This window comes from Galleria mellonella, unplaced genomic scaffold (genome assembly GCF_026898425.1).
Source record: "Galleria mellonella isolate WM207_F2 unplaced genomic scaffold, CSIRO_AGI_GalMel_v1 utg146, whole genome shotgun sequence".
NCBI classification, from domain to species: domain Eukaryota; kingdom Metazoa; phylum Arthropoda; class Insecta; order Lepidoptera; family Pyralidae; genus Galleria; species Galleria mellonella.
Genome location: NW_026441999.1, coordinates 4,889,605 through 5,120,033, shown reverse-complemented (window position 1 = coordinate 5,120,033; position 230,429 = coordinate 4,889,605). Strand labels below are relative to the sequence as shown.

At 33.7% G+C, this 230,429-nt stretch overlaps 2 protein-coding genes across 2 annotated transcripts; one reads left to right on the top strand and one right to left on the bottom strand.

Annotated features, from left to right (window-relative positions):
- The first annotated feature begins 3,259 nt into the window (after positions 1-3,259).
- Positions 3,260-223,434, top strand: LOC113515297 (uncharacterized). The gene is made up of 5 exons (XM_031908406.2): positions 3,260-3,441; positions 49,001-49,245; positions 142,975-143,118; positions 221,167-221,264; positions 222,441-223,434. Exons 2-5 carry the CDS (start codon positions 49,128-49,130, stop codon positions 222,546-222,548), a joined length of 468 nt encoding a protein of 155 aa, XP_031764266.2. The 5' UTR covers positions 3,260-3,441; positions 49,001-49,127; the 3' UTR covers positions 222,549-223,434.
- Positions 223,435-224,338: 904 nt separating this feature from the next.
- On the bottom strand, positions 224,339-227,544 carry LOC113515298 (probable serine/threonine-protein kinase clkA). The gene is made up of 3 exons (XM_052891937.1): positions 227,295-227,544; positions 225,353-226,289; positions 224,339-225,263 (listed from the first exon to the last, which is right to left on the bottom strand). The coding sequence occupies exons 1-3, from the start codon at positions 227,364-227,366 to the stop codon at positions 224,710-224,712; spliced, it is 1,563 nt and encodes a 520-aa protein (XP_052747897.1). The 5' UTR covers positions 227,367-227,544; the 3' UTR covers positions 224,339-224,709.
- Between the last annotated feature and the right edge of the window lie 2,885 nt (positions 227,545-230,429).

Sequence of the window (230,429 nt, the reverse complement as noted above, 5' to 3'; positions counted from 1 at the left end):
CGAGGGCATAAGTGTGGTAGCCCACACTGTTTGTCCTGAGGAAGGAAGTTAACTGGCGATGATCCGCCGATGTGGGAACCACTACTCTGATTCCTAGTGAGGTTACCCTTGCATGGGTAAAGGATATGCGCTTTTCCTTCAGCGCAGCTGACACCCTGTTCCAGGCTGTCTTGTCCTGGATGATTATAGGCGGAGGAGGCCTAACTTTCCCCGCGTGATCGCGGTCGGTTTTATCGGCGTTAGCCGGAACGGGTGCGCCATCGTTGGCACGTTGGGTTTTAGGCGGGGGAGATCGCGCGCCCGCTTCGCGCGTTTGGTGCGCTTGGCACCCACAATTTGAAATTCCTCTTCCGAGGAGGAGGCAGTGTCGGAGGAGTCGCCTGTTTCGGCGACGGCGTTGGGAGCGTCTAGCTCCATTTCCGTTTCAGAGGAGGGGCGGTTGGGAGCAACCTCCTGAGGGGACATCGGCTCCGGGGTACTCACTAGGTGGTCCCCGGGAGAAGGTGGGTTAGAGGACAGCTCGTCGATGGCCTCTTGAAGGGAGGCCGCCGGCGAGGCAGGGGCGTCGTCATGTATCACATGTGCGCCCCTGCGCTCATCGAAAAATGCCTTTAAGAGGCCAGTTAAGAAATAATAAATATATTTACTTAAATACAAACTTATATACTTACATTCAAAATACATACATATCTGTATATAATAATACATATTATATAAAATACGGACAAGGGATGGGCAGCAGCGTCCCTCTTAAAATATCTTTAAAAGCCTAACTGCGGTTGCCAACCCACCAATCCAAGCGTGGCAAATACTGGCAAATCTCCTTTTACAGGGAAGGCTTATGTCCAGCAGTGGGTAGTTAATGGCTGAAATAATAATAATATAAAATATTATCTCTTCATATACAAAATGTGTATGTGTATGTAAACAGACATAATAATATTGACTATACTGCCATAAAGTGTCGAAAACTTATTTTACAGTCGACGTTTATATGCCAATGTCATGTCCGCTTGTTTAACTAGTTCCTAACTAGACTAACCATAAAACGGCGTAGTGAGTCATTTGCTACGAACTCGCTTGCAGTCGCTCACGGGGCGAGGTCATAATCGATTCAGCGCTTGTTTCCCATAATTTTCTCGAGTGCATAAGCTTTTTTATAGAAGAACTAGCGATCCAGCCCGGTTTTGCATCGGTTGATAGAGTTTTTGAAAATAATATATAACCTATATACATCATCGTCATCATTTCAGCCATTATCCGTCCACTGCTGGACATAAGCCTCCCCATAGACTGCCACAAAGAACGGTCCTGAGTCACCTGCATCCACTGACTACGTTACTTGATTATAATGTAGCTTCTTATATTTGAACGGCGTTTTAAAATAGTCCTCTACTAGAGGGAGAGTTTGTACAAATGTCGTTTGCTTGGGCACCTCTGTCCCATTCGTGTTTCTACCGTGAAGCAGTTGTGTTTGCATGGCTGTGTTTCAGTTTGAATGATGGGAAAGGACAGTGAATTTACAGGGTATAGAGGAATAACACCTGAGTCGTCAGGAATGGCAACGCATGGGAAGTATCATGGGCGAAATATAATACTCTGTTATGTCCATGGTACTGCTCATGTCTATATGGTTACCATTGCATTATCATCCACTAAAAATGTGGTAATTAGCTTCTACTGTAAACTTTCCCACAGGATTTAAATCGTATTTTGTTTATTTATTTATACTTTATTGTACACATTAGTAATATATACGAAATATGACAATGTAAATATACAAAGAGCTTAACTCTGCAAGAGTTCTCTTCCAGTAAATCGAAAGTGGAAAGGAGCGTCATTTAATTTCTTTGTGTCAGTCGACTAGACCCATATCATGACTTAACATACAAAAATCCCGTGTCACGACATTCGTTCACACCAATCTCCTAAACTGCTCAACCGATTTTAATGAAATTTTGTAAATTGAATGACGATATAGTTTTTATTTCGATAAGAAAAAAATAGATCCTGTAGATGGCAGTAGAAGCAAAACAACGTTTGATGGATGAGTCATAAAATTAAAGCAATCTCTAAAAGAAAAAGAAATAATAATTTTCAGGTTGTGTTCCATAGAAAAACATGATTTCAATCGTGAAAAAACCCAGTTATTTTGATTTAGAAACTCAAATCAAGAAATAAATCAAAGAAAAACTCAAAAAAAAAATTATTGATTTTAAAACCAAAATCAAATGGGACCAGACCGAAAGTATGTCCTTTCAGATAAAACATAAAATTTTCTAAATCAGTTTACAACTATATATATATATATATATATATATATATATATATATATATATATATATATATATATATATATATATATATATATATATAATAACACCGAATCGAGACACTCCTTTCTTTAAATTAGTTGAAAAGAGGTGGTTGTCATTCTACCTGTATGGAAAGTGGTAACCGTCGCCTATAGACATGAGCAGTACCATGGACATAACAGAGTATACTGTTTCGCCCATGATACCCCCCATGCGTTGCCATTCTTGAGGACTCAGAGGTGTTATTCCTCTATACCCAGTAAATTCACGCTATATCCCATCCTTCAAACCTAAACACAGCCATGCAAACACAACTGCTTCACGGTTGAAACACGAATGGGACAGAGGTACTCAAGCATTCGACTTTTGTACAGTCTCCTTCTCCATCCCATACAATACGTGTATACTAAATTGTATAAAAATTTGGCTAAGCCGTTAAGGTGTTATAAGGTAACAAACAAACAAACAAATTCACTTATTTATTATTAAGGAATGAAGCCATTTTTAGTTGTGGAGTAAAATTCTCTTTATTTATTTGTTGATACAAGGTTATTAAGTTTAAAATGAAGTTATAAATTAACATTTTAATTCGAATATGTCTGTGAAACATCTATGTGTCTTTTGTTTGACTTTGAAACAGAAATAGCGAGATTATTAATATTCATTTTGTCATCTTTGATCTCGTTTGTTCCTTTTCGAAGTAAAATAAATGTTCCACTCCGTAACTAGCTATTATGTGTCATGTACACTTATCAACTACATGATGGCATGTATGCTCATTTATTTATCTATTATTGTCATCTAACAATACTAGGATACCTTTAGGACTTCGCAAATACTTATAGATAAGAAGGCCGCGTATAGAAAATGTCATTATATTAAAGGACTAACGTGGGGTTGCCATCCTTACCCCACCTTCCATGGAGCCGGCTGTAAGTTCAGTTTAGTACTGTCAGTGATACCGCATCCGATGGTCGCGTATTTTTCGCGCCATTTCAAATCGCGCGGGTTCTAAATTCAAAATTTTCCTGTGTGCCAGTGTGAATAATATATATTTTTTTAAATTGAATAGCTTTTTGATTTATGAGTGCAGTGTTATAGTTTTTTGGATTGTAAAGATTCTAAAGTAAGTATTTGTGTTTTATTTTTGTAAATATAGTTCATTATTGTACTAAAATTTCTAAGAATGAAGGGATAAAAGTTAAAGATTCTTAAGATCAATATTCGAGTACTTGAAACAGTTTATTTTATAATTTTACCTTTTCCATATTAAATCTATCAAAATCGTTTCAGTTGTTTAGTTCTTAGATCAAAATGCCTAGTTTGTGACAAAATTGAAGTAGGTTTTTTTGTGGAAAAGTTTTATTTTATTTATTTATTTTACACTTTATTGCACTAAGTAAAAAAATGATAAATACAGTAAATATTAATGAGATGTGATACAAAAGCCGGCCTTACATGATGTATTATTGTTTAATGATAAGGTTAACAGCTTTTTTTGAGTATCTTGAGTGTCATTGTTGCATATATTGAATTTATCGCTTAATAAATTCAATTTGTTTCTAACCTATTTAATATAAATAAGTTGTCTTATTAAATTTTTAAACTAAAAAGGGGATATGTAATTTTTGCACATGCAATTTTTCGGAGTTGCGGATGCTCATGGGCGGCGGTAGTCACTTACCATCAGGCGAGCCGTATGATCGTTTGTCACTGTTTCTTTTTTAAAGTGACATGGTATTACTACTGTTGAGCAAAATATATTTTTTTTTAAACAGACAGACAGTCAGTTTAATGCTACTTACTAATGGTTTAATGTAACTAATATAGACGATATACAGATGTAGGCACTTTTTTTAGTTCTTCTCAAATGTTTTCTTTCCAAAGTAACAAGGAGATATATTCTTAAATTTTGTGAAAATTAGTTTCGACTTTAGTAAGCTTGGATTCTATTTCTATCTTTTCGGTCTAACCCAGTAACTATATGAACTTACAGATAAAATTACAAACGAATGGGCAGTGGAATGTGGGTGCTTGCATTATTGAACGTGACGGCCAAAGTTCACATAGCACAAGGTCTTGTCTTCGCCACACACGACACGACAAATCGCTGCGATTTTTTGTCTAATTTAAACTAACGATAAAACAAACCGCGGCCGTACATGCTACAATCTTTACACTTTATTCTTCGATTTAGTAGAAGAAATTGTTATATTACTTATTTAGTACAAAACTTTGTTATATACATTGATCAAACTGTTTTCACAACCTATCTGATAGACGATACGATAAATTGCTATGATGTATCTGTAAAATTTGATCTAGAATCATAACTCCACTTATAATGGGATTTTTTATACATTTCGCGTCATAATGATAAATCATAATAGATTTTCATGTATACTAGAATAAATATTATCATTATAATCAGTATAATGCAGAACAATATCGGGCCTAGGCTTCCATATATATATATATATATATATATATTATATAAAATAATATATATGTACAATGCAAAGAATGCTACTTGACCTTATTACTCCATCCCCCGGTATGTTTTATAAATGGGTGAAGATTGAATGAAACTGTTTCTGTAGTATCGGAATATGCTGGCAAAGTACAAATGAGAGATAATAAGTGAAGAACGGATAGCTCTTCGTTATAAATTCAACAAGAATTCACCATGATAGTTTCCAGGGAGAACCATCTACTCATAACCGTGATCTAATCCTGGTGAAAATGTCAAGATAACCCAGGTAAATTATCACAGTTTATCTAAGTGATCGTGTTAATTCTCCTCTGCCATAAACTATATGTATACCATGTATCGTGAAAATCTAAAATTTATTACACCATACTTTCGTTGTTTACGTGTATGCTTGTCGCACATTATGTATGTATAACTGAGATTTCTTCTCTCTCAATTCTAAAAGTTATCGATTCAATGACAGCTGATAAGGCGAGCCCACTGTCACTTTACGCTTAAATTCATTCGATAATTTATCTTTATAATGCGATTTTTCGTAACGATTAGTCGGAGCGTGTGTAGCCCGTATTAGGCATATTTAATTGTATATATGTATGTGGTAGTGGTTTGAAGAAATAGCAAATGATTGATTTATTACAAACACCAGATGTTGTGTGTATTTTTATACAAGCTGTCGGCGCGACTTCGTTCATTTTTACTTTGGCATCAGTCAATAATAACATAAAATTATCTATCCACTTACAACCTCTCTTTGGAATTAACTTTCAGTAGCAGTATTTCTGAACAGATATGACATCATAACCTTCTAGAAAAGAGCATATTCCTTTTTAAAGGACCTGTACTACACCTGCCATGCCTTGAGTGTTTTGGGTGACCATAGGCGGCGGTAGTCACTTACCATCAGGTGAGCCGCATGCTCGTTTGCCCCCTGTGTTGTAAAAAAATCACCCATTAAAAACCCAGACTCGAGCAAATTTCAAAACCCTTCCTTTACTAAGTTGAAACTGAGACCTCATTTACGTAAAGCGACTTGTGCCCACCACGGCACTAGAAAGATAGTCAAATGATCAGTGTACTAAATTCTAAAAAAAATGTTATCATAATCATATCAGGTAACTATCCACTGCTGAACATAGTCCCCTTTCTTGGGGGGGGGTTTTAAAAAAGTATAGTAAGCTGTGTATATTATCCACTACCTATGGGGAGGGACTAATGTTTCAGTTGAGGGACTCATGTTTGTGTTAATGTAGTAGAGTGTGTAGTTTGATTTTAATATATTTCTATATAAATATTAACAAGTGTTCAAGAGAAGCCTTCAAGGAACATCAATAGCGAGCCCGCTTTTGATCGTTCAAGTTTTCCAATCACGTAACTTTGGGGTCAGGTCGCTTCAACTTAATTATGTCTGAATTTACGGTGCCTGTACTTTAATAATAGAATAGAATATTAATTATTGGGGGGAAAGGGATTGTTAGTAATGGAGACTGAGAATCCCATTGCTGGCAATATACCCAACCAGGTCGACCTCCTCGCGGTTCCCCCTGGAAACTATCATGGTTAATTCCTGATGAATTCATCATGATGGGCTAACTGGCCTGTTTTCATTCTCATCGATCACCCTTCACTGGTGCTCCGCCAGCGTATCCCGTTAGCGCAGGCGGGGTTACCATACCATTTTCACCCATCAATAAAAAAAACAGTATCTATATATTGCCTCAATAAAAGATATATTATATATAATAATGAAATGAAGCACCGAATTGAAACGAATGGAGATATTTAACTGGCATAGGTGATATCGAAATGGGTGATGACATTTTCTTCGTGTGATCATCGATTTACAGAGAAACCAAATTACTTTTAGCTAATGTAATGATATGCGTAAGCTTCTGTAATTCTGAGATGATCTCGATTACTCTTTTTCAGCCAATTTAAAAGGTTTTTAATTCGACTATATTTTTTTCTTATTTTTTTATTTTTGTCATCTCATAGCTCCGTCACCTTTGGAAAATTCTATTTTTTTTATATCTAAAAGGATATATTTACAGATTGGTGCCTTAAATTTTTTATCAAAATTGGCCCAGTAGTTCAGTTTTTCAATCAAAACAACTGGTTTTGCTACCATTAACATCATATATAGAAAAGAGTATATTCCTTTTTAAAAGGCCGGCAGCACACCTGCAATGCCGCTGGTGTTGTGGGTGATCATGGGCGGCGGTAGTCACTTACCATCAGGTGAGCCGCATGCTCGTTTGCCCCCTGTGTTGTAAAAAAAAAGCATAGACAAAAGAATTACTTTATCCATTGTTCTATATGGTTTTATTTTACCTACATCTAATCATTTGCATAGTCTCCTGGCACTGAGCTCTGAGGAAAATACTTAGCGTAACGTAATCACTTATCTACCCCCGGTAACAGGGCGGAGGGTGCTAAATGAGTCAATCAAGATAATTCACCTCAACAACGCAGACGTTGCGTCTATACGGGATCTCAACTCGATGACAGCAATTACAATATCCTGTAATGTAGATAACTAGTAAATCGGCCCGGCTTCGTACAGGTATAAAAAAAAACAGATATTAAAAATAATATTATATAGCCTATGTTATTCGTTGAAAATGTACCGTAATAAATAAAATAAATGTGGTGAAATAATTTATAAAATGCATTGAGTAGTATTTGTGTTTATTCATAACAAAAAAAAAAACAGTCAAATATTTTCTCTTTATAATATGTACTAGTACAGATTAAGGTAAGGTTAAGGAAATAAGTCTACAGAAATGTTGCAATACATACAGTCTGTATTAATGTGGTTAAATTTATTTCTTCACTTTCCAAATTTTAACACAAACAATTAAATGATCTTTTCTCAAACATGCTTGGAAATATAAGCATTATTTTGATAATCTTCTTAGAGATATATCAAAATTGCCGTACTGGCCAGATACATGCGGGCAGCGGCCGGCAAAAGTTGTATGAAAATCCATATCTGTCGTGTTTTGCGGCCAGATAAATTACTATGTAAACTCATATCTGTCCTGTAATTTAAAAATGGAATGACCTTTTACTTCGAAACATGGCTACCAAGGAGGTAACTAATAAAAGGTATTATTTAAATTTCGAACTGGTTTGCAAATAGAAAGCTGTTTATTGAAAAAAAAAAACAAAGGAACATTATGGCGCGTGAAAAAATATTATTGTTCGTTATTCGTCATTGAACTTAAAAAGTAAAATTGTGTTTTTGATTTCCGCACATTGTTTGAGAAAAGTACTATACAAGCCTTGGTCACAACTAGGTATTGATGGACTTACTTATGTGTGCCTCGGCTACGCCTCGGCCCACATTTGCACGTTCGTCCATCAATGCCTCAGTTGCTGGTCGCTGCAGTAATGTACTATAAATATCCCTGATTAATTCATCACTAACATCTCAGTCATTATCTGCCCACTGCTGAGCATAGGCCTTCACCATAGACTGCCACAAGGAACGGTCCTGAGCCACCTGCATTCACCGACTGCTTGCAATGCATTTGAGGTCGTCACTCCATCTAGTGGAGGGTCGTCCTACAGTGCATTTACCTGTATGGCGTCGCTACTTAATAAATTTTCTTCCCCATCAGTTGTCGGATCTTTTGCATATGGGCAACCGATGTTCTTAAATATTTCGTTGTAAAAATGTATTATGTATCTAATAAATAAATAAATAGTTGTTCAAAATAGAGCCTTAATACCTTTGTAATAAAACACAGATTGCTATGTTCAAAATAAAGCGTTAATCCCTTTGTAATAAAACATAGATTGTTTACAATATTGGAGTCCGTCATTATTATTTTTCTCCCACCTTAGTTTAACGAATAAAAAAAAAGTACTGACTGAATGGAGGCGTGTGCGCGGACGCTTGCTCCTGTAAAATAAATGTAATTTGTGTGTTTTAAACTGTATGTGCCCTGAAGAACCTGTAAGAATTTGTGTGTGCGTGCATATAGGAGTTGAGGAAGAACTGCCGGTCACCTACAGCAGAAAAATTCACGAAGCCGATGCCAGGTTAGTCCTCCTCGACAGACAGACGCATGGGGGGTATCATGGGCGAAACAGTATACTCTGTTATGTTCATGGTACTGCTCATGTCGATAGGCGACGGTTACACTTTTCATCAGGTGGGGCGTCAGCTTGTTTGCCATTCTAAGTCGTATAAAAAAAAACAATGGTATATAATAATGTTTAAAAATAATATTATTTAATAATAATAATAATTATATTGGCCTTAAATCATAATTATAATTATCAGATTCAGAAACATGTTGGGTAACGTTTATATTTTATAAATTCCTTGATGCTATAGAAATTTCACTCGATAAGTCGGTTTCTAATTTACTTTTTGAAGACATTTTAACTGTTTGCAGTAGAACGCGGAATCGTGTGTGAACAATAGATATTCAAGATCATTATATTAGCTGTCATTTGTCCATCGCTGAACATAGATTTTCCCTATAAAAGAGTTTTTTACTAGTAGTTACCACGCTTGGTAGATGGGTTGGCAATCGTAGTTTGGCTTTTGGTGATATTTTAAGAGCCCATCCTTCGACTTTCAAGTTTCATTATTCGCCTAATAAGTTGACATATATATGACAACATAAGTAAATATGTGACATTCGATTTTGTTTTGTGTTCATAGCGTGGCACAATTAAATGAATTCTATATGCCAGATTCTGGTGAAAAGTGTAAACAATATTAAAATATTTATTAAGTTTTTCTTTTTATACAACTCAGAATGGCAAACAAGCTGACGGCCCACCTGATGGAAAGTGGTAACCGTCGCCTATAGACATGAACAGTACCATGGACATAATAGAGTATACTGTTTCGCCCATGATACCCCCCATGCGTTGCCATTCCTGAGAACTCAGGTGTTATTCCTCTGTACCCAGTAAATTCACGCCATATCCCATCCTTCAAATCGAAACACAGCCATGCAAACACAACTGCTTCACGGTTGAAACACGAATGGAACAGAGGTACCCAAGCAATCGACTTTTGTACAAAGTCTCCCTTTATTAAGTACCATCTTTTTACCACTTTTCAGACAAAATAAATTTATTTGTATTTGTCTCATACGACACTCACAGGTAAGGAAGGAATTTTATTTTACATTTATTACATGTCGGTGTGACGTCGTGACGTAATTTCGTCGAGTTTTCTTGTAGATACAAGTTGCAAGATTTGCAATTTAAAGAGTTTGAAGACGTTCTTAAACGACAAGAATACGACAAGAGCATGTCGAACACGTTTCTATAGAGTCCCATAGGGTACATTTTACGGTTTTATTAAGCTGATGTCTGTAGAAGAAGAAAGTTCTTTATTTGTCGGTATTCAAACAAGGAGATGCTCAATTTGTCTGTATTTGTGTGGTTATGCTTCTAAATGATTGTTATTAAATACACATATTATTTATTTTACACTTTATTGCACCAAGTAAAAAGAAATACAGTAAATATTAATGAAAAGTGATACAAAAGGCGGCCTTATCGCTAAGCAATCTCTTCTACCTTTGGGTAGAGGACATTAAGAAAAAGACAAAGGGTAGGTGGCGCACTATTATATAGATATTATCACATATATACACATATATATACACTACATATACACAACAAATATACACATAAACATACATATACTTAATAGCACACATACAACAGATTTGACATACACATTTGACAGTTCTAATCTAAAATTGTCCATTTTTTGTAATTGTTAATTTTTTGTTTGTTTGTCATCTTATTAGCCTTTAAATATTCTCTGCTAAACACAAGCCGCCCCCTTAGATTTTGCCAGTAGTTGCCACTTTTGGTAGGCGGCTTGGCAACCGCAGTTAAGCAGAGATGTTTTAATAGGGATGCTGCTGTCCATCCCTTGCCCTCTCTTAGTCGTCTCTTACGACATCCACGGGAAAGGAAGGGGTGGCCTATTCTATGACGGGACCACACGGTGAATTAGTGTTAGTTTCATATATTTTTTTTTGCAACAAAGTCCGTTTTTACTTATATTATAAATGTGAAAGTGAGTATGTTTGTTACTTCTTAGTGCTCTAACGGATTGAGCAATCACTATGAAACTTGGTATGCAGGTACTATATGGGATGGAAAAAGACAACCTTTTATTCAGATGACGCGAACAAAGTCGTGTGTGAAAGCTAGTAATAAAATATTCAGAGGGTTTGGTTGGATTATGATTGTAGTGGAAGTATTAGGTAGTTTTTTTTTTATGGGTGATAATGGTAAGGTAACCCCGCCTGCGCTAATGGGATACGCTGGCGGGGCACCAGTGAAGGGTGATCGATGACAATGAAAATAGGCCAGTTAGCCCATCATGATGAATCCATCAAGAATTAACCACGATAGTTTCCAGGGGGAACCGCGAGGAGGTCGACCTGGTTGGGTATATTGCTAGCAATGGGATTTTTAATCTCCATTACTAACAATCCCTTTCCCCCCAGTATCAGGCAGTTAGCCACTGTTCAATGATTTATGTGTCATAAAATGTCACATATGTCAATATGTGACAACAACACGTAAATGTGAAGAGTTTTGCCTGTGAGCAAGGGTTGTCACCTATTGAAGTTGAAACATTTATTATTATAATTTATTGCTTTTATTCTTAGTGGTAGTAATGGAAGTTTATGTATACATTTATTATATTAAAATACATTTTTTTTATTTCTCTTAAAATTTTTAAAACATTTTCTTAAAAAATAATTAAATAATTACAAGTGTAGCTGTTCTAAAACGACGCGCTTCCTGATGCCATTAAGAGACTACCGACTAAACCGTCTTTCAAAAAAAGCGTTCACGCTCACTTTTTATTTTTATCCGAGCAGTAAGTACTTTATATTATTCTCAATTTCGTGTATAATATAGTATATGTCATATATGTGTAAGTATATTTGTTATTTATATATATTTATTCGTTTATATATGTAACCTTAGTATGTATGTATATCAATAATTAGTATTACCGCATTCGAGTATTCTGACACTTCCCTATGGTTGACTGGGAGAGAATGCTTTTAGCATTAAATCCGCCATGTACACATATTTGTACTAATGAATATATAAAAAAAATACTTGCATACATTCGGAAATGGATTTTTATTTATGTAGATTAGCCAGTCCCAAATAACCATTATCGATGGCATAATTATAAGTTATTTTTATTTGGAAAACATAATTAAAATATTACGTTCTCCTTTTATATTAAATGCCAATCTAATCATATTAATTAAAAATCATGAAAATAATAAAAAATAATGTAAAAAAAAAATTGCTGTAAAACTAATAAAAATGCTCTTATTTTTTTTTTGACAATGGATCTGTTATTGTTAATAGAAAAACAGTATTTTTAATGTAAAGAAAAGCATTTTTTTATTTTTGCCTACTTGAGACAAGTGTCTCACATAAATACCTATTAGTTATAAAGGTTATTGAAATATCATGTCGACTCGACGGTTTGTATTAGGATTTAAAGGGGAATAAAAAATATAATTATAATAATCAGACATGTGACAGCCCTATCGACGGTGTATCGTGTTGCATGCATATTGACGTATTTATTGTGTTTCTTGTACGAATTACGGTTTGGATTTTATGTATTTGATTTAGTGACACATATATCGCAAATAGGAATTCGTAATATCCCATTGCTTCGCCCGTACATAAAGTAACCTATGTGATAATTTAGTATATAATCTACCCAAATTTAAATTACTACAAATGTAATTCAAATCTGTTTAGTACAGGTTTTCGTGAAAGAGAGAGAGCTCTCTCTCTCTTCATCATTCATCTATCCTTACAGAATTTTCACATTTATAATATAAATCGTCGTGTAGTCCTGGCATAGAATAACCAGAATTACCAGAGGGAGACTGTACAAAAGATTACTTGGGTACTTCTGTCCCATTCGTGTTTCTACCGTGAAGCAGTTGTGTTTGCATTGCTGTGTTTCAGTCTGAAGGGTGGGATATGGCGTGAATTTACAGGGTACAGAGGAATAACACCTGAGTCCTCAGGAATGGCAACGCATGGGGGAAACAGTATACTCTGTTATGTTCATGGTACTGCTCATGTCTATAGGCGACGGTTACCACTTTCCATCAGGTGGCGTCAGCTTGTTTGCCATTCTAAGTTGTATAAAAAAAAACCTACTCCTTCCTTACCCGTGGGTACCGTAAGAGTCGACTAAGGGAGGGCGATGGATGGGCAGCAGCGTCCCTCTTAAAACATCTCTAAAAGCCTAACTGCGTTTGTCAATGCGTCTGCCAAGCGTGTCAACTATTGGCAAAACTTCCTTTGTGGGAAAGGCTTATGCCCAGCAGTGGACAGTTAATGGCTGAAATAATAATAATAAAAAAAAAATAGGATGGATATTATACCATAGATATGTCAACTAAACAATGTTTTTCCACGCACACAGTGATACCGGACGCGTGGCCCGTACACGTCACTGGCACAATACAGACACGTGTTTCACGTCCTTTATAACGCCAGCTTTGTTTTCACCTGTGTCGAGTTGTGAATGCAAGAGATATAGCGGAATGTATTAAGCGTTTAGTTTCCGCGTACGTCATAAATGCTTGTATGTACCATGACGTGTGAATAAAGTTTTAAACGAAGAGACGCGCAATCAGCTGACGCGTATTTTCAATTTTATTTATTTATTTATTTTCAATGGACTTTAGAAAAGTAAAGGGCAAATCAAATCGGTTGTATTTTTTGAATGTATATTATCTCTTGATACTATAATTTATAAACAGATTTGGAAAATTCTTTTTTTTATTTGAAAGGATATATTCTTAAATTGAGTCCATAGAAATTTTATCAAAATCGGTTCAGGGGTTTAGTTTTTAAATCAAAATAATTTGTCATAATTGAAGTCAATGTTTTTTTTATGGGACAAAATTTCAAGTTATGAATCTAAAAGTAATACAACATTGTAGTGTCTGTGTGTATATTTGTGAGTGCGTGGTTGCGTGCGTGCGTGCGTGTTTACGTGTGCGTGTGCGTACTAGTAACATCACAACTTGTCTGTATACATAAACACACATGTTACGCGGCCGATGCCAATCCTGAACCGTTTTTACACAATTCTTTTTTACAATCGATTAGTTTTGCTACTTACTGGTAAGTCCAAGGATCTTTGTGTCTACTTAAGGTCAAAAAGACACGCGAAGTATTATATAAATAGTCGCGATATCTATGTAATTGCATGTCTATGTCCTTCTACTATCATAAAAGCGAAAGTTTGTGAGGTTCTATATATGGATGCGTATCTGTTACTCTTTCACGCAAAAACTACTAAACGAATTTTGATGAAATTTGGTACATCATCACCAACATATCAGCCTTTAATTCTTCACTGCTGGATATGTCTCCCCCTTGGGATTTTGCTAGCAACTGCCACGTTTGACAGGTGGATTGGCAACCGCAGTTAGGCTTTGGAGATGTTTTAAGAGGGACGCTGCCGACCATCTTTCGCCCTTCATTAGTCGCCTCTTACGACACCCACGGAAAAGGAAGGGGTAGTCCATTCTATGTTGGGATCACACGGCAATTTGGTACACGGGTACCTACACGTCTTAAATTAGAATGTAGCATTTTTTATGTATTGATTCACGTAGGTGAAGTCGAGTAAAACAACTAATTGCCAGAGGTATTTAAACTATACAAAATGCAAATAATTTATTAATAACACCACGGAATTCCAAACGTGTACATATGTCACAAATGTGACAAAATGTGTCAAGCTACAAACGTGACAATGATCTCATATACAAGGGCGGGTAGCCCATTAATATTCCTATGTAAGTAACTAATGGGTTCGAGTTAATGTAAAATGAACAAAGCTGTATGATGATGTCATTTGTCGACGTTGATTGGTCGACATAATAAAAGGACTAGAGAGCTAATTTGTTTTAGTGCTATCGCATATTAATTAATACCCATGATAACACACATGGGACATTTAATAAATGAAATTAAGCCAATTATAAGGCGATAATGGCAATCGAAATTATAATAGAGGGATTTTAATTATATTTGAGTGTAAAATAAAGAATAAACAATACTTAAATTAATTAAGGAATTATATAAAAAAAATATAAAAAACACTACTAGGAATAAAAAGAAATAAATAAATTATATAATATATCTATACATTTTTCAATCTATTATAGCAACTTGAAATTTCAATCAATCAAAAATAGCAATTTAAACTTCTCCCATTCCCAATAAGAGAAGAAAAAGAAGACAGAAAATAATTTCAGTTTTTCAAGAAATTCTATTACATAACTTCTATTATTAAAACTGCGTTAGTCATAGTATATGAATGCTTTTACATATTTCCTATAAGGGCACATGTAATGAAACTATACGCGAAGATCTCGAATCCAAAATGTTTAAACCGCTTCCTTGGCACCTATTTCTTATTGTATTATCTGTGCTTGGCGCACACTGTCTAATAAAAGTTTTTTACATTTGAAATAGATATATATTTTTGCCAGTCTGTGTTTTTTTCTGGTATTACGTAATAAAACTGTATGAAACTGTACAAAAACAAAACTGTACCAAACTGTATGCTGTTTCCACAATTGTGATGTTGAAAGATCTAATTGGTCTATGTTTTATTTTGATACGCTATCTAGAAATTGTCTAATTAGTTTTCCTACTAAAATCTACGCCTATATAATTGTATGAAAAATGTAGGAAAACCTCGGCAGGGAGCTCTTTCCACAGCCTGAGTTGAATGTTTGTATATAAAAAAAAAAATTAATATAATAATATAACAAAATGTCGTTTCTGCTTTCCACTGTAACCTATCACCCCATTTTTTTATCGGGATAAAATTTTATCCTATCGCTCGAGTTGGAACAATCATACACGTTTATAAAATTTCATTAAAATCGGTTGAGCGGTTTCGGAGATTAGTGAACTAACATCGTTACACAGGAACTGCATTATTTTAGATTATGCTATACTGGCTGTATCCCGCAGCTTTATCCGCGTGAATCAGTATACAAAGTATCCTATATACTAATTTGAGATATAACCTACCTATGTTTCAAATTTTATCAAAATCCGTTCAGTAGTTTTTGCGTGAAAGAGTAACAAACATCCATCGATCCTTCTGTCTATACATACATTATTACAAACTTTCGCATTTATAATATTAAATAAGATATACATATACATACGTACGTACAGTAGCAAAACAACTCTGTATCGATTTCTTAATCCACATGGGTAAATATACATTACTTACTCTCGGAATATTCCCTCTGGGCCGCCAACAGCATTAACAGTTAGGATTAGAAGTAACTCTTAACACAGCTAAAATATCGAAGTTGCTCTTTTTATAACATTTCATATACGATTTCACTTTATAAATTAATGTAATCTTAATAAATTAATAGATAGATAGATAGATACTCTTTATTGTTTCCTCCAAAAGATTACAATAGTAAACTTATTATAAATATAAATAATTACAAGAAATAATCACAATGAGAAAACAATGGGCGACCTTATCGCTAAGAGCGATCACTTCCAGGCAACCTTTGGATGGAGAGGAGTAATTATAAACAATTAGGTGGGAGGCACGATGAAAAATTTTGTTAGTTCTAAATATGGGAGATGTGATACATATAATAATATAAATATTATCCCTACTCATTATTATATTAATATATCTAACCTATCTAGAAAGAAATGACAAATTTGTTGATCATTAATTTGAGATCGAAATAAATTTTAGTTAAAATATTTACTTAGATAAATACCAGAGGGAGACTTTGTACAAAAGTCGATTGCTTGGATACCTCTGTCCCATTCGTGTTTCTACCGTGAAGCAGTTGTGTTTGCATAGCTATGTTTCGGTTTAAAGGATGGGATATGGCGTGAATTTACAGGGTACAGAGGAATAACACCTGAGTCCTCAGGAATGGCAACGCATGGGGGGTATTCATGGGCGAAACAGTATACTCTGTTATGTCCATGGTACTGCTCATGTCTATAGGCGACGGTTACCACTTTCCATTAAGTGGGCCGTCAGCATGTTTGCCATTCTAAGTCGTATAAAAAAATTAAATATCTTTTTTTTTATCCTTACAACACAGGGGATAAGCATGCGGCTCACCTGATGGTAAGTGACTACCGCTGCCCATGATCACCCACAACACCAGCGGTATTGCAGGTGTGCTGCCGGCCTTTTAAAAAGGAATATGCTCCTTTTTTAAAGGTTTTGATGTCATATCGGTTCGGAAATACTGCTGCTGGAAGTTGATTCCAAACCAAAGAGTCATTTAATATCATTTCTCATAGTAAAATTTACTTGTCTTTTGAACAAAAGATAAGCCTATATCTTTGCTAACAAGTATCTATAACCAATTCTTTTTTGTAAGTGCAATAATAAATATTATAATATTTTGTTGTAAAATTTACAACAATTTACATCAGAAATTAAGTACAAAATGGCGGCTTAAATATAACGATATCTGAGTAAAGCGTAAAAGAGCCAGCCAGTAGTAAAAACGCTATGTTTTTACGACAGGGTCTGTGCGTAATACAATATTGATATGTTTAATTTTTAAGTACACCTTCTTGCTTGAACTTCAGAGTTATTTCTGGGTAATGAATGTTATATCGGGATTTTTTTTATTTCGTATAATAAAAATTGCGTTTATTGCTATGCGTGGATTCTGGTCTAGTGGCGTACTACATTGACTTACAAATTTCAAAGATCGGGTTCAAAAAAAATTATTCTATTTAAAACAGCAAACAAGCTGGTGAACATTCCACACTGATGGAAATTAATGAGAACACCATATATGAACAGCACTATGGGCATATCATAGTGTACTGTGACGCCAGCGATAGATCTATCGTAAAAGATATGACATAGAACAAATCAAATAAATAATTAAAGTTGTTACGTTGCAAAAAAGTAGCGATAAAAAGAATCACTAAAATATGTTCCGAATTGTCGAAGATGATGATGCACACAGAAATATACGTAAATTAAATAAAAATATATTAAGTTAAGATTATATATATAATAATAATAATATATTTATTTATTTATGTCTCCTCACAAACAACTTAAATTTACACATAGGTATTTAGAATAAAATAAAATTAAAATAATATGGAACTCTGCTGTGAGGAGCTGGTGTCTGTAATAAGTTAAGACCTGTAGTACAGATCACCAGGCCCCCTACCGATATATGTTTAAATAATAATTAAACAAAATGCATTCCACTGAAATTACACAATCCAAAGATAAAAAAAAAACAATAAAGTTAATATTGAAAAAAAAATATGTTTTTGTGTGCGTGTGCGTGTGCATGTGTGTGTGTATAATCTATATATTTATATATATATATACATATATATATATATATATATATATATATATATATATATATATATATATGTATATAAATTAATTAAGAAACTCCTCCTCGAATATAAATATCACATTTAATATCTTTCATTATGAGAAAATGATGAGATATTTGTCTGACTGGTAAATAATGGTTTCTATAGAATAAAAGTATAAAGGAATGGACTGGGGCGGTAGTAGTCGAGAATCACTACACTAACAGCATATGGGTCACTGAATTACTGGAACAAATTATATATTGGCTGGCTATAGTAAAAATACTTAATACGTTTTTTTTTATTTATGGTCTAGGGCGATCTGTATTGATTTATTTACTCTTTATTGCACCACTTAAAGAATAATACAAAGATAAATATATAATGTGTTATTATAAATATATATATATATATATATATATATATATATATATATATATAATAATAATAATAATATAAGCCTTTATTCAGACATTTTTTTTTTTAAAAACAACGTATTAACAACTTATTATTTAATTGCTGTTGTCTGTTTGCTTATTAGCAAAGGCCTCCTCCAACTGTCTCCAATGGTCTCTATTACTAGCAATTCTTGTCCAAATACACCCTGCTTCAGCCCTAATGTCATCTACCCATCTTCTATGTGGTCTTCCTCTTCTCCTTTTTTTGTCTTTCGTGTACCAAAACATTATCTTTTTACTCCATTTATCTCTCCCTCTAATTGTATGCCCTGCCCATTTCCATTTAAGTTTTTTAACTGTGACTGTAACATCTTTAGTTTTTATGTGTTTTTTAATTGTGCTAGTTCTAATTCTGTCTGATAATCTTATCCCCATCATACTTCTTTCCATGGCATTCTGGCAATTTTGTAGTTTTTTAAAGTGGGATTTGGTAAGAGCCCAGGTTTGGCAACCATATGTAAGAACTGGTAAAATACAGGTTTCAAATAGTTTACCTTTTAAGGCTGTGTTTGTCATTTTGCTTTTAAGTATTTCCTTTAGACTCCAAAATCGTTTCCAGGCATTTCCTATACGTTTTTCAATCTCCTTTGTAGTTAAGTCTGTTGGTGAAATTATTTGACCCAAATATACATACTCATCTACATATTCAATTTTTTTGTTGTTGATGCAGATAGTTTCCCCTTTTTTCCCATTTGTCATAATTTTTGTTTTTTCTTTGTTCATAACCAAACCTACTTTTCGGCTTTCTTTATCTAATTCATTAAGCATTACTTGTAGATTGTCTCTTGTTGGGGAAAATAAAATTAAATCGTCGGCGAATCTCAGATGTGACAGGTATTCCCCGTTCATTAATAGTCCATACTCATCCCAATTTAGTTGACGAAAGATCTCTTCTAATACTGCAGTGAAAAGTTTAGGTGATATGGGGTCACCCTGCCTTACTCCCCTTTCTATTTTGAATTCCTTTCCTTCTTTTTCTAGCTTTACTTTTGCTTTACTGTTTCCATATATGTTCTTCAATATTCTGATGTATTTAATATCATATATATATATATATATATATATATATATATATATATATATATATATATATATATATATATTGTTTATTTTTTTATAACTGTCAATTCATAACTTCGTCAGTTATATAATTAATTATGTAAAAGGATGTCCTTTTAAGAGACTGACTAAAACAATTTTTATTAAAATCGGTCGAGTTGTTTAGTTTTTAAATGAAAATAATTTGTTTTGATATAACTGAAGTCTATTTTCTTATGGAGCACTTATTTCGATAAAATTTCTATGCAATCAGTCTAAATGTATATCCTTTCAGATACAAAAATATTTATAAATGACGGAGTTATGAGGAAAAAAACTATAAAAATATTACAACTAACCGATTTGAGAACCTTGTCCTTTTTGAAGGCGGATAACAAAATAGAAGTAAACCTTTTTGCTAAAAAAACACATTAGAATCAGTATAACATATGCTTAGGAATCGTGAAAAATGTGCAGAGCACCTATTTTTTAAGTCGGTTTAAAATGTGAAATACGGTTATAATGAACGTATCCAAAAGAAGTAAGAACCTAAGCAGATTAATTTTAATAACAGTGAAAGCTTTGTATTTTTTTAGAAAATAGGGAAAAGGTCCGTTGTGACTTTATTGTTCAAGCCGGTATCAAGTGTTTCGGATTATTTCATTGCCTGTTGTTAATTTACATTTATAAAACCCTTCTGTTTTATTGTTTCTTTTTTAATGAAATGATAACTTTTTTTCTTTCCTTTTTTTTTCTTTTCACATTTAAAAATAGTTCATGTTTGGGCATGTGTGCGTAGGTTTGCCCTTACCGATTAGGTAGTTCCAAGTTTATTTTACTGAATTTGCAGTAATAACGAATTTGTTGTTGTTTTAAATATAATTTTTAATATTGCAACTAAACTATATAAATTTACAATATTTTGAATATATATATGAAAGAGGTGACGGTATATAATGCAATTCAATTGTAACGAATGACGTGACTGTGGCTGCTGATTAGTGGGTCGTCGCAATTTGCTTCACACTTCACGTTCCTTTCAGCAACCATAGGTTGTGCGGTAACAAACATCATACCAGCCGTTAAATGTCCACTGCTGGACATAGGCCTCCTCCATAGACTGCCATAAGGAACGGACATTTAAGAATAGTTATCTGGGATTTTTTTTCTAAACGTACTTACATTTATTAAGTGCTTTTGACATTTTTTCAATCGACTTCAAAAAAAGAAGGTTCTCGATTCGGTTGAATATTTTTGGTTTTATGATTTTTACCTAGTAACTTCGTCAGTTCTAAACCGAATTGGAAAATTATTGGATCGGTTTTATAGAATTTTTTTTAACATCGGTCTAGTAGTTTAATTTTTAGATTAAAAAAATCAAATTTATCACAATTAAAATGTCGGTTTTATATGGGAGACAATCTTTAATTATTAATGGGTGAATTTATATATATATATATATATATATATATATATATATATATATATATATATATATATATATATATATATATATATATATATATATATATATATAAACATATGCATGCTATTATAAATATGGCGAAACATACTGTACATTAAAAAACAAACTGTAACGTCATATTATCTGTTTCTGGCTAATAAATTATTATTATTATTTCTCACTGTCTACCCTACAAAGAATTTAGCGTGATGATAGATAAAAATAAAGGCAGTAAAAATAGATTCAAAGTCTGTTAAACTCGGTACATGTTTTAACCTTTTTAGTTAACACGTCAATGACACAAATACGAGTCTCCACGCCCAGTTCGCGTGATAGCGGCTTGACATGATATGTTACCTGTCTACCTAGGTATAAGCTAGGTAAGACACTTTATTATAATATTAGCCTCTAGGGTGTCTAGGGAGGAAAGGGATTGCTAAAAATAGGGACAAGTGACCCCATTGCTTCTTCCACGCGTTTCCCCCTGGAAACCATATTGGTTATTTTTTTACGAATTAGTCACTACGGGAAAAATACATCGATAGTGCAAGCTTGGTTATCATTCCAATGATCTGTTTGAATTTATTGTATTGAAATATGAATTTTAAATTTCCAACTAGAGGGAATTCACACGAATGAACTCTCAGGTAAAAACTATTGAATTTTTATACGTTGAATTTTTTGTGTAATATATGTTCGCTACCACTGCCTTCGAACGCTTTCTATTTTTACCTAATGGTTAGCTGGTAGAGAATGCTATACGGTGTTAAGCTCGCCATTTGTAAATATTTATTGTGCAATAAAGTATAAATAAATGAATACATACGAGTATAATACTTAGAAGGGCAAACAAGCTGACAGCCACCTGATGGAAAGTGGCAGTCGCTATGTACGTGAATATATATATATATATATATATATATATATATATATATATATATATATATATATATATATATATATATATATATATACATATACATACATATGTTATTGCAACTATGGTATTCTTCATGTATTGCCATTTCTGAGGACTACAGTATAATAGGAAGGAGTTGGTGTCGTGTCGTATTAAGAGGTGAAGAAACTCGCTGAAAATCGTATGGAGTTGAAAGAGCTCCACGAACAAGAGCGCAGCACTATTCTGTGTCCTATAATTTAAAGTACCATATTTCATTCTTCAAACTGAAATAAAGCCACAGCTATTCAGCGATGAACGATGATCCCACAAGTAACACCCAAAATAAACAGGACTTTATTAATTTCACGTGCTTCAAGTTATGGGGGTAGCTATTTGCCTGTGGGGTATTTGATCAAATCACCACACACAGTGGGAGCTCAAACAATTATCGCTTTTCAGAATTCACTCCGGGTCGTATATTGTTTTATAAAGGGGTCCAAATCATATTATAATGGAATTTTACCATTTATCTTATTTTGAGCGTATTGAAGTGTTTGTTATAGCATGTTATTTATTTATTTTATTTACCAAAGAAGGGTGTTTGAAAGCGATTTTTTTGTATATTTTATTTTTATACCACTGAGGTGGCAATCAAGCATACGGCCCACCTGATGTCTATGAACGCCTGCAATACCAGAGGTATTACGTGCTCGTTGCCGACCCTGAAGAAACCTCTTTATCCCCCTTTTGAAGAACCCCATGCTGTAGTCTCTTGGGAAAACCTCGGCAGGGAGCTCATTGCATAACCTGAGTGTTCGTGGGAGAAAACATCTGTGTATGTAATGAAGTATAAATAAATAAAATAAAATTTAATAATGGGACACTTTCTGTATAATTTATGTCCAAGTCCGGATATTCATGACACTTACCTACTGACTCAATGACAGTGGAAGGGAAGTCTATTTTGCTAGCTCCATTCTTATTCAAAGAACATGGAAAAAGTCCTCTCCACGTGTTCGAGCATAATAAATGGACGCTCGAATGAATATCGATGCCAGCAAGCCCTTATTATACTCGTATTTATGTCCCTTAAACAGTTTTAAAATATACTCAATTAAATCTAACTACCATATCATTTCAAATTAGTAGTATCCTACCATGATGATTATTATACGATTGGTTTTATTCTTATATATTTCAAAAAGTTCTCAATTCGTCTGAATTTTTACAATTATATTAATATGAATAGATAAGAAACCAATAGTTTTTAGAAATATTCTCTGTCTGTCTATTTTGGCATAATGCAAGAATTACTGTACCATACCAGAGAGAGACTTTGTATAAAAGTCGATTGCTTGGTCCATCCATGCGAAGCTGGGGCAAGTCGCTAGTAATAAATTCAATTCACAGTGAAACGAAAATCAACAAGCATATAGCTTCGCCATATTTGGAATTGCATGTGAACCTATCGTAAGGAAGTATTTATAACATTCGCTGCTGTAGTGTTGTTTTATTCAGTGTGTTATAATCTGTATGTATGTAAGGGTTTTATTGTTTTATATCCTAATTCTAGGCCACAGATCTACTTGCTTGAATCCTTACTAATAGCTAGTATTATGTTATCTGTGATTTTTTTTATGCAACTTAGAATGGCAAATAATCTGACGGCCCACCTGATGAAAAGTGGTAACCATCGTCTATAGACATGAGCAGTATCATGCACATAACAGAATATACTGTTTCACCCATGATACCCCCCATGTGTTGTCATTCCTGAAGACTTAGGTGTAATTCCTCTGTACGCTGTAAATTCACTGCTATATCCTACTCTTCAAACCCAAATACAGCCATGCAAACACAATTGTTTCACGGTAGGAACACGACGGATTAATTAGCATAAAAATTATCGGTAAATGATAATGAATTAAAAGTAGCAATTATTTTATTTCATTGGATTCGCTTGTAAAAAATCAGCGCTGTGATTTTTAATTGCCGTAATTTAATATCACATTAGCTATTTAAAATGGATTATACATTATGATTTATATGGCCAGAGTGTAAAAGTCTATTCGGTCGCTCTACAAGTCGATGCTGCGATATCATTTCACCTTTAAAGAAGCACAATCGATAACTTAAAAATAACTCTAAATATCTGTGATTTTTTATTTAACGTTATTTTATAACAGTCAGTTACGTTGTTATATGATATTTTACGAAGGAACGAAGCAGGAATAACGAATGATTTTGCATTACATATGCAACGTGTTACACATTCCAAGACTATTCAATAATCCTAATACTACTTGGACGAGGGTGGCGCCCTCTATGTTGTTAGTGCGAGTTGTACAAATATTTACGTTTTGATCGCGTTCACGTTCATGTCGATAAGTTTATATGGAAATTTGAATTTCAATATAAAATGTTAACGTTAACGTTAACGCAGCAGTAACGTAAATCTGTTACTTTTGTTATTATAGTACATACTGTGGTGCTTTTGATACCTCTCATGCATTGTTATTCCTGAGGACTATGGTGTTATGCCTCCATACCCTGTAATTTCACTGCCTTATCACACTACAAATCGAAACAGTCAATGTAAGCACAACTGCTTGATGGTAGAAACAGTGAGACTAAGTACTCGTGTAAACGACTTTATTACAGTCTCCCTTTGCTTAAATTCAAGATTTTGTGTGAAAGAATATATATATATATATATATATATATATATATATATATATATATATATATATATATATATATATATATATATATTGTTTAACCAAGTTCATTGACATTATAAGTAAGTACATCCTCATCTTTGTATTGATGTTAATTAAATCTTCAGATATTAATAAATACTCAGAACGGAAAATGAGTTTAACGGAATATTAATAGAAGACAGTTTTTAAAGGACTTTAACAAAGGTATTAATTTCGATTATGTTTTGAGAGAGAGAGAGAAAAAAGATTTGACTTTTTGTTTGTAAAACATAAACTCAAAAAATTCTGAACTAATTTTAAAAAATATACATTATCACCGAATAACATGGACTGTATTTTATTATCAAATAAATTAGAGACCCCTACATTGCGTGCGAAGTCGGAATCCTAAATAAATATGAAAGTGGGTTTGTTTGTTATCTCTGAAAATTGGCGTACGTGTTATTTTTATTTATTATTGCGTTTGGGATCAAAAGATTATATCTTTACACCATACATCTGTAATTGGCTAATGTTAGCCAATTACAGATTTTCAACCTGTATATCAATGTTATACTTAATTTGGAAAATAAGTATTCGCAAAATAAATTTAATGGAGATATTATATTTTAAAGGTCCCATTATTGGAAGTTCTTGTAATAATTAATGTAAAACTATGTGTTATTTGTGTGTGTTTGTGCTATATGAATGTGGTGTGTAAAGAAACAGTACGTATTTTTTTTAACCCATTTAAATAAAGTACATTCTCAATTCGATTATATTTTTTTATGTTTGTTACCTCAAAACTCCGTCAATTCTGAATCGATTTGGAATTTTTTTTTTATCTGAAAGGGTATACTTATAAATTGGTCCCATACAAATTTTATAAAAAACGGATCAGTAGTTTTTTTATGAGTGATAATGGAATGGTAACCCCACCCGCGCTATCGGTATACACCGGCGGGGCACCAGTGAAGTATGATAGGTAAGGATGAAGCAGGTCATGTTAGCCCATCGTGACGAATTCAACAAGAATTGTTCACGATGGTTTCCAGGGGGAACCACGTGGAGGTCGACCTGAAAGGGCTTGCTAGCAATTATTATATTGCTAGCAATGGGTCTGTCAAACTCCATTGGAAACTCCATCCGGATGAGTAGTTTAGTTTTTTGATTAAAACAAATGGTTTTATCACAATTGAGGTCAGTTTTTTTGCTGGACACAATCTTTAATTATTGTTACATTTGGGATATGGGATGGAGAAGACCATAAGCTGCTTTTATCCCGGACATTTAATATAATTATTTAATATGTTGATCAAAGTCCGCGATAAACACTATTTCAATAAATATTATAAATGCGAAAGAAGGATGGGCAGATGTTTGTTACTCTCTCAAGCAAAAACTACTTATCGAATTCGAATGAAATTTGCTACGCTGGTTATTTTATATACTTATTCTCGTGGGTGAAGCCGCGGTATCAAATAATGATTGATATATCATGATGGAGGTTCGGGCAATGTCGATCTGTTGTGTACATACATACCCAATATTGCGAGGGCAATAACGGTTAATCCCTTAGGGCACTTGGTTCGAAAATGTTCGAAATTTATCGAAATATTAGAGGAGGTACTTTAAAATAGCCGAGACTTATTAATAATATCGCAGTGTATTTTTAGACTGTGCTAATCATAAACGTAGTATAAAGTACTACGAACTGACAGACTGACAACGTCTGGTAATCATAAGAACGAGACAAGAAAATATTTACATTTGAGTTTAGTAAAAATAACAAAAAAATCACGTATTCGTTATAATTTTTACTTTAATTCGTGAATGTTCAAAACTTGATTTGGATTAAATTAAATATTTTTTTTCTACCAATTCTTTTTCAAAGTTGTTTTTCCCCTTTAAATTATATATTTATTTTATATACAACTTAGAATGGCAAACAAGCTGACGGCCCACCTGATGGAAAGTGGTAACCGTCGCCTAGAGACATGAGCAGTACCATGGACATACCATAACAGAGTATACTGTTTCGCCCATGATACTTTCATGCGTTGCCATTCCTGAGGACTCAGATGTTATTCCTCTGTACCCTGTAAAATCCCATCCTTCAAACCGAAACACAGCTATGCAAACACAACTGCTTCACGGTAGAAACACAAATGGGACAGAGGTACCCAAGCAATCGACTTTTGTACAGTCTCCCTCTTCTCTATATATAAATATATATATATATAAATATACCATATCAAAATTTTCGTACAAACGCAACCAAACTGTGTGTTGCTAGCATTTATAATGAGATTCAATGTATGATCGAAATTCCAATCTCGGACAGTCAATAGTACCGTGGTATCGGTCTCTAGTTATTTTTTCATAGGGGTAGATTCTCAATTTGTTTGTGTAATTGTTTTTTTTAATTTATTTATTTAAACTTTAAAATACAGTGAACTTATGTACATATGGCGGACTTAAGTCAGTTGACCATTAGAGTTTACCATTTTTTTTTTGATGGGTGAAAATGGTATGGTAACCCCGCCTGCGCTAACGGGATACGCTGGCGGAGCACCAGTGAAGGGTGATAGATGAGAATGAAAACAGGCCAGTTAGCCCATCACGATGAATTCATCAGGAATTAACCATGATAGTTTCCGAGGAGAACCGCGAGCATGTCGATCTGGTTGGGTATATTGCTAGCAATAGGATTCTCAGTCTCCATTACTAACAATCCCTTTCCCCCTATAGTTTACCATTGGACAAACCGAGAAATAAGTAGGCGGTGCATTGTTGAATAGAGGAAATATAAAAAGTAATATTTGATGTATTCATATATTATAAACATATAATTAGACTAATATAAATATATATATATAATATATTAAATAAATAAATATATAAATACATAAATATTACTGTAATAAACAATTAACTGCATTATACACATATAATTATTATTATTTGTATTATTATTATTTTTTTATACAACTTAGAATGGCAAACAAGCTGACGGCCCATCTGATGGAAAGTGGTAACCGTCGCCTATAGACATGAGCAGTGCCATGGACATAACAGAGTATACTGTTTCGCCCATGATACCCCCCATGCGTTGCCATTCCTGATGTCAGCCGTTAACTGTCTACTGTTTAACATAGGCCTCTCCTATGAAGAGGGGTTTGCCAATAGTTGCCACGCTTGGCAGGCGATTTGGTAACCGCAGTTATGCTTAGGCGATGTTTAAACATTACATTTATAATATTAGTAAGGAAAGATCCATTATAATACAAATCTCATTTTTATCAGTGAAGATTTTGTACGGCGTCTAAAAAGTTTTTGATGAAAGTTTAATGAAGGGAAGCACTTTAAATATATTATACACGGTACGGCTAATTAAAATTTGGCAAAACTAGAAAATCTATACTAATATTCTTCTTTTCATTTAAGAGTTTCCTCTTGTCGGTGCAACTAATTCATGCATCTTCCTCCAGCCAGCTCTATCCCAGGTCATATCCTTTACCTCCTATCCTATTATCTATACTAATATACAATATTATTTTTTTTTTATATTTTTATACTAATAAGATAGAATACTAATAGAACAAAAAAATCGAAAAAATAATTTTTCGATGTTTTTTTTTCTGTATTTTTGTTCCGGCATCACGCAAAAACTATTACACCAAATTGGATTCGATTTTAAATGTTGTGTTCCTTAAGGTGCAACTTAAAATTTGGTAAATAATTAAATGGAAACTCTTTGTTCCCTTCAATGTACTACAGATTTTAAAGATTAACAATATGTATACAAACAAAATGATTAATTAATTACATAAACTTCATTATATAAAAGCAAGATGAAGAGGCAATAATGGGCGGTCTTATTGCTTAATAGCGATCTCTTCCAGACAACCTTGGTGGTAAATTTTATTTTGATACTCCATCGAGGAGTTATCTATTTCATTGGTTTTCCTACTTCTGAATTTCATGCGAACGAAGTAACGGTCGGAAAGCTAGTGATCAATAAAAGCGTCTAGCTTTATTCCAAGTTGGCGTCAGACGAACATAAAAGTTTGTCTGTTTATCTGTTACCTCTTGATGTCTTAACAGCTTAACCAATCGTCATGAAATTTAGTATATAGATCGATAGATAGATACTCTTTATTGTTTCCTTCAAAAGATTACAATGGTAAACTTATAAATACAAACAATTACAAGAAAATCTTACACTGAGAAAGCGATGGGCGGCCTTATTGCTAAGAGCGATCTCTGCCAGGCAACCTTTGGATGAAGAAGATCAACAAATTGGTTTATAAACGACGGTGTTATAAAGTAGCAAACATAGAAAAAATACAAGCGTATTAAAAAATTCTTTTTTTAAGCTGGTTGGAAATAATTACATTATTTTAAAATAACCGTAATAAGATGGTGGATTCAATTAATTTTTTTTTTTAAACAGACATATTTAGTAACGAGATGCACTTTCAATATTATATGAATACGGGCATTTGAAATTTGGTGAAACGAGAAACTGATCAATAACAGCGTCTAGCTTTACCCCAAGTCGGCGTCAGACAAACACGTCCGATGTACATTGACCGGAGGGGGCGACAAATGCGACAATCGAACCTGAATTGAACGGCGCGACTGGACTATTCTAATTACGTTCCGTTTCATACAATGTTGACTGGACTATCGAACGTTCCGTTTCACCTAATAATTTAAGGTTTATCGTACATTACACAATGTCGCCTATTGCCACTTTTCATACTTTACCATCACATCTGAGAATGAATTTATACTATAGCATGTTACACAATTATTAAAATTAAAATTATACGTATTTTATTAACTCAAAATGAATTGGGTACTATTACAACGCTGTTAAATGATCTATGATGATGATGATGATGATTAGAAAACTGTCAGTGAACAATACACCGCAACCTATTTTTTATCTCGATCAGACAGAAAAACTTGCCGATAATAACTGTTATTTTTATAATTTGGTGATGTGAAACAATTTAAATAATATTTGAAATTTAGCGAAACAAAAAACTGATTAATAACAGCATCTAACTTTACCCCCAAATCACCATCAAACAAATACATCCAATGTACAATGATTGAAGGGGGCGATTGAACCTCAAGTGAATGTCGCGACCGGACTATTCCAATTATATTCCATTGTATTTACTATTGATTAGACTATTCTAATTTATTTATTTAAATAACTTTATTAACCAAAAGAAAATATGGTACAAAAAGCTGACTTAATGCTAGTAGCATTCTCTACCAGTCAACCCTAATTATATTCCGTTTCACCTTAATTTTTTCTTAGATCGACAATTAAAAATTATACGACTGGACTTTACCTAATTAGGTACATTCCGTTTCATGTAATATTCTCTCTTAAACATACAAATAAACCGTGTTATTCTAATTAAGTTAAATTTTATCCAATATTATTAATTAAATTATTAATATTGTCAATTAAATATGAAGTGATTACAGTAAACGGTGCGACTAGGTTACTTTAAGTTTGGTTTTTTATTTATTCTTAATTCTGGATTATTGGACAATGACGTTCCGTTTCATCTAATATTTTTCTAGAGAGAAAGCTATGTTATGGAGCTCCGTATTTTGGTTGTCTATGACAAACAAGGACGAATTGACGTACCGTTTAAGCAGATCAGACAGACGCGTCCGTTCGCTTCTATGTATAGATGTAGAGTGGCTTATTTTTGAGTAATAAAATTCAATATTGAAAAACTCGCGTCGGCAAGACTTCATTGTTTTCGTTCATAAAATGTAATATTTCTATGTTTGCTGGTATTTTTCTGTAGTAAAAGGAAAGGCAACGTACCAATAACGCTTGCAAAGTTATAAATGCTTTTTTTTTTTTTCTTTGTTACTTTAAGGGCGACTTAGTAACACATATCATTACACACTATCAAATTTATAATATGATTATTAGTAGAAGATTTATGTTAGTTATTTTTAATCTTTACACATATTTTAAATACACAATTGGGACATAACACGATAGTATTGGCGATATCGAAATGGGTAATGACACCATGGTTTCTCCACCATCCATTTCCAGAGGAACAAAATTTTTTTTTATACAACTTAGAATGGCAAACAAGCTGACGGCCCACCTGATGGAAAGTGGTAACCGTCGCCTATAGACATGAGCAGTACCATGCACATTACAGAGTATACTGTTTCGCCCATGATACCCACCACGCGTTGCCATTCCTAAGGACTCAGGTGTTATTCCTCTATACCCAGTAAATTCACGCCATATCTCCACCTTTTAAACCGAAACACAGCCATGCAAACACAACTATTTGACGGTTGAAACACGAATGGGATAGAGGTACCCAAGCAATCGACTTTTGTACAAACCTTATTTTAATAACACAATCAGGACTTAGCGTGATGAAAAAATATTCGCAGATAAATAGTACCTACATACCTACATCTTTATTGACGACGTTTCGATTCAGTTTGCACCACGTCGTGATTACGACAATCCATTTGCATTTACATGCAAAATTTTTCATCGCGCTAAATCCCGATAGTGTATTCGAATAAGTGTAAAACTATAACAGTTTGACTTATCTGTGTATCTGTTTATGGCATTATAACTCCTATACGAATGGACCGATTATGACGCGTTTTTCGTTTAAAAGCTGACGTGATCAAGATGGTTCTTAGCTAAAATTTATGAAGATCTGCTAAGACGTTTCAATGTCATTAGCTCTTTTTATAGATATGTTTGTGTCAGAGATTTTTTTAAATTTTCATAAATTTATAGTTAAGTATGTTACTTTCATTCGAATTAAAAAATAGCATAAAAGAAAAAGAGGCAAATACTTCAATAGCTAAAATATATTTTTATTGCACTTGTAAATTCCATAGGAAATCATCACCATACTAGCCTTTAACTGTCCACTGCTGAACATAAGTGTTCCCCTTGGGGGTTAAGCCAGTAGTTGTCACGCTTGGCAGCCGGATTGGCGACCGCAGTTAGGCTTTAGGGATGCTTTAAGAGGGACGCTACTGTCCATCCCTCGCCTTCCCTTAGTCCGTTTTTATGACACCCACAGGAATGGAGTCAGGATAAATACGATTAATATAATTTTATTCTATTAAAATATGTAAGCACTAGGCTCATAACATTGATTTGTTTTTTATTATTTCTCTCTACTAATCTATCTAAAATCTATACTAATGTTCTTCTTTTCATTTAAGAGTTTCCTCTTGTCGGGACAACTAATTCATGCATTCTCTTCTAGCCAGTTCTATCCTAGGCCATATCTTTGACCTCCCTATACGACATGACACCCAGTTTTTATCTGTGCCATGTAGTTATTTCTCGGCTTTACTGTTTTGAAGGCTATTATTTTAATGAATAAATAAATAAATAAATGTTGTCTGTGACAGCAGTAATTAGGCACGTCTCTCGTTCCAGGACATTATTAAAGTTATTTGGGTTAATGCTAACTTTAAATTGAGCGAGATTACAGCTATGATTACAAGATGGGCAAGGATCTGTTCGCACGCCGTGCAGAAATTGTGATGGTTATTTGCTGTAAGCATTCATCATTCTAAATATACAAGCTTCATACAAATTTAATAACTCCATTAGTGATCTCATAGAGTATATAAAAGCTACCTAGGTAAATGAATTACGATGAGGGATTTTTTTTATTAAGCAAAAGAGCGCGTTAAGAAGAGATTGTCACTTTTTAATACAAGTAACTTATTAAAATATTGTTATTGAATCGATTTTGGTAATTCTTTTATAAATTGGCCGACTGCAATGATTATTTTCAAAATCAGTTCAATACTGACAAAGTTATTGCTTTATACACACACATACATACAAACGCACGCACACATAAACACACTAAGAGAGAGATAGAGATACGTGCACACACACACACACGCACACACACACACACATACATACAAAGTGTTGCATTTACAAAATTTGCTACAAAATTTTTTATGCAGTATAAAACTAAGTAAAAAAATTAAAATACACTTCGTTTTCATATAGACAAAAATAAAAGCGCTGTCTATAAATATATCAATGATTTCACCTCATTAATATAATTTACACTAACATTATTCCTCAATCTCATAATTTAAGCCGCTGCGATTCAGCGGTGGGTGTGGAAGGCACTTTATTCCAATTTAAGGCGGGATCCGTAGCATTGACGTACCCAAACTGTGTTCCCTCACGCGAGGTTTACCTAATTGATAATTTTGTTATTTATCTTTTTTAAAAGGCAGTAGATCAAAAAGATTATTAATTTGACTGGAAATGTCTATCACATCGGTGATAGGACTAATGAGTATTTACGGTTTTAATATAATAAGATGAGGTATACATTTAGTCAAAAAAGTAACACAAACATGTACACACACACACACAAACACACACGCACACAAATACACACACACACGCGTACACGCACGCACGCACTCATCCACATACACCCACACACACACACACACGTATACATTAAAAATACATATTTGAATTTAGTTTCAACAAGGTGGATTTTGTATCACTAATATGTAAGTTTTAATCGTAACAAAATGAAACTTTGGAGCCTCTCTAAAAAGAATAATTAAATACGGTACAGAATTGGCGGCAAAAAATCTCTGCCACGATTAATTAGTAGTAAAGTCAGACGAATATAAGCTACTTTATTAATCGACTTCAAAATGAAGGAGTTTCTTAGTTTACTTGTAGATATTTTTTTTTTATATTTGTTACCTCATAACTCAGTTGTAAATTGATATGCAAAATTCTTTTTTATTTGTAATGAATACTTACAGATTAGCCCCATAGCAAAATTGGTTGTCATATTTGAAGTAATGTCTTTCATGGAACACAGTTTTATTTCCAAGTCACGTAATAGTACATTACTGCAGCGGCCAGCAACTGAGGCATTGATGGACGAACGTGCAAATGTGGGCCGAGGCGTAGCCGAGGCACATATACGTTAGTCCATCAATGCCTAGTTGTGACCAAGGCTTGTATAGTAATTTTCTCAAACAAAGCGCAGAAATCATAAACACAATTTTACTTTTTAAGTTCAGTGACGAATAACGAACAATAATAATTTTTCACGCGCCATAATGTTCCTTTGTTTTTTTTTTCAATAAACAGCTTTCTATTTGCAAGCCAGTTCGAAATTTAAATAAAACCTTTTATTAGTTACCTCCTTGGTAGCCATGTTTCGGAGTAAAAGGTCATTCCATTTTTAAAGTACAGGACAGATATGAGTTTACATAGTAATTTATCTGGCCGCAAAACACGACAGATATGGATTTTCATACAACTTTTGCCGGCCGCTGCCCGCATGTATCTGGCCAGTACGGCAATTTTGATTTATCTCGAAGAAAATTGTCAAAATAATATTCACATTTCCAAGCATGTTTGAGAAAAAATATGTTCTAATTATAGATTGTAACGTCATAATCTCAAGGGAATCCGACGGTGACTTTATTAATTAAAATTTAATTAGTAGATGGACCGTGATGAGAGTAATTATTACTGAAATGTTCACAAGCGAAAATTAGCGTAATTTGCTGTTGGTGACTTTTTGAATTGAATTTTAATTATATCGATTAGATATAGGTATATATATTCGACCATATTATATACTTCTCAAAAAGGTAATTGGAATGAAAAACTTTGCAATTAGCTTGTTGAGAAATATTTTGATTCACTTGAAGACTTATAATGTCAAATTTTAAGAACAAGTTCCAAATAAAATATTTGCACGCCACACGTTTGAATGCAGTCTTTTCTTTAATATTAAATAATGTAGTAACCTGTATTTAAGCAAATAAAGTTTTCATTCAATAATTCAAACAAAACCAGTTATTTGGATTTCAAAACTAAACTGCTGAACCGATTTTGAAAAAACATCTATGAAACGGGGGAAAAGGGATTGCTAGTAATGAAGACTGAGAATCCCATTGCTAGCAATATACCCAACCAACTCGACCTCCTCGCGGTTCTCCCTGGTTCATTTCAGATGAATTCATCATGATGAGCTAACTGACCTGTTTTCATTCTCATCTATCACCCTTCACTGATGCTCCGCCAGCGTATCCCGTTAGCGCAGATGGAGTTACCATACCATTTTCACCCATTAAAAAAAGTTACACTGAATGTAAATAATTCAGCTTACAAATTTAATTACTTTGTTTACTTACTCAATAAAAAGTAAAAGATTTATTATAGAAGTGCAATATGTCAATTGATCGTCCTTGACTTTGATTTTGTTCTTCTGTAATTGTCGTTACGTGTTGTATTTAATTGACACGAATTGACTTCTCGACCTCTGGTCGCTCCTCTAGTAATTATGGAGTGAAGATAACAGTATTATCAAACAAATATCTTTGGTACAATCTATCTTATTTTTAGTTCTAAATTAGTTTGTTGATGTTTTTTTTTTAATGGATGACAACGCTCGCTTTAACAGTATACGCTGACGGGGCATCAGTGAGGGATAATAGATGAGAATGAAAAGGCAGGTCAGTTAGATCATCGTCATTAATACACTTAGTATTCAGCACTATGTTTACCAGGGGGGACCTCGTGGAGGTCGACCTGACAGGGTATATTGCTAGCAATGGGACTGGTAGTTCGCATTACTAAAAATCCTTCCCCCCCTCGTTTGTTGTTGTATGGGACTGGCGTCCCCATTTTATAATTATTCGTTTTTATTCACAACTTCGTTTACGTGCCCAGGATATGTGTACTAATCGGGACAAAAGTAGCCTATGTACTTCTCCGTCACATATATGTAAAGGACATAAGACATAGTATGTGTATACCAATTTTCATATTGATTGATTTATCAGTTAAGCCGCTAAGAAATAGCAAACAAACTCACATTCACATTTATAATAATAGTAAGTATTCCTATAGTAAGCGAATGGTAAATTCGGTTGCAATAGATAAATAGATAGATAATTTATTTGCATTACTTACAGCACACAAATTATAACATAAACAGATATACATAAAAAGCGAGATAACATAAATAATAAAAAAAAAAGATAAAGCTATCTATCTATCTATCTAAGCGCTGCGCTCTTATCGGTGGAGATCTTGCCACTCACTCACATAAAGCTAAATACAATTTTTTTACGTTTGTGCGTGTGCTATAACAATACAAAATGGTCACAACTCAGTTTATTGCTTCGCCCACAAAAGAGCAAAGCACTGATATTCCGTTACAATATCGGTATACCCTAGTGGGGCACCAGTTAGAGATGATAAATGAGGGTGAAAGAAGGTCAGTTGGCCCATAGTGACGAATTCAACAAGAATTCACCACGATGTGTCCCAGGAGGGACTACGTAGAGGTCGACGAGACGTGCGTTATCTGTTATTGATAGCAATGGGTCCGCTCGTCCCCTTCCACTCTTTGTAAATTAGTTTTCCGTTTTTTGGAAATAGTGTTCCCATTATTTATTTATTTATACATTATTATACACACTGTTAGTACATAAAAATATGTATTTTTATACAACTTGGAATGGCAAACAAGCTGACGGCCCACCTGATGGAAAGTGGTAACCATGAGCAGTACCATGGACATAACATGATACCCCCCATGCGTTGCCATTCCTGAGGACTCAGGTGTTATTCCTCTGTACCCAGGAAATTCACGCCATATCCCACCCTTCAAACCGAAACACAGCCATGCAAACACAACTGCTTCACGGTAGAAACACGAATGGGACAGAGGTACCCAAGCAATCGACTTTTGTACAAAGTCTCCCTCTGGTAATGTACATAGGCGAGCTAAAATCTAAAAGAGTTCTCTTCCAGCAAACCTGAAGTGGAAAGGAGCATCGAAATCAGCGGGTAAATCGGTGTACAATAATGTGACAGTTTTCAAACAAAGAAGAACTAGACTTAATTTTACACATAGCTAATTATATTATAATAATATACCTACATATATATATATATATATATATATATATATATATATATATATATATATATATATATATATATATATATATATACATGCAGGGAGTCAGTGGATGCCATTGGCTCAGGACCATTTTTTATGGCAGTCTATGGGGGAGGCTTATGTCCAGCAGCGGACGGATAATGGCTGAAATGACAATGACGATGATGATATACATACATAGACACAAATATATACTTACACATACATACATATATAAATATTCTTACACATACAAATTAATAAATATGTTCATAAAGATCCTCTCACTCTCGCGTCCAATGTCTATTATATTAATATTCTCTGTCAGATGTATTGTAATTGTGATGGTAGGGTGATGGGATGGGAAAAGGGATTGTTAATACGTAATAATGACACTTTCCGTGTGGTCCCAGCATAGAATAGGCCACCCTTTCCTTTTCCGTTGGTGTCGTAAGAGGCGATTAAAGAAGGGCGAGAAATGGGCAAAAGCAAAGCAAGTCCCTCTTAAAACATCTCCAAAGCCTAACTGCGGTTGCCAATCCGTCTGCCAAGCGTGGCAACTACTGGTAAAGCCCCTCAAGGGGGGGGGAGGCGTTATGTTAAAAATGATACTTTTTTTAATTATTATATCCCAAAATTGTTGCACCAAATTGAACGGGGTTATTATAGTTGTTTCTGGTCTAGCTTAATAATAATAATAATAACCCCCCCAGGGGATCACCTTGCCGTTGTGGGGGGGCTTAAAGGGACAAGGTACTAAATAGTTATGTCAGAACACCTAGACAATACACCCCAAATGGGAGATACTATGTTTCAAAGTAAAAAGCTTAAAACACCTAGAGCTCACCTCCCTAACTAACGATCCCAAAACCCCCTTTATTCTTATGGAGAGATGTCTACATATAAATATAGATTACGGCCGCTGCCCGGGGGGCGCCGGGGCACACCTGGAGCCGATGCTGGGTGTAGCAGTATGCGATCCACCGGCGACGAGGGGTTGAACAGGCGGGCCCCTGTCAAACAATACACTACAGCCGATCAAGAAACTACTGGTACCGATAATGACGATGATGAATCTTTATTACCATCCATAACAACCACTTACTCTTATAGGATCAATCAGTCATCCACAACATCAAGCGTAGGTAGTGATTTTACTGTGGATGTTGCACAAGAGGCAAATAGTAATGCTGTTCAAACTGTGCCCACCACGAGTAAGCCTTATAAACGTAGGAAATGGACTGATGAAATGAATGAGTTTATCCTACGTACATATTTACTTGTCACCAATCTAGATACAGATACAAAAGACTACCTCACACCCCTACACACAAAATTCATGGAAAAGTTCCCCGAAATAGAAGTAACTCGCCAACGCCTAGGTGATCAAAGAAGATCTATAATACGGAATAAACTGCTACCTGAAAATAAAATTAAACAAATACATAATGATGCTGAACAAGAACTTCGTAATTTAAACATAAACTCACAAACAAGCAGCCACACTATCACTACAACACAAAATACTCGGATGAAATGGAGTAATAATCATAACGAGGCAATAATACGGATTTATTTCCGCGTAACAAAATTAGAATCGAACAAGACAGGATATAGAAAACTACTACACAAAGAATTCATTAGTCAATTCCCCCACCTTACACAAATATCTGAGCAAAGAATAGCAGACCAAAGACGTGTTATTGTTAACAATAAGTTAATTTCAGAGGATAGACTTTTATTAATAAAACAAGAAGTGGCCACAGAGCTAGATTTATCACCGACAATAGAAGAAAATATTAACCACAATAATATACAACAGACACAAACACAAGATAATGAAAATGAATTCTTACAAACAATAGCCTCGAATTATTTTCAAGAAAATCCATCAAACCCTGATACACAATCTAAGCCTGTACAAACAAACTCAGAAATAGATGATACATTCCAAATGGCACTAGAATACTTTGTTAATCTTTATCCCACTAACAGACCCTATATACCTAAACAAAGAGCAACAAAAAAAACTAGCTACTACAATTAATTATATAAATAATACACTATTGCCAAAATACATAAATAATGATACTAATTTTGATAAACTACACGGAATAATCTACTGTTCAGCATGGACAGCGGCAAAAATAAATGGTACAAAATTAAGAATCCCACCGATCGATACATTACGAACAAGACAAAATTCATCAAAACCGCAATGGCAAAAAAGATTAGAAAATAAAATGGAAGATCTGAGGGTAAAAATTAGTAGATTGACACAATACATAAATGGAAATAGAAACAGAAAACTTACAAAACATGTAAAAAAGATTCTAGTACAATATCATATACATTCTATTCATGAAGAACCTAACACACAACTGACGCACTTTTTAGACACACTTAAACAAAAATTAACGGTAGTAGCAAACCGTTTACGTAGATATAAAAACTGTACAAAACGTAAATTACAAAATATTCAATTTATTAATAATGAGAAACAATTTTACCGTACAATCAACAAAACTATATCAAACAATGAAAATAATATACAAACCGAAGTATTTCCTACACCATCCCCGGAAGAATTGCAAAACTTTTGGGCAGGTATATGGTCGAACCCAACCTCTCATAATAATGAAGCACTATGGATAAAGACTGAACAACTAAAATATGAACATATAATACCGATGGAGTATGACTCTATTTCATTTGAATTGTTTCATGAGGTAATCAACAGACTTCATAATTGGAAAGCAACAGGCACAGATCATATTCATAATTATTGGTACAAGAAATTAACCGTGACTCACATACTTCTCCACAAACACATCAATAATTTCATTCAAAATCCGGATACTATTCCTAAATTTATTACTGAAGGATGTACGTACTTATTACCTAAAGATCTTAATGATACCACAAACCCAGCAAAATATCGACCTATTACCTGCTTACAGACTATTTACAAAATAATCACATCGTGTATAACCCGAATTATTTATAATTATACAGAAAGTAATGACATACTAGCTGAACAACAAAAAGGATGCAGAAAAGCAAGCCAGGGTTGTAAAGAACAACTAATAATTGATTCTGTGATCCTTGAACAAGTTCATAAGCGCAAGTCAGCTCTTTTTACAATGTATGTAGATTATAAAAAAGCATATGATACTGTACCCCATACTTGGCTGCTTAAAATCCTAGATATTTATAAAGTTCACCCGACTATCACAAAATTCTTACAAACAATTATGCAAAATTGGACAACGACCTTAAGCATAAATTCCTTAAATTTAACAACACGTACAGACTCGATTAAAATAGAAAGAGGCATTTTTCAAGGTGATGCATTAAGCCCATTATGGTTTTGCCTTGCCTTGAACCCTTTATCTAATATCCTTAATTCATCTAATACTGGTTATAAATTGAAATATAATATAGATATAGATGGACAGAGTGAGGAAAAAGAAGTTGCTTTAAGTCATCTTATGTATATGGATGATATTAAATTATATGGTTTTTCAGAAAATGAATTAAAAAACTTGGTTAGTTTAACTGAACATTTCTCAAAGGACATTAAAATGGAATTTGGTATTGATAAATGCAGAATTAACTCTGTCAAGGCAGGGCAAAATCATCAGCATTATTATCAAACGGAGACAGGTGATACAATTAACCCTTTAGACGAAAATGAAACCTATAAATATCTAGGATACAATCAATCTAAACATATACATCAAAAAAATATAAAGAATTCGTTGTCTCTTAAATTCAAACATAGATTAAACATTATACTTAAAACACAATTAAATTCACGTAATACAATAAAAGGTATAAATTCCTATGCAATTCCTATCCTAACATATTCATTTGGTATTATACATTGGACAAAAACAGATCTTAAATCTCTTCAACGCAACATTAGTACAACAATGACGAAACATAGAAAACACCATCCGCGATCATGTATTCAAAGACTGACACTACCCCGCAAAAATGGAGGCAGAGGATTACTAGATATTATTAACCTACATAACAAGCAAATTACCCTACTTAGAAAATACTTTCATAAAAAAGAACTTATATCTGATTTACACAACGCTATAGTACAAAATGACTGTAAGCTAACCCCGTTAAATTTGCAAGATCACACAACACAAAATAATGAAAAGCAAACAGACATGCAAACAAAAATAGAAGAGTGGCGTGATAAATCCCTCCATGGGAGACATTACAGCGATTTATGCCAACCTAACGTCGATAAAGTAGCGTCGAATGAATGGCTAAATCGTGGGGTTCTTTTCCCGGAAACGGAGGGATTTATGATTGCCATACAAGACAAAGTGATCGAAACTCGAAATTACCAAAAATTCATTATAAAACAAAATTTAGTGACAGATTTATGCAGACGATGTAACAGTAATTCGGAGACCATACAGCATATTACAGGAGCTTGTAAATCCATAGTACAGACCGATTACAAATATAGACATGACCAGGTTTCCAACATTATTCACCAAAAATTAGCTCAGAAATACAAACTTATACCAGAAACATACACACCCTACTATAAATATACCCCTGATGTAATAGTTGAAAACAATACACACAAATTATACTATGACCGTGCTATCTTGACAGATAAAACTACACATTATAATAGACCTGATATTACCCTCCTAGATAAAATTAATCGCAAAGCATATATTATCGATATTGCAGTCCCAAATACACACAATGTACAGAACACCATAGCTGAGAAACTGGCAAAATATACAGATCTAAAGGACGAAATAACCCGCATGTGGCGTGTACAATCCGCAACCATAGTTCCAATAGTCCTATCTACTACAGGAGTAATCCCGAATCAGCTATACTTATCACTTAGAACACTTGACCTTCCGTGCTACACTTACATCGAACTGCAGAAGTCTATAATACTAAACACCTGTTCCATTGTTCGGCGATTTTTAACATCTAATCAAAATTAATTATTTGTACAATCTACGAGATACTTGGCAGCCAGCCCGTACTCGTAGCAATAAAGCCAACTATACGTTGAGTAAAAAAAAAATCAAAATAACATAATAATAATAATAATAATAAATCTCTTTATTTTCAGGTATATACCCATAGTTAACTTTTTTATATTATTAATTAAATAAATTGTTATTATTATTTTTAAAATATACATCAATTATTCGCGACGTGCATTTGCTTGGAGTGGACGTGTTGTTTGTTGTTTATAATACGTGAATACTACTACATATTAGTGTTATAATTTTTAACATTATGTCTTTACAACGCACACCACCCCAGTTCTCCTCAAGTCCTGATATTGCTACATCATCGTTATCAGTGACGGACAATACTTGTATAAATCTGCGAAAGCGAAAACAACCAGAAAACGAAACTACCGACATGTTCCGTGAGCTCGAAAAAAATTTTGCGACCAGTTATGTATTTGGAATAAGAAAATTGATGAAAGTATTGTGGACGTAATATCGACTGCAGTGAAATCGTGTTTGTCGGATGAACTTGTGAAAATATCTACCGCTTTGTCGGAAATTAATACGTCAATACTTCGACTCCAAGCCGACAATGTCGGTATTAGAGAATCAATAAATAATTTTAATAACCGTCTTTCGGCTGTGGAGACCTCATTGAGTGTAATAGATCAGCAACAGAATATATGTGAGCAACGCATATGTACCCTCGAGCATAATAGTAAGCCCCTGAATGAGTTACCGGAATTAATAAAAACATTAGAATTTAAAATTGGTCACATGGAACAACAGGCGAGAGAATGCAACATAGAAATATCCAACGTACCAGAACGGCGTAACGAAAATCTTTTGGCAATCACAACTAATCTTGGTGCCGCAATAAATCAAAAAATATTATCAAGTGACATCGTATCTATACATCGAGTGCCCCACGCCTCACGGGAGGATACCCGTCCCAAAAATATTATAGTGAAATTCACCACAAAAATTTTGCGTGATAATGTACTTGCTGCATGCCGTCTCAAAAAAGGACTCAACTCTGAACAGCTATCGGTGTCTGGTTCAGTACACAAAATCTATGTAAATGAACATTTAACAGTGAAAAATAAATTATTGTTTCGTGAATGTCGTCAAAAGGCAAAAATTCAAAACTATAAATACGTGTGGGTTAAAAATAGTGTTATTTTATTACGTAAGAGTGACAACTCACCTGTCTTGGCAATCCGTACGTTACATGATGTGGTCAAAATTAAATAATACCTTTGAATGTATCATTAATACAGTCAATGGTGTTCGTTATATAAATTTAATATATAAACATAGTATAAATTATATTATCATTATGAAATCTTTTACCAGCTGCATTGTCATTTTTGCCAATTTTTATACTTACGCCTATTATAATTTAATGTGTGTATCAGGTACTCTAAAGTATATATATTATTCGAAAATAAATAACAGTAATATATATATATATAGATAGATATATACCTTTTTTTATCGTTTAAAGGAAAAATATGAATAATTGTTTGTCTATTTATTATCAAAATTGTCGAGGCTTAAGGACAAAATTGCACACGTTACACATGAATATTTTATTGCATAATTACGATATTATAATATTGACTGAAACCTGGCTACATGCTGACATTCTCGATAGTGAATTTATTGATAGCCGCTATTGTTTATACCGTTGTGATAGGGATCGAATATCAACGGGGCGAAAAGACGGCGGTGGGGTGCTCGTAGCTGTGCTGCGTGGGCTCGCCGTGCTACCCTGCTTACCGCTCCCGGTTGCCGTATGCCCATCGCCAGCACCTATTATTGACTTCGTGTTGCTGGAGATACGCTTATGCGGCGGTATTACTAGCCTACTGAGCGCTGTTTACATTCCACCAAATCAGCATGTAGATATATACTCCTCATACACAGAATACATTGAACATATAGTATATGAACGTAACATCCAAACATACTGCATAGTTGGTGATTACAATTCATCTACACTTGACTGGCATTCTAATGGACTACATCTACAACCAGTTCTTACAAGTAGATCTACTTTAATAGACAAAAAACTGGCATCCTTTAGTACTGAAATGAACTGTATTCAGTTGAACACTGTAAGAAATAAAAATAACAAATTATTAGACCTTGTTTTAACTAATATAGTAGACTGTAAATTGTTGCCTGCGCCAGTCTCTCTTATTCCGGTAGACGAATACCATCCACCTCTTTACTTTCTTGTCCCTGTCAACTTTAATTTAAAGTGTATACCTTCTAAAATTAAAACTTATTATTTCTTTAAAGGCGCTAATTATTCATTAATAAATGAAGAATTGTCTAAAGTAGATTGGGATGATTTATTTAAAGATAAATCGGCTGAATCTGCCGTTAATAGTTTTTATGAAGTTATTTATGGGTTAATAAAAAAACATGTTCCAGTTAAATTCACAAAATCGTCTCGCTTTCCGCCTTGGTTTACATCTTCTTTAATACATATTTTCAAAAATAAAAATCAGGCGTGGATTAGATGGAAGAAGTATGGAAATAGGTCAGACTATGAAATTTTTTCTTTATATAGAGAACGTTTTAAAAAGGAATCACAAAAATGTCATAGAGAGTATATTTGTAGGGTAGAAAGTAGTATTAAGGATAATATAAAATTTTTTTGGTCATTTGTTTCTAATCATAAAAATATTGATGACATTCCTAACTCGGTTTACTATAAAAATAAAGTAACTGATGAGCCACATGAAGTATGTAGCTTATTTTCAGATTTTTTTCATTCCGTCTTTGAACCTTCATCTGTTACAGAAGATTTTAATATGGACAATGTTAATTTCGAATCTAATTATAGTAATGATACATTAATACACAATATAACATTTACATATGGACAGATTTCCAAAGAACTTAAATTGCTTGATGCATCGAAGGGTACTGGCACTGATAATATTCCAGCAATTTTTTTAAAATTTACTGCTAGTACTATATGCAAGCCCTTACATTATCTATTTAATAAATGTCTACACGAAGGTGTATGCCCAACTATTTGGAAGTCAGCACGTGTAGTGCCAATTCATAAGGGTGGTTGTAAAAGAAATATTGAAAATTATCGCCCAATTTCAATCTTGCCGGCTCTATCAAAACTTCTTGAGAGACTAGTTCATAATATTATCTATCCGATCATACATAATAATATTATTCCTCAGCAACATGGTTTTGTAGAACGTCGTTCTACAAGTACAAACTTACTATTATATACGAGTTATCTATTTGACACACTAGACAAAAACAAACAGACAGACAGTGTATATACAGATTTCCGGAAAGCTTTTGATACAATAGATCATAAACGTCTTTTAGAAAAAATTGCGTATAACGGTATACGAGGCAATCTTTGGCGATGGTTTAAATCATATATCACAAACAGAACCCAGAAAGTTATTATTAATGGTTACGAATCTAATAATGTATCTATAAGTTCAGGAGTGCCGCAAGGATCAATTCTAGGGCCCCTACTATTTATTATATTTATAAATGATATTTACACATGTTTTAATTTTTGTAAAATTTTATTATATGCAGACGATCTTAAAATTTATCATATAATCGACACTCCTAACGATCATATACTTTTTCAAGAAGATTTAAACCGTTTCACTGCATACTGTAAAATTAATAAATTAACTCTCAGTTTGCATAAATGCAAAACTATAACCTTCACAAGGAAACGAAATATTAGTAATTTTTCATATACATTATGCAATTGTGTCCTTGATAATGTACAAACAATTAAAGATTTAGGTCTTACATTGGATACTAGACTTGTGCTTGATACACATATTGATAATATTGTTGCTAAGGCATACAGAATGTATGGTTTTGTAATGAGATGTACGAATAACTTTAAGAAACTCACTACTTATTTATATTTATATAAAAACCTTATTCGATCTCAATTGGAATATGCTGTAACTATATGGAATCCTATTTATAAGTTTTACTGTGATAAAATTGAAATGGTACAGAAAAAATTTTTGCGACGTTTACAATATAAATTTTCTCATAACCGTCGTTCATATGACCAATTATTGTATAAATATAATTTGCAAGACTTAAAATCAAGGCGCATACAACTAGAGATTATGATTCTGTATGATATTATTCAGGGTAAATATGACTGTATTTCATTAACAAATCAGATAAATTATAAAGTTCCAGTGCGTGCACAAATGAGAAATTCACGAAGACAAGAATTGTTTGCAATTAACAGATACCGTACCAATTCCGGTATTCGTTCACCCATAAATAGAATTTTGAAATTATATAATGACAAATTTTATAATATTGATATATTTGCTACTAAACCATTAACTTTCAAAAAAATGGTAGCTAAACAATTAGTAACCTCCTCCCTCTCTCAGGAATTTAGTAATGCGTGCACATAATTAATAAATTATAAAATACATGTGTATAGTTAAATAACTTTTTTTTTTTTTTTTTTGTTGGTTGTTTTGCATAATTTGTACCGGTGATGTAGTTGTGTCAATGTTATTTATAATTTAACTTAATTAATAGATATAATGGTCAGCTCCACTTCTCGGCAATATTTGCATGTTTATATACTTTCTTTCTTTATATAGCAATCTGTAGTTAACGTTGTTGGTAGTACTATTAATCACATTTAAATGTAATCTTATTATAATTATATATTGTATTACTGTTTGTTAACTTTAATAAAATAAAAAAAAAAAAAAAAAAAAATTATAAAATATCAATTTAAATTATTTCGTTATAAAATCTCTTGTCGTCAGGTATGCTGTGAGAAATACAGTCTTTACAATATTATTACTTGTTGTCATTAATCTGTCATGAAATTTTGCCTTATAATTACGTAAAATAGCAAAAAAATCATTAACCCTGTTCTCTGCAAACATGCCAGACGCACTACACCGCCATGGCAAGTTGAGCATCGCTCGGAATGCGTTATTGTATTGCACACGCAGTGTGTTATAAGCCCTTTTCGTATAACTATACCATAACTGGCTGGTGTAGAAAGCCTGACAATAAGACTTAAACAATGTCAATTTGACTAGCTTCGAACAGTGGTTAAATCGTCTAGCCAGCATATTGCTTCTACATGCAATGTTACGCCTTTGTCTCTCCAGATCGCTATCACTTAAAATTTGGTATATGTTTTATCTAAATATGTTGTATAGAAATGATCTATTAAATTGATTTTCTTTTTTTTTTGGGTCTGAAATCCACGCGCACGAAGTAATGGGCAAAAAGCTAGCCTATTCTTAAAATAAAGTAACAGACAACCGAAACGTAATCCAGACTTAACCTTTCTCATTACGGTTAGATTTAGTTAGATTACAACGTTTGATCGATAGAAGCGAGCGACGTGCGGAAAACGCCCTGCTTCATGGCGGGATGAGAAAACCTTGGTATAAAATGTAAAATGTGTATATATTATGTATCTATCTATCCTATTTAAGAGCTGCGCTCTTGTCGGTAGAGCTCTTGCAACTCACTACGATTTTCAGCGAGTCTCTCCACCTCTTAATACGACACGACATCAACTCCTTCCTTGATCTCTCTGATGTAACTATGCCTTGGTCTCCCTCTTCCCCTTCCTTTGAAGAGCGCCACCAACCCTTTGTTCTTTTTCCCAATGTCCTCTACCCAAAGGTTGTCAGGAAGAGATTGCTTAGTGACAAGGTTACATTTTGTATCATTTCTCATTTTTGAGTTGCTGCTTTTAACAAGCAGATTGGCAACTGCAGTTAGGCTTTGGACATGTTTTTAGAAGGACGCTGCTGCCCATCCCTTGCCCTCCCTTAATCGCCTCTTACGACATCCACGGGTAAGAGAGGGGTGGCCTATTCTATTCCGGGACTACACGGAGAATACATATAGATTTGTAATATATGAATTATAATGTAAAACAGTACAAAAACAAATGTATATATATATGTACAAAACTATCTATCTATCCATATATAGAAGTATAAAATGCGGTCTTATCGCTAAAGCAATCTCTTTCCGACAAGCTTTGGATTAGAGAAAAAATAATAAGGCGGTAGCTATTCGGCGCAATAAGTATAAGTAATAAAAAAAAACACTCGTGTTAAAAAAAAGAAACATACGTAAATCATAATACGAATACAATAATTATTTATTTGTTTACATTTTTATTAAGTTCTGTTGTAACACATTATAGGCACCTAAGCCCCATAATGTCTCTTGAGAGGTATTGAAAGGTCGAGTGGAAGGAATCCCTTTACGGGATAAGACCGCTATTGTACTCATTCTTTTCTTATGAACTCTGTAGAGTACAAACAAACAAACCTTTTATCGTAAATGATCCTTAAGAGCGTTCATTCATACCGAAGTGTAGCAATTTTCAAACAAAATTCTCAATTATTTTTCATTTTTTTTCCAAGAAACAAACAATTTTCAACATTTACGTTATTTAAAAAAATTGTGATATTGAACTAAAATCATTTTATATATGCTAAAACCTAATCTGTAATAAAATCTATAGTTTTCTTGTAGTTTCACAAAGGTTTTTTTATGCAACTTGGAATGGCAAAAAAACTGACCACCCACCTGATGGAAAATGGTAACTGTTGCCTATAGACATAAGCAGTACTATGGACATAACAGAGTATATTGTTTCGTCCATGATAACTCCCATGCATTGCCATTTCTTGAACTTAGGTGTTATTCCTCTGTACCCTGTAAATTCACTGCCACATCCCACCCTTCAAACCGAAACACAGCCATGCAAATACAACTGCTTCTAATCGTCATTTATACACCGATTTGGAAAATTCCTTTTTTATCTGAAAAAATATCCTATAATAATTTGTAAATTAGTCCCATAGAAGTTTTATCAAAATCGGTTTAGTAGTTCAGTTTTTAGGTAAAATTACTGGCTTTTCCATAATTGAAGTCGACTTTTTTTGTGGGACACAATTTTTAATTATTGTTAGTTTATCCATTACAAATAAACAATCAAATAATTTTCAATATTAATAATCTTTGCAATATTAATGTTAGTATAGTCGATGACGTCATAATGATGGTGTCATTATGTATCTAAATTTCCATTCCATTTTCATCAGTTACAAATTATTTTCAAATTCATATAATTGCTTCATAATTGATTCTCTTTTGTTTCAGATAATAGATCCATCGATGTCATCAATTATGTTATAGTGTACAATTTTTATTAATATACCAACTCAAGTGTAGTGTCACTGCGCTGTTTACACTAGTGTACGATTAGTGTACACGTAAGTGCAATAAAATGGGCTGCAACACTAGTTCTGAAGCGAAAACGAACAAAGATGAGAAAGAACAAAATAAGGACACGACAGAAAACAAACATAATAACGCCCAAAATGAAGCAAATGCCGTTATTTCGGGTAAGTAATTTTTTTTTTGTTATAATTAACTGAGGAATTTCAATTCTTGTAATTTATTTTTTGAGCGATTTTCAAATTTTTAGATATGTACTCTTATTACTATCGAATTGAAATCGTTCTTATTTTATGACAACTGAAGCTGTAGTGTTTTTATATAGAAAAACAACTCATTTTCGCGGAGATAATTTAATAGTGTTCGAAATTCAAATATTTTCAATCTAATTTGAATATGAAACGTTGAGAGTCAAAATACGCGTTGAGTGAAATTATACTAGCCTCAATTTAAAAACGTAAATGCTTGCATAGAGTAGTTATATTACGAATTTTATTTATAAGTGTAAAAAGTACTTGAAATTCCTGATATGTAACTTGTAACTTAGGTCTGGATACCTATATTTATATAAGTTCAGTACTTACAAATACAATATTTTTACAATTAAATTAAAATATTTATATGGTATCTATTTCATTACATTTTTGATTATTTTTAAAATTTTTATTGTAGCGCCATCTAGGAATTATTACTCGAACTGCTTATGTAAAGTAGTCGCTAGAGTTCTGCAAGTTGTAACAGTCTGTCTGTGTTTATGCAATGTAAAGAAAATTGTATAGATGGCGCTAAAACTAAATTATAAAATATTTTAAGGTTTTTTTTGAGTTGATTTCAAAAAGGAATTAGAAATTGAATTTGTATTTTTCATACATTAAAAAATAGATAGGAATTCATTTGTAATTAAAATTATATATTTTTTACAATCGAACTTTTCAAAATGTATAAATACATTTGTATTTATTATGTGATATTAATTAATTGACACTTTATTGTAAAAAAAGAGTAGATATCTTTTTAAAACCGAAAATCTTTCTTATTTATAATATTAATATAGATATACAGAAGTATAACCGTATAAATGCTAGCATCATTACATTTCGCGATTGGTAGGTACGATGGAGAATTTAGAGGGATAGCCGAGCTCACGAAATTTGGGCTGCTCCCAATGGCCGGGGGCTCATCTAGCATTGTTCGATATGGTGGAAAATCTTTTTTCATTGCTATCCTTACTTTAAAAGATCTTTCTATAGAGCTAGTGATGGATAATATATAGCAATATCTATATATTATAGTTACAATATCAATATACTGGTCCAATAACGGGGGGAAAGGGATTGTTAGCAATGGAGTTTGACAGCCCCATTGTTGGCAATTTGCCCTATTAGGTCGACCTCCACGTGGTTTCCCCTGGAAACCATCGTGAACAATTCTTATTGAATTCGTCACGATGGGCTAACTAACCTGCTTCATCCTCACCTATCATCCTTTACTGGTGCCCCGCCGGTGTATACCGTTGGCGCGGGTGAGGTCGCCATTCCATTATCACCCATTAAAAAAAAACTGATCCAATAACGAATATGTTAAAAATCTGTTCCACAACTGCAGCCTTTGGTGCTGTTTTAAGTGGAACGCTGCTGCCCATTCCTCGACACGATTAATTACCCTTAATCGCCTCTGAGATCCACAGGAAAGGAAGAGATGGTCTATTCTATTCTGCATAATACTCGGGTTTAACCCCATTTATTTCAATTTTTGTTTTTTTTTTTTTATACAATTTAGAATGGCAAACAAGCTGACGGCCTACCTTAAGAAAAGTGGTAACCGTCGCCTATAGACATGAGCAGTACCATGGACATAACAGAGTGTACTGTTTCGCTCATGATACCCCCTATACGTTGCCATTCCTGAGGACTCAGGTGTTATTCCTCTGTACCCTGTAAATTCAAAGGATTATACTAATACATTTAGAATGGGCTCTTCGCAAAATATCTATCGATTTCAAAATAAACACTTGAGCTTTTGCTGGGTGTTCATAAATTAAACGCACCTGAATAATTCAGTACTGATGCCGCGTTGACAACATTTTGTTTGCGCTGACGAGTACTTTCCCAGGCACCGTGCCATTTATGTGGTAATACGTTTATGTGGAGTAGGTTATATATATTGCTTTAGCAGCCCACTAATGTCCCACTACTGGACACGGGACTTCCCATAAGAGTTGGTTGTAGTGAGACTACGACTGTCTCATTCGACGGCTCGGCTAATAGTCGTGAAATTTGGTATATACGTACTATTTGATATAGTATAAATAAGGTTACTATTTATAATAATTTTTTTCTGCAACTTAGAATGCCAAACAAGCTTACGGCCTACCTGATGAAAAGTGGTAACCGTTGCCTATAGACATGAGTAGTACCATGGACATAACAGAATATACTGTTTCGCCTATGATACCCCCTATGCGTTGCCATTTCCGAGAACTGGGATGTTATTCCTCTGTGTCATGTAAATTCACGCCATATCCCACCCTTCAAACCGAAACACAGCCATGCGAACACAACTGCTTCACGGTTGAAACACGAATGGGACAGAGGTACCCAAGCAATCGACTTTTGTACAAAGTCTTCCGAATAATGTTCAGAATTAACTGTTACAGTTTTTGCCAACCTGTTCTTTACACCATGTATGTAAAAGTAATTCTATACGGTAGATGAAAGTCGCCGGGGAGTACCCAATAATAAATAAAGTCATAATTTATGTTTGACATACAGCGGTGTGGGATATTATGATCGTAAAGTGAAGTATCAACGTAATTCACAACTTTATGTAATGTAAGTAAACATAGTTATACTAGTTTTTATCCGCGACTTCATCCGCATGAGTGGAATATGTTGATATTTTACAGTTTCGTCAAAAATGGTTTTGACTGAAAATTATTGGTTATTTTAGTACTTTTGTCTGCTAATTTGCGTTTAGGTTAGATTAGGTTAGGTACTTTTAACTGTTATTTTAGTCAAAAGTATTACTGACTAAAGCATACGGTCATAAGTACTTTCGACTGATTTTGTTAGTTAATAGTACTTTTGATTGGTTAAGAGTTTTGACTGCAACATATACATATATATGTATGTATATATATATATATATATATATATATATATATATATATATATATATATATATATATATATATATATATGCACACTTATAATGTGGATAAATCCTACCTGCGCAGTCAGCACACTGGCGGGGTTCCACTGAGGGGTGATAAATGAAGATGAAGCCAATTTTATTGGTTTATCATGGCAAATCCAATCCAACCATCTAGACGAGTGGTGGTCCATTTTCCATTTTTTTTAAGGCATTTTCTTCCATCCACATTTTGGTATCAACTTCTAACAGGTGTACTTCCGAATCGATACTATTTTTTTTATACAACTTAGAATGGCAAACAAGCTGACGGTCCACCTGATGGAAACTGATAATCGTCGCCTATAGACATGAGCAGTACCATGGACATAACAGAGTATACTGTTTTGCCCATGATACCCCCCATGCGTTGCCATTCCTGAGGACTAGGACTACATTGTAACCTTTAAGAAGAGAGCATATTCCTTTTTATAAGGCCTGCAGCGGATGCTCATGGGCGACAGTAGTCACTTATCATCAGATGGGACGCATGAACGTCTGCTCCTTGTGTTAAAAAAAATCATGAATAATTAACTAAGATATTAAGAAGGACCGCGTGAAGGTCGACCAGACAGGATATATTGTTAGCAATAGGGCTACTAGCCTCCACTGACAATCCCTTCCCTCTTTACCATTGCGTGGACGCCACTTGTCAATACAAAAGTACTATATCACTTTGATTGAAAATGACGTCATTTGCAACCGACTATTAAAGGGGAAAGGTTGTGTCATGTTTACCTTGTGCGTGATCGTGATAGGTCTGTTGTGTGGTACAAAGGATACGCTATTAGCGGATAAGATGTTTACTATTTATATATATAAATTATCTTGTCTTGGCTTGTCCAATTTGTCGTTTGCTTGGACACCTCTGTCCCATTCGTGTTTCTACTGGGAAGCAGTTGTGTTTGCATGACTGTGATTCGGTTTTAAGGGTGGGATAAGGCAGTGAATTTACAGGGTATATAGGAATAACACCTGAGTCCTCAGGAATGGCAACGCATGGGCGGTATCATGGGCGAAAGTGTACTCTGTTATGGCCATAGTACTGCTCATGTCTATACGCGACGGTTATCACTTTCCATTAGGTGGGCCGTCAGCTTGTTAGCTATTCTAAGTTGCATAAATATATTTTTTGTTTTGTTAGCTATAATACAGGAGTGGTTTAAAAGAATAAAAAATCTTTGGAAATACCCTAGTAACTTTATAATTGCCTAGTAAACCTGAAAAATTGGAAAATTTGAAATAGATAATTTTATATTGGAATCGCTACTTCGGATTACTTTTAATAGATGGCGTTGTAAATAATACAAAGTTCATCTGGTTATCTAATCAAATATAATTATCACAAGATCAATTTATCAACGCATGTAACTGTTACTGGTATGGGTATAATTAATTCAAACATTTAATTAATTATACACTTTTGCTGCCCGCTAACTACATGCTTTCACTCTATTGAGTTGGCTGGAAGAGATCTTTTTCAGAGATAAGCCTCCCCTTGCTCACAATATTTGTAACTGTATTATACACACAATTTTTTTAACATTTTGTGGTTTGTGTATTTTTATTAATATTTTGTACTTTAAATACATTGGTTTATATACAATAGAAATAACATAGCACGCGTAATACTTATTTAAGGAATTAAAACGTGTATAATGAAATGTGTCGGTATTGAAGTCGCAATGACTGGATGGTAAGATAGAATTTTATGACGTAAACTGTTAGGTAGAAACGACTGTTAGAATATATCTCTTCACTACTGAGCCTTTTCACCTACCTTAATGCTTCCCACTCATATGTGATCCTTCACTTATTGTACGCATCCATTTCCAGTCATTTTATTGGGAAGAGGAAGAAGAAGGGCATTCAACGCCCTGTCATCTTGTACACGGTCTCCATTCTAAATCGATGAAAACGATAGGTCAATTGACCCGATGTCATCCTCTTTTTATCTCTCTGTTTTGATACTACTCTCTCTCTCTTTGTTTTCCTCTTTCTCTCTCTGTACTTTTTACTTAGTTAATTTTGTTTCAGATTAACTCTCCTTTTCTGTCATCGTCGATTATGTCTTTTTTGAATCGTTGTAGTATTTAATTAGTCTTAGTCTCTCTTCAAGTCGTTGTTTTGTCTTCGATTTTTTATTATTATTCATAAAAAAAGAATTGTAAACCGCTGCACCATCAAGGTCATCGTTTGTCGTCACCCGCTTGTAACTTATACCACACCAATACTAACAGACTATGAATGTAGGTAACATTTTCTACTAGTTAATTACTTGTTAAGCTTCTTTTATGTGTACGTGTAAAGAGTTAGACCCTGTTTGGTCTAGATCAGATTCGTGATTTAATACTTCGACAGTAATAGTCTGATATATATGTACTAAAAAAAAAGACAATTTATGATCAGAATTGGAATAAGAACTCTGTGGCATAATGATAGGTATATAGCTTTGCGCAACGAGGTCCGAGGTTTGGTTTCCAGACTTGATGTCCTGGGTTATGTCTCCAGATGTTTGTCACCTGGCTCCTCATAACATAGGATATCCTAGTTTGAAGATCAGGCTACAATTGTGACTGTCTGACAATTATTAAGTAAGAATCGCTCTAAACGGACATGTTTCGACCAAATAGGCGACGTGCCGAAGAAGGGCCAAATTAAAAGTACCCGTAACCGGCGAGCGTGTATGAAAAGATTAATGAATGTGGAAGAAGCAAAAGAGGTTTATTCGAATTGGCGTTCCATTGTTTTTGCTTACCTTAATGGGGAACAGACGTGACAAATATGTATGTACTTGTATGTATGTAATATCGTTGAATTGTTTTTTTTTTTTTCTAAGCAGGTCAAGACTATGTCTTTAACACCCTATAAAATCAGTAGCTCGTAGTATATATTATAAATATATTTAAAATATCTTTAAAACCATATTAAATATATTTATCTCAATAAACTGAAGCTCCCTGCCGAGGTTTTCTCAAGAGACTACAGCATGGGGTTTTTCAAAAGGGGAGTAAAAAAGTTTCTTCAGAGCCGACAACGCGTACGTTGTAGGCGTTCATACGCTACGGTAACCGCTTACCATTAGGTGGGCCGTACACTTGTTTGCCACCTCAGTGGTATAAAAAAAAACTACTAGGTGTATCCTGCAGCTTCACCTGTAGTCGAATTGTGATATTGAATGGTCTATAACATGCCTCAAGAAATAAGCTATCAAATGTAAAAAAATATAATTCGACTAGTTTTTTTAAGAGATTCAAACAAAATCTTTCGCTTTCTTATATTATTATTAGTTTTTACCCGCGACTTGGTCTACGTAACCGGGATATTATGTATCCCATATCCTTTTTCATCGAGTACAATATGTGTGTACTAAATATCATGACGATTGAATGAATGAATGAATGAGTATACTTTATTTGCATTATACAATATAGGAAATAAGCAAGACAATTTACAAACACAACGATACAGTTGTATAAGTACAGTGAGGCGGTCTTATTGCTGAGAGCAATCTTTTTTAAGATAACTTTAAGGTAATGGACTTATTGTTGTACAAGTAGGTCATGTCATTAAGTCATTAAGTCGCTAACAGGTAATAACAGGAGGTATAACAGATTGTGTTCTGAAGCACTCTTCGACATTAAGCTTATGTTACACCCGCCACCGGCAGGGAAACCATCCTCACACCTTAAAACCAGAATGGTTACGTCCAATACGGATTTAGAAGAGCTTCGTCTCGTGAACACTCAGGTAGTGGAACGATTTTCGAACCGAGGCTTTCCCTAGAGACTATTTATTAATTTCCAGGTTATTTAGCTAATTTTATTTCCTTCTAAGTTTTCCTCACTCTTTACTACCATGTCTCCTTAATTCCTCATTTTTCATTTCATTTTTTCCCATTTGTTGTAACGATCTTACTGATTTATTTCAAATTTCCGTCAATTTTTGTCCTCAGTTTAAATCAGTTCTGGTTTGTCGAAGAACCACAGTCACTCGGCATAGTATTATTTTTATTGTACGCTACCGTCCACATCCTCGCATATGTATCAGTTTTGTGTTCTATTATTCTCAGGTACAATATTGTTCTGTTTATTTTTTCTTTCATTTATCTTTTATTTATATTATTACATACCCGTCGTTGGGGACATGTGTTATAGAATAGAATGGATGGATCATTCTATTCCCTTCCTTTCCCGTGGGTGTCGTAAAAGGCGACTAAGGGAACTCAATGTTAGAAAGATGGGCAGAAGCGTTCCCCCAAAAATATCTTTAAAAGTCTAACTGCGGTTGCCAACTCGCCTGCCAAGCGTGGCAACTATTGGCAAAATTCCCTTTATGTGGGAGTCTTATCTCCAGCTTTGGACAGTAAAGGGTTAAAATGATGAATGAAGGGTCCGCAACACGTGCGTGACATTCCTGGTATTACAGGCGTCTGTAGCTACAGTAACCCCGTTTACCATCAGACGGGCCGTATGCTTGTTGCCACCATAGTAGTATTAAAAAAACAAACGCATACATTTATAGTATTAGTAAGATTAAATAATTCAATATGATTTTGCGTCTCGTCGTAAGAGAGTTAAATGGATTTCAGCTTTCTTATGGTAATAAATAAGATAAATATTGCAATTACAGGTTACTTAGCGTTTATACATATAATATAATATATTATACATATAATAATAAAGTTTTCAAGCAAGTTAAAAAATATTTAAGATCTAAAAGAAACCAGTAAGCCACTTTCAGAATCGCTGATTCAATTATATCATGTTCTCTCGTGGCATTATATGTCGTAGCATGACATCGTAGAAGCGCTACGAGTGCTACGACGCTGTGTAACACTATATGCATACATGAACATTCTATTCATACGTTAAATCAAAATGCTTGTACCGCCTTAGTACTTTTGACTACTAATCTCGTAGCGCTGCTACGTAACAATGCTACGATATTATGTATCTGATATGTTTGATTTATTCCCCGACTGAGGAAAAAGAAGGTATGAGAAAAGAAAGAAGAAATAAAAAATGATGGAATAAGCATTTAATGCAAATGTGATCTGTCATATACAGACATCATCTAGTTAAAATTTTATTATATTCATCATCATCATCATCATATCAGCCTTTAACTGTCAACTGCTAAACAAGCCTTCCTCTTGGGGGTTATGCCAGTAGTTGTCATGCTTGGTAGGCAGATTGGTAACCGCAGTCAGGTTTTAGAGATGTTTAAAGAGGGACGCTGCTGCCCATCGCTCGCCCTCATTTAGTCGGTTCTTACGACACGCACGGGATTGGAAGGGGTGGCCTATTCTATGCCGGGACCACGCGGCAATTTATTATATTAGTAAGATTTTTTTATTTATTCTTTTTTGACCATATTATATAAAAATATTTGATACAAAATACGAACTTAATGCTATATACCAGAGGAAGACTTTGTATAAAAGTCGATTGCTTGGGTACCTCTGTCCCATTTGTGTTTCAACCGTGAAGCAGCTGTGTTTGCATGGCTGTGTTTTGATTTGAAGGGTGGGATATGGCGTGAATTTACTGGGTACAGGGGAATAACACCTGAGTCCTCAAAAATGGCAACGCATGGGAGGTATCATGGGCGAAACAGTATACTCTGTTATGCCCATGGTACTGCTCATGTCTATAGGCGACGGTTACCACATTCCATCAGGTGGGCCGTCAGCTTGTTTGCCATTCTAAGTTGTATATAAAAAAAAATATAGCATTCTCTCCGAGGCAACTTTTGGAAAAACAGAAATGTAACGCAGTAAAAATATTGAAAATTGTTATGGGTAAACAGTAATAGAATTACTATATTGACTCACAAACTATGTAATACTTGAATAGTCCAAGAAGAATGTTAATTCACCTGCGCAAGTTATTTATTACGTGGACAATGTTATTTCGGGAATTTTTATAAAATGAAACTACGATTAAATAAAACCTGATTCTTTCCTTACTTAATATTTTATAATATTTTTTTATACAATATTAATGCTAAGAAATAATAAAGAAAATATATAAATTGCATCTATGTTTCGGACCGAAACAATACTAGCAATCCGACTCATATGTAACATCATCATATATATATATATATATATATATATATATGTATCTCCATGTTATTATATGAGTAACTCAGTTTTATCGTGTACTTGTATAAATGAATTACTCGGTTGGGAAACTTCATAATACCGCGGTACACTTGTTTGCATACATAATGTTTCGTAGTTTATTTTTCCTCATCTTTTTATGTTCTGGCAACAAAGGAGTTATATTTTGCTTAGTTGCATAAAAAATATGCTTACGACTTTAATCCTTGATGGTGCAATCAGAGGTAGCTTTCGTTTAAATCGTAATAATGAATGTAATGCTCTTCATATCTACATTGTGCTAAGCATATTGGGAGTGGACAGAAAATTATATCACGCTATAAGAGAGGGAGAGTGAAAGAGTAGGGAAAGTAAGAAGGAAGAGAGAGAGAGAGAGGAGAGAGAGAGCTTTAAATTTGATTTGTTTATTATACACTTTATTGCACCCTTTATCAAAATACAGTTAATTGTAATGCGAAGTGATTCGAAATCCAGTCTTATCACTGAGTAATCTTTTCCAGACAATTTTTGGGTAGAGACGTTGAGAAAAGAGGTACAGGATAGGTGGAGCACTATTATGTAGATACCAATGTATGTATATACACATATATAAATAAATATATGCACAGACATACACATTTTAATTACTCCTCTTTTCAGCTCCACACGGGTAGATAGATAAGAGATTTCTACATATTTTTTTTTTTAAGTAAAACACAGCCTATGTATTTTGCTCTCTGATAATGTAGTTTTTTTTATATGAAAGAATCGGATAAATATTTTTTTAGTTTTCTCATTACAAACAAAAAATTTAGTCTTGCCTCTTTACAATGATACTAGCTTTTACCCGTGACTTCGTCGGCGTGATCGGGATATGTTTACTAATCGAGAAAGATGCATATATAATAAATTTCATATTGCTTGGTTAATCTGTTTTATACCACTGAGGTGGTATAAATTTTTATACCACTGAGGTGGCATAAATTTTTATACCACTGAGGTGGCATACAAGTATACGGCCCACCTGATGGTAAGCGGTTACCGTAGCCTATGAACGCCTGCAATACCAGAGGTATTACGCGCGCATCGCCGATCCTGAAGAAACCTCTTTACCCCCTTTTGAAGAACCCCATGCTGTAGTCTCTTGGGAAAACCTCGGCAGAGAGCTTATTCCATAACGTGAGTGTCCGTATATTTATATATAATATTAGTAAGGATTATTTTCTATTTATATTTCAGATTAGTGGCATACTTTTTCTGTCCGTACGTGTGTTATGGAATTGATTGAACGGTCTACCGCGTCGGCAGCTGCGATCCGAAATTAACAGTTTGAGATAGATAGCGACATGTGATAGAAAACACACGAGTTAATTAAAAGCTGTTAGTTATTGTGATAAATCTATATATATATATATATATATATATATATATATATATATATATATATATATATATATATATATATATATATATATATATATATTACCAGCGGGAGACTGTACCAAAGTCGTTTGCTTGAATACCTCTGTTCCATTCGCAACTATATAGCAGTTGTGTTTGCATGGCTGTGTTTCGGTTTGAGGGGTGGTATATGGCGTGAATTTATAGGGTACAGAGGAATAATACCTGAATGAATGTCCTCAGGAATGGCAACGCATGGGGGGTATCATGGGCGAAACAGTATACTCTGTTATGTCCATGGTACAGCTCATGTCTATAGGCGACGGTTACCACTTTTCATCAGGTTGGCTTTCAGCTTGTTTGCCATTCTAAGTTGTATAAAAAAAATAGTTGCGGGCAAAAATCAGTTTTAAATAAATTTGCATTATTTTTTAAGATGATTTTATCTTTTATTCGCCCTTTAGTCCTTGGTACATACTATCTTTTCAAAATTGGTTAAAAAACAAAATTATCAAGTTGTAGGCAAAATTCCTGCATAAAAAAAGGGCTCGAGAATTTTACTGGACGGGTTATTTATTCGCGGCGGGCTGCAGTCTTTCGGCCATCTTTAAAAATGGCCGACACGGTCAGTTTATATAATAATGTTTTCAATTATTGAATTACAAGACTAACGTTTTATTGATCATTAAATTGTTATTTATATTTATATAATATGATATAATGTGATAGAAAACACACGAGTTAATTAAAAGCTGTTAGTTATTGTGATAAATCTATTTATATATATATATATATATATATATATATATATATATATTACCAGAGGGAGACTTTGTACAAAAGTCGATTGCTTGGGTACCTCTGTCCCATTCGTGTTTCAACCGTGAAGCAGTTGTGTTTGCGTGGCTGTGTTTTGGTTTGAAGGGTGGGATATGGCGTGAATTTACTGGGTACAGAGGAATAACACCTGAGTCCTCAGGAATGGCAACGCATGGGGGGTATCATGGGCGAGACAGTTTACTCTATTATGTCCATGGTACTGCTCGTCTATAGGCGACGGTTACCACTTTCCATCAGGTGGGCTGTCAGCTTGTTTGCCATTCTAAGTTGTATAAAAAAAAAATATATATAATTTTTTTGTTTTACTTTGTTTTTAATGTTCTTTAATTCACCAATAATTAGGATAAAGGTAGAAAAATGATGATAATCTATCACTTAAATACCACCTATACATACATATATTATATTATATATATATATATATATATATATATATATATATATATATATATATATATATATATATATATATATATATATATATATATATATGTATATATGTATGTATGTATGTATATATATTAATCCAGTATACGCGGGCGGAGCACCAGTGAGGGATGATAGATAACGATGAAGCAGGTCAGTTGGCCCATCGTGATGAGTTCATCAAAATTTAACCATGATGGTTTCCAGGAGAAACTGCGTCGAGATCGACCGGTTAGGGCATATTACTAGTAATGGTCGTATTAAATCTCATTACTAACAATCCCTTTCTCCCCACTTTCCATATATTGTAAGGTTTTAATAGCTGTTAAAAATACCATAATTAGGAAGGACTTTATAAAGGTTTTTAGTTTTTTGGGAATGATTTTGTGTATAACTCAAAATGAATATGAATAATGAACTTTAATAACACGATACTGAATAGAGAAGGTCATAAGGTAGATTTTGTCCCAGTCAAGTGGACCAAGTAACCGGTAAAAGCTAGCTTAATTAGAAAACGTTCAAGAGAAGTCTGGGCGTCAATTTTTAAAATCATGTATGAAATGTAATTTAATTTAAACGTGATTGGCACTTGTTTCATGCATATGTAAAGTCAAAGGCAATCATGTATAAAGCAGGTGTTTTAATAATACTTGACTCCAGATGGCGCCACTCTCACGTGATTAGTAGCATTATCAGGAGATCAATAAAATGTACATTAGTGGCAATTTTAAGTGGCAGTCTGTATCTACTATAAATATTTCGAGTAACATTATGATTTCTAGTGGTGTGAAATATAATTAATAAAAAAAAAAAGTCGTGATTGAAAACTAATTTATTGTATTTAAATTTAAATAAATAGTTGTGAATAAATAAGTTAATTCTAAATCTTACACTATACAAAAGTGTTTGTTACTCTATGAAAATTTTAATTATCATTTTATTTAATAAAATTTATAAAGTAACCTTTAACGGTAACATAGACCATTAGAGTAGAACCGTTTTCCCGCGCAACCGCTTTCCACAGAGTCGCTCGCTCGCTCGCGGGAGGTAGACGTTCCCTCCATAGAAAAAAAAATTCGGTAACATCCGAAATTTGAACGGCGCCGATAGAAATCGAACGTGAATTTTGAATTTCGAAACTGTGAATTACAGATTTCGTCGTGTCCACCACCGCTGTGAGTATTTAATTTTTTTTTTTAGTACGTTTGTTCCGTTTGGAACAGGCTAAGGTCGGAGACCATGCTGCCTAGTCTTCAAAAAGATAATTTGTCTGGAATTTTAGTGAGTATTTAATTTTTAGAAATGACTTTTTTTTTATTAGGCAAAGACGTAACTATATTCTGCCACAGTTTTTTCTTTTTGGTGAAATTTTATTAGGGTTAACAAAGTGTATTACGTTTAAAGGTCGCAAGTTGAAGAAGGACGAGCTAATTAGGTTAGAACTAATTAGTTGGGGAGGGTTTCTCTTCTGTTTATATTGGCGTGTGAAGGGTACACTGTCTATTCTTGTAACACCTGCCTCGGTTCAAAGATTACATGTATTAATATATTCAAATTTAAACATTACTAATGTGATAATAAAGTTGATTTTTACGATGCCATTTATATTCGAATGACACCTTATACATTTCGATTGGAGGTAACTCAATTCGTTTCGGCAAATCGATATAAACAAAGTAAGTGAATCGGGTTTGAATAATTGATGAGTACACAGAAATGTGGCTTAAGTATTTATATATAAATATTTATTTTTATATTACTGTTTTTTTTTAATATTAGGTATAAAGTAGGAAGGTACCTTGTCATGTTTTCCGATTATAGGTACTTAGATATTTATTAAGCCTAATTTTTTTTTTCTCACAGATAAAAAAATAAAGATTTCTCTATTTTTAATAGAGTAACTAGATGATGTCTGTACATGGGAAATATTGAAGAATATATGCTATGAGAGGTTTTAATAAGACCAGTTTCTAAAAAATAATATTTTAGTATCTGAAAACGAAATAATAATGTTTAGAAATTTTGTCTGTTTGTATGTATGTTTATTCAGGTATCGCGCTAAAACTACTGCACCAAATTGGATGTAGTTTTCACAGTTATTTTTGAAGGTCTATCTTAAAATCTAGTATATGCTTTAGCTTCAGCTTGTTTGCTATTCTAAGTTATATAAAAAAAAAATCTTAATATACCATCTAGAAGGGTCTATTCCACTCATTTTCTTACTTCTGAAATTCACGCGTACGAAGGAGCGGGCAAAAGCTAGTATTTTAAATATAATTATCATTATAATGCGTTTTTTATGAAATGTAAAATTTTTAATTACTACCATATAATTTTTGTATAACATTGAAGTTACAAGCATACGGCCCACCAGATAGGAAGCGGTTACCGTAGCTTTAATTGCTCTCTCTCTTACTCACGGGAGCTTATGGTGGAGGTATGGACAGCAGAGTCCATCTTAAAACATCACCAAAAGCTAAACTGCGGTTGCCAATCCGCTCACCAAGCGTGACAACTATTGACAACACCCCCCTTATTGGGGAGGCTATGTTCAGCAGTGGACAGTTAATAGCTGATACAAAAATCCAACTGTGGAGAAATAATACGCCTAATAGAATACGTCCCTTGAAATATTTATATTATTACTAGCTGACTCGGCAAACGTTGTTTTACCATATACATTATTTTTAGAACTATACATGAAAATTTATCCTACTACAATTATTATATTGGATCGCCATCTTGTAACCCTATTGCGGCATATAAAAATCGCGATTAAAAAACAGGGGTTAATCGTAAAAACGTGAAACTTTGAAATTGTATGTATTTTTCAATTCTAAATCATAACAAAATATAAATAAAAAAATTGTCAAAAAAAATTAAAAAAATATATTTAAGGGTAGATCACCCTTATCATTGAGGGGTATGAAAAATAGATGTTGGCCGATTCTCAGACCTACCCGGTATGCACACACAATTTCATAAAAATCTGTAAAGCCGTTTCGGAGGAGTTTGGTAACAAACACCGCGACACGAGAATTTTATATATTAGAATTTATATTGCGGAATACATTCCGTATTCCGTTATTTAAATGTTCAGTGGTTAGAGCACATTAAAGCAATCTAATTTATTAATTAAGTAAATGAGAAGGCAACCACGTATTACAAAATTACGTTGCCGCAACGAGCTTGTATATTAACAAGAGGGAGACTTTGTATAAAAATTTACATTAGTACTTCTGTAGAAATTATATTCAGTTTTCATGCTTTTATTTTGTTTATATATTCATTTATTACACATAAATATAATATTTATTTATAATATAAAGGCGAATTTATAATACAGTAAATAACTAACATGTAATAATGTTTTAATCACAAAAAAAAATTAATGATCAGTCAGAGGGAGACTTTGTACAAAAGTCGATTGCTCGGGTACCTCTGTCCCATTCGTGTTTCTACCGTGAAGCAGTTGTATTTGCATGGCTGTGTTTCGGTTTGAAGGGTGGGATATGGCGTGAATTTACAGGGTACAGAGGAATAACACCTGAGTCCTCAGGAATGGCAACGCGTGGGGGCTATCATGGGCGAAACAGTATACTCTGTTATGTCCATGGTACTGCTCATGTCGATAGCAACGGTTACCACTTTCTATCAGGTGGGCCGTCAGCTTGTTTGCCATTCTAAGTTGTATAAAAAAAAATAAAGTCGTATTCATGATCCGTACCCGACCCAAATGTCCCCATGATACTTGCGGCATTTCCGCGTTGGATTGACAGGGATATCCTTTGAGCCGGATATGTTACTATATAACTATTATATATAGATGATGATAATCAGGGATAATATCCAGTAGTTTTTGAGTTTATTCGTTACAAATGTACAAAAATATAAGCTTTTCTCTGTTATGCTTCTATGTACATTACCATGTAATTTAATTGCTACATCTATACCTTCAAACCGAAATGCAGCCAAAGTATATCTGCGAGTATAGCTGCTTTGAGGCAGTAATACGAATGTGACACTGGTACCCAATCAGATGACATTCGTGCAAAGTCTACCTCTGTACATATTGTTAAAGTAATATTTCTTCCTTTTAAAATTATTTTTTACTGAATTATATATAATATTAAAACGGTCACAAACAAACTCAACGGCGCAGAAACCTTCCCTCTCACGCCCTGTGTAACTTTTCTTTATTTAGGACCATAAAGGAGATTTCAGCCGAAAATTCGTGGTTGTAGCTCTTTTATACTACGTAAATATATAGATAGGGGGGGAAAGGGATTGTTAGCAATGGAGTTTGACAACCCCATTGTTAGCAATATGCCCTATTAGGTCGACCTCCACGTGGCTCCCTCTGGAAACCATCGTGAATAATTCTTGTTGAATTCATCACAGTGAGCTAATTGAGCTGCTTCATCCTCATTTATCATCCTTCACTGGTGCCCCACCGGTATATACCGATAGCGCGGGTGGGGTTACCATTCCATTTTCATCCATGAAAAAAAAATATATATAGATATTAGTATACATATATATTACAATTTTGTTTATGTATATTTAGGTCCATATTTTTAGCAATAACAGTCATGCTAGCGTAACTGATCATTACAATAATAGCAATACTATTATTGAAATTACGTGGAAGTAGCGCCATCTGGTATCATGAATTTCTAGGTCACTGTTGCTTCTGACGTGGCCTCAGGTACAAGCAAGTATAGACAAGTACGAGTATAGCATTATAAACTACTCTATACGTAGTATTTTTGATGGAATGTTGTAACCATCGCCTCTATAGTTAGACAACACCATGGACTGAGTCCCAAAGTCATGTTTAAGTACTCTGTAATTTTAATTAAATGTACCTTTCTTTGGCTGTGTGGTCCCGGCATAGAACGGACAACCTCTTCCTTTTCTGTGGGTGACGTAAGAGGCAACTAATGTAACGTAATGGTCGATAGAATTCCTGTATATCATTCCCTTAATTACGTACCTGATACCTACGTAAAGTTTTAGCCAATTCAACTGATCGGTTATTTTATAGCATTTTACATGTGTTTCTTTAGATAGATATAACTTTTTTTATATATGTACCGATTGAAATAAAACACTGAATGTTAAGTGGATTAAACCGCAACGCATTAGTGAAAACCGCATTCAAATCGGTTACACCGTTTCTGAGATTAGCGTGCACAAGCGTACAGACAAAAATTCTAAATATCATTGTTTTGGGTTCTATTGCGTTTATAAAATCCCCCTGTAATAGTTTTTTTTATATATCTTTCATGTACTAATTTAAATTGAATTGCGTGAATTTACTAGATACAGAGGAATAACACCTGAGTCCTCAGGAATGGCAACGCATGGGGGGTTATCATGAGCGAAACAGTATACTCTGTTATGTCCATGATACGGCTCATGTCTATAGGCGACGGTTACCACTTTCCATCAGGTGGGCCGTCAGCTTGTTTGCCATTCTAAGTTGTATAAAAAAAATACAGGCAGGGCCCAGTTACAATTTTATTACAGGTATTGATTAATTGATGTATTGATTGATAAAGATGGCTCAATAATGAAATTTTTACTATATATATATCGATTTATTGTACAATAGATAGGTAATTTTTCATCGACATTATTGGATTTCTATTCTATACCATTTTTGCAGAGAATAGTTAAATTCTCGCCTTTTGTGTTGGAAACCTTTAGAATTGTGACCTTGCACATTTATATGTCATGACCCAAAATCGGAAGCTCATAAACCCTTGACTCAAATATTATACACAACAATAGAATATTGATTATGACAGGCACCTATTAAGTTTTGTTCAGTTTTATCAATTAATCATCATCATTATGAACAGAGGTAGACTTTGTACAAAATTCGTTTGCTTGGGCACCTCTGTCCTATTCGTGTTTTTACCGTGAAGCAGTTGTGTTTTTAATGGTTGTGTTACGGTTTGAAGGGTGGGATATGGCAGTGAATTTACAGGGTACAGAGGAATAACACCTGAGTCCTCAACGAAACCAAATCAAAGGAATGACAACGCATGGAGGATATCATGGGTGAAGCAGTATACTTTGTTATGTTCATGGTACTGCTCATGTCTATAGGTGACGGTTACCACTTTTCATCAGGTGGGCTGTCAGCTTGTTTGCCATTCTAAATTGTATAAAAAAATATTTAGGGTAAGCGCAGTATTTCTTCTTTCAAAAATTGTAGTTTAGTTAGATTAAAATTGATCAGTATTCTCACTGTATTTTAGTTTTAATTATTATAAAATGGGATGTGGTATCAGTGTATGAGCGAATGTTATAAATTACAAATAGAATTGTAAAAATCTGTTTTGAATTGACGACGTAATCTTTGTAAAGTGGTCTCAAAAAACTCACGTGGACTGAGAACTTTTTTCTTTTGGAATTTGTTTAAAAAATACTTCTAACAAAGGTCTAGTACCCATATTACAAACTTTATTAGTTTGACACTAGATGGCGCTGTTTATTTATTTTATTTAGACCAATGTTTGGATCCATTTAGGTCTCGGCATAGATTAAGCCACACTTTCTCTTCCCATGAGTGTTGTAAAAGGCGACTAAGGGAACTTAATGATTGAGAGATGTGCAGTACTGTACCTCTTAAAACATCACTAAAAGCCAAACTACGGTTGTCAACCTACCTGTCAGGGAGGAAAGCGATTGCAAGTAATGGGGTCTGACCCATTGCTAGCAATATACCTTATCAGGTCGACCTCCGCACGGCTCCCCCTGGAAACCATCGTGGTTAGTTCTAGTGGAATTAATCACGATGGGCAAACTGACCTGCTTTCATCGTCATCTGTCATCCTACCCTGGTGTCTCGTCAGCGTATACCGATAGCGCAGGCGAGCTTACCATACCATTATCTTCCATTAAAAAAAAACCTACCTGTCAAGCGTGGCAAATACTGGCAGTGAACAGTTGAGCACAGCTGATATTACAAAAAAATGTTTGGACCAAATTTTACATTTCACGCACCCTTCTCAACTCAATACGGTGAACGGTCCCAGGCGGCGGACAACCTTGTCCCGTCACATTCTCCTTACACGGGTAACAGGGAAAAGGGTCTTAACTAAATATGATAAACTATGTATGATGTGGCTGCAAATACAGAGAGACAGACGCATTTAGACGTCGGATTGCCTTTTTAACCGAATTCGTAACTGGAGGCTTTCAGTTTGATTACATATTTATTTTGTTTGTATTTTATGCGGTATCGCCATCAGTTGAGACTCGATTTTATGATTATTTCTTTAATTTACCACCAGAGGGAGGCTTAGTGCAAAAGTTGTTAGTGGATAATCGCATTTTGGTTTGAAATGCGGAATATATGTTCATATGGTCGTTTGTGCTTTTTTTAATGGGTGAAAATAGCATGGTGATCCTGCCTGCGCCATCGGTATACACTGACGGGGTACTAGTGAGAGGTAGCGGAGGATGAAAAGACAGGTCAGTTAGCCAATTGTGACGAATTCTATAAATACATTAGTCACAATAGTTTCCAGGGAGAACCGCTTGGAAGTCGACCTGATAAGGTATATTGTACAAGGTAGAGTATAAGGTTTTATGTATTTGTTGTTAAGCGTGTTGAGTCTCCCATCCGAGAAATAGATATTGGCGACCTGCACGCATGAAAAGGAGTTAAGAGGCCGCCTGAAAATCAGCGCTACCTATATAGCGTACATCTTGCTGGAGCTGTACATATATAGCAACAGCTGAGGCGGCTCCTATTACCAGCAACATTAATTGTTTTTTTTTCTTTATATTGTTTTAATTTTTTATTTTCTTAATACTGGTAATAAAAGTTATCTATCTATCTATCTATTGATAGCAAAGGAGACTAACAACCCCTTTCCCCCAGTCGTGTCTGCTTGTAATGTATGTCTGTTATATCTTTCTATTTTTTTTTATACTTTACCTTCTTCGGGTATGACTGTAGTTTCCAAAAGAGAATGCAATTAGTATTAAGCCCGCCTTTTGTATCAAGTTTTATTGGCCAATAAAGTTTAAAATCTATTCATATATTCGTAATAAATGAGAAAGTTTGTAACGATGGATAGATGGATGTTTGTTTGTCTATCATTCAAAAACTACTGAACACATTTGAATGCAATTTGTTATAAGAATAAGTTATATGATTACTTAATATGCAGGATATTTTATGCACTAATTCAGTCGAGTAGAGTCGTGGGATGCAACTAATAAATAAATATAGCATTAAATTGCACCTATAGTAGAGGCATCACTATCATTAAAAACATAAAGCCTTCCTCATAAAGGAACCGGTAGTTGCCACGTTTGGCAGGCGGGTTGGCAACCGCAGTTAGTTTTCGGCCAAGTTTTAAGAGGAAGGCTGCTACCCATCCTTCGACTACTAAATTTACTTAGTCGCCTCTTACGACACTTATGGGTAAGGAGTGGGTGGCCTATTCTATGCCGGGACCACACGGCAAAACCATAGAGCCATATCATATAATTTTAGTGTATTTTGTAGTGTTGTTTATGTATATATGTGATCTTTACCACTTTCCATCAGGTTGCCTGTCAGCTTGTACCCTATTTTTTTTTGATGGGTGAAAATGGAACGGTAACTCCGCCTGCGCTAACGGAATACGCTGGTGGAGCACCAGTGAAGGGTGATAGATGAGAATGAAAACAGGTCAGATAACCCATCATGATGAATTCATCAGGAATTAATCATGATAGTTTCCAGGGGGAACCGCGAGGAGGTCGACCTGGTTGGGTATATTGCTAGCAATGGGATTCTCAGTCTCCATCACTAACAATCCCTTTCCCCCCTGACTGTGTATTTTTCGTGTCGTATAAAAAAAGGTTTGTCCTTCGACTTGGCACACCAACTCGCTGTCATTATAAAGTGAACTAACTAAACCAGTTTAATAGATTTGTCTCTGAACTTTGGAAACCATTTATCATCTCTCATTGGTAATTTTGTCCGGGCTCTGTTCGCATGATTAATTTGTAAACAGCCCGAATATCTTGGGGTCTTGAAAGGAAACTTCGAGAAGTTCACTAGACAAAAAAGATTTGTTTTACGACAGTCATGTTGTAGAGTTCGTTACACGGACGATTGAACCGTGATGGATGTCCTGTGTTGCTAAGGAAATGTCCCAACTCACTGGCCCTTGAGTAGGCGCAAACTTGCCGCTCTTTCTACTTGAATAATATATTACCTACACCAGGGCCGTAGTTAGATCCATGTTTAAGGTAGGGCAAATGAACTTTTTAGTAGGGCAGAAGCCATAATTAAGTGATTTCGAAAAGCAAATCTGTCTAATTTTCTTGGGGCCTTTCATTTTAAGATAGGGCATTGAGCTTTTTAAGGTAGGGCATTGCCCCTCAATGCCCTAAAGCCACACCCATTATCTAGTATTTTAGCCATTAACTGTCTACTGTTGAACATAAGCCTTTCCCATGATGGGTGTTTTGCCAGTAGTTGCCATGCTTGGCAACCGCAGTTAGGCTTTAGAGATGTTTTAAGAGGGATGTTGCTGCTCATCCCTCGTCCTTTCTTAGTCGACTCTTACGACACACACGGGAAAGGAAGGGTCACGATCTATATTAATGTTATAAACAGGATTTTATTGGATTTTTTATATGTTTGTTAATAATGGATAAACTTAAAAACGATAATTTAATTCAGCCGATTTAAAAAATTCTTTCACCTATGGTAAGCTAAATAACCAGCGAGTGAAATGGGATATATATTATATTCTATCTACCTAAGTGGAACCAGGGCGAGCTGCTAATTTAGAATGCAAACTATATATTATACTTATTTTTATAACTTCATTTAATATTATTTACGTTAGATATTTATATATTAAGAAATACATTTATATATCCAAATCCTAAACAATAATAAACGGATTAAATTATGCAGTTATTTCTTTAAGAATATATATATATATATATATATATATATATATATATATATATATATATATATATATATATATATATATATATAGATTTTATTAATTAGTGACCTTAAAAATGTCTCTATTCATATAATTTGCATGCTTACTATTAGCAAATAAAGTATTATATTCTATTATATTATATATTAAATTTCCCCCCTCTATGTGATGCACGATAAATAATTTTAAACAAACAAACAAACATTAATCTGTCACAGAAACAATGCGGTCACGAAGTCGCTTAATACCGTTCCTGTTTTCATATTTCATTTGTCGAAGAAACTTGTTGAGATTCGTGAATACAGTCACTGGCTATTGTATCATCATACAATCATTACATACATACATATATGTCACGCCTTTTATTCTTACTCATATAATAAAATTGTTATTAGACATGAGAAATATTTAAGAAAAACTAGATAGATAGATAGATAGATAATTTATTTGCATTACTTACAGCACACAAATTACAACATACATATACAAAAAAAGCGAAATAACATAAATGATAAAAAAAAAAATACACAAAGCTAAAAATACAATTTTCGTTTGTGAGTGTACCATAGCAGTACAAACTAATATCTTAAGAACACTTATATATGCCAATATTTTTAGAAATTTTGACTGTCTCAATGTCTTATGTTTGTTCCCATATCACGCAAAAAAATACTGCTTCAAAATTGAATGCAGTTTTTACAGCTGCATTCTTTATGTATATATGTATGTATGTTTCATATTGAAACGCTATCTAGGATGGTTTTAGTCACTGATTTTCCTATTTCTGAAATCCATGCATACGAATTAGCTATTATATCTTTATAGTTTTTTTGTATGCAACTTAGAATTGCAAATAAGCTGACGGTCCATCAGATGGGAAGAGGTAACCGTTGCCTATAGACATGAGCAGTACCATGGACATAACAGAGTATACTGTTTCGCCCATGATACCTCCCATGCGTTGCATTCCTGAGGACTCAAGTATTATTCCTCTGTACCCTGTAAATTCGCTGCCATATTTCACCCTTCAAACCGAAACACATCCATGAAAACACAACTGCGTCTCGGTAGAAACACGAATGGGACAGAGGTGCCCAAAGAAATGACTTTTCTACAAAGCTTCCCTCTGGTAATCCGTATAGTTCTCCGATTTAGTTCTATTACACTACAGGCAGTAGAACAAAATGGACTTTTTTATCCGTTTTGCTCTACTATTTGCAGTATGATTTGAATAGAACTAAACGGATAAAAAGTTTCTTTTTTATTCGTTTAGTCCTTTTTTAAAAGTTTGAAAATAAATTTAGTCTTACGATTTTAATAGAACTATGTGTATGTACACCAAAACTATGTACACCAAAAATGTTAAGATTCTAAACAGATACAAAAAGTTTTACGTTTTGTTTTTGATGAGCCCTTTTATAAGTTTTTGTTATATATATACGATTTTAGTGACTAACTCTTCAAAATTATAGATTACGAAGAGAAAAAGTTTGTTTTAAATATATTTTGGAACGATTTAAAAAAAGAGGGTACCCACAGTCATGTCTGTTTTTTTGGACGTTACATAATTTCATCGATAACTCTGAATCGATTATATCTTTGAATCAATATTTTTTATGGGTTACAAGAGAGTGGTAACCTCTCCTATGATATCGATATATGCTGGCGAAGTATCAGTGAGGGATGATAGGTGAGGATGAAGTCAAATCAGTTGACTTACCACCATGAATACACGAATTAATTCTAAAATTAATCGTGGAGGTCAACTCTATAGGGTATATTGCTAGCAATGGTGACACCCCTTTCCTCCCCCCCCTAGAATCGGCCTAGATACTGCTGTGTATTTATTTAATAAATATACCTAGTTTAAATATTCAAATAGAAAGTACAAATTAAACCCGCATATAAAATCGCACCACAAACTCAACGTCAAACAATTGAATTGTGAATGTTGAAGTGGTCGATTCAATTAACCGCTTTTGCAATTCGGAAAACCCGCATATTTTCACAGTTTAACTTGATTTCTGTGTTTTGATCTACATTTAACATCAAGTCGAAACTGCTGACAAATTTTAAACTTTGATGCAGTTAGATAATAGTATTTTTTTTATTGATTTTCACCATCGTACTAATGCTGCAAATTAAAGTTCCATCCTAACCGTCATACTCGTGAACGGGTGCTGCCTGTAGGGACTGATTTGCTTTAACTGTGTTTATAATAAACACATTTTAATTGTATATTTAAAATTTTGTAATCTAATTGTACTTTAGACTGCTTAGTTGTTTGTATTCACACAAATTAATTATTTATATAATTTTTGTCAAACAGCTCAGTCTCTTGCCTGTTTTTCTTGGCTAAAATTAAATTTCGAATGGGCGGTAAAATAATGATAATATTTAAAAATGCTTAAGTCCAAGATTACATGAAAGATTACATGATTACAAGATTACATATTTTTATTTCTTTTCAAAATCGTATAAGAAAGATTAACTAGCAGTTAAACTGCCCTCGTTTAACGTCCAGGGTGCGGCAACACTATCATTACAGTGGAATGACCAAAAAGGGCAATATCCGAGTGTTGTGGCAATGTGGCAAAAGTTAAAATTGCACTAAGCCAAGTTGCTAATACGGAGTTAGCGTGTCGACGGTAACGGGTTTCTTAGAGACTACCTTATGTTGACTTATGCTAATTTATAAGAATTGTTTTAAGTAAATTGTTTTCCGATTGCAAAAGATTGTTACTAGGCATTTATATAGCTTAAATTAGTACTATAAAGAAGCTAGATTTGATTGTTTTTTAAATAGATAACTCAAGAAATTTACCAGAGGGAGACTGTTGACATTGACAAAAGTCGATTGCTTGTACCTCTGTCCCATTCGTGTTTCTACCGTAAAGCAGTTGTGTTTGCATGGCTGTGTTTCGGTTTGAAGGGTGGGATATGGCGTGAATTTACAGGGTACAGAGGAATAACACCTGAGTCCTCAGGAATGGCAACGCATGGGGGGTATCATGGGCGAAACAGTATACTTTGTTATGTCCACGGTACAGCTCATGTCTATAGGCGACGGTTACCACTTTCCATCAGGTGGGCCGCCAGCTTGTTTACCATTCTAAGTTGTATAAAAAAAAAGAAATACTTAGCCGATTTTAAAAATTCATACAGTAACTACGTGCGGGCACGTAGACAACACTTATTTGATGTTCCGTTAAGAAGAACAGAGTTGGCTAAACAAGCTTCTCTATTTCTTGCATTCAAACTGCTTACTGATGTTTTGAGCCGGTATCCACAATTAGACGTGTTTGCCTTCAACTTGCTGGAGTTTCGTCGGGTGACCACAGAATGTTAACAGCGAGTAATATGGATTGTAGTTTATTTTCAAAATACCTGTACGCTGGTTGCTAGGAATTAATAATCATGCATATCTGTCACGCCTGTCTCCCATTAGGGCAGGCAGAAACAATGGAACGCCAAATGCTTCGATTCAAACAAACCTCTTTCGCTTCTTTCACATTCAAATTAATAATCATTATTAGAATATTCGAATAAAACTATTAATAGTATTATACTACTAATCACCGCCGCCCTAGACGGACGTATGTTGACCAAATAGGCGACGTGCTGAAGAAGGGCCAAATTAAAAGTACCCGTAACCGGCGAGCGTGTATGAAAAGATTGATGAATGTGGAGGAAGCGAAAGAGGTTTGTTTGAATCGAAGCATTAGGTGTTCCATTGTTGCTGCCTACCCTAATGGGAGACAGGCGTGACAGATATGTATGTATGTATGTACTACTAATCACTTACTGTAAGGTGAGCCACATTCTTGTTTGCTTATTGTGTTATAAAAACAAAAAAGTCATCATTATCGTCATATCAGTCTTTAACTGGCCACTGCTAAACATAAGCTTCCCCTTGGGGGGTTTTGCCAGTAGTTGTCACACTTGGCAGGCCAATTGGCAACTGCAGTTAGGCTTTGGGCATGTTTTAAGAGGGACGTTGTTGCCCATTCTCGACCTCATTTCAAGACATCCACAAGAAAGAAAAGGGTCACCCATTCTATGCTGGGACCACCGGGTATGGTCCTGGTATAGGGACTGGCAAGGGATGGGTAGCAGCGTTCCTCTTAAAACATCACCAAAGTCTAACTACGGTTGTCAATCCTTCCAAGCGTGGCAAAAGTCCCTTTATGGGGGAGGCTTATGTTCAGCAGGGGACAGTTAACGGTTGATATGATGATGATGATGATGATGATTATATGATATATAGTTACCTTTTGGTGTCTTAACATTCAGTTATTTGTCATGAAATCGTCATAGTCGTAGAATACTGACGGATCTTTATATGTAATATTCGTCAGATCCGTCAGTATTCTACGACTATGACGAAATGTTTTTGTATTAACACTTTCGATCCGGTTACGAGGATTAAGTTAGGGGTAAAAATTAAAACACTAATTTTGTATTTTAGAAATTCTTTAAGTTTATAAGAAAAAAATTATATTAAGTTTACTAATCTAAAGCGACAATAGTCAACGTGACTACAGTCTTTGTGAACCCAATATTTTAACTTACTAATATTTTGTTCGTGCCATTCTGCAATTTGGAGTGAAGTCGTAAAAAAGTTATGTTTTAAAAAATTTACAACGGAACTTCTCAAATTTGTTGGCGAGAAGGCGTGTCGAATGCGGTCGGGCGGACACTATTACGATAAGTTCACGTAATGACTGGTGGTAATCCATTAGTAATTAGGAATGCACATTCTAATCTCAAAATCTATAATAACCCATATAAATGTAATGATACGTTTGAGGCAATACTTTTTTACTTTTTTACTTTTTTTCTTCTATGTTTACTCTATCGTTTGTACAAAGGATTATGTTTCGAGGAATTGTTTAACGAAATGAAATAAAATATTTATTTGCTTTATACAGACATTTAATATAATAAAGACAGAACTTTATGGTATCTGTTTAATTGTCATAAAATTGTAGGCATGCAAATTTAATGTATTAATAATTAAATTACTGTATTAAGTAAGAATATAGCACTAATGTTGGAGATTATTAAGATTATACACAATTAATATTAAATACAAATAGATTAAAAAGCACTAACAATTTAAAACCAGTAATTTTTTTTATGCAAACAAGCTGACGGCCCACCTGATAGAAAGTGGTAACCGTCGCGTATAGACATGAGTACCATGGACATAACAAAGTATACTATTTCGCCCATGATACCCCCCATGCGTTGCCATTCCTGAGGACTTAGGCGTTATTCCTCTGTACCCATGTAAGTTCACTGCCATATCCCACCCTTAAAACTAAAACACAGCCATGTAAACACCACGACTAGGACAGAAGTGCCCAAGCAAACGACTTTTGTACAAAGATCCCCTCTAGTATTAGTAAAGTATCTGGTAAAGGTCATTGATGGGCAAAAGTATTAGCCTAGTTCTAAAAAAAGGAATTGCTAGCTTATTGTCATTTTATATAGTATAAAAAAAAATGTTTAATAAATCAATGTAGATCAGCAACGGAACCGAAATCGTTGCCTCATTTGAATTGGTTCCGGGCCCTTTTAGGGATTTGTATCTTCAAAGACTTAAGCACGGCCTTCTGTATTAATACAAGTTCGCTTTAAAAACGGAATATACATAAAATGCACCTTTTTGTTTGTAAGGAAATAAGAGATTTGAATATTTTTATTATATGGAGTTCAGTCAAGCTATACGCTAAGAGTGAACTCTTAAAAATGACCCGCCCTATTCCTTTTTTGAAATTGAAATGAGAAATGAATTTCTTTTATTGAAGATTTTTTTTTAGTGTTTGAATTTGGAATTGTAACTTCGCTTGCGCTGTTACTTTACGTTGGTGTGATACTAGTTTTACACGGGTAATATCAGTACCGTTTCGATATCTATATATTGGGTTCCTCTGGCGGCGGAAAATCCATTTCGATATCGCCCATTCTAGTTGGATATCTCCATTCGTTTCAATTCGGTGATTCATTTTAATTTTATATATTGGACAACCGCTATTTGACATATCTTTTATTGAGTCAATATATAGATATGATATATATGATATATGATATACCGGTGAAGGGTGATAAATGAGAATGAAAACAGGTCAGTTAACCCATCATGATCAATTCATCAATAATTAACCATGATAGTTTCCAGGGGGAACCGCGTGGAGGTCGATCTGGTTAGGTATATTGCTAGCAATGGGAATTTTAGTCTCTATTACTAACAATCCTTTTTCTCCCAATGAGGACGAAGTTAGGTCAGTTGACTCACTGAGACGAATAAACCGGGAATTAATTTTGACGGTTTCCACTGGAGACATCATGTTTGTAGTGATAGAGAAGGGATAGAAATCGGGACTAGGAGATGTATTGCTAGCAATATGCCTACTCTGTCATGTCAACTTCCACGTAGTCTCCCTTGGAAATCATAATCTAATTAATGATGAATTCGTCACGATGGGTCAATGGATCCTTACCTTCTATCCCTCACTTGTATTCCGGCAGTTTATATCGATAGTACAATACATTTTTATGCTTTATTATCCATTAAAAATGCTAGCAATGGTCACGCTAGTCCCCATTACTAACAATTTATCTCCCCCTTTTGAAGTCAGTTAAAAGGGGATGTTAGTAAAATGTAATGCAGCCATGAATGAGGATTTTCATTTTGGCTGCCATTAAAAAGGCTTTTTGCCTATAAAACTGTGAGAATGCCTGCAATTAGCCATTACTTGCCCTGATTTACGTTGAACAATAAAATGTCCGGTTTATATCTGCGAGAACTATAGAAAAAATTATTGAGTTGCATTTTAAAAGGAATAATTTACATTGTAGGATTATAAAAAAAATCCATGACTATAATTCCTAACAGGACAAACCTTCCTGTTTTTATATTTATAAGATATTTGTAATAGGTGAAATGAATTTTAAATCTATTACACCAAAATTATTAATTAATTGTACGTAAAACCTCGTAATTAACGCTCCGCTCGAATGAAAAGTGCATTTTTTGTCATTTCGACCCTGTATTTCTTTTGTTAGTCGATTGAAATTATTTTGTTTAATTCCACTACCATTAGTATGCGTGCGACTGCTAACACTCCAAGATTGACTGATATTATTATTATAAAAGGTATTGTAAGTCGTTGGCAGTTGAATGCATACTTATGGTAGCGGAATTAAACAAAATAATTCTTATCAACTAACCAGTGACGTGGACTTCTGCAAAATAACACCTAGTCCAGTAAAATATCATATTTCTTTGTCGAAAATATTTAGTTTCGCTGGTAAAACACTCTTTTAAAATACTTTAAACTAGCTATTTAGTTTCACCCCGTATACATATTTATATATCCTGAGGTTTACACTGGTCCCTTCATTGAGTTACTTTGTTAGCATTGGGATTAAGTAATAAAATTTCGTTGAAACACTTTGAATATATTACAGGAACGTAAACGACCTCTTTTCTGCACTTTGACGCCGTAATGTGATTTAAAAATAAAAAAAAAAAGATAATTAAAAATTGTGTTCCACAAAAAAGTAACTTCAATTGTGATAAAACCAATTATTTTGATTTAAAAACTAAACAACTGAACCAATTATGATAAAATTACTATAAAATCAATCTGTAAGTATATTCTTTCATATAAGAAATGAATATATAAATTTTTTTTTTATACAACTTAGAGTGGCAAAAGTGCGTTGTCATTCCTGAGGACTCAGGTGTTATTCCTGTGTACCCTGTAAATTCACGCCATATCTCACCCTTCAAACTGAAACACAGCCACAACTGTGTTTGCAACACAATTCCTTCATGGTAGAAACACGAATGGGACAGGGGTACCCAAGCAATCGACTTTTGTACAAAGTCTCCCTCTGGTAAACTACTTAGAATTAACGGAGTTATGAGATAACAAACATAAAAATACAACAGAATAAGAACATTCTTCTTTTTGAAGTCGGCTAAAAAAGAAATGAAATGAAATGAAATGAAATGAAATGAAATGAAATGAAATGAAATGAAATGAAATGAAATGAAATGAAATTTATTGCGATGAATGTGGTAAGTGATATGGTGATAATGTGGTAAGAAAACAAAAGATCAACCAAATATATTGTTCCCATTGTCAGTATCAAAGAGTGTACACGAAAGTTATATTATTTTGCTAAACTTTTTCAATTTTTCTTTTGTGACTTTCAAGAGAGGGTTTTCAGTTCGAGTGATCTGAAACGATGTTCGCGATTTTAGTGTCAGGATTTACTTTCATATTGGTTTAATATTAATTCAAAGTTGATCTACCTTTTTGACCCCAGACGCAAAAAGAGGGGTTACAATTTTGCCATGTCTGTATCTCTGTTTGTAGCATCGTAGCTTCTAAACGAATGGACCAATTATGATGTGTTTTTTTTGTTTGCAAACTAATATGTTCGAGAGAGTTCTTAGCTATAATTTATGAAGTTTAGGCGTTTTAAGATCATCAGCTCTTTTATTAGGCATGGGTAATATCAGTACCGCTCCAATATTGACTTTTTCTGGATATTGATGACGGAAAAAATGGTCATCACCCATTTCGGTGTCACCCATGCTTGTAGTCGGATATCTATATTCATGATTCATGTTTTTCTTTTCGATGCTATATATTGGATAACCGACATTAATTAATATATCCATTATTAGGTCAATAGAATAGAATAGAATAGAATAGAAATCATTTATTCAAATAAACTTACATTGAAGCACTTTTGAAAAGTCATTACATTTTTTTTAATTTACCGCTCGTTCGGAAAGCTGTCTCATCACAAGAAGAACGAGCAAGAAACTTGCGTGATGCTCTTTTAAATAATTTTATTATTATTTTACATTTTTAAGTTTAATTGTGTGAATACAAACCACCAATTAGCACTAATTCAATTAAATACTCAAAAAGAAAAAAAAAAAATTGAATACATAACCAACTGGTTAAACAATTAATAAGAGGAAATCAGTCATAGTGATTAGAGCAGACCAGTCCCTACAAGCAGCACCCGTTCACGAGTATGACGGATGAGCCAGCCATCACTGCGCTCGACCATATTTTAGGGAGCCCAATGACCCGGCCCACCACGCCGCCACAAGTCTGGACATTTTAGTGAGCATGACTACTCAAAACACTAGACCACGTCAAAGCTACTCACAATTGCCATCTGATAGTTATAGTATTCACATTTTACATAAGAATGCATGCGGCAATTAATACAAAAAACCGCTACGCTTTCATATTTCTAAAATTAATCAATTAAATCAAGAAAGCAATGAGAAAATAAAATTATAACGTTGTATGCTAATAAACTAATTATTTACTTGATATGTTGTCATCTATGAATTCGTCTATCCTGTAATAGGCTTTCTTACATAAAAATTGTTTAATATAAGATTTGAATTGCCTCTCTGTCAGTTTTAATGCAGATTCCGGCAGTTTATTATAAAATCTTATGCAATTACCATAGAATGAATTACTGATTTTGTGCAGACGGCATTTAGGTAAAATAAGCTTATTTATATTGCGTAAGTTTCTACTTGTACAGTCTTTGAGTTTTTTAAAACTCGCTAAGTTCTTCCGTGTATACATAATATTTTCATAAATGTATTGTGAAGTAACTGTGAGGATATTTGAGTCTTTAAAGCACTGACGCAATGACTCTCTCGAACCCATACCATAAATATATATATATATATATATATTATATATATATAAGAATTAAAATATATAGATATTGCTATATATTACCTATCTCTATTTTTTATAGGTTTGTATCGAGTTTTTTACATTTATAGTTTAATTTATAGTTATTTGAATGCTGCACAATTCACATGAAAACATGATATTCTACCTTCTAAATTCAAATATTTTCAACATTTATTAAATGGCTGGTTATCGGTGTATGTGTGAGTGTATGATTGAAGCTGTTTTTTTATTACTTTCATTGATATCTTTGTTGTGAATAATGACAATATTGTGGTCTGTCTTTACTAGAAACCATTTCCCGCGGCCTAACTGATACTAACAGTAAAACTACAAGTTCTATATTTGTCTAAACGGCTTTGTTAAACTGTTAAAGTGATAAATGGATGCTGTAGGCAGATGAATCTTGAAAGGGTTCCATTTTTCTTAGTAAGATAAAAATAAAAAAAACTCTATTTCTTGAAAAGAAAATATATCTAGTGTTGTATCGCGTATTTTAAGATTACATAGAATACAGAAATCTTTTTTATTTTTTTCTTTCATGTTTTTTTTTTATACAACTTAGAATGGCAAACAAACTGACGGCCCACCTGATGGAAAGTGGTAACCGTCGCCTATAGACATGAGCAGTACCATGGACATAACAGAGTATACTGTTTCGCCCATGATACCCCCCATGCGTTGCCATTCCTGAGGACTCAAGTGTTATTCCACTGTACCCTGTAAATTCACGCCGTATCCCACCCTTCTAACTGAAACATAGCCATGCAAACACAACTGCTTTATGGTTGAAACACGAATGGGACAGAGGTACCCAAACAAACGACTTTTATACAAAGTCTCCCTCTGGTTATCTTATTTTACTAATAATAATAATAATAATATATATATCGGATCGGTTATCCATTTTACCCATGGCTAGTCTATAGTAGAAGTGGTTTGAAGATAAAATGCTTGGAATATAAACTAGATTTTATCCATGTGTGCATGAATCATAATATCATAATGTATCATGTTTCTGTTTTTAAAACCATTAAAAATGGCTACCAAATTAATTAATACATGTTAATTAATTTAAAAGAGATAATATACATATGTATATTTATATTATATCAGAAAATATAGTTTCCAATACAGAAAAAATCATCTCGTTTTTGGCAATTTTTATTATAATAATGTGTAAGGCTGAAAAAAGGCGCTTTGTATTAGCTTAAAATAAAACATGTTAAAATTTAGTTAGCAAATGACATTTTTATAATGCCCGTTTATATAATGCCCGTCTCCTATCGCGTTCAATAGAAAATAGAACACCAAATACTTTTATTCAAACAGACCCTTTTCGGTTCCTCCACATTCATTAATCAATTTACAAAGCTCAACGGTTACGTATACTTTTAAATATGCCCTTTTTTCCGCGAAGCACCTATTTGGTTAACATGTGATCATCTAGAGCGACCCAGGAGGTCTCTACTGATAGCTTTACTTCTCACTTATTTGTATCCATATGGATACATATATAAGAAAGGAAATATTATTATATTTCTTTTCTACTCACCAGATCCCTCTGGTACAAAAGTTGTTTGCTTGGGCACTTTATTCCATTCGTGTTTCTACCGTGAAGCAGTTGTGTTTGCATGGCTATTTTTCGGTTTGAAAGGTGAGTGAGATTGAAGGCAGTGAATTTACAAGGTACAGAGGAATATCACCTGAGTCCTTAGGAATGGTAACGCATGTCAACGCATCGACGAAACAGTATACTCTATTACGTCCACGGTACTGCTCATGTCTTACTACTTACTATGATGACGTAACATGGAAGTAATCAACATGCCTGTCGTTAATGTTCCTTTGCGTTCTTGGTAACGGCGAGCGAATCAGAATTATTTTGTTGTTCGAATAATTAGTAATTACTAATTTTATTATTCGACTATTAAATCACTGAAAACGTACGGTATCTAAATTACAACGTTAAACTCTAACCTCAAATTGATAATTAAGGTTTTTATAAAATTGAAGTATTAACTTTAAAATAACCATAAATTTACGTAAATAAAAAATATTCAAAATTTATGTTCATTTTTATTCAATGTCTATATACATATATAATGGGAAATTAATAAACTCCCTGTGTTTTTGCCATTTCCTATATCAAATAAAAATATATTTATGCACTTATATCTAAATAATCTTCACAAAAGGAAACACTACAGCATTAGGATTTCTATAAAAAAGTCTCAACCACTTTTTGTGTATTATGGGCTTTCTTGGCATAATAACAAATAGTTTTTCCGTCGCCTTTATATTACATTTACATTTACTTTCTTAAGAAACAGTAAAAATTAACAAAAATAAATAAGGGCTAAGCCCACGTATAACAGTTGATGATTGTTTACTGCCATGTGACGTCACAGACACTATATTGCTCGAAAGTTGCGTTTTGGCGGCCTATTTAAATTGTACTTTTTTATTTGCTATATTCTGAAGAAATATTTATATGAATTACAAATAACCACTTTTTGGGAGATCTATATATACCACTAAATAGTTTGAAATGGTTTCTAGACATTAGTCAAATAGTCTTTTTCATTTTGCATACTATATAATAGTAATACAAAGGATTAAAAACTTTACAACAAATCGAAAAGCTTTTTCTTTTGATATTAATGAATTTGCAAATATTATGTAGTCCCAAGTAGGAAGGAAGTAACATCAAAACAAAGGCCGATAATTGAATATCCTAAAAATAGGCCAATACGCAGTATCAGTATTATTATATCTGACACATGACACGTGTTACTCGATTATTCATGCGGTGTTAATCGATATAGCGTACAGTTAATAGGGAGATAGTTTTGTTACGTGAATATAGGGCAAGATACGAGTATACTTAACCGAGTTTTCGATAACCCGCCAATGTAAATATACTAGTCCGTTAATATTAAACTTTTAGTGTACGAGGTCAATTCAATTTGGTCTGTATAGAAAAATAATCGTATGTCTGCTAGTTCATGGCCTGTCATGGTCGCTAAAATTTCTTGTTCAGGAAAGTAACTGTAATGTAGTGATTATTTAAACTTTTTATATATTGTTTTAATAATTAATAGTCGTGTGGTTTTAACATAGAATAGGCCACCTTTTTCGTTACCATGCGTGTCGTAGGAGGCGACTAAGGGAACTTATCAAGGGAAGGGATCAAGGGATGGGGTGCAGCGTCCCTCTTTAAATAGCACCAAAGCCTAATTTCGGTTGCCAATCCGCCTGCCAAGCATGACAACTACTGGTAAACTCCCTTTACAGAGGAGGCAAATGTTCAGCAGTGGACAATATGGCTATATATAAGCATATAATAGTTGATATGATGATGATGATGATTGATAACGAAATATTGTATCCAACAAAAAAAAAAAGGAAGCTGACTGCAGAGCAGAGCCGCAGATCGTAATCCATGTTTTTATTAAATAATACCGACCGAAAATTGTGAAAACAAATCCAGTATTTTTTTTTTGATAGGTGAAAATGGAATGGTAACTCCGCCTGCGCTAACGAGATACGCTGGCGGAGCACCAGCGAAGGTTGATAGATGAGAATGAAAATAGGTCAGTTAGCCCATGATGATGAATTCATCAGGAATTAACCATGATAGTTTCCAGGGGGAAACGCGAGAAGGTCGACCTGGTTGGGCAATGGGATTCTCAGTCTCCATCACTAACAATCCCTTTCCCCCCAATCTAGTTATTATGAGCTAAAAACTAAACTATTAAACCCATTTTGATAGAATTTCTATTAGATCAATCTGTAAGTATACACATGTCCTTTCAGAACAAAAAGAATTTTCTAAATTGGTTTAGAACGGATGTAGTTGTGAGACAACAAACATAAAAAAGTGCAACCGAATTGAGAACCTCTTTCTTTTTAAAGTTGGTTAAAGAACACGGTAATAATGTATTAAAAAACACGAGTTGCAGCCAGTCACACTAGCGCCGCAGTGTCGTTATGCAAACCAGATCTTATTATGGTTCAGGTAATGTGAGGTTTTAACTCCTAAGGGAGCTTATTATGAACGTTTAAAAGCGCTTTTACATATTATATTAAATATAAAACAGAAAGAGAGGATGCGATATAAAAATATAATTTAAATAGACCAAATATTGGATTATTTTTCACATTTAGAGACAGACAAAGTCTTTACTTGCTGTATTTTCGTATAAATGATGCCCTCTAGTATGTAAAATCACTAATTAAGGTTAAGTTATAATGGAGCTGATATATCTTTTATAGGATCATCATCATCATCTTTAACTGTCCAGTGCTGAACATAATCTTGCCTCTTGGGGCTTTTGACAATTGTTGCCATGCTTCGCAGGCGGACGAGGACGCTCCTGCCCAACCCTTGCCTTCCCTTAGTTGCCTCTTACGACACACACCATTTACGCCGGGACCACATAGGAGATTTTTATTTAGAGGTTTTTATCATTACAGAATTAAAATGTTTATATAAAAGTTAATTAAAAAAAAAAAAGATTATATTTAGATACCCTGTATTTTGGTACTAAAATCATAGATAAAACAGGCCACTTTGTTGTCACGCAACCCAAATTTGTGAAGTTTTTAAAAGTAATAAGTCCCCTGGATTGTTGTTTTGATCCAAATAGTACAGTTGTGTGTGCGACTGTAAAAAGGCGTCATTATGAGGTCATTTTAAGGCCCTTTGTCTCTCCTAAAATCCATTTGTAGACACACGATTTTGTGTACTAACTTAAAATGTTTTCAATCTAATGTATTTATGAAACTGCTCTTGCTTGTTTCCTTTATCACGGTTTAAGAATCTATTCTTACGGAGATAATTGTGAAAATACTTTTTTAATTCATAATCACTTAAAAGGTTGATAGTTTGGTTTCATAAATGCGAGTGTAAAACAGAGATGTACTTACACTGGACTTAATGAATTATTCCAAGTAACATGGTGATGTAAATGACTGTAGAAAGACGTCACTTTTTAATCATTATATGGGCCTTCATCGCCTATATAAAATCTTCTAGTAAACAAACGATTACGTGTTTTAAATTTAAATAATTTCATTCTAATGTGGCTATGAAACATCTTGATCTTGATCTGTATATTTTATTGTGGCTGAAATTACGTTTTTTTTTGCGATGATAAATGTACTTTTAATGTAATAAAGTGGTGAACATAGTTCTTTTGCCTGAGAGGGAAAATCGGAACAGAAAAACAATCCGTGCTCCCTCCAAATAATGGGAAAGGGTGTCACCTTAAAGTAAAGGCTTTATTCGTTTCATAAGCCGTTCCTGGATCTTCATTGCTTTAATGTTGGATCTTTAATGGCTCTGTTATGAGAAAAGTTTATGAACTTGTGTATATATTGAAAATGAATAGAAAACTAGTCATACTCTGTCCCATTCGTGTTTCAACCGTGAAGCAGTTGTGTTTGCATGGCTGTGTTTCGGTTTGAAGGGTGGGATATGGCGTGAATTTACTGGGTACAAAGAAATAATACCTGAGTCCTCAGGAATGGCAACGCATGGCGGGTATTATGGGCGAAACAGTATATTCTGTTATGTCCATGGTACTGCTCGTGTCTATAGGCGACTGTTACCACTTTCCATCAGGTGGTCCGTCAGCTTGTTTGCCATTCTAAGTTGTACAAAAAAAAATCGAAAACAAATATCTTATTCGATTTATAATCGAAAATAAATATATTATTTTAATTAAAGTGGTAGTCAATATATCTGAGCGAGTGTTGTCTTCCTGATGAACGCTAGTCAACTGAATTTCGTTAACATTATTAAATTTGGTACTTTGAAACGGGATCAGATATTATTCGTTTATTATACATTTAGGTCACATCGTTTTCGAAACAAGAAGAGAGAACTGCTTGTATAACAGTGTATATATGTATATATTCATTTCGTCGACCTCCTTGGTGCAGAAGTGGACAGGTCAATTTGCATAAATGTGCTCCCTGTTTCGATTTCCGACTAAATTAATTTCGGAAACAATTTCTTCTGAATTGCCTCGGGTCTTTGTTCTGGGTGAGCCCCTAGATGTTTATCGTCTGGTTTATTAAGTGTTATCAAGTGTTTGGTGTGATCATGCGGTACTTATTATTGTTATAGTTATTAATATACATACTATCACGTGGTAATGGAGCTGAATCTTTAGGTCAACTTGAATGAAGTCAATTGAACATAAATATTCCGCGTGAATTTCTTAATGTAATAAGTATTTAATTTTTACAATATGTTTTATATTACTCAACTTACTGTTGTAAGTTTAAAAAGTTTAATAAATCAATTTGAAAGATTATCATATTTTTTTCACATAATGGACAAGTTTTCTATGAACTAAAGCAATATATTCACATCTTGTTGATTAAGAAATTACTTGGAAAGGAGAATGTTTCCACGTAAACAGCCTTATAAATCAGGCTACCCGAACTGCCAGTCATCCGCCATTTTCAAATTATTCTGCACCTTAAAATGGCGCCTGTAATGGACGCCTAGTTTTGCGCCAAAAGATTAAAACTTTATTGATGTCGATTAATTTTCCTTTGAGGCTGTTTCGAGTTAATTTTGCTTGTTTTGTATATTGATTCGCTAATTAGACTTCGGGCTATTAATAGATTAAATTAGAGCGGGCACAGATTAAAATGATTAATTTCAAAGCGCTTAACAATGTTTTGATCTTTACCGAAGATATCCGTATTCAAAGATATCCGTATTCAAAGATTTTCTGTTCTTGAATCTTATATTTGATAAGATTTAAAAATAAGTAGTAGGTATAAATCGCCACAATCTTATTATGGAAAATAGCAACCCATAAAATAAACCGTTTTTTATAATTCCTTTTGCAATCGATGACGTTTACTCACACGTTGATTCCACACAGTTTTGAGCCGATTAAAGTAAACGTTTTTAACAAAGTACATACATATTAATAAGGATATAAAATTTTGAAGGCTGTTTAAGTACATATTTATAGAGGTATTGTTGATTCAGCAAAGGGTACAGATCGAAATCCTGCTAGTTGCGAAGCAATCTCTATTTACTGAAATACGATTTCGTATTCTAAACTCAAATATCATTGTAATCTTTCTACAAGATATCTCACGTTTATTGGTGTATTTTGTGACGATTGAACGTTGTTTTCTACGGAGCAACCGATATTTATTTCTATACTTTATCAGATACAGAATACAAATAAAATACAAGGTCACTTTTTAGTATTGCCTAGGTATCTACTTATCTAGGTGATAGTTGACTAGTCCCTTAGTTTTGTAGTGTTCTTTTTTTTATTTTATTTATTTTATGGGTGAAAATGGTATGGTAACCCCGCCTGCGCTAACGGGATACGCTGACGGAGCACCAGTGAAGGGTGATAGATGAGAATGAAAACAGGCCAGTTAGCCCATCATGATGAATTCATCAGGAATTAACCATGATAGTTTCCAGGGGGAACCGCGAGGAGGTCGACCTGGTTGGGTATATTGCTAGCAATGGGATTCTAAGTCTCCATTACTAATAATCCCTTTCCCCCCAGTTTTGTAGTGTTATATTATCTGTGGATTTGTTGGGCTTACAAGCATTGTACTATGTCTGTAGTAACTTTACATTACATACGAATAGATCGACAATGTAAAAGAGAAAAATATAGTAACATGCATGTTAGAGCGAGTTAGATAGACAGGTCGTTTAGGTGCACACTAGGGAATTGAAAGTTATTGGGAGTTATAAACAAAATAAATTTTAATTATTTTCTCATTTTGAAGTATAGGTCTGTATGTTATTAGATTATGAGATCGAGTGCCATAAAAACCGTCTTCAACTATGGTAAAACCAGTTATTTTGATTTAAAAACTAAACTACTGATCGCTCTTAGCGATAAGGCCGTCCTTATCGCTAAGAGCGATAAGTTCGTTAGCGATAAGTGTGTTTTCTCTATGTAATAATTTCTTGTAATGGTTTGTATTTTTAATAAGTCTTCTATTGTAATCTTATTGAGGAAATAATAAATAATATTTATTAATCTAGTGAACCGATTTTAATAAAATTTCTATAAAACTAATGTGTAAATAAAAATAAAATTTTCCAGATGGATTTATAACTGAAGAAGTTATGAGGTAACAAACATAAAAAATACAACCGAATTGAGAACTTTCTTCTTTTTAAAAGTCGGTTGAAAACAAAAATAATTGATAGGAGAAACTTTCGTAATATATTATATATTAGAGTAAAATGTAAAAATTTAATTACATATTTGATATGTAAGTATGTTATAAACATTTAGATGCAAGATAGAAACATTTTGCAATTTATTGTAAAAATAATCGCATTGAATACAAAATAAAGCTCTAAATGCTAACAAATTGAAAATTGATTAACCCTTACGTGAATATTTAATACTCGTCAACATAAATTCTTTGCAAATTCAGAACTGCCACAAGCGCACATTAATGTCTTGTTGTACTTATACATATGTATGTATGTCTCGAGTCTATGATTTTGAATTTCTGATGTCAGTGTGTATTTTATTATGTATGTACCAGAGGGAGACTTTGTACAGAAGTCGATTGCTTGGGTACCTCCGTCCCATTCGTGTTTCAACCGTGAAGTAGTTGTGTTTGCATGGCTGTGTTTCGGTTTGAAGGGTGGGATATAGCGTGAATTTACTGGGTACAGGGGAATAACACCTGAGTCCTCAGGAATGGCAACGCATGGGGGGTATCACGGGGACAACAGTATACTCTGTTATGTCCATGATACTGCTCATGTCTATAGGCGACGGTTACCACTTTCCATCAGGTGGGCCGTCAGCTTGTTTACCATTCTAAGTTGTATAAAAAAAAATTTACTAACTTCAAAAAAAGGAGAAAATCTAGTAGTCCGCATCACTAACAATCCACTCCTCCCTTCGTTATGTTATTATTCATATGACTTATTTAAAAGTTTAATTTTAATATCTTATCTTTAATTAGTTTTCATTAATAATTATAGGTCTGCATTATTCCGTTGATCTTTTGTTTTTCGCCATATTGAATATATGCATATAGGCGCATCACGAGTCGATCGCGACAATTTCTAGCAACGCCCCATCACTAATTCTGCTATCTATGACTTTATCCTCAACACTATTAAAACACTGTAATTATTATTTACGTCATGATTTGGATTCAGTTATATAATTTTTTTCAAGACTACTATAATAATAGATAATATAGATATGTAAGATGGCCTGATAAGTAAACATATGAAGCTGTAAAGCTATTTACAAAAAGCCTATCGTATTTCAAGGGCAAAAAATTTACATTCGATTATCTTGTTTAATGTAAAATTCAGTATTAAAAACATTGGAGTAAGATGTAAAGTTTTATTATAAATCAAGGATTAAGAAACATCCCAAGCTGGAACATCATATATGAACCACTAAAGTTTGTAACATTGTATATAAATATGTTACTGAGCTAGGTTTTATTTTGCGGAACTCCATATCACTGGAAAATCGATTACAGTTATGTACATATATTGTAGGTCGTAGACCTTCTGCTACTAATAATAGTAGTCAAATTTTAAATGTTGGCAGTCATACGTATACTAATGGACCATTTATTGAAATTTACCAGAGGGAGACTTTGTACAAAAGTCGATTGCTTGGTTACCTCTGTTCCATTCGTGTTTCAACCGTAAAGCACTTGTGTTTGCATGGCTGTGTTTCGGTTTGAAGGGATATGGCGTGAATTTACAGGGTACAGAGGAATAACACCTGAGTCCTCAGGAATGGCAACGCATGGGGGTTATCATGAGCGAAACAGTATACTCTGTTATGTCCATGGTATTGTTCATGTCTATAGGGACGGTTACCACTTTACATCAGGTGGGCCGTCAGCTTGTTTGCCATTCTAAGTTGTATAAAAAAAATTGTAACGGAATTAAACATAATCATCATATCAGCCTTTAACTGTTCACTGCTGAACATAAACCTCCCTCTAGGGGGGTTTTGTTAGTAGTTGTTACGCTTCGGCACCCGGATTGGCAACTGCAGTTAGGCTTTGGTGATGTTTTAAGAGGGACGTTGCTGTCCATCCCTCGCCCTCTCTTAGTTGCCTTTTACGACACCCACGAGAAAGGAAGGGGTGGCCTATTCTATGCCGGGACCACACGGTAAACAAAATAATTGTAATCAATTAACCAGTATCATTTTATGTCTAACAAGCTATAACGCTGAAGTGTGAAATATGTTCAAGCCTAGTTCGACCTAGTTTAATCCTATTGTAATTGGCTCCAGGTTATGGTATCTACAGGGAACCAATATCGCTTTGATAATCCACTAATACTGCTTGGTGCACGTTAGGTTAGCGGGCCAAGCTGTGTGGAATGGGCCAATAAAGATATCGTTTGGTCTTCATGTCCATTTTCCATTGAGCAAACCAGTAATCTGCTGAGTTTACGCTGACTCAAATATCTAATAGGTACACGTATGGTTGAATACCGAATTCGGATACGTTATATTCGAATTCAGTATTCTATACATTTATTACCTTATTAGAATAAAATACTTTTTCTTAAACATGCTTGGAAATGTGAGCATTATTTTGACAATCTTTTTCGAGATAAATCAAAATTGCCGTACTGGCCAAGATACATGCGTGCAGCGGCCGGCAAAAGTTGTATGAAAATCCATATCTGTCGTGTTTTGCGCCCAGATAAGTTACTATGTAAACTCATATCTGTCCTGTAATTTAAAAATGGAATGACCTTTTACTTCGAAACATGGCTACCAAGGAGGTAACTAATACAAGGTTTTATTTAAATTTCGAACTGGCTTGCAAATAGAAAGCTGTTTATTGAAAAAAAACAAAGGAGCATTATGGCGCGTGAAAAATTATTATTGTTCGTTATTCGTCATTGAATTTAAAAAGTAAAATTGTGTTTTTGATTTCCGCGCATTGTTTGAGAAGTACTATAAAAGTACTATACAAGCCTTGACGACAACTAGGCATTGATGGACTCACGTATGTGTGCTTAGGTAAGCAAAAATAATGAATTTTCACATCGTGTTGTTTTGGCTTTAAAACTTCGGATTCCATAGTAGGTATGTTGTTTAGAAAAAAAAAAACATTTTCCTCGTCTGTTCTGTATTGGTAATGAAAATTAATTGTTACCTAAAAATATACAAACTTTTCCCTGTCCTCATTAATCATGGTGGATGTTATATAATGATGAAACAACAAAAACTTATCTTAATCCAAAAGGTACCTATGATTCACAGAGAGTGGAAAATTATATTATTGACTAGCAGCCCGGCCCGGCGTTGCACGGGTGGACATTTTTACATTTTAAAAAGTGGCCATTAACGCTGCACACGCGACGGAAGCTTAAAAATGGAGTAACTTCTTCCGTTTTCCCAACATTTCCCTTCACTGCTCTGCTCCTATTGATTGTAGCGTGATGAAAAGTATACTATAATCTGCCCAGGAGTATGAAGATTAACTGTACCAAGTTTCGTTAAAATCCGTTGAGTAATTTTTGTTTCTATAACGAACATACAGACAGACAGACAGACAGACAAAAATTTTACTGATTGCATTTTTGGCATCAGTACCGATTACTAATCATCCCCTGATAGTTATTTTGGAAATATATTTCATGTACAGAATTGACCTCTCTACAGATTTATTATAAGTATAGAATACACAAATAAATAAAATATCAACAATAAATCGTTTCTTAATACTTAATTTCTTTAGAAAAAAGTGGCAAAATTATTATGGGCAAAACAGTATACTTTGTTATGTCCATGGTACTGCTCATGTCTATAGGCGACGGTTATCACTTTCCATCAGGTGGACCGTCAGCTTGTTTGCTATTTTAAGTTGCATAAAAAAGACTTACTATTTATGTAGGCAACGTCCATCCTGATTGTAACATAAATCCTTTTATCCTTATAATTATAAATCAAATAATTAAAATCCCTCCATAATTGGCACAGATATCGAATAACAGAAAAGAACAGCGAAAAGAAAATATCTTATTTTACTGTAAAAATTAATTCTATTTCGGTACGCTACCGTAAAAGTGCGGCGAAGATTTTTACAGCCAAATATTTCATTATGGACTTTCGTTATTGGCTCAAAATATTATATACGAAAGTCAACAGAAAAAACACAATTTCAATCGTGACTAAATTAATATTGTATGTAAATAAATACGCGACCAATATCAAGAGAATTTAGAATGCGGTATCATACTAGAATTTGCTTTGCAAAAAATAATGTTTTATGTAAATAAAAATATGATGTATCTCAAGAGAATTTAGAATGCGGTATCATACTAGATTTCGCATTGCAAAAAATAATCATAACCCTTGACTGCTTAATGCTGAACATAAGACTCACCCTTGGGGGGTTTTGCCAGTAGTTGGCACGCCTGGTAGGCGAATTGGCAACCGCAAACAGACTTTAGAGATGTTTTAAGAGGGACGCTGCTGCTCATCCCTCGCTTTCCCTTAGTCGGCTTTTACGTCACCCACAGTATAGGAAGGGGTGGCTTATTCTATGCCGGGATCACACAGGTAAAAAATAATATTGTATATAAATAAAAACGCGATGAATAACAATGTAAATAAAAACATGACGCATGTCAAGATCAATTAGAATGCGGTATCATATTAAATTTCGCTTTGCAAAAAATAATACTGTATATAAATAAAAATACGACGAATGACAAGAGAATTCAGAATGCAGTATCATAACAGATTTAGCTTTGTAAAAAAATATATGTATGTAAATAAAAACATGACGTATGTCAAGAGAATTTTGAATGCGGTATCATACTAGATTTTGTTAAGCAAACAAACAATTTTGCTGCTCTTTAAAAAAGCAGCTTCTATTGTTTTAAATTTTTTTTTATAATATAATAAAAATGTAGCTAGACGATATCTGTACATGGGAGATTATCATCATCATCATCATCATATCAACCGTTATCTGTCCTTTGTTGAACAGAGGCTGTCCTATAGATTAGGGGGTTTTGCAAATAGTTGGCAACGCTTGGTAGGCGCGTTAGAAACTGGAGGCTTTGGTGATGTTTTGAGAGTGATACTGCATTTATCTCTATGTTCTTAAGTTCCCTTAGCCGCCTTTTACGATATCCACTAATAGAAGGGATGGCCCATTCTATGCCGGGACCACATGGAAGATATTCAAGGAAAATTAATATACCTCGCATATTGATTTTTCTTAAATATCTCCCATGTGGTTCCGGCATAGAATGGGCAATAGAATAACTTTGTACTAATAGAAATTCATAATAGAATAGTTTGAGTTTACTTCTGTAACCTTTAAATGCGGCAATTAAATAATTTATATGTATACATATAAATATATTTTAATTTATTTATTCATTAAAAATAATTATAACATTATAACAGCAAAAGCCAAATCAATGTTATAAATCTAGTGTGCTAACATACAAAGTTATAATAAATGTACTTAACCCGACTCCAGATATTTCTGAGCCGCATCTAATATCTTTGGCAGGCTACTATATATCAATGATGTTTATAATATTATTTAATAAACGTACTGCGTGAATTAAGGGAGCGTGCTGAAGTAGATTAGTTCTTACTGGCGACTGGGACATTAAACGTAACCGGATGACGGCGCGCGCTAACATAAGCATTCGGTACTCGCAATTGGACTGTCTCTAGCACTTGCGGGTGATGCACCCATCCGCGTAACACACTTACAACATATTTTACGAGAACGAGATCTCTCCTCACCGCCAGTCTGCTGTCATCCCACCATGACTATAACAAACAGACTCGGGTACATCAACGAATAATAAGGATAAATACCATATTCCTTTAGATATAAAAATCGTGTGAATTTATTTTGTATTTTTTCTATTATCAGATTATATTTATAGTCTTGGGGATTCTATATCATAGCATTCGTTTCGAGGTGACTGCGTACGAACGCGTTATGTAAAACTTTAATTACCGCTGTATTCTTAAAATGCTTACACTGTTTTTTTTTTTATATATATATCAATGTCATTTACGAAGTTCTTTATTTAAATCAGAAATATTCGGAAAATACCCAAATTGCATTTTAATAGACAACGGAATTGAATTTAGAACACTCTCAAATACCAAAGCCATTTATCTAATGTTATTATGTAGTAACCTGTTCACTAAAATAGTCTTTGATGAATATAGGCTTGTCAACTTCTCAGCTATTGTATAGTTATTTGTGAACATACCTCCAAGCACAGTGAGATCGTATATTCAATAAAAGACAATGTAAACTGTGTCTTATTATCTAAATGTTTGGTATCAAAATGCATCATTTATCGTTAAGTAGGTCAATCTTTCAATGCTTGACAAGAATGTCTCCGTAGCTTAGTATGAAATTTAACTTTGCTCATAACATTTTCGTGCGATTTTACTTTTTAATTTACTGGAAACGTTTTCTTTTTCCGTTTTTTTCCTTATGTTTCAATCTATTTGGTATTACAAATGATAAAACCATCAAATCGCGGACAATAATGCTAATTTCAATTCGAGTAGGTACTTTTAAGTGCTTTATATTCCTTTATTTATACTTTACTTATTTTACGACTTTGCTCGCGTGACCCAAATATATTAATTGATCGGTAAAAAAAGGAGACTTTATCCTTCTTTATACTAAATATGATTAAAAATGTAGTGTATATGGAAAATGCCTTGTTTGAATTCAGTTTAATGATGATTGTTTAAGTCATTAAAATGTCATGATGAGGTATTTAGAATAAAACGGAATATTAATGTCAATTAATACTTAAGTTGTTACTCAATGTGTTTGGTAACTAAACAAAATTGGACAAGAAATTTTAGATTTCTTTTTGTATAACTTAGAATGACAAACAAGCTAACGGCCCACCCGATGGAAAGTGGTAACCGTCGCCTATAGACATGAGCAGTACCATGGACATAACAGAGTATACTGTTTCGCCAATGAAACCCCCCATGCGTTGTCATTCTTGAGGACTCAGGTGTTATTCCTCTGTACCCTGTAAATTCATGCCATATCCCATCCTTCAAACCAAAAGACAGCTATGTAAACACAATTGCTTCACGGTAGAAACACGAATGGGACAGAGGTAGCCAAGCAATCGACTTTTGTACAAAGTCTCCCTCTGGTAATGAAAAGATGGCGTCAGAATCTAGACTTGTGGTTTTTATTGATTATTTTGTAATTAAAGATAATTAGTAAAAGGTCACTAAACAAAATTGTAAAAGTATTTCTTGTACAATTGTGTTTTGACGTGACCTTTGTTAGTACTACTAGATTACTACTCTCATTGCTAACAATTTACCCTAACAGGTCCACCTCCCCTGAAACCATCATGCTGAATTCCAAGTTCACAGGCTAACTGACCTGCCTTTTCATTCTCACGTATCATTCCTCACTGGTGCCCCACTAGCGTATACTGTTAGCGCAGGTGGAGCAACCATTTCATTATCATCCATTAAAAAAAGTACAGTATCATCCGTGCATATTTTTATGAATACCATAAATTTGTTCCTTTGATCTGCATGTATTAAAGTAAACAATATTTGTTTGTAAATATACTAAAATAGGCGGGAATAGATCAAACGTTTTTTTTTTTTTTATACTGTTACGATTAATATTGGATCAAGTTGTTTTGAAGTGTATGTACGGTGTGTTTACTCTTGAGATTGTTTCCATTTATATGACACAGAGAATTTCATTAGTACGGCAAGAGTGTCATTAGAATAAGTATTTTTATATTCCACCGGTTTTTTCCTGCTGTTTCTCATTTTTGTGGGAATTTCACGAAATCCTTACCGGTGTTTATTTAAAGAGCAATCACTCTTCGGGAGAAAAGTGATTGTTTCCTATTCTTTAAATTTAGAATTGTGTTTTTTTTTTCAAAACTGTTTACGTACTTCTTTAATCGAATAGAAAAAAAAAATATTGACGTTTGGAACCGCCATTTTGCACAACAATATTATGATTATTATAGAACGAAAACAATTTGTAGAGATATAATTACGCGTTCTAAATTCAAATATTTAAAATTTTATCTTGGATACACACTTCACACAAAGCCAAAAATAGGTCAACATTTTTATCTATGTGTGCGTCATTAGGTTTTTTTTTTACAATACAAGGAACAAACGAGCATGCGGCTTACCTGATGATATGAGACTACCGCCGCCCATGATCACCAATAACACCAAAGGCATTGCAGGTGTGCTGCCGGCTTTTTAAAAAGGTTTACCATAATGCACATTTATTATTCAGTACATGAGGGATATTATATTGCAAGATTAAATTGGAAAATAAAAACGATATAAAATTTTCACGAATATATTTTCAAGAAAAAGAGTAACAGCGCATAATGATTCGTAATGATAATTATAATAATGAATAATGAAGTACAGCGTTCGTGATTCATTGTTCATCCCAAATGTTGACTGGTAGAGAATGCTTCTAGCATTAAGTCCGCCTTTTGTACCATATTTTCTTTTGGTTAATACATTTATTTAAATAAGTAAATGAATTGTTCTTACTGAATATTTTTTATTTTATATCTGAGTACAGACATAATATGTTTCCGTTTTTAAATCATCGAAAATGGCTGCCATTTTAATTAATACATGTATATTAATTCATAAGCAACATATACATGTATATATATGTATATATACACAGTATATCAGAAACAAATAGTTCCAAATTCAAATTTAAAAATTGATCAGTTTGGAAATATAAAAAAAAATCATTTTACTACTCTTATTTCCATTATTATTTGGGGTTGGCCTAATATGTATGCCGGATGGCTAGTAATAGATAAATTTAAAAATACATGACTGTTTTAAAAAAATCTTTCACCTATAAAAAGCTGCAATATCAGGAACATCATGTAAAGCAGCCGAGATGGGTCGATAGTACTTCATTAAATATCAACTCTTTGTGATTTTTTTACACTGGCAACATTCTAAACCAACCTTGGTACGGGTGATTTTTTTTTATACAACATAGAATAGCAAAAAAGCTGACGGCCCACCTGATGGAAAGTGGTAACAGTCGCCTATAGACATGAGCAGTACCATGGACATAACAGAGTATACTGTTTCGCCCATGATACACCCCATGCGTTGCCATTCCTGAGGACTCAGGTGTTATTTCTCTGTACCCAGTAAATTCACGCCATATCCCACCCTTCAAACCGAAACACAGCAATGCAAATACAATTGCTTAACGGTTGAAACACGAATGGGACAGAGGTATCCAAGCAATCGACTTTTGTACAAAGTCTCCCTCTGGTAAATTTTACTGCAATTCGTGTTGTTAATAATATTTTTTTAAATAACCTCATCCAAACTTCGGGAATTGTACACGGGAGGGTCTAGGGTGGGGGGTGTTAGGTAGGTTATGACGTCACGAGTATAACACCCCATAACACCCCGATTATATGACGGGCCGCCGCCGCTTCCGAGGTGAGCCGCTTGGCCAAGTATCGTTACGTTCATTTTTGTTTAGCTCAAATGATGTGGATTAAAAGTAGGTCAAATATAAAGTAATAAATGCTCCCAAAATACTCAGCAAGAGTTGCTTTTCCGAAATTTTATGAAGAGGAAATAATTTTCTGTGTATATATCTACTAATATTATAAAGAGGAAATATTTGACTGTTTATTTGTAATAGATAAACCCAGAAACAAGTCAACTTATTTTATTTTTTTAACACTTTATTACAGAACTTAAAAGCCTAACTGGTGTTGTCAACCCGCCTGCCAAGCGTGGCAACTACTGGCAAAACGCTGTCTTTATGGGGAAGGCCTATGTTCAGCAGTGGACAGTTAACGTTTTATATGGATTACAGAATTTTGAAATATTTTCAGATAACTTTTTTAATTTAAAAATTCTTTTACTTATTGAAAGCTACATTTTACTATTATTTCAGCCGTTAACTGTCCACTGCTGGACATAAGCCTCTCCTATAGACTGACATAAAGAATGGCTCTGAGTCACCTGCATCCATTGACACTGTAATACACTGCAATGTATTTCAGGTCGTCACTCTATATAGTGGGGGATCGTCTTACACCTATATATATATATATATATTATAAATTATTTTATTCCCGTCACTTTTTATGCGTAGATTTTATTATAAGTAAAATAGATATTTACAAATTGGGACCAAAGAAATTTTATCAAAATCAGTTCAGCAGTTTAGTTTTTAAATCAAAATAACTGGTTTTGTCACAATTTAAGTTAGTTTTTTTATTGTGGGAAAATCTTTGTTTTATGGAAAATATTTTTCTGCTGTTAGATGCCATTATATTTATGTGAAAACTTTCCGTATTCACGTTCTAACATCAGAATCTGAGGCTATTTAGATTTCTATCTACATGAATCGACTAATCAAGCCTATAACGAACTCCAACAAAACAGAGAACATAAAAGGGCATTGTACCTTTACGGTTGTTTTTTGAGATATTTGGAACACCATATGAAGCTACGTGCCAATATATAAAAACCTACTTAATATATGTAATTTTTTTTATACCCCTGAGTTTTTTTTCTTTTTATTGAATGATAATGGAATGGTAATCCCGCCTACGCGTTAGGTATACGCTGGTAGGACCCTAGTGACGGATGATAGGTGAAAATGAAAAAGCAAGTCAGTTAGCCCATCGTAATGAATACATCTCGAATTTAGCGCGATGGTTTCCAGGGATGGTTTCTAGCAATGGGACTGGTAGACCACATTACTAACAATCCCTTCCCCCCTATATCCCTGAGTTGGTAAACAAGCATATGGCCCACCTGATGGTGAGAGATAAATGAAATGATGAGAGTAATATGTAGAAACAGATAAGATTGATATGAAAAGTAACGAACAAGGAGATATAAAGAGGAATCTACTACTATTACTACTATCTTTTGCACACAATATCATTTCAAGTATATTTTATATATTAATCTTATAATTATAATTAAATATAATATCTTAATTGTTAAAATTATATTTTATATTTTTGAAAGCACAATTTAAATAATTATAAATACCATAATTATAGTATTTATTAGTAAATATCCTTTTTATTTTATTATATCTAAATATTTATTTACAAATAACAAGAAAATGTAATTAAAAATTTTAAAAATTATTTAAAGATAAAAAATTTCTGTGAGATCACTGCCAGCTGGTAGGGTGCCTAGGATACTTGCTGCATTTCCACCCTAAATAGCAATGGAAAAGCGTTGACCAAAGTATAGGCCAGCCTTCTGGTCACCAGAGGTTATAATAAGGTTAATATCTTAATTTAAAGTATTTACCGACTGCACAATATTAGCGAGGTAATAGTTTTTTTTTTTTTAATGGATAATAATGAAATGGTAACTCTGCCTGAAAAGGTAAGTTAGTTAGCCCATCGTGATGAATACACCAGGAATTTAATATCATGGTTTCCAGAGGGGACCACGTGGAGGTCGACCTGGCAGGGTATATTGCTAGTAATAGGACCGCATTATTACCAATCCATTTCCCCTGCGAGGTAAGAGTAAAACATACACCATGCAACACGAAAGTCTAAAAGTTAAAATTGATACTAATTTTTGAGAAAATATGCAATTGCATATTTTCTTAAAGCAATTTATTTTGTTATTAACTTATATAAGAGATTTTTAGAATTTTCTTATATTTATTATAACAATATCTTACTGAATTAAGATAGGCGTGGGACGAACTGGGTAAATTAAACGCCTACTGTTTCTGGATCAAGTTATAAATAAAAGCTAATTATTTTCTATATATATATATGTAATGCCACGAATTTCAAGAAGAGATTATTAAAGTGAGAAATTCTTTAGGCGCGTTGGGCATTTTTTGAGATGGGAAAAGATCATTGAACTCGCGACTCTGTCACCGTTACCGTAACCTACACCTCTGTTTTCACTTCTGTCGTAACTTTTCGTAAAAAAAAAAAAACTTCTGGTGTGTTTCTGTTTTTTACCAGAGAAAGACTTTGTACAAAAGTCGTTTGCTTGGGTACCTCTGTCCCATTAGTATTTCAACCGTGAAGCAGTTGTGTTTGAATGGCTGTGTTTTGGTTTGAAGGGTGGGATATGGCGTGAATTTACAGGGTACAGAGGAATAACACCTGAGTCCTCAGGAACAGCAACGCATGGGGGTTATCATGGGCGAAACAGTATACTCTGTTATGTCCATGGTACTGTTCAAGTCTATAGACGACGGTTACCACTTTCCATCAGGTGGCCCGTCAGCTTGTTTGCCATTCTAAGTTGTATAAAAAAAATATTATGGTGTGATCACTCCATCCTGAGCTAAAACAGAGACAACATGTTCCATGAATACTACCAACCGAAAAGAGAACGTTCCATCCTGTACAGTTGGTCCGCACTATGCTGGCTCACTAAGTGCTTTTTTCAGGATACGTTTGGAAAATTACTTTGCTTATAAGATATTTTTAGTTGGAGATTGAGAGCTAATATGAAAGGTGGGGGGAAGGGGTTCTTAGTAATGTGGACTGCCAGTCCCATTGCTTATATACCCTCTGTTAAGTAACTAAGTAACTAAGGTGATCCACGTGGAGGTCAAATAAGTTGACCTCCACGTGGTCCCCCTTAAAAACTATTATGCTTTTTTGAGATTGCTTAGCGATAAGGCCGCCTTTTGTATCATTTCTTATTACAGTTAAATGTATTTACTACTTTATAAATAGTGCAATAAAGTGTAAATAAATAAATAAATATGCTGGATTCCAGGTATATTCGTCACGATGGGCTAACTGATCTGTCTTTTCATTTACATCTATCATCACTGGTTCCCCGTCAGCGTATATTGATAGTGAGGGCGGAGATACCGTTCCATTATTATTCATTAATATGGTAGGTTGTAGAACTTCTGGTGTAGTCAATCTTCGAGTCTTGGTAGTCGCACGCGTACTAATGGAAGCGAAATTAAACAAAATAATTCTAATCAACTAACCAGTGAAATGAATTTTCGCAAGACAACACCTAGTTCAGTAAAATATTAGTTTAGAAAACTATTACGAGTATGAATAAAAATAATAAAAATATACGTAATAATAAATGTAATAAAAATAATAAATAATAAACGAATAAAATAAATAAAATAAAACATTAAACAGAACAACGGTGGATTTATAGTAACAAAAAATATATATACCATATATTAATAATACTATTGTAGAAAATATCTCTATTAGCAATATTAGAGTTATTGTACTCTTGTACCTTTTTTCATCCAATTACTCTCTCACTCTCTTTCTTTTTCTCTGATATTGTCTTATCAATTTTCTCTTACTATATAATATAATAAAATTAATTAAATACAATAAAATTACTAGAAGATTGTACCTGACGATAATTAATGACACTGACTGACGTGACAGATATTTAAGAAGAATAGATAAATATGAGTGGTAACAAGAACAAAACAATAAGTTTTAGAGGTTTTGCTTGTCTGTTTGTATATTGGTTCCAGATTACGAAAATTACAGCACTAAAGTGGATGTGGTTGTGGTGAGATAATACTCACCAATGTTTATTATATACATATATCAACTTTTATAATATAATTGAGTTTTTTATTAGTTAAAAACAAGCAGACAAACTAACATATATATTTATAACATGACGTTTGGTCACGGGGCTAACTCGCAAACTGCGTGCGCAGGTCGCGCAGGCGGTTTGTGATTGTTGGCTGCGCGCGGATACCGCGCACGGGCCAGCGACTAGAGTTTTGTTAAGTTAGACAATTTAAAAATTTATTTGTTTTATTATGAAATACTTATTTTTTTTTATTATTGGGTAATTTATTTACAAGATGAATCCTATTATTAATCCTACACGGTTATTACAATTATGTTTCTGCAGGTTTAACTTAAAAAGTGATGTATGTCTTATGTAGTAAATCTTCTAAAAGTGATTTATCTAATCGGTTTTCCTACTTATGAAACCCATTCGTACGAAGTAACAGGCAAACTAGTTTACAATTAAACTCATGTAATCTAGTGAGATAACTTTCTAACTTGTCATACTAAGATGGCGCCTTCAAATGTCAATTTAGTATGACACTTTTCTTTGTCGTTATTTGACCGATATTTCTTGAGAAAATATAATAAGTTTTCATTGTATTTTTCTGTGTTTTTTTGCTTTTATTTTCGACGGATTTCAAAAAGTTAGTTACATCTAATCTATTATTTCGTTATAGTCGTAGAATACTGACGGATCTGACAAATAGTACATATATAGATCCGTCAGTATTCTATGACTATGACGATTTCTTTAAGGAAAAGTATTTCAGTTTTACTATTAAAGGTATAATAAATTATATTTCAATCTGTCTTATGAATTAGCGTGTATTTTTTTAATGGGTAACAAACCAAATAACTTCTCTTTCACTGTCCTTATACACTGACGGGGTACCAGTGAAGGATGATAGGCAAGGACCATATATAACCGGAAACCATAAATTCTACAAGAGTTAACCACGATGGTTTCCGGGAGAAATCTAGTGGAGGTTGAGCTGTTAGGGTATATTGCTACCAACCGGACCGTTAGAACTAGGGATGTGTAATATAGGACAATATCTATATATTATAGTTACAATATCTGTCCGAAAAATATAAATCAAATATAATATCGAAATTACTATATATATATATATATATATATATATATATATTTTATAATTATATTACATATTTTTCACCCCATCTGCCTTTCATACGCTTTCTGTTTTTACCTAATAGTTATCAGGCAAAGATTGCCATAAGGCATTAAACTCGTAATTGTGCAATAAAAAAAAAATAAGTACCCGATTGAAATGAATATAGATATCCGTCCGGTATGGATGATACCGAAATGAGTGATGTCCTTTTATCCGCATTCAATATTCAGACGACCCCAATATATAGATATCGAAGTAGTACCGATATTATCCATGCCTAGTTAAAACCCATCACTAACAATCCCATTTCCTTCAAATTTCCCCGTTCAACATTATATAAACAGAACAGGTTTGCACTTACTTGAATATTGTAACTATTTCTATTAGTCTGCATCGCATGTTAGTATGTTACTCACGGAACAGAGTAGCATGTTTACCATATCGTGATTAGAAAATGACATGGCAGATTCGTTATAGTATTATGGCAACCCTTCGCTTCTGTGTATAATTTACGATTCTGATTTGAAATCTAATCGATATTTGTTTGTTTACAAGTTATCATTACTATAAATCTAGGAAAATATTAGAGGAGATGTTTTGGCAAATATGAAATGTTTGTATTTATTCTTGTGGATAATGAAATTAGTGATTGAGACTTTACGTATCATCATCATCATCATCATCATCATATCACCTGTTATATATCCACTGCTGAACATAGACCTCCCTTATAGACTACCTTAAGGGACGGTCTTGAGTTACCTGCATCAATTGACTACTTGCAATACACTTGAAGTCGTCACTACTGGAGTGAAAGCTACACTATAGTGAGCCTCATCCTACACTACGTTTGTACGTACAGGATTACTACTCAAGAATCTTTCTTCCACTTTGGTTGTGACAAGACAAACTGTTTAAAGATATTTATAATTAATTTTATTTGAATAAAAATGATTTCAATTTTTTTTTTTTATAATTTTTTTTTTACATGAAACTAATTGCTAAAATTAATTTTGACATAATAAATTTACATCACAAACAATGTTTTTATAATAATATAATACTAACAAGGATTGTTTGCACTCACATTATATAGAAATGTAATAAAAAATATTTTCTTCTTTTATTAAATTTTGTATATTTGTCAGAAGTTTGTGAGAAAGAGACTGGCATATTGTAAACATCAGGTAGTGAGTTTGTCTGATTACGATGCGTAATATCTACAAGTATCTACAATACAACGGCCGCCTGATCGACGTATATCGATTGCTAGTAACGGTCGCCCAATAGTGTTGTCTAACAATTGTTTAATTAAGTATCGATAATCGATAATCAATGTATTCATAATAACGAACTATATTATTTTTAAAAGGACCCATTTTTGAGGGGAACCTGGTGTCTAAGGTACAGGTTACGGCTTAGTTTAGGCTCCAGATTTCTCACAAATATCTGTACATATACTGTAATTTGTGGAGATGAAATAAACTCATTCTATTATTATTATTATTGATAAAGTATTGTAAATAACGTTTTGCTAAGCGATAATACAAAAAAAACTGACGTTTATATATATGTTATGCAAAATTTTATGCCCTTACTTTGTTTATCGTTGCCGACAATTGATTAAAATGATAGAATCGATATAAAGAATTACGAATATAAAAAAAATATTCGATTATGGTCATCTGCGGTATACGGTTCAAAATAACACCATTGATATAATTTTATATTATAATTATTATTCTAGATAGTGACTATCTATTATTAGATTTTTTATGACCCTAAAAAGTATTTTATTTATTTATTTATTTATTCTTGATTGCACAATAAAATTTTGTACAAATGGCGAGCTTAATGCCATATGGCATTCTCTACCAGCTAACCATTGGGTAAAAACAGAAAGCGTATGAAGGGCAGATGTGGTGAAAAATATGTGACAATTATAGTAACAAATTTTATGTCATACATCAGCTCATATAATACGTATATGTCAAATTTCGTGACAATTGGTTGAGCCGTTAAATCGCTAATATATAAGAAATTCCCTTTGCCATTTTCATGAGGATTTTTAGTTTACATTGAACTATCGATAACAATCAATACCTAACGATTAGGCAACACTAGAGTGCGATACGTACCTATAGTACAACTGACATATTTATCGCTTGCAGGATATGGTCGCATGATCTTATTACGTTTATCGATTGTCCGTCTGTCCATGTGGTCCCGGTTCCCGTAGTGGTAGTAGATCGGTCTTAGTGATAAACCCATTGTTTTCTCAGTATAATCTTTTCTTGTATTTTTTTGTACTTTCAATAAGTTTACGATTGTAATCTTTTTGAAAAAACAATAACGAGTATCTATCTATCGATTTATAAAATCGATACCCAATGTTTAGGCAACACTAGCGTGCGATACATACCTACAGTACAACTGACACATATCGATTACAGGATACGGTCGCCCGGTCTTATTACGGCGGTGACACGGTACCACGATGTATCGATTGATACTTGATGACTCCAATCACTCTCGTGTCCCACTCTATGTTATTTACTTTCCATGATTCGTATTTTCTCATGGGACGTATGGGATGGGATTTAAAGTTGTTTATAAATATTTAATAACTGGTATTTACCCGATATTACGTCCGCGCGACTAGGATTTTACATTTTAGACCACTGGGGTCAAACGAGTATGCAGCTCACCTGTTGGTAAATGACTACCGCCGGCCATGATCACCCACAACACTAAAGACATTGCAGGTGTGCTGCTAGCCTCATAAAAAGGAATATGCTCTTTTCTTGAAGATGTATTGGTTCGGATATACTGCTACTGGAAGGTGATTCCAAAGAATAGTTGTGCGTGGAAGAAAGTGCATTGAAAAACGTACGATAGAAGACCGCCAGAAAGAGACTTTGTATAAAAGTCGGTTGTTTGGGTACCTCTGTCCCATTCGTGTTTCCACCGTAAAGCAGTTGTGTTTGTATGGCTGTGTTTCGGTTTGAAAACTGGGATATGGCGTGAATTTACTGGGTACAGAGGAATAACACCTGAGTCCTCAGGAATGGCACCACATGGGGGTATCATGGGCGAAACAGTATACTCTGTTATGTCCATGGTACTGCTCATGTCTATAGGCGACGGTTACCACTTTCCATCAGGTGGGCCGTCAGCTTGTTTGCCATTCTAAGTTGTATAAAAAAAACTCATATGATATGCTAATTGACTGGGGTAAAAACATTCCTTCTTCATTCCAAATAGTACATATGTATGCCAAATTAATAATTTGAATCATTAAAGTGCTAAGAGGTCAAAACAAACAAAAAAATTCATTTTCCCATTTCATATACAATAATCTCGTGTCATGATCTTTGCGGTCGAACTGCTCCGAAATGGCTAGACTTATTTTTATGTATTTTTTATGTATATTTGGTACGTATGAGAATAGGTCGTAAAATATATTTCATAAACCTATTTGATTAGGGTGCCCCTATTCCTAATTTATATGACAGAATAACATTTGCTGAGTTAGCTTGTATTAATATAATTAATAAGAAAATTATCAGCAAGTAAAACAGGTTGTATATTTTTTAAAACAAAAATTACCTAACTTACGAAAATTACAATAATATAAATTAAAATATTAAAAAATTGCCTATTGAAGCTAATATAAATTAATAATTTATCTTTCTATCTGTCCATTCATGCGAAGCCGAAGATGATCTAGCGATATTCCTAATTTAATTAAATTTTATACTAGCTTAAACAATATATTTTAAATTTTATTCTACAAGAATTCTAAATTTGAATGTACGAATAACGGTAAAAGAAAAAAATTCAATATGGACGAACATTGTTTCAATACAAGCCGTCCCGGTTCAAAACATAATAAAAGCGAATGGCTCCCTCGTCTGTACTTGCGCAAACTATAAAACTTTCAGTTATTTCATAAACAAACTGCAGGCCGCAAGAAGTTTTAGCATCAACTGGAGATGTCCATTATACTCTTGCAACGGACAGACAGAATAATATTTGTTGTATTATTTCTTATTTGTTTTTACCCGTGACTTTGTTGGCGAGAGTGGGAAATCTTGATTGGCTGGAATAAAAAGTAGCCTATGTCCTTCTGCTTATAGGATACTAGGGGTGGGTAATATATATATATATATATATATATATATATATATATATATATATATATATATATATATATATATATATATATATATATATATATTATAATATCTAAAAATGTAACCAAACTGTACTGGAATCAATATCAATAGGAGCGCCCAGTAACTACGTGCGATCACGTCGACGGCACTTATTCGATGTTCCATTACGAAGAACAGAGTTCGCTAAGCAGGCTCCCCTATCTCTTGTATTGAAACTACTCAATGATATTTTGAGCCAGTATCCGCAATTGGATGTATTTGCCTCCAACTTGCTGGAGTTTCGTCGAGTGACCACAGAGTATTTGTGTTCAGACGTTTTTGTTTAAGTCTTTTTATATTATTCTTGTTATATATGTGTAATATTCCTTTTTTATATGTTATTGTACTCATGCTTTCCTGGGTGAGCGTATTGGAAGACTATAAAGCTCACCCAGTGGATGTAATAAGTAAATAAATAAATATAATATAATATCTAGAACTTTAACATATTCGAAAATAGATATCCGATCGATATGGGCAACATCGAAGTGGGTGATGACCTTTTTCCCACCATCAGAGGAACCCAATATCAGGTCGGTATTCATATTACTCATGCCTGTAGAATACTACATATATACCTATGATGATTGGTTGAAACTTTAATGCACCATGAGAAATCAAACTGGCAGAGTTTTCTACGTGGTGAAAATGAAATGGTATCCCATGAAAGCAAAGTAAGGACAGTTGGCCCATTGTGACAAATTCTTCAGGAATTAACCACAATGTTTTCGCAGCAAGAGGGTAGTAAGTATATTCTTTCAGATAAAAAAAATAATTATCCAAATCGGTTGATAAATTATAGAGTTTTGAGGTTACAAATGAAAAAAAATAATTGAGATCCTTTTTTGAAGTCGGTCAAAAATCCATATGTTAGAAAACTTTGTCATCGCTTTATGGTTTCGTGCATTGAAGGCTAGATATATAAGAATTATAGTTGTAAAACTAGATCCCTCTATAACTGCTATCGCATTATTGATTTTTACTTACATTGTCTATTCGTATAGAAAATGTGATCGTTGCGATGTTATCATTCAATAATCTGTCCTCGAACACAAAGCGCCCTGTTTTTGTGTACTCTAATTGCTAGGTACTTATGTGCCTAATGACATGTTTAATTGTATATAAATGAATATAGGTATATATATATCCTAACTTTGACCACTTTGACCAGGATATATTTACTGACCGAGATAAAAAATGCCAAATTTCGTAGTAGTTGGTTAAGCCGTCATGATAACAGACAAACTCATTTTCACATTTATAATATTAGTAAGAATATATGTGTGTGTGAGTGTGTGTGCATGCGTGAGTGTGTGCATGCGTTTGATGTATTTATTATTTTTTTTTTTAAATCTTGACGTTTAGGTCACGTAACTACATACCGCACTTTTGAATTACGAAACTAGCAACTTAATAGTTCCATATTGTTCTTACAGATATATCGTCATAGTCGTAGAATACTGACGGATCTGACGAATATTATTCTTTATATGTAATAAAGATTTTATTTATTTATTTAGGTTTACCAACAATTGTTTCCACAAAATAATGTAAATATATATACAATTATGGAGCTTAGAACTAAGTGTAACAATTTTTTATAGGCAAACACAGCATATATTAATACATGTATAACAATAAGTACAGAGAAATATATATAGCTTACAACTATTATTAAATACTTAACAACTAACAACTAAAGCCACCATATCCATAAGCAGATCCAGCAGCACGACTCATTTTATATATTTATAGATATTTCGTACAAAAACAATTGGAGTATCAAAATTAATATCGACCTGGTCACTGCAGCTATTTATAATCTTACAGAACCTTACCATTGGAGAATTACTACCTAGAACAGTTCTTCTAAATGGAGGTATTAGCGGAGTTATAGGTCCACGAGGTAATCTAGAAGGGACTCGCAATTTTACAAGGCTTAATAACTGAGGACAATGTAATTTATATGTTATAAGTTTATACATAAATATGGCGTCAGAGACTTTCCTGCGTTTTTCTAATGAGATCATCCTAAAGTACTGCAGCCTGGCCTTGTAGGATTTAATTTTTTTGGCAATGCCAGTGGAAAATGCCAAGTGCCATAGGAATCGCTTCTGGATACGTTCCATACGCAATATATGTGTAGCAAAATGTGGGCGCCAGACCACGCTGCAATACTCCAAGACACTCCGCACCAGGCTATTATAAAGTATAATTTTAATGTTACTATTATGAAATACTTTACAGGTTCTTATAACAAAACCAAGCATCCTTGAAGCTTTATTAATAATGTTATTTAGGTGAGGAACAAACGTTAATTGTTGGTCGTATAATACACCTAGATCACGCATACTTCTACTCTCTTCAATTATTTCATTTTTGATTCGGTATTGTGAATATATTAAATTATGCTTTCTACTAAATTTTATTATACGACATTTTTAGGGTTCAAATTCATGTTATTGATATCACACCAACTAATAAGCCTATCAAGATCACTTTGTAGGAGCGTAACATCGTTATAGGATTTAATAATTCTAGCAAATTTTAAGTCGTCTGCGTACATAAATACTTGTGAGAAAAGAAAACACTCAAGGATATCATTTACAAAAAGATTAAAAAGAATCGGTCCCAGGTGAGATCCCTGGGGTACTCCAGATGTAATTTTACAAGATGCCGATTGAAACCCATTTACTACTACAAAGAAAGTCCTTTCCATTAAATATGAAGCCATCCAATCTAATAAAGATCCTGTAATACCATAGGCGCGCAGTTTATAAATAATAATTTTGTGAGAGACCTTATCGAAAGCTTTGCAAAAGTCTGTGTATATAACATCAATCTGCTCTCCAGCATCAATTGTTCCTATTAGGAGTTCAGTGAACGATGCCAAGTTTGTACTTGTAGACCGCGAACCAGTAAAACCATGTTGACAATTACTCAGATATAAGGCAAGATGATTCTGCAGATGAGTGCAAATAATTGATTCGAAAATTTTACCAAACCAAGATAGAATGGAAATTGGCCGATAGTTGCCTACGGCGTCATCCTCTCCCGATTTATGTATTGTAACTACTTTTGCCATCTTCCATTTTGTAGGGAAAACTCCTGTAGTAAGAGATTTACTATAAATCAACATAAGTGGGTACACTAACTCGCGTGCGCATTCTTTGATAAATAAGGGTGGTATTTCATCTGGTCCCATTCCCTTGTTGCAGTCAATGTTCAATAACTTTTTAAGTAAGATATCATATTCAATGGTTGGAAGTATCATGCATTGACTATTGGTTTCTAAATTGTACAAGAAGCTGGAATTATGTTTGTGTTCATTTATATCATCTAAATCATACACGGAGGAGAAATAAGAAGCGAACAACTCGCATATTTGCCCTGGATCAGATGTAGTATAAGAACCATCCGTCATATTGGCTGGATATATACTGGATCCGCCACGCTTAGCCTTAACATAAGTCCAAAATAATTTTGGATTACTGGTTAGATTACTCTCTATATTCTGTGTGTAATTACGATAACAATATTTAATTAATTTTTCGCTTCGTTTTGCCACAATTTTTAACTCTATCGCGTCTAAAGGATTTTTATATTTATTATAACGTTCTCTCAATTTGTTTTTTTCTTTTAACATTTTTATCAGATTACGGTTCTGTCTTCGAACACAAAGCGCCCTGTTTTTGTGTACTCTAATTGCTAGGTACTTATGTGCCTAATGACATGTTTGATTGTATATAAATGAATATAGGTATATATATATCCTAACTTTGACCACTTTGACCAGGATATATTTACTGACCGAGATAAAAAATGCCAAATTTCGTAGTAGTTGGTTAAGCCGTCATGATAACAGACAAACTCATTTTCACATTTATAATATTAGTAAGAATATATGTGTGTGTGAGTGTGTGTGCATGCGTGAGTGTGTGCATGCGTTTGATGTATTTATTAATTTTTTTTTAAATCTTGACGTTTAGGTCACGTAACTACATACCGCACTTTTGAATTACGAAACTAGCAACTTAATAGTTCCATATTGTTCTTACAGATATATCGTCATAGTCGTAGAATACTGACGGATCTGACGAATATTACATATAAAGATCCGTCAGTATTCTACGACTATGACGATATGTTAGTGTAATTTGTTAGTATAAAGCTAAATTATTAGATAATAATCAAATCAATCCCAATTCTAACCTCATTTCTAATTGTTATTTCATGAGGGTAGTACAAAATTGTCATTGTTAATAGATTCGACTGATATCGATATTATATTCAAGAGTAGACCCACTGTTTATTTTTAAATTTAGTTTTCAATACAGCAAACAAAGGTAGACGTTTTTTTAATTTGTATATTGTATTGTTTATTTTTTTTTGTTTGTTTTGTGGTTTTGTATGCTACTGTGTGAGGCGCATGGTTCTTTGAATAAATTATTTCTTTCTTTCCATTATTCATGGGTCGAAAAATGACATAAATTTTGAATAATTTTTCTTTACCTAACGATTGTTAATCACAATATCTCCTGCCTTTTATAAAAACTCTAAAATTTATAAAATGTAAAACTCAAGAATGCTTAAACTAAAACGGTTATTTTTTTTTTCAAATTTGCGCTAAATTCTGAGGAAGGGAATAATGGAGAAAAAAAATTGGAAAAACTGAAATAAGTAAAAACTCCATTTTTATTTTCCTATACAAACAGTTCCTTGCTTTAGACAGAATGACGTCTAATCTTTATAGTTTATCTATAAACGTCTAGTCTATCAGGGCAGTTAGTTTGAAATAAATTCAGAATTATTATTTTTTTTAGCTCGGGGCTAAGATCCCACTATGGGGGAGGCCTATGTTCAGCAGTGGACAGATGATGGCTGAAATGATGATGATGAATATTTGTTAATCACATAGAGGGCAAAAGAAACATGCCGCTGATGGTAAGTGCTTGTCGCCACCCATAGACACCCGTGGCAACAAAGAAATTGCAGGTGTGTTGCTGGCCTTTTAAATAAGGAGTATGCTTATTTTACCGTGCAGGTCCCGGCATAGAATGGACCATCCCTTCCTTTCCCGTGGGTGTCGTAAGAGGCGACTAAGGGATTATATGGTGGAGGGATGGGCAGTAGCGTCCCTTCTAAAACATCTGTAAAAGCCTAACTGCGGTTGCCAACCCGCCTGCTAAGCGTGGCAACTACTGACAAAACTTCTCTTATGAGGAAGGCTAATGTTCAACAGTGGACAGTTAACGTCTGAAATAATAATAATAAAAATGCTTTTTTTTTAAGTAAAACCTATATTTGATCTGAAATACCGTTGTTATCGAGAGAAACCATGTCTACCTATATTTCTAACAACGACAAACCGTACCGCCATTTGAATGCTAATATGCGGGCAAAATTTAAATGAGCCGCCGATTTTGACCTACGTACTAATTAGTGAGGCCCGAGGCAGCCGTGTTGTGGATGTTAATTCACTTAGCAATAAATGGAAATGCCCGATACAATTATAAAGGCTTTCGGCGGGAACGGATATTTGTGGATCAAATTTTTAAATATTTTACTGTTTGTTTTTATAGCATTTTGTACGTCCTTTTACACGAATAGTCTGTGGGCTTTTTATACTCAGAAACAGTATAGTGCCCTACGAGTCCTGTATAATAATGCATTTGAGATGCTGTTCTACGCTACTATGCGAAAGCGGTGCACATCTCTGATGCGTAGGGTCCGGGACAGCTCTAACGCTATCCTAAGGGTATTTTTTTTGATGGGTGAAAATGGATCGGTAACCCCACCTGCGCTAAGGGGATTCGCTGGCGGGGCACCAGTGAAGAGTGATCGATGACAATGGAAACAGGCCAGTTAGCCCATCATGATGAATTCATCAGGAATTAACCATGATAGTTTCCAGTGGGAACCACGAGGAGGTCGACCTGGTTGGATAGATTGCTAGCAATGGTATTTTTAGTCTCCATAAATAACAATCCCTTTCCTCCCAATAGCCCTAAGGGTAGTTACGGACAGTCCAGACTGCCAGTATTTGAATCATTGCAGAACGATTCACACGCTGGCTAACATACAAAAAAGTAGGTTAGGTCAATGTTATTTATTTATAAGTGTAACAATTTAATTTGATCATTTAATAGTTTAAATTTGGTTCAAATTGATTTTGGTAAAATTTGGTGGGCCCTGGTTGCCTTTATTAAAAAAAATATTTATTATTATTATTTATCAGCTTGTTATAATGATTTTTCTGCCATTTTTAAGTAAGTTTCATATTTTAGTTTAGGTTTTAGTAACCAGCATATAAAACTGTTTTTCAAGCAACTTCCGAATGGAAGTGTTTCTCAATTTGCCTGTATTTTCTATATATGCATTTATTTATTGTAAAATCATTTTAAATATAGATATATCAGATTATAATGAAAATATACAGAGACAGACTTGTCTCTTGAAGAGATTAAGTATGTTACTTGTGTATATTGAAGTTTTTTTTTATACCACTAAGATGGCAATCAAGCATACGGTACATCTGATGGTAAGCGGTTACTGTAGCCTATGAACGCCTGCAATACCATGGGTATTACGCGCGCGTTGTCGACCCTGAAGAAACCTCTTTACTGGTTTTTTAAGAACCCCATGGGGAACCTCTTGAGAAAATCTCGGCGATCGATAAATTTTACTTTCGTAGTAATCTGTATTAATTTGATAGAGATAATAAATAAAAATTGAAAGGAAGGGGTGGCCTATTCTATGCCTATATACTATATATGCATCAATGTCTATGTCTATTCTTTTTATTGAATCCTTTTATATTTTATTAAACCGATACGGATGCATAAAAATATTCATTCCTCAAACATAACTTCGCATATACAGAGACATAAATATATAATATGGCGAGTGTTCCTTAAATTATATGCCATTTATGGCACGAGCGATCGTAACCGTATTTCGGGTGTTTAGATCGCATTGTGAAATTGTCGACTTTTATGTCCACCGCTTTTTGGGTCGTTTTTGAACCTTTTTTTGGGTCACGTACGTCACACACGTAGTGAATATGATATTATTATTATAAATTGTTGAGTATTTTTAATCGAAAAATAAGTTCTCGATTCGATTGAATACAAATATTTTGTCAATCGACTTTCAAAAAAGGAGGTTTTTAATTCGGTCGTAAATTTTTATGTTTGTTATACTCGTAACTCCGTAAGTTTTAAAATTTCGTCATAGTCGTAGAATACTGACGGATCTATATATGTAATATTTGTCAGATCCGTCAGTATTCTACGACTATGACGATTTGATAACACATAAGCCGATTTGGAAAATTCTCTTTTGTCTGAAAAGATATAGTTACTTATAAATTGACTGCGTACCAAAATATATCGAAATAATACACAATAATTTTTAATAATAAAAATACTGATACCGTGTAAAAAAGAAAAAAGTGTGTATGTGTTTGTGTGTGTGTTGGTTCATTAATTCAATAGAATCTATCTTAGTATTTAATCTAATGGACTCGTTCAACGATAAATAACAAATGATTATAGAACCATCATTTGAATACCACGAACATGACGGAGATAAGCGTCAAACCGTTATTAAAGGATTCGTTTTGGCGTTTAAGTCATAAACTGGAGCGATAAGCGGATTTAGGATCCGCTTGTAAGCTAGAGGTAGCTTGTGACGAATTGTTATTTGACTAGTATATACACACGACCTATTCGCATAACCAAAATATGTTTACTGATCGTGATAAATACTAATCTATGTCCCCAATGTAGTGCATGTCTACAAAGTTTTATGGTGATTAGTTCAGCCATTAAAACGCTAAGAGTTAAGAAAGATAGAAAGAAAAAAATCACTTTTACTTGTTATGATATCAATTAATGTAAGGTCCTATTATTGATAAATGTGGAAGAAGCGAAAGAGGTTTGTTTGAATCGAAGCATTTGGCGTTCCATTATTTCTGCCTACCCTAATGGGAGACAGGCGTGACAGATATGTATGTATGTATGTATGTTCTATTATTATTGTTGATCCTTAATGGTTCAATTTGTGCACTAATGGTTTTTAACCAACTTCAAAAATGAAGGAGGTTTTATGTCTGACTGTATATAAATATTTTTATAGTCTCTATTGCACTAGAACATATAAAGATATACAGCGATTGGTTTAACAATTTGTTAGCAAGGTTGGATTTTGTTTTTGTTTTTGAAAGAGAACTCTTCCAGTCGACCTAATGTAAAGAAAGATATTTTTTATGTATGTCCATCGATTTCTCCGTTAATGGAGGACCCAATTTTTAAATTAAGTTTTAAAATTATATTCATTTATATTTTTCTTTTTGGATAGGCGATATTTATAGCATTATATAATTTCGGTCAATATGGAAACCACGATTCTGTTGCGATAAAGAAAAAAATATTATTATACTAATTGTTTGAAACGCATCTTTTGTCTTACACCGTTAGCAAGATGGCGTACGATATTGTCTCACAGCTTTAAGGGTTTATGTAGATTTGAGATTTAATTACGATGTCTCCAGCTGATATTTTGTCGGGTTTGTTTCTAATCTTAGTATCAGTACATCGCAGAATAATGTGAAATTATCATCTTGTTTTGAGCAAAATACGTTCTTTAGAACTTAAATAGTCACGTACAGTGCGGTTTCAAAGGAGTTCTGTCCCGTGAACACTTAGGTTTTGGAATGAGCTTCCTGCCGAGGTTTTTTCTAAAGACTACAGTTTGGGGTTCTTTAAAAAGGTTGTTTTAAGGTTTTTTCAGATATTAACGACGTGCATGTAAGATGATCATCATGTTTGATCATCATCATTGATATGATCAATTCGTAATAAGTACTTTTTGTTCGACAAGGAAAAAAGTTTCAATCGTCATAAAATTCGTAGGTATGTTTTTATTCATTACAAACAAAAAAATCTAATCTTTCCTCTTCATAATCATCATCTTCATCATCATGTCGAGCAATATCTGACCACTACTGACCATGGGCCTCCCTCATAGATATTTCCTTTATAATATTAGTTTAGATTTTCATTGTACGAAAATATATTACGTTGTTTACAAATAATTGGAATAAGGAAAGGAAATTGAATTCATTTCTTAAACAAAAATAATCCAAAAAATAAACAAAATATTACTGATTATTTAATTAAAATTATAATTATTTAATTCCGCTACCATTAGTATGCGTGTGACTGTCAGCACTCGAAAATTAATCACCAGTATTATTACCAGAAGTTCGACAACCTTCCATATTAGCAACCAGTGATATGTATTTTCGTAAGATAACAATAATGGTAGTAATTCAGTAAAAAATAATGCCATAAGAGCACATGACTTTTTTTTAAGAATAGAAATACATAAATTTATATTAATGTAGTAAGACCGCATTATTAGTTTCTAAGAAAGGTAGAAAAAATTATTTTATGAGTTAGATAAACTTACTTAAAGAATATCACAAAAGATATTATGACTTATTGTTCAAAATCCCCTCCAACACAGCTGTGTGTGGCTGGTAAAGAATGGCATTGGTTTTCAGCCGAAGGCAAAAACTGAGGCTTGAATAATGGCGTGAGATTCATTCGGAATCTTTTTATACTTTTTCCGATTTTGTATTACTTTTTTTTTACTTTCTTATTTCAAGCTTTTATTTAACTTGAAATGTACTCATATGTTGGTTTGTTTAGGTCAAATTTTAAAAGCTACATAAGAATCACCTCTAACATCTGATTGATCTGAAATTTTATATACATTTTATTTTTGGAATAAAACTAAATGCTATATTCAACATTATAATATTCAAAATGGCCGCCATCGCAAGATGGCGGATTATCTATTTTTTAACCTCTTAATATAGGTGTCAAATAATAGGTATTAAAGCGTAGAAAACAATTAAACTAGTAACGTCAAACTAAATTCAATATGGCCGCCGCTCTATGATGGCGGATTACATTATAAAAAACTTTTTCTTAAAAATGATTTTAAACAGACTTCAAAACTGTACTTTTTAATAAGGTAAGTAGCAGAAATTGTCTATTTTGTCTGTCGTAATACATGACAGTACTATTTAACAAATACAGTAGAAACTAAAGTTGCAATGACAAAAAATATTTTGCCTTTTACACTTTCTCCTCCTCGTAATGTATTCATCATTACTAAGGATAGTAACTTATCCTCCGCAAAATTCTCTAATATTATTCTTTCATTAGCCAATTTTTCGCTTCGTAGAAGGTATTGTGAATCTCATTATATTTAGATTTAATTCTTTATCGCTTATAGATGCACTATCTTTAACTATAACTTTGTCGTGTGCTTCGTTGGCCTGACCGGGATATGTTCAATAACCAGAATAAGAAGGAGCTTATATCCTTCTCTATCCTGTGCCTATCTTTAGCTAATACCGTGAAGATGCCTCGTTTAGAGAAGAAACACATCTCGCAACATGCGCGTGGACTGGATAACGGTCGAAGATTGGGGGAAATCGTGCAATTTATATTTATAATAACAGCTAGTCAATTAAACAAAATAATTCTAATCAACTAACCAATACCCCTGGTACTTCTTTAAACAGAGAAAAACATCTGTGACTGTGATAAACAGACACCGAAGCGTTTCAGTATTGAAATTCGTAAAGGAACGTTAAAAAAAAGACGTGGAATTAACAAATAAATGAAAAAGCTATCCGTATCTCACAGAATTGTCAACGGGACGGTACGCAGTTAATTTTATTTTTGAGGTTGAAATATTGTACCCTCGTGAATATTTGAGATACGGCTTACAAATGGTCACTACGTGTTGTTAATTTTGAATATTTATGTAAGCGGTCTACAAATAGTACTTCTATGAAATGAACTCTAAATTCAGAGGCTGACGATGCCTTCTAAAGGGAACTATTGTCCCTTTTCGAAACTATTAAGGTTCATTCTCACCTTACATTCCTTGTCATCGTAAATTAATGGTGCAGGAGAGAAAAGGAGTTACTATTGCGGTCTAGAAACCCCATTACTAGTAATATAACCTTTATGGTCGACCTCCACGCGGATCTTCCTGGAAACCATCGTGAATAATTGGTACCAAATTCGTCATTCATGATGGGCCAACTGACTTGCGTTCTTCCTCACCTATCATCTCTTGGTGCCCCACCTTCGCTATTGGTATGATGTTACATTTTCATCCTTAGAAAAAATATTAGTCATAAAAAAAAAAATAACTTCTCGTATAATATGCCACTACTCAAAATGGTTAAAAACAGAATAATAGATTGATAGAAGGATAGATGGGCAGTAAGATATAGTGCTGTGGTCTTGGCACAAAATTGGCCAGCACTCCCTTTCGCATGGGTGTCGTAAGACACAACTAAGGAAACTTAAAGGTCGAAGGATGGGCAGCAGCGTACCCCTTAAAACACCACCAACTGCGGTTGCCAACCCACCTGCCAAGCGTGGTAACTATTAGCAAATCCCCATGTGATGATAATGAAGATATCTATTTTATACCCTTGTATTCATCTGGATACATTGGTAGAATTACCTCAAAGTGAGCGACAAAAAAACCTCCGGTTCTCCTAATCTTAACCTTTTTTTTTCTTATGTTTTGCCGTCTACCTTCATTAATATATTTTATAATATTTATATACTTGTGTACGTTTTCCAAATTCGAAAACTGCAGAAAAAAATACAATTACTTTTCTCCAAATATTTCCCCAAGAATTTAATTTCTTTAAAATTAAGGAATACAAATTTTTACCCAAAATTGCGCACAAAATACCCAATCGGGCGACGCTGATCATCACGTTGCTAAGAATAGAGGGATAGGTGGATTAATAGAGACAAATTTCAATAAACCGCATCTATTTTTTTTTATATAACTGAGGTATCAATCAAGGCCCACCTGATGGTAAGTGGTTACCGTAGCCTATGAACACCTGCAACACCAAGGGGTATTACGCGCGCGTTGCCGACCCTGGAGAAATCTCTTAACCCCCCTTTTGAAGAACCCCATGCTATAGTCTCTTGGGAAAACCTCGGCAGGGAGCTCATTCCATAACCTGAGTGTTTGTAGGAGAAACAACATCTCTGAAACCAATTTAAAAACGGCGCATACAATTTACAACTCATTTCACACTATCTCATGTTGAGAATAATGAAACATTTATTATTCTTAGTTGTTGAAACTTCCTTATAGATAAATAATTTAGTTTTATACCTCCGATGGGAGCCTAAGGCGCGCCATGACAGTCGCAAAGTTACGACTTAATCCTATTTTCTCCAGCAAACTTAGGTTTGATAAGTTGACCGTCTTCATTTCAAGTTTTGACAATATAATATTCAGCTAATTAGGTTAATACACAAAGAAATGTACTATATTATTTATTTAAACTTTAATGTACAATTATATAATATAAATAAGTGTACATATGGCGGACTGAACATCTAATGGCGTTCTCTACCAGTCAATCATGATTTGCTGCCCATCCCTCGCCCTCCCTTAGTCGACTCTTGCGACACCCACGGGAAAGGAAGGGGTGGCCCATTCTATGCTAGAACACCTGTGTGTTCTGTGTGTCTGTGTGTTCGCTCTGTGGTGATCCATTTCATCAACATATATATATATATATATATATATATATATATATATATATATATATATAAATAAGGCAGAAAAATGCCTACGGTAATAATTTAATATAACGCGCCACCTACCTATTTATACTTTAATTCCTTTTACTCAAAGGTTGTCTGGAAGAGATTGCTTAGCAATAAAACCGCCTTTTGTACTACACTATACGTATTGAAAATTGTTCAACAAATCCTGTTATGCTGGTGCAATAAAGTGTTATATAAATAAATAAATAAAAAAAAATTAATAATATTAATCGAATTAAAATAAAACAATATCATTAACAGCCATTTAATATGTTGAACGCTGTGTCAGACACTATTGTCCGATATTTAACTTTCTCTACATAAATAATTTAATCACTAAAATAAACAATAACATTAAAATACATCGAAAATTGACTTTTGCTTTTTTGTCTTTATTATCTATGTTAAGTGAATTACGCATTTTGAACATTTAAGTTATTAATAAAACAATCTAAAAAAATAATAATTATAATGTTGGATATAATTGTTAAAAAAAAAAAATTCGTTAGAAAAAATATCCAAAATGATCATACTATTCTTATATCATACGAGACGTTTAAATATTTCAAAATTGGTCTGACCGCCTGACAGTTTTGTTCGACACGGATTGTTCCGCCAGTGTATATCGATAGTGCACGCGGGGTTACCATTCCATCATCATCCATTAAAAAACACACGGCTTGTTTGGAAAGACATAGATTTATAGCCTTGCATTCAACCTGTCAAAAAAGGATTCTACTCTGTGAGACTGAATAAATATATTTTTTAAAGCAACATGGCCTCATAAATTATAAAAAAATCCGTAGTTTCTCCCGAAAAACTTGATTATTACCTATGTAACGCGTTACTGGTATTGTCACATTCTAAGAAGCAATCAACCAACTTTAAAAAAAGAGGTCAATACGGTTGTATTTTTTTATATTTGTTACCTTATAACTAGGTCATTTGTAAATCGATTTGGAAAAGACTTTTTTTGATCTGGATATATAATTACAGATTAGTCTTATAGAATTATTATCAAAATCGGTTCAGTGGTTTAATTTTTAAATCAAAATTTTTAGTTTTGCCACAATTGATGTCTATGAGAGATTATGTCTATGTAGAACACAACCTTATATTATTCTTACGTCTTTGAAACCTTAAAAAATGCTGTTTTCGCCGCATAATTGCCATATTTATTTTCCATAGACTTTAAAAACTAGAAGGCTCTCCAAAAGGTCAAAAATTAAATTCACATTGAAAATTTAAAATATATAAAGTTTGTTTATATTTTTTAAATTTTAAATGTGAGTTTTATTTTTGGATGCATTTATAAAAAAATGACGATTTAAAAGTACTTGTAAACAAACCTATTTAAATTTAATATTAACTAATTTTGTGCTGTGAGTTTCAAAAAGTAGTTTTGAATTTTTTAGTTAGATTGCTAACATGGTCTTCTTTTCATTTAAGAGTCTCCTCTTGTCGGTGCAACTAATTCATGCATCTTCCTCCAGCCAGCTCTATCCCAGGCCATATCCTTGATCTCCCTATACGACATGACACCCAGTGTTTCCTTTATCTGTCCAATGTAGTTATTCCTCGGTCTTCCTCTTCCTCTTTTGCCCTCTATTTTTCCTTCTCTTAAAAAAAACGTCATGTCGTATAAGGTGGCAAAGCATTTTGCCTCTTCTATTCTTTATTATTTCAACCAATCATCTAGTTATATATTATTAAATGTCACTTTTCAGCCGTAAATCAACCATCTAACAAATTAATTAATTATTAATTAATCCAAAAAATTATTCAACCATCGTATTGAATATGAAATTTTTCATTTACACATTATAGGTAATGTTTATACTAATAATAATAATACTAATTCGGAAATGTAGAATATAAAAATTAAATTAAATAATTATTGATAAATTTAATTAAATTTAATTACCTGCCACAATCAGAGTCGTATAATTTTTATTTAAATAACTGCTTAGTATAAATTTAAAAAAGCACCTCTCAGAGTCAGTTAATAATTCATTAGAGGTTATTAAGAGAAATTACTTGTTTTGTTTAATACGTCATTTAACAGTTTAAATTATTATTAACTAATATCACATTAGTATTAATTTAATGAACTTCTCTGAGTGCGGGAGTAAATAGACTAAACTAGGTCAAAAGTTCGCCAAATTTTCCCAAACTTAACCAAACTATATGATAAACAATAGTGATCATTGTTAACGTACAATTATGTCTGTATATCCCATAAAGGACTACACGTGAAGATAAATAGTATTATATATATTAATATATAATACAACATTATATAATATCAAGAGAATCGATTTTGTGAACTTTGCCACCTTTGTCACGTCAATTCGCGGTGAACGGGGGGGAGAAATATCACGTGACCTCTTTGTCACTTTATTTTATCACTATTTCTGTAACGTAAATGTCAGAAAGGCAATAACGTCAGCTACATTTGTGCTTGGGAAAATATTTTTAGAAAGGTAGGTAATGTTACTCGGGTATACACCCGATATTTATGTAAGTATGTATGAGATCTTGTGTGCAACGTGTAGGTTAAAAGTTATGGTAAAATTTTATAAAACAAGTTATAACATTTCGTTTTATTTATTTATTTATACTTTAGTGTACATATTAATAATACATAAAATTATATGACAAAGGTAAGCAAATCGTGCTTAACTTTAAAAGAGTCCACTCCCAGCATATATATAAATATAAATATAAATATAAATATAAATATAAATATAAATATAAATATAAATATAAATATAAATATAAATATAAATATAAATATAAATATAAATATAAATATAAATATAAATATAAATATAAATATAAATATAAATATAAATATAAATATAAATATAAATATAAATATAAATATAAATATAAATATAAATATAAATATATATTGCTACACATACAAATAAATAAGTATAAGTTCATAAGAATAGAAGATGAGCTTTAACTCTACTCTCTGCTTTTAAAAACATTAAGTGTTGTAAAGACGATGTTGTCGTATAAATTTGTTAAAAAAGTATTTTACAGTCGAATATTTGTGATTTTGTCGTATTAATTAATTAGTTAATTTATTATTAACTAAATTTTACAAAATAAATGACATGATACAAAAGGTGGACTTAATATAGCGTTCTGTGCCTGTCGACCTTTGTCATTACAATCCGTTTAGGCTTTGTTTAAGCATGATTGAGTAATAAATGCTCTTTCTGACAAATAAATTTTATATTTCTAATATTAATGGACTAGTATGTATGATATATAATTCTAGACTACATAGTACACGAAGACCAGTACTTAAAACTGTTTTACAAATTGGCAATAGTCTCAAATCCCTCCTTTTTCAAGCGAATTCCTATCATTTGTATTTTTTTATGTATAGTCGTATGTTGAGTTACAACTTTAAGACAATTCTAATGTACTGTATGTATATATGTATGTATGTAGTATACTAGTGGAGCGGTAGTAGTAAATATATGAAAATAAATAAAGTATTAAATTAATCCCTGATAATGTTTCTCATTATCATCATAATGACTGTTTACTGTTGAATATAGGTCTACCCCATAGGGGGTTTTTCGCCGGTTGCAACGCTTGGCAGGCGGGTTGGCAACCGTAGTTAGGCGCTGATGAAGTTTTAAGAGGGAAGCTGCCCATTACTTGACCATTTAGTTCCCTTTGCCGCCTCTTACAATAACTACGAGTAAGGAAGGCGTAGTCCACTCTATACTGGATAATGTTTGTAATTGTTGTATTTTTTAAAGTGAAAAGAAGTTATTTCGAAATATTTGCTCTTATTATACTCGTAAGTATTCTTGTTTGGAATCCGGGACAATAAAGTCTAATTACTGGACACGGGATAAGACGCAAGGTTCTGGAACATTCCCGTATTTCCCAGCTAATTCATTGGCAATCTGATTTGATGGCCGTTTTAATTTAGTGACGATTATATCATTACTTCTACCATTTTTATGAGGAGCAAAAATTGGGCATAAGCTTTCTGCGTTCAAATAGAAAACATTTCAATTAAAAACAGTCTTCAGGGGTTTTTTATTAGTTTTATATAAACCTGAATTAAGAAAATTTCGACAATATTATTTAGTACAATATATAACAATATTTTCGTGTGTCATCATCAAATCACATCCAATTTGATGTAGTAGTATTTGCTGGAACAAATAAACAAACAGACAGACAGACAAAATTCCTAAAAATTGTTGTTTTGAATACTATTGTTCTCATTAAGACTCTCCATATATATTTTTTTAATATATCCTATTTATAGGTATCGTCTAATTATAATTTTATGACATTAGAAAATATGAAGTCGCCGTTTTTTGATACAAAATAACCTACTTGTTATTATTAATTTTTAGAAACATTTGCGGTAACTGATTAATAAATGTAACAGTTTATTGGACGTGGCCATGTAAACGGAACGATGAGAGGGGGAGGGACGGGGGGGGAGAATACTGAAACGTCAATATCGAGTCCAATTTAAAGAAGTTTTCGGCTGGATGGAGTACACGAATGTTTGATGTCTGTAAAGCGGTGACGCGGCACAACATTCTATACAAATAATTGTAAAAAACAATTATAAGGAAAGAAATTCTCAACAGTATTTCTATTTTTTTTTAATAAGTGCTACACAATCACTCGTGTCGTTTTGTGCTCAGGTTAAGATGCCTTCATCATCATCATCATATCAGCCTTTAATTGTCCAATGATGAACATAAGGCTCCACCTTGGGGAGTTTTGCTACTAGTTGCCACGTTTTGCAGTCAGGCTTTAGAGATGTTTAAAGAAGGACTGCCCATTCCTCACCCTCCTTAGTCGCCTCTTATGACACCCACGGAATAGGACGGGGTGGCTCATTCTATGCTGGGACCATACGACCTTGATGTTTTGTGTTGTGAGAAATCAGGCAGGAAACGTATCCCCCAGTAACCTCAAATGGTTACTATAAAGAACACCCAGACCTGAACCGAACCAATTTAGAAAAGTTTGTTTCCTAAATTGGCCTGACTAAGAATCGAACACGAGACATCTAAGCAAAGCAATATGTTCACCACTACACCAGAAATTGTACAAAACACAAATCCTAGCTTGTGGACCACACAAGGATGTAGCAATTATTTCTTTACTGATACAAACGGTACAAATTTTATTTTTATTTTATTTTATTTATTTGGCGCACATAATAGAAGTTTACAAATACAAACTTAAACTATAACATGCAAGTACATTAATGTATTGATCAAGTAAACTTGCCACAACATGTGCACTCAGCATGATCCAATAATAAATGCGACTGCAACAAAGCCATTCGGTTGCAACTATTAGTGATAAGATTTCGTATAGCTACAGAATCATATTAAAGCCAGTCCGACACAATCTTGGCTGGTTTCATTTGTGCAAATAATGGCGATTATAGTATCTCGCGCGCGTAACTAGAAGGGCCCTCTATGAATTGTTGAAGCTTATATTTATTTATTTATTTATTCAGACTTTAATGCACCTCGCATAGAAAGAAATTTAATATATAATAGAATATAATACTTTATTTGCTTTGAAAAGGTGATACATATTTCTCATTTAATAAGTAGACGGTTCCATATTCAGATAATAGTAAGCATGCAAATTTTATGAATAGAGACATTTTTAATGTCATTAATTAATAAAATCAAGTAGGTATATATATATATATATATATATATATATATATATTTATATATATATTTATATTTATATACGAGGTCTGTCCGGAAAGTTCGTATAAAAGTGTTCTGGAATGCGAGAAAGAGGAGTGGGGAGGCCAGGTAAGCGCAGGACCCCTTCCTTATGTCCCTAACAATGCTTCAGTTCTGGTCTGACCGCCGTGCGGTGCGAACTGGCTTGTCACGCCATCTGTGAAGTTACCTCTTAACGAAACCCCGTCGGCATGGAGCCCGCTTCCGTTGAAGAGCAGCGCGTCGTAATCAAGTTTCTCTCGAAACTCGGCAAGAATGGCCGTGAAAGCAAAGAGTGGAAGACATCCGGGGAACCACGAACAAAAAAATCAAGAAAATCCCGCTCAAATGTCAAGACAATGTTGATTGTTTTTTTCGATGTTCGGGGGATTGTCCATCAAGAATTCGTCCCTCCAGGCCAGACAGTTGATGGAAAATTCTACGTCGATGTGCTCAGACGCCTCAAAGCTCGTGTGGCACGAGTTCGTCCAGAATTGGCGCGAGAGGGGCGTTGGATTCTTCACCACGACAATGCCCCTGCCCACACCTCTCTTGTTGTCCGTGAGTTTTTGAGTAAAAATTCCATTACGGTGACCGAACACCCCCCCTATTCGCCGGATTTGGCCCCGTGTGACTTCTTCTTGTTCCCAAAAACCAAATTGGTACTTCGGGGGCGGCATTTGGGGGACATAAATGAGATAAAAAAAGCTACGACGGGGCAGCTGAGAAACCTACAACCAGAGGACTTTCAAGGAGCCTTCTCACAGTGGAAACGGCGTTGGCACAAGTGCATTATGTCACAGGGGGAGTACTTTGAAGGGGATAAAATTGATTTACCTGAATAATTGTAAAATAAAATTTTTAAAAAACTTTTATACGTACTTTCCGGACAAACCTCGTATGTACTTTAATATGTATTTGTTAACTTAAATAAAGTATAATTGCTCCTACAACGCTCCATTCCTTCATTATATATATATATATATATATACTAGCTGACCCTGAATACATACTGTATTCATAGTAAAGGGTCATAGTAAAGGTACTAGGCTAATAGTAAAACTCTCTCCTCATTTGTTATACAGTGGATATTTTTATTATAACGCAATATACGACCCTCGGATATATGACAAGAGAATTGTGTCGCAACTTGGGATAGAGCGAAGAGTAATTTCCGAGAAAAATGATTGTAACGTGTCCGTATTTTAATCGGCAAACGTGCGTAACAATAATACGCCTCCGCCCAATGATAGACCGATATATTTACGTCTCTCTATTCGGGAGCAGGGTATGATTCAATCGATAAGAAACGATTCATTTTGTGATAAATATTTCAATCTACTGGTACTTTTGTGTATAATGGCAAATAATAGATATTTTCTAACTATAGATTTATATATGTGTTGACTTTATACTTATTTATACCTACTTATAGTTATTTGTAGTTACAATGTTAAATAACATCTACAGACTCGATGATGTATTGTAAACTTAGTTTATATCTAAATACTTGTTATTTTTTTATACTTTGCATATTTTATTCTGTAAAAAAGTGACATCATTCATTAAACACACAGACTCACACAGACACACACACACACACAAATCACACACGCGTCCACGCACGCACCCACGCACGCACCCACGCACACACACCGCACACATGCACCCGTGTACGCACACCTATACGCAATTATATATGATTGCACTAAAACATACAGTAATATTATTATAACAAATTAGTAACAAAGTTAGCAAAGGCGAACTTATTTCTAAAAGTGATTTCTTTAATGTATCTTCCATTTATGTATCAGAATAAACAGTCATTTCTCCGGGAAGAAAAAGCGTAGCAAGGTTAATATGAAACCAATATGGAAGCTTTGATGAATGAATGATAATGGGATGATAACCCCGCCTGCGCTAATCGTATACGTTGGCAGGGCACCAGTGAGGGATGATAGGTGAGGATGAAAAGGCAGGTCAGTTAGCCCATCGTAATGAATACACCTGGAATTCAGCACGATGGTTTCTAGGCGAGACCACGTGGAGGTCGACCTGACAAGAACATGGTTGTATGAATAGAAATTCAAATTTAACATATTTATTCATTCTCCACAATACCGTATAAACAATTTACTTAAGAGTACACAGTGTATTCGTATGTATTGTGTAGACTGACGGCTGAACTAAAAAAATCTATCTTACAGGCACTAGGCCACCAAAGTAAAGAAATGATAGTAAAGTAAATACAGTGTCGTCAGACATTAGCTACAACATACACATTTCTATATAATACATATACACATATATACACATGAATGTATACGTAACAACACTGAACAACACTCGAAAAGTAATAACGCAAGGGTATACATAAGGATATATAATTAAGTATATTTTTTCAATTTTTTTTGTAACACGGAGGGCAATTGAGCATGCGACTCACATGAGGCTAAGTAAATACCGCCGCCCATAAGTACTCGCAACACCAAAGGAAACTGGGGGGGGGGGAGGGATTGTTAGCAATGTAGTTTGACAGCCCCATTGCTAGCAATATGCCTTGTTAGGTTGACCTCCACGTGGTTCCCCCTGGAAACCATCGTGAAAAATTCTTGTTGAATTCGTCACGATGGGCTAACTGACCTGCTTCATCCTCATCTATTATCCTTCACTGGTGCCCCGCCGGTGTATGCCGGTGGCGCGGGTGGGGTTGCCATTCCATTGTCATCCATTAAAAAAAAACACCAAAGGAAATGCACGTGTACAGCTGATTTTTTAAGAAGAAATAATAATATGCTTTTTACATTTTAAATACATATTTCCAAATATGACGACCTTGCGCTTTTGTAAATCGCTTGAAAATTCCACAGCTCGTTAAGACAGTTTGTGTTGTAAGTTTAATGATATATATTGGAATCTTTTACAGCAAAAGCTGTTTTAACAGCTACCCACAATATTGTAAACAGGAAAGTAAGCACGAATCCGAGCGCACACAGGCATCTGAGTACAAAACTATGCGGCAGAATAGTTGGCTGTGTTTGCCAAGCATTGTTTGAACACAGTAATTTTGTGCTCTGAATGTACAGGGAAATTTTGTGGGAAGGGTTACCGATTCAATGAGATTTCTCCAGATTATAGTGGTTAATATAAAATATTATATTGTCTTTTGTCTAGTTGTTATGTATAAAAGAATGAATGGATTTATTGGGAGGGGGGGGGATAAGGAAAGTAAAAGTCATATTATTTAATTTATTTATTTAGATTTTATTCTATAAAAAAAACTATTTCAATCATAATAAAACTAGTTTTTTTTTAATTAAAAACTAAACCACTGGACCGATTTTGATAAAGTTTTTAAGGGATTAATCTGAAATATGTCTTTTCAGATTAAAAAAAAAACAACATTCCAAGTCGGTTTTCATATAATGAAGTTATGAGGTTTCCTCCTTTTAAAAGTCGGTTGTAAATCTATCTTTCCACAGATAAGACAAATAAGGGTCAGTTTACTGTTATATTATTCGTAGTTTAGTTATAATATTATAGAATAAATGGATTTATCAGCGAAAAAAAGAGGAAAGTAACATAAGTACCAAAAATTTGTTAGTTAAATCTTTCAAGGCTTTCACAGTTTTTGATCAACAAAATTGTTTATTTTTTTATGCAGCATAGAATGGCAAACAAGCTGACGGCCCACCTGACGGAAAGTGGTAACCGTCGCCTATAGACATGAGCAGTAGCATGGGCATAACAGAGTATACTGTTTCGCCCATGATACCCCCCATGCGTTGCCATTTTAAACTATTATTATGTAACAAATAGTATCACTATAGGATACACAGGATGAAATGGAAATTATTTACGTCCTTTTATTGAAGCGTTCTATTTAGTGAGGTGGTTTGGAACTAGTAAAATAATAACTACAGCAGTTATTACTAGTGTGCTCTAATATAAAAACAGTTCGACTAGTATATTCCAAAACAACAAAATGTTATATACAAAAACTATTTCAAGATAGAAGGCTATTATGGAACAGAGAATAGCTGCTATTTCTTTTTAACATACGTTAACTCTATTACTAACTTATACTAGAAAAGAATATTTTGTGTAATACAACAGGTAGACAATAGTTGTTACCTCCTCCTAACATAAGAAGAGCAAGGTCTATGTAACACAACTAGTAGCAAGTAGAGGACAGAAAGAGCTGACGCCTATCGTCGCTCCCCTCTCATGGGCTTAGAGTGCCGTCTACACTCGCCCCTGCATAGGCGTTCGGTGAAGCTGTAAAGGCCATCTGCGGCTAAGAGCACTGACAGATTTAGAAAAAAAAGTTGGTACTTTTTAAATACGAGAAGAGCATATTCCGTGTTTAGTTACATAGATGCGGTCGGTTGTGAAATTGGAACAGTTGTTACAATTTCAGAACAGTCTCGTGTTGTTATTTTTTGAAACCTGTTATATTTGCCTGTACCGATATAACAATATAACTCACCTCTAGTTTTATCGTAAGAATGTTCACTTTTACAGTATCTTTTTTAACATGTTAATAATTAATTTATATTAGGAGTATAAATGTGAAAGTTTTTAACCACGGATGGGTGGAGATTTATTACTCTTTCAAGCAAAAACTACTAAACGAATTTGTATGAAATTAATACATGGATAGGTTATATCCTACCTTAATACATAGGATACATTATGTACTCATTCGCTCAGCAAAGCTGCGGGCAGCTAGTTAGTAATACAGTGTCCTATTTAGTAACGAATTGGGTGTTGTAGTTTGTGATTTCGTAAACCAGCTTGTTATTCATTTGATATGCAGATACCATGGATGAAATCCTTTGAATATGTATGAGCCGTTTGCATGTGTACATACAATTTTATTTTCGTTATCTTTATTAACCCACACTGTAAATGTGGGTTGTTACCATAAATAATAGTCATAAATTAAGGACAGTACTATTTTCGTATTTAATAGAATCGTCTCTCTGATTTATTGTTGTCCAACTTGTCATATTAAGTTATTTTTTTTAAATAATGATTCATAAAATGAATAAATAGACTAAAATAGTTGATTAGGTTATTAGTTGCATTAGGTATATTATTATTATGATTTTTTTTTATTATAATTAACAAATTTAATATACTCACTTATTCTTCTAAATTCTATTTTATTTCTTTTGCTGTTCAAGTTATTGGTCTTTGGATCTCATTACCTCTTTCTGTTAAATCCGCACAATTTTTTATGTAATCAAATATAATTTAAGATGGTATTAAAAAACTGTCTTTGAATCGTGGCTATTTATCTTGTTTTTTAAGTAGTTATCTTGTTTTAAAAACTAAATTAATTTTGATAAAAATTCTATGGGAATTACCTAAAAGTATATATTTTTTCAAATAAATATAGACTTTACCAAATCAGTTAAAGATTGAGTTACGATTAAATAAAAATGAATTGAGAACTTTCTCCTTTTCTGAAGTCGGTGGAAAATCTCATTATCCAAAGAGTATAAAAAAACCATTATATTTTTTGTTTTTCACTATTTCGTTTAACTAAAACGCTTCCAGCCCTGTCAAGTTTCAAGGATAATTTAATATCCATTCCATATTTCTTTGGGGAAAATTCATTTTCACGGGTAAAATTTATTGTCCATGTTGGCGAAGGCGACAAACATAGTAAGTTCATAAACTTTCCGTTATACACATATATACACTTCACAGACTTTTTTCTCACTTTCCCTATAAACTTATCCTTGCCGATTATTCTTTTTGAGTTATAGATTGTTTTGTTTAGTCCTCTAACAGTAAATATTTTATATGTTTATATGCCTATTTGAAATGAGTGGCCCAGAGATTGGAAAGGACGGTGGTTCGAAAGGATAGTGGAAAGGACTGGAGGAGGCCTTCACCCGAGGAGGGGTCCATATTTATTAACAAAACTAGCTCTTACAAACATTTAGACAGATCTAAATGTTTGTACATTTAGACAATAAGCAAAACATTAATTAATAACAACTTAAATACTAACAAACAAACACCAATATTTTGATACAGTAATCTTAAGGATAAGGAAATAAAGGCTTTTTTATTTTTATTTATATGCCTATTTATAATTATATTATGTATTTTGTGTATATATTAGTAATTATTAATTATATATTTATACTATACAAAAGTGTTAATTTATATTTTTTTATTTATTTTGTTTTATACTTTATTTTATAGACTGATAGTACATAAAAATATGACAGAGGTAAGTTAATGTACAAAGGCGAGCATAATTCTAAAAGAGTTCTTTTCTAGCAAACTCAAAGTGGAAAGGAGCACGACGTGTTCTTAATTCTTTAATGACCTGTCTATTTTTGTTTCTGTTTGCCCAATGATTGACTAGGAGAGAACATTCAGTATGAAATCCGTCAAATGTATTTCACACTGCAAACGTTGAAAATAAATAAATTAAAAAAATATAGACATCGTTTAAAAATGAATATAAGTTTTATAAATAAAAAGTAAAAAATTTAAAAGGATGCTAGTAGTTTTAATATCACTGTGTATAATGTATGCACATAAATAAATAAATAACCTTTGAATATATCTGATAATATAAACAGCGCCATCTAGTCCCAAACTAAGTAAGGCTTGTACTGTGAGTATTAGAGAATTGTTATTTACAAAAAAACAACAAAAAAAATATATGTATATATAATATGGGTCCCATTCCAAGCCACCTACAACAATGACGAAAAAAAGACCACGCCTCCCCTTATGGAAAGTGCTTAGACCCAGTGACCTGGAGGCGGTCGCTCTCGAAGTTGAAGCCGAGGTAAAGGGGTTTTTTTTTATTGGTGAAAATGGTATCGTAACCCCGCCTGCGCTAACGGGATACGTTGGCGGGGCACCAGTGAAGGGTGATCGGTGAGAATGAAAACAGGCCAGTTAGCCCATCATGATGAATTCATCAGGAATTAACCATGATAGTTTCTAGGGAGAACCGCGAGGAGGTCGACCTGGTTGAGTATAATGCTAGCAATGGGATTCTCTGTCTCCATTAATAACAATACCTTTCTCCCCGGAAAAGTGGGGTTAGAAGACCTGTCATCGTCTAAAGAACTGATGGAAATACTTTTTTTTCCATAAACACATACATATTATATGTAAAATCGCTGGATCAATACATATATACTCATGAATAGAAATGTTAGTGTTGTGCGGGACTCGAACCCGTGACAATTGAAAAAAGGCGATATATAAAACCGCTATAGCATTAGGGCTGTCTATAAATATAGCTTAATAGTATGTCTACCTTGTACCTCGTTCGTTACCAGTCAAGAACCCTCGGCTCGAGTGTCGACTGCTTAGTCAGCGCTACGTGAGCGCTACCATGCCACTGATACACTCCAATATCATACTAATATATAAAAAAAAAAAAACTGAACGCTGACTGTGCCTTAGATTATAGACAAAGCATCGAGCCTTAAAAACTGGTCAACTTTTTGACAGCTAATTGATAAATTAGAATGGAATGGCAACGCATGAGGGGTATCATGGGCGAAACAGTATACTCTGTTATGTCCATGGCACTGCTCATGTCTATAGGCGACGGTTACCACTTTCCATCAGGTGGGCCGTCAGCTTGTTTGCCATTCTAAGTTGTATAAAAAAAAATAGCTGACTAGTTTTTTTTTATTAATATTATATATATGATTATGCACATAATGTATCTTGACGTATCAATAAAATGAGTTTTTACATTTTAAAAAGATGCAGAAATTATAAGACAAAATAAATATAAAAGAACTCATTTGTCATACAAAATTGTATGAAAAAATTGACCCGCTTTTCTCGAAGCATCTGTATAAAGACACTCTATCTGTATAAGCTAAGGTCTGTACATATAAGGTACTTAAGAAAAATTGATATGTAGGTTTTTAGTAAGAACACGTCTATATAAGTCTGTTACACGTAAAAACTGCTGCACCAAATTGAATGCGGTTTTCATAGTAGTATTTTTGAAGATCTAAATTAAAATTTGGTATATGTTTTGTCTTGATACGCCATCTAAAAGTGTTTATTTCAATAGTTTTCCTACTTCTATAATCCAGTATATAGTTAAGTCACAAATTATATTTCACTTTATGATCATCATCATCATCATCATCTCAGTCATTATCTATCCACTGCTGATCATAGACCTTCTCCTAGGCTGCCATAAAGAACGGTCCTAAGCCACCATTGCATCGATGAATGACTCCCTGTAATGAATTTTACTGAATTAAGTATAATTTAGGCTGTATCACCGGTTAGTTGACTAGAATTATTTTGTTTATTCCGCTACCATTACTATGCGTTCGACTATCGACATATGAAAGACAGATAAATAGATAGATAATTTATTTACATTACTTACAGCATACAAATTACAATGAAGAAACATACACATAATACACAGTAAAAGATATAAAAGAATGAAAATAAAAAAGCACAAAACAAAAAAAAAACAAAATATATAAACTAACATATATATGATACTGAGAATTGATTACTATTAACAGAGGACCGGCAACTAACTAAACTATAATTAACTAATTTAATATATATAATATTTATTCTTATTCTTCCAAATTCTATTTCAAATTTTTAATGGATTATACTACAACACCAACAATAGAGACTATTATATGCTAGATGATGCCTCGTTGAAGCGTAACATATATAGATGAGGTTCCAGTCTCGTCTTTCCGATTCGGGCCAATTTGGAATTTTTTTTAATTAGTTTGGATCTGAGTTTTCAGGGTTACCCCTCTAGATGGATATTGCCTGGTTCTTCATAAAACAGGGTATCTGCACTTAATATTATTAATACTAATGATATCTTTGTTGGTGCATTGATGGCTGGTGTCCAACTCGCGTCCTAATAAATCAGGGTTTGCAAGCAATGAATGTCTCAGTAGAGATCAGAGAGTATCAGCATATTCACTCATGCGGACGTGTGTCGCGTGGGTTCGCATAATATCGTAAAATTATTTGTTAAATGCGAATAAACTCGTAGTAACCCTCCCAAGTTATGCGGGGACTGAAGGGAAGCAGGGTACATTTTGATGGCATTGCCGCATTCATAAAGGAAATTTTATGGGTATCACTTCCACCCAGTCTATTTACGAGCACTGTTATGGTTAATCCTTCTAATATTATAAATGTGAGTGTTTGTAGATGTAAGTTACTCAATCATTTTGAATGAAGTTTCTAAATGGGTAGATCTCATTTCTCATCTATATATAGTATATATAGTATATATATATATATATATATATATATAAATGCAAAGCTGCGGAAAATAACTAATGTTAATAATTAACAAGTTGATATAAAGTTGCAATGACAAGAAATGTAAGGAGCGGAAATATAGAAAGTCATAACCATCCTTTTTGCTTCGCCATAGTCGAGTAAAAACGCTAATCGTCGATGTTAACGAGCAAAGTTTGTAAAAGTGTGCCCTTTATTTGTTTATTTATTATCTGCCAAACCAGAATCTTTGCTGTCGCTTTTGTTACGGAACTGTTTAACAAATAATTTTCTCTCAATCACGATGAGACTTATGTAATGGGACAGTCATGAAAGTGAACGCTGTCAATTTAGAAACCAATAACCTAAATTGTTGCAGAAATATCCGAGATATTGCATATCATGTATACCTAAAAGAACATAACACCTTTTAGTGGCTAGTCGAAAACTATCAAGCAAAATAGCACTGTTATTTTTCCCAATGTGGAACAACAGCGCGCTTGTTTTAAGTTATATTATTTTTTATATCTTTATGCTGCATGTTTTATGTTTTAAGAGACGGGAATTAATGCAATCGTTGAGGTCATATACCTGAATTATCTCGACGTCTCGACCAGGCTACACTAGTTCTGGTCATGCGTAGGCTGATGCAGCGTTGTCATGTTTCGCCGCTTCCTAGGTAGAATTATTTTCCTGAACTAGGTGTTATGAAACTCCATATCACTGGTTATTTGTTTGGAATCATTTTGTTTAATTCCGCTACTATTAGTATGCGAATGACTACCAACACTCGAAGTTTAGACACATACTAATGGCAGTGGAATTGAATAAAATCTAGAATGATTTTGTTTAATCAAATAACCAGAATTATTTAGTTATATTTGTGACTATCACCCATAAATATAAAAGCCATCGTGAACATTATAGAATTACACTGTGACACCCATATCTCTACTCCACTTACAGCTAGTAGTCTTACCCTCTGGTAGTCTACTAGTTTAAAATTGTCAAGTGTGAGCGTTATTTTTCCCAATATTGGACAGTAGCGTGGTTACTTCGTGTTACATTTTAGGTGTATATAATATATAATACTGGAGGCTAAATTTACCAAGCGACAACTCTTTAACAGGGAGGCGTGACCTGTCTGAAAGCACAGAACACTTTGTAAGGCACGACACAAAGCTTAGACGAGACAAAGGCCGCGTTGTCACATATATGTTTGTACGAATCTCTATTCGAAAATTTTGTTGCCTCTTCTCTTGAAACGACTTTCAAAAAAGGAATTTTAAGTTCGTATGATTTTTTTGTGTTTGTTACGTGATTACGTTGACCATTCTGAATCGATTTCACATTTTTTTTTATAATTGTTACAGCTTACTCCCATGTTACACAAAGTCGTTTGTACTTTTAACCGACTTCAAACAAGAAGGAGTTTATGTGTTCGATTGTATATTTCTTTTATATATGCCCATTAATTTCTCCCTCAATTGTAGATCGATTTCAAAAATATTTGATTCGAAAGAGTATACTCCTCAGGTAGTCCCATTATTACAAAGTTAGAATCTGATGATGGAATCCCAAGCAAATCGAGGGCATCTCTCAAATTTTATAAATACTTATGATATTTCATATTTTGTCAAAATTTATTGAGATATTTGCGTGATTTTGCTGTATTTGCTGGTAGTCAACATCTTATGTCGATAAGTTTTTTTTTTTTTATGGGTGTAAATGGTATGGTAACCCCGCCTGCGCTAACGGGATACGCTGGCGGGGCACTAGTGAAGGGTGATAGATGAGAATAAAAACAGGCCAGTTAGTCCATCATGATGAATTCATCAGGAATTAACCATGATAGTTTCCAGGGAGAACCGCGAGGAGGTCGACCTGGTTGGGTATATTGCTAGCAATGGGATTCTCAGTTTGCATTACTAACAATCCCTTTCCCCTCTATGATGAAAGACACAACTTTTTAATGGTGGGGAGGTAGAGGATAATTCTAAATCTATGAACAGTGATAAACTTTTTTTTTATTTGCCTAACAATCTATTCTCTATTATTATATAATATTACTCTACTCTTTCTGTATGTAATTGGATTTACGAACTAAATTTAACATCCCCGATCACTTAAGTTGAATTTAATTCTATTCGAATAATTGAATATTTCATTGAAACATTCCTGGAGTCTTTATAACTTTACACAATTGTTCAATCGAAAAATTTATTTTATAACAGAGTCGGAATAATTGAATTCGGCTGTTTGATTAATGGACCGTGAAAGAGTAACGTACCCTTGGTTAGAACCGCTATGGATACCATTATGGTATTTCTCTGTAAATGTATTGAAGAGACTGCCAAAGAAAGATGTATTCAGTACGGTTTACCAGTCTCTATACGAAATATACAATGTCTGCCAAGTTTTAAAAGAAACGTTAAGTACTTTTATTTCAGCCAGCTGTCATCATCGTAATTTGCTAGTCTGGTTAGCATATTTATTTCTTTACGTACCTAACAATTTTATAACTGTATATTTTATGTATATATTTAGGTGGGTATATATTTATATACGTATTTAAGTAGATTTATGTATATCCCTTTCAGACCTGAACGATACGGGCGTGAGTTGTAACTTTAAAACATTCTAAAACCGCGCGCAATTCATTTTTACGCACGAAGCTGAAATAACATGATAGTTAAATTCTAAACCAGCCAATAAGAAATCATTTTAGCGGTTAGGTGGTGCAGTAGTCTTGTGCGTGCCGGCAAGATGGCTTGGCTCCAGAACAGGAAAATATATTTAATCTGAAAGAAAAAAAATCTTGGGTCTGAAAGGGATATACAGAAAGGAAGGGGTGACCTATTCTACACCAGAACCTACACGGCATAGTACTGATATAATACATTATATTATTATTAGTTGTTTCCGGTGGCTTTGCCCGTATGTCTCAGTATATAAAGCCATCTTATGTGTAAGTTAGAATAGAACCTATCTGTGTAACAAAATTTATTTAAATCCGTTTAGGCGTTCATGCGTAAGTAGGTAGCAAACATCCAAGTATTTTTACAAAATGTAACGTTTATAATATTAAGAGTATTAGGACAAGGAAAGGAATTAAGTAAGTTATACGTAATCGAAAGAAAAACAACGTTCTATATTTAGTTAACATTTCCGTCCTACGCATTTGTTTAAATATTCAGTGACGGCAAGTTAACTTGTATCACGTTTAAGATGTTTATCCAACAAAACAACAAAGTAAACACGTAAAACCGTAGGTAGACAAAAGGAGATCAAAATTTAACTTAACAAAATTGTCACGAGTTAAAATAATAATAGCCCTAAAAAGATCATGACTCTGAGATAGACAGCGTATTTATGAACTTGTTAATTAGATTTTAACTGAAATTAAATAAAATCATTCGCTAGCTTTAAAACCTCTTTTAAGTACTATCTCTTCTTTTAAGTACTCTTTCCCTGTGTTCTCTTTCCACCTTCTTTTTTCTTTTCTTGTGTAACAATAAGTATGTAGATGTGTAGTTATATATTTATCCTTACTTAATGTTGTAAATGTGAAAGTGAATTTGTTTGTTTGTTACCTTATAGTGCTTTCACCGCTTAACCAATCATTATGAAATTTGGTATACAATACAGTAACTTCGTAAATTTGATGAGATTAAAATATTTTTATTTTTATTCGGACAAAATCTACATTTAATATTTATCGTTAGGCCAAAAATCTTTATAAATATTTCTGCAATATAAATATAGGTTTCCCATAACATTATTCCACGGGACAAGAAACATGTAGGGAAAATAGGAACACGATACGAAGTGCCACTTAAGTAATATGTCTGCGCTCAGTTGGTTAAGTGAATGTAAATAGTCTTTTATGGGATCACATGTGACGTAGTTGTGTATCTAAACTCTTGGTTAGTTGCGCTTTATTGTATTACTAGTTCTAACTTTCTACGTTCCTTATGTGAAGTTTTTTTCTATAAGAGCAAGCCATGTAACCACAACATTCACCATACCCTGTCAGGTTGACTGTCATGCGTTACAGGGAGAGGGAATTGTTAGAAATGGGGATTAGTAGCTCCATTGTTAGCAATACGCCCTGTCGGATCGACTTCTTCATGGTTCCCCTTGGAAACCATTATGTTCAGTTCCAATTGAATTCATCACAATGGGCTAACTGACCTGCTTTTTTATTCTCACCTATCATCATTCACTGGTGCCCCACCAGCGTATACCGTTAGTGCAGGTGGGCTTACCATTCCATTATCATTCATTTAAAACGCCTCCATGCGGTCTCCCCTGAAACTCTTGTGGTTAATTTCTATTGTATTCGCCATTGGGCTAAATGACCTGACCTGATCCTAATCGTTTCATTCCCCACAAAAGGTTTGCCATTGTATACCGTGAGCATAAGTGGATACACCATTCCATCTTCACCCAAAAAAGAAACTAAATTAGAGACCATATGGTCCTTAAATACGAGAGAGCATATAACCTGACGGCTCACGTGATGACGAAAATGGTAACTATCACCTGGATATGAACAGCATGGTGCTATGTATACCAGAAGGAGACTTTGTACAAAAGTCGTTTGCTTGGGTACCTCTGTTCCATATGTGTTTCAACCGTAAAGCAGTTGTGTTTGCATCGCTGTGTTTCGGTTTGAAGGGTGGGATATGGTGTGAATTTATAGGGTACAGAGGAATAACACCCGAATCCTCAGGAATGGCAACGCATGGGGGATATCATGGGTGAAACAGTATACTCTGTTATGTCCACGGTACCGCTCGTGTCTATAGGCGACGGTTACCACATTCCATCAGGTGGGCCGTCAGCTTGTTTGTCATTTTAAGTTGTATAAAAAAAAAGAAAATATTTGAATACTTATGACTCTCATGTGTTCTCATTCCTGAGGATTATGGCTATACCTCCGTACCCTGTACTTTCACTACTACATTTAACTCGAAAGTAAAATGCAAAAGCTTTATGTCAGGAACACGAGTGACAGAATTACCCAAATAGACGACTTATGTATTCCTCTGCTTTCCCAACGTTTTAAAATAAAATGTAAATAACAAATTTTAAATACATTACCAGAACATAACGCGACGCGATTACAGGCAAATAGTACCACGCTTTGGAATCAACATCCAGCAGTAATATTTTCGTACTGGTACGACATCGTGACTTTCAAAAAAAGAGTATATCCTTTTTAAAAGGCTGGCAGTACACCTGCAATTCCTCTGGTGTTGCGGGTGCTTATGGGAAGTGGCAGTCACTTTTAAATAAGCCACATGCTCATTTGGTTCCTGTGTTATAAAAATAACATACCTGATTTTTATTGGCGACGTTTCGAAGTGGGTTCTACCACATCGTAGATACAACAGGACCGTTAAAATATGTGTCAACAACGCGAAAGATTAAAATTAACTAAAACGTAGACAACTCTTAAAAAGTAAGAAAGTAATTATTTTATTATTCTATCTATCAACATTGCTATATTTAGAGTGAAATCTTTGGAACTCGTTAAAAATTTAAGAGAACTTCGTTCGCGAGTCCGCAAGTATTCCCTGGATAAAATGGCGCGGAAAAAGAAGTGAATTCACCATTACGTTTCGTCCATTGTTTGAAAATTTGAATATCTCTCCGTGTTTCTGTTCCGCTTAACTTTTTCAATGGACATGTATTTGCCTAATCGTCCGTTGCCAGACTAAAAAGGTTTTCTGGAATTCTAGATTTAAAATTATTTTAATAAAGTCACAAAAAAAAATACTAGACTTGGAAAAAAGGAATTTAAAAAAGTTGGCATTACGAATATCCATATTTCGGATTATATATTTCACGTAGTGGAATTCCTCGAGAAATATATAAAAAGCAAGAAATTAGCTGTAAAAGAAAAAAAAGTTATAATAGCAAATGCAAGGAGCAAGAATTAATCAATTTGTACTGTATAAATTATATTAATTATATTGAATTTAACAAATTTTGTGAGAGTACTAGGAAACCGTTAAATTATTGTTGCATTCGAAATTTGAATCATTCGTACCTCATTTCACTCGTAACTCGCGTTCCAATTCATACAAGATTCAATCATCAGCCTTTTCGTAACACAACGATTATGCCAAATTCAATTTTGGATTTAAATTATATAACGTACTGTGTACTGAGTGCAACCCTGGTTCTAATTAGGGCAAGTGCAAATCCACTTTGGTTGCGTCACATGCGCCATTTTAAATTTAATTTTTATTCCACCATTTTGTGTTGAATAATCATATTAGAGTTACGTGGAGTTTGACGAATTTCGCTTTTACTTTTTTAGACAACACAAGCACAAAATTTCAGTTCAATTTATTTAAAAACTTGTTGGTTTACTAAGTTATATCTTGTTAATATAATGCGAAAGTTTGTAACGATGGATGAATTGATGTTTGTAACTCTTTCACGCATAAACTACTGAAGGATTTTGTATGAAATTTAATACAATAGAAACAATGCAAACCCGGTATAAAATTTGAAACTTCAAGCATTTAAGGGTTAAAGATTGACCAGCATTATTACTACCAGAAATTTTACAACCATATTAGTCATCAATCACCGACTGCCATTTTGTTGACAGATTTTTCATTTTGTATCTCTAATGATTTGAGTCACATATACAGGAAAAGTCGAAGTTAACATCTTTTTAAAGGTGTCCTCACTTGACATTTAGACTAGCTGTCTATGTTAGTTTGAGAGACTCAAAATTTTTGTCGTTTTGAACAATGATTAATATTTTTGGTAGAACATACTAACCTGTTCAATTAAAATATATAAAGCCCCGGTAAGTCAATCATCACAAATTTAATACGATCAGCATTGGAACAAATGCTCTCTCTCTCTCTTGCAAAAAATTAACAAAATCGATACGAAATTTATCCCGTAATCGTGATAAACAAATCTATAAATAAACAGAAGAATTAAGAAACTCATTTGGGATTCGTTTAAAAAAGTACATCGGTACTATACTGAAAATGTACACAGAATTGTTCCGACTTATTTCGCTGAGGTTGTTACAAAATGCATACAAAGGGCTTTAGGTGGCCGGTGCCACTGTTCTGAACTATTTTCATCATCGAACTGGCGAGTGGAAACTCGACTGCGAAGTCAAGTTTTATGTTAATATTCAGAGTTTAAAGTTTGAAATGTTCTTAATTAAATGTAGACATTTCAGTATGTTAGGGCTGGAGAGTTCAAAGAATTTAATGTAGGGTAAAACAAGTAATTATATTCTCATATATATTTACCTATACAAAGTTGTTTTTAATTATAGCCGTCTACACACCTGTATTAATTTATATACTAGTGATTCGGCCCGGTTTCGCACGGGGAGAATGAATTTTCGATATTGTTGCACCCGTGTAGTATGCAATGTAGAACGACCACCCTCTAGATGGAGTAATGTTCTTAAATGCATAGCATCGGATGCAAGTGGCTCATATATATAAATAAAAAATAAATAATATGTTATTTTCTTTATTACAGAGGAACAAGCGGCGACTAAGATACAAGCAGCGTTCAGGGGCCACCAGACGAGGAAAACAATGAGTATGAAGGCAGCCACCAACAAGCCGGAGCCAGAGCCCACCAGGGCCGAGCTGGAGGCCGAATTCCGAGCCGATGACAAAGGTAGGCCGAATATTTATATAAATAAATAATAATAATAAAAGTAACATTATTCATTTGTATTAATTTAAAATTAATAAATTATTTTTTTACTATTATAAACAATACTGACCTAACCTACTTTTTTATATTAGCCAGTATGTGAATCATACTACCATGATTCAAATAGTGGCAGTGGTAGAGAATATTAGAGCTGGCCCGGACTTTTTTCGCATAGTAGCGTAGAAACAATCAACTCTCGCTTCAGAAAACATTCCAGATGCACTACAAAACCGGAACAGCCCCAACAGCAGGAGAGAAAAGAGATTGTTAACAATGGGGATTAGTAGCCCTATTTCTGGCAATATACCCTGTCAGGTCGACTTCCTCGTGGTTCCTCCTGGAAATCATCTTAATAGATTTATTATTAGATTCGTCACGGTGGGCTAACTGACCTGCTTCATACTCACCTATCATTCCTCACTGGTGCCTCGCCAGTGTATACCGATGGCGCAGGCGGTACCATTCTATTATCATGCGTTAAAAAAAAGCCCCAACAGCGCTCTAAATGCATTATTGTACTAGACTCGCTAGATTTTGCGGAAGTCCATATCACTGGTTATTTTGTTTAATTCCGCTACCATTAGTACGCGTGCGACTGCCAACACTTGAAGATTGACTGCTATTTTTATAACCAGAAGTTCTACAGCCTTCCATATTAACCATCCATCCAGAACTGCTATTTTGTTCAAGCACCTTCACTCTCTATCTCGTGTTCCACCTGTAAACGCGGTATCTTCAGGTAAATTAATAAATTGCTACCTGGAACCTAGTGTTAACCATTGCGTACCCAAACTACAAAACTTTTTTGGGACAAAAATGATTCTAATTTAATAAATATTCATATTAATGTTTACTTGTTACTGAAATAATCAGACAGTAAAATAGAACTCATTTACGTTTTAGCAAAATAAATTCATTTAATTAAACCTATATAAGATATAAAATGAAAAACCATGGTATGTGCGTGTAATCGGATCATATTAAAATAATTTCCATGCAGATGGTGTTTTGAGCAGGCATCAGTAATATGTTTTAATATGGTACTGCTCATGTCTATAGGCGACGGTTACCACTTTCCATCAGGTGGGCCGTCAGCTTGTTTGTCATTCTAAGTTTTATAAAAAAAAAAACTATATTTTGGGTTGCTCTGGACATTGATGGAGATGGACATATTCGTTATTGGATCAATAGGTATATAGATATTGTAACTAAAATATATAAATATTACTATATTAACCATGCCTAGTCGTAAGCTAGTATTAAAATTTGTTTTCAAACCAATTTAGAATATTTTTTTACACTATATTTCATTTAAACTACCATATTTTGCGGTAACAATAAAGATTAAAATCTATCTAACCTGTTTAGAGATTATTTATGGTATACGTAGCTCCCGATATATGAATGTAGATTATTTTTACCTGTTTTTTTTTTTTATATCGAACCCACACTGTATAAAGTAGTCATGTCTCTAGATAATAAAAGCAACGTAACATTGACTGGTTGGCTCTGAATAGGGGGTTTATTGCTCGCTGACGTGTAAGTGGCCATTGAGGCATACATAACATGAGGATTTCATATATCGATAAAAGTAATTTATTTATATACTTTACTGCACATGTTAAACCCAAACATATACTTACTATAATATGTATATCTTTACTAATAAACGTAATACTTATAAATGTGAACGTGTATTTGTTTGTTACTTCTTGACGCCTTAACGGCTTAACCAATCACTGTGTAATTTACTATTTACGTACTATTATGTGATTTAGAAAGATACAAACTACTTTTTATATTGGATTATGTATATATTTAAATTAAGTGAGGGACTGGCTGAAACCAGCGCTGTGCAGCTGTATACATTGCACTGGGACACTCACAGCATCAGCTGAGCCAGTTCCTTTTGCCTAATATTAGACACATCTTATGTATGTATTTTCTGTTGTAATTGTGTTTTTCTGGCAATAAATATTTTCTATTCTATTCTATTCCATTCTATTCTATTCCATTCTATACCATTATATTCCATACCATTTTATTCCATTCTATTCCATTCTATTCCATTCTATTCTATTCTATTCTATATATTTCAATCAGGCGATAAAAGCTTTATAAAGTTGGGCAAATGCCTAACCAGATTTTACTCGCGACATTGTCCATATGCCTGAAATATGTTCATAGACCGGGATAAAAAGTAGCTTAGGTCCATCCCATATAGTACGTGTATACCAAATTTGATAATGATCGGTCAAGTCGTTAAGGTGCTATAAGGTTATAAATGATTTTTTCATTTATTATTTTTTAAAATATTTTGGTAAGGATGTTAAAGTGAATTTGTTTGTTCCATTGTTACCTCTTGACGTTTAATTGGCGTACAATAAAGTAAAAATATAATAAAAAAGAATTTTCTAAATCGGTTTATAACTGATGGAGTTATAAGGTAATAATATATATATATAATATATATATATATATATATATATATATATATATATATATATATATATATATATATATATATATATATATATATGATTAGGGATAATATTTATATTATTATATGTATTACATCTCCCATATCTAGAACGTGGAAGAGATCGCTAGCGATAATAGCCCATTGTTTTCTCATTGTGATTATTTCTTGTAATTATTTATATTTATAATAAGTTTACTATTGTAATCTTTTGGAGGAAACAATAAAGAGTACCTATCTATCTGTCTAATTAAAAACCTCCACCCTATTAAAGTCAGTTGAAAACAAGAAAAATAATGACAGGAATTCACTGAAGCATCTGTTTTTTTTTTCTTGCGGAACAAAATCAACTCACATTACTACTTAATTTCATTTAAATGCAACTATTGCAACAATTTATCTACCAATAATATATCGTACGAAATTCAACGGGTAACCACAAACTGGGACGTATTTATAATGCATGCATAGTTCACCTCATACATTATGAAATAGTCATTTCTATCTAGCAGTAACCGGTTTAGTCCAGTACCATTTAAATATTAAAGCTCAGAATAGTTTTCAGAAACTGAAAGATAACAGGTGTTTTTCAGTTTTTCCTGTATATATTCACGATAGGTTCTTTGAGAGGTAGGCAGAGGAAATTGAGTGCCGAAGGCCGGGTATTTATGTTTTTGCAGTAGGTGTGATTGCGTTTATCTAAGAAATATGAACATTAGTCATTGAAAATAGCATATATATGTAGTAATATAATATTAGTTGTAGCATAAGGTTTAAAAAAATATTCCATTTTGTTCATGGAGAAAAATGCCAATGAAACGTTCATGAAAAGTGTATCTTCTTAAATAGTCGGCAACACACCTTCAAATTCTCTAATGTTGCGGGTGTAATCACCTACGATGGTAAGTGACTGATTACCGCATGAGTAAAAATATAATAAAAAAGAATTTTCCAAATCGGTTTAATAAAAATAAAATCTAATTAAAATTATTATATATATATATATATATATATATATATATATATATATATATATAGGAAATCAGATTAAAATACATTTTTAAACAAAGATTTTTTTTCACAATTGTACGATTGTAACAATGGCTAAAATTGGTATCACAACGAATTAGGTCACAAATCCCTAAATCCGATTCAGTAAATTATCCCAACTTCAAAACTTTGCGACGAAACCACAAAGGGGGACGAAGCACCTAAATATTTCGAAGCACAATGGGATTAATGTTTTGTAAGACAAGAATTTATAAAGTACAATATAATATAATAGAATGCAATGGTATATAAATGGTATAAAATTCAGGGTGTACTTTCATGTTTTCGTATCATTATACTAAAGGAATTTTGTGTAAAACTATGCGTAGGTGGCGCCACTGGACTATGGCGTAAACAAAACTACGCAGAAGTGGTCGTTTAATAAAATTTGAAAATGGAAAATTAATTATGTTACATGCAAGTTTTAGATTCCATAATAAGTGAACTCTAAAGTTCGTAGTCACATTCAAATGTGAGTTTAACATAGATATTTTTAAGTATATTATACTAGTCATATCCTGCGGCTCCACTCGCATAAATTGTTTCATAATGTGTATATTATATGTTAAATTAAGATATAACTTACTTGTGTACCAAATTTCATACAAATCCGTTTAGTAGTTTTTGCGTGAAATAGTAATAAATATTTATCCATCCATGTAACGTTATAAACTGTCGCATTTATTATATTAATATTAATATATATTATTATATAAGTGAAATTAAATATCTTTTAAAGTTATGTTCTGTTAGGATAATTAAACGTTTTTATTAAAACATGATTACCATGAGGTGATAAACAAAAAAAAACACCAACTGTTAAGTCAGTATAGGAATATCAAATTTTTGGTCCTTTATGAATTTTTCATCTACGTATTCACTTAATTTCTGTCCCAATATGAATATATTCTAAAGTATAAGTGAATTTTTATTTTTAATTACTACTAATTACTTAGATTTGACCCTGTAGAATAGTAATTTCCCTTCTTTTCCCGTGGATCTTGTAAGAGGCGACTACGGGAACTTAACGGTTAAGGGATGAGCAGCAGCGTCCGTTTTAAAACATCACCTAAAACCAACTACGGTTGCCACGCTTGATAGGCAGATTGGTAACCGTTTACCAACCTGCCTATCAAGCGTGGCAACTACCAACCCCCTCCCCCCCCAAAATAAACTGCCATAAGAAAAGATCCCGTTTCTTGAATGAAGTTCTTTGAGTCTATAGGTGAAGCCTATGTTCAGCAGTGGACAGACAACGGCTGGTATGATAACAGTGGCAATTAGTACTCTTGACTATTGCTTACTATTCCAACTTATACCTAAATCTCAAAATATGTGAGTTCAAATTTGATTAATATTAAAACCTACGTATCATTTTTAATTCGAAATTTGCCATACGAATGTCATAGGCTACTTTTTTAGCCTGGTTAATCATAACGTGGCCGAATTCACGGGCAAAGTGTAATATTAGTCTTCTTTTTCTTCTTCTTCCTACCCATATCCCAATTATTATATGGGGGGGGGGGGGGGTGAGGGAAGGGATTGTTAGCAATAGAGTTTGACAGCTCCATTGCTAGCAATATATCCAATTAAGTCGACCTCCACATGGTTCCCCCTGGAAACCATCGTGAACAGTTTTTGTTGAATTCGTCACGATGGGCTAACTGACCTGCTTCATTCTCACCTATCATCCTTCACTGGTGCTCCGCCGGTGTATACCGATAGCTCGGGTGAGGTTACCATTCCAATATCACTCATTAAAAAAATATTATATGGGGTCAGCGTAATATATTTTTTATCCAGCTTACAAAAAGATTTGGCTTTAAATGTAGTATTAGTACTTAATAATTATTAACATTGAATTATTTATTATTAAACTGAACCTAACAAAATGTACTCATATTTTTTTATTGCTGACAGAGAAATTTAATTTACGATTAAGAACTCAAGTCATTAACATATCTTTCTAACTTTTGAAACAAGAAAATGTTCCTTTTAATGTTCCGAGTTCTTTATTGCGTCTTATTCGTTTATTATACTTTGTCTTGTGATATTAAGAACAGATATTTCATTAAATTTAATAATAAATATGTATTTTTAAATGGAATATATATCAATATAACTTAACCCTTCTTTGCATAATGGTGGAAATTTCCATCATAACATTGAATGACTAAAAATTATAAAATTATAAAACACTTTAAATTGATCGTGTCTGGATACCTTTCTAATGTCGATTGCAAAAAAAAAAACAGCTGTCAAATTTATTTTTTAACCATTTTTCTTTTAATTTTGAACATGAATTATATCACCTTGATTTACTTTACCAATAAAAAAAATCGAAAAAGAAGGATTAATAATAAATTATTAGTTAATTTATTTATTATCAACTACAGTTTCTGTTACTTCTGTCTACGGTCGACTGGTAGATAACGCAATATGGTGTTAAGTCCGCTATTTATACTTTTTATGTCTATTAAAGTTTAATAAATAAATAATTTTACATTTGCGTGTTTAGTATAATTGTGAATTCATCATTTGCCTATAATTATCTTGTAAATCTTAATGTCAAAACAGTGTTGACTTTCTTGCGGGTACTTCTCAACAGATAGCAACATCTGAAACTCAGCAGTACAAACAAAAAATTTAAGGATTTATAAGAGCTTATAAACCAGTCTATTTGAATGAAGATTAGTTCTATTTTATTTTGTTCTGTTCTGTTCTGTTCTGCCCTGTTCTTTCTTATCCTGTTCTATCCTTTTCTATTTTATATACCAGTCTATAAAATTGACATTTTATTTATTATATTTAAAAAATATTTTGTCCCCGTGTTCTTCTTTTTCTTTTCTTCTTGTTTCGTACCCGTGGATTTTAGAAATAGAAAAACTTATGAAATTGGTCAGTTATAGATAACGTATCAAGGTAAAATGTACCCCAGTTTTTAGGTTAGACCTTCAGGAATACAACTGTAAAAACTGCATCTAACTTGGCGCTGTGGTTTTGGTGTGTGGCGCCATACATACATAATGATACATAACATATGATACATAACATACAGATAGATAGATAAAAGCTCTAAAAATATTGTTTTACATCTATTGGTCTTATAAATTCCCTCATATTTTTTTTTAAATATCTCCCATATACAGACATCGTCTAGTTACAATTTTTAACGGATTTTAAAAAGATGGAGGTTCTTTTTCGTGATGTTGATACAAATATATAGACAGACAGACACAGGTTCTAAAAATATTGTTTAAGCATCCTCATCATACTCATGTCCTACTGCTTCAATGATCGCGTACAGCGCGGTTTCAGAGATTTTTCCTCCCACGAACACTCAGGTTATGGAATGAGCTCCCTGCCGAGGTTTTCCCAAGAGCTTACAGCATGGGGTTCTTCAAAAGGGGGGTAAAGAGGTTTCTTCAGGGTCGGTAACGCACGCGTAATACCTCTGGTATTGCAGGTGTTCATAGGCTACGGTAACCACTTACCATCAGGTGGGCCGTTTGCTTTTTTGCTACCTCGGTGGTATAAAAAAAGCATCTGTCGGTCTTTTAATTGTATTTAAATATCTCTCTATGTATAGATATCATCTAGTTACAATTTTCAAATGACGTCAAAAAGAAGTTTTCCAATTTGGTTGTAATTATTTATATTTATCTAATAACTCTGTTATTAGATAAATGATTCTTACATACATACATACATATCTGTCACGCCTGTCTCTCATTAGGGAAACAGGAATGATTCTATTTTTTTTTCTGAAAGCAAATGTTTACAGATTGGTTTCATAGAAATTTTATTTTAAACCGATTTAGTAGTTTAGTTTTTAAATCAAAATAACCGCTTTTATGACAACTGAAGACGGTTTATTTTGTGGAACATAGTTTTTTATTACATTAGTAAGATTCGTTTTCAGTGATTTCTAAACGAAAGTGTTTCTCAATTCAACTGGATTCTTTTCATAGTATACGATACGCAATATCTTTTCATATTGGCCCATTTAAGAGTATTTCCCAGGGGGGCCACATCCTTTAAAAAAAAAGACGCGTATATACTCTCAGATATATCTTTGCTGAGAGCTTCGTTAGCATATTGCTTTTTTTTATTAATGGGTGATGATGGAATGGTAACCCTGCTTGCGTTATCGGTATACGCTGTCGGGCATCAGTGAGGGATGATAGATGAGGATGGAGGCAGGTCAGTTAGCCCATCGTGAGGAATTCAAGAATAAATCACGATAGTTTCCAGTAAGAAACGCGTGGAGGTCGACCTGAGAGGATACATTGCTCGCAATGACGATGTTAGACCCCATTACTAATAATCTCTCTTTCTCTCTCTCTATATATATATATATATATATATATATATATATATATATATATATATATATATATATATATATATATATATATATATATATATATATATATATATATATATATATATGCATTTATAAATATTGTGAGCAAGGATAGACTTATCTCTGACAGAGATATCTTCCAGTCAACCCAATACAGTTAAAAAGCATGTCGTTAACAATATACCTAAGTGTAATAACTATTTATTTATTTTATATAAAAAAAATATATTATCTCTTCTTATCTAAACAAACGAAGCCGAATTAGTAGACTCTGAGATTGCCCTTTGAGCAAAGTTGCAGTTGTATTCAGTTTCATGACTGGGTAGTGTCTTTGAACTTTGACTTGTTTCTTGTACCCTGACCCACCTTGTAATACTCGATAGCGTCAATATTAAAGGCGCTGTATCAGTTTCGGCCACACTTTACAAAGGTCTTCGCTTACCAACTTCTTCACTTCGCAACTGTGGTTCTACTATTAAAACGACAAATCCGAAGTTTCGGCTCAAAGATTCAAAAGTTCTGATCCGACTTTTAACTTGATTTTCATCCGGCTTCAAAAAGAAAGAGGTTTTTCAATTCATTTGTATTTATGTTTATGTTACCTCATAACTCCATCAGTTGGATATCTATTTGGAGAAACACAATACAAATAAAACAGTGTAGATATAAAATCGAGTAGGTGCCGGCATAGAATAGAGTAACCCTTCCTTTCCCATGGATATCGTAAGAGACGAGTAATAGAGCTTGTAGTCGAGGGATGGGCAGCAGCGTTTCTCTTAGAACATCACCGAAAGCCAAACTGCAGTTTCCAACTCACCTGCCAAGCGTGGCAACTACTGGCAAAAGCCCCCTTATGGGGGACTCCCCCATAAGGGGGGTTATGTTGGTGATGGCTGACACAGTAGATAGATATATAATTTATTTGCATTAGTCACAGCACACAAATAACAACAAGTATAGATGGACATACACAAAAATAAAAAGATGGACATACATAAAATAATATATATACAAAAAAAGGTAAATACATAAAAGAATTAACATAATTTTCCTTTCGTGCGTGTACCACAGTAACACAAAATGGTCACAACTCAGTTTATTGCTTTACCCGCAAAAGAGCAAAACACTGATATTCTGTTATAGCCAAAAGCGTATAGTTTTTATACATAGTTATATATATATCCATTTAAGACCTGCGCTCTTGTCGGTGGAGCTCTTGCAACTCACTACAATTTTCAGCGAGTCTCTTCACCTCTTGATACGACACGACACCAACTCCTTCCTTGACTTATACATAGTGTATATTCTATAGAATGTATATTTTCCATGTTAATCTCATATTAGTTTTTTTTTTTTGTAAACTCGTCTTTTTGTTTGTAAAATACTTTTGGAATAAAGTCAATCTATAGACTCACAGATTAGGGTTCCAAATAGTTCAAAACCTCGCCTTTAGCATGTTAAACGCGAGGAATGAGTAAACCGAATAAAACATGTTTTATTTGGTTTAGTCATTAATTAAGACAAAGTCGTTGCTTTATTGGAAACATCAGAGGGTCTACTATGAAATATTTTCCGAAATTTCGGGGCCGAACGAAATACAGATTTCATGTTAAAATTACATAATACATACCGTTTAAAAATATTTAAAATGTTAAAATGTCGTCCCTTTGAACTATTATAGGAGGATTTATGACGAACGAAATGTGAAGCTCCATTTACGGGGCCGATTTCGGTACAAACAAAAACACGAAATTGAGGTGGAAAATTCGGAATTTAATTTCATGGTAGACCCCCTGCCTTTTCGTGTCTAAATACGTATAACGAATTTCATTAGTAGTCATTGGAAAATGTAACGGTGCGTAACTTTCTATAGAATTGGACCGAATTATACTTTAACACGTTCCAAACCGTACTCCAAACGAATTTGATTGCACAGATAAAATGAATATTTACAAATTAATTCAAGATTCTTTCGAACATCGTTCAGAACAGTTCATTCGAAAATGTAATTCAAAGTAGACCCCCCCTTTCCTTTGTTATCTAACGTCGACACCGTGTAAGCGAAGGATTAACGTTCACTTAAGAGAATTGTTATTGTTCACAATTGTATTTTAAGTGCACGAAACTGTCTCCGCCATCAAGAACAAATGGAGAATACACCCTTTCACCGACTTTGAAAAAGAGGAAGTTTTTTTTTTTATACAACTTAGAATGGTTAACAAGCTGACGGCCCACCTGATGGAAAGTGGTAACATAACAGATTATACTGTTTCGCCCATGATACCCCCCCCCCCCCCCCATACGTTGCTATTCCTGAGGACTCAGGTGTTATTCCTCTGTACCCTGTAAATTTACTGCCATATCCCATCCTCCAAACCGAAACACAACCATGCAAATACAACTGCTTCACGGTTGAAACACGAATGGGACAGAGGTACCCAAGTAATCGACTTTTGTACAAAGTCTCCCTCTGGTGAGAGGGAGACTTTGTACAAAGTTACTACCGTATATAGTTCTCCTTTATACGGTATTTTTTAATCTTTGCCTTATAATTTTTACATTCATAAGATTTTACAACAACAATCTATTATATTCTATTTCGTCCTGTTCTTTTCCGTTCTGTTCTCTTCTGTTCTATCCTGTTTAATTTATACTTTGATAATTATTTTTTAATTTTGATTCCTGTTCACTAAATTTAAATTTTATTCTTTCTAATATCTGCCATTACTATATTCTATGTATTTTATTTGTTGTTTTATGTTACTCATTTTCCTCGTCTGTGTCCTCCCAAATATACGGGTTAAGTCTATTGCTTGGTTTCTATGTCCCATTCTTAACCCTCCCAAATTGGGTTTATCCCCGTGTTTCTATATGTCACGATTTATGCTGCTGCGTTTTTATTTTCAGGGTAACGTTATACCTTGTGCGGAGTGAAATGACTTCATTAACAGTCAATTCCGGAATATAAACTTAAATATTTTTTTCTCAAACATGCTTGGAAATGTGAGCATTATTTTGACAATCTTCTTAGAGATAAATCAAAATTGCCGTACTGGCCAGTTACGTGCGGGCAGCGGCCGGCAAAAGTTGTATGAAAATTCATATCTGTTGTGTTTTGCGGCCAAATAAATTACTATGTAAACTCATATCTGTCCTGTAATTTAAAAATGGAATGACCTTTTACTTCGAAACATGGCTACCAAGGAAGTAACTAATATAAGGTTTTATTTAAATTTCGAACTGGCTTGCAAATAGAAAGCTGTTTATTGAAAAAAAACAAAGGAACATTATGGCGCATGAAAAATTATTATTGTTCGTTATTCGTCATTGTACTTAAAAAGTAAAATTGTATTATTAATTTCCGCGCATTGTTTGAGAAAAGTACTATACAAGCCTTGGCCACAACTAGATATTGATAGACTCACGTATGTGTGCCTCGGCTACGCCTCAGCCCACATTTGCACGTTCGTCCATCAATGCTTCAGTTGCTGGCCGCTGCAGTAATGTACTATTAAATTTAATTTGCTAAAAGATATTTTATTTACATATCATATATATCTATCTATTTATCTTCTATGTCTGGACCATACGGCCATACCTTCCCGTCCCATGGCTGTCGTAAGAAGTGACTAAGTGAACTTAAATGTCGAAGAATAAATAGCGGCGTCCCTCTTAAAAGATTACCAAAAGCCTAACTGCGGTTGCTAACCCATTTGCCAAGAGTGGCAATTATTGGCAAAACCTTCCTTATGGGGAAGGCATATGTTCAGCAGTGTGCAGTTAACAGCTTATATGAATGAATAAATATATTTATCTAGCATTTCTTCATAGTTTCGATTAAATCCAAGTTATTTTATTGTTATTGTTATTCTTTCGACTACCTCTCCGCTAATAATAAACACCATTAACAGTCCCAATTAATGCGGGAGACGGCACAAAGCTAAATCAATAACACCTCCATTTGGCTAAGTCAATGCTGCGTCGAATCTCGTATCTCAATCGATGTAGTAGGTAGAAATGTCTAGCAGACAGTGTGCCGCCATACAAATAAAGGAAGAATTATTGTCGCCGTTTCCTCTTGGCTTCATTTCAACTTGCCTGTTTCTATGTACGTAGTTACACAGACATCGTTACGGATAGACGACGCAAATATATCTATTTGTATGATAATTTGAGAGGTGGTTTTCCAAAAATAAAAATAATAAACAAGGATTTTATTCGTGACAAGATTTAAACAGTATCGACTAGGATATGAAATATCAAATACGAAAAAAATCGGTATCGATACAGAAATATTATTCAGACGAATAGATAACTTTTGCGAAGCAATTTCTAGAAAAACAACTAAGCCCGTGATAATAATAATAATAAAAAAATTATTTTGTGTTTTATAAATGAAACACACATATGTACATAGCAGAATAATATATTTATTGACCGTAAGTCCTTACTAAAAATATATTTATAATGCTTTCTTCTAAATATTTTTCGACATACATTTAATGTAGAATTTAGACACTTCAAGCAGTTAAAAGTAAAAGCAATAAAAGTAAAAAAATACCTGATAAGTATTGCATGTTGCGACATCTAACCAACTCCATATCTGTGTACAGTCAGTAAAATAAGTAGACGTATCTCGAAAACTTATCCTTGTAGTGCTGTTGATGTGCCTGTCAACTTTTGTTGCTAACGTTACTTCTAATTTTGTTAAGCGTTTCTTTGTCCACTTGGCTTCATTTCAACTCGTACAGTCAGCAAAATAGCAAGGCGAATATCAATAACTTACCCTTGGAATAGAGTTGACGTGTTATAACTTTTAGTGCTGACCTTACTTCTTATTTTGTTACGCGATTGTTTGTCCGCTTTGCCTTCGCAACTCTACATACTAATATTGTTTTTTTATTACTAGTAAATAACCCGATGACTAAGCTAATAAAATGTGTTTTTTTTTTATACAACTTAGAATGGCAAACAAGCTGACGGCCCACCTGATGGAAAGTGGTAACCGTCGCCTATAGACATGAGCAGTACCATGGACATAACAGAGTATACTGTTTCGCCCATGATACCCCCCATGCGTTGCCATTCCTGAGGACTCAGGTGTTATTCCTCTGTACCCAGTAAATTCACGCCATATTCCACCCTTCAAACCGAAACACAGCCATGCAAACACAACTGCTTCACGGTTGAAACACGAATGGGACAGAGGTACTCAAGCAATCAACTTTTGTACAAAGTCTCCCTCTGGTGATTTATTTATATACCATTAAATCTAAATACTGTATTATTAAGTTTTATATAGAAGAAGATATATGGTATTTTTGGTATGTAGACTTACTATAGAAGTCACAGAATATACTGGTCCTCTAAAAAAAGAGGAAGACACGGGATAAGATTTTTTTTTTTATTTTATGTTATGTAAAACTATAGACATGGAATGATGTAGATATCGCAATTGTTAATTTTTTTTTTGTGTATTAATTTTTTACTTTAAATTAAGTCTAAGATAACCAATTGGGATTCTGTTAAATTTTTTATTCAAATTCTTACATAAAATCTTACTCATGTTTAGTTTTTTCAACTGCTAAGATTTTAAATAGATATTATATATTTTGGAAATTTTAATAAATGAATAGAGAATATATTACAAAAAATATTTAAACAAAATATGCAAAAAAAAAAAATACTGATTTAAATAAAAAAAAACTTAGCAAAATATTTCTAAAGTCATTCCATTCAGTAAATGTCCACGACAGGGGTTCTCAAAGTTATGCGAATCAGGTCATCCATTTACGAAAAATATTTCGCGGCCCCCCAACAGCATAAGTTCTATTCCAATTTCAAGTTCTAATATTAAAGCCGTCAAACTTACCACACAGATGGTCCGAGTCTCTTTGCGGGTCTCTAAACCCAAATGAAACGTGTCCCTCACTTTGAAAACCCCCATAACAACCTACGCGAAAACTCAGCGAAACCTATAATGCTGGGTTTAGACTGAACGAGTAAATGGTCATTCTATCTCTTCTCAATAAAAATCCATTTTGTATGGAGAGTAAACAAATATGGAGAATTTCACCAGAGGGAGACTGTACAAAAGTCGTTTGCTTGGGTACTTCTGCCCTATTCGTGTTTCTACCGTGAAGCAGTTGTTTGTATAACTGTGTTTCGCCTTGAAGGATGGGATATAGCAGTGAATTTACAAGTGTTATTCCTCTGTACCCGAGGAGTAACATCTGAGTCCTCAGGAATGGCAACGCATTATGGGTATCATGGGCGAAACAGTATACTCTGATATGTCCATGATACTGCTCATGTTTATAAGCGACAGCTACCACTTTCCATAAGGTGGACCATCAGCTTGTTTGGCATTCTAAGTTGCATATAAAAAAAGAATTGTTTCGTTATTCTGTCTTTAATCGTGAAGATTCTATGGAATGTATTTGTAAGAATGCTCGCTCGCTTAATGTTAACGGCGTACAAACAGTTGCTTGAAGCTTTCTTGCATATTCGGCCGTATTCGCTTGTCAAAGCGATATCTTCAAAGTGACTTTGCCACATAGAACGCTCGATCGCGTGATCTATCAATCAAGCATGTACAAAAGTTCTAGTTCTTATTGTTCTAATTTATTCGTTGCTATTCTTTTGTTGTAAATCGTAACAATATTTACATAAAAAAGCAACGTTCTTGTTTTAGTTCCAACTCTTTGTTTGTTCGGTCTAAACCCACTTTAACGCGCTACCTACAGCAACCGAAACGACGTTCCATTTTACCGAACCCTTCTCGTTGATACAATCTTGTCTAAATATATACAATGTCCACAAAAAACTGACACAGGGTGTCGGCTCATATAAAACATTATAAATGTTTGGACGGACAGGTGTTCTTAAAGAAAATATAGATATAAGGAACGTAAAAAAAGCACAGAATTGATGAGTCAGTATTACAAATTTTAATTTTAATAAACCAATAATTTTGAGGAGATCATTTTTACGTATTTATAAAAATAGACAAAAAAGATTAAAGATATTTTTTTATTTCATCATCTTATCAGCCTTTAAGTGCCCATTACCGAACATAGGCCTTCCCCTATTGGGGGAGTTCTGCCAGTAGTTGCTACATTTGGCAGGCGGAATAGCAACCGCAGTTAGATCCTGGTAATATTTAAAGGACGCTACTGCCCATCTTTTGATCATTAACAGCCTTTTATTAGCCTCTTACAACACTCACGGGAAAGGAAGGAGTGATCCAATCTATGCCGGGATCACATAGCATTTTTTTATTTAAATAAACTTAATTATAACCATTTTTGAATAGTAATTATTTAAGAATCTATCATCTGACTAACGCTATAACTAGCTTTCGCCCGCTACTTCCTACGTGAGGACTTCACAAGTTGGAAAACGAATCATACTCGTATAGATCATTTATAGATAGAATAACAAGATATAATGTCAAATGAAGACGAATGTAATGGACACATACAATGCAGTTCATTTATATTTCTTTTTATTGTTATTTTTAATGAGGAGTTTCGCGACTGACTCTTGGCCACAGCAGAATATCAGTGTTTTGCTTTTTAAATTTTTGATTTTTTTGTTTTTTTTATTTGTGCTTTTTTATTTTCATTCTTTTATCTCTTTTGCTGTGTATTATGTGTATGTTTTTTTTTGTTTATTGTAATTTGTGTGCTGTAAGTAATGTAAATAAATTATCTATATATATATATATATATATATATATATATATATATATATATATATATATATATATATATATATTTGTGTGTTGCTGGTGTTTTCCTTGTATCCGAGTGGGTTTGCGTCCGATATTATTTATTATTATATAATATACATATATATGTATATGTATGTATATATATATTCATATATGTATAATGTAGGTAATACGAGTATAATTTTTGTTATTTTTAAATTACTATTTTAATTTAATATTGTTTATTACGTTGCACCGTCAAATACATTTTCTGTTATACCTGTCTTTTTTTTTCATACAACTTTGAATGGCAAACAAGCTGACGGCCCACCTGATGGAAAGTGGTAACCGTCGCCTATAGACATGAGCAGTACCATGGATATAACAGAATATACTGTTTCGCTCATGATACCCCCATGAGTTGTCATTCCTGAGGACTCAGGTGTTATTCCTCTGTACCCAGTTTTACGCCATATCCCTTCAAACTGAAACACAGCCATGCAAACACAACTGCTTTACGATTGAAACACGAATGGGACAGAGGTACCCAAGCAATCGACTTTTGTACAAAGTCTCCCTCTGGTTGACTGGTAAATAATGACATAAAGTGTAAAATCCACCATTTATACTTTTTAGGTGTATTAAAATTTAATACGTAAATAAATATACTACATTTTAAGTTAACAAATTATATATTCAAATTTGCACATGATGTCGTAGGTAAAATCTTACTCGATAAATCATTCAGATTTTAATTTTGACATCGATATGGCTTCTCCCATCTTATCATGTTTCCGAGATTAGACTCATATTAATTTGGTCGAGATCGAGGAAGCTATTTTTTTCTTTTTTTGCAGAATAAGATCATAAATTATTCTTGAAAGTTGTTTACGTATTTCCATAAGGATGTCGTATACGGAATTGGCCCACTGTAATTATCTACTCTGTAATATCCGTGACCCACATTCGTTTGGGGAACAACAAGTGTCGTTATACTATGTTTTTGGTCACAATTAACATGATGAAAATATTTTTTTATGTGGACAAACTTTCTGAATTGACTCGAGTTTGGGCGATTTCAGTTGTGCCCCAGATTTTAGTTGCCCGGTTCCTTATACACACACACACACACAGGATATGCTAACTTGAGAATTAGAGAAATGGAGTGTTTGTGTGTGCATATTATTATTATTGTATAAATTTAACATACTGTAATTATTTACTCTGTCAACTCCGTGACTCACATTCGTTTGGGGAACAACAAGTGTCGTTATACTATATTTTTCGTCACAAATCGACAAAATATTTTTATGCGAACAAACTTTTGACTCGGATCTGTTCTAAGTTGTGACCCAAATTTTTGTTGCCTAGTTTTTTACATACACATAGAGTATATTAGCTTGAGAATCAGACGATTGGAGTGTTTGTGTGGCTCCTATTATTTTTATTATTATACAGAGTTAACATACTGTAATTATTTACTCTGTAACCTACGTGACCCACATTCGTTTCCGGACCAACAAGTCACGCTACACTGTTGCCCATCACAGACTACTTATGACGAAAATATTTTTTTTTTTCGTCAAGGACACTTAATTTATGAGTGAAGGGAAACTTGATCTGAAATTTATCTGTAGTTCGCAATATGTTTGATTAAAGATGTTGTTGTATAGCGTTCAGATTAGCGTATACTGTTGGGTTTATATAACACCGACGTTGTTTTTTTAACATTTAGTTTGCTGGTAAAAGCGAGCCAAGTCAAATCTTGAATTTGAATTATATCTCAAGTGAAATAAATACATTGTCTGTTAGCATTTAGAAACTTAGCATAAAGTGGGGGGGGGGGTTGTTAATAATGCAGATTACCAGTCCCATTGCTAGCATGCTAGCAAAATACCCTGACAGGTTCACCTCCACGTGGTCTCCACTGAAAACCCATCATTAACCTATCGTGATGAAGACACTTGGAATTCAACATAATGGGTTGACCTGCTTTTTCATTCCCACCCATTATCTCTCACTGGTGCCCCGTCAGTGCATATCGTTAGCGCAGGCGGGGTTATGATTAAAAAAAATACCTATTAAGTAGCAGAGATGATACTAGTACAAAAAAACAAGAAATTGTTGTATAAATTCATTTTATAATGTTGCACGTTCTTGTAACTTGTAATTTTTAAGATTTTCTGCAAAGAACTTGGCTCTCATATAGGTATATCTCAATTCTTTTTTTTCAGCGGAGTCGAAACGACGTATTTTTGTGATATCGAACTTGGCCCTCATTTCACATTTATGTTTTTGATGAAATATAATAAAAACAACTGTTTGGAAAAGAACTGTGTAGGTAAATGTGTTTTGTTTTTGTGTACCCTCTCACCACTGACATATCGGACTTAACCCAGCTGTGTCAGGGGCGTGAGTGCCCCCGAATTAAATTATGTAATTACGTGAAGGACTGTAAAAATGTAAGCGCGAGGCCCTTTGTGGAGCAATGAATTATTTGTACTGTTTAAGTGCTTATTCGGAGCATTCATATGGTTTGTAAACTCTATAGATTTATTTATTTATTTATACTTTATTTCATGATTTACAAAAATAATAAATAAAGAAAATTTGAATGTGAATACTGAAAGCAGTTGCATCAATGTCTGAGTTGTCTTATGGATTATTTTTCAACTGACAACCAGAGGGAGACTGTCCCATTCGTGTTTCAACCGTGAAGCAGTTGTGTTGCATGGCTATGTTTTGGTTTGAAGGGTGGGATATGGCGTGAATTAACAGGGTACAGAGGAATAACACCTGAGCCCTCAGGAATGGCAACGCATGGGGGTATCATGGGTGAATCAGTATACTCTGTTATGTCCATGGTACTGCTCATGTCTATAGGCGACGGTTACCACTTTCCATCAGGTGGACCGTCAGCTTGTTTGCCATTCTAAATTGCATAAAGTCATCAACTTAGTCTCGCTCTCAATGATATACATTTTATATATATATTTATTTACTTATACTTTTGCACACATTAGATTGTCTACAGGGCGGACATAATGCCTGATGGCATTCTCTACGTTATCTCTCTCTGTTACGCTAAACAGAGAGAGTAAATGGCGGTGCAAAGATTTAAAAAAATTTTTAAATTAAATAAATATTTTGAAAGATAACAATTTATGATAAATAAACATACAAATATATAGAATTATATATATATATATATATATATATATATATATATATATATATATATATATATATATATATATATCCTCTGAAAATAGTCCTACAAACATAATGATACGTACCCTTGTGTTTTGTTTTGGTCCATTCATATTAATCTACCCGCTGTAGCACACGGCATTGTTCATATACTAAACAAGCACAGAGATTATTTAGAGACAATGATGGACCGTGATTCAACATGTTTTCAGTCGGTATTACCTACATATCACAAAATATAATAAACAAATGTTTTTTTTTCCTACAAATTTTACTATTTTTGACTTTATTCATAACCAATTTGCCATTTTAAGTTAAATCGACTGATAGATAGTAAATATCTTTGCAAATCTTTATTATTTCTTTGGCAAATGATAGGGTTTATCCCGGTTTATTATTATTATTATTATATCAAATATTAAGCGTCCACTGCCGAATACAGTTATCTCCCAAAAGGAGAGTTTTACCAGTAGTCGTCACGCTTAACAGGCGGGTTGGCAACCGCATTTAGGCTTTGGTGATGTTTCAAGAGTCACGCTTTTGCCCATCTATCGACCATTAGGTTTCCTGAGTCGCCTCTTACAATACCTACGGTAAAAGAAGGGGTGGCCCATTCTATGCCAGGACTACATAGCACCCGTCTATCGGGAAAAAGGGATAGTTAGTAGTGGGGTCTAATTGACTCGTTGCTAGCAATACACTCTGTCAGGTCGATCTCCACGCGGTTCCCCCTGGAAACCGTCGTAGTTAATCATAGTGGAATTCGTTGCAATACCGATAGCGCAAGCGGAGTTACCATTTTGTTATCGCCCATTAAAAAAAAGAACATCCGTCTATCCGTTGGTAAATCTGTGTTATTTTCTGTAAAAATTTCGTGTAAAAGGTAAAAACATATCTGTTTTTTTTACATCAAACTCTTATTTATTCGAATTGGCGAAAATTTTTCATGGTAATTGGCCTTTACTGGATTGATCAAAGTAAATCTTAAGGTCATAGTCATAAGGGCTAAGTTGAGTTTCGAGGAAATCGCAATTGCTATTCGAATCAGGGCATTGTTTGGTACCGTTATCAGATTGGGTACACAAGAAATCGTTGGAAAAGTTTTGGAACGAATGTACTATGAAATTTTGATATTTTTTTGGCAATTTTAGTATTTGTGAACCATATAAACGTAAACCATAAAACGATAGTTAAAGGACGTTAAAAAGTCAGATTTTTTCGTCGTTTGCTTTTTGGGCATTTGATAAAATATAGTGCAAATGAAAAAAAATATTTTTGATTTGGTAAAAGTGTATTGCTGAAGTTTTGTTACTTTACTCTTAAAAATAGTATTTTTTTTTTATTATTTCATATTTTATTAATAGAGAACGTCATTTTAAAATATTACAGATACTAGGAAATATATGATACATCTTTAACAGTATTTCTTATTTTATTGTTTTATCCAACGTACTCCTAATATGGAGAAACACATATCTATCTTAAAAAAAATATTTGAAATGTGGGGAAAAAGGAAACAATTGTATTTGGCAACACTATTGTTGGACCGATTACGACTTCATCTATTGAACAATGACCTTTACTTAATCCATTTATCCTTGAACTCCCCCGTGGGACGTATAAATTTTTAAAGGACCCGTTCTGAATGTCTTATTCCTTGTAGCTTTGTCCCGAAACTCTATTGGGAGCGCTAACTTTTCCACATACGAATGCAGCATCTTAAACACTTGATTTATTTTATTCATTAAGAATTTATGAAATTACCACGTTCCTTTCCACAGCGATGTTCATCGTTTGCCGTTTTTGCAAATGGTGATAAATTTTAATGTAAATAATATTCTATGTCTATAGTTCAATATTATTTTTTATACAACAGACTTTTAACATATACGTTGTTGGACTAGTATATAACAGTTGTCTTTGCATGGCTGTGTTTCGGTTTGAAGGGTGGGATATGACGTGAATTTACTGGGTACAGAGGAATAATATCTGAGTCCTCAGGAATGGCAACGCGTGGAGGGTATCATGGGCGAAACAGTATACTCTGTTATGTTCATGATACTGCTCATGTCTATAGGCGACGGTTACCACTTTCCATGAGGTGGGCCGTCAGCTTGTTGGCCATTGTAAGTTGTATAAAAAAAATATAGATGATAATTATAGCAATATATTTTGGTTACAATATCTATGATAGATATTATTAAATATATAGATATTACCTATCCCTACATATTAATAAGATTTCATACAGACAGTTTCTTTAACTTGCAATAACAAACAATCTGACACCTATCTGATAAAAAATGGCCATTCATCTATGGAAAAGTCCAACGTCATTGATATCATAGAATAGAAATTGACGCATATGGTGCTCATCGTGCGTTACCATGATTGAGGAATGTGGTGCTGTTTTTAATGGGTGATAATGGAATGGTAACCCCACTCGCACTATCGGTATACACCGGCAGGGCATCAGTGAAGGATGATAGGTGAGGATGAAGCAGGTCAGTTAGTCCATCGTGACGAATTCAACAAGAATTGTTCACGATGGTTTCCAGGGGGAACCACGTGGAGGTCGACCTAATAGGGCAAATTGCTAACAATGGGGCTGTCAAACTCCATTGCTAATAATCCCTTTCCATCCGGAATGTGGTACTATACCTCTGTAAACTACAATTATATCTTATTCCATTTGTGCTTCTATCGTGATAGATAACCAACGCAATGGAATGACTTCATCAAAACGGCCACACAGCAGTCTATAGTGGAATGTATGAATGAACTGGGTACAGAGGGATAACACCTGAGTCCACAGGAATGGCAACGCATGGGGGGTATCATGAGCGAAACAGTATACTCTGTTATGTCCATGGTACTGTTCATGTCTATATACGACGGTTACCACTTTCCATCAGGTGGGCCGTCAGCTTGCCATTCTAAATTGCATGAAAAAGATAACCTGTATACGTTGTATTTTTTATTACTCCACATCTCGTCTGAGCGTATTTTACTTGGGCCAGAATTGTTGATTTCAAGTCATATTTTTATTACGCATTCTCCGTTCAAGTACTGTAAATATTTTAACACTTAATCCAAATTTTCTTATTTGACCTGATTGCTCTAGAATTGTAATATATGAGAGATGAACGTATGTTTAATTAACTGTGTATATAATATTATAAAAAGAGTTTACTTTAAATTATAGAATTATTCAGAACTATGATTAAAATATATCATATATATTTTTTGATAAGTGAAAATGGTATGGTAACCCCGCCTGCGCTAACGGGATACGCTGGCGGAGCACCAGTGAAGGGTGATAGATGAGAATGAAAACAGGCGAGTTAGTTCATCATGATGTCTTCATCAGGAATTAACCATGATAGTTTCCAGGGGGAACCGCGAGGAGGTCGACCTGGTTGGGTATATTGCTAGCAATGGGATTCTCAGTCTCCATTACTAACAATCCCTTTCCCCCGAATATATCATATATTAGAATATATGTATGATAGCAATCTACAAATATACCGTTTTTGATAAAGTAGAATTTTCCAAATCAATTTATAACTAACGGAGTAATGGGGTAACAAATATATAAAAAAAAATACAATCGAATTGAAAACCTCCTTTTTGACGTCAGTTGAATGTAATATCAATCATAATATTAATAATAAAAAATAAATATTTATTTATTTATTTATTTTAAAAAACCAACAGCGGTTTACTAATTTATTTTGTTATAAAATGTTTATTAATTTTATAAACATTTACATAACAAAGTAGTATGGCCAATAACAGGTTTTTCTAAATTAATTTCGTAGATTATGTAGTTGACAATTGTTAAAGGAAAAACAGAAAAAATAAACAAATCAAATAGGTAGGCAATCGTTGAAGTCACAATAATATTTTTACATATACGCAACAGACATATACATTCAATAATAAATATATACATATGCATATGCATAACTCTAACACTAATCAATGCATAAACAATTATATTTGGAGCGAGCTGGGAAGAAAAGCTGTATTTGACCGCGTCTTTTAATAAACTGAAATTATATTTTTAAACCTAGAATTCTTATCTTTAATGAAATATTTGGAATGAAATCACAGTATAAGTGATAGTAGTGTTTCATAGATGAAACTGTGTTCTTAGGGCTTAAACTTAGGACAACATACTGCCAAGCTTGGCAACTACTGACGAAACCTATGTCCACTACAAAAGTGAACAGTTAACGGCTGATATGATGATGATGATGATGATGATGATGATGACTCATGTATACGCAATATACAACTATAATTTTGACTATGCTACATCAGAATAGCAAATAAAAAAGTTAGAAAAATGCTTACGACTGAAGCAAAAAGTACAAATAAAAAGTGAAAAAAATGAGAGAAATAAAAAAAACCGGTCTAGTGCGAGTCGGAGTCTCGCAACGAGGGTTCCGTATAAAACCATCAAGTTTATTTTTCGGTTTTTTTTCTTTATCCTTTGCTACATGATATTACTTCTTGTCAAATTTCATGATTCTGGGTCAGCGAGAAGTACCCTATAGGTTTTGATTCCCTTTGCGAATGTTAAAATATGTGATGTAAATGGAACATAAACGGCCGTATCTTTTAATTGCGTCGATTTAGAAGTTTGATTTTTTTACTTCTTTAAGAGATTGCAGACCTGAGTATACGATATTAATTTCAACTTAATACCTGATAAGTTCAAAAGGGTTTTGACAGACGGACGGACAATGAAGTGATACTATAGAGGTTCCGTTTTTTCCTTTGAAGGTACGGAACCCTAAAAGACAAAACCAGTTAGCTGTCAGCTTCCTGTGTATAATTTAAGCATTAAATATTGTATTTTTTATATCATTATCTATTATATATATATAATATAGACGAAAAAATATTGCGTATAAAAAAATTGTTATGTTAATTCAATTCTGTTGGGATTTTGTTATTTTATTATTTTATGGTTTATTGCCGTGTCCCTTCCGTGCCCTTCGTGGGCGTCGTTCCTACGGATTAAGGTGTTAATATGACGTGACATAATGTAAACGCATGACATTCCTCATACGTTGCCATTCCTAAGGATTAAGGTGCAATTCCACCATGCCCTGTAATCCCACTGCCATATCCGCCCTTGAAACCGAAATAGACACACATTCCAGGAAATTGTGGTTTTCCGGCACGGTATCCGTTCCTTCGATTCCTGTGGGAATTCCCAAATACCCTTTGTCAGTTGATACGTTACATTAGATGTCCGAAATTACCAATTTATTTGTTTTTTCGAGAGAGAATTCGTGATCACATTATTGATAACACGAAAATTGCGTCTTTCATTATTATATATTTTTTTGTTGTTATTATTTTTCATTATATAGTATACTAGCGACGCGCCCCGGCTTCGCACGGGTGCAATACCGCACTCGCTATATCCCTGCATTTTAAATCTATAATATTTTCGGAAATATTCATTTAAATTACATGATGTGAAAGGCCATATTGATCTATATTAAATGAACAATGTATTTAAGGTAATTAATTGGATAAAAAATAATGCTGTGTTGCTTAAAATCACTTAGTAAATAAGCCATTTTTTCCCGTAAAATGTAAAGGATAAAAAATGGTTATTGTGGTTGTAATTATCCTTAAATGATAGACATATACCATTGCAGACTTTTTTGTTGACCTTTTTAAGATGTACAATATTGTAGTACATTATTTTGATTTATCTCGAGGGGTTCAGCCAGCGTTTGCAATGAAAGCGCAAAAACAATGTGTTTATTTACGACATCACATTAGAAACCTCTAAATTTATCAGTGTTTCTCTACAATATTATGCACATATTATACATATATCCCTTCCTCTTGAATCACTTTATCTATTAAAAAAAAAACCGCTTCAAAATCCGTTGTGTAGTTTTAAAGTTTTAAGCATACATAGGGACGGACAGACAACGACAGCGACTTTGTTTTATACTATGTAGTGATAAAAGGACATAGGCTACTTTCTGCTCAGAAATATCTGGAATTAAATACCATTAATATATTTTTGTATGTAAGCAATAGGTTTATAACATTGATTTGGGTTTTACTGTCATAATATTATAATTATTTTAATGAGAAGCAGCCAAGGAGTGGGAGTTATTTTGTCAGAGAGAATGAATGCATCTGTTAAAGAATTTGAATTTGTAAGTCCTAGACTCCTCTGGATACGACTGAAAGTTGGTTTGACCCGTATTTTTCTCCTTTGCGCTTATGCCCCAGATATGTCCAAGCCACCAAAGGTCAGAGAGGATTTCTGGGATAGTGTAAGAGAGATTATGACTAAATGTAAGGAGAATGAAAGAATTATTTTGATAGGTGATTTTAATGGCTGGGTGGGAATCCGTCGCGATGGATATGAAAGGAATTTAGGAATGTTTGGAGATAAAAGAGTGAATGAAAATGGTGAAAGTTTATTAGAAGTATGCCTGGAGAGAAATCTGGTGGTGACTAATACTTTGTTTAGTCACAAACTGATTCATATGTATACATGGCAAAGGCAAACTGAGAGAAGTATGATTGATTTTGTAGTTGTGGATGAACGATTGAGAGCGAAAGTGAAGGATACAAGAGTCTATCGTGGTACGAATGTCGGAACCGATCACTTTTTGGTGATATCGAGAATAGGTGGCTTATTCAATAAATGGCGACATCGTCCACGTGTTCGTATGTCAGAAATAGAAAGAGTAAGAGTAGAGAGACTGACAGAAGAACAGGTTCGAAATCAGTATCAAGAAAGATTGAATGAAAGATTTAGAGAGCTACTGAAGAAAGATAACTATGAGATAGAAGAATTTTGGAAGGAATTTAAATGCGGAATCTTTGATATAGCTACTCAAGTTTGTGGTGTAAGTAAGAGGAAGGATGTTAAGATGAGAATGAATGTATGGTGGGATGGCGAAGTGAAAGAAATGGTGGCTCTAAAGAAAAAGGCATGGATGGATTTGTTAGCTACCAGAGCTAATAAGAGAATGCAAGGTAATGTAAGTGACATTGAAAAAATTGCAAAAGAGAAGTATGATGTAATGAAAAAGAAAGTTAAAGAATTAGTAAGCAAAAAGAAAGAGGAATGTAAGGATGAGTATGAAAGGAAATTCTCTAGAAATTTTCGAGCTAATCAAAAGCTTTTCTGGCATTTAGTTCGAACAGCTAGAGGTAAAAAGAGAGATCCGAAAATGGGCGTGATAAGGGATATGGATGGTAATGTTATCACGGAACAAAAGGAAGTCTTAGATCATTGGAAGAGATATTTTGAAAGTTTATTTGAACGTGGAAGTGAAAGAAAGAATGTTGAAAATGAAATAATGGACGAAGAAGTTGACAGTGAAAGTGATATAAGTATGGATGAAGTAATGAATGCAATGAAGATTATGAAATTTGGTAAAGCAGCGGGATTCGATAGAATATCTGCCGAAATGCTTAAAGAAGGTGGAGAAATCATTGTAAACCTTCTGTGTCTGCTGTTCAATAAATGTTGGCGGTCCGGTTGTGTTCCAGGTGACTGGAGCAAAACTGTTATTGTGCCACTATATAAAGGCAGCGGGTCACAGCAGGAGTGCAAAAATTTCCGCGGAATAAGCCTTCTTAGTGTTGTAGGCAAATTGTATGCTAGGATTTTGATTAAAAGAGTGATGAATGAGACGGAAAGTAAAATTTGGGATGTGCAAGCAGGGTTTCGAAAGGGTATGGGATGTACGGATCAAGTCTTTTCCTTAAGGTGCATAACAGAGAAAACCTTAGCTCAACATCAGAAGGTTTTCTGCGCCTTCATTGACCTTGAAAAGGCTTATGATAGAGTGGAGAGGAATGAACTGTGGTCAACACTGGCAATGTATGGGGTGAGCAACCATTTGATACGGGCATTCAAATCTTTATATAAGGATTCAAATGCCTGTGTCAGAATAAATGGAGTCTATACAGACTGGTTTGGCATTGAACGCGGTGTTAGACAGGGCTGTGTAGCGTCTCCTTGGCTGTTCAACCTATTTATGGACAGTTGCTTGACCGATTTGAAAGGATCTAATTGTGGATTCAGGATGAATGAGTCTCTGTTTAAGACTCTTTTATACGCCGACGACCAAGTACTTTTTGCATCGTCGGAGTATGAATTACAACAAATGGTGACTATAATGAATGAAGCGTATGCAAGAAAAGGTATGAAAATAAATGCGAAGAAGACGAAGGTAATGGTTTTTGAGAGGAATGAAAGTTTAACGGCATGCCAGATTATGATAGGAGATGAAAAAGTGGAGCAAGTGAGTGAGTTTCTATATTTAGGTTTTTTGTTTACGAGGGATGGGAAGTGTGACAGAGATATTGAGAGGAGAGTAAAAGCGGGAAACAGTGTTAACGATGCACTGCTCTCGATTATGTCAAGTAAAAATGTATCGAGCAAAGCTCGCCTTGCTATAATTCAAGGAGTACTGACACCAACACTCATGTATGGAAGCGAATCGTGGGTATGGCAGAAGAAGCATGAAAGTAAGTTAAATGCTGTACAGATGAGAGCTTTGAGAAGTATGTGTGGTATTACTTTAAAAGATAGAGTAAGAAACAGTGTGGTTAGAGAGAAGTGTGGACTGAAAGACGATGTAGTGACAAAAATTGAAAAAGGAATGTTGCGTTGGTTTGGTCATTTGGAGAGGATGGATGAAAGAAGAATTACGAAAGAGATTTATCGAGCAAGAATGAATGGAGATGTCGGTAGGGGCCGCCCTAGATGGACGTATGTCGACCAAATAGGCGACGTGCTGAAGAAGGGCCAAATTAAAAGTACCCGTAACCGACGAGCGTGTATGACAAGATTGATGAATGTGGAAGAAGCGAAAGAGGTTTGTTTGAATCGAAGCATTTGGCGTTCCATTGTTTCTGCCTACCCTAATGGGAGACAGGCGTGACAGATATGAATAAATAAATAAAATACATAGACTGTCTATAGACAGTAACGCGACGTAGCCGCGGTTAAAAACTACTGAACGAACGAAATGAACTATAACTCTTTATAACAGGGGGGAAAGGGATTGTTAGTAATGGGGACTGAGAATCCCATTGCTAGCAATATGACTCAATCGTGCTGAATTCCAGATGTATTCATCACGATGAGCTAACTGACCTGTTTTTCATCCTCACCCTGTCATCCCTCACTGGTGCCCCGCCAGCGTATACCGTTAGCGCAGGCGGGGTTACCATTCCATTATCATCCATTAAAAAGAAACTTATAAAAGTGAGTTTGTTTGGTTCCTTATAACGCTTTAACGGCTTAACCAATTATTATAAAATTTAGTATATACGTACTATAAAGGACGGAGAAGGATACCTATAGACTATTTTTTTTTATCCCGATTAGTAATCATATCCCGATCGGGGGGAAAGCGATTTTTAGTAATGGAGACTGAGAATCCCATTGCTAGCAATATACCCAACTAGGTCGACCTCCTCGCGGTTCTCCCTGGAAACTATCATGGTTAATTCCTGATGAATTCATCATTATGGGCTAACTGGCCTGTTTTCATTCTCATCAATCACCCTTCACTGGTGCTCCGCCAGCGTATCCCGTTAGCTTAGGCGGGGTTACCATACCATTTTCGTCCATAAAAAAAAACATATCCCGATCAGGCGGAAGAAGGCGCGGGTAAAAGCTAGTGAAATATAAAACATAATAATAAATAGCAAACATTACTAGTTCTATTATGAAGAAAATTAATTACGCGAACAAACACTGAACGGAGAATAATCTAGAAAGAACGAGAGAGATTGTTTTGTTTTTTTTTTTCTCCGATGCAGTACAAAAGGCTAGTCTAATGAGATTTTATCAGAAATACAAGCATTATAACAATACATTTATTTTAATGGATGTAAATAGAATGATAACCCGAGTGTTCTATCAGTTTACACTAAAGCGATACCAGTCACGGATGATAGGGTCATTTGAGGGATGCTTAGTTTATATAGGTAAAGCATCGAGTCTCAAAAACGAATCAACTTTTGTCAGCTAATTGTCAAATTAGCTCACTCGTTTTTTATTAGTGTTCTATATACTTACGCACACAAAGTATCTTGACGTATCTATATTTAATTACTTAATAGATAAAAAGAGGTTTTACGCATTAAAAAAGATGCAAAAATTATAAGACAAAATAAATATAGAAGTTATAAAGGAATCACTCGTGACTATTTATCACGCTAAATTGTATGAAATAGTTGACCCGTTTTTCTCGAAGCATTTGTATAGAGACACTCCGCCGCCTATAGTCACCCGCAACACCTACGGCATTGCAGGTGTGCTGCCGGCCTTTTAAAATGGAATATGCTCTTTTCTTGAAGGTTATGTTGTCGTATCGGTTCGGAAATACTGCTGCTGGAAGTTGATTCCAAAGAGTGGTTGTGGGTGGGAGAAAGTGCCTTGAAAAACGCACGGTGGAGGATCAATAGTACACCCGTCTGTGTCTGCTGTGTGGTCCCGGCGTAGAATAGGACTATCCCTTCCTTTCCCGTGGGTGTCGTAAGAGGGGACTTAGGGAACTTAACGGTTGAGAGATAGGCAGCGTCCCTCTTAAAATATAACCAAAAGCCTAATTGTGATTGCCAACTTGCATGCCAAGTGTGACAACTACTGGCAACACGTCGCTTATGACATGATGATGAGGACATCCGCTTGCAATAACGGTATACAATGGCGAGGCATCGGAGCAAGATGCAACGGTAAGGATGAAATCAGGTAGTTGAGCAATGGTGGCGAATTCACTGGCACTTGTTGTGTTTCCAAGGGAGACCACGTGGAGGTCGATCTGAGATAGTATATTGCTAGAAAGGGGAGCTGACTTCTCTCTTCTGTTATAATGACCACGTGAAGATCGACATAACAAGTGTACTGCTAGGAATGGGGCATCTAGTCCCCATTTGTAAAACGTAGTTTCCTTACCTACAACAACGAGTATGTATATATCTTTTATATAAGGATATAAAGTAAATTTGAATGAGCTCGTTTCACTTCATTAACCTGGCTCCGAGCCACGGTTAAAATTATATTTAGTTTAACAGAACCTGCTTGGTCTGGAATAAGTTTGGAAATATGAATATTATATGTGTTTTGGAAGGCTTTTAATAATACAGTCAGGACCGTAGAAACAGATAAAAATAGATGAAGCAAGTTTTTTTTATGCAACTTAGAATGGCAAACAAGCTGACGGTCCGCCTGATGGAAAGTGGTAACCGTCGCCTATAGACATGAGCAGTACCATGGACATAACAGAGTATACTGTTTCGCCCATGATACCCCCATGCGTTGCCATTCGTTCTTTCTTTCATACATGTGCTTCTATTACTTGCATACTCCCACTCTAACTTACCTACCTCGCTTTGGAATCATAATTTTTGTTTGTATAAATAAAATCCGTTATTGGCTGTATTCATAAGAGACTTAGTATGTAAGTTATTTTTTAAGAGCTGTGGATTTTTGTAGAAAATAAAATAAAAAATAAAATAAATAAATAAGTAAATGACTCCTACTTTTATAACTTTAGTAAAGATTAATTTAATTATGAAATTGGATAGTGCAGACGCTGAAGGGTAAATACACAGTTTTACAGCCTATCTCATTACGCGGAGCACTCGTTTAAAGATATGAGCCGGTGGAGTGAGACAAAGTAATCTCCTCTCTTGACTACCGGTGCTCGTCGTAACTAATATAGTAAATTTTTATGTAGACATAACTTATTCTTTTTTGTGTACAAAAATATGTGTAGGTATAGAAATAAAGAATATCGTGGAAAACATATGTTTTTTTATAATTTTATTTATTTAAATAACTTTATTGATAATAAGAAAATATGGTACAAAAGACGGACTTAATGCTAGTAGCATTCTCTAGTAGTCAGCCTTTAGGGTGAACAATGACTCACGAACGCGGTACTTCATTATTGGGAAGGGAAAAGTAAGAAAAAAAGAAGAGTAAGTAAGAAAGTAACTGTTAATACTGTATACCTATACACAATATATATATATATATATATAAATATATATATATATATATATATATATATATATATATATATATATATATATATATATATATATATATATGTATTATATATTATACATATTTTTATATCATGGCAACAGCCTACCCTCTTACTTAAATTACCGTGCCGAACAGATGTGTTTTTTATTATTATAATATTAGGTCCGAAATACCTAATAAAAGTGTCCTGTGTAATGTCAAATGTTCCTTCATTCACGTATCCAGCAATCAACCTACAGTACACTCTCCCAGAGCTACACACATATATAAATAATAAAAATATATAAAAGAAAATATTTTTATATGCAACTATATGAATATATAAATTATAATTAACATATAAATAAATAAATAAAATACAAAAGACAACGACTACTGTTGTGATGAGTTTATAAGGTAAACATGCACTTTTTTAACATGAATTTACTTGGAAGTACTCGGATACCTTCAGGCAACGCATTCCAGAATCATGAAGCTTTCTGTTAGAATTTTCCTGTTACACCGTAAGTTTTTGTATACAAAAAAGGAAAATTGTGAAAAAACATGATTCCTTTTCCTCAATGTTTCTCTTGTCTTAATAATCTTTTTTTGCTATAAAGATTAATGTTTGTTTGTTTATTAGTATAAACTCAAAAATATAACATTATAGTTGAATAAACATACATAAAACTAACTTAATTAACTGAACAAAATTCTCCGAACAAATGAAAAAATCGGAGACTGTAAAAATATTGATTCTATGGGAACCTTTTTTCCATTTGTAATTCTGTAATTAAGCAGCGTCAGCTATTCTCTTGAAGGAAATTAAATTACATAGTACGTAAACACCATAGTCCTTAAAAAAACTAAACGAATGAGGGTACCATGGGCTGTATTGTGTGCTATGCTGCTATCTAATATATCAACAGGCAATGGTTACCACTTTCCATCAGGTTACCTACCTGATGGAATTATTTGCTTATTATTTAAAATTGCATTAAAAAAATGAATCTTTTTCAATGGAAAATAAAAATATTTTTCATTTACATATCACTGATTATCATCAGTGATTATTTAGTGCGTTGGAAGATTATTAATGTATTTTTACAATACTAATAGGTATTTTATTTATTTATTTATTTATTTATTGGTACATCAACAATGTTACATATAATTTGTTATAATACAACACTTAATATAGACATGTTTTTATGCAACTCAGAATGGCAAATAAGCTGACGGCCCATCTGATGGAAAGTGGTAACCGTCGCCTATAGACATGAGCAGTACCGTGGACATAACAGAGTATACTGTTTCGCCTATGATACCTCGCATGCGTTGCTGTTTTGAGAAATAAGGTGTTATGACTCTGTACCCTGTAAATTCACTGCCATATCCCACCTTTCAAAATGAAACACAACCATACAAACACAACTACTTCACGGTAGAAACACGAATGGGACAGAGTTGCCCAAGCAAACGATTTTTGTACAAAGTCTCCCTCTGATAATACATACATGGTAATATATGCACACCAGTAATAGATGTACATATAATTTTTCAATATTTTTGTTTTTAACTATACATATTTATAGTAAAATATGATATATTAAATATGTATTTATAATTACTTAAAATATATTTAAAAATATATCTTAAAAACATGCATTATAAGTAAATTTTATCTATAAAAAGAAGAACCATAAAAACCTGTTCAAAGCAGAGATATCCCGTAACATATTTGTGGAGGTTCTTTATACGACGTAGTCATCCACTGAAAAGGATTTTTTATATATTATCATGGGAATCGAGATAAAGGGTTCCGTGCAGATTTTCCTTCTAGTTTGAATATAAAATTAATACATTTCGTTTTCCTTTTTTCGTTGTCCGCCATTTCCAACACGCAATCTTAGGACCTTCACTCCAAAATGTAATTTAGTAATTTAATAGAATGTATTAAATTTATGTAAATACCACAGTAACATGGTCAGACGTGACTCTAAAATGACGTAATTCTTTTGTAATTTTCAGGTTACGATGACGACCTTATAATTTTTTCAAAATTAAGTCTTTTTCAAATACTTATAAAATAAAAATTTGCTTAATTTTTTCCAATGTTTGTTATTATGATTATATCGATAAATTTGAACCAATTTTAGTAATTATTTCAGCACTCGATTTTTTTCTTAGTAACGTTTGTAGCTACACTAAATTTTACTTAAACGGTGTAGTTTTAGAGACGTCATCACGACGTCCTTCAAATAACGAAAGAATGACGTCTTTTTAAAGTCACTATTTTATCTTAATACAGGTAAAACGCAGTGAAATTCAACAATACCATGATTTCGTTTCAATCAATTTTACGATATTATAATTATAACGAACAGTATAAAACCACTTTGACAAAATGGAATCGAATTATAAATCTTCCGAGAGCCCTCCACGATTTCAATTAGAGAGGCACTTCGGCAGTTTACAAATTGACGACTTACCCTTTCAAATTGTCTCGATAATTGAAAGGATCAGGCTGTACGTATTGATCAGTTTGACTCCTTTTCTCATCAATAGAACTGCTGGGGAAGAAAGAATTATTAGTAATGAAGACTAGTAATCCCATCAGTTAGGAGGGAAAGATACCAGCATCAGACAAAGCAAAACATCTAAAATATATTACGATTCTAGGAGTTTATTATATTTATTAACGTCATGCTCACGTCTTACCACTGGAGACCCGCCATTTTGTACCGTTAACAAAGGCAGGTGCATCCATCCATTTTCATTCATTGGAACAAAATTGTAATACCATTTAGGAATGATGTAAAAATACTGCGTCTTTTTTATGCATCTGGTATCGAAGGAGGCTACTATTTATTTATTTATTTGTTAATACATTGACAGCGTTACATATAGTTCTTTAGAATACAACACTTAATATAAACACGTTATATATGCATACCAGTTAAAGATATACACAGCATTGGCTATATACTAATCATAGTACATAAAAATATATAATTACTTTATTCATGTCTTGCGATTGTATAATATATTTTACAAATTATATTAGTAATATAATATAGTTAATTATTCATATATATTAATAATATACAAAATTATATATATAACATACAAATATGTAAAAAATATAATCTATCTATTATATACACATCTTACATCTAGGTTCTATAAATATAAAAAACAAGATTTTAAAAAATTATTTAAAGATAGAAAATTTCTTTGAGATCATTGCCAACTGGTAGGGACCTAATTACTTAAATTATTTTTACTTATTACAAAATATTGCAAAGGAAATAAAGAAGACATTAAGGTTGTATTCCATCTTGAATGATTTAAAAACTGACGTCTTGAGTTGATGACGTCACCTTGCTGCCTAGGTAGTATGATTTAATAGTTTATAATTGAAGATACGGTATAAATCAAGGAAAATATCGAGTTCCTATATAGATACAAAGCGTACATACTAGTGTAAAATTTGTTTTTTAACTACATTAGTTATTTTATAACTAGCTTTTACCCGTGACTTCGTTCACTTGACCGGGATATGTTTACTGACCGGGGTAAAAAGTAATCTACATCCATTTCATACCATATAGTACGTATCTATATTACGATATAAAAGCAGTATATATCATTTAGAAATCCTTTGGTTGCAAGTAATATGAGCAAATTAAATACTACAAGATATAAAAAGTAACTGTTTAGTATTTATTGTTCCTAAATTAAGCTTTTCAAAGAGATAATGACGCTATCGGACATTATCGGAGGTTACGGGAGCCATAAAACTATTTGTACGGTCGTAAAAAGCAGCTAAATCAAAGGGCACCCCTTCTAGTGGCTGTGTCCTCGATAACATGATAATATATAGTGGAACAACCTCTATTAGTTTAGTGTGGACTCCACCCAGACTTGGAAACTTGTTCGAAATTGTGTCTAATTTCCTTTTGATAAAACTTTTAATAGAGTTTTGTTGTTAAACGTATAATTTACTCGTATTCTAGTATATAGTCTACCAGAGGGAGACTTTGTACAAAAGTCGCTTGCTTGGGTACCTCTGTCCCATTCGTGTTTCAACCGTGAAGCAGTTGTGTTTACATGGCTGTGTTTCGGTTTGAAGGATGGCAAACAAGCTGACGACCCACCTAATGGAAAGTAGTAACTGTCGCCTATAGACATGAGCAGTACCATGGACATAACAGAGTATACTGTTTCGCCCATGATACAGTACAGATACGCAGTAAATTCACGCCATATCCCACCCTTCAAACCGAAACACAGTCATGCAAACACAACTGCTTCACGGTTGAAACACGAATGGGACAGAGGTACTCAAGCAATCGACTTTTGTACAAGGTCTCCCTCTGGTATATTATTATGGTATTTCATCATATATTGTTATATATATCTTATGTTTCGGGAGTACCTTTTAAAAATTCAGTATTTTAAGTTCTTGAGTTGGAGTTGGTCTTGAGACCCTCGGACCGCAGTCAAGTGTTGTCCACCTGAGTTATTACCGTTGTTCTAAATAAAAAACCTTGACACATATTGGGCTGAAAACGGATAAGTGGATTTCCCTTAAAAGCCATCCCGGGTATACCACGATTTGGTATACTTATACCAACAGGCTTATACACAATTTATTTGTCGTGTTAGCTAGCCGTGTCTTGCCTCTTTACTCATGAAAATTAAGAGCTTTCATACCAAAGCTTATTGAATTTTGACGTCTGTCAATATCAAAAACAATTGAACAATTTTCAATATCTCTAATTGATTATTTAAAATGTGGTTTACTGTCTAAAAATAAACAATAATTCTTTAAATCCAGATTAATATTACAATATGAGTATTATAAATAAATAAATATTTTCCTTAGAAAATTTTCAAATACTTTTTCGTCATCTAAATCCCAATATTATTGATACATGTAGCTTAGACAGCAATTTAAATGCACTGCAATCAAACTCACTTTCACCTTTATACCAATATGAGCTATTGTCCGTGAATTTTCACGCGTAGTATCATGTTTCCTACGTAAATTTAAATTTTTAAAGGTTTTTTTATATGGTTACCGTAGCCTATGAATGCCTGCAATACCAGGGGCATTACGCGCGCATTTTGAAGAACCCCATGCTGTAGTCTCTTGGAAAAACCTCGTCAGGGAACTCATTTCATAACCTGAGTGTTCGTGGGAGGAAATATCTTTAAAACCTTGCTGTACGCGACCATTTTAGCTTTAAGGTATGGGGTGAACTCCTTGTCGATGACAAACTGTAAGATGGTAGAAGGGACTGTGAGCATTATATTGAACAATTCCTCTGACTATAATCCACTGTACAATATAAATTTAGTAAGGATATATTATTATACATTTTTTATTTTTATTAATTTATTATACAACTTCTTTATTCTCTGTTACAGGTACTTCATCAGATAAATTCATGCTTGAATACATTAAGAAGTAACTCGAAGGTAACTTTAAACTTAGTAACTACGACATTGTTACTTCAGCATGAATGAATCTTGCAGACTTTTTCTTACCAGGAAGTTTTTATCTCGGTTATTTATTTTTCAAATTTTATTTTAATGTAACAGACCTTTGTATAAAATAACATGCAATGGAAATTTACCATTGATTTATTAGCAGTCCTATGTTTTTTTCCAAGCCTGATGAGCAAGAATTGGAATCATTGTCATTGGGCATTAAATGAATGACGAAAAATATGCACGTTTACTTTGGCATCATGCAAAAACTATCTGTAGTTTGGTACATACTAAATTGGATACGGTTACCTATGCATATGTAATTTTTACACAACTTTAATCATTATTATCATATCAGCTTTTAACTGTCTACTTCTGAACATAAGCCTCCCCCTAAGGGGGTTTTGCCTGTAGTTGCCACACTTGGCAACCACAGTTAGGCTTTAGAGAAGTTTTAAGAGGGACGCTACTGCCATCCCTTGCCGTCTCTTAGTCGCCTCTTATGACACGAGCAAAGTAGCAGGAAACTGCTAGTTATTAATATACAATGTTTGTTTACTCACTGTTACCTAATTATCTAAATAATATTTCCTATACCAGGAAATTATCACAATACATTACGGATTTTTTCAGCCCGCAGGCTTTGCACACATCTATCTCCCTCACACACAATGAACGGACATAAGAGTGAGCGTGACGAGAGCTCGTTTAGCCTCGAAGCTAATGAGTTAGGTGGGCGGAAGCCCAGACAATATGACACACTCATTTGTCACACTTATTGTGGTTGTTTACCTACATTTTTTTTTTTTTATTATTAAGGTAATAACTGTGTGTTTATGATTTATTGTTCAAATACGCGTCAATATAGCGGACATGAATTTCACAAATATATTTTCCCTGTAATACTCGTAAATTTTATTGCTGGCAACATCGAATTCTTTATATAACTAGCTGTTTACCCCAGTTAAGCCCTATTGTATTATGTATGACAATACAGGATACTTTGGTACGACTTTACTTTGGTACGCTTGGTACTTTAGGATATATCCTATCTGTGTACCAAATTTTGTATTTGAGTAATAAACATACCAAAATCTTTACAAATATTACATTAATATTATTAGTAAGATTGCTTTACGATTCCTTTCTTTTCCCGTGGGTGTCGTAACAGGTGATTAAGGAAACTTAATGGTACAGGGATGGGCAGCAAAATGGGCGTCCCTCTTAAAATATCTCCAAAATCCTAATTGCAGTTGCCAATCAGCCTGCCAAGCATGGCGATTTCTGGCAAAACTCCCCTAATGGGAAAAGCTTACATATGTTCAGCAGTGGATAGTTAATATTATAGCTAAAATGATGAATTATTAGTAAGATACTCTTGCCAGCGAGGATTAGGATGAAAATATTGTAATGAATATAAGAAATCAGTCTATCCATTTGACACTATTATCCCTCTAATTAACCTTCACCCACAGTAAAAGAAATACCTGATGGAAGTGATACTCAAGATGATATATCTACTTCCTTTTGCAAATGAGGCAATGTTGGCAATTTTTCTTTTCTTCAGAACTCGCCGAAGGCAGGATTGTCACAAAATTATTTGCATTTAACAATTTTTTTATACCACTGATATGGCAAATAAGCGTACGGTTTACCTGATGATAAGTGGTTACCGTAGCCTATGAACGCCTGCAGTACCAGGGGTATTACGCGTGCGTTGCCGACCCTAAAGAAACCTCTTTACTCCCTTTTGAAGAACCCCATGCTGTAGTCTTTTGGGAATACCTCAGCAGGGACCTCATTCCATAATCTAAGTGTTCGTGGGAGAAAAAATCTTTACAACGCGGTTTCCTACAGTATGAGGGTGAAATCCCTGTCGATGGCGAGCCATACGATAGTAGAAAGCGACCGTGAGTAGAATTATCTTCGAGGTGGCCACGGAACTGTACGTCTCTACATATGTCGACAGTAAAGATCCCAATGCTTTTAAAGATGTTAAGAGACGTGCCCTAGAATTGTGAAGCAACAGCAAATGTTTTTTTAGCGGTGAACGCGCAAGCTTGTGTCTTAGCGGATTTAAACTGGACTGAGTTTTGTCGTCCCCAATCAGAGACTCCAGCTAACGTTCTCTCGATTTCAGACATAAGCTGTTCACGATTGTCCTCCACGATAGGCTGTTAAAATTTTACAATATGAGTCATCTCCCCTGACGTACGTACGTGTGAGCGAGATGCTCTTACTGCGGATTTTGTTACTTGCCAGCCCTGACTGATTTGGCTCTTAATAGAACATGACACGGGCCGTCAGCGCGCCAACGTTAATTTATTTATTATTGAATTCAGGGTAGTATTACTTCTACCTGGGTTAATTATTTATATATCTACAAATTAAAAAGGCTACAGACTCTTGTTTTTTAACCGACATTAAAAAAGGGGAGGGTTCACAATTTGGCTGTATTTTTTATGTTTGTTACCTTGTTTTCTCCTTTATAAAACAATCAGATTTTTTTTTATCTGAAAGGATATGAGACTGTACTTTAAAATTGGTCCCATTTAAAATAAATCAATATGGGTTTGGCAGTTCAGTTTTTAAATCGAAATAATGAGTTATGCCACGTTTGAGATCGGTAATTTTTTTATAAAAAAAAATTCTAATTATTTGTATCAATGGTAAAACGGTGTTGAAATTATTTATTTATTATTTATCAATTTAACTCTTTATTGCGCCAGAAACATAAAAATATATCATGACAATTGAACAATTCAAGTGAAATACGGTAGCATAAACTACATATTAAAATATATACATAAAGGTACAAAAGGTGGTCTTATCGCTAGGGCAATCTTTAACAACTCTACTATCCTATCTAATTGTAAGCTGTGACCCACACAGATATAGAAAATATTGTTAATTCTTGAAACCAGGTGAGACTGTGGTCAAATACACTCGAATTGTAAATAAAACAACAATATTTTAATAACTATAATACAATAAAATTTAAAATTATATATTTTATAACCTCTTTACTATTATTAGAATTTGGTCAACTGCTTGTTTTATCATCAGGCTTTGATCCCTATTTGCTTACCAACTAAAAGTTCCTGTGATAATCATGGCTCTATTTATAGCCTCTAATCATCATCCTATAAGCCACTAGTTTATAAAAACTTACCCAATAATCCCTATTACGACATAAATATTTGAAAGCAAAAAGAACCTTTGAGCTAAGACACTAAGGTATATGCTAGAATTATGGCAGCCATTTTATACGTTACCATTTCTCCCACACACTTATTGTACTATAAATAATACAAAGAAATATTATTATAATATTTCAAAAACATTTCTAAAATGAAATGTAAGGTATTATTCATGAAATTCTATCAGAGTTGAAAATAAATCACGAACGTGACTGGTGATAAGAGTCTTCATTCCTTCGGGAGATAGTGTACAATTCGAAAAGATCAAAGGTATTTTTATATATAAAGTAGATGCTTCAAAACACATGTAGACAAGCATTAGAAAGAATAACAAACTTCACTCCAGATGGTGAATCCATCAACTGATTCATCAATCAAAAGCAAAAGTTTTAAATGAAAACATATCTGATTTATTTTGTCTATATATTACTGTAATATCTATCTTCATGTCAGATTCCTAACAGGGTAAACACAAAGAATTGAGTACCAAATAGGTATAGGTAATATGGAAACCGATCCGATATCTAATATACATATATTGGGTTGCTCTGGACATTGATAGTGTAAATAATAATAATAATATTTATTTAATTAGACTACATAAGACCCATTTTGTTAGTTACAAATTGACTTAACCTATGTTAGTAAATGAGCGGTCATAACGCTCTTACATTGATAACCTGTCCCACTCAATATTTTAGGATGGGACAGTCCATTTTATCAGCAATTGTCTTCAGGACACTGTTTGAGCTAACACGCACCCTACCCAACAGCGAAACAATTCGTTTGCGTCGTATTGCGTAAAAATCATCTGTACGCTCCCGTGCAAACATGTGTGACGCACTACAGTGACTAGGTAGCCCCAACAGTGCCCTGAAGGCATTATTATATTGGTAAAAAAGGTCATCGCCCATTTCGATATCGTCCATATCGGTCGGATATCTGTTTTCGAATATGTTAACAGTCTGTAATCCAATATTATTTTTTGAATAACAGGCTTTTAATATATTAGTTATTGGATCAGTATATAGATTTTTTAACTATAATATACAAATATTGCTATATTACCCATTCCTAGGTACTAGTGATAGATAAAAGATGAGGATGAATTTAGATCAGTCGGATCCTTGTGTCGAATATACCTATATGGGTGGAAAGGGATTGTTAGTAATGGAGACTGAGAATCCCATTGCTAGCAATATACCCAACCAGGTCGACCTCCTCGCGGTTCTCCCTGGAAACTATCATGATTAATTCCTGATGAATTTATCATGATGGGCTAACTGGCCTGTTTTCATTCTCATCTATCACCCTTCACTGGTGCTCCGCCAGCGTATCCCGTTAGCGCAGGTGGGGTTACCATACCATTTTCACCCATCAAAAAAAATACCTATATATAATATAGATATTGCTATATTTTAACCACCCTTAGTGCCAAGGGCAAATCCTTACATACATTTCCTGTTTCATCCATTTATGTAACTCCTCTTATGTATGCGGGACGATACCGTAAACTCTTGTCGCGTATTCCATGTTTATATTAGATATTACATTACATAAGATTATTATTAGCTTACCAACTTATTAAGAGCTTATGAAGCTCTTAATGCTAGTATCTTAATTAAGTAGACTAAATAAAGCCAAATAGCTACCGCCTCTTTTTTCCTCTACCTAAAGGTTGTATGTAAGAGATTGCTTTTGCGTTGAGATCGCCTTTTGTTACTTCATATATATATATATATATATTGAATGTTTCTGATTGTTGGTTTAAAAATTAAATATTGTATATACCCCACAAAAAGAAAACCAAATTCATTTGTGACAAAACCAGTTATTTTAATTTAAAAACTAAACTACTGAACTGCTTTTTGATAAAATTTCTATGTAATATGGTACCAATCTACATATAAGTATATCCTTTCAGATAAAAAAATATTTTTTCAAATAGGTTTAGAACTGACGGAGTTATAAGGTAAAAACCATAAAAATAACAAACGAATTGAGAACTTCCTTCTTTTTGATTTCGGTTAAAAAATGCTCTGCTACTGAACTAAAACGTTAACCATAGAATATGTTGCATATTAATTTATTAATAAAGCTTTACATCTACCGGATAATTTGATTCAAAATTTTTCAAATACATATTTTTTAATCATCAAAATTCAAATTTTCGGTAACAGCTTAACATGTTTTATATTGCATGATTTAAAGCTCTTAACGTCTCACTGCTAGGAATAGATTCTATCCCATACAAGAAAAATATAGCCAACTATTACTACGCTAGCCATGGGTCTTGGTAATGGGTTTTATTTCGAATATTTATTATCTTGCAGTAATAGATTTATGCTTTAATTCTTTTCGTTTCCTCATTCGACATTCTGGAGATAAAAGGGAGTATTTTATTTAATGGATGTTAATGGAATGGTAACCCCACCTGTGCTATCATTATATACTGGCGGGGCACCAGAGAGAGATGATAGGTGAGAACGAAAGTAAGTTAGTTGGCCCATCATGATGAATTCGTTAAGAATTAACCACAATTGTTACCAGAGCGAACTGCTTGGAGCTGCTGGAGCTGACCTATTAAAGTATATTACGATTGATATTTCTCATATCTAACAACCTCTCTCCTCTGAAAAGAAGTAATTTTACATTGTGTTCTTACTACGTGACCCTTTCCATCTTAGTTATTGCGAAAAAATAAGCACAAGTCCCGTGAAGGTTGTCTTAAATAATCATGCATGCATTCGCTGATCTAAAATACTATTTAATATATAAAATTCTCGTGTCACGGTGTTTGTTACCAAACTCCTCCGTAAACGGCTTTATCGATTTTTATTAAATTTTGTGTGAGTATTTGAGTGTGTATGAAATATTGGGTAAGTCTGAGAATCGGCCAACATCTATTTTTCATACCCCTCAATGATAGGGTTGACCCACCCCTAAATATTTTATTTTTATGTTTATTTATTTTATTTTTATTTTATTATGATTTAACATTGAAAAATACATACAAATTCAAATTTGCACATTTTTACGATCAACCCCTGTTGTTTAATCGCAATTTTTATATTCCGCAATATGGTTGCACGATGACAATCGAATATAATAATTGTAGTACGATATATTTTCATGTATAGTTCTAGAAATAATGTTTATGGTAAAACAACGTTTACCGAGTCAGCTAGTACTATTATAATAAACTTTTTAATGCCGCTTGTATCTCTATATATGTCTATATCTTTCTTTCAACCTATTGTACATATATGTTTGAAATTAGAATTCCACGATCAATTGTTTCAGTATTATTTAATAATTATCATCAACTTTAATTAAACTGCATCTCATTCATGTTGTGTTAACTCATTTTACGATATTTATCTTATGTCTTGTATGTATATAATTAACTATGTACATTTTCGTTACTTCTCTATTATGTTTTGCAAATAAATATATAAAATAATACAACCTAGCTTCCCTAGATCAGTGGAGAAAAATCTATAGATACGTTTTCACTACACCACGCATGAGAGAGAACAAGACGCCAGACATTGTTATTCCGTTTTATCTCATTCATATAATTACATTATCGACAGATTAGTTTGTCACATGTCTGTTAGGGACAGAATACTAAATACTGCGTGGGTTGAAGAGGTAAACAAGTAAAACCGCAATCTAAAATGGTTTGACAATTGGAGCTTTTGCGGCGAATCGATTGGATTTGTAAATTCCGGTGAAGTCCCGACGATAACACGGGTCTTTTGGTTGGCAAGCTCTTGATAAATTATACCTACGTGACATTCTCTCATTGGTATGGAAATAAACCTATTCAGAATGTTCGAGAATATTACTAACAAAATGTTTTTTTTTTCTTAAATACTTATCTAGTATTCTTGCTAACATATGATACTTCTTATACTAGTCAATCAATAGTCCTGGTCATACTAACAAAGTTTTGTGTAAAACAATATTTAAATTATAATTTACTAGCCTTTACCTATGACGTTGTCCACATTATCGAGGTACGCAGAAACCTTAGGACTCTGCACCCTCTTTACACTTCTTCGAAACCCCCAGTCTCCTAATTACTTAAGCAGCAAATTCAAGTACCTTAACAAAAATCTTTATGAAGTTCACGATCGTAACCTTCGTTCCAGTGATACTCTCCAACTATCTATATCCCCTCTCACTGTACTGGTTTCGTTATAAATTCTTTTCTCCTACATTCTTCAAGGCTCTGGAACATTCTTCTTGATACTATTAAGAGGCTACCGACTAAACCGTTTTAAAAAAAACATTTGTACTCATTTTTATACTTTATCCGAGCGGATCGCCAAAGGGAGACCTTGTACAAAAGTCGTTTGCTTGGGTACCTCTGTCCCATTCGTGTTTCAACAGTAAAGCAATTGTGTTTGCATGGCTGTGTTTCGGTTTGGAGGGTGGGATATGGCGTGAATTTACAGGGTACAGAAGAATAACACCTGAGTCCTCAGGAATGGCAACGCATGCGGGGTATCATGGGCGAAACAGTATACTCTGTTATGTCCATGGTACTGCTCATGTCTATAGGCGACGGTTACCACTTTCCATCAGGTGGGCCGTCAGCTTTTTTGCCATTCTAAGTTGTATAAAAAAAAGATGAACACAAAATGAGCTAATCTAATAAAAGTTATCAAATGATCTGATATTGATTCACAAAATCCTTGTACCCTTTCCTATCCATTTCTATTATTAACAAATCCGTTACTTCCTGAATCAAAGTGTATTTAAGTAAAAGGGTTGGCTTAAACTAGAGTAAAATCCAATAACCTTGCCCTAAATATTAGGGGGAGAAATAACATTTCGTAGAGACCAGAGTAAACTCGTTACGTTGGATCGATAAAGATGTTTATAATGCTTTATAGACTAATAATAAGTTCGCGGTTTTGTTTAAGTAAATTGACAATGGGAAAACGATTATTCCTCATACTTCGACTCTCAAGTTACTTAGTATAAGTAACTCGAGAGTTGTACTATGGTATGGCATTTTTGATGGGTATGGGAGACACGAAATATTTTGACATTTTTGCTTTTTGTTTCTTTAGAAAAAATAATTTAATTTAAACAGAAAAATATTATTAAAAAAAATTATTTCACACTTAATATTTCCCCTTCATGTCCCGAGGGTATCGTAAGAGATGACTATGGGAACTTAACGATCGAGGGATGGGTATCAGCGTCCCTCATAAAACATCACCAAAGCCTAACTGCGGTTGCCGACGCGCCTGTCAAGCGTGACAATTACTGGCAAAACCCTTATAGGGGAGGCTTGTGTTCAGCTAACAGTTAACGTTATGATAATGTTAAGGTTAAAGTTAACGATTGATATGATGATGATGTGATTTTCGGTGATTATGGGAGAGCCAAAATATTTTGTTATTTTTCAACTTACGTTTCTTAACGAAATATTTAAAAAAAAGTTAAAGTCATTAAATAATAAAATTAATTGAAAGAATTGCCCGTTAAAAAGATAATTATATTACCTTTAATATTTGCATCTAATTATTATTATTTATTTCATCCTTAATGAATACATATTTTAAAATCATGTTGGTTCTTTCTTGAACGAATTCTATTTTTCTTTCTTCTATTATGGTAAATCTAAAAGTTCCAGTATAAGCAATATATCCAGTCAGATCGACCACCATGCGGTCTCAACTGTAAACTATTGCGATTAATTTACCTGTAATAATTCCTGACATCCCTAATGATTTCGTTCTCATTAATCATCACTCATTGGTACTACGCCAACATATACTGATACTATAATATTAAAAAATAACTCAACTGGCATCCTCTAGTGTGAATAATTAGCGTACCATCATTGATATAAATGAAGAGAATACTAAATCCACTTTCGTAGGTATTAAATAGCATAAATCTGGAGCACGCGCCTGCCGCAGGCGATAGAAATGATGGGAGCTAATTTATCATACTATTTGTACAGTCATTCCTATTTGTCAGCTGTCACTATCAGACTCAAGAATCTAACAGTTGGTGGATAAATTTATATCTACAAATGGATGTTGAGCAGCTAAAGTCAAACATTGGTGCTGTTCACATCTGTAACTAGACAAAAATATAAAATAATAACAAAATAAAATAAGAAGAAAAAAAAAAACAATAAAACAGTATGTCACTTACAACATATTACAACATGCAACTACAACTTACAACATGTCTACTACAAAAGATGTAATAAAATATAAAACGCACAACAACTCTTTGGAATTAACTCTCAGCAGCATTACTTCCAAATCGGTACGGCATCGTGACCTTCAAGAGAAGAGTATATTTCTTTTTAAAAGACCGGCAGTACACCTACAATTCCTTCGGTATTGCGGGTGTTCATGAGCGGCGGTACTTACTTGCCATCAGATGAGCCGCATGCTCGTTTGCCCTCTGTGTTATAAAAAAACGTGAGTACGCTATTCAATAGAAAAATTGTAGAGAATAGAAGAGGCAAAATACTGGGTCATCTTATAAGACATAACGATATTTTTAAAGAGCACTATGCTCTTTAAAAAATCTAGGGAATAAAGGAAAAATATAGGGCAAAAGAGGAAGGGGAAGACCGAAGAATACGTACATGGGTCAGATAAAAGAAACACTAGTTGTCATGTCGTTTAGGGAGGTCAAGGATATGGCTCGGGATAGAGTTGGCTGGAATAAGATACAGAGGAATAACACCTGAGTCCTCAGGAATGGCAACGCATGGGGGTATCATGGGCGAAACAGTATACTCTGTTATGTCCATAGTACTGCTCATGTATATTGGCGACGGTTACCACTTTCCATCAGGTGTGCCGTCAGCTTGTTTGCCATTCTAAGTTGTATAAAAAAAATTTGTTGAACTGACAAGAGAAAACTCTTAAATGAAAGGAGACGCTATTCAAACTCAAGGTGAAATCGAATTTCAAAATATTTTTTATTTTATTAATTAATCATTCTTCATAATTTTCTAATAGTTTGTAAACTACGCTGATAAAACAATGGGCAGCAATTTGTTAATTCAATTCGTTTAATTGTTTAAATTAATTTAATTAATTAAATAATACATTTCCTTATTGCTAATTCGATTAATATTAATGATAACGTCAGCCCTGATTTCGGGTTGACTGCGCCTCTGTGGAGTTAGTTCGGTATCTTTCATCCTTAAGAGAGTAAATGTGAATTTTGTAATAATAATATTTTTTTAATATTTTTTTTTGTTATTATGTAAAACAATATCTAAAACTATCCGTAATTTCAAATCAATGGTATTTGTAAATGTGGACACAAAGTGTCGTGACAGATGGACAGACAATATTACACTATAAGGGTTTCTTTGTACCTGTTTGGTACGGAACACTTTAAGATTGTGTTCTATAAAAAAAAAGCCGACTTTAATTGTGGCAAAATCGATCATTAAAAACTAAACTACCGAACCGATTTTAGTAAAAATTTTATGAGGCAATTTTGTAAATATATCCTTTCAAATTAAAGAATAATTTTGAAAATCGGTTTATAACTGAGAGAGTTATGGGGTAACAAACACAAAAAAATACAACCGCATGGAGAACGTCCTTCCTCTGAAGAAGACTTTCGAATAAAGCCGAAACAATTGTTGAAGAGGACAAAAATACAGTGAGTTCCTTTATCCATTACATCTGTATATAGAAATCGAAGTTCTTTCTTTTAAAGTCGGTTGAAAATAATAAAAGTCAGGCGTACTATTAAAGTTTCACGGTCCGATTCAGCCCCTGTAAACCACCTGTCAATCAGAAGGCAATTTATTATTGATTATTTCATAAATGAAGAAATTTCGCTCAATTGAGCGCCAATTGGCGTTGACGTGTAATGGACGTGAATGAATAGTTATAACTTTGTAATATTTTTATTATTAAACTGTCAGATTAGATTGCTAAAGCGTCAATCCAATACATATTAAATTTATATGATAGATATATTTTTTTTTTACACAACGTAGTTTTACGCAAACAAGCTGACGGCCCACCTGATGAAAAGTGGTAACCGTCGCCTATAGACATGAGCAGTACCATGGACATAACAGAGTATACTGTTTCGCTCATGATACTCCTCATGCGTTGCCATTCCTGAGGACTCAGGTGTTATTCCTCTGTACTTTGTAAATGCAATGCCATATCCCACCCTTCAAACTGAAACACAGCCATGCAAACACAACTGCTTCACGGTAGAAACATGAATGGGACAGAAGTATCCAAGCAAACGACTACATTATTTACAGCACACAAATTACAATACAAACACAAATATTATAAACATACATATTAAAAGGGAAAAAAGAATGAAAAACAAAAGCAACAAATAAAACAAAAAGCAAAATATATAAAACAACAATTTTCTTCTTTCATGCACGTAACACATGATCTAGTGCTGCTTGATAGTTTGTATTCACACAAATTCTATTCAAGATCACGTCTTCAACTGAACCTTGTCTGGAAAAGGTTGCTTAGCAATAAGGCTGCCTTTTGTATCACTTCTCATTAGAATTTATTTTATCTATAAATTTTTTACTTAGTGCAATAAAGTGCATAATAAATAAATTTATAATTTATATAATTAAACATTTTGAATTATTTTTGAGAAAACAACAACTGAGTTTCTTGCTCGTTTTTCTTTGCTAAAATTGCGTTTGAAATGGGCGTTAGAATCATAAAAAATGACTATACAAAAAATATTAAATTATTTCTTTCTTTCTTTCCAATTTTATACCATAAATTACTGTCCTCAGAGAATATTTAATCTCAACTTTTCTTATTAAATAAAAAACCCATTTTTGTCCATTTCTTACTGAGTAATTTAACATATATTAATCACGTGAAATACACAGAAACTATTAATAAACACAATGTACATTACAGAACTAGATATAGACAGACAGACAAATTTTATTTACTCTTTTTTTCGCAAATATCTCCCATGTATAGACGTTGTCTAGTTACAATTTTATCATATTAATAAAAATATACTGTGACGCCCATGGTACTGCTCATTTGTTGTCATGCCTGAGGACTACAGTGTTATTATTAATTTCACTGTCATGTCCCATATTTCAAACCGAAACACGACCTTGTAAGCGCAAAACACGATTGGGACAGACAATCATGGAGGCGAGTTTTGTACAAAGTCTTTTTTGTAACATACGGGGCAAACGAACATGCGGCTCACATGTTGATAAATGATTATCGCCGCCCACATGCAATATCAGAGATATTGCAGGTATGTTGCCGGCCTTTTAGGAAGGAATATACTCTTTTCTTAGGGGTTTCAATGTGGTATTTTTTTCGAAAATACTATTGCTGGGAGTTCCTTTTTAATGGTTGATAATGAAATGGCAACCCCGCCTGCGCTATCGGTATACACTAGCGGGCCACTAGTAAGAATTGAAAAAGATGAGTAAGGATCAAAAACTAGGTAACTGACCAATCGTGACACATTCAGCAATAAATTTATGATAATAGCTTCCAGGGGATATCGCGTGGAGATCAACCTGAAAATATATTGATAGTTATGGGGACTAACCTCCTCATTACTATCCATCCCTTCCCCTTGTTGCTGGGAGTTAGTTGTGCGTGGAAAAAAGTGTCTACATAAATACAGAGTAGAGAATCGCCACTCATGTTTCGGTCGGATGGTCAGGATGGAACTTTAGCTTATGGCGTTTGTATGGTGACGCAATTCAGCAGCTGCTATTAATCCGGTATTAAATAATTTCTCTGAACATTCCACATGATATATATGATAATATAAATAAATAATTTATGTATTTGTATATGTGTATTTGTACGATAAAATATAATGTAATTAATATAATTTTGTCTGTTTAAAAATTATACACTGCTGTATCCGCTAACATTGATGCTCCTTTCCACTTTGGGTTTGCTGGAAGAAAACTCTATCAGAGTTAAGCTCGCCTTTGTACTTTTGTTTACCTCTGTCATATTTTTATAACTAATGTGTACAATAAAGTATTAAATAAATAAAATAAATAAATAAATAAATTATCATTTTTAAAATTTATAATTCCTTTTCAGCAAAATGAGACAACCTTAAAGACTACAACATGGGGTTCTTCAAAAAGGACGTATTAAGGTTCTTCAAAAAGACTTGGTGGTACCTGTAATCCCTAGTATTACAGACTACGGCTTGTCTGTTTACCATCAGACGAGCCGTATACCTGTTAACCACCAAAGTAGTACGAGAAAATCGATTAATTCTCAGAAGTGGTAGTTAACCAATCCCCTCTGTTATTCTACCATAGCCTTTGTCCATTAATTAGGAAAGCCACAAAGAGACGCAACGTTTCATCCTAGTAAATTATCTAATACTGTTTTAATTTTAATTTGATAATATTAATACTGTTTTAACTTAGATTTTATTAAATCAGAAGATTTGAAACACAATAGAAAGCAATTACGGCCACCAACCTTTTCCATACATAGGCTGACATTTTTCGAATATAGCACTGCCCGTGATAAATGGGTATCGTGGCTACATCACAGAAAGCTTTTAAAGGCTTTATTTTATCACTTAATGAACGCTTGTGTTGTAAAAGGCGTTTGTATTTAAGTTGATGAGTAATATGGGAAATCCATGGGATAATATGGGAGGTTGAATAATATGGAATATAAGGTAACTATTATCAGTATTAGCGTATTTATCTTCATATAAGTTTATATATGTATGTTCATATATATTTATTATTTATTTACTATTATTATGTGTTAAAATATATCTCTTTTTATTTATACTATTTATATTGCATTTGAATTTATCTTTACCCCTTTTTTTCTTTCTTTTCAATCAATTTTTTTTTTTTATTACGCCTTGTTCAGATACAATTTTAATTATTTCTCTCCATTCTAAGGTTGTCTGGAAGAGATCGCTATTTAGCGATAAGATATATGTATGTAAGATATATATATATATATATACCTCATAACTGCTTTATTTAAAGACAGATTTCATTAAAACAAAAATTAAAATACAACAGTAAACTTACCTACTAGTAAACTTACCTACTGAAAATATTTTAGAACGAGAAATCATGTCTGATTAAGCTTAAAAAAATCCACATGTTTGCTTCGTAAAGAAAAAATGACAGCTTCAATTGTCTACAATTTAAAACGGAACTTATATGAGAGATATATATAATAATATCTATAGACTGTAAAAAAATTAAAATAATAAACTGAGTTATGGCCATTTTATGTTACTGTGTGGAACACGCACGGAAAGAAAAAAAGACTTGTCTTTATGTATTTTCCTCTTTTGTATTTTTCTCTTTTCTCTCTTTGTGCATGTATATATGTGTTTGTTGTTATTTGTGTACGAAAATGCATCAATCTATAAAAAAAATTACAATCGATTCAGAATTGAAAGAAAGAAAAAGCTTTATAGACAACCAAACTTAAATATTTGAAAACTAAAAAAATAAAACAAAATAAAGATAAATATATTTGACGACGTAATCAAGTAGTATATTTAAGAAAAAAAAATCTAACCAATTCAGAACTTAATTCTGTTCTAAATCGCTTTAAAATTCTCTTAATCTATTGCTTGTAAAAAAAAATTAATTCTATTAGAAATTTAAAAAGACAATTCTCTCGATAAACAAATAATTTGTAAAAAAAAAACATTCGTACTGTTAAAAAGATTTCCTTCAAGAAAGTTTCTTTTGACCGCAAGAGTTATTAAAAATCAACGTCGGTATGTCCAAAGATTTTCGAATAGAAGGCATATCAATCTTCCGAGTTGACGTGGCCGTGAGATGTTACCCGGTAATTACCCTGATACGAGGTCTTTCGAATTAGATACCTATAGAATGGTCTTTTTATTAGTAAAATATCAGATTGTCATATATATAGGATCCTATGTAAGAATGTATAAACTTGCAAAGCAATAATGTAACTACTTATATATTTATGTGTGTATTTTTACCATGTGTTTACCAGAGGGAGACTTTGTACAGATGTTTGCTTGAGTACTTCTGTCCCATTCGTATTTATTTCAGTTTGAACGACGAAATATGTCAGTGAATTTACAGGGTATAGAGTCATAACACTTTACTCCTCAGGAATGACAACGCATAGAAAGTATCATGGGTAACACAGTATACTCTATTATGTCCATGGTATTGTTCATGTCTATAGACAACCGCTTTTCATTGTGTGGGTTTGCTTGTTTTCCATTTTAAGTTGTATAAAAAAAAACTGTTACAAAATTTTATTTATCAACCGACTTCAAAAGGAAAGAGGTATTGTATTTTTTTCCATGTTTGTTACCTTCACAGCTTCATCATTTATAAACTGATTGTATGCTACTCAAATACTTTTTATATACTTATATGGAAAACACCCAGATTACAATATAAAATAAATTACCAGAGGGAGACTTGGTACAAAAGTCGATTGCTTGGGTACCTCTGTTCCATTCATGTTTCAACCGTGAAGCAGCTGTATTTGCATGGCTGTGTTTCGGTTTGAAGCGTGCGATATGGCGTGAATTTACTGGGTACAGAGGAATAACACCTGAGTCCTCAGGAATGGCGACGCATGGGGGGTATCATGGGCGAAACAGTATACTCTGTTATGTCCATGATACTGCTCATGTCTATAGACGACGGTTACCACTTTCCATCAGGTGGACCGTCAGCTTGTTTATCATTCTAAGTAGCATAAAAAAAAATACAAATGTTTGTATTACGTGTCAATCGAATCCATAATCGTTGAAGGCAAAGCGGTATGTTTTAATATGGGTGATAATGGAATAGTGACCCCGTCTGCGCTATCGGTATATGCTGTGGGCATCAGTGAGGGATGATAAAGTGACGATGAAAGCAGGTCATTTGCCCTATAGAGAGATAGTTTCCAGGGGAACCGCTTGGAGGTCGATCTTATGAGGCTGTCAGATCTCGTTTACTAACAGTCTCTTTCTAAGCGGTGAGTTAAGCTAAGTCATTAAGGTCATCATCATCATCATCATAGCAGCTTTTAACTGTTAACTGCTGAACATAATACGCCTTCCCCATAAAGGGAGTTTTGCCAGAAGTTGCCTTGCTTGGCAGATGGGTTGGCAACCGCAGTTAGACTTTTAGAGATGTTTAAGAGGGACGCTACTGCCCATCCTTCGCCCGCAGTCGCTTCATACGACACTCATGAGATAAGAAGGGGTGGCCATTCTATGCCGGGACCACACGGAACTAATAAATAAATAAAATCACTAAAGTCGTTTCTAAATAAACAAAATTAAAATATATACCAATGTTAAGTCGTCTTCTACTTCTACTATCATTCCCTTTAGTACAATTATTATATATATATATTTTTTTTTTCATGGATGAAAATGGAATGGTAACCCTACCCGCGCTATCGGTATACACCGGCGGGGCACCAGTGAAGGATGATAGGTGAGGATGAAGCAGGTCAGTTGGCCCATCGTGACGAATTCAACAAGAATTGTTTACGATGGTTTGCAGGGGGAACCACGTGGAGGTCGACCTGATAGGGCATATTGCTAGCAATGGGCCTGTCCAACTCCATTGCTAACAATCCTTTTCCCCCCTATTTATATATATTAGTATGTACATAATAGTGCGCCACCTACCTTTTGTATTTTTTCTCAATACCCTCTACAAAGGTTGTCTGGAAAACATTGCTTAGCGATAAAGCCGCCTTTTCTATTACATCTCATTAAAATGTATTGTATTTGTTATTTTTATAAACGGTGCAATAAAGTGTAAGTGAATAAAATCCAGACCGATTAAGGGAAGTGTATTCACGGCCTAATGCCCGGTCGGTCGAAAGAAATATAAAATTGGTAATGTCGCGGCGGTGTCGGGGCTAGCACTAAGTAAGATGAATGTGCAAGCTACCTTATTTCCTAAGGCGGGGCTTTTACCTGCGCCTCGTTTTAGGATACCGTAGGAACACGATTACGTATATTTACGACCTAATAGTTTGAACTTGATACTAGGTAATATATATGTATCTAGTATACTATATAAGAAATAATTCTTTGAATAGGCAATTGCAGCTGTACCTATTTGAATTTTATTTTAATGGATGATAATGGAATGGTGACCTCGCCTGCTCTATCGGTATACACGAGGCACCAATGAGGGATGATAGGTAAGGATGACGCAGATCAGTTAGCCCATCGTGGCATATTCACTAATGAATCAATAACGACGGTTTCCAGGGGAAACCGCGAGGAGGTCGACCTGATAGGGTATATTGCTAATTATAGGGTTACTAATCCCCATTTTTAACAATCCCTTTACCCTTTGCAATTTTGTTGTATTTTGTTAAGAGAGGGACTGGCTGAAAACTAGCTGTGTAGCTGTACACACTGCACTGGGATACTCACAGCATCATCTGAGCCAGTCCTTTTACCTAATATGAGACACTTCTTATGTATGTAATATTTTTATATTTTCTTTTGTAATTGTATTTTTCTGGCAATAAATATTTTCTATTCTATTCTGTATATATAATATAGTTGTAATATCTATAATATATAGTTACAATATCTATATATAAGCCCAAAATGGATATATAAAATATCGGTTATCCAATACAGAGTACCGGGGGGAAAGGGATTGTTAGTAATGGAGACTGAGAATCCCATTGCTAGCAATATACCCAACCAGGTCGACCTCCTCGCGGTTCCCCCTGGAAACTATCATGGTTAATTTCTGATAAATTCATCATGACGGGCTGACTGGCCTGTTTTCATTCTCATCGATCACCCTTCACTGGTGCTCCGCCAGCGTATCCCGTTAGCGCAGGCGGGGTTACCACTCCATTTTCACCCATAAAAAAAAAAAAAACTTAATACTCTGATCAAAATGAAATACCCAATGGAAATGAAAATAGATATCTAACTGCTATGGGCGATATAGTCCGTTTTTGAAAATGAAAAGTTTCTTAATTCGTCTATTTTCTTTATTTCAACATTTAACTGCAATTTCTTGGTTTTTAATTTTAATCATCACCATCGACCCTTAACTGTACTCTATTAAACATTAGCCTGCCCCATAAGGGGGGGTTTTGCCAATAGTTGCTACGCTTGGCAGACGAGTTGGTAACTGCGTTTAGGCTTGGGTGATGTTTGAAGAGGTACGCTGCTGCTGCCTATTCTTCAACCATTAACTTCCCATCCTTCGCCCTCCCTTAGTCGTCTCTTACGACACTCACGGGGAAGCCCTTAAATTATACTTTTTCTATGTACTGCTAAGGCAAGGCTTTATGTAACCTTAGTAAATATTCTACTGATGTAGGTGTTATCTTGCAAAAGTTATTCATATACTAATAGTAGTGGAATTAAACAAAATAATTCTATTCAAATAATCCCTAGTAATCCAAAACAAATAAATTAAATATAGATAGATACTAGCTAGAGCTACTAGGTAGCCCATACTCGTAGATGCTTGCAATACTAGGAAAGTCATGCGTGCATTGTCGGCCTTGAATGACCTTTAATATGTCCTTTTCGAAAAACCTCATAGATAGATAGATATCGTTTCCTCTAAAAGATTACAATAGTAAACTTATTATAAATATAAATAATTACAAGAAATAATCACAATGAGAAAACAATGGACGACTTTATCGCTAAGTGCGATCTCTTCCAGGCAATCTTTGGATGTAGAGGAGTAATTATAAACAATTTGTTGGGAGGCACGATGAAAAATTTTGTTACTTCTAAATATGGGAGATGTGATACATATAATAATATAAATATTATCCCTTATTTTTTTTCAGAGATCCCAGTTATACAATAAAAAATTGAAGTGTAATGAACCCGTAGTTTGAACAACAACTCTGTATTCATTCTTGGCCAGCTTTCTTTCTGCACGATCTATATCAGCTAGTCGCTACGCCTATTTCTTTTGATTAACTTCGTACAAAGAAAGCCTTCACTGAAAATAGGCTTAAACATTGTATAAATAATTTGAACTATTTTACTTGTAATTTATTATTAATACTAAAGTTTTTTTTTACAACTTAGAATGGCAAATAAGCTGACAGTCCATCTGATGGAAAGTGGTAACCGTCGCCTATAGACATGAGCAGTACCATGGACATAACAGAGTATACTGTTTCGCCCACGATACCCCCCATGTGTTGCTGTTCCTGAGGATTCAGGTGTAATTCCTCTGTACCCTGTAAATTCACGCCATATCCCGTGTGAAGCAGTTGTGTTTACATGTTATGTTTCGATTTGAAGGGTGCAATATGGCAGTGAATTTATAGGGTACAGAAGTATAACTCCTTGGCTCTCAGGAATGGAACTAGGAGGTATCATGTCTATAGGTGACGATTACCACTTTATATCAGGTAGGACGTCTGCTATTTTGCCGTTCTAATTGAATAAAAAAAAACAGGGATAACATGGTCCACGAATCTGTTTAACTGTAAGAAGAATGTTTTTCTCTCAACGGTTGGCTGCACAATGCCCGCTCACTAAGTGGTTTTTCACGCTACGCTTAAAGGATCCAAGGTTATAGAACGAAAGGTATACGTTACGGGGAAGGCCATTCCACAATGCTATGGTAAAGGTACGATTCACGGAGAAATTCGCAAAGTTATATGTACGCCATTATGGGCGGTCTACAGAGTAGGGATACAGTCGCTGGCACATCCTCGCACTGGTGGAAAGGGCAGGGAGAAACGAGGAAATTCTTCAGTGTAGTCCCCACAAAATGAATAGGTTATAGGAAATAAATATATGTTATTTTCCTGGAAATTCTGGAGGTGAAATAATGTTTGTATCCACATAAGATTATTAGATGGACCTTAACAGGTATATATTGCTACATAAAAAAAAAACTATTTCATTCATGAAGGCATCGATAAACGAGGATATATTTCATAAAAACCCTAAAACGAACTATTTTGTATAGATTTATATATTGTAAATCAGTTGCAGCACGCTGATTTACTATGTGAATTATATACCTCTGTCCCATTCGTGTTTCTACCGTGAAGCAGTTGTGTTTTGCATGGTTGTGTTTCGGTTTGGAGGATGGGATATGGCAGTAAATTTACAGGGTACAGAGGAATAACACCTGAGTCCTCAGGAATGGCAACGCATGAGGATATCATGGACGAAACAGTATACTCTGTTATGCCCATAGTACTGCTTATGTCTATAGGCGACGGTTAGCACTTTTCATCAGATGGGCCGTCAGCTTGTTAGAAATAATCTATCTACTCATATGTACCAAATTTTATTCAAATCCATTAAGTAGTTTTTACATATAGGAGTAATGCACATACCATACCAACAAACTTTCATATCTATACTATAATTATAAAGTTGGAATTTGTTTGGCATTGAAAAGTCTTTTAGTGTTGGATAGCTTATTTATCAAAGAAGGCTATAGACTACACAGCATCACGCTCCGACCAATAGGAGCAGAGATTTACTAAATAGTGTTACAAAAATGAGGTAAATTTATTCCTTTTGAGAATTTTCGTTGCAGACGAAGTTGCGCAAGTTAGCTAGTTACGAATACAATAACGGAATATTGCTTGTTTATGTTTGATTTTGTTTCGTAGCAATCACTTTTAAGGTCAAACGTGTTTTTTTTTTCAAAATTATAATGGGACCGATATGGAAATAAATTGATATAGTTTATTTATTTTCCGCTTCATAAATTTCGATGATAAGGGTTGAGTATGGCATTTGTCTCACATTTGTAATCACAAATAAAAAACGCAGTATAGAAATAAATAAATAAATCTGCTTTAAAATGTACAAATGAAGTTCATTCATATAGCCCCGCTTAGACTATTAGTTGCATTTTAAATTTAGAGTATCCCTTTTGTTTCCCCTAGCAAAAAAAAATAAAAATAATTTTTCAATTATTTCCATTGCAATATATGAAGGCCTATAATATGTAAAACTATTCCAAATTTCAAATCTATAGCATTAGTCATTACTAAGATATAGCTGTGGACAGACGGACAAAGTCATGCCATAAAAGTTCCATTGTACCTTTATGGCACGGAACCCTATCAAAAACATAAAAGCTAGATCGTCTCTATTGATCGCAATATGTTTGTTTCACGGTCAATCCATTCTGTTAAACACGCAACGCTTCGTTCCCTATCTTACTGTTAATATGTAAATTGAACCTTGACTTTATCGAATCTGCCATCAAATTATACCCCTCCATAAGCCACGAATTCAATCAAATGTATATTCCCTCTTTATTTCCTAAGATTTACAATCTTTCTTACACAATATTTTTGCTTTTCCTTTCTCAGTAATAGATAATGTAATAATTTTATTTATATTATATTATATTATATTATATATATAATATAAATAAAATGCCAGTTTTATAAAAAATATGTACATACTGTACAAAGTTTACCAAGTTTAAACACTAGATGGCGTTGTAAGTGGCTTCGTATTATAATACGAGGTCTGTCCGGAAAGTTCGTATAAAAGTGTTCTGGAATGCGAGAAAGAGGAGTGGGGAGGCCAGGTAAGCGCAGGACCCCTTCCTTATGTCCCTAACAATGCTTCAGTTCTGGTCTGACCGCCGTGCGGTGCGAACTAGCTTGTCACGCCATCTGTGAAGTTACCTCTTAACGAAACCCCGTCGGCATGGAGCCCGCTTCCGTTGAAGAGCAGCGCGTCGTAATCAAGTTTCTCTCGAAACTCGGCAAGAATGGCCGTGAAATTTTTGCCGATCTCAGAACAGTTTATGGGGATGATGCTGTGAAGGAACCAACCGTCCACAAGTGGCTAAAAAGATTCAGAGAGGGCCGAGACAATGTTGATTGTTTTTTTCGATGTTCGGGGGATTGTCCATCAAGAATTCGTCCCTCCAGGCCAGACAGTTGATGGAAAATTCTACGTCGATGTGCTCAGACGCCTCAAAGCTCGTGTGGCACGAGTTCGTCCAGAATTGGCGCGAGAGGGGCGTTGGATTCTTCACCACGACAATGCCCCTGCCCACACCTCTCTTGTTGTCCGTGAGTTTTTGAGTAAAAATTCCATTACGGTGACCGAACACCCCCCTATTCGCCGGATTTGGCCCCGTGTGACTTCTTCTTGTTCCCAAAAACCAAATTGGTACTTCGGGGGCGGCATTTGGGGGACATAAATGAGATAAAAAAAGCTACGACGGGGCAGCTGAGAAACCTACAACCAGAGGACTTTCAAGGAGCCTTCTCACAGTGGAAACGGCGTTGGCACAAGTGCATTATGTCACAGGGGGAGTACTTTGAAGGGGATAAAATTGATTTACCTGAATAATTGTAAAATAAAATTTTTAAAAAACTTTTATACGTACTTTCCGGACAAACCTCGTATAATACATAATACGTACGTAATGTTGAACGTACTCGTATTCAATTAAATGTATACGAGGCGAGATAGCAATTTGTCTGAGCCATATAATTTAAAGATGTTTGCACAATAAATCAGAGATGTAATGTCGGAAAAGTGGCGTATTTACCTGAACGCCGGCTGAGGTAATGTTTTACGCATATTTGTATACATGTGTACGTGAGCACGCATCAGTCTTTGTACTCCGGTTGGACTGATTTCGAAAAAATAAAAGTATTTTTTTTTAATGAATGATAATGGTATGGTATACACCGGTATATATATATATATATATATATATATATATATATATATATATATATATAAATAATTTGCTGCTATGAATATCATTATATCAAAGCCTTAAATCTTAACAGTATTCTATTCTAGCATGCTAGCAAAATACCCTGTCAGGTCGACCTCTTCATGGTTCCCCCTGGAAACTATCGTGATTAATTTATTGTTAGATTCATCACGATGGGCTAACAGGCCTGCTTTTTTCCTCACCTGTCATCCTTCACTGGTGCCCCGCCGGTGTATATCGATACCGGTGTATACCGATACCGGTGTATACCATACCATTATCATTCATTAAAAAAAAAATACTTTTATTTTTTCGAAATCGGTCCAACCGGAGTACAAAGACTGTTGCGTGCTCACGTACACATGTATACAAATATGCGTAAAACATTACCTCAGCCGGCGTTCAGGTAAATACGCCACTTTTCCGACATTACATCTCTGATTTATTGTGCAAACATCTTTAAATTATATGGCTCAGACAAATTGCTATCTCGCCTCGTATACGTTTAATTGAATACGTTCAACATTACGTACGTATTATGTATTATATTATAATACGAAGCCACTTACAACGCCATCTAGTGTTTAAACTTGGTAAACTTTGTACAGTATGTAGATATTTTTTATAAGACTGGCAAACAAGCTGATGGCCTTATTAAATTTGTTTTTTTTAATGTATAATAATGGAATGGTAACTCCGTCTTCGCTATCAGACGACGATGGCAAGGCGCCAGTAATTGTTAATAGAGTAAGGTGAAAACAGCGGGTCTACCGTGAAATGAAATTCCAAAATTTCGGACTCAATTTCGTGTTTTTGTTTATACCAAAATCGGATCAATAAATGGAGTTTAATATTTCGTTCGTCATACATCCTATCATAAAAGAACAATATTTTAACATTTTTAATATTTCCAAACGGCATGTATTATGTAGTTTTAACATCAAATTTGTGTTTCATTTCGCTCCGAAATTTCGGAAAACATTTCATGGTAGGCCCTCAGGTCTGTTGGCCTATCGTGACGCTCAACAATTAACCTCGATACTCGGGGGGAGAGAGATTGTTGCTAATAAGGATGCCAGCAATATACACTATCAGGTCGACCTCCACACGGTTTCCCTTGGAATGTATCGTGATTAATTCCTGTTGAAACTGTGCTAACTGACCTGATTTCATCCTCACCCATCATTGCTTACTGGTACCCTGCTGGATTATACAGATAGCGCAGGCGGGGTTACCATTCCATTATCATACATTAAGTAACCTCGATGGTTTCTAAGTTAGACCGCGTGAAGGTCGACCTGAAATGGTATATAGCTAGCAATAGGGTAACCGTTACCATTATTTGATAATTAAGATTACATTTAAAAAAAACGACTTCATTTGTTTCAATACCAGTTTTAATTTAAAATATAAACTGCTGTATATATTTTGATAAAATTTCTATAGCAACAATCTGTAAGTATAACCTTTCAGATAAAAAGATAAAAACAAATCCAAATCGGTTTATAACTAACGACATTGTGTAGTTTAGGTAACTAACTAACAAACAAAAAAACAAATACAAACAAATTGTAAACCTACTTAATTTTGAAATCGGTTAAAAATCAATATTACGTGAAATATCTCATAATACGGTAATATTTTGTGCTGACAAAGAATTTATGGGCATATTAAGGTATTTAATAATGGAGTTTGATCAATTCCCAAATGTTGAGGAGGATATAAATTCTTGGAATGTTCAACGTACGGCATATTAAATTGATTGACAATATAAAACATTTTTCAGGGTCGGAACCGCGCGCGTTTGGAGGCTACGGTAACCGCTTACCAACAGGTGGGCCGTATGTTTGTTTGCCACCTCAGTTGTATAAAAAAAATATATATATACAGGTTAACAATACAAAATATCGTACTAATATGTCTGCACATGAGAGATATTTGAGAAATATTAGTGATGTCTGCGGTCTTAATAAGAGACTTTTACATTTTACCAGAGGGAGACTTTGTACAAAAGTCGATTGCTTGGGTACCTCTGTCCCATTCGTGTTTCTACCGTGAAGCAGTTGTGTTTGCATGGCTGTGTTTCGGTTTGAAGGGTGGGATATGGCGTGAATTTACAGGGTACAAAGGAATAACATCCGAGTCCTCAGGAATGACAACGTATCATGGGCGAAACAGTATACTCTGTTATGTCCATGGTACTGCTCATGTCCATAGGCGATGGTTACCACTTTCCATCAGGTGGGCCGTCAGCTTGTTTGCCATTCTAAGTTGTATAAAAAAAAGACTATATCTCTTTTCTTTGTCAGGTTTTAAAAATACTGTCTGTCTGAACATAGACCTCTCCTATAAACCGCTATAAGGAACGGTCCTGCATCACCTGCATACACTGACTCTCTGCAACGCATTTGAGGTCGTCATTTGAGTATATTCATCTTTAATAACAATTTAAATCCGGAGACAAAGTTTTCTGGCAGTAATCTCTTACTAGTGATAAACCTGGTTTTGTACACTATAATAAAAAGTATAAAATAAACAAAAACATGAAGATCATATCATCATCACTATCATATCAGCCTTCAAATGTCCACTGCTGGACATAAGCCTTCCTCTTGAGGGGATTTTGCCAGTAGTTGCCACGCTTGGCAGGCGGATTGGCAACCGCAGTTAGCCTTTAGAGATGTTTTAATAGGGACTACTTATTTCAACATATAATATATGGGAGGAAAGGGATTGTTAGTAATGGAGACTAAAAATCCCATTGCTAGCAATATACCCAACCAGGTCGACCTCCACGCGGTTCTCCCTAGAAACTGTCATGATTAATTCTTCATGATGAATTCATCATGATGGGCTAATTGACCTGTTTTCATTCTCATCGATCACCCTTCACTGGTGCTCCATCAGCGTATCCCGTTAGCGCAGGCGGGGTTACCAATCCATTTTCATCCAACAAAAAAAAACATATGTACTACATATACATACACATATAAATATATACATAACACACATTACTACTACCATCTACTTATTTTCTTGTTTTTAATTAGTGGGTAGTCATTGAAAAATTACTAACTATTCAAATTTCAAATTCGGAAATCTAATTTCATATAACGGTATCTGTCATACCTCCCAAAAGGATTTATATTAATGTGTTTAATTAAATCGATGCTTTCGATATTACAAGCTCAAAGTTCAAGGTTCCTTAGGTAAATTCGAATTGAAGGCCACACTTTAATGTCGTACATTGGCCCTTAATAGTCCTAATTATGAACAACAAACTTCTAGTGAAATCGTTATCCGCCGAGGAACAGGGAACAGTTACGGAATCATGAAAATGCAGGAAACAAGAGATGTATGTAAGAGAGAGGGATAAAGGTCTTTGGCACTCATTGTCATTGTCTATCCTGTAAGGGACTTAATGTAAGAATAGAATTACCTAAAGAATATAAGCTAGCATTTAAGTTGTTTAAATGCTTAAATTTAAGTGCATTAAAAATATTTCTTCCTTTCTTTTTTTTCTTTCTTCTTTCTATAGATTAATTAATTTATTTTAATTTTTCCAATTGAACTGTCAAACCTTAAAATCATTAAACTAAATTTGTAATTTATACTTGTTCATTAACATTTATTATATAAGTAGGTAGGTATTATATTATTTATGTAGTATACATATGTATTTATATAAATTAATATTAATATCTAGTTATAGCACTTTAGCTGCCCGCTAACGATATGCTTTCTGACTGTATTGGGCTGACTGGAAGACATCTCTGATTCACTTTTGCTCACAATATTTATAAATGAATTAACAATGTAATTTACAAGTGCAATAAAGAATATATATATAAATATATATATACATATATACATATATATATATATATATATATATATATATATATATATATAATATAGATAGATTTTTCCCGTTTCCCGCACTATTATATTGTGCTTTATTCCCATAATCGTCTCTTCCAATTGGCAAAGAAAAGAAATGCTGACACATTGTACTGTCCCTGTCACCACACAGGTCATTAAATAGTAAGGCAAGCTTTTTACTCACAAAATGGACGACAATTTGATTTCAGTTTTTTTTGCCCGTGAAGGTCGAGTGAAGCACGAAACGCGAGTAAAGTGTTTTAGCGCGAAAATGGCTCGGATTTTCTTTTATCTTTTTTTTCGTTTAAGCAAGATAAGAAAGTTGAGATATTTCCTAATGTGCGTGTTAGGTAAGATTTTTTAAAGGTTTTTGTTCGTGTTATTGGCACGTGATACACTTTTTGTGTGTATTCAAAAATGTGTGTACTATTGCCTAATCACTTAATTTATACCCTATTAGGTTGACCTCCACGTTGTTACCCCTGGAAACCATCGTGAACAATTCTTGTTGAATTCGTCACGATGGGCTAACTGACCTACTTCATCCTCACCTATCATCCTTCATTGGTACCCAGCCGGTGTAAACCGATAGCGCGGATGGGGTTACCATTCCATTATCATCCATTAAACAAAATCACTTAATTTTGAAGTACTCAAACTATTGCCTAATTTTACCAGAGGGAAACTTTGTACAAAATTCGTTTGCTTGGTCACCTCTATCCCATTCATGTTTCTTCCGTTAAGCAGTTGTGTTTGCATGGATGTATTTTGGTTTTTTTTAAACAACTTAGAATGGCAAACAAGCTGGCAGCCCACCTAAAGGAAAGTAACCGTCGCCTATAGACATAACAGAGTATACTGTTTCGCCCATGATACCCCCCATGCGTTGCCATTTCTGAGGGCTCAGATGTTATTCCTCTGTACCCTGTAAATTCACTGTCATATCCTACCCTTCAAACCGAAACCCAGCCATATAAACACAACTGCTTAACACATTGGAAAATTAAAAAAGATACAACCGATTTATATACCCCTTTTTAAATTCTGTTGAAAATTTAAATAAATATAAAACATATTCTATCCAGAAATATCAGGAAAATCTTTATAGATACTATAAATAAGTAGGAGAAACCGAAAGAGGCCTTTATAACGGAATGTTTCCATTATAAATCGAGCCTATTGTATTTCTCTCTCTGCAAATAATTCTGTCCCGTCCAACCGTATTGTTGCAAGAAACTTTTAGGAACTCGGCATCCCCGGAGGCCAATTTATATGAGAGCTCGCTATTTATTATTGACATTTAGGTAAATCTCCTAACATCAGTTCAAGGACTTGAAATATTAAGGTGCAGTCGCACCAAACGAACATTTTTTTTTTATTCAACATAGAATGGCAAACAAGCTGACGGCTTACCTGATGGAAAGTGGTAACCGTCGCCTATAGACATGAGCAGTACCATGCATGGCCAATCCTTTATATATTCTTTATTTCACTTGTAAATTACATCGATAATGCATTTATAAATGTTGTGAGCAAGGGTGGACTTATCTTTGACAGAGATCTTTTCCAGTCAACCAAAATACAATTGGAATATCGTTAATGGGCAGTTAAAGTGCACGAGTGGTGTACGAACAAATATTAATATCTGAACAATACATAAATATACAAATAAACAGTTAAATGTAATATTAATATTTATTAATTATATATTACATAAATACATATACTACAAATAAATATAAAACATAATTAAAATAATTGAATATGCTACGTACATTAGAAATTTAGTTTTTTTTTTGTGTGATAATGGAACCCCGTGGAGGTCGACCTGATAGGGCATATTGCTAGCAATGGGACTGTCAAAATTGCCATTGCTAACAATCCCTTTCCCCCCTAGAAATTTAGTTTAATGATTTAATAGTTAAATTAGAAAATTGAAAATAATGACTATGAATCCTTATACTTGCTAATATTTTAAATGGAGCTAGTTATACAGTAAATAACCATCCCTTATGGAATATCCATAGGAAGTGACTGTTTTCTGCACAAATAACTTCAAATGTTTGAATTCATCAGTATATAAAGAAAATATGTTATGTGTATAATTAAGGCTTATATATTAAGATATAATCTATCTATGTAGGTATCAAATTCTATAAATCTGTTTAGTAGTTCTTGCGTAAAAGAATAATAAACATCTATCCGTATATCCTCACACACTTTCGCGTTAATAATATTAATAAAATTTCAAGTTTCAATCACTATCGTCGAGTTAATGACCTTCAATTCATCTTCGAACCCTTTGCCAACTTTGTGTTTTATATTAACAAAAAATGATTCGTCATTCTTGTACATTAATCATGAGCATTTTGCGTGTAGTCCATTGTCAGCTTCAAATCAATATAAACAAACACGGTAGGTATACCTTTGTTTAGATCAGGATTGTCAGACGCGAATTTTTATTTTTAGCCAAATGTCAAATATTTTTTCTCCATATTAATACGATTTTCAGGATACTTTCCCTATCACAAAATCAAATTTTATACGATGTTTAGGATACTTTTCCTATCACAAAGTTTTATCGTTTTTCACTACATATTGCCTCTTCTTAATTTCATTCTCTTGTCGGTGCAACTTATTCATGCATCTTCTTCCAGCCAGTTATATCCCAGACCATATCCTTGAGCTCCCTATACGACATGACACCTACGTATGGGGGGAAAGGGATCGTTAGCAACGGAGTTTGACAGCCCTATTTCTAGCAATATGCCTTATTAGGTCGACCTCCACGTGGTTCCCCCTGGAAACCGTCGCGAACAATTTTTGTTGAATTCGTCACGATGGGCTATCTGACCTACTTCATCCTTCACTGGTGCTCCGCCGGTGTATACCGATAGCGCGGGTGGGGTTACCATTCCATTATCTTCAATTAAAAAAAAAAAGACACCTACGTATTGCCATTTGCCATGTGCTACAAAATGTACGACAACAATTAAAAAAAAACATCTGTATTCTATTCCTATTTTCCCTCTCTTTCTCTTATTGCATCCTCTGTTATGTACCTTCATATATTTTACTACAATCAGGTACTTCGAAAATTTTAAAAATAGGAAAATCTATGACGTAGACTTCTAGATGATATACAAAAAGTACATTAGTTTTTAGGGTAAACCTTTCGGAATATAACTGTGGAAACGCAATAAATTTTTATAGACATTATATTTAAATTTTAACTATTATTTATGCCAGATTGTCTGTAAGAGATTGCTTTTAGCAATAAGGCCGCCTTTTGTATACGCATATTCTGTATAAATATTCCTTGTACATCTTTATTGTGCGCAATAAAGAGTTTATTATTATTATTATATAGTAGTTTTTGCGTGTTACCGAAACAAACAGTCAGACAGACAGATGAAAAACATAATAATTTAATAGATCTTTTTTTTTTTAAATATTGTTTTGACTTTCAATTGCTTTTATTAAGACTCCACACTAATTTTGTTTCTTAAATATCTCCTATCGAACAGATATCGTCTAGTTTAATGAGACAGCAATAACAAGCTAAGTTAATTCTTGAAATGACTGTAATTCCATATTCGTTATTTAGTGAAATGTAACTATCAGAATTTAGAATTTGTTTATTTGCTAGAATAAGGTACATTTTTTAAAACGTATTACATATATAATATAATTTTTTTCTGATATAACAGAAGAAAATTATAGTCTAATCTTATTCTGCCACACTGTATGCGTGCAAATATTAAAATTTCATCATCATCGTCATCATCATTTCAGCCATTATCCGTCCACTGCTGGACATAAGCCTCCCCCATAGACTGCCATAAAGAACTGTCCTGAGCCACCTGCATCCACTGACTCTCTGCTATGCATTTCAGGTCGTCACTCCATCTAGTGGGGTAATCGTCCTACATCGCGTTTGCCCGTACGGGACCGCCACTCAAGAACCTTTCTTCCCTGTTGTCGGTTATTCGAGCTATGCGAGCAGCCCATTGTCTTCAGCTTACTTATCCTTCGGGCTATGTCGGTTACTTTGGTTCTTTTGCGGATATCCTCGTTTCGGATTCTATCACACAAAGAGACTCCAAGCATAGCCCGCTAAGTAATTTAAAACTTTTGTAATCTTGTAGAACCATGTTTCGGTTCCATAAGTGACTAGTAACACGTACTGGGTAAAGGTACTGGTTAAATATTAAAATTTATTGTACAAAAATAGTACATTACTGCAGCGGCCAGCAACTGAGGCATTGATGGACGAAAATGCAAATATGGACTGAGGCGTAGCCGAGGCACACATACGTGAGTCCGTCAATGCCTAATCGTAACCAAGGCTTGTATAGTACTTTTCTCAAACGATGCGCGGAAATCAAAAACACAATTTTACTTTTCAAGTTCAATGACGAATAACGAACAATAATAATTTTTCATGTTTCGAAGTAAGAGGTAATTCCATTTTTAAATTACAGGACAGATATGAGTTTACACAGTAATTTATCGGGCCGCAAAACACAACAGATATGGATTTTCATACAACTTTTGGCGGCCGCTGCCCGCATGTATCTGGCTAGTACGGCAATTTTGATTTATCTCGAAGAAGATTGTCAAAATAATGCTCACATTTCCAAGCATGTTTGAGAAAATAAAAATAATCTCATCAGAATTACAAATACATATAGCAATGATTATTAAGCTTCTAATTACCTCATTTGGAAGTACAGTCGTAATGTTATTTTATATAATTTTTAAACATCATATAAATAATATTTTATGTCTGTATATTTACTACGACATTACCAATATCACGAGCCTGTACGTGATGTGAATTTCTGTCTGGGCCTATAACTTATTGGTTGCTTCGGTGATTTATGGATTTTATTATTATGTTTTTATTGGTAATAGGATTTGTATTAAGGTCGAAACGTATCAATAAGAATAACGAATAATTTCTAACTGATCTAGAAAGGGATAATTTTTTTATACCTTTCAACCGACTTCAAAAAAGAATACGTTTTCAATTTGGTTCTATTTTATTATTATGTATTACTTTAGAAAAGTAATAATATAAATTTATTTGGAAAAGTCCTTTTTTTTATCTGAAAGGATATACATTCAGATTCATTCAGTATATTTTTATCAAAATCAATTCAGACAGTAGTTTAGTTTTCAAATTAAAATAACTGCTTTTGTCACAATTGACGTTGGTGTTTTTTTTTTTGGAATAAAATGTTAAATGATAATGGATAAACTCAAAAAATACTTATCCCATTTCAAAAATTCTTTCACTCATAGAAAGCTACATTATCAGCGAGTAACATGGACTATATTATAAAACCGTGCGAAGCCAGGGTGAGTTGTTAGTTGTATATAAAAAAAATTCTTATCTCGATGTTTAATATTGCAGTCGGTATATATATAAGAAAGTTTTCCAATTGCATTATAATTATTAAAGTTGGCTGCCATACAAGATTTTTATTAACTCACGCGATACACAGCTGGGTCGAGGTGCCTTGAAAGGAATTCCATTCAGCCAGTTTCGTGTTTAATTTAATATTAAATAACCCAAGTTATAATGCCGCTTTGTGTCTGAAAGTTCAATGTCCTAAAGTCATGTTACAAGTAGATACAATATCTTTATACGGAATTCTTTTAAGATGGCATGTATGTAAGTATTAAATTTTATTCTAGAAGAAAGTTCTACATTTTGTTATCTTTTTATAAATTCGACTGCATTTTTTTATAAATTTATTTAAGTGCGAGTTGGACTCACACGTCGAAATTTATGCATTTAAAAGAATGTACTGTTCATGTCTATAGGCGATATGTGTCTATCCATCAGGTGGGCCGTCAGCTTGTTTGCCATTCTAAGTTGTATAAAAAAATCATATAATTATGACTCTTTTTTTTAGTTGAGCCACAGATTATTACTACCACAGATAATCTCACTCACTGCCATTCTGCTAGTAAATACGTTCAATCAGGAATAATTACCAGAAAATTCCATGTAAGATTTTATTAAGTCGACATTCTTGATCGTGGTGAGAGGTGTCTTACAAGAGGAATGTCTAGATAAATCCGATTTCCTTCGAGAACAAATGGAAGGTTTATGCTTGGCAATCGATTCGGATAAATCCTGCTACGCTAGATTCATCTCGTTTATTTTGAAGGATTTGTTCAAAACTCGTCTTCAACGATCCTATTTGTGATTCTGCTGTTGAATGTTTCCATTTCTATACGAGTACCTGTGTCTCAGTTAAAAAAAAAAAGTATTTTTTTTTTAATCGATCAATCAATCATTCATTTATTTAATGCGTTATGTTTCACTATTATAAAGTATATAAATTATTAATTATATAAACATTATGTCAATTAGAAATAATTAGGCACATATTTTTTTTTTTAAATGAAAGCACCTAAATTAATACAAACCAATATAAATATGAATCATCGGCGTCATCACATCAGCCGTCTACTGATCACTGCTGAATATATTCTCAAAAGAGGAATTTTGCCAGTAGTTGTCACGCTTGGCAGGCGGATTGGCAACCGTAATTAGGCTTTAGTGATGTTTTAAGAGGAACACTGCTGCTCATCCTACGACCAGTCTTAAATATTATACACAAATGTCTGTATTATACGGGGATCGAACCTGCGACTATCCAGAGGTGAACACTTGTGTTAAACCGTTACACCACTGAATCCATCAAATTCAATTAATATTAGACGAAATTACAACGGAGGCCCGAAGAAACTTTCTTAATCTTTGACTAAAGCAAACTCGTCCGCGTCAAAAAAGTGCTAAAACCGAAGTTTTCAAAGGGCCCCATTTGTTATTGTCGTGTTTAATGCTGCGAAGTGTGCCAATCAAAACTTTGCGCCATTATACACAGGGCCGGATTGATTATATCGGGGCCCCCAGACAAAGCGCATCTCGCTCATGAGAAAATATTTCAATAAATTAATTAAAAAACATTCAGATAAATGTAATTCAATCAAGACAAGATATTTAGACACGACTTTCCAATTTTCCGACTTTAATTGTGCCCATTTTGATTTAAAAACTAAACTACTAAACCGCTTTTGATTAAATTTCCATGAGACCAATTTTAAAGCATATTCTTTCAGATAAGAAAATCGTTATTCAAATCGGTTTACTAATAACGAAGTAAGATAAAATTACAAACGTAAAAAAAATACAAATTAGAACCTACTCCTTTTTTGACGGCGGTTGAAAGCTACTGTAATGTACATATATCTAATAGTTTGAAATACATTAAAAAACATATTGAAATATGATGGTGTAATATGAAAACAAAGCAATAATATTTACAGTAACGCTTTATTAAATATATACAAAACTTGGAATGTAGTTTTTAAGAAACTTTAAAAAAAATGTCATGACGCGGGGCCCCCAGCACTACACAAAGGATAATCCAGCCCTGACCTAACTTACATATAATAGGTACCTACGCTATTTGGTACGGCTATAAATAGCCATCTATTCGCAAAAAATCAATGTTTATACATTCCAATTAGTGTTAATGGATATATTACAACCCATTAAAACCAAATGTGTTTGTATGGCTGTGTTTCTGTTTGACGAGGAGATTTTTTTTTATGGTATTTAGAATGGCAAACAAGCTGACGGCCCATCTGATGAAAAGTGATAATAGTTGATTATAGACTCGAACAGCACCATGGGCACCACAGAGTATACTGTGCTGCCCATGGCTCTCTTCATACGTTGCCATTGCTAAGGAATATGATGTTATGCTTTTGTACTCTTTATTTAAGTACCATATCATCATCATCATAATAGAGATTAACTGTCCATTACTGAACATAGGCAGTTACATACATACATATCTGTCACGCCTGTCTCCCATTAAGGTAGGCAGAAATAATGGAACGCCAAATGCTTCAATTCAAACAAAGGGACCAGAGGGAGACTTTGTACAAAAGTCGATTGCTTGGGTACCTCTGTCCCATTCGTGTTTCTACCGTGAAGCAGTTGTGTTTGCACGGCTGTGTTTCGGTTTGAAGGATGGGATATGACGTGAATTTACTGGGTACAGAGGAATAACATCTGAGTCCTCAGGAATGGCAACGCATGGGGGGTATCACGGGTGGAACAGTATACTCTATTATGTCCATGGTACTGCTCATGTCTATAGGCGACGGTTACCACTTTCCATCAGGTGGGCCGTCAGATTGTTTGTCATTCTAAGTTGTATAAAAAAAACTCTTTTGCTTCTTCCACATTCATCATTCAGGCAGTTACTACTGGCAAAACCCCCTTTATGGTTCTCCCATAAGGGGGGTTTCGCCAGTAATAACTGTTATATCCCACCCTTCAAACCTAAACTGCTAAACAGCCATGTAAACATGCTGCTTCACGGAAGAAACATGAGCAAAACACATGCAGAAGAGTTTTGTACAGTCTCCTTGTGACATGACAGTAAAATTACAAGGTATGGAAAAATGACGCCTTAAATATCTGAAAATAGCAATGCATAACGGATACCATGGATGTCATAATGTATCTCTATGACGCATGGTGATGGTATACCATCACCAATATAATAATAATGACTGTCATATTCTATCAATGAAACTTTCAAATAAATCTCATAGCATTTTTTGTTGTAATTTCTTGTTTTATTTTAGGCTGTCAATTAATGCTTTTTTTAATGAATTATCATCCATGAAATGGTAACTCTGCCTGCGCTATCAGCTGGCAACGTTACTGAATATACTGTAAGAGGATAGATGAGAATGAAAACAGGTCAGTTAACCTATCATGACAAATCCCCTAGTCGACCTTAACGCGGTTCTCCCTGAAAACTATAATGATTAATTCTTGTTGAATTCGTCAAGATGAAAGCCTGCTTTCTGCCCTGCTTTCATCCTGACCTATCACCCCATACTGGTGCTCCGTCAGCGTATGCTGTCAACGCAGGTGGGGCTACCATTCCACTCAATATGGTGACCTATGGTGTCCCACTGCTGGGTAAAAGCCTCCCTCAACTGTTTCTGTATTGCACGATCGCTATACTAGTATCACAGATAATATAATACTATACTAGCCAGTATTTATGGTATCTATCATTTGTGGTACAGCCATTATCACGTATTAAAAAGAAGAAAAAAAATAGTAATGGCTTAATAGCTATGTGTGCTATTAAGTATATGTATGTTTATGTATATATTTGTATGTGTATATGTAGTGTATATATATGTGTATATATGTTTGTATATGATAATATCTATATAATAGTGCGCCACCTACTCTTTGTCTTTTTCTCAATGTCCTCTACCCAAAGGTTGTCTGGAAGAGATTGTTTAGCGATAAGACCGCCTTTTGTATCACTTCTCATTAATATTCACTGTATTTGATATTTTTCTTTTTACTTGATGCAATAAAGTGTAAATAAATAAAAAAAAAATAGCCATAAATAAATAAATTTTCATATTTATAATATTAGGAAGAAATTTAATTAAGCCAATATCTCCTTTCTATCTTATGCGTGCTTTTAAGGCACTTATTTTTTATTTCCTCCATTATCCCATTATCCCTACATTATTATATCTGAAGTATTTCGTGCATCCACATTTAAAATTCCTATACTCTTCCCAAAAAACCTGCACCGGTATAGGATAAGTTTGTAAATGGAAAAGAACAATCTCAACCTTCCTATAGGTATTCATTGTTCCATTAATGTGAAATATGGGTCTTATATTTTGTGTTAGCTCTTTTCTTTTAGTTCATACACATAAATTTTGGATATAGGAAAACGAACAAAATATAATTGTTCTAGGAAGTGTATCAATATAAAATAAACAACAGATTTTAAGTTCGACGTTTAGAAACAAAATTGTGTAATCCGCATTAAATGTGGTACAGCAGTGCGATGCAGGAGCAAGTACAAAAACTCAAAATTATTCCACTGTTTTGACTTTATTACTCTTAATTGATCTCTCTTATCAATTTTCCTTATATATTTATTATATACAAATGTAGTCTAGTTACAATTTTATTATATGTACATAGATTCCATTTTATTCATCCAAAATCTTTTGGTCCATTCATAGTAATGTACCTATTTAAAAATTTTATCTAACAGTTTGCTTTAGTTACTGTTTTAGCTTTAGAAGTCAACAAACTCAATCCCGGTAACCTAACGACGTTAATTGGTTAATTAAATAAACCAAAATAACAATGGAACTGAGATCTAAAATAGATTGTAGCTCTCAAATTGCCGGTGAGAATAGTCGACAATATCGAATGTAATGAACGAATTTTTTCACTCCGTTCAATTTTGATCAAATAAAATACTTTATTGCTTGGCTCTTGTCAGACGAAATGAAGGTATCCGTATATTGGACCGCTATATTTTGCTGGATTAATATGTTTTGTGGCGAAAAATATTATACTATAAAATATTTTTCATTGTGCGATTTTTTCGCGATCATGTTTTCATTCTGAGTATTATTTTTTCTACACTTTGATCTACTTTGTATGTACTTGTGTATACACATATGTATTGTGTATATACATATAATAAATATAAATATACAACTATGTAAAGTTTTGCTTTCAATAAATCATATGGATTTTAACTTATTCACTATTTACACGTAATTTTGATTTTAAACTTCAAAAAAGTGTAAGAATATAAATAATATTTTCTTGAATATAAATGCATTAATTCTGAACCGATTGTCAATTTTTTTTTATTGAAATTTAGTGTTTTATACCATAATGATCGTCGCTGTGTGCTCCCGGCATGGAATGGGTCACCCCATTCTTTCCAGTGGATGTCGTAAAAAGCAACTAACTAAATTTAATAGTCGATAGATGGGCAGCAGCGTCCTTCTTGAAGCATTATTAAGGCCTAACTGCGGTTGCCAATGCACCTGCTAAAAATGGCGACTACTAGAGAAATTCCCCTTATGAGGAAGGCCTATGTTCAGCCGCGAACAGTTAACGGCTAATTTGGTATAATATAAAATTAATTAATTAAAATTTATTTTAGGACAAATTTATTTTAAGATTATCAGGGATTTAGGATTTTGTATATCACATATAATGAAGAATTACTCATCATCACCATCACCATATCAGCCTTTAACTGTCCATTACTGAATGTCCATGTCCTTTAAATGTCCATCCTTCGCCTTGGGGGGTTTCACCAGTAGTTGCCACGCTTGGCAGGTGATTTGGCAACCGCAGTCAGGTTTTAGAAATATTTTAAGAGGGTCCCTGCTGCCCTTCCCTCGCCCTCCTTTAGTCGGTTTTTACGACACCAATGGAAAAGGAAGAGAAGAATTAGTACTCATATTTAAATAAATCTACCAGTTATCTACTTCCCATTGAAGATACAAACTCTTGATGACGATGATGATCATTGAATATATTACCAGATGGCGCTGTGTATATTCACTGATATTTTATATTTACTAGCTCCATTCCGCGACTCTGCCCGCGTGACTCAATATATAAAGTATCCTATGTGCTATTTTTTTTCAATGGATGATAATGGAATGATAACCCGGCTGCGCTAACAGTGTACGCTGGCGGGACACCAGTGAGGGATGATAGGTGAGGATGAAAGTGTGATTAGCCCACCGTGATGAATACACCTGGAATTCGGCACGATGGTTTCCAGAGGGAACCACGTGGAGGTCAACCTGATAGGGTATATTGATAGCAATGGGACTGATAGTCCGTATTACTAACAATCCCTTTCCCCCCTATGCGCTAAGTTAGGAAACCTACTCGAGTACCAAATTCATCTAAACTTGTTTAGCAGTTTTGCGTTAAAGAATAGCAACTTTTCATCCATCCATCGTTACAAACTTTCACGTTTATTATATGAATAGAATGTATACTAAAAATACTATTATTTTATAATAAAGTCCCTTTACGATATAGCTTAGCGTCCGTTAGGGTCGTTCAACTATAGGTTATGTCCTGATATATAGGTAGGTACCTTTATATATCAGGACATATTAGGGACAAAATATATAGCCATCGCATATCGACCATTGCTCCGTTTTGTAAATATATAATGTTATACCCACATTAAAGATTATCATATCCCGTTTAGAACGAATAAATGGACGAAAACACTTTATTGTTCCCTTTAAAGATTGATACATATAATTATATAAACTTAATTACCTAAAAGCAAGATAAAGAGGCAACAATGGGCGGCCTTATCGCTGAACAGCGATCTCTTCCAGGCAACCTTAACCTTTTTAGGTTACTAATATTGGATATTCTCTCGTTGATTACTTAGATAATACGCATAATTGCTTACTGTTGTAAATTATGTGAAATTACTTAATGCAAGGGGAGTTTATTGCAGCTTGAAATGGCAAACAAACTGACGACCCACCTGATAAAATGTAATAACCGTCGCTTTTATACTCCACTTTAAATCAAGACAAAACTTGAGTAATATCGGTACCGACTTGATATCTATATATCGTGTTCCTTTGGATATTGATGGCGGAGAAAAAGGTAATTTTTTTTTTATACAACTTAGAATGACAAACAAGCTAACAGCCCACATGATGGAAAGTGGTAATCGTCGCCTATAGATATGAGCAGTACCATGGACATAACAGAGTATACTGTTTCGCCCATGATACCTCCCATGCGTTGCCATTCCTGAGGACTCGGGTGTTATTCCTCTGTACCTAGTAAATTCACGCAACTTAAACTTTTGATTTATTACCTACCATTTGCTAGATCTCATAAAAACTGCTTCACGGTAGAAACACGAATGGGACAGAGATACCCAAGCAATCGACTTTTGTACAAAGTCTCCCTCTGGTAAATATTAATATTGCCCATAGTAAAAACTAAAATCCAAGTCCATTTACCCTTCTTAAGTGGCAAAAAGTAGGCCTTTCTATAAGTTTTGTACTGAACATTAGTCTCTATGATAAATGATCCAGCCATAAAATAACAGCCAAAAAGCTTCGAACTAAAGAATAAGTCACGTACCGTACGAATTGATAATTCACAATATGGGACGATTTAGAAACACATTTTGACGTGAAAATCATCTAGATAAATTCATCAGGAATTAACCATGATAGTTTCCAGGGGGAAACGCGAGGAGGTTACCCTGGTTGGGTATATTGCTAGCAATGGGATTCTCAGTGTCCATTACTAACAATCCCTTTCCCCCCATATGACATATACTATATTATACACGAAATTGAGAATAATATAAAGTTTTTAATGTTATTATAACTCGTAGTCGAAGTGTATATAAGTGTTGTGGATTAAAGAAATAAATTTTAATTTATTTATTGATTCATAAATACATATGTATTTATAAAGTTAAAAAGGGAAATGAATAAATTCATACAACATCGAATCATCCATTCCCAGAAGAGAAACATAAAACAATTTTAATAAATAATAAAAAATTCAACGGCGACTATCGGCTATCACATAAAACAGGGACTAAATTGAAAAACATTTCACCGCAGAGAAGTGGGCGATTACGAATGACAAATCGGCGATAACCGGCTCCAATAACAATGGAATATAAAATGAGACGTTGCCATTTTAAACCTTGCGATACGCCATGAGAGATGCCTTTTCCTTGACATTAAAAGTCCCATGAAATAGCCATTCGATTGGATTCCGTATGTATCGTATACGAATTCGATTTCGTACGATCGAGGAATACGAACGTGCTTTTGGTGTTTAGTAAGATAGTTACTCTGTTGTGCTTAAATTAATTAATTCAATCAGTTTATTACATTGAATATTACATATTTTTTAATAAGACTGATGATTAATTAAATTTTATTTTTGTGATTGAAACATTATTGCATGTATAAACTATTAAGTTATTTAATGGGCTCGTATTATAAAAATTTGCTGGAGGTAATTGGGCGGGATCTTGTGTTACTTAATTATTGTGATTTTTAGTTTATTATATGTACTCCTTTGAATCATATTGCAGAATAACACCTCAATATTTATACATTTATATATTTATACTATATATCTATATATAGGAAACATAAATTTATTTACAAGAAGAAATAATAACAAAATATTACTTAATCCAATATAACATTAAAAAAATATTATTAAGTTATTTAATTAAATTGTTTATTACAAATAATTTAAGATTTAATAAAACAAAATGTCTTTAATCGTAGCAAAACCAGTTATTTTTATTTAAAACTTAAACTACTAAAGCAAATTTAATATAATTTCAATGGGATTAATTTGAAAGCATATTTTTTTAGATAAAAAAAATAATTTTCCAAATCGGTTTATAAATTATGAAGTTATGAGATAATAGACTTGAAAAAATACAATCGAAATGAAAACTTCTATTTTTAACAGCAGACGGATTGATAGCTTGATTGTTAGGCTTTGATAACTTTTTAAGAGGGACGCTGCTGTCCATTCCTCGACCATTAAATTTTAATTACAGGTTTAATACTATCTAATATTAACTATAATCTATTCGCATCATCATCTATTTCTAAAAGTCATTGTTATAGATGATGAATTGTACCAGAGATTTTTGAGTTTTCTCATGAACATGGTAATTATAATGGTGATTGGCCATTATTAAACTTATTAGCTCTTTATCGCGTCGTTGTTCACATGAATAATGAAGGTATCTTATATGTTAATCCATGGTCTATTTGTGCACTAAAATTTCATTCAAATCGGCTCAGCCGTGATTGAGTAACAAAAATCTAAACATCTATATTTATAAACATCCAAATATTTTAAGTTATATAAAAATTGTTAATTAAAGAATTAAAAAAAAACTTTTTTTCAGATTTGTGCCATGCCGCAACGAAGATTCAAGCATCGTTCAGGGGACACCAGGCCCGCAAGCAGACTCAGGCGGAGAAGGACAAAGAACAGCAGGATAAGGTAAAAGCCAGATGGATATTTTTAAATTATTTTAACCAACTAGAATTAGGTCCAACTTTGATACCATATTTTCTCTATACCTATACTAATATATAAAAGAAAAGATACGATTTTTTGTATGTTTGTTTGTAATGGATAACCATTATAATATTTTTTATTTGTATAATAAATACAAGTACTTTTCCAATAGATAAGAGACTCTTAGTAAACCTTATACTCCTAGTAATGTTCTTCTATCACGCGATACCTATACTAGAAAGCACATATTTGTGACATAATAACCAATCGCGTGCAGCTCGCTACAATACGAGTACAATATCACATATGAAAATCGTATTTTCAAAAAATAAATTTATACAACTTAGAATGGCAAACAAGCTGACGGCTCACCTGATGGAAAGTGGTCACCGTCGCCTATAGACATGAGCAGTACCATGGACATAACAGAGTATACTGTTTCGCCCATTATACCCTCCATGCGTTGCCATTCCTGAGGACTCAGGTGTTATTCCTCTGTACCCAGTAAATTCAGGCCATATCCCAACCTTCAAACCGAAACACAGCCATGCAAACACCAAAGCCATGCTTCACGGTAGAAACACGAATGAAATGGTAAACTGCGCAATTTATATAAAAGATATTTGAACACGTGATACTATAAAATAACGTATGGTATGATTATAAGATTTCTATAAATATAATCTGTATTGGACATCAGGTGAACAGTAAAGTCGAAATCTTTGCCAAAGAAATATAAGTTAACCCATATTTCTTTTTCTTAGAGAGTTTGGAGCCTCTCATACTAAAACAACTCGACCTAATCCAGCTAATATGGAGAGCTGGGGGGAAGGGTTTGTTATGTTAGTAATGGGGAGGTTCGTCTTCATTGCTATCAATATACCCTACCAGGTCGACCTCCACGTGGTTCTCTCTGGAAAACATCGTGACTATTTTATCGTTGAATTCGTCACGATGGGCTAATTGATCTGCCTTTTTATCTTCACCAATCATCCCTCAGTGTATCAGTGCTCCTCCAGTGTATACCGTTAGCGCAGGCGGGGTTATCATTCCATTATCATCCATTAAAAAAAAGTATGGACAGCTTGATTGATCAATAAACTTGTGTGGATGCTAAGTTACTTTTTAGTAATATTATGAACATAATTTCTATTGCAGGAGGATATAGAGAAGATCGACTTGACCGACCCTGACCTGAACAAGGCTGCGACCAAGATACAAGCCTCGTTCCGCGGTCATAAAGTGCGCAAGGATGTCCCCAACTAAGGTGACCATACTGTCGTGGCACCGGCGGGATTCTGACTTCGTAGGTACGAAAATAGAATGTGTTCGATTACACCTAGGTTATAAACGTAATGCAAGGTAAATATTATCAAGGAACAAAAAAGTCCACTCTATTTTCGATACAAAAGAACAATTTATCATGAAATCGGTGTTAGTAATGTTATGTCAAAGTTACTCGATACTAAATAGTGATTGAGTTATTGAAAATCGTGCGTACGAAGTTAGACAACCTTGCATCGTTTAATAGTTATGTAAAAGTGTGTAATCGTGAATGAGATGTCAATTCTGTACTAAACTATATACTAATGTCAATTTTTATCCTATACTTGTGTTGATCATCTGTGTGTAGCATTGGATTGACGTGTCACATGAATACCAAAGAGTAGAGAATATTGGAAATGAATTGAAATATTTATAATATATACTTATATATAGAAATCTGTCCCGTTTTTCTATTAACATTTTGGCTACCATACTTCGTGTTAACTTACTTAAAGTTTCTCAACTTTATTTTAACATTCCATTGTATTGTTCTTCTACTTTCAATGTTTGTTGAATATGTAAGAATTTATTTATGAATAAAGTAGTTTTAAGAATATTTAGGGTTTAATTGCTGATAAATCTGCTTCATTTAATGCATATTACAAATTAAAATCAAATTTATTATAATAACTATAATGATGTATAATACATTGAGGCATGAATTGAAATTGTACTTTGCATAGAAATGGATTTTTTTTTAATAATTTTGGGTTTAAATATTTTTTTATTAATTTAATTGTTACTGCCACTCATATTTGCTGATTTTTTCTGTAAAGTTCTGGTAATTTTAGGATTTATATTAAATTAAATATTTAATATTCGCCTATATTGTATCGTTTTTATTTCATTAAATCATTTTCAGGGTTTAAAAATACACAGACAAATTTTCTTTGGAATCTATCTTACCAAATTGTAGTGATGGTTTGCCATTAAAAAACAAATGAGAATTACCTAAGTAATTATATATGTAACATTTACAGGATCAGATGGATAACGAAGCAAAATTTAGTAGTTATTAAAAAGATTTTTTTTTTTTCATTTAATTATCAATAACAAGAGAATATAAAATAATATCGAGAGTGATATCAAAATCAAGCATTTGTAATATCAGAAACACAACATTTTGTACAGTTCTTTTTTATTAATTTGTTTTATATAACTATATAAAATTATACATTGTCTTCTAAATTATCATAACAAACTTCTAATGGTAATCTAGCAGACAGTCCATCTGATGCCATGAAACAATCGTTACCCATAAACACCATCACATTCACTGTTTATATTATATAAGCCATAGTTTGGCTCATGGGATGCCAAGTAATTTCACTCCCATGCAAACACAACTTCTTGAAAGAAGAAACATGAGTAACAGACAAACAAACAAATAAATAAACAAAACAAAAAAAACAAACAAACAAATAAATAAAAACATACAAATAAATAAAATAAAACAAACAAATCAAACAAATAAATCTAATATAAAGTGTAAGTTTATATTTATTGTTTAGGAAAATATTCATTAAAGTAACACTATTAAAGTAACTTCTAGCCTTCTTAAATAATAGCCTTAGTTTTTTAGTAAAATATCATATTTATTTACAATAAACAAATTAAAAACATTCCTAAAATTTGTTTTATAAGAGACGCGAATTAACGTGATCATATTTTTTTTATACAACTTAGAATGGTAAACAAATTGACGGCCCACCTGATGGAAAGTGGTAACCGTCGCCTATAGACATGAGCAATACTATGGACATAACAGAGTATACTGTTTGCTCCCCATACCCCCCATGCGTTACCATTCTTGAAGACTCAAGTATTATTCCTCTGTATCCTGTAAATTCACGCCATATCTCATCCTTCAAGCCGAAACACAGCCATGCAAACACAACTGCTTTACGGTTGAAATACGAATGGGACAGAGGTATCCAAGCAAACGACTTGTACAAAGTCTCTCTCTGGTATATAGGTAAACTATGGCAATTTACCTGAATTATCTCGACGTTTCGACCAGGTTTCACCAGTAACTACAGATTTATTACCGTCTCTTATAAAACATAAAACCTGCAGCACGAAAGTCAAAGAGTTAACATTCCTAAAAATTATTATGAGGATATAAGTAGCACGGATACACTGTCATCTTCATGTTATTATTTTGTTTTTTATATCTGTAATAATAATTATTGTTATCTAGCATTCTTTGGTAAACTTTTTCATTAACAGCATTATTATCTTGATTTTCATTTAGAGTATACATTTTTGAATCTACGGGTTCATCAGAATCCTTAGTTTGTACAGAAATCTTTACATCGTTCCATTTTCTCCAAATTCTATCATTAGGAATAATTTTCTTTTCACAATTCCTAGAAAATGCATCATTTTGTTTGTATCTATATAATTCTTCATAGTTTATTTGATCTGCAAAAGGGTATTCATAAGGTGACTTGATGAATGTAATATCTGGCCTGTATGAATTTGTATTCGACATTGTATCGTATACATTCCCATTGAAATATTCCTGGTCGTAAGTGTTTTCAGGTTTATAATAATAATTATCATCTTGATAATCAATTTGCGCTGGTGGAGTGTTTTGTTTCTCTATAATCTCTTCATAATTACGATTTTTAATTACAATTCTATCACTAGGATCTGAAAGCAAAGTACAAATAATAAGAGTCTTAGTAAAATGCTAAATATTTTCTAAGTTTTTACATGGAACTAACATGAGAAATACATACCGCATTGAAATGATTTTACCTCATTCGAATCTATATTGACTACAAATTTAATCTTGTCCATTACTTCAGAACCAGTTGTGACAGGTTTCGTTGCTAATAATTTATATTTTTCTTTTCTATTAACATCCGTTTCGATATCAGGGTCTTTTAAATTGTTATCATTAACCATTGTTTTAGTTTCGGTATTATTTTCTTTACGCTTGCTATTAGTTAGGACATTATCCATGTTTGCTTTCGAATTTAAATTGTTGTTACCAGATTTTAATATTTTATGTACAACATCTGTTGTACTTTTAGTTGCATTTTTAACAGATTCCTTTCCATTATTAGTAACATTTCTTGTATCATTATTTATATTTCTGTCTAATTTCGTTTTAACGATAGACGAATTTGCCTTGACTTTTAGAGCCCTAATGTCAACATTTCTTAATAGATATTCGGAATCAGTATCATGTGAATCCTTGTTATAATGCTTTGTAGTTTGTTTTTGGTTTGTCGTATTTGAAACAGGCAATTTAATTTTGACTTGTAATGATTTCTTATCTCTTACATCAATATCATTTTCAAAATAATCATGTTTTTTGTATTTACAACTTATTTCTGTAGATGTGTTATTTTTAATCTCATTATTCTTTTCTATTTTTTCTTTCTTTTCTGGCGCTACTAAGTTGACGGGTATTTTGTTATTTAACTGTACTGTTTTTATTGGAATAAAAGCTTTCCTTGTTAAATCTTTATCAACGTAGGGATTAACAGATTTCGGGATAGTTTGCATCATAGGTATTTGTTTTAAATTGTAAATGTTTTGTGGTAACACATTTATTGGTATGGTATGCGCCTGAACGAATCTAGGTCTTTCTTTAAGATTTCCTATTTGGATGATTGGATTATGATCGTTAACTACTCGAGTATATTCATGATTCCTTTTTTTACGGACCTAAAAATATATTCATATATTTTCATTAATCCTTAGTAATCTAAGCATCTAGTTTTATTCAAATACAGCAGTTATTTAAATGTGATTGAGTAACAAACATCTTAACATTTTAATAAACTTTCATTCAATTTCATAGCAGGTTTTGATTTTTTTTTTTACATACTCTATTACACGGCTGGTTGGATTAAAATTAATTTTAATATACATATTTAGACAATACTTACTACGTACTTTTCATCCCATTATTTTTTTAATATTAACCTTTATATTAATACATTTTATATATAGCCATCTGCGTGATTACAGATGTAGCCCCTTAATAAATATATTATTATGTCACTATCTTTTACCTGCTACTTCGCAAGTGTGGATTTTAGATGCAAGAATATTTATAAAATAGATAACTTCAATAATCCATTACGATATATTAAGATAACTGTAAGAATTATATTTAATTTAGTGCAGTAGTTTTTGCGTGATGTCGAAACAAACATATAGACAGTCAGATAAGATTTTTAAAAATTATATATTCAAGTTAAAATGCATTTAATGCCAGACAATTTTGACATATTATGTACAAAATGACTAGGTTATAGAATTTTAATACATTTTTGCATACTGGTGTATTGCATTTTGGTGAATCATGTAGCTCGAAGTGTACACAACTGGACATGTAATGTGCAAATTAAGAATCTGAATCTGAATTAGACAAAATCTATTTTGTTAGTAGTAAATTTATAATTTAATAAATCATATACCTGAGAGGCATTCGATCAGGACGGCAAAAAACTAGGACATGTTTATTTTGTATTTTATTCAACGTCCCGACGAAATGCCCTGTCACAGGTCTATGGACATCCTCAGCTATCATTTTAAGGATTTGTTATTTATATTATTTTTTTAAATGTCTCCCACATAGCTGTATATTTTGTGTAGTTATATTTTTATTATATTATAAGATTACTACATTACACTATAATAAATAAACTATAATAAAATACTCACGCCGTGATTCTCTAAAGTTTGACACAGTTGCAATGAAGCTATGTATATTAATGATAGTTTTAGTAACTTCATGTCATTAATTTACCTGAATTATAATATAACATCGATACTACGAGAATTATGTGTCATGAGAACAGTAGTTCAGGAATGATTCCAATCTCTAATCTTTCGTTTATATTCGAGTCTGTATACATTAAAATTGATTTGTCATACTTTGACAATGTTTAAAAATACACTTGCATAGAGAGTGCATATTTAAGTGATAAGGTCTTTTTTTTATGCAACTTAGAATGGCTGCTGAGGATCCACCTGATGGAAAGGGGTAACCGTCGCCTATAGACATGAACAGTACCATGGATATAACAAAGTATACTGTTTCGCCCATGATACCTCCCATGTGTCTACCTTAGAATTTGATTAGGAAGCCTAATTTATGTTATATGTTTTATTATTTATTATTAATATTATTAACTGTTATCAGGCAAAGAAACTGACCACCTTCGATTACCAACTTGATGGTAAATATTCTAGCTTACATACATTCATACATACTCGTATCTGTCACGCCTGTCTTTTTTAATTCTAGCTTATTATTAATTAAATTACGAGTAATTCAAATAGAAATATAGATTAAAATTCGAGATTAGTCTCTTTTCAAGGGAATGCCCTACAAGTGAAAAGATCCTAAAAAAATATTCATTGAAAACAAAAAAAAAATCTTCAATCCTTCAAAAAGAAGGAGATTTTTTCAATTCTGTTATATTTTTTATGTTTATTACCTCATAACTTCATCAGATCTAAACCGATTTGAAAAATTCTTATATTATCTGAAAGAATATAGTAACTGATTGGTCCCACAGAAATTTTATCAAAATCGGGTCAGTTGTTTGATTTTTAAAAAGAAAATAACCAATTTTGTCACAAATGAAGTGGGTTTTAATTAATTAATATAACAATTCTTTAAATTCCTTCCTTTCCCTTGGGTGTCGTAAGAGTCGACTAAGGGAGGGCGAAGCATGAGCAGCAGCGTCCTTCTTAAAACATCTCTAAAAGTCTAACTGCGGTTGCTAATCCGCCTGCCAAGCGTGGCAATTACTGGAAAAACTTCTCTTACGGGGAAGGTTTATGTTCAGCAGTGGACAGTTCACGTCTGAAATAATAACAATGATGAATGTGAAAATACTATGCCATTCTACATCGTGTGGTCCCGGCATAGAATGGACCATCCCTTCCTTAACCGTGGGTATTGTAAGGGATGACTAAGGGAACCTCAATGGTCAAAAGATGGGCAGCAGCGTCCCTCTTAAAACATATCTAAAAGCCTAACTGCGGTTGCCAATCCGCCTGTCAAGTGTAGCAACTACTGGAAAAACTTCCCTTACGGGGAAGGCTTATGTTCAACAGTGGACAGTTAACAACAGGTAATAATAATAATAATAAAATTTTTAATTATTAGCCTCAAACACTAATGCCGCGCGTTCAATTGTGAAATCTCGTATAGAAAAAGTATCTACGTATTTTTTTAAGACAGTATTCAATTTCGCTGGTAAAATATCCCTTCATCCAGTTTTCCAGTAGTTGCTATGCTTGGCAGGTGGGTTGGCAACCACAGTTAGACTTTGTTGATGTTAATGCCCCTAAGAGAGACGCTGCTGCCCACCTCTCAACCATAAAGTTCGAGTAAGAAATAGGTGGTCCGTTTTATATCGGAACCACACGGCAATACTATATATATAATATATCACCTATATTATAAAAAATATATATATTTCAACTTAACTTTAGCATTGAATAATTACAGACTCGAACAAAAAATAAATATACAATTTATTATATATAATAAGAGCTAAAATATTTTCTCGTATAGATGTCGTAGGAATCGTTTTTATATCGCAAACATAATACTTTGTGCTACATCTATTTTTGTAGTAAATAGGAAATAATATTAGTAATATTTCCACAAAGGAATTACAAGACACAACATCCCATCTACATTGTTAATAGCTATTGAAATAGCGGCTCTTTCGTATTTCCATCGTAAAAGATGAGAGGCAAACAGGAAAATCATTAAATAAGAAATGCTATGGGGTTTGTTCAAGATTTACGTGACTATCTACTTCCCTTTGAAGTATTTCTTATTTATTCATTAATTAACATTTAATTAATTACAATTAACATTTTCTTGCATTTTTCGTCTTCGCTAACGTAAATTTTTTTTTGTACAGTACGAGAATCTCAATTTATGATTATTTTCGATTATTTAATGACAAAATATTGCAGTAATAATCATGTTTTAAAAGTCAGCAATTACAATGTTATACCTACTGAAAAATGCGTCATTTTTACAAACTCAGTCAAATTACTGGGTACAGAGGAATAACACCTTAGTCCTCAGGAATGGCAACGCATAGGGGTATTAAAGGCGAAATAGTATACTCTATTATGTCTATGTTTATAGGCAATGGTTATCACTTTCCATCAGATGGGCCAGCAACTTGTTTGCCATTGTAAAATAAATAATAATTAAATAAAAAAATCTTGCAAGATGAATTAGAAGTAAGTTTGTTTGTTTGTGGTAACACTATAGTACAGTAAAGTCTTAAATTATAGGATACAGAGTTCTTAAAAAAAGAATGAGTACGATGGCGGACATATTCTATGAAAGAGATTTCTTCTAGACAAGCTTTGAGTGTCTGATAGTAATTGTAAGTAATGAACTAAGTAAGTAAGTACATAATAATAAGCGAATAAATTTTTTATCCATCTTTAGTTCTGGTTGCAATACTAAAATTGAAATATTTTCAAAATGGCCGCCATGACAACACAATGGCGGATAATGGATACTTTTATCAACTCTATTAATATGCGGATCGAATGAAAAAGCTCGAAGTGTAAGTAACGATAGAATAAATGATTTCATTTTGAAATGGCCGCAGCACAAGATGGCGGATTACATTATAAAACCTCATCTAAAAATATTTTTAAACACTTGTTCATTTATAAAGCCGTCTTTGTTGTAAGCATTTCTAGAGACAATCTATTTATATCCTATTAATATAATAAATGCGAAATTTTGTAAACAGATGAATGTTTATTACTCTTTCACACAAAATCTACTGAACGGATTTGAATGAA

What these genes read in the sequence shown, in the direction of transcription:
- LOC113515297 (XM_031908406.2), top strand. Translation starts at nt 49,128, where the DNA reads ATGGGCTGCAACACTAGTTCTGAAGCGAAAACGAACAAAGATGAGAAA. An exon ending in AGCAAATGCCGTTATTTCGG is followed by an intron (nt 49,246 to 142,974) that starts GTAAGTAATTTT and finishes TCTTTATTACAG; the next exon opens with AGGAACAAGCGGCGACTAAG. An exon ending in ACAAAGAACAGCAGGATAAG is followed by an intron (nt 221,265 to 222,440) that starts GTAAAAGCCAGA and finishes TTTCTATTGCAG; the next exon opens with GAGGATATAGAGAAGATCGA.
- LOC113515298 (XM_052891937.1), bottom strand. Translation starts at nt 227,366, where the DNA reads ATGAAGTTACTAAAACTATCATTAATATACATAGCTTCATTGCAACTG. An exon ending in AAACTTTAGAGAATCACGGC is followed by an intron (nt 226,290 to 227,294) that starts GTGAGTATTTTA and finishes ATATATTTTTAG; the next exon opens with GTCCGTAAAAAAAGGAATCA. An exon ending in GGTAAAATCATTTCAATGCG is followed by an intron (nt 225,264 to 225,352) that starts GTATGTATTTCT and finishes CTTTGCTTTCAG; the next exon opens with ATCCTAGTGATAGAATTGTA.